Source organism: Desmodus rotundus, chromosome 8 (genome assembly GCF_022682495.2).
Source record: "Desmodus rotundus isolate HL8 chromosome 8, HLdesRot8A.1, whole genome shotgun sequence".
Taxonomy (NCBI): domain Eukaryota; kingdom Metazoa; phylum Chordata; class Mammalia; order Chiroptera; family Phyllostomidae; genus Desmodus; species Desmodus rotundus.
Genome location: NC_071394.1, coordinates 38,337,687 through 38,626,044, shown reverse-complemented (window position 1 = coordinate 38,626,044; position 288,358 = coordinate 38,337,687). Strand labels below are relative to the sequence as shown.

Genomic DNA, 288,358 nt, shown 5'->3' with positions numbered 1-288,358 from the left:
CTCAGTTGGTTAGAGCATGGTCCCAATACACCATGGTTGTGGGTTTTATACCTGCTCAGGTCACATATAAGAATCAACCAATGAACATATAAATAAGTGGGACAACAAATTGATGTCTCTCTCCCTCCCTCCTCCCCCATTCTCTCTCCCCTCCCCCACCTTTCCTTCTAACAATCAATTTTAAAAAATAAAAAATATCTTTAAAAAATAAAACAATGGTAATCTGTGGGGGTGTTCCACTTGCAGGGCACCCCCCCGTCTGCCACGGATGAGAATAAGTCTACCAAGACATGATCTGCTTGGGGAGGAAAGGTGGCTGATCTCTCAAAGGAGAAGGGCCAGGAGCCTGTTCCTCAATGGGCTTTTATTGGGTTCAATTTGCACAGGAATACAGGTAAAGTTCATCAATCAGCGTCAGGAAGTGATGATCAAACAATAGATAACTTACAAAGAACTATGAGGGTTTATTCTGAGTCAGGGTCCATTAGCTACAGGGCTATTAAACTTTGGGAAACAAACTCATTTCATGCTTGGACCCTTATCAGAAAATTGAGGACATTCTCAGCAAAGCAGGTTTCACAGGATTTTATGCATTCTTTCTTGGGCCTGATCGCCCCAGGGAACCCACCTCCAGCATTGTTTCAGGCTTAAATCAGGAAGGAAAAGTAAGGCAGCCAAGAGATTAGGAGACTTCTCATAGACAGAATGAGGACTCAGGCTATGTCAAAGCTGAGGGGCAAGGGTCCATCACCCCCTTATTCTATAGCCCCCCACCCCGTGTCCTTCCCTGAGGGCCCCTCCACAACCATGCCTGTCTTAGGTAGTCCCTCCCTTGAGGAACCTTACCCATTACTGGCTAACCAGTCATCCGCCTGGGGCCAAGCACAGTGAAGTAAAAGTGGGCAGAGGCTGTGCCCCTACTGAGAAGATAAGCTTTGTGTCCTTAGTGGCTTATGGTCCCAAGGTCTCTCACTCAGCCTTAGCCATGGGGGTTACAGCTTCTGAAACCAGGCAGGGCAGTTCCCAACAATAAGCAACAACTTTGCATCATTGGTAGGCCACTCTAAACTGAGTCCCACAACAGGAAATTACACTATTTTCATAGGTTTTAGTATATATGGTGATAGGAAAAACATTTTCAAACATATTAAACAGAAATGAAAATGTCAGAAATTGGAAAAATTATTAACTAGAATTATAAAACTTTCTGACTTAATACAATGTTTACAGTTACTTCAAATATTCAAATTACTCTACTGCCTTATGCACCAACAGTAACACTACCAGAAGTATCTCCTAGTATAAACTTCGGGGCATGGTTCTCAAGCGTCAGCATGCATGCTTCAGAATCCCCTGAACGTTTTGTTAAACCAGGAATTGCTGGGCCTGCGCCTTTCTGACTCAGTAGCTCCTGCTGGGTGGGGGCTGAGAATCTGCATTGCTAACAGGTTCCCAGTGATGGCAGTGGCTGCTGCTCTGGGAGCCACACTTTAAGAACCTCTGCCTAGGGCATCACTGTTTCAGCCCAGAGCAGTCAGTGGGCCCAATTCAACTTGTCATTTCTTTATATACTATATTTTGCCATGTATAATGGTAACCCACGTTTTGGGCCCAAACTTTCAGGAAGAAAATCTTTCATTTTAATTTTTTCATTCAATATTTTATTTATTTATATTTAGATACTTGTTTTTTGTATTATTTTGTTTTGCGTATGGATATTGTTATTGCTTTCTAGTTACACTTTTAATGCATAAGCATAAATAAAAGAATTAAAAATATTTATATGGATACAGAATTACTACTACCCATGTGTAATGCACATCCTTATTTTTCCCTCAAAAATTTGGGCAAAAAAGCACACATTATGCACGGCAAAATACGGTAAATAGTTTTGTGGTAACACAGCCACACTCATGTATTTACATGTCGCTCACGGCTGCTTTCTTGGTGCAACTGCAGAGGTGAATACTTAGTTGCAACAGACTTTACAGCCTGTGAAACCTTTTCTGGTCCTTTGCAGGATATTTACTGCTTGGTCCGTTGTAGGGGAAAAAAGGCTAATCTCTGGTCTAGAGCATCAACTCTAGCCTATAGTCAACTGTGCACACAGCTTCCTAGACAGGACAATGGATGATTAGAGGATAAACCTATAAGGCCACTGCCATGATTAGTGCTTCTTTCACTAAATATACATTTTGATAAATTTTATAATAGCCCTGACTTTGTATGGGTTACCTGTAACTATATATAAGCTTTTCAAATATTTGTTCAAAACCTTGCTTTATATTCAAGTCATTATTTTTCATTCCTTTAATGAAAAGATTTTTTCAAAAGGATCTCCATATACCTTGCAAACTAAAGAACTGTTGCAGGTATCTATGTTATCGAGTAACAAAGGAAAATTGGAAGGATGCAGCATTTATTTTAGTGGAGTTGCATTTCACACAGAGATATATACACAAGGGAAAAAAAAACCTCATGGAGTCAAAATTATGCTTGGAAATCTAAGTCACCTTTAAAATACAGTACACAACATTTACAGACCATGTTGGAAGCAGACTCTCAATATGTCCAACACAGTCAATTTTTCCTTCAGTGTTCAAACAGATGGCTCATTCTTTGGGTGAGCACCAGATGAAGGAGTTGGCTTGCATTTGAGGCCATCTTGTATATAAAAAACTACTTATCTTTAAACACTAGAATCACACTCCACACAGTGAGAAGCTCACTTTACAAGGCACAAAGAATCTATGACCAATTGAAGGAGCTGTAGATTAATGTCTCCCTTTTAACACTTGATCTGGGGAATACTCAAGAGAAATGGTAGGCAGAAAGGACCACATGACTTAAATTCTCTCTCTCTCCCAGCACACACAGTTGGATTTATAAAGAATGTGCCTCTCATGGGACTCCCCTGTGTTCATGAAGATACTGATAATGCAAGCTGACTGGGTCATTTCTTCACCATCTAGCTCTGACCCTGAAGTTATGGGCATGGCTGAATCCTCACCGTGACAAAATGTAAATGCTCGTATTCCACACAGACAAAGCTGCCTTGGCCTCCTTTCTTCTGACAAAGGCAACTGAACAGGCTATCACTTTATGGCCACATCCTTATTTAGAACAAATACCTTCAAAATGATCACAAGGATAAGGCAACAAAGTCTGTGACCTCAGTAGCAGCCAGGAAATATAAACTTTACACTTTAACACATGGCATTATAGGGTTACTGAAAACTAGGAACACCATCTATATCTATCTTGCTGAAAGAAGATAACAAAGCTTAAAACATTTTCTTCCTGGTAAAACTGCCTTTCTCTAACTAAAGCAGGAAGGCCAAGTAAACAATCTGAATTTTAATTCTCCTACTTCTGTATTAAAAGAAAATCATGGAATTTCAGTCAAGATGGTGGCGTAGGCACATATGGCTCACCTATTCACACAGCTACATCAAAATTACAATTAAAACATAGAACCACCATCGCTCAGAACCATCAGATACCAAGTTGAATGGATGTCTGACAACAGAATTAAAGAAACTACATCCATCCAGACTGAGCTGGCAAGCTGGTGCCCTAAGATCCCATCAACCCAGCTAGTACTGTTTGACTTGCCTTGGAGATTCCCAGAGACTCCACCCCACCCAACTTACAGGCCTACAGAAGCTGCTTTTCCCTATGAATGGCTGGTCTTAGTTCATGCTTCACCACTTCCTAAATCCTATCAAATAAGCAACAGCTGGCCCCAGTAGGCCCCAGACCTGGCGCTAGCAGCAGTCAGCCTAAATTCACAGCTTGGCTTCACCTGGGAATCTCCAAGCCCAGCACAAGTGGCAGTCATCTCAGGTTGCTTTATAGTTCAGGCAGGGTGGCCCCCAGGACACAGGTGGGGGCTGACCTTGTCCTGCACCACCTGAGAAACCCTAGGGACAGTACACCCAATGGACAGCTACAGACCCACAACAGGGCACCAACACCCTGCCCCCTACAGCCGATCCTCCTCAGAGGGTGGAAATTGATGTAAGTCATCACAGCCAATCCTTGCAGCTGACTGGTCTGGGTAAATCCCTCCCATTGATCTGCCAACAGCAACAAAGGCTCAATGGAGGGTGTATTCAATCTACATGGAAGGCACACCATGAGCACCCAGCTTGGGTGATAGGGGAGACTGTGTCCTACAGGACACCTACATTAGGCCACACTACCAAGACATGGAGTCAAAGTAGCTCTACCTAACACACACAAACTCAGGGAGGCTGCCAAAATAAGGAGACAAAGAAACATGGCCCAGATGAAAGAACAGATCAAAACTCCAGAAAAAGAGCTAAATGAAATGGAGATAAGCAATCTATCAGATGCAGAGTTCAAAACACTGGTTATAAGGATGCTCAAGGAACTTAGTGAGGGCTTTAGCTGCATAAAAAAGATTCAGTCTGACATAAAGGATACACTAATTGAAATAAAGAACAATTTTCAGGGAAACAACAGTAGAATGGATAAAACTGAGAATCAAATCAATGATTTGGAACATAAGGAAGCAAAAAACAACCAATCAGAACAGTAAGAAGAAAAAAGAATCCAAAAAAGTGAGGATTGTATAAGCAGCCTCTGGCACAACTTTAAGAGGTCCAATATTCACATCATAGGGGCACCAGAAGGAGAAGAGAATGAGCATTTATTCTCTTCTCTTCAATTCTTTTCAAATAGAATTGAAAAATCTATTTGGAAAAATAACAAGAGACTTCTGGTCAAGATGGAGGCATAGGAAAACATGCTTCACCTACTAGTGCAACCACAGAAAAATTTACTACTAGACCTCAAAACAAGTAACACACGGAACAGTTAGAAAATCAAGCTGTGTGGAAGTCTGACAACCAAGGATTTAAAGAAGCCACATTCATCCCAATAGGTAGGAGGGATGGGATGGGATATGAAGACAGGCGGAAAGGCATAGAGATACAGTGTGGTGCGGAGAGGCAGTGGCAGTGGAACGGACAGCCCCATTCACGTGTGGTGGATAAAAATTGGGAGGAATACCTCGGAGGGAGCAATCCCAGCCCCAGGCCAGACTGCACAGCCAAGAGTTCCAGCACCAGGAGGATAAATCCCCATTACTTCTGGGTGTACAAACCAATGGGGGTTGGTAGGGTGGAAGAAACTGCCGAAGTTTCAAGACATTCCACTTAAAGGGCCTGCACGGACTTAGAACGTACACAGACCCACCCCATCTGGGATTCTGCACCAGAGCAACAGCTGGAAGGAAGGCAGTCACATACAGGGAGTGCCTTTTCTACAATAGGCCATTCTACTAAGATAGGGAGTCAAAACAGCTCTACCTAATACACAGAAACAAATACAGGGAGGCTGCCAAATTGAGGAGACAAAGAAATATGGCTTAAATGAAAGAACAGAAAAAAAACCCAGAAAAAGAACTAACCAAAATGGAGATAACCAACCCATCAGATGCAGGGTTCAAAACACTGATGATCAGGATGCTCAAAGAACTCATTGACTACAGCAACAACATAAAAAAGACCCAGGAAGAAGTGATGGTTACACTAAGTGAACTAAAGAAAAATATACAGGGATCCAACAGTGGAGAGCATGAAGCTGAGATTCAAGTCAACAATTTGGAGCATAAGGAAGAAAAAAGCATTCAACCAGAACAGCAATAAGAAAAAAGAATTCAAAAAGAAGTAGGATAGTATAAGGAGCTTCTGGGACATCTCCAAATGTACCAACACCGAATCATAGAGGTGCCAGAAGGAGAAGAAGAAGAGAAAGAAATTGAAAACTTATTTGAAAAAATAATGAAAGAATACTTCCCTAATTTGGTGAAGGAAATAGACATGAAAGTCCTGGAAGTAGAGAGAGTCCCAAACAAGTTGGACCCAAAGAGGACCACACCAAGACACATCATAAGTAAAATGCCAAAGGTTCAAGATAGAGAATCTTAAAAGCAGCAAGAAAAAAGCAGTTACCTACAAAGAGTTCCCATAAGAATGTCAGTTGATTTCTCAAAAGAAACTTTGCAGGCTAGAAAGATTGGCAAGATGTATTCAAAATGATGAAAAGCAAGGACATACCATCTAGATTACTCTATCCAGCCAAGCTGTCTTTTTAGAATGGAAGGGCAAATAAAATGCATCCCAGACAAGGTAAAGCTAAAGGAATTCATCATCACCAAACCATTAAAATCTGGACAACTGTAATAGTATAATCAATAAAATATAGTTTTAAAAAAATCAGAAATGGCCCTGGATGGAGTGGCTCAGTTGGTTGGAGTGTCATCTGGCAAACCAAAGGGTCATGGGTTGGTTCCCAGTTGGGACACTACCTAGGTTGTGGGTTTGGGTTATGTGAGAGGCTACTGATTGATGTTTCTCTCCCTCTCTCTCTTCTCCCCTCTCTCTAAAATCAGTAAGCATGTCCTCAAGTGAGGATAAAAAGAAAAAATCAGAAATATAGTTGTAAGGAAACTTAAGATGGATGAGAAAAATTTTTAAAATTTTAAAATTTTCAAAATTAAGGAATTCATTTTATTTAAAAATCATTATTTGACTGTTTTTAAATTTTTTTTTTATTGATTGATTTAGAGAGAGGAAGAGAGAGAGAAACATCTATTTGTTGTTACACTTCTTTTTGCATTCATTGGTTGATTCTTCTATGTGCCCTGACCTGGGATCAAATCCAAACCTTGTTGTATCAGAGATGATGCTTTATCCAACTGAGCTACCCAGCCAGGGCTGTTTAAGTCAGTTTAATAAAATGTCATTGTTTCTTACATTTAGTGCTTATGAGATCCTTTAGACTGAGCAAACCACCTTGCATTAGAGCATCTGTCGAGGATTAGAGGCATCTCTCCGTTACTGATTTAGGACTTGATTTCCTAATGACTACCATACTTATCCTTTGAAATTTAATGAATATATTACACAAAATATCTTCTGACCCAATCTGTATTAAAATCCGAGCCCGCTATTGACTTACACATAGATAAAACGTAAAATATCTGATCTAAGACTACATAGTTTTTATTAACCAGTAAATTTATGGCATTACTGCTTCCATGCACTCCAGGTGTTACCAGTGTTTCCCTACTCGCACTTTCTGCAGGACGACCCTCTACGTTGGGACTGCCCTTAGCACTGAGGATGTTTAGCAGCCGCGGCTCCAGCACGCTAAGGGCCAACAGTTCGTTCCATTACTGTGACCATCGCAATGTGTGGGCACAGAGCATGAACATGCCCGCAGACATTGTGAAAACTGTACCACCCGCCTCGACCCCTTCAAGAACCAGTGATGGGCATCATAGTAGGTGGCAAAGATAGCCAGTTAGTTCCCTGGGATGGTTTTTTTAGGAGACTGCATATATTCAGTGAAAGATTTAGCTGGAAAATTTTTCTGTAATCCATAATTTGACTTGCTGATTTATTATTGAGTTGGGTTAACTTTATTTTTTGTTTTTATTTTAGAGAGAGGGGAAGGGATGGAGAAAGAGAGGGAGAGAAACATTGATATGAGAGAGAACATCGATCGGCTGCCTTCTGTATGCACCCTGACTGGGGACTGAACCTGCTACCCAGGTATGTGCTCTGACCAGAATCAAACCAGCAACTTTTCCGTTTGTGGGCCAACACCCAACCAACTGAGCCACACAGGCAGGGCTAGCTGCCTGGGTTTAATTTTACAGTAATACATCCATATGATATTAACTTTGAATTTTAAACAGTGTGTATTCTTAAAGTGTTTTGGTCAATTAATTTGAAGGACTATGAGTCAGAACTATAAATTTAGGAGTTCTCCCTATCATGTCTCCGACCCCAATCACCATATAGGATGGACCTCTTCTTAATTTGAAATAATAAAATGTAATGGAAAATAAGGGTATCTCTACAAACTGCACATTATCATGCAAGATTTTTCTTTAAAGCAACTCATTTATTGATGCTAATTTTATAGAGCACACATATATTAATTTTAGACTTACTTCTGGAAAATTGTTCTATTTATACATAGCACAAAGATATTACACTGCAGAGTCCTTGCACAATTGTAAGAACTACAAACCATAAAACTTTAACTGGGTAAGGCTGCATGGTGTCAAATTAAAATGAATGTGAATCTGAAATCTCAAAATTGGGTACAGAATCACTCTTCTTTCATACTTTTTCTTCAATGGTTCATCTACCAGAAAAGGGGGGGGGGCATATAATTTCATTTAAAAAAAAACAACTTTCAAATCTCCAGTTGAAATCAAAACTGCTTAGAGAGCACGCAGGTACATAATGTTTTACACAAGTGTATATTGAAAATAAACCAAAATACCCGTAACATTTGTGTGCTTGATAGTTATAAACTGTAATGCACATGACAGATCCTTGCACCTGCATATGCACATAAACTGGCTGTATTTATTTTAATAATGAGATTGCCTCTGTGGAGTAAATGATACAATAAATGCTCAACTACCTTGAATGGCTGCTATTCCTCTTTTACAGTCAGTGATGAGTCTTCATTGTTTTGAAAATGTAGACTGAAATTAAAGTCAATGCCATTCCTCAGCAGTACACACTAATAGGTATGTTATACATAAACACACTTATGACAGTCATAACTTGCTGAGAAGTCATGTAAAATAGCTGCCTTTCTACTGATGACATTTTTGCTTCTAGAGTTTTGGATTAGTATTTTTAATTTGGAGAATTTATAAATATACAGGAAATTTGTGACATCCATTAAAAAAGACTCACAGACCTATATAATTCCATGTTTATTTAACAGCAGCAGCTGTAATTTACAAGATACCAAATAACAGTACAAGCTCATTACAACTATCAAAGGTTTCTTCATCCTTAAACATTTATGCTTTTGAATAGTTGCTAGCTCTAAATTTTTCATGTTCACTTAAAATATTCAATTGCTTACATTTAAACTTTCTGCCCACCAGCGCCTTCAGAAATTTTTGAACTAGTATATTGCCTTTTGGTCTCTTTTTACTTTGATCATGGTCTGTATTCTTGATACTTGAAGAATCCAAACACTTTGGGGTATTGTCAAAGTATTTTAGAATAGGTATACTATTTGGGGCTAAATTACAGGAGGATTTCAAGGTTAAAAAACTCAAAATCTATAGAGAATATCTACCACCAAATAGATGGCACCATGCTCGATGCTATTTATTTGAGACCCACTGAATTAGATGCCAAGAATCACATGAAAAGATCAGAGAAAGTAGATGGTAATCTAGGAGTCTGATGATCATTCATGAAAATAAACTCATCCATGCTAATATAAAAAATGTAACTGGCTAACTTATTAAGACTGAGCGAGCACATTCTCTTTCTGGTGACTTTCAAACAGCTTTAATATAAGACTAATTCAATTTGTCTTCTTAATCCACTAGGAATTTAATAGTAATAAGGAAAGTCCTAATGGGTCAATCCAGCAAGTCTTCATTTAGCCTTATGGAAGGACCCAGGAGAGTTCACCAATCAAAGGACAGTCCTTCTTTTTTTTTTTTTTTTTTTTTATTGTTATGCAATTACAGTTGTATGCCTTTTCTCCCCATCCCTCTACCCCACCCCAGGTGAACCCACCTCCCTCCCCCCTCTCCACCCTCCCCCTTGGTTTTGTCCATGTGTCCTTTATAGTAGTTCCTGTAATACCCTCTTCCCACTATCCCCGCCCCCACCCCCCACCACAATGTTCATAGCAGCACAATTTACAATAGCCAAGTACTGGAAGCAACCGAAGTGCCCATCAGCAAACGAGTGGATCCAAAAACTATGGTATATTTACACAATGGAATTCTACGCAGCAGAGAGAAAGAAGGAGCTTATACCCTTTGCAACAGCATGGATGAAACTGGAGAGCATTATGCTAAGTGAAATAAGCCAGGAAGTGAGGGACAAGTACCATATGATCTCACCTTTAACTGGAACATAAGCAATAGAAGAAAAAAGCAAACAAAATATAACCAGAGACATTGAAGTTAAGAACAATCTGACAATAACGAGGACAGTCCTTCTAACCCTACTCTGGATTTCACTTGCTTCTGAACCTCATTCTACAGGAAATGATCCCCTTTCTATATCTGATCTTTCTCTTGGATCCTTCCCACCAACATTTAGGCATTTCAGTCTCTCCCATCTTAACACACCCAACCCTGGATCCCACATCAACATCTTTGTCCGCAATCATGTTTTCCCAATGCTCCCTAGCACAGAGTCCCACAGGCCCATCAGTGCAGCTGCTAAGAATCCTGGGAATCTCCCCCGGAAACGAATCACCATGCTTCTGTGATACAGCCTAAAAATCTCTCTCAAACATGTCACCTCTCTCGCTGCCCACTGCTACTTACCCGAGTCCAAGCCACCACTGCCCCTGTGTGACAAGTATGGTAAGAGCCTAATACATAATCTGGTACCCTCAGATCCACTTTTCTCCTGTCAGGTCCATTCTGCTTGTTGCAGCCTACAGAATAGCACTTTCGGCAAATTACCAAACCCATGCTTCAGTGTTTTTTTAATATGTGAAGTCCACTTTTCTTACAATTGTTGTGAAAATGAATACTAGACAAAAGTAATTAGCTGTGACACAATAAATGGTAGCTATTAACAGCTTATTAAAGTACAAATACTTAATAGCAACTGAACTACTTATGTTAGGAGAGGAAATAATGTAACATACAGGGACTAAATCAAAGGGCCACAGAGCCTTATCTGGCCTCCACCAACATGCCAGCCTCACTCTCACGTATGAGCCGTCACAAAGCTATTCCCTTTGCCTGCACTATTCTTGTCCCACTTGGCCAACTAACTCCTGCTCATCATTCCAATTCTACTTTAATCTTTTGTGTCTTTAAGAAGGGTACCCTAACTCTCTGAACCCTGTTCCCAACCAACATCAAGTCTCCCAAACCCCCTGTACTGCTTTCCCATACAACACATTTGTAATTGTTTCAAGATCTTCCTTCCCACTAGGCCAAGTACCATGGAGGACTGTGTCTGTAATTCCACCAGTTAGCACCATGACGGCGACAATATCGGTTTTCAAACATTTAGTAACTGTCTTTAATGATGTAAAGGAAAAATGCCCTTAGGAGCTACACTCTGATATAAGCCTGTGACCCTCACCGGGAGTTGGTAATGTTGGCATTTCTCTAGCACCTGGTCTCCCTTGAATTTCATCAACCAGAAATGCTGTAACATAAAAAGGAAAATATCATTTTTTAAATTTCTTTTATAACTTTTCTAATGTTGTATGTCTAGCGTAACGTTTGTGGAAGTGAGCAAACATCTGCTTGGCCAATTCTGCTATTACATCACTAAGAAATCACACACTAAAGGAAAAAGGCTGCTCTGCTTTCCCACCCCATATTGTAACTAATAGCTCAGGGACCAGGATCTTAATTCAGAACATGTACATTTTCCTTTAACTCATTACCTTATACCAGCTTACTCTTGCTACTTACTATCCAATCACAGGGTGAGAAAAGATTCCCATACACTGTCATCTCCAAGAGTTTTGCTACAACACTTTGAGAAAAAGTTTAGTAAGACTATAGTCCCTATACCAAGCACTGTAAGTATCTTCACCCAGAAGTGTCTATATACATTGTTAATCATCCTTAAACTAGTTTTTTTATCAAATTTAATTATTTAAACTAATCTCCCCATCTCAGTTAAGACCAGAAACACTTCCTTTTGTTCCCATTAGGTTCATTCTGCTTTACTTTCATAATGTCATGTGAATCTAATTTTTAAAAAAGAGACCTTATATTGCCTGGAAGAACTTGATCCATTAAAAAAAAAAAATCAAAACTAAATGCATAAATGTCCATATAAATAGTTTTACAAAGCTGTATTTTAGCATATACATTTTCTTAAAGCAGTACATCTTTATTCTGAATTTCTTCATTGAGAGGTAATGACTCTTTTTTCCCTGTAGGTTTATCTCCTAAAACTAGGTCCTGACTTCTGGCTCAACTCTTTCGATCCGCTTCAGAGTCTTCACCTGTATACGCTTTCACACTATTTTCTCATTCATCGGTAAGCTGGTACGGCTGACTTCCCTTCCATGTATGTCCTTTTTCCATCTTCGTTCCCCACATTCTGAATTCATTCTATGCTGTTTACTTAACTATCAGTCTTCTGATTCATTCATCTCACACTAAAATTTCCCTTTATCCTCTGAAAGTGTATTTTCCACAGCCCAATTTTGCTCCCACTGAATAACTGGAATATTTCTGTTTGCAGACTACTTATTGAGCATTATTTGTGTCCTAATGAACTATCCTCCCACCTAATATTTAAGTATGAGAAAATGGATATTTACACAACTTACATTTTCACAATAAACTCCTCAGCAGAAGGGAAGAGAACTTCAGAGACATTAAAGGCTGGAAAAAAAAAAACCCTCAGGAAACAGGCTGGTCCTGAAGCCACCAGTATAAGGAGGCTGGGAATCAGGCTTCAGTTTGGGCTGGATAAGAGAGAGAAAGGTGCAAAAAAGGAAGCACGAGCTTCAAATGTGACCTCAGCTGTCATAGCCTAGAAAATGAACACATTTAGGAATAGAGAGACAAATGACACACTAAGCACTCAAAGATACAGAGGCCCATTTAAGTGCTGAGAGTTTGAAGAATTGGGAAATAGCAGAAAATAGAGCAAAGGATCACAATCAAAATGCTGGTTAAGTAAGTATAATATTTGGATTATTACTATGTGTAACAATACTGTGAGGCTGTGAAAGGAAACTGCTTTATACAAGGAAACAGCGTAACTTCTAATATACACTTTAGGTAAAAAGTAAGGTGCAAGGCATTACAGTACTACTTGTGTGAAAAAGTTGATACATTTATACAATATTCTTGATAGGCATACAAAATTAGACAATGGCTAAGGTTCAAAGGGAGAGTCCCCTACCCTGACTGGTGTAGCTCAGTTGGTAGGGCATTGTTCCACAAAGCAGAAGGTTACCGTTTGATCCCTAGTCCAGGGCACATGCCCGGGTTGCAGGTTCGGTCCCCTGCCATGGTGCATACAAGATGCAACTGATCAATGTTTCTCTCCCTTTCCTCCTCCCTTCCCCCCTCTCTAAAAAAAGTAAAACCTTTTTTTTTTTTTAAGGCTGAAACACTGTTCACTGGATACATATTTTGAACATGTTAAAAATTATGTGTATATTTCTTACCAGTAGAAAAAAATTAAAAGAAAAAATTAGAACTAAACCAAAGTGTTCAATTATGGATATTGTCTATGTTGTAAGATGACAGGTAACAAGTTTTCGTTAGGCATTCCTGTAATATATTGAGCTTATTTTAATAATATTTTAAAGGAGGAAATTCCAGATAAGAACATGAGCAAAGATCTAGAGGGTGGGACGAATACAGAATATTTAGGTTATAATAAATAGACAAGCTTGATAAGCACACTGTTTTGGTAACAATGAAATATACAACTATGCCTCACATGTAAAGTCTGTAATAATGCTACAGAATGTATGAAAGACTAGGTTGGGGGCTAAACTCTCCTACTTTGGGTGCTAGACAAAGCAGTCCAAACTAATCCAAATGCCTCTGTTGACATTAGAGCAGAAAATGACAAAAATACTGTTAAGATTAATCTGGTAGATTAGAGTGTGACTACTCCAGAAGTTAACTGCAGCCAATTTCTGGCTGATAGACATGATTCTGTGGCCCAACTAGTGTTTCAAGGGTCTGGAATAGTCACAAAGTCCAGGAGGTCGGCATTGTGCAAAGCCCACAATCCATGTGAGGAAAAGGCAGTTTCCCTCTTTAGACAGGCCAGGTGTTCTCCAGTGCTTTCCTATGTTATGGCCTAACCAGCCTTAATTCTTTCATGTACCTAACTTTTCTGGTCCCCAAACAGAGTTTCTGACTGCTAACAGACTCTGCTTAGTTAAGACACTAGATATGATTCAGACAAAAGAATCTGGACTGGAATGGTGGTGTTAGGATGCACAGCCAAGGGACCTAAGACACGGGATGCCTTGTGAGGGAGTCTCAGAAGCCAGACTGCTGGGTCTGACTCTCAGCTTCACCACTGACTAGCTCTGTCACCTGGAACTAACGACTTACTTAATTTCTCTGAGTCATTTTTCCCCATCCACGTAACGGCATATCATAGTGGTTCAGGATTAAATGAGTAAATATTAGCACAGTGCCTGGCACAGGATTAGTCGTTTGTTTATAATATAAGCATGCCTACCACAAGCTTGGTTCTAAGAGAAATCAGACTTTACATTTCATACAGCAAAGGTAAGGGAGCTATGAAAGATGACGACAGTACAATGGAGATGTAAAAGTTACATAACCAAAATCTTCACAATGGATTCATTCTTCAGTGGACAACATTGAGATAAAAATCAAACAGTTGAGAACTATGCCTCAAAAAGTCCCTCTGATTGGATATAAAAAGATGAGGAGTCAGATAAAAGTATGATGAGAAAGGTACAGTGTCTCACTTGAGAATCAAGGACAAACAGAGAATCATGTCAAACTTTCAGTAACAATAATTCCATCTTACACTCGCAAATTTTTAGTTTTCAAATTACTTATGATGGATTCTAATAATGACCCATGAAGTAGAGGAATAATCTTCAGTTTACTAATGAAGAAAAACCTTAGAGATAAATTACTACCTAAGATTGAATAGCTAGTAAGTTATAAATAGGAAATCAAAACCACTACTATATATATAAAATAATCTCCTATAACAATTCTATAAGAATCAGGATATTATAAGTTAATCTTGCCCTGGCTTGTGTGGCTCTGTGCATTGAATACCGGTTCGATTCGCAGTCAGGGCACATGCCTGGGTTGTGGGCGGGTCCCCAGTTGGGGTGTGCAAGAGGCAACCACACACTGATGTTTCTCTCACACATCAATGTTTCTCTCCCTCCCTTCTACTCTCTAAAGATAAATAAGTAAAACTTTTTAAAAAGTTAGTCTTAACCTCATTCAATGCAGCAAGTATTATGACCTTCTATCACTGTTTAAAAAATGAAAACCAAATGACAAAATGAAAAAATAAATTGAATAAATCAGAAATAAAGAAGGAAAAAAGGGACAATCTGATGTTTTTCATATGAGCCGACATTAATCAGTACCTTCTACTTACTTTTAGTGATTGAAAACAAATTCTTCATTCATTCTCCTAAAAAAAATATTTGAGTGCTTGCTACTAGTCAGGTATAGCCACAGACCATCTCAGTTGTCCAAGAGCTAAGGAGGGAAGAGTCACTGGTAAATACAATTTCAATCTAATGTGAAAAAGGCTACAATGAGTACATGTAAGAGGACAGCTGATCCAAACCCAGGGGATGGGGGGAGGCAGATATAGTGCTGGCAAGAAGATGAACAGAAGATGCATGGGAATTAGTTGGGTAACGCACCTACTGGGAGCTAGGAGAAGGTCCCAGGCAGTGTAGATACAAACAGGCTTAAGAGTAATCTATAATGCTTATAGCACAAAAATGCAATATCCATTCAATTTTAATTGTTACATTTTATTATTTTACAATATAATTCAAAAAATGCCGTAACAGTTGGCTTAACTGCTCTATAAGACCTGGAAACAAAAGAACACATATAATTAGAACACACAAATACCAAGCTATAATACCTACTTGTATTGAACCATTGCTACCAAAGCGATGTCGTTTTTTAAATAAGCAGATGTGTGGCAATGCAAAATAAAACACAAGCTTGTTAAAACAGAACAGTAAACTTTGCTTTAATGGCTATAGAAAGGAGGTGGTTTTGTTTTCTTTTTTCAACATGTCTGGTTCTGGCAGCAAGTTGTATTATGCATTTAAAGCAATACATGCCCTGAGAGCTTGTATTTTCATTTGTGCGTGTCGCCTGAATCAGAGCCCAGACATGTGAAAAAAAAATGTCATTCTCAACACCCTCGATATGCCTCCCTCCAGAAGGTCACAACGTTCATGAACTCAAGATTCTTGCTGGTGAAGCATTTTACAATATTTTTTCTCCAGTAACACTGGATGCTTTTAATTTTCTCTAAAAAAGAAGCAATGAAAATGCAAGAAAACCCTCCAGGGTCCAATTTTCACTTCACATTCTCCAAGTAGTAAACAGCAGCTCTACATGTAGATGAAAAAGAATTTCAATGTTTTCCCATTAGTTTTTAATTGTATGGGCATTAACATTTATTTGGATTTAGTTGGATTTCTGAAAGGAACATTTTAGTTGCCAAATATTTCAGCAACACAATAAAGCATTATATATATATAATTAGCACTTATCTACAAAAAAAATATACGTATATGTATTTATATTTATATTTATTTATCTTACCTTCACTGAAGTTCTTTTTTTCTGGCTGGACATGAGAAACAAGATTAAGTAGACCACTGCTGGCTTTATTTCTTTGTAAGTATTAATTTGAGTCTTTTTTCCATTCAATTCGACGCCAAGTTCATAATAAAGTCACAAAGGCAATACAAGGAAACACCTACTGAATAGGCACCTGCCAAGCAATCCACGTGTTATGGTTCGACTCTACCAAATGGCACTACGGCATTATAGGCATCCAATTTTTGTTTTCTTTTTCGAGTTTGTCAGTTCTCTACTATTTTCTTTTCTAACAGAAGACAGCGTGTAATCGCAAGATAAGGCCTACCGACAACTGCTCGCATTATATAGTGGATGTAACTCTCAAGAGCTCGTACAAACCAAACAGAACAGCAGTCAAACAACATTTGGTCCTATTCAGTCTCACTAGCACTTTGCCGACATACATGTTTCCCTTTTTTCGAATGATTTTGTTACTCTTATCAAAATGACAACAAATAAGATTGCGAAGATTTTGTAGAACTGTATTTTTAGGGGACTGCTACATTCAAATGAATATATTTTAATTCACAAAATGTCATTAGTAATGACCTTTCCATATACATGGTTGGCAAAATAAAAAAAAAAAAGGCACAAAAGGGGGATAATTAGAAATGTAAGTATCTTTCATGAAGAAAAGCAGAGAAAAATGTTCAGTAATTCATGCACCACTTGAGCTAAAACAAAAACTTCTCTTCAGATAGGTCCTGAGGCTTCAGGAGAAAATGAGTTTTCCTAATCAAGTGCTTCATAGAAAATAAAACGTGAAGCTGCACATATTGATGTTTGGTTTAATTGTGGACCCATGTTTTTTAAAAGTGAGGCAATTTAAACAAAGGAAAACAAAACCAAAATACCTTCATAAACAAAGCAACTCCACCTGTAGCCTGTCATTTTTACCACTTAGTGGGGCAAAATGTCCAATAAAATGTAAAATGCAGCATACGCAATCATGTAATCTAAAAACTTTTCATGATAACTTATTGCAAATTGCACTTGACAGTTCACCACAACAATGGAAAACTGGCCCCTTGTTCATTCACACAGTCCTTGCGCCCCAAAGTGAAGTCACCAGTAAAACGATCTGGATAGAAAGTTTGCAGCTGTGCTCAGCCAGCTAGCCCCACCCTCTGGGTGGGAGCCGACCCGGGACACCGCTTTATCCTGCTCCTTCGTGGGGCTCTCATCCTCAGGCAGGTAGTCGGGCAGCTCTGTGTTCTGTTCTACCTCCACAGCCATATCCTGGAATGGGACCAGCATCTGACACAGAGAACACGTGAAGAGTCATGGCAAAATCAACATAATTGATAGATATATGTCAAATGGAAAAGTCAACTTTCTTCTTATTCTAATCACCACAGTATTTATGTTCAGGGGCTATATTCCTTTGAAAATGTTCCTCTTACATGAAGGTAGGCCCAATTGCTGAGCACTGTGTAAGCACATAAAGGCAGAACCACACACGAATAAATGTGCAACTTCTATTTGAAGATGATGGAGTTAGGCTGAAAAGGGAAAGGAGATTAAGAAGTACAAACTTCCAGTTACAAAGGCAGTCATGGGGAGGTAACGTACAGCTTAGGGAGTGGAGTCAGTAACATCTGAATGACTATGCACGGTGACAAACGGTTATCAGACTTACTGTGAGGACCACTTTGTGAAGTACATGAACGCTGAATCACTGTGTTGTACCCCTGGCACTAACATAGTACTGTTTATCAACTGTGATTAAAAATAAATTGTAAAAATTTAAAAATAAACAAAAGTACGTATCTGGCTACTGGGTGGGCTTCTGGAGGGCCAGTGAACCTCCTTATCCATGGCAACACGAATGGGCTGACACCATACAGGTTCATTCCCCTATCACAAAGATAATGGAAAGCAAGGGGCAAAGATTCCCAATATATATATTTGCCCAAAAGTAGGACTGGACTTTTATTTTTCAGACTGGCAAAACTAACTAAGGTTAGAAAGTATTTAAAAACCAAAGCAACGAAGCCACATCTCCTCTATTTCCATGTATCAGCAAAACATCACCACTGAAAAGAAAGAAGAGTCTGAAATTCAGAAAATATAAGATATAAAAACAGACTAAAATCCACAAAAGTTCTTTCTCTATTTCTAAAAGAGTTAACTGTTAACCAAGAAACATTGAGATAATGTGATCCAACCACATTCCTATATACTTTGCAACTATTAGTCTAGAAATAATGGCAATGTGCTAGCCATAAAGAACAACCAGGAGTCACAGTTAGGTATAAGGAAACTATATAGCCCTGGCTGGTGTGGCTCACTTGGCTGGAGGTTGGAGCGTCGTCCCGTAAACCGAAGGGTCGTGGGTTCGGTTCCTGGTTAGGGCATATACCTGAGTTGGGAGTTTGGCCCTGGTTGGGGCATGGAGAGGCAACCAATCAATGTTTCTCACACTGATGTTTCACTCCCTCCCTTCCCCTCTCTCTAAAATCAATAAGCATGTCCTCAGGTGAGGATAAAAAAAAATTTTTTTTTTAAGAAAATAAAACTATATAAGGCTTTTACCTCTTCTCCACTTTCACTTTTCACAACTTGTTGAGCCTTCATAACCTTGGTTGATGCTATTGCTGATGCCAAAGCCTAGGCCAGAATAAAAAGGGACAAATTTTAAAACTGATTTGTTACCTGAAACCTCAAGCACATCTAGGCATTTAAAATACTAACCTCTGCTTTCAAATCTGAACGGATTCGCACCACACATCTTTGAACAGCCATTTGAAAAGTAAAGCTAATAACGCCTTTAATTTTTAACAAAGCCTCTTCACACAGATTTCTCCGAGACTGAAAAAGTAAAAGCAAATTGGCATTAAAATTGGCAAAATAATAAGAGGGAATAAATCAACTGAAACCACACTGAACGAGTCATCACATTTGGGCAGAGATGGGGCACCATGGAGAACAGATGCCCCTATTTCGGTTCCACCATCTCATATGTGAGGGCATGGGAGAGTGGTGCTTAGTCAAGTTCACTAAATTTTATAAGATCAACAGAAGAGTAATCCCTACTAGACTGTTTCTAAGCTTCATTACTAATATTTAGTTTTAATTATTTTAACAAGAACTTAGCTGATGTTAATTTAAATCTTAAAGCAAAGAGAAATAGTGCTGGAAAGCAGAGGCTCCTCCTGCTCAAGAGTGAGCAAAGTGTAGTCCGCCCACTGTTTCTGTAAATAAAGTTTTACTGGACCATCATGTCTGAGGCTAGTTTCATTCTACAGCAGAGTTAGTAGTTGTAAGAGACCATGTGCCCTGCAAAACCTATAATATTTACTGTCTGGCCTTTTAAAGAACAGGTTTCCTGACCCCTGCTGTCGCTTAGAAACTTCTAGGGACAAATTCTAATAAACTAAAGTTAGAATTAGTGAGCACTCAGTGTTTGACCCACTATTTTCGAAAGCACTTGGTATTTATAAATATCACTGCATTCCTCATTAATGGCATTCTCAGTGGGCACCCACTGCATTCTCAAGGGTTATCAATATCCTCCTTTTGGTTCTCATTTTCCTCTGACAGCACAATATAACTAACATACACTTTTCAATGCTTCTTTGACTCCTAATAATGTACTACCCTGGTCGTCTACTTACACCACTGATCATTCCATCTCTGTCTCATCTTACTCCAAGGTCCAATGTTTAAAACCAAGAGATTTTCCTTCTACTTTGTCCTTAGTAGACCATTTTCATCACTTCTGCATAAGCACAGACATATTCCAATATGATTTAATTTTCATTTGTCTACAGGTATACCTACTTAGATATCAAGTAGTCACCTCAAAGACAAAATCCAAAGAGAAAACAGAATAAAAAATAACTAGTTTCTCCTCATCCCTCCCTCTACCTCCAGCCGGACATCAAGTCACCACCTGAACTTCCCTATTTCTGTACTGAGACCAGATTCTCATTCAGGACTTCTGAGGGGGCAGGAATCTGCAAATGAGCCCTAGTCTCTGAATCATATCCTAAGAAGCACTGCCTTCAAATTACCTGATTCATTCTTCTCTTCTATTAAATAAAATCAGTCTTTCACACTTATTCCCACATCTCCCTATTTACCCTTGCAATCTCCCTATTTAAACCACTTTTTCACTACTCGTTACTACATTTCAGTACCGCTCAGGCAAGGACCTGGCATACAGAGGTGCGTGGCAGGGTACAGACCCACAGGGGCTCATCTGCTGCACTGTTTCTGACTCTTCTCTACTGCCTCCTGGGTTCTGTAAGGCCCCTTTACGGGATTGGTCGCCAAAGATCCATGTTTCTCTCTTCCACATATTCAACACCATGTAAACTTAAAAGTGAAGAAAAGTTTACATAGCATATACAACATCAAAGTTAATATACTACAAGTCTAACCTGATTCCTTATTTTAAATGTGAGAAAAGCAAAACATAGAAAAGTTAAACAACCTGCCTAGCTTCCGACAACAGTCTGACATAAATTCCAACTATATGTGACAGTGAGAAACCAGATTCATGAGGCCCATTCATCTTTATTTTGACACAAATTAACACATTTGCAACAGGCAAAGCCTGGGGGTTGCAGAGGGGTGGAAAACCCAATTTCAACATTTGATCTCAAGGATGGGCTATTTGCAGGTAAACATGAGTTCTTCAACAGAGCAAACAGGATCAAGAATTAGCCAGGGAGGATGAATAACCTCTGACCTCTAAATTGAAAACAGGGTCAAGATTAGGTTGAGAGAATCTTAAATAGATGAAGTTAGAATTTGGGCAGGGAGATAGATGAGCCAAGGTTAACTCTGGCAATGAATAGAAGAGTCTGTTAGTGGGGTGTGTGTGTGCCTCAATACATTTAAAAGGGTTGAAATCATACGCTATATGAAATGAAATTAGAAATCATTAACAGAAGAACATTTGGAAAATTCAGAAATATATGGAAACTGAACAACAAACTCCTGAATAACCAAGGAGATCACAAGAGAAATTAAAGAATGAAATGAAAACAGCACATATTAAATCTATGGGATGGAGAGAAAACAGTGCTTAGAAGGAACTTTATAGCTATAATAACTACATTGAAATGTAAGAAGTTCTCAAATCAATAACCTAACATTCTATTCTAAGAAACAAGGAAAGAAGAGTGACTAAACCCAAAGCAAACAGAAGGAAGGAGATAATTAAGATTAAAGCAGAGGAAAAAAGAAATAGAGAATTGGCAGGGGGCGGCGGAGGGGGGGCGCGTTTAAAAAAATCAATAAACCCAAAAGTTGTTTCTTTGAAAAGATCAACAAAATTGATAAACCTTTAGCTAGACTGACCAAGAAAAAGAGAAACATGATTCAAATTACTAAAATCTGGAATAAAAGAGGGTATATTATGACTAACCTTACCAAAACAAAAGGATTATAAGCTAACACTGTGAATAATTAATTATATGCCAACCATTAGATAACCTCAATGAAATGGACAAGTACCTAGAAAGACAAAACTACTAAAACTGACTCAAGAAAAAAAAAAAGAAAATGTAAACAGACCTGTAACAAGAGACTGAATTAATAATCAGAAAACTTCCCACAAAGAAAAGCCCAGGACCAATGGCTTCGCTGGTGAATTTTACCAAATGTTTAAGAGAAGAATTAACACCAATCCTTCACAAACTCATCATGGTACTTTCCACCTCATTTTATGAAGACAGTATGACCCTGATACCAAAACCAGAAAAAAGCACAGGAAAACAAATTATAAATTAGTATCTTATGTGAAACAAATGCAAAATGCCTCAATGATGCACCAGCAAACTGAATCCAGAGGCATATTAAAAAGATTATACATCATGACCAATTGAAATTTACCCTAGGAATGAAAGGTTGGTTTACTTGGTATTAATAGAACTCAACTCAACAATAAAAAGACAAATAACAAGCAATTTAAAAATGAAGAAAGAATGAATAGATGTCCTGGCCAGATGGCTCAGTTGGCTGGAACATCGTCCCATATACCAAAAGGTTGCAGGTTAAATTCCCAGTCAGGGCTCATGCCTAAGCTGCAGGTTCAATCCCGTCAGGTGCATACAGAAGGCAACCAATTGATCGATCTCTCTCCCCATCCCCCCACCATCTCTCCCCCTAAAATCAGTAAACATATCTTTGGGTGAGGATTAAAAAAAAAAAAAAAAAAAAAGAATGAGTAGAAATTTCTCCAAAAGAGAAAATCTGTAAAAGATTTATGCAATAAACTCTAAATCAACCACTAAAAAATGGCCAATAACATGAAAAGATACTAAACAATGTTAGTCATTAGGAAAATGCCAGTCAAAAGCACAAGTAATATATGACTTCTCAGCTACTAGGATAGGTATTAAAACTTATTTTATACCCTGGCTGGTATGGCTCAGTGGATTGAATGCCAGCCAGCCTGTGAACCAAAGGGTCGCTGGTTCGATTCCTAATCAGGGCACATGCCTGGGATGTGGACTAGGTCCCCAGTTGGGGATGTGCAAAAGGCAATCGATCAATCGACGTTTCTTTCCCTCTCTTTCTCCCTCTCGTTTCCTTTCTCTAAAAATAAAAATAAATAAAGTCTTTTTAAAAATATGGTTAAAATAGTAAATTTTATGCTATGTATATTTTATCACAATAAAATATTGAAAAAATTTAAAGAATATTTAATGTAGTAACAACGTATTTTGGGGCTTATAGCACATGCAGAAATAAAAGATGACACAACAGCACTAAGGCAGAGATAAGGGAAATGAAATATAGTGTTATGTCTTATACTACGCATGAAGTGATCTAGAGTAGGCCTCCCCTTACTGCGATTTTGCTTTCTGCAATTTCAGTTACCTGCAGTCAACTGTGGTTCAAAAATGTTAAATGGAAAACTCCAGAATAAACAATCCATAAATTGTACACCATTCTGGGTAGTGTGATGACATTCTGCGCCATCCTGCGTGCACGCGCACGTGCGCGCACACGTAATTCATCCCCTTTGTGCAGTATTTCCATGCTGTAAATGCTCACCTGCCTGTGAGTCTCTCAGTAGTTCTCCTAGTTATCAGATCAACTGTCATAGCATCACAGTGCTTGTATTCAAGTAACACTTACTTTACTCAATAATGGCCCCAAGACACAAGAGTAGTGAGGCTGGCAATTTGAATGTGCCAAAGAGAGGCCATAAAGTGCTTTCAATAAGTGAAAAGGTATATATGTATAGGAAAAAACACAGCATATATAAAGTTTGGTACTATTCATGGTTTTAGGGCATCCACTGGGGGACCCTGGAACTTATCCCCTATGAATAAGGAAGAACTATTATAATATAATAAACCCTAAATCAACCAACAAAGAAGGGAGGAGGGTTAGAGGGAGGTAGGGAGGGCAATCTTGGTAAATGTTCCGTGTGCACCTGAAAAGAATAACTGTCTTGCTGGTGGGTGGGGTATTCTATAAATATCAATTAGGTTAAGTTGGTTATTAGTGTTGAGTCTTCTATACCCTTACTGATTTTCTGTATACTTGTTCTATTAACTGAGAGAGTAGTATTCAAATCTCTAGCTCTAACTGTAGATTTGTCTATTTCTCTTTGCATTTCTGTCAGTTTTTGCTTTGTGTATTTTGAAATTCTAGTATACTCTAGTTTTATTAGAACATAAATATTTAAAATTTTAATGTCCCCTGATTAACAAACCTCTTTAGCACAAAATGCTCCCCTCTGTCAGTATAAAATACTAATATTAGGACTTATTCTTAAAGACTGTCAGCAGGTGCCACTGAGAAAACTATTTAGTGAACATGACTCCTCTTCCCATCTTATGAACCATGTGTTTATAAAAATCTTACCGTATCATCAAGACCATCTATATGCAAAACCACTGTTTTGGCACGTTTGTTTGTAGTCCCCAGAAAAAACTGAGCTTTCCTTCGACGTGAGTTCATTTCATTGAAACTATCACTATCTGCCATATTGGAAGATTGAAGAATGTCATAGATTTCAGAGGCCAGCAGTTTTGTTTCTCCTGGAGTTGTAGTCCTTTAAAAGAAACATATAAATTAATAAATTAGTAATGTCACTTCTACTGACTGTAATTTTATTCCTCAAGTTTTCAAGGCCTTGTTTCCTTCAGTCTGCTTTGTTCAATTTAAAATACCGGTAAATCCTGGACTAATCTGTAACGTAGAAAAGGCATCTAGTTTATAATAAAGTCTTCTCATTTCATTTTATAGCCATGGTTCATTGAGATTCAAAACTCATCACAATAGTGGTATAAAAGCACATTTAATCGAAATCATTAATTATGTATGAAATCGACTAGATCAGGATATAACAAGTCCCTGTATTAACACTAAAATTTAACTTGCAATTTGAAAGTGTCTGACCTTCAAGAATATACAACAGTTCTGGCCAAGACAGAGGCATAGGTAAAAACCCTCCCCTTCCTCGCACAACCAAAAGAAGGATAACCACCAATCTAAAATCAATAAACAACCAGAAGTGCCAGAAAATCAAACTGCATGGCACTCCAACAACCACAAAATTAAAGAAACAGTCAAACAGAACAACCAGACCAGTAAGGCAGCGGACGGAGAGAAATGGCAACAAGGTGGTGGACCACATAGGCAGGGATGGCTAAGAAACTGCAGAAGGGCAGCGACTGTCTGGGCAGGGTGGGCTGCAGAGAGGCAGTGGGCTGCGTGGGCGGGGCAGCTGCCATCTGGGAAGAAACTCCCAGTCTCACACAAGAGTTCGGTGAAAAGTGAGCAGAGGCACTGCATAGTTCCCTCTCGGGCCCCTCCCTCACAAGCAGCACCTTAGCACAGCAAGGAGGGTTACCCTGCCGAGGTGAATACCTAAGGCCCCTCCCCCTTACAACTTAACAGGGGCCCTGAACAAAAAAATAGGGCCAAAATAAAAGAACAGATCAAAACTTCAGAAAGAGAGCTAAACGATGAGGTGATAGCCAACCTATCTGATGGAGAATTTAAAGCCCTGGTAATCAAAATGCTCACAGAACTGATCAAACTTGGCTGAAAAATGAAAGAGAAATGAAAGATACCCGAAATGAAATAAAGCAAAATATTCAGGGAACCAACAGTGACAGGAAGGAAACCAGGACTCAAATCAACGATTTGGAACAAAATGAAGAAATAAACACCCAACCAGAACGGAATGAAGAAACAAGAATTCAAACAAATGAAGAGAAACTTTTGAACCTCTTTGACAACTTGAAATATTCCAATATCGGAATTATAGTGGTGCCAGAAGGAGAACAACAAAAGCAAGAAATTGAAAATTTATTTGAACAAATAATGAAGGAGAATTTCCCCAATCGGGCAAAGGAATTAGACTTTCAGGAAGTCCAGGAAGTCCACAGAGTCCCAAAGAGGAACACACCAAGGCACATCATCATTAAGTTACCCAAGATTAAAGACAGAGAAAATCCTAAAAGCAGCCAGAGGAAAGGAGACAGTTACCTACACAGGAGTACCCATAAGGCTATCAGCTGATTTCTCAAAACAAACCTTGAAGGCAAAAAGGGGTTGGAAACAAGTATTTGAAGCCATGAAAGGCAAGGACCTACATCCAATACTCTATCCAGCAAAGCTATCATTTAGAATGGAAGGGCAAATAAAGTGCTTCCCAGATAAGGCCAAGTTAAAGGAGTTCATCATCACCAAGCCATTATAAGAAATGTTAAAGGGACTTGTCTAAGAAATGGAAGATCAAAAATATGAACAGTAAAATGACAACGAACTCACAACTATCAAGAAATGAACCAAAAAAAAAAAAAAACGGAAAACAAAAACTAAGCAAACAACTAGAACAGGAACAGAACCAGAGAAATGGACATCACATGGAGGGGAGGGGAAAGGGAGGAACAGGAGGGAAAAGGTAAAGGGAAGAAGCAGCATAACTGGTATACATTAAATAGATAGGGAGAGGTCAAAAATGGTATAAGAAACAGAGAACTCAAACAACTTGTATGTACAACCCATGGACATGAACTAAGAGGAGGGAAGCTGGAGGGTAGGGGTGTGCAGGGTGGAGGGAGGATTACGGGGGAAAAATTGGGAAAACTGTAATAGCATAATCAATAAAATATACTTTAAAAAAAAGAAAATGCAACATAAAAATCCAAAAGGAGAAAACAAAATCAGATCGTATTAGTTATTTCAATAGAGATTTCTTAGCAAATTCAAACTGTTTCTTAGTTTGCATATCTTTCACAGTATGCATCACAAAACCACAATTCAGACAATTTTCACTCTTAAACTTTCCAATCCTGCTATATAGCCCCTCACATAAACATGTAATGTCACGCTATCCAACATAACTTTCTACACTGAAGAAATCCTCTATACCCGCACTGTCCACTCATGTGTGGCTATTGAGTACTTGAAACGTTTCTGTCAAGTGCAACTAAAGACTTGAATTTTAATTAAATTTAAATGGCCACATGAGATAAGTGGCTACCATAATGAACAGCACAGGTCTAATAATAATTAATTAGTTGAACTGAATGACAATAAGTACACATAACTGTAAAAAAATATTCCTCATTTCATCTGTAAGAGAGCTCGATTAAATCCAAATCCTTTAACACACAGTCTAGGCCTTTAAAATCTGTCCTCTACCAACACCGACTCATTGTGGCCTTTCATTAACGCCTTTCCGTCAGCTTTCAAACTCAGCTTAACCACCATCTTCTTATGAAACCTCCTCACCCCATCCAGCCCTCTGCATCCAAAGTACTATGCTTGTACTTGACTACTGATTTTAATTTTCTACTTCTTTCTCTTCAAGAATAGGGGTGTATTCTCTCTATACCTTCCACAAAGCCTAAATAAAATCGTTTGCAATCTATTTGTTTATTGAATGAATAGGAATACTTCAATTTCTGATATTCAGCCTGTATATACTCTAAGTATAAAGACCTTCAATTGTAGGGGTGCTAATTTGGCAATTTTCGGGCCCTCAATTTATTATATCAGGTGCTTTTTTGAGCGCCTGTTGACCACCAAGATCAATTACTTTGAATGATTTTGGTTCTGTATTACAGGAAGCTATGAAAAACATTATTTTTTTAGGACATGTCTCAGCATTTTTCAGATAGCTGTTTTACAGTTTATTGAAAAGGTGACCACAGTTCTGAGATAGTTTAAAGAGCAGCCAGCCATAAGTTGTAAAGAGTATGAGGGCACAGCCTAGAGGCACTCATGAATTTAAGAGGGAAAAAGTACCTGAGTGACTATTTTCTCAATTCTCCCAAGGATGGTATGGAGATAGGACCATTCCAGAGTCACAAGGAAAGATAACCTGTACCTCTAATGGATTCCGTAGGCTTCAGGGCTTACTTCTCTCATAAACCTGTTCTAGTGGTTTCCTTATTAATAGCAACAGAGTGAGGGGAGAAACTGCCATTTGTTCATAGAAACAACTGGCAAAGGTGATGCATGTGCATTTATGATCGCCTGTGCAGCTATGGAGGCTACTCACACTAACTTTCAATTAGAAAGCTGAAAATGTACACAAAATATAATTCATATATAGTCATACATGCTGTGCCTACTTATATAAGCAAAGCACTTACAAAGAGACTAGCAAAAGTAGTTAAATGAAATAAACACTCCTACCACCACCATTTCAACTTCCTTATTTCACAGTTCCAAAGTTTCATCATTTTCATACAGTAATAAAATTCTTTCTGAAAGACTTTCAATTTCTATCTGTTTAAAACCAAAAGATTTTAAGGAATAACATAATCAAATCAAAGTGACGGTCTCGTTATTTTTTTAAGTACGTTCTTCTGGTGTACTCAGAGCACTCAATTTTACTGCTACCATTTCTATGGAAGAGTAAGGAGAATACCTCTATTAATAGACCCAGACCTCCCTTAAAACTATGTTAAACTTTGTCTTAGTCAAAATGAGATTTACAAAATCATGTAAGGAAAAATAAATCACACACCAAGTCACTTCTTGATCTGCACACTATGAGAAGTATCCCAAATATCTATACGCATTGCTGATCAACAAATCAATTATAAGTAATTATTCCCTTATCTTAAAAATATGCTTTTAAAGCCAAAAAGAAAAATCCAAGAGCATTTACAGAATCAAAAGCTATCTTAGTCTTTTTTTATAAAACAAAATTACTGTTAAACTACTGTGACTCAAAACATTCAAGTAGAAAATGTCCAGTGTTATATGGTACATCTGGCCATAAATGTTAGAGAGAATGTATAATTGAACAAGTATTAATTGCCCTAATCTTCCTAGGCAAGTGAAAATTGAGCTGATTAATGCCCTGGATTTAGTTCAGTCTTAAAAATCTGACATCAGGAAAAAAAAAAAAATCTTGAAAGGCTCCTTCATCTAGTAATTGGAATTTTTCTCTCAGTAATTTACTATTCCATAATGAAGTATATTGACTTCTCACCACTTTTCTAATTAGTTTCTGTATTGATAAGGTTCAAAATATCATTCATAAAATACAACTAAAAGGTGAACTCTGATCTTTATTATATAGCAAAAGTAATTTTCATGCTAAATATTAGCACAATATTTCCTATAGGTCATACACAGCGATTCACTCTAATTCTAGATGCTGCTAATAACAGTTTATATTGCCCATAAAGGCCAGTTAAGACTTCCATATACTTTGTGAAAGCAATGAATGTACATACTATTTTACTGTTAGTGACTTGCTATCATCTTTTGAAAAACCTCACAATGTTTCCTTTAAGAACGAGTTTTCAATTTTTTTCCTGTGTTATTTGCTAAGAAAAAGTGTTTCTGTAACATTTCTGCAACCCAAAAAACCATCCTTCATCTGTTAACCAAAACAATCCTACTTAAAAAGGGTTCTAAGAAGTCAACAGCTCTGTTTAGGTAACAATGATGTCTAAGGCAGGGAAATGATGATACTTGAGCCAAAGCCCTTTAGTTTACACATTATCTGTAGCTGCTTTAGCAGTCTGCAACAGAGATTGTCTGTCTGGCAATGCCAAAAATGATTTACTATCTGCCTTTTTACAGAAACAAAAATTGCCAACATCTGTTTTAAATAATTATAAAAAGAAAGAGACTGAAAAAACTACAAAGGATGTGGAATATAACTGCAGCCATTTAGAATGAAGGTGCAGGAAAATGGTTAGATGGAAGAATGCTCCCAATATACTAAGAAAACTACAGCAGGCCCTCAAACAACATCATTATCATTCAATATTCTTTTGTTATAATGTCGATGAGATGCTGTAGGAACTTAAAGCTTGTTTATACCAATTAACCTAAGGTAAAATTGGTTGTTACAAGTGGATGTTAAAAGAGTACTTACTTACTTACTGTACTGCTATTGTTTCTATATTTTATATGATACGTTGACATCTGACTTTTCAAAAACACATAAAAATCAAGGCAAAATGGAACATCATTTTCAAGAATCTCAAGAAAACAAAATGTGAGCCACAGATGCAACCTAGTTATCCTTTAATATCAAAGTTATAGGAAAAGAGTTTTCAACATGAAAGAAGATTTGAGCCTTTCTTGAGCAATCTACTTGAGAATGAACTTCAACCAACCAAGAAATGAATGGGAGAACTTCAGCCAAAGGACCGATGATGAACATTTTACATATTTAACTGTAGATCTAAGTTTAAGTCAAAGGCTGGAAAGAGAATGAAAGAATATCTAAATGTCCTAACAAAGTAAAATAATGCAACTTAAAGAAAGGAGAAGGGAAAAGAAAAGAGGAAAACGTAAAAAAACTCAATGACTATGGAACACATAATAGGTGGGAGTCAAAAGATTACCATTAAAAACTAAAAAGCAAGACAGTGGAAGTTTAATTAAGAAAACAAGTCAACTGAGAGCATTTTTTAACAGTGTAAGTACAAAAGCAACCACTATAACAATAAGACAAATATTCCTATTAGAAGGAATTTTCAAAATAAAACATCATGCAGAGAAAAACTATTATCACTTAATATACAAGGTAAGTGCAACAAAAATGAATTAAAATGAAATACATTGGTCAATAAATATAAATGGACTTAAAAAAAGATTTTCAATTTGGCTCATAAAACAAGGCACAGTTAAAACAAAGTGATTCAGAAATAAAGGAACGGGCAAATGTAGAAATAATGGGAACAGGGGTTGTGTGCTGATGTAGAATTCCAACCCCAGATCCAAGCATCAAACACGACAAAAGGTACTTTTTGTTTAATCTTCAAAAACAGACTTCACAGTGAAGAAATATATATAAATATAAAAATTATGAATATACATGAACTAATATATATGGAGAAAGAACAACAAAGTTAAATGATAAAGCACATGTTAAGATATTAAAATTTGGGGGATCAAATGTAGGGTATTTAGGTATAGTTGTACTCTTTTACAGCTTTTCTATAAGTCTGATATCATATATGTAAATGAAAAGATAAATGGCATGATGTTTTCTTCTTTTTTGTAATTTTTAGTTTTTACAAATAAACCACATACTACATACTTGCAATAAGATTTTAAAATGATATTCTAAAAAGTAAAAGAACACAGAAAAAAAGGCATAAAGAAATGAAAGCACATGCTTATCATCGAAGATTCTAACAAAAGGAATAGACCGTTTATTTCAAAATCTAGAATTTTAGGAAGTTCTCCAGATGAAATGAGGCATTTTAAAGTTGTGATGCCACATTTTATTAAAGTGGTTTTTATTTATAGTATACTTAATGTTAGATATTCACAATTACTTATATAAAATGCATCTTATATCAGTACTATTATTCCTGAAATATCAATCAATAAACAAATGTCTTATACTAGGTTCAGATGTTCTATGTTGACATTTTGAAGATTCTCTTTTCCTAGGGATCCAGGACTAAAAATAAAATGTAAAAAGGTTCTAACCTCTAATGACAAGATTTTATTTATGGGAGAGATTAAAATTAGGACACAACGCCAGATTCGTTCTGAGTGACAGAACTTTAAAATCCCTTCACAATTCAAGAACCAAAAGCAACAGCCCAATTGTTGAAATCAATCCAATTGTTGATCTGTAAGCACCACTCAACACAAGTAAAACCTGCTGTTGAATAACACATTAAAATCTCAGCAACATTCTGCAGCAAAATATAATATGGTGATTAAAGGGCGTAACTTTAAGTATGCAGAATTTCCCCTACTTTATAAAATGCTCTTCTCTGCTTCCTATGTGAAGAATAACCTCCACGCTCCCCACCTACTTCAGCTTTCTAGTCTCCCCTTTCATCACTGTCAAATGGCAAGTTTCTCTTCAAAGCAGCATCCCTTCACAACAGATTTTCCTTGTTCTGTGGCTCTTTCTGGGATATGGGAAGATCTATTTTATACTTCCTTAATTGCATAATTCCAAACAATCAAAGCTAAATCTCCCCCTAAGTCTGTACTCTTTAACAGGGAGATCCTGTACAAACCCCAGCATCACTGGCTGGCTGTCACATCAAGGAAAAACAATCAGAGTACAGACCACTGATCATGTGTGCTACAGCTTTATCAAGGTGACCCATATAAAAATGGGATGCCAAATCAAGTTTTATGTTTACAAGCCAAAATACATACTTCTAACACTCAAGCATACAAACTTCTAATATGGTTATTATGGTAAACAGAGGTGACTTTTTAACAGCTTGAAACGCAACCTTCAAATGTGAGATCTCTAATAGTCAAATGATCTGTAAAATGTACATAAAAACTATTATATCATATCTCCACTTTTCAAGGGCTATAGGACCAATTATAATAATGGAGAGTACAACAGATGTCCATTTGTTTTACCACAGGAGGAGCCGGCAACAATTATCACACTGTCCTAAAAAAACTACTTTATTTGAATTGAAAAGATAAGCCACTGGTGTCAGCCATGAAGACACATACAATGCTTGGATCTCCCTTTAACAAAGACATATGCCTTACAGCTGCAGACGTCCAGCAATAGAGCCAACAAATGTGGTGGCTTTGAGATTCATCAAGCCCACCTTTCAATCCTTCATTCCAAGGCCTGGTTCTTCCAGGGCAGGCCCAAGCCAAAGACTAAATCATGGGGGCACCAGGGTGTGGCTATTTCTGTCTAGTGAGAACTCACCTACACGGTAAAACTTGCTTTGGAGCTCCCCCCTGTGTTAGCGGTCCAACTTGCATTGCACTCTGAGACCCTCCTTGCCCTGTTCAGCTTCCTCCCCACCTTCTTTCACAGATGTCAATGTGCATTGTAGTCTGAAGACTGCAGTCCAACCTTATCCTTTATCTTACAGACCTTACCCCTCAATAAACCTCTTCCATTTCTTAATGCATTTCTCATGCCCACAATAACCTACACTGACAAACCACTTCTCTTACAAAGATACAAGTAGACTTCCTCCTATTTTTTTCTTGTATTTATATTTTATATATTAGGCTATTTCAGTGGTCCCAAGTTTCCCCCCTTTGCACCCCTCAACCACCCCCCCACTTCCTCAGGCAAGCCTCACACCACTGTTCATGTCTGTGGGACATGTGTATAAGCTCTTTGATTACTCCATTTCCTACACTGTACTTTGCATCCCCATGGCTATTCTGTAGCCACCTATTTGTACCTCTTCACCCATTCTCCCACAACCCCGCCCATGCAGCAACTATTAAAAAATTCTCCATATCCATGATTGTCTGTTCTTCTTACTGTTTAGTTCTTATTTATTTCTTTTTAATTTTTACTTATTTATTTTTAGACAGAAGGGAAGGGAGGGAGAGAGAGGGAGAAATTTATTTATTTTCAGAGGGAGGATAAGGGAGAGAAAAAGAAAGGGAGAGAAACATCAATGTGTGAGAGAAACATCAGTTGGTTGCCTCTTGTTTGTCCCCAAATGGGGACCCGGCCCACAACCCAGGCTTGTGCCCTGACAAGGAATGAAACCAGTGAGTGACCTTTCCGTTTGCGGGCTGGAGCTCAATCCACTGAGCCACACCAGCCAGGACTCATCTAAGCCCTTAAAGACATTTCAAATTTTTACCACATATTTTCAACTTCAGTAATTATACCTATTATAGGAATACATAACCTCCCAAGTTCATCATATGGATAAAATAGCCCTATACAATCATCCATATTACGTTTAAACCCTTCACTGCATCCAATAGCACTAAATGTGCCAGTTCAAAATAGTTAACTACAGGGCACTGAAGCATACTACAAACGAGAATAATGCGACATTCTATTTTACACAATACTTGAGAATTTACAAAGCATTTCTACATATATTATCCCACTGGAATCTCAATTACTTTGCAAGTGTTACTTGTAGCTTATGGATGAGGAAACTGGTGGGCAAAAAAATTGTTTGTCTCAAGTCAGAATTAGAATCCAAATCTTTACTAATGGAATTGGCTTCGAACCACAGGAATGATTAACACAGTTGATGGCAGTCAATAGTTTGTTATTTATTCCTAATGGTTCCCTGAATAAAAACAAGAAAAACTTCAGTCTCTATCTCGTCATTATCAAAGATCAAAGGACTAAACAACTAGTCTATCAGGTAGTTGACCCCATGAAAACAAATATTTAAGTAATCTGTAAAAAATGAGACTAACAAAATAAAATTTATCTAGAAGCCAAGAACACTAAAAAGAAAAAGAAAAAACAAAACAGAACAACAAAACACTGCCTTGGAGGTCAGTTTAGATGATTCTTCACTGATATGATTTAGTTTGTAGCATTTGGCAACTACGTAATAACTATTGTGACCACTCAAGCCAAAGAAACTGCAAGGTAAGTTTTAAAACATCAAATTAAGTTAAGTGATTACTTAAGTTTTAAAGGTAGTCATCTCATCATATACAATCAAGATACAGAGTAAACTAAAAATAAAGCCTCAAAAAGCTTACCTTTTTCCTTCCAGACACAGTGGAAATATCAAAACACTAAGTCTTCAATTTCTAGCCTCTACAAAGAAATCAGCAAGGCCTAAGAAAGGAGCAAACCAGATATCCCCAGAGGCAATACAACTGAAGAACCCCAGATAAGTAACAGCCTCTCAGTATTTTCTTCACCCATAAAACCAACCTCAAAAAGTTGTAAATAACAAAATGAGACAATAACTATATTAAAATCTTAGTAAGATTTAAGATACAATTATAAGCTAAAATTCAAATTAAACAGCTCTAAGTGAGACGCAGTGAATGATAGTCAGGGAAATCTCACCAGAGGCCCTTTTTGCAGTGATACTGCTCTTTTCAGTAGGACTGAGATGAAGTAACAAAACTGTGTAATGCATATTTCCAAATGTAATACTCACCTATGTGGCTGTGCTAGCAATTCAATTTACTTTACAAAACCTCATAAGGCAAGATTTTCTCTTTTCAAAAAATATTTGTTCAGTATGGTGTTTACCAACATTTTAATTAAAATTTGGACATTTTCATAAGGACTATTATTAAACATGTTTAAGAAAAATAAGAATATTGACCAACACAACATGTTTGGACATGAAACCCATATTAGAATAAAAATTTCCATGAAATTATGTATGAACAATCAGTACACATTTCACAAGAAGATCCATGTTTCCACTGCATTGGGAGACACGATTATACTTACTTCTGTATAACGTTTTGCAAGCTTAACATCATACCAAGTTCTCCCTGCATCTTTTCTCTGTTAGCCCGGCATTCTGCCAAGTATCGAAGAGCCTACAGCAGAAACAATAACATATTAATTCACATGTCCAGACTATTCAAAATTAAACCCACTACTAACTTACTATAAGAGAAAAAAAAACAGAGAAAACCAGCTTTTTGTTTTTAGAATCAGTTGGTTTTGAAGTGTTTAGAAACTCTTCCTTAAATGCTATAATCAGAGCAGTCCCCTCGGGGAGAAATGATCCTTTGAGCTGAAGTAGCTGATTCTGCTCTTTGAAATGAAGGTTCCTAACTTATCTGCAAGGTCAAATTTAGTTTGTTCTGGCTTTAGTTTCACCACTTCATCTTGTGAAGGATACAAGGAACAACATTTCACTTATTAATTTCAGGAAGTAGTCTCTATAGCCATCATTTCCCTAGGTGCTTTTCACATTTAAATTAAAATAAACTGCTGAGGGGGACAAAACATACAACCACCTTTATGGAATCAAATGTTTCTAGTTTTACAATTCACCTTTAAAATGTCTCTCTTTTTTTTTTTAACTGAAAAGCAAAACATGAACTCACCTCACAAATTTCTACTTTCTAAGTTCAATTTTTCTAGAGTGCTTTCCTTGTAAAGTACATTTTCCAAGTATTTCCTTCACATGCTGATTCCTTAGGGATTTCATTAGCTGGTTTATAGACCTCCTTCCTAATCTCTCACCACTCACCAAAGACTTTGGTACATGAGTTCCAGGAGAATACCTCTGTGAACTCCACCATCCAAAACTCAGCCATCTCAGTTCACTGATCTTCACCTTTTCTACTGGTCCTCCACGCTTCACTTCCACAGTGCCTGTTGTTTACCAAAAAATGATACCATCTACGCAACCACAAATCCAACAACCTGACTACAATCTCCTATCCTTTCTGCAATTTCTCCTACCTTGATTTTCACTTCAATCCTTAGAGGATTAACTGCCATGGGAACTGCCATCCCTCCATAAAAAAACTAAGAACCAGGACAGGAGGCAGCATAGAATTGTAATCCCTGAGAGAAGGGAAATGACGAAGTGAGCCCTATAATGGCTTCATCTACTGCTTTGGAGACAGTTTCAAGAGTGTAGCACAGGGAGGGGGAGCGTGAATGGAGCCCACTGGTCTTGCTGAGTTAGGAGGTCAGAGATCAGAGTTGGGGAGGTTGGAGTGATACACTAAAATAAGAAATAAATATTTGGTCTCTGTCAGGTCCCTGGCACAAAACCCTTGGAATTTTCTGGGTGGCAAGAGTGTCTTACTGAACAAGGAGATGAGTCTCTGAATTGGGAAATGCATCCACCTGCAGGAGGGTGGTGGACTCCAACTCCACAGGGACAAAAGCCTCTGTACTCAGCACCTTTCCAAACCTTGACCTATGTACCTGTTCATGTGTATCCTTTAAAATAAACTAGTAAATATAAATAAAGTGACTTCATGAGTTCTCTGAGCCTGAGGAGGGGGTCAAATCTAATACCCAGTTTATAGCTGCTCAGCTAGAAATATGGGGACCGGATACTTGCAACTGACCTTTGAAGGGAAGGCAGCCTTGTGGGTCTGAACCTTAAACCTGGGGAATTTAGTAGCTCCAGGTAGTGTCAAAATTGAAATGGATTGTTGAACACCCAGCTGGTGTCCACAGAAGATCAGAGAATTGGTTGGTGTCAGAAAACACTCTAGGAGGCTAGAATTTGCAAAGCAGAATAACAGAGAAGAGGGATCTCCACAGCAACTGCACCCCCTCCACAGATCTCTTGAGGGAGTCTCTAAGAATCTTTGGTTGAATGCCTGCTTGCACATGCTTGAGGGGGTAAAAGGTCACCAGAAAGCAGGGAAAACAATGCCTGAAGCTCACACTGGCTGGGAAGAGTTTGTGATACTGCCTGCCAGGGGTGAAAAGACCTCCCATGTACTGAGGTATCAGGGGGAATTCTCAGAAGAGCCTCCCCTTAGTAGTGATGTCACAGAATACAGGCTGCTTTGGACTCACTCAACAAAGCTTCAAAGCAAGTCTGGAAAGGATCAAACTCATTCCAAGTAACTTAACTACAACCCAGAATAAAGTACAAGAATATTTACAGAAATACAGAAAAAAAGCCCACAAAAACCCAAAACCATAAAATTTGTGATGTCTGACATCTGATTAAAAATTACCAAGTAGCCCTGGCTGATGTAGCTCAGTGGATTGAGCATGGGCCTGCAAACCAAAGGGTTGCTGGTTCGATCTCCAGTCAGGGCACATGCCTGGGTTGTGGGCCAGGTCCCCAGTTGGGGGCACACGAGAGCAACCACACATTGATGTTTCTCTCCGTCTCTTTCTCCTTCCCTTCCCTGCTCTCTAAAAATAAATAAATAAAATATTTAAAAAAAAATAAATTACCAGGTATAAAAAGCATGAAAATATGATCCATAACCAGGAAAAAAAATCAGTAAAAACAGACCTACATATGACAAAGATGGAATTAGAAAAATAAGAGAAAATTAGAAAACAAAACAGCTATTATAATATGCTCCAGCCCTGACCAACGTGGGTCAGTTGGCTAAAGTGTAGTCCCATAACCAGAAGGTCGCCAGTTCAATTCCCAGTCAGGGTGCATGCCCAGGTTGCGGGCTCAATCCCTCGTTGGGGCAAACGCAAAAGGCAGCCAACCAGTGTTTCTCATATTGAAATTTCTCTCTCTCCCTCCCCACCCCTCTCAAGAATATAATAAATCTTTTAATTAATTAATTACTTATGCTCCATATGCTCAAGGATGAATCAGAAAATATGAGCACAGTGAGGAAAAACTGGTAGATATTTAAAAGACCCAAAGGTAACTTCTAGAGGACAAAAACATACTACCTGAAATGAAAAGCACGCTGGATAAGATTAATAGCAGATCAGACAATACAGAAAAAAAGATCAGTAAGCTTTAAAAGGCAGCAATGAAAACTACCCAAAATGAAGCACTGAGTGGGGAAAAGACTTAATAAAAGAAAAAAGCAGCGCTGCACAGTGACCTGTGGGGTGACATGAAAATATCTAACATACATGTAACTAAAGTTCCAGAAGAGTAAGAGGAAGGAGACAGGAAACACTTGAAAAAGTAGTAAATGGCAATTTCCCCAAATTTATGAAAACTATCAACCCACACACCCAAGAAGCTCAACAAATCCCTAGAAGAACAAAATAAAAAGATAGCATCCATTTCAGGCACATCATAATCATTTGCTGAAAACCAGTGATAAACTCACAAGAGCAGGAAAGGCATTATATAGAGTGGGACAAACATAAGAATTACAAGTCTTCTTGTTAGAAATCATATGGGCCAGACAAGAAACACCTTTAGAAAAAGCAAACCTGCCATACGAAACACGCTGAAATTCCTCAGGCAGAATAAAAAGGACACCAGTTGAAATGTGAGTCAATACGAAAGGACTGAAGAACACCAGAAATGGTAAATATGAGGATAAATACAAAATACATTTGATTTAAAATTTTAATCTCTTTAAAAGGTAACTGTTTAAAGCAAAAGAGATACTGTAGATTTTTAAAAAAGATTTTATTTACTTAGGTTTAGAGAGAGGGGAAGGGAGGGAGAATGAGAGGGAGAGAAACAGCAATGTGCCAGAAATACACGGGTTGATTGCCTCTCGCATGCCCCCAACCGGGGACCTGGCCCGCAACCCACACGTGCGCCCTGACCGGGAATGGAACCAGCGACCTTTCAGTTCACAGGTGGGCACTCAATCCACTCAGCCACACCAGCCAGGACTGTAGATGTTTTAACATATATGAAGTGTATGACAAAAAATAGCACAAAGGACAGGTGGAGGAAATGGAAATAGACTGTTGTATGCTTCTAACATTATACAGAAGTGTGTGATTTATTTAAAGGCAGATTTTGGTAAGTTAAAGATGCATATTATAAACCTAGATCAATCACACACACACAAATTTTTTAAAAAGGGTACAGCTAATAAGCCAACAGTGAGGATAAAATTATAAAAACACCACACCTGTTCTTCAATCTCCTTAGGAACTTTCACCCACCACTGATCCCTCTTACTTTCTCTTTAGCTCTGTCCCTTCATGGCTTGACTTACCTTCCTATTCAGCCTAGCAGCTACAGTCTATCATTTCAACCACCCCCTTGCCAAAAGTCCTCCACTCCCTCCCATAGTTGTTCTGTCCCACTTACATAAGCAAGAGTCAACCCTGAACGAATCCAACTATTTGGCTCTCAGGCCCTATAGTAGGACCGAAGGCAGGTAAGAAAGGAGTTTCATACGCCACATGTATTGTATCAACTCAGCGCTACCAAACTAATCAGCCCCTCAACACCTGTGAACAATCCCACCATTCTCCCCAGTTGGTAACCTGTCCCACTTTATGTAACTATGAGAACCTTTTCCTCAGACTTCTCCCATTTTTGCAACACCCTGCCTTCTGGATTGAAAGATTCAAGTCTAGTCCGCTTTTCAAAAAAAAAAAAAAATTCCTTCACCCCAAGTCCCTACCTAGAAACTAACACTCTCTTCTCATTCTTATTGCAATTCTTATTGAAAAAGGATCAAGACTAGGAACCATGAAAATTTTCCCATTTATTACTACTATTCATTATATGAACGTGTGTTTTGCCCGTTAAACTTCATTTTATGAAGGTAAAATAGGAAACCTGTATTATTTTGTTTGAATTTCAAAAAGGAAAAGCCTGTATTTTCTGTATGAACTTGTAAAATTAAGACTAAATGGGAATTTATCATGAGTTCTTAAGGACAATGACTTTAAAACGTTTGACATTATTTTTCTTTTGAACATTTTGTTACGAAAATTTTAGAAAAGTAGAGAGGTAAGTGTGTGGTGACCTCCATGTACCCGTCATTCAGATGCAACAAGTATCAACCACTTGGCAATCTTGTGTCATCTATGTTCCCTGCCGTAACCACACTGGAGTACTTTATAGCACATCTCAGAGAACACGTACTTTCATTTGTAAATACTTCAGTACATCCCTAAGAAGTTAATGGGTTTTTTATTATCTTAATGTTATCATACTATTACCATTACCCTGCAAAGGTATTAATGGTTCTCTAGTATCATCTACTATCTAATCCATATTCATTTCAAGCAATCTAAAAGTATGTTTATGGTTGATTCATTCAAATCTGGATCAAAATCAGGTTCGCAAATTCTACCTAGATGGTATGTCCCTTAAGTCTCTCTTAATTTATAACAGTTACTGTTATCCCACTGCTCCATCCCAACTGGCTTTCTTTTTGAAGCTATTTATTGTTATAGAGCCAGATTATCTGTACTCCAGAAATGAGCACTCCAGAAATGATTCTGGATTTGCCTGATTGTCTGCTGTTGGTCTTTAACATGTTCCTCTAGTCCCCAAATTTCTCATAACAGGGGAGCTCCTTCTGTACTATTAGCTATGATCCTTATATTTTTCTTTTCTTTTCTTTTCCTTTCCTTATCGTTCCTTCCCATCTTATAGCAAAACAATACAATTCACCTACTGATGCATTTATCCACTCATCATTTATGCCAACAGAATGTGGCATATCTCTACGTGAAATATTGTTCAGCCATTAACAGGAGTAAGGTACTGATATACGCTGCAGTGTAGTAAACATTATGCTCAGTGGAAAAAAGTCACAGAGACCACATATTATAAGATTTTATGTATATGTATATTAATAATATAGAGACATTTTTGCTGAAACAGGCAAACACAGAAAGACAGAAAGTATGGCCACTTAGGGAAGCAGGGTGGGGAAATGAGGAATATGTGAAGAGTAGAGTTCCTGAGGTGATGAAAATGTTGTAAAACTGACTGTGATAATTGTACAACTCCATGAATATACTAAAAACCATCGAATTATACACTTTAAATAGGTGAACTGTATGTGATTTAGATCTCAATAAAGCTGTTACAAAATAAAAACAAAACACTTAAGTGCCTTGTTATAATGCCTGCATGCAGCATTCTATCATTTTTGTCAAAGTACTGGTCACATACATACATGCTTGCACATATAGAAATAGACTTACTATCATTTGCTCTACAGTCACTTAGTTTTTAGCATGTCACCTAACACTTCTTCAAATTCTCCTCCATTGCAAAATTACAACACTGAGATTGAAACTACTACAGGCGACTTACGAGCAAAGCCGAGTGGACGACAGGGGGGTTGGGATGGTCCATAAATAAAATAAGGCCAGGCAGACATCCCTGGTCCTGCACAATGGCTCTTCTATTTAGTGGGTCTGCAGCTAGATCCCGCAGCTGGTTAACTACCGACAGAGCGTCGGGTTCTTCATTCATGGTGGAGGAGGAAGAATTCATCTTCTATGCCATACACATGAACAAAATCTTCTTAAATTCTGTAGAAACAGTTTGCAAAATTAGTTCTAGGCTGAAGTATATTGTGGCATTTATTAAATAATCAGAATGACAACATTTAAAAAGAAACAGATAAATTGAAACCACAAAAAAGAATCAGCAATTCCACAGTTTAAAGCAGGTGTGTCAAACTCATTTTCACTGGGGGCCACATCAGCGTCACAGTTGCTTTCAAAGGGCCGAAATAATTTTAGGACTGTATAAATGTAACTACTCCTTACCTGTTAAGGAGATGAAGTTACATTTGGCCCTTTGAAGGCAACCGCAAGGCTGACGGGGCCCCCCAGTGAAAATGAATTTGACATCCCTGGTTTAAAGTAAAATGAACATAAAAAGTTGACTAAAATGAAAATCAAGATTTTTATGTGTGCACAATGTTTAAAGAACATATGTCATCTTCAATATTCTAATAAATTCCTTTTAGCAATACATACTTTAACCTACCACAATAAACAAGACATTTACAGTTCAATCTTGTAAACTTTGCTACACTTCTCAAACTGTACACTGCCAAGTGCTTTTTTTCTGTAGAACATTTCTGGAGCCTAAGTCCCACCTCAGAGAAAAGTGACTTGCTGACAGTTTTCTCTCTTATTCATCTATGAACAAAACCCAGCAAACTGAGTCTACAAAAGATAAAATCCACTAGGAAAAAGGGAAGAGTCAAAGAAGGCTGTGAACAAAGAAACCAAAAGGGTATCTCACCCTGGGCCTCAGGCCAGTGGAGTTTAGGAGGTCACAGTGAATCTGAACTAAATCTAAGCACACCAGTCTATCTCTGAGTGTACCACCTTCAGAAGAATGAAAGAATTTGGTTGATTCACTTAACAGTTAAGTATACAGTCACAGCCACAGAGAAGTTAAATAATTTGCCCCGGGTAACAAAAGTTAGTATAGAAATGGGCTAAAATCTTATTTACTATCTCCTAAATTGGTCAGCAGATTTTCCACTTGCCATACAATTATTTTAAATTCAGCATACCTTTTTTCCAATAAAAGTGAACAGGATATTTTAGAAAAATGTAACATGCTAAACATACAAAAGTTGAAGAAACAAAATATTTCAAAATAATCTTCATATAAGCAGAAAGTTAAAAACAGTAACTTCAATTAAGTCACACAGTACACTCCTTATTAGGAGAATATAAAGGTGTAAACACTTTCCACAAATTAGTAAGTTTAATGCTAATTTCAGTAACACTGCCAACTGAGAGAGGGTGTTAGAGACAAAATTACAACTCCAGAAAGGCTATTCAAGTTATTTTGAAGGAAAAAGGTAATAAAGTAGAACTGGCTTTACCATGCATTAAAATGTAGTTATTACAAGTAAAGGCTGGGGACAGAGAGAGAGAAAGATACTATACCCAGGAAAGCTACTTATACATTTAGTATAAGAAAGCAGGCTCTCAGTGAATCAGACCCAGGCTCCACTACTTGGTAACTATGATTTTAGGCAACTCACTTAAACTCTTCGTCTGTTTCTTAATCTGTAAAATGTAGTATAGCAGCTACCAAATGGTGTCTCGTCCAAATTAAATAAAAATACATGTGAAGGGCTTAGATTGGTGCCTGGCACACAGTACATTCTCAATAAATGAAGTTAAAAGTTACATGGCATCAAAAATCAATAAAAACGACTAAGATTATTCAATAAATTGGAATAACTTCTAAGGAATTTTAACACCACCACTAAGAATCTTTAACCCATACCACATTCAAAAAAATCATTCCAGATAAAATACATTAAATTTATAAAGTTTTTAAGTCTGCAAGCAAATGCAAAATAAAGGACTCAGAAAAGAGGGCTTTATCACAGTAGTACTTGGCAGGTAATTTTCTGAAAATGAAAATATTAGTTACTGTGGCAATTAAAAAGATTTAAAGAAAAACAGGTAGCTTAATTGGTTAGAGCACCGTCCCAATATGCTAAGGTTGCGAGTTAGTTCTCCGGTCAGTACACATACAAGAAGAAACCAATAAATGTATAAATAACTAGAACAACATGTCAGTATTTCTCTCAAAAAAAAACACAAAAAACCAGTAAGAAAAACAGCACACTGAATACAAAGGTAAGACAGGTTTGGCGGCATGTTGTCTCTTAGGTGCTTCTATTATCAAGAGGCTAAATACCCCTGTTCACAAACCAGCTACCCATTAGCTGTATGTGCTATCACCAACACAAACCCTACCCACAATAGAACCTACAAAACCAGTTACTGACTCAAACGTCCAAGAGCCAAGTCACAGTTAAGAACTAAATACTCTAAGGTGATGGCTTTTTACATACAACATTGGCCTTGGAACTGGAGAGCTCCATTCTCATCTAGAGAGTCCTTAGAAAATAAACTATTTAATCAGAAGACTTTGCAAACTTACAGCCTTCCTGTTCCTTGGAGATGAACAAAAGTCAAAATCATTAAAACTATCCATCTTCAAAGCCCAGGGATAAGGGGAGGGCTCAAATAAAGACATGCATAGGAAAAGGTAGGTAATACAATAAGGCATCTCATACCCAAACATAACAAGCAGAGGCCAAAGCTGTGGTCAAGCACTCCATTTCCTATGCCACTTAAATGAAGGCAAGAGCTCTGACTGGTGAGGCTCAGTTGGTTGGGTGTCAACCGCAAGGCAAAAGGTCACTGGTTCCGTTCTGGTCAACCTTGTGTGCCTAGATTTAGGGCTTGCCTACGAGAGGCAGCTGATTGATGTTTTTCTCCCTCCCTTTCTCCTTCCCTTCCCCTCTCTCTAAAAATAATCAAATAAAAAATATTTTTTAAAAAAATGAAGGCAGGCAGAAGTTGTGATTTGCTTTCCTAAATTAAATGAGTTCTTGTGTAAAATTTCAGGAGAGAACTTCTCAATGTTGGAGTTCACATTTCTTACTTTAATATTCTTGATATCTGTGGACTGCAGAGTTCACATAGTTGATTTTATATAGCTTTGGAACAGCTAAGAAAATAGAAACAAGTAAGCAAAAAGTTAGAACTTTAATCCCAAAACATGTATCAGTGTTTTTGTATTAATTCTATTGATTTCACACAAATACTCAAGTTGTTTGATTAAAATATTAGCTATCACAGGAAAATGTTTCTAAGCAATGTATTTTAGCATTCATTCTACTCTACCCACTCCCTTTTTAAAAAATTGATTTTTGACCCTGGCTCGTGTGGCTCAGTGGATTGAGAGTGGGCCTGCGAACCAAAGAGTGGCCGGTTCGATTCCCAGACAGGGTACATGTCTGGGTTGCGGGTCCCCCAGGAATGGGTGTCTGAGAGGCAACCACACATTAATGTTTCTCTCCTCTTTCTCCCTCCCTTCCTCTCTCTCTAATAATAAATAAGGATTTTATTTATTTTTCATACATCAATCAGCTGCCTCTCACATGCCCCCATCTGGGGACCGGGCCTGCAACCCAGGCATGTTCCCTAACTGGGAACCAAACCAGCAACCTTTCAGTTCACAGGGCCACACTCAGTCTCAATCCACTGAGTCACACCAGCCAGGGCAATAAATAAAATCTTTCAAAAAAATAAAATAAAAATTGATTTTTGAGCAAAAAGAGAGGAATGGAGGGAGGGTGGAACATATGGAGGGAGGGAGAGAGGAACATCGATTTATTGTTCCACTTATTTCTGCATTCATTGGTTGTCTCTTATACCTCTCTTGACCAGAAATGGAACCTTGGAGTACAGGGATGATGATCTAACCAACTGAGATCCCCGGCCAGGGCTAATCCTACCCTCTCGTATTCCCAAAATTGAGACCTCAAAATAATTTTTAAATTCACTGAACTGAGCAATTTTAGAGCAACAAAAAGAAAATAAGCTTGCTTTCTAGTTGCATTTTTCACCTAAAATACTAATGCCAAGGTGTGGATATGGATAGCACCCAACAGAATAAAGTGGGATTGTTATTAAAACATAGATTCCAAGGTCCAACCTCAGGCCTAAAAATGAATTTTGGGGGGCAAGGCCCAAGAGTTTTTTTAATAAGCACACTAGGTGATTCCTGGCACAAATAAAAACCATTAAAACTTTACATTAGTCTATAAATGCCATGTCTTTTTAACATGGCTATGAACATCTGAATAAAATCCTGAACTTTAAAAATTCCACAAGATTCTTTAAGTACTTAGCAACATCAGGGTAAGTGAATTTGGAACTAGGTTTATTATCAGATAATCAAATTAATAACTTGGAAAAACCAGCAGTAGTATCTACCCCCTCCTTCCAAAACAAAATTGTGGGAGGAAATTATGGTGGGAAATTTGTGCAGATTGTGTGTGAGTAAACAGAAAGTTCTTGAAATTTTATTTAACAGTCAGCAGTGGTACTTAACATTTCTTTTGTTTCAGCTTTTTAAAGACCAGCACCTGCTGTCTTACAAGTTAGTTTTGAAATACTATATAAGTATTCATGTATATTTTGAGATTTTTGGATGCAAAGCTGAAACTGCCAATACAGACATATTTAATTTAAAAAAATCACATCCTCACTAGCTAATAAAACTGTAAAAAAAAAAAAAAAGCAAAAAATCCTTTCTCTGTCTTTATAATTCCAGTCTTATTAGAACCCAAATGGACATACTATATGTCTTTTATTTTCTCTTGTTTGGCTCAATTTGGACAACTCAAATAAAAGACAACGCATACTCCCCAAACTTTAACAAGCAACCTGATCATCTTAGAAATCTTGTTAAAAAGCAGGTTCTAATTTACTAAGTTGGGGGAGGCCTGAAATTCTGCATTTCCAATAAACTTCCAGGGGAGGGCTACGCTGCTCTGGGAACCACACTTTGAGTAGGGAGGAGGAGTGAAGTGATAAGATAGGAGACCCTTGTAACCTGGCAGATGTCTGAAAGATTTTTTTCTTTCAGCCAAGATTTACGATTCAATTCAAAGAATTATTAAGCTCTCATCTACTAGCAGCAATACAGAAGACACATATACAATCTAGTCAGTTAAGTGAGTTTTTAAAAAATAACAAGCACTGAGATTACATCTGGCTTTCCCCTTACTAACAACTTACTAGCAACTAACAGTAACTCTCTGAGAAGTTAGGTTACCTCCTCCGAGCCTCGGTTTCCTCACATAATAAACCTCAGTGGTTGTCCAGATCAAAGAAAATTAAAACTTATGATATGAGTACCGGCAATTACCAAACAAGAACAACACTTGATCCTTTGGGGACTTCTATTCCGCCAGATTCTGGGGTTTGTCCTGCACCACCCTGATCTAACTACACTACCTCGAAGGAGTTGCTAACAGCACGAATACCCCAAGAACGGTTTTTAAAATACACGTGCAAATGAAGCCAAACACAACTTTGTCGTTATGCTCAGTGCAGACATGCAGTTGCACAAAACTAACACAAAGTTACCAAAGAACCACCTGGTGAGATGAAGTAAGATAACACCCATTAATAACGATAGGCTTCGTAAAAATGGGACGTGCGGTGGAAGGAGAAGTGAATAAAGCTTGTGTAAAACATTTTCCCAAGACACGTGGGAGCAAGGCGCTTTAAGAAGACGGAGGGACACACTGCTGGGTTCTGATAAGAAAGTAGACAGAGCGCCCTGGCCCAGGCAGATTCGCCGACTTTGTGCAGTCTGCTCTCCGCGGCCTTCCCGTATCCACCGCTTTGTCTGCCGCCCCTGGACCCTACGTACCGCTCCAGTGCTTTAGGAGTCCGGGGCCTGCCGCACCATCAGGGCCACACCAACGGATGCGATAAAGGGACCCGGAGGCTCGGCCTCGGAAACACCAAACTGGACTTACTCTAAGAGCCAAAGAGCGAGGGCGCCAGCGGAAAAGGTTCTACAGACTATCCCCCATGACCCTGAAACCTCCATCAGTTGTGTCCTCTGATTGGCTGATACTTTTGCAACGCGAGGACAAGCCACCCAATCCGAGAAGGCTTTCTTGCACTAAAGCGTTCATTGGTGACCTAGGGGAATGCACTAAGTGTTGAATGGAAGGATCCAATGAAAACCCAGGAACCTGGATTGGACTGAACGTCTCTCCGTCCACCAAGCAATAAGCAAAGAAACAATTCCCGCTGGGAAGTCTTCGCCCTTTTCTCAACTACAATTCCCAGCATTCCAGCGCTGGAGGAACTTCGCTCCTGCGTTCAGAAATTCAAGTTGAACGTGCCTTGTTTTGTTTTCTTTTCTCTAGCAACTTTCTGAGTTCTAATAAAGTAGTTTCATAATGTTTCACTCGCTTCTGTAAGTCTTAATTCATAATCTTTAAAATTTTTTTGAAGTTTTCCGAGAACATTAGCTATTAGGCATTGCTTGGATTTCGTTCACTTCTTGCTAATGTCCACTGTCTTCCCAGCAGCGTATAGTCAGCAAAGTACTTTGATTCATCTGTAAATGAATTTTAAAACCAAACGTTTATTTTTGTTCATATGTCCTTGCTTTCCCTAATTCTTGATTATCCTCTCCCTTCTATAAACATTGAAAGTAAATAGGAGCAGAGTAGAAAGGTCTCTTGGTTCACAGGCCGCACTAAATCCACTGAGCCACAGTTGAGAAGGTTTCTTTAGCGCTGTTTGACCTATAGCGAAAACAAGTCTGGCATGGTTTCTGTTTCCCAAAGTCACAAGAGGGAGTGGTGGTTAAGTGAACGTTGAATCTAAAATACAAAGAAAAAAGATGATACATAATGTCCAGTGGTAGAAACCACCAGCCTCGTTTGTTAACAATCGTCCAGGCCAATCAACTGATGGAACAAAAAAATGGACAATGAAATTTTAAGTGTGGAAAGCTATAAAAAGCCCAAAGGGTAGTCAGTCAGGTGAAGCAAAGCGCATTTGATTGAGTAAATGAAATTTCATTGTGTTGTTATTAAAAACAACTCATTAACCCGGACAAGTACGCTTTCTATTTTTGTTAGGGTTAATTTGTATATTAGAGAAATAAAAGACATTTGGGATTTTCCCAAAAAATAATTGATGACTTAGGTTTGTGGCACTGTCCAGAACATATGTTCAATAGAGTCTGTCTTTTAGAAGTTCACAATCTAAAATTAAATATAATCACACTTCTGACATTAAAGTATAGACCCATTTTTCCTAGCAAACTACCATTATCGAGAGTAGATAACTGGCATTAAAAATAAGGGATGTAGCCCTGGTGTGGATCGAGCCCTGGCCTGCGAACCAAGGGGTCACTGGTTGGATTCCCAGTCAAGGCACATACATGCCTGGGATGCGGATCAAGTCCCCAGTAGAGGGTGAGTGAGAGGCAACCACACATTGATGTTTCTCTCCCTATCTCCTTCCCTCCCCTTCTGTCTAAAAATAAAATAAATAAAATCTTAAAAAAGAAAAGGAGGGGATGTATTCACAAAAATAAATAAATAAATACCAGTTTCATGAGCATCTATGGATGATAAGCCATAGGGTAGTCTTTAAGGTTTTACTAGCTTATATTCTCATATTAAAAACAGATGAACTTAACACCAGAGAAGTTATCCATTATACTTGCCATTATGAGTCATTGCTTGGTCTTAGCCTCAGATATCTTGCCACAGCTGGAATGTCAAGTTTCTCAATGGCTGTGTTGCTTCAGATACTTGAATCAGATAATGGCAGTTTCATTCATTCAATTATTTAACAACCATTTTTGAAATACATTCAATGTGCCAGAGACAGTCTTAGAAATGAATTCAAAGATATGGAAAACCATAATTACTGCCCTCAAGGAGCTCATGGTCTAGTGTAATGGTTTCCAAAACATTTTGATCAATTGCCTTTTAAGCTTAAAAAAGTTTTGAGCATCTAGCTCTGATATATGTATATGTATTTATTCATAAATTCTATACATATATTATCATATTAATACTTAAAAACATGTCACAATAGAAATTTTTAAAGGATGAGAAATAGTTATAAATAGAAGCCATGACTATCTACCTAGATGAAAATAAAATTGTATCCATATCCATCATTTACCAAAAAAATAAATTCCAGGCCTGACTAGTGTGGCTCAGTTGGTTGGGCATCATGCTGCAAAGCAAAAGGTCACCGGTTAGATTCCTGGTCAGGGCACACACCTAGTTTGTGGGTTTGGTCCCTGGACAGAGTGTGGACAAGAGGCAACCGATCAATGTTTCTCACATCAATGTTTCTCTCCCTGTTTTTCTCCCTCCCTCCCCCTCTGTCTCTATAAATAAATAAATTCCAGATAGATTAAAAACTCAAGTGTGAAAAATAAAATATATCTGCTCTGGGCAGGTAGCTCAAGTGGTTAGAGCAATGTTCCAATATGCCAATGTCAGGGCACTTACAAGAATCAACCAATGAATGAATGAATCAGTGGAACAACAAATCAACAAATCAGTCTCTCTATCTCAAATCAATAAAGATACTTTAAAAAGTAAAGATAAATAAACTCACTTGTAATAAGTAATGTAAATTAATATAAAACTGAGAATAATCACTTGATGCTGCTCAGGCTAGCAATAATCAAAATGGCACAAAGTGGCTGGCAAAGATAACTGGTAAGAAGAGGACTCTCAGATACTTCTGTGGAAATGTAAATTATTAGAGGCTTTTAGAAAGCAATCCAGCAAAAATGCATTATAAAAATAATACAGGACTTGGCTGGGTAGCTCAGTTGGTTAGTGCATTGTTCTGATATACCAAGGTTGCAGGTTTGATCCCAGGTCAGGGCACATAACAAGAATCAACAAACATAATACATCAATAAGTGAAACAATAGAGCAATGTTTCTCTCTCTCTCTTCCTTCCTTTCTCTCTCCAAAATCAATGAATTAAAAATACTTTTAAATAATATATCTTTTAATCCAGCAATCATGTTCTCAAGAATCTAAACCATAGAAATAAAAAGCATCTGCCCTGACTGGGTAACTCAGCTGGTTAGAGCATTGTCTGGATATGCCAAGGTTGCTGGTTCAATCCCCAGTCAGGGCACATAAAAGAATCAACCAATGTATGCATAAAATAAGTGGAACAACAAATCAATGTTTCTCTCTCTCCCTCCCTCTCTCTCTCTCTCTCTCTTTCCCCACCCCCCGCCATTTTATCTCTTTCTCTAAAATCAATTAAGTAAACATTTTTTAAAGAAATAAAAAGCCCCAGTTTATATAAGATATAACATATCTTTATTGTATGGTTGTTTATATTGGCAAATGAACAAACAAACCCCCCAACATCAAATGAATGCATGTCAATAGTGGAATGTTTTAGTAAATGATGGCAGATATATCTAGAGGCCACAGACCAATATGAAAAATATACTAGCCATTAAGAAAAGGAAATTAGAGCTATAGGAAGAGTCACTGAAGAAATTCCACAGTTGTAAGTGATAAAAGTAAGATGTTTAAAAGTAAGTATGTTGGCACGCTCTCTCTCTTTCTTGAGCATGCCTGCACCTTTCCCCCTTCTACTTCCCCCAGACCCGTTTTCTTTCTTTTTTTTTATTGTATTTTTTCCATTACCATTAAGTCCCCTTATATCCCCCTCTCCCCACACATCCCCTGGCCTGGTTTTCTTTGTCTTTGTTTTTCCTAAGCTCCAAGGGCCCTTCTTTTGCCTCTGTAACTTATTTTCTGGGCCCACACAGCCCAGCTGGCTCACTTTTTCCAGAGTTTATTTCTTCTACCTCTGTTACTTTCTAAATAAAGTTTTGCTGTATTTGAAAAAAAGTATGTATTTTATGATCTGACTTTTTAAAACAGTAACAATTCATATCTTACCCATGTTTATATATCTATTATGGTATTGTATGAGTATGAAAAATATAAAGATAAAATACAAGTTTTCAGCATATATTATCTGAATGGGTAGGATAGGACCTGAGAGACTAGGAACCCACCACACAAAGAAAAGTTAAAAATAAATAAACTATCTTTACTGGGGGGTATAAATATAGTTTGATATATAAATATGATAAATTTACGTTAAGTGAAATCAGGTATGTAAATGTGATAAAATGTATTCAACGAAGAATCTTTGTGTTAGGTTGTAAGGCAGAAGGGTATTTAACAGTACTAGGGAACTGCTTTTCAAGTACGAGAGTGACAAACTTGGAGTCACAAAATGGTAACGTCTGAAGAGGATATATGGTAAGAGGTAAGACAGGTTATCCCACCAGTGAGCCCTATTCATTGACAGACTCGGTGTCTGTAGAACCTCATTCAAAAAATCTATGTAGTGCCATGTGAATTAGACAAATCTGAATCTGACCACTTGCTGGCTATAGGATTTTGTACTAGCCACTTTGCTACTGAGGACCTCAGACTCCTCTAATACACAGAAACCTGTCTTCCAAGACTGCTGAGGGAATTAAATAAAATAGTGTCTGAGCACCTAGCCCAGTGTCTAGAAGATGTTCCATAAATATACATTTAGTCCCAGCTCTCTCTGTATAAGAATCTGCTATTCAGAAAAGGTCTGGTAAAATCTAACTTATAATGATATAATTCATAACTGCTTACTTGGGGAGGTGGTGGGGAACAGGTAAGAAAGAAATTCATTCATTAGAGAATATGAATGAACCAACTCATTTTCCTGAAAACTCTTAAATAGAATCAAACCAAGCATTAAACTTATCTTTCTTAAATGTATTGCACTTCACAGTAACAAAATAGTTGATGTGGGATAATTACTCTGAAAACTAGTAAATATTAAGAAACAAGCATTCAATCTGCTTTTCTTCACAAACATTCCTCAAGATAACCAATTAGCTAATAGGAATGATGAGTATCACCATTTTGCAAACCCTTAATGAGATCATGAATATAGGCAATGATCACCAATAGCCATTAATATTACAAAGAAGAGAAACACATGAACATTACACAGCTTTTGATGGAAGTCCACATCACTACCTATGAAGTATTCTAGCCAAAAACTGAACCTGAACCAAATCAAGAGTTTATACTTAATTACCAGTTTACAGAAAACAAAAGGAGACAAAGGAATTTGTGAAATATCACCATAGGAATGTAATCAGCAAAATCCTGAATGTGGGAAATTTCTACAGACAAAAATCTCAGTTTCTTCCTCAAAACAAAACTAAAAAAGAGGTGGAGGAGGGGGTTGTGTTGATTAAAATATATTTCAGAGACATATTCACCAAATGTAATGTGTGGCTCTTTTTAAGATTCTGATTTAAAGAAACCAACCATAAAAAATTAAAAAAAATACATGAGACACCTAGGTAAATTTGAACACTGAATTGATATTATTAAGAAACAATGATTAGCCCTGGCTGGGTGTCTCAGTTGGTTGGAGCATACTCCCAAATGGTTGCAGGTTCAATGCCCAATCAGGGTATATACCTAGGTTATAGGTTCAATCCCTGGTTGGGACACATACAAGAGTCAACCAGTTAATGTTTCTCTCTTTCTCTTCCTTCCTTCCTCTCTAAAATCAATAAACATATTCCCAGGTGAGGATTAAAGAAAAAAGGAACAATGATCAATGTTTTAGGCCTGATAGTGGCATTATGGTTTTGCTTTTTAAAAAGACTCCTTAACTTTTATTGATACACACTGAAATACTTATGGTTGAAATGATACACCTGAGAGTAGCTTCAAAAGAATCAAAGAGTTTGCCTGTATGAGGCCCTGCAGTTCTTTCTCCAGTACCTCCAAAACAAATAAATAAAAAGAATCGGCTCAGGGGATTGATGGCTGGCTTGTGAACCTAAAGGTTGCCAGTTTGATTCCTGGTCAGGGGGCATGCAAGAGGCAACCAGTTAATATTTCTCTCCCTCTCTTTCTCCCTCCCTTCCCTCTTTAAAAATAAATAAATAAAATCTTAATTAAAAAATAAAAGACTCAAAGACACCTGGAAAGGGTATGGATGAAACCAGCAGCTATGAGTTGCTGATTGTTGAAGTTGTATGATGGGTACATAAAAATTCATTGTGTATATACTTTTACTTTTGTGTACATTTGACATTTTTTCATAATTTAAAAAATAAAACCTAATTTAAAAACATTTTAAGAAAGAGTTCTGCAGGTCAGGGTTTATCCCAAGAAATAGTTTATAGAGAGAAATGTCGCAGTCTCTGGAAGGCAGTGATCTTTTCACCTGTTTTGATATACACCTTTTTGAATATACATCAGATCACTGTGTGCACTGATCTGAGAAGAAAAAAATAGTTTCCAGGCTCAGAAAAAACAAATATACCCTATAATGTATAATTAAATCAAAATAGCTCAATGATTCTTCACTGGCATCATGGCAAAAACATTCATTTGCACTGAGATTTACAAGTGAAATAGATTTAAATGTTATCTCTCCCAACAATATCTGCCTTTAATAGTGATCAGAGCTTGAAGCCAATGGATCTGAACTATTAGACATTTAGCTCCATCTTTGAACTTTTCACCTCATGTGAGATAACACCTGAGCCTCTCTCAGACGCATCCAGCCCCACCTTGTTTTAGAGCACCCCTCAAATGGGCACTTCACTGTTCTAGCCAATGGTCTTTTACCAGATAGGTTTTTTTTGGATTCTAACTCAGGACCACTAGAGGCCCATTCCAGTGTATCATATTTTCTATAGGCAGGCAAGCAGAGCTGGAGAAAAAACAGAACTAGAGAGAAAGGGTCTGGATTTCCAAGGAAGATACTGTGTAAGACTGGAAGATTATTACCCACCTCACCAAATGGGATCATCATTAAACCAAATATGGGAAATAGGCTGATGGATGGACACATGTGGACATTTGTCTGTCCTTTACTATCACTGGATCACAACCACATGAACTGACTGTAGTCAGTCCTTCATGGCTATTATTTATAAGGCCCTTGTGATAAGTCAGGTTTGCCTTTAGTATTTTACATCAGTTCTCAGGGCTACTCTTTGAGGTGACTATTTTCCCTACCGTGCACAGTAGGAAATTGAGACCAAGGGAGGCTGATTTGTTTGCCCAAGGCCACACAGCTGGTTAAGTTGCAGAGGCATATTTAGAATATGTGCCTGTCTGACCTGGAAACACATTCTTTCTTCAACAGAATTAAGCTTCACTGTCTACCAACAAGAACAAATGGGACCCTGACCTTTTGTTAAATCTCTACGAGGTAGCTGGATACAAAGGGCCTCGATCACCCAATATACCAGCCTAATATACACTTAATAATGGATAAATCTCTTGCTTAAATAATGGCACTATAATCCTTTAATTTCCTGTTAGCAAACTGGAAGCATAGAAAGGTCAAGGGATTTTTTTCAAGGCCACAAAATGAAAGGTCTGATTCTTCTCCTCTAGTCAATAAATACTCCAATTAGCAGATGAAGTTACAGTCATTCTGGATTCTGCCAAGAAAGCTGGGCCATTAATTTGGGTAAAGAACTCCAGGATCAGATACACTAAAAAGAAAAAAAAACCCATTTTCCTCTAAAACCCCCAATGGTTTTCCTGTAACCTTCTACATTAGTTTCCAAAGTTAGCTATGCAGAACAATCACCTAAGATTCCGGGAGGGGCCCTGGGTATATGTATTTTTATTTTTTTATTTTATTTATTTAGTTTTTCCAAAGCCCCCTTCCGCTGATGTGATTTGAGATGAGGCCAGACTCCTGAACAACCAGCCAGTCATGCGTCCTGCCTCCCGCTGGCCCACTGGTCCCGATTCAGCCGGCTCGCTACTGTGGCCTCTTTTATAGCCTCCAAAGAAAAGCAAGGGCATGTGTATTTTTAAACATGCTCCAAAGTAAATTTAAGATCAGTTGATTTTTGTGGAGACAGAAATCATATCAGCTATCCATTGTTTCCTAACAAATCGCTAAAAAACGTAACCTTGCCACAACAATCATTTATTTCAATCATTTATCTCAAGTCTGTGTAAATGAGGACTCCCTGTACAGTTCAACTGGATATGTCTGGCTCAGGGTCTTTCACAAGGCCGCAATCAAGATGTCAGTGGGGCTGCAGTCATCTCACGGCTCAAGAGGGAGAGGATCTTTTTCCAATTTCACTCACATAGCTGTGCAGGATTCAGTTTCTCACTGGCTGGTGGACATAGGGTCTTAGTTCCTTGCTGGCTATTGGCCAGAGGTCTCCCTTGGTTTCCTACCACGTGGTCCGCTTCATTGGGCAGCTCACAATTATCATGGCCGGCAACTCCCAGAGCAAGTGAAGGAGGGACCAAAAGAGAGCAAGCAAGATGGGAGCCACAATCTTTTTGTAACATAATCTTGGAAATGACATCCATAAAGCTTGCAGTATTCTATTCATTAGAAGGAAATCACTGGTCCAACCCTCCCTCAACAAGAGGGGACTACACAAGGGTGTGAATACCAGAAGGCAGGGATCATTAGTGGCCATCTTAGAGGCTACCTATTACAGAGATATAAACAAAGAATTAAAAAATGAGTTGGTAATATATTTCCTAGCCCTGTCTGCTGAGAGGCTAGATTTAACCTGGCCTCCCAGTAGTGTTATCACAGATGGTCAGCCTGAGCTGGGCAGTCTTGCCCATTGGCCAAGATGGTGGCAGGGGGAGGTTCTTACACTCAGGGCAAGGAAAGCTAGAAATATGAATGGGTAGGGCCCCCAGCCACCGAAAGCTAGAAAGGTAATTGGATAGGAAAAAAGCCTTCCCCTCCCTAGACCTGTAAGAAACTTGGACCTAAACAGGAAGAGGGGAGTCCACTATTTTCCCAGGTCCTACAGCACCTGAATAAAACCTCTTTCCTTTTGCACCAGCACCTGCCTCACGAGTTTGGCTTTCTTTGTGGCAGGCATCCAAACCTCCATTTTGTTCCCTTCCAGTAGCAACAAGTACACCCAATGTCTAGACCTCACACTCCTTTCTGTAGGCTCTCTCCATACCTTCATTGTAACATTGGTTATACTATACATTAAATTCGTATTTCCAGCCCTGGCCGGTGTGGCTCAGTGGATTGAGTACTGCTTTATGAACCAGAAGATCGTAAGTTTGGTTCCCAGTCAGGGCACATGTCTGTATTTCAGGCCAGGTCCCTATTTGCGGGTGTGTGAGAAGCAAACCTATCATAATGTTTCTCTTCCTTTCTTTCCTTGTCCCTTCCCCTTTCTCTAAAAATAAAATATTTAAATTTGTATTTCTAGCTCCCTGTTAGCCTATTAGCTCACTGAAGGTGTGGTTCAAGCCTTCAAAAATAAATCTTTGTACTGTCATAATGGGTCCCCAAAAGCCTTTGTTGAGTAAATGAATTAATGCTTTTGCGGAAGGAGGAAAGCTCGGGAGGGAGAGGCTTGGGAGCCAGTATCAGAACATCGCAGCTGGGGTGCCTCCCCAGTGACCTCTGGGATCACTTACAATGGGAAGGTAAGTGAGACAGCCAATCAGCAGCAACAGCCTCTTGAAAGTCCATACATAAATGCTAATAGGTTTCTCACCCTACATATTCTTTTATCGGGCCTTCATATGTAACCATGCTGAATATATGTTAGCTATATTTTCATGACAGAATTATTTGAAATCCAGTATTCTAGAATAGTCAATTATTAAAAAGCACGTGTCCCAATGAACCAGAGTAAAGATGCTGAAACTGAAGAGGGTAAAGTAAAATCCTCACTCATCAGGAACTTTGTAGGATCCCCCCACCACCTCGCACACAAACACACCCACGTATTAGGTCTGCAGAGGCAAAAGAATGGCGGTGTGTACAGGTCTCTAAAGCGTGGGATGAAAGGGATCAACATAGGTAGCGCGCTTAAAACTCACAGCTTCTTTCAAGGTAATATACTTTAGCCTACATTTAGAACGGGGGACGTCTGTCTGACGTGTGCTCACAAAGTACTTCCCCCGACGGTGTAGTGAGGCCATAGAGCGAAGTCCAAGAGAAAAAGCGCACGCACGCGCTCAACCGGGCGCGTGCGCACTTTGGCTACGGACCGGCGGTCACCGGGACTTGGGGCGGTCCTTTAGCCTTCGGCTGTGGGCTCTGGGCCCTCCCCCAAGCCAGAGGAAGCCGCTGATTGGGCAGTGTGGCCGTGGCTAGGGGATTGGGTGATTGGCAGCAACGCCTCGGGACCGCCAAGCTGGAAGCGGGGTAGCAGAGGAAGACGCCTCGCGGCCTCGCGGCTTAGGTGACTGGGGCTGGGTAATCGGGGAGGCGGTTGGCGTGGGGTCGAGAAGGCGACCCGGGCCTGAGGGCAGTTGGAAGCCCTAGTGACAGGGCAGGAGCTGAAGGAGCCGATTCGTATTTGCGGGGAGGCTGGCGGGCTTTGTGGGCTGGTTGGGTGGCTGCGCCGCGGCTGAAGGGAGGTGGCGAGGTTCTCCGGCCGCCGGGGCGGTTGAGGTCGGCCCTGGTGGAGGAGAGTGAAGTGAGCAGAATTGCGGTGGAGGCTGGGGTTCACCCAGCCACCCATTTACCCGACATCTGTCCACTCCCCCGCCTTTGGAGCCCGCCGCTCGCGCCCCAGCCGTCAGGCGGCGGTTCCCTGGGGTGTTGAGTGAGCTCTTTCCCGGGACTGGGCGAACGGGACTCCGAGGCTGCACCTCCCGGCCCGCCCTCCGGGATTCCGGGAGGAGGAGCACCCAGCTGGCCCGCCTGGTAGGTTTGCAGCCTCACCTGGCTTGTGTTGCGGTTTGACTTTTTGCCTCCCGGAACTTCCCAAAGTATCTTTCTGACCAGGACCAGGATTTGCATTAAGCCCCAAAGAAACGATCGACCTTTGGATATGGAAAAACATGTTTTATTATGGAAATCTGAATACCTGCAGAGGTGGTGAGAGGATGGTGTAAAGAACTCGGCACCCGTCTCCCGGTTTCGTCAGTTACCAATTCGTGGCGGGGCTTGCTCCTCCTCCCGGAATCCCGGAATTAATTTGAAGTGCATCCTAGCTATATCATTTCATCTCTTTTTCATATTTCTACGGCGTTGCCGTGACCAGCCATCACGCTTTTTTCCCCAATCGTTTGCTTTTTAGAGGTGTTGTGTAAAACAAGGCACACGTTGAGGTTTCTACATCGCTGACTTAGTTTATGCTGCAAGAATGTGGGCAGTTCTCCCACCGGGCAGTTTACCTATCCTCTGCTCAGGTTTTCAAAATCACTGAAAACAAACAAAGGTGCCCAATAATCCAGTCTTGGAGGTAGCGTTGCTGGTTTTGAGCAGTAATAATTGTACTGGTAATTTGTTTGTGGAGCTCTTAATATGTTTGAAGCACTTTGAAATTGTTCCTACCTGTTCATTTAATTTTTTTCAATAGTTGCGTGATATCCCATTTTACAGATAAGGGAAAAGAGGCTTAGAGGAGTTAAGCAATTTCCCTAAGGTCACATTAATATAAAGGGTGGGGGGCACACCTGGGATTTAGGATGCTAACCCTAGTCACTGCAAAGCCCTTGCTCTTTTAACCATAATTGAACGTCTTAAGAATTGTGGAGTAAATGTAAGTGTGGAAAATTATTTCCATCGAGCTACACATCAATAATGGGGAAAATCCTGGAAGTTTACATGAGTGCAATAGCCATATAGGTATTTTTGTTTCTTTGAAACTGTAAATAGTTAATACAATTTAACTTAAACTTATGAGCAATGGATATAATTGTAGTTCAATAAGTGCAAGTATTAATTTTTTTAATAGTATATGCCAGTTAAAGGGGTAAAAATATATACATCAGTGAATAGTCTCTATCTCCTTTGGCACTTAGCATATATTGGCTGTTTATCCTGAATACTTTCATCTGTATCCCTCACCTTTCCAATCTCCTGCTAAGACAGAATCTTCACCCAAACAGTATTAGAGAAGTAAGGAACCAGAGACAGCTGGGCTTATTCAGAGGACAATAGGGAAGACCACTTGAATAGGAGTTTAGGATTCCTACTGTAGGGGAATAATTCAGAAGTCTAGAAGGTTAGGAACTTGAACAAAGAAGTGACATGGTCACAACCATTTCCCCTGAGACCTGACAAGATTAGTGAGTTGACCCGGTGAATATAAAGGAAATAAATATGGGTAACTGGTGAATTTATAGACATAAGTAAAGGAATGAACACACCCTGAACCCGAAAGCATGTGCCCCTACCAGGAATTGATCCCAAGATCCCTCAGTCCACGGGACCACGCTCTAACCAATTGAGCCACATTGGCCAGGGCTGTAGTCTCTTCCATTTTTGCCATGGTGACATTTGTGGGGCATTCCTTTTTAACCAGAGTCCATTCCCTCGATGTCTACAATATCACCTTCCTTGTAGATTTGTACGTATGTGGCCAAAGAATCAACTTCATGTTTTCTAGAAGGCCTAAACCGGGTACCTCTCCTCTTGATCTTTGTGTTAGTCTTTTTTGGCAAACTGCTGGAAGATGGCAGTTTCAGCCAAAAAGAAGCCTGTTCTGGACCTTTATAATGAATGTACCTGTACACAGACACACACATATAGATGTGTGTGTTTGTGTGTGTGTTTGTTTTTTTTTTTTTTTTTTACAAAAATAAGATCATAGGCCCTGGCCTGGTAGCTCATTTGGTTAGAGAGTTGTCCCCTTACACCAAGGTTGTGGGTTTGATCCCTGGTCAGGGCACATACAAGAATCAACCAGTAGCCCTGGCTGGTGTGGCTCTGCTGCTGGCCTGTGAATCAAAAGGTTGCTGTTTGATTCCCAGTCAGAGCACATGCCTGGGTTGCAGGTCAGGTTCCCGACTGGGGGCATGTGAGAGGCAACCTATCAATGTATCTCTTGCACATCAATGTTTTTCTCCCCTTTTCCTCCCTTTCTTTCTCTCTCTCTAAAACTAAATAAATACAATCTTAAAGAAAAAGAAAGTCTACTATATCCAAAAAAAAAAAGGCATTAACCAATGAGTGTCTCTATTCCCACTTTGCTGAAAGTTTATTATAAATGGGTGCTGGATTTTGTCATGCTTTTTCTGCATCTTTTGATATGATCATATCACTTTTATCCTTCATTTTGTTTATATGGTGGTGTATTACATTAATTGATGAATATTGTGCCAATCTTGCATCCCAGGAACAAATCTTACTGATCATGGTGTATGATCTTTTATGTATTGCTGAATTTAGTTTGCAAATATTGTGTTAAGGATTTTAGCATCTGTGTTCATCAGTGATATTGCCCTGTGATTTTCTTTTTTTGTAGTGTCTTTATTTGGTTTTGGAATTAGGATAACGTTGGCCTAGTAGAATGAGCTTGGGAGTCTTCCTTTCCCTTGAATTTTTTGGAATAGTTTGAGAAGGAGAGGTGTTAGTTCTTCTTGTAATGCTTGGTAAAACTCACCTGTGAAGCCATCCAGTCCAGGGCTTTTGTTTGTTGAGAGTTTTTTAGATTACTGCTTTGATTTTATTAGTTGTAATCATTCTCTTCAGATTTTCTGATTTTTCTTGATTTACTTTTTGGAGATTGTTATGTTTCTAGGAGTTTCCCCATTTTGTCCAGATTGTCCAATTTCTTGGCATACAGTTGTTCATAATATTTTCTTAAAATGCTTTCTATTTATGTGGTGTCAGTTGTTACTTGTCTTTCATTTCTGATATTTATTTAGGTCCTCTCCTTTTTTTTTTTATAAAGCTGGTTAAAAGTTTATTAATCTTGTTCATCTTTTTAAAGAACTAGCTTTTAGTTTCATTAATCTTTTATATATGTATATTTATATTCTATTTTGTTTATTTCTCCTGATTCTTATTATTTCCTTCTACTCACTTTGGGCTTTTCTCATTGTTCTTTTTCTCATTCTTTTAGATGTAGGGTTAGATTGTTTATTTGAGATTTTTCTAACTTCTCGTGGTAGGCCTATAATGCTATGAATTATCTTAGGACAGATTTCACTGTGTCCCAAAGATTTTAGGTTGTTGTATTTTCGTTTATCTCAAGGTACCTTTTGATTTCTTCCTTGATCTCATTGCTAACCTATTCATGGTTTTAGTAACATGTTATTTAGCCTCCATGAGTTTATGTGTTTCCTAGTTTTTTTCTTGTAATTGATTTCTATTTCATACCATTATGTCAGAGGAGATGCTTGATATGATTTCAATCTTGTTAAATTTCTTGAGACTTATTTTGCATTTTAGCATGTTGTCTAAACTAGAAAATGTTCCATGTGTACTTGAAAAGACTGTATTCTGCTGCACTGGGGTGAAATGTTCTGAAAATATCAATTAAATCCATCTGATCTAGTGTGTCATTTAAGGCTGCTGTTGCCTTGTTGATTTTCTGTTTGGAAGATCTATCCATTAATGTCAGAGGGTCAAAGCTCTCTCCCTTTATGTCCGTCAAAATTTGCTTTGTCTATTTAGGTGTTCCTTTGTTGGCTGCATACATGCTTACAAGGGTTAAATCAAATCCTTCTGTTGGATTGTTCCTGTTACCATTCCGTAGTGTCCTTCTTTATCTCTTATTATAGTCTTTCTTTTAAAATACGCTTCTTCTCATGTAAGTATTGCAACTCCAGCATTTTTTTCCCATTTCTATATGCATGAAATATCTTTTTCAATCCCTTTAGTATTAGTTTGTGTGTCTTTCATTCTGAGGTGGGTCTCTTGTAGATGGCCTACATATGGGTCTTGTTTTCTTTTTTTCCTCGCCCAAGGGTACGTTTATTGATAACAGAGAGAGAGAGACATTGATTGGTTGCCTCCCGTATGTGCCGGACTAGGGATCAAACCTGCAACCTAGCTATGTGCTCTAACCGAGAATTGAACCTACAACCTTTTCGTGTACAGGATGATGCTCCAACCAAGTGACCATCCAGCCAGGGCTATGGGTCTTATTTTCTTATACTATTCAGCTACCTTATATCGTTTAAAAATTTTTTTTATTAGAGAGAGGAGAAGAGAGGGAGAAACAGAGGGAGAGAAAAATTGATGGGAATGCCTCCAAGCAGGAACCTGGTCTGCAACTCAGTAGTGCCCTGACCAGGAATCGAACTGGTGACCCTTCTGTTTGCAGGCAGTCCTCAATCTACTGAGCCACACCAGCCAGGGCTAAGTGATTTACATTTAAAATGATTATTGATAGGTATGTATTTATTGACATTTTTTATAACCATTTTTTTTTTCTTTCTTTCTTCTTAAAGAAGATCCTTTAACATTTCTTGTAACACTGGTTTGGTGTTAATGAACTTTAGCTTTTTCTTGTCTAGGAAGCTCTTTTTGCTCCTTCAACTTTAAATGATAGCCTTGCTGGGTAAAGTAGTCTTGGTTGTAGGTCCTTGATTTTCATTACTTTAAATAGTCTGTGCCAATCCTTTCTGGTCTGAAATGTTTGTTGAGAGTCCATCAGCTGACAGTCTAATGGGAGAAAGTAACTGTTTTTCTCTTGCTGCTTTTAAGATTCTTTGTCTTTAACCTTTGCCATTTTAATTATGATATATCTTGGTGGGGGCCTCTTTAGGTTCATCATTTTTAACATTCTCTGCTCTTCCTGGACTTGTGGGCCCCCCCCCCAAATTAGAGAAGTTTTCAGCCATTATTTCTTCAAAAAGGCTCTCAATACTTTGCTCTCTCTCTTCTTCTGTACCTCTATGATGTGGCTGTTGTGTTTCATGTTGTCCCTAAGGTCTGTTAAACTCTCCTCATTTTTAATTTTTTTTCTTTTTGTGCTCTCATGGGGTATTTCCAAGTATTTTACCTCCCAAATTCCTGATTCAGTCCTCTGCTTCATCTAACTTACTTCTTTCTAGTGTATTCTTCATTTCTTTCTGGTTCTTTCTTTTGGTCTCTGTGTCTTTTATGCTTACTATCTCTTGTTTAAGTTCTCATTGAGTTTATCCCTCCCTCCTAAGTTCCTCAAGCATCCTTATAATTACTGTTTTGAATTTTATATCTGCTAGATTGCTTGCCTCCGTTTTATTTCTTTCTTTCCAGTGATTTCTCCTATTCATTTATTTGGGGCATGTATCTTTGTCTCCTCATTTTGTCTGCCTATGTTTGTTTGTTAGGTAGATTTGTTTTGTCTCCCAGTCTTGGTAGGGTGGCCTTGTATAGCTGGTGTCTTTTAGGACCCAGTGACAAAGTCTCTTGGTCACCTAAGTTGGGTACTCCAGAAATGTGCCTTGTGTGAGCCCTCCTGTTGTGGTTGAGTATGATCGCTGCTGTCCTGTCCATGCTTCCAGTCAGCCCTCAGGGTAGATGACTGTGAGGATGGACCTCAACCACAATTTACAAGCTGCTGTATGGGTGCTGACCACACAAAGAGGAATTCACCTCAGCAGGGTCTGGTGCCTGCCAAGGTTTCCCTTTTGATTTGCTGCTTGTGGAGCTAGTTGGATTTTGCTCTGATGTTGTCCTAAGCTTTTTACTGGGTGTATTGGTCCTGGGGCCTCTTGGGAGGGGCTCCGGTGCAGGGCAGTTTTAGATGCTGCCTATGACTGGCCCTGCGTAACCTATTTGGAACTACAAAGTGATCCACAGTTTGTGGCTGCCTCTGGTGGGCCTGGGTGTGTGTGGGAAAGGTCAAACTGTGCATCAAGGCTGGTTTACACCAGCACTAAACCTGGAGGCAAGCCAGCAAAAGGCCCAAGGCACCCTGAGATCCACCTCCATCTACCTCCGCCTGTCAGCTTCCTGTTAGGCTCGGTCACGAAAAGAGCTTTTTGGTGGTACGTGAGTTTTGTAAGGTATATTCTTAGTGAGTCACCAGATAGGAGTGAGTGGTATTCAGCAAATTGATACAGATTTAAACTTGATGCCAGTGCTGGGTCTGAGTCCACTCATCAAAAGTCACAGGGTCTACCAAGGCTAGTGGACACCCGCCTAGTGCCCACAGACCATTGTGGTGGAGTGGGATCTCCGGAAGTCATCACGGTGCAGCCAGCAGTTTATCAGGCCCAAACAGACTAAGATTTGGCCATGTGGAAGGAAGGGTCTACACCAGTTGGGCATGTGAGGAAAAAATTCCCCCTGTCCTAGAGTCATGCAACTCAGTTTGTCCAGGATTCTGCTCAGACCTGGAGAGCCTAAGCTCAGCAGGGCAGGGTCACTGGGAGACAGGAGTGTGGGGCTAGAGGGTCCTGCATGAGGAAGTGGTTCTGTTCAAGCTCACAGAAGGAGGGGATTCTGGCCCCAGAGCCACACCACTCAGTCTCTGGCACCCCCATAGTCTGCTCAGATGTCTACATGCCAGACACAAACAACTGACTCCTGCAGAGCATGAATTTTGCAGGGCAGGATGGTGGGACTGTTGTATTCCCTCAGGATGATGCCATATGGAGGGGAGTGCTCCACTGAAAAAAGATGGCATCAGTGATGTGGGAGAGGTACTCAGTCCCAGGACTCTGGCGGCTGTCCCTTCAGCTTTCTCTGTGGAGCCACACAACCCCATCTCTCTTTACACAACTCTTCTACTCTGAGCCATACTCCCTCCACTGGAGCTCAGGGAGAGTAGCCATGAATATTTTGTGTGCTGGCCCTTTAAGAGTGTATCTGGGTTTCTCTCTGACTCCCATCTCTCCCTAGCCGAAATGATTTTCACAGCCAGATGTTATGTGGCCTCCTCTTTTTGGATATCTCTCCTAAATCAAATACAACAAAACCAAAAATAAACAAATGGGACTACATCAAACTAAAAAGCTTTTGCACCACAAAGGAAACCACCAACAAAACAAAAAGTCAATCTACTGGATGGGAGAACACATTTGCAAATGATATATCCAATAACACGTTAATGTCCAAAATACAGCTTTTTGGATAGCTTTCCTCCAAAAAGAGAGGAAAGGAGAAAGAGAAACATTGATTTGTTGTTCTACTTATTTATGCATTCATTGTTTGATTCTTGTATGTGCGCTGATCTGGGTGATCAATTGCGCAACCTTGGCATATTGGGACAATGCCCATCTTTATTATTTCCCTTCCTTTACTCACTTTGGCTTTGTTCTTTTTCTAGGTTCCTTAGGTGAAAAATCAGGTTGCTTTTTTGAGATTTTTCTTTTTCTTGAGGCTGGCCTGCATCACTATGAATTTTCTTTTTAGAATTACTCTTACCATTTCCATAAATTTTTGGATTGTTGTGTTTTTATTTTTATTATTCTCTGGATATCTTTTGATGTTCTTGAACTTCTTAACTCATCAACTTTAGTAGAATATTTTTCCGACTTCACATGTCTGTGTTTTATCCAGGAGTCTTAGAACTGATTTCCCCTTTCATATCTTTGTTATCAAAGAAGATGCTTGATATGATTTCATTCTTCTTAAATTTATTAAGACCGTTAGGCAGCCTAATGTGTTGTCTTCTGAAAGTGTTTCACTTGCAGTCAAAAAGAATGTACATTCTGCTGTTTTGTGATGGAATGTTCTACAAGTGTATATTAAGTCCATCTGATCTAATATGTCATTTAAGGCCATTGTTGCCATGTTTTATTTTCTGTCTGGACAGTCTACCCATTGATGTCAATGGAGTATTAAAGTCCCCTATCACCATTATATTACTGTTGATCTCTGCCTCCATGTCTATTAATATTTATATATGTAAGTGCTCCTACATTGGGTTACGATATTTACAAGAGTTCTATTCTCTTGTTGGATTGGTCAGTTTATCATTAAATAATACCCTTCTTTTTCCCTTGTTACAGCCTTTGTTTCAAAGTCTAATTTGTCTTAAGTATTACTACCCCAGCACTTACATGAAATATATTTTTCCATACCTTCATTTTCAGTCTGTGTGTCTTTCAGTTTGAAGTGAGTCTTTTATGGGCATCATATGAACAGGTTTTGTTGGTTTTTAAAATCTAATCAGAGTCTGCATCCTTTTTTTTTTAAATCTTAGCCCAAGGAGAGAGAGGAGTAAGGAAGGAGAGACACATTGATCAGTTGCCTCTCATACATGCCCTGACCAGGGACTGAATCTTCAATTTAGGCATATGCCCTGACTTGGAATCAAACCTGTGACCTTTTGGTTTATAGGACAACACTCCAAGCAACTGAGCCACCCCGGCTAGGGCCAGACACCCTGTGTCTTTTGATTGGAGCATTTAGTTCATTTACATTTAAAGTAATTGTGGGTGTATATGTAGTTGTTGCCACTTTATTGTTTTCTGATTATTTTGTTCTTCTGTTTCTTCTTTTTCTCTCATACATTGATGACTTTCTATAGTGATTTGTTTGGATTCCTTTCTCTTTATTTTTTGCATATCTATTTTGTGGTTACCGTATGTACCAAAATGATGTGTTCTGGCAGTCTGTTTTAAGTTGTTGGTTGCTTATGTTTGAACATGTTCTTAAAGTCTACCTTCTTTTTACTCATCCTCTCATTTTTGTCATATTGTACATCTTATATGTATGTGTGTGTATCCCTTAATTTATTGTATTTGCACACGGTCATACTACTATTCTGTATTTTAAACATCAAACTAGCGTTATGATTGATTAATATACTAGTTTTACTGTTTGTCTTTATCAGTGAAATTTTTTCTTTCCTATCTTTTCTTATTTTTAGTTTTTACCCTTTCTCTCCCCCTTAAAGGAGACTTTTGAACATGTTAGCTTTGTGGTGATAAACTCCTTTTGTCTTGGGAAACTCTTTATCTCTCCTGAAATTCGGAATGAGAACTTTGCTGGGTAGAGATATTATTGGGTATAGGTATTTTCATTTCATTACTTTGAATATATGTGCCATTACCAACGTTTTTGTTGGTACATTTGCTGGTATCTTTATGTGGTCTTCTTTGTTCATAACTAGCTGCAATTCTCTTGCTCCTTTTATTATTTCCTCTTTAACTTTTGATATTTTGATTATGATGTTGATGTGGACCTCTCTGGGTTCATTTTATTTGGAACTCTGTGCTTCCTGGACTCGTATGTTTATTTCCTTCACCAGATAAGGGAAATTTTCCTTTTTTTTTTTTCCCCTTGAATTAGGGTTTTTTCCTTTGAATAAGTTTTTTATTCTCTACTGTCTCTTCTGCTTCTGTGACCCCTATGATGTAAATGTTGTTGCATTTGATGTCCTAGATGGTCCTTAAACTGTTCTCATTTCTTTGGATTCTTTTTTCTTTTTGCTGTTCCCTTTGGTAGTACCTTGTCTTTCAGATCACTGATTTGTTCTTCTAATCTGCTATTAATTCCCTATGGTATATTTTTCATTTCAGTTATTGTAAACATTTCTTTCTCATATTTTCTGTTTCTCTGTTGTTCTCACTCAATTCACCTATTTTTGTCCTGAATTTGTTAAGCATCCTTATAACCATTGTTTGAACTCTTTATCTGGTAGATAGCTTGTCTCCATTTTGTCCTACTCTGTTTTGGAGTTTTGTCCATTTATTTCATTTGGGACTTCTATGTCTCCTCATTTTGGCTGTATCTCTGTTAGTTTCTATGTATTAGGTATATCTGCTAGGTGTCTTAGTATCAAAAGGGAGGCCTTATGTAGAAGGTGTCCTATGGGGCCCTGGGGTGCAGTCCCCTTGTTCACCAGAGCTTCAGGGATGTCCCCATGTGGATTGCATGTGCCCTCCTTTTGTAGTTGTGCTGAGATTGCTGCAGGCACACTGTTGGGTGGAGTTGTCCCTTAGGCCAACTGGTTGTGAGTATGGGCCATAACTACAGTGGACAAGCTGTTGTGTGGGAGCTGGCAGGAGTGGGAGTTGCTCTAACGGAGCTCTGGTGCCATTTAGGGCAGCCTGTCAGGTTTCTGGGTTGTGGAATTTTTAGGTGGAGTCTGGTGTGGTTGCAGGCCAGGCGTGTCTGAATTGGAGCCTCTTAGGAAGGGGCTATGGTGTGGCTGAAGCTGGCCTTGGCCTGCTGTGGCTGTGCTGGACATGGGAGGGGCTCTGGGGTTGGCTGAGGCCAGCCAATGATGTCTGAGACCAGTCACTGCTGTGCAACTCTTGGGACCTCTTAATAGGAGTGATTGTGCAAGCTTTGGCTGGTCACTGCTTATGCACGGCATGTAGGTGCTGGGAGAGGCTATGATGAAGGCCAAGACCAGTTACCACTTGTGCCAGGCTTATGGCCTCTTTGTAGGAGTTATGATGCAAGTTGAAGCTGGTCACTGGTTGTGCCAGACTCGAGGCCACTTGATTAGCACTATAATGCAAGCAGAAGTTGGTAACTGCTGTGCTAGGCTTGAGGGTGTTTGGGAGAAACTGCAGTGTGCACCCAAAGTTGGCTGCTGCTTGTTCGTAATGTCTGGAGCTGTTGGAAGAGTGTCAGCCCAGCAATTGGAATACGCTGATGAGGGGCCTCAGGGAAACTACAGGGCAGAGCAACAGATGTTAGCCAGGTTAATGGAGAGTAACAGATTTTGTACCTGCCTGCACTGGTCCAGCTAGGTGAGAGAAAATCTCAACAAAGGGATAATGGCATCCGCCAGCACCTCTGTCCCCTGAGATAGTTCCCACCAGTCTTTGCCCCTGCTGCCCTAGCTTGAAGTTACTCACTTGAAGTCCTCATATGACCCAGGCACTTCTTAATCAGCTTCCTATGTGGGAGCTTGGAGCAAGTAGGTTTGTGCGTGAACCCTTTAAGATATGATGATTTTCCTAATTTAGGTGATTAAAAGTTTTGTTCTCATGTTTTGGTGCCAGTTGAAGAACTTTCCCTGTTTCTGATTTGTAGTTTACCAGCCCTACAACAGAATCTAATATGTGCTTGTAAAGTTAAAATAGTGGTTAGATAGGTGAGTGAGGAATGAATATCTGCTGCGTAGAGGTCCAAAAGAGCTCTTGAGATTCTGCAAAAGTTTTTTTATCTTGATGTGGGTGGTGGCTATACAGATTTATACACATAAAAATTCATTAAGCTAGACACCTATAGTTTGTGTACATTAAGTTGTATCTCACTTTTTTCAAAAAAGGTATAGGTTTTTAAATTCTACATAAAATCATCCTTTTTCTCTAATTTTTTTGTCAGTCATTTTCAGCTTTGATATTATTTTTAGCTCTTTACTCTTTTTTATTCCCGTTAACTCAACAAAAGCATTCTTACAGGCAGTACTAGATATTGGTAACATTAAAATATTAATGAGAGCTCAAAATTCTAGTAACGACCATTTTATAGTTATCAGTAAAGCATATATGCCTGGCAATGCTTAGAATCTGTTACATACTATCATCTGTCATTAGGGCCTGGCTCTTTTTACACGTTTCACCCAGTGTCTAGTATATTTGTAGCACCTTTATTTTTTCCCTGCATCCTCTGTAGTTCATAAAATTCTTCTCAAAGTGTAAACGACACACTCTTTTTTTAAAACATATTTTATTTTTAGGGAGCAGCGAAGGGAGGGAGAAAGGGTGAGAAACAAAAATGTGAGAGAGAAACATCTATCAGTTGTCCCTCACACACGCCCCGACTGGGGACCAAACTGGCAACCCACGCCTGTGCTCTGACTGGAAATCAAACTGGCTACCTTTTACTTTGCAGGACAGTGTCCAACCGACTGAGTCAGACTGGTCAGGGATAGACTATAAACTTTATATCACTAAGTATTACTCTTTTGTTCAGCTAGATTTTTTTGTTGTTAATGTTTAAGCAAGACTGCCTTGACAGGTAAGCAGTGCACTGATTTATAGGCTGGTGTGAACTCCTTGTCCCATTGGAGACCAATCGTTTCAGTAAACTGGTTTATATCTTACAAGTTAACAATTTAATTCTATTAAATATACAGTATATTGACAGGGAGGAGGTGAGTGGCAGGAGTTATAGTGTGCAAATGAGTGTGAAAGGACTTTTCTCCTAGTATCTGAATTCCTTTTCCATATTTCTAGAACTCCTTTATTTTGGGGGGTGAGTGGCAGAACCTCCTTATAACTACAGTTGAGTAGATTTAGCCAAGCAGATGTCACCAGTATGGACAGCAGCAGAGCCCGTGAAACTGAGGAGCGGGACGAGGTAGATTCTGTCCTGTCAGGAGTGGCAGTAGTGGTAGTGTCTTTCCAGGACCAGTTCTGTTGCGGTTCTGGATGTGTTTCCTGGCTGTGTAGCCTATAAGTCAGGTTCTGGTAAGATTGTTATCTACTACCTATCTTTTCGTAAATGTATTTCCTGCATAGCCACAAATAGGTTTTTGTTGTTTCCAGCTAAGAACCCTAAAAAAAAAATACTTAAAAAAATTGTACCGTTAGTTTACTCAAAGTTGGTTATAAGCAGAATTTATTTTCTCTTAAGTAAATTTACAGTTTTAAAATGTTTTAGACTAGACTTATTTTGTGAGAAATGTTGCAGACAGTAAAAATTCTGAAACAATTATTTCAGCCCTGGCCAAGTCGGTCAGTTGGTTGGGGTGTTGTCCCATACACCAGAGGGTTGCGGGTTTGATCCTTGGTCAGGACACATACCTACATTGTGGGTTTGGTCTCTGGTCAGGGCATGTATGGGAGGCAACTGGGTAATCAGTGTTCTCCTCTCTCTCCCCACCTCTCTAAAGTCAATAAAAACATCCTCGGGTGAGGACTAAAAATAATAATTATTATTTTTATTTCATTTTAATATTTGTATTTTAAAATTTCAGTGTGTTTTATGGACCATGTGCTGCTGTGTATGCCTGAAGTACTTAAAATGCAAGTTTGGAGAGACTGCCGTCTAAATGCTTGGCTGGATTAAGCGCCTAATTAGGATGGTTTTTCAACAGGTTGGAGTAAAAATGGAATCGGTGAGTGCTCAAAATTCATTTTAAAATCCAGGCATTTAAATCTTTTAAGAATTTTTTTCTCAGAAAGTGAAATGCATCTATATATGACCAGTATTTTTATATGAATTTAATATGTTTATATACTGTTTGATTTGCTTACTATGTAAATGGTAGAAGAAAACTTTTACCTAGCATCCAAGCAAGGGAGTAACTTTCTGGGTTACACTGAAAATTTACCAATATTCATTTGACTGTAAAAAGCAATGCATTTGTCAACAAACAACAAGTTCTGGGGAAGATACGGAGAAAAGGGAACCCTAGTACACTGTTAGTGGGAATGCAGACTTGTATAGCCACTGTGAAAAACAGTACGGAGTTTCATCAAAAAATTATAAATGGAACTGCCTTATGACCCAGCAATCTCTGGGCTTCCTAAACTTCCTGGAATTCTTTTTCCTTTAGCAGCTGGGGGAAGTTCTCCTTTATTTTGTTTTTAAGTAAGTTTTCAATTTCTTCCTCTTCCTCTTCTCCTTCTGGTACCCCTATGATTCGGATGTTGGTCCCGGAGGTTCCTAAGCCTTTAATTTTTTGAATTCTTGTTTCTTCATTCTGTTCTGGTTGAATGTTTATTTCCTTCTTTTGGTCCAAGTCGTTGATTTGAGTCCCAGTTCCTTCCCTTCACTGTTGGTTCCCTTTATTTCACTTTTCCTAGCCTTCACCTTTTCTTCTATTTTGCAACCATACTCAACCATTTCTGTGAGTATCCTGATTACCAGTGTTTTGTACTCTGCAACTGATAGGTTGGCTATCTCTTCATCACTTAGTTCTGTATTTTCTGGAGCTTTGATGTGTTCTTTCATTTGGGACGTATTTTTTTGTCTCAGCACACCTGTTATGTAGTAAGGGGCGGAGTCTTGGGTATTCACCAGGGCTGGGCAACCCATGTGGTTGTGTTGTGGTGCTGTATGTGGGGGAGGGGTCCAAGAGGGAACAATGTCACTTGCTTGGCTCTTGGTTGGCTTCAGCCACTTGCTCTGCTACCCACAAGTAAATTGGGCCCTTCTGGTGCTGATTCCTGGGTAGGTGGGTTTGTGTACATTCTAGGACTCTATGGGTCTCTCCAACAAACTCTCCTGTGAGGCTGGGAGTTTCTCCTGCTGAAGCAACCCCACAGGTATCTTCAGTCAATGGTTTTGAGGCTTTATGTACCCTCACTGGAACCGTGGGTAGCGTGATTTGTCTCGCTCCCCAGTTGTTCCTCCCCGTTTAAGTGCACACAAATATGGGACCGCCCTGTCCACCAGCCGCCACCTTTCCAGGTCCGCTAGCTGCCACCTTGCTGCAAGTCCTCTCCACCTTGGCTACCCATGTCCACCCTGCCTACTGGTCTGGATGAATGTTTTTTCTTTAATTTCTTGGTGGTTGGGCTTCCCTACAGTTTGATTTTCTGGCAGATCTGGTTAGTTTTTCATTTTTAAATTTGTTGTTGTCCTTCTTTTGGTTGCGAGGAGACAAAGTGTATCTACCTATGCCTCCATCTTGGCTGGAAGTCTGGATTCTCTTCTTGTTCTGATTGGTTGTTTTTTGCTTCCTTCTGTTCCATATAATTGATTTGAATCTTTGTTTCATCCACCCACTCTACTGTGTTTTCCCTGTAAATTGTTCTTTATTTCAATTGGCCTATCCTTCCTTTCTGACTGGATCTTTTTTATGCTGTTGAGGGCCTTACTGAGTTCCTTGAGCATCCTTATAACCGGTGTTTTGAACTCTGAATCTGATAGATTGTTTATGTCCATTTTGTTTACCTCTTTTTCTGAAGTTTCAATCTGTTCTTTCATTTGGTCCATGTTTCTTTGTCTCCTCATTTTGGCCACCTCCCTGGGTTTGTTTCTCTATTAGGTAGAGCTCTGTGTCTTGGTAGTGTATCTTAATGTAGTAGGTGTCCTGTAGGGTTCATCCAGTCACCCAGCCTCCCCTCTCATCCAAGCTGGGAGCTCAAGGTACACTCTTGTGTGGGCTCAGTACACCGTCCTCTTGTAGTTGAGCCTTGGTTGCTGTTGACAGATCAATGGGAGGGATTTATTCAGGTCAGTCAGCTGCAAGGAGCTAAACTGACCACCAGCCTCTGCTCTCCATGGAATATCAGCTGTGCAGGGGCAGGATGGTGGTGCTGTGATGTGGTCTGTAGCTGTCCAGTGTGTGCACTGGCCATGGGGTTTCCCAGGTGGTGCAGGCTAAGGACAGCCTCGCCTTATGTGTTGCCCAGGGAACCCAGCCTGAGATGTAATGCAATCTGAGATGGCTGCCACTTGTGCTGGGCTTGGAGAATCCCAGGTGAAGCCCAGGTGTGAATCTAAGCTGGTTGCTGCTAGCGCTGGGCCTGGGGCTCACTGAGGCCAGCTGTTGCTCGTTTGAGAGGATTTAGAAAGTTGTGAAGCATGAGCCAACACCAGCCATTTTTATGGAAAGGCAGCTTGGGTGGGCCAGTAAATTGGGTGGGGCAGAGTCTTGGGGATCTCCAAGGCAGGTCAAACAGTGTTAGGTTGATGGAGTCTCAGATATAGCACCAGCTTGCTGGCTCTAAATCGGGAAGATTTAGAAAAGGGACAATGGCCTCTGCTCGCCATTGAAAACGCCGGTGAAAATGAGTTTGACACCCCTGGTCTAGGAGAATGCTGTCCATCAGCGCTCCCACTTTGATTCCAGACACGTCCGTTTCTCCCTATGTACCACTGGTACCTTTCAAACTGCTACATCAGTGCTGGAGCTCAGAGGGAGTGACTAAGTAGGTGAGTCTGTGTGTGGGTTCTTTAAGAGGAACTGCTTGGGACTCTAGAATTTTCTTCCACTGACTCAATCCTGCTGATTTTTGCAGCCAGAAGTTGTGGCGATTATCTTTCTGGCACCAGAACCTTGGGCTGAGGGACCTGGTGTGGGGCTAGGACTCCTTGCTCCTGAGATATCCCTCCTGAACTTTTACCCACCACACGTGGGTGAGGGACCAGCCTGTTTTGAGTCTGTGCTCCACCTCCCAGTCTGGATGGATGTGGTTGCTTTTAATTCTGTAGTTGTCAGACTTCCATTCAGTTTTCTGACTGTTCTGAGTGATGGTTGTTTTGTATTTTAGTTGTAATTTTGATGTGGTTGTGCAAAGAAGTGAGGCATGTCTGCCTACGCTGCCGTCTCTACTAGAAGTCACAAAAATACAGGGTCTGGCACAAATAACATCCCTTTTAAATTTCAGTCTTTTATTTCAATTTTATAAGCATGTAATTTTGTAACATAACCATATCACACTCAAGCACACCATATGACATTTTAGGTGAAATGTTCAAATTAAAACTATAAATTATCTCACCCATGGTAATACCCTACCAACCACACTCAAGCAGACGTTACTTCTGCCAGGCCCTGTATTTTTTTAAATAGAGGATTCAAGAATAACATTAAGCTAATGTGATTCTTTTAATCTCAGTATTTTATTTTGAAAGAGTTATAGCAAATATCGAATGTGTATTAGTAATATATTTCCAGTAATACCTAAAAATGATATTTTTTTTCCTTTTGTTCTTTGAAGGACGTGAATGTAGCTGGGAGTTCAGTGCGAGGAAGAAAAATTGAGGAAGTGTTACCTTCAATTAGGGATTTTGAAATTGTCACGGGGTTTTATCTTCCTGTCTCTGCCACCCTCCTTTCAGAACAAACTTTGAATTTTCTCCTGACTTCCTTGGAATTAAGAATTTTTCTTTGTTGGGTCTTAGACTCCCTGAAAATTTGATAATGGTATTGATATTCTTCCCAGAATAATGTTATATACACATACCATTTTGCATGTAATTTCAGGGATATGTGACTCAGAATAAGAACCCTTGCATTAATATTGTGTATAAATACTATATATCGAGAAAATATCTGTGTTTAGAATTAAATTTATACTTTGTCCTGCTAAATGGTGTGTCTCAAAGAATAGTGGAGATTAAACCAGTCTATAACAAATGAATTACCACATAAAGCTTGAATGCAGTCATCGTGATGGGACAGATGACAGCTTCAGACTCCAGTTTCACACTTCAACACTTCTACAGTAGCATTTCACAATGTTAAAAAATAAATAAATAAATTGCTTTCCTTCTGTCATCCTCCTCTTTGCTGTCATCACTTTCAAACACTGTTGCTAAACGTTACGGACCATCACTACTAGACACAGACCACAGACATGCACACACAGATACACAGATTCATTATTAGATTATTTATCAGTAATTCTTATATATGTTATTATTTCATTGCTTCTTAATGGAATTGAATTCTTACTAATGACATCATATTGTCTGGTAATGACATTTTTCTTCCTTGCCCTCTCTCTTACATCTGAAAAAATACTAATAGGAGTTTATCTTTAAAGGAAATCTTTGCTTCTCCTAACAAGTATACTGACAAGACACAGTTCAGCCACCATTAGAGTAGGAAATGCACTTGGGTCGTATAGCCTCACCGTGTACAGATGGTGACTGTTCAGTACCATCTGTTCATTATTTCTTCACAGCCGTTTATAATTTCTTCCTCTCCATGAGGGCTGAAAAGAAAAAAAAAAATAAAGACCAAGTTATAGAGTTCCTGGAAGTTAGCTGCTCACTTTTTTCTATAATCCAGTAAAGGTTATGGCTCTTCTTTGTAAATATTCCAGTCATTAGCGTACATACACACTTCATATTTCTTTGTGCTACTGCTTTGCAATTCATAAGTAACAGAAGAATAACACTGTGTTAGTCTACTATGTATACTTGAAAAAACAATCACATAAAGCAATCTGTCTTTTACTTCCTTAAATTTTGTATAAATCCAAATAGTCTACTTACTTCTTATATGTAAAAGCTCAATCTGTGTTCACTTTCTCTTGTGTTCACCTGGAATTCTTTTCTTCTGATAAGCAGATGGGAAGGTGATAGTTGAAACAGCCCCGAAGCATGAATAGCAAGGAATTCTAAAAGCTGGCATAAACATGAGTCCCTGATCTTGGCAAATGCTTTGTAAATTTTTGTTTGTGAGCTTTTTTTTGCCTTCTTCATCTCCAGTTAAGATCTTTGTTTACTGGAGGAACAAGAGATTCCCTTCAGACTATGTAGTTGTCATATTGTGATGCATAAATAGTGTTCCACTACTCCTGTGTCCTTGAGTTTTGACTTGTGACTAAATGGAAGACTCAGAAAAGGTATATATACTATTGCCCTATGGATCTATATTTTTTAAGATTTTATTTATTTTTAGACAGAAAAAAAGGAGGGAGAAAGAGAGGTAGAGAAACAGCAATGTGAGAGAGAAATGAACTGTTGCCCCCCCCCCCCTCGCCCTCAGCTTGGGAGCTGGCCTGCAGCCCAAGCATGTACCCTGACCAGGAATTGAAATGACAACTCTTCACTTTGCTGGATGGCACCCAACCCTCTCAGCCATGCGGGTCATGGCTATCTATGGATCTATTTTTAAAAGATCAAGAGCTATTAACATGTATAAGCTAAAGGCTGCTTAAATACTTTTAGAATCACCATATTTTGCTGTGTATAACACGTACTTTTTTGCCCAAAATTTTGAGAGAAAACTAAGGATGCACATTATACATGGGTAGTACTAATTCCATATCTATGTAGATGTTTTTAATTATTTTATTTACGCTTATGTGTTAATAGTGTAACTCTAGAAAGCAATAACGATATCCATGTGCAAAATAATACTCTGGAATACAATAATCGGTTTCTAAATATAAATAAATAAATAATTGAATTAAAAAATTGAAACAAGATTTTTTCCAGAAAGTTTGGGCCAAAAACATGGGTGCACATTATACCTGGGAGTACACAATACCCGGCAAAATACAGTGCTTGCCCATGCTTTTTTTTTTTCTTGACCTCTTATGTTAACTTTGTAAAACTATAATGCTTCCCATTGTCCTTTAGTGAGAGATGTTTCTCCTTCTCTTAGTCCCCATGTGTTATTAACAATATTCATGCGATAATCCGCTGTGTGAACATCGGTAGGCATAATTTGAGTTCCTGAACTATACAGATAATTCCTTTCAAGGCATCAGAGTAACTTTGCCTCTGTGTTCTTAGTTTTTCATATTTCAATACTGATGTCTTATCTTTCTACTGACCAATTTTCCAGTATGTACCATCTTTTTAATTTCTGTTTCCAAAACAAGGGGTACAGTTTTGTTGGTTATAGTAGCCAGTTGTAGGTTATAGGAACTCTCCCAGGTAACAGTGAGTAAAACTTGCAACATCATGAGGGGAATTATATAACAGCTGAGGCAGATGCAAGAAGGATCATCTATGTTCCCCCATGATCCTCACTTTAACTCATACTGTTATCCCTAAATTGGATTTGGTTGCTAAAATATAAGAAGTCAGATTGCATCTATGTTCATTTTATGAGTTGTTCATGTTTTTTAAATGGTCTAAAGGTCTACTTTGGGTTATGTATTGGAGGCGCCACTGTTTACAATAACAATTATTACTTTGTCATACTGTTTATATTAGAGTAATTCCATGCGTCACACTGTTTATAATTAATTTCATTCTTTAAGTTAGAATGTCCATGGAGTGACTTTAAGAAGGGGTCAGTGTCCATTGCTTAGAATACATTTAATCTGGTTTGGTACTTACTTAGTTTTACAATATAATTGAATGTTAAAGTTTAATGAATGCAATATAATAGTCATATCAATCTCATTCTTTTCTTTTAAAACTGCTTTTAATAGCACACTACCTCTCTTTACCTCTTCTTCTGTCTAGGCTTTCAAGTGTAGCACTCAAAACAGATGGATAGTTTTTCTCTTTAAGGAAAGATCATATATACTTGGGGAGAAGTTTCAAGGTACAGCTTGTAATGATTTAACACTGTACGTGTGTGCTTTTTGTTTGTTTTTTTGCTTTGGGGGTTTGTTTCTGTTTTTGCTTTAAGCATAGCATAATGTCCTCTGTGTATTATGATTTCATCTGTGAAATTTTGCTCATCGGGGCCACCACTAGTGCATTTTAGTTCCTTTTTGTAAAGTAGGAAAAGGGGCCTTTTCCCTGGGGACAAGGCCTCACAAGAAAATGTAGTGCAACTGAATTTTGACCCCTGCTCACCCTTGGCCAGGTGTTCTTGTTTAGCAAACAAAAAGGGTGGTGCAAATTCAGATTCTGAACTTTATACTGATTCGGATTTGTTCTGAAAAGTCCATTATAGGAAAAGTAGTCATAGTTTTAAAAAATGTGTATGTATCTAAAATTCTAAAACTAAAAGTATAGCAGAAGAGATAAAGGTGTTTCCTTTGCAGAATAGTGGGAAAACCTAATAAAAATAGGTAACATTTTCACTTCAAATATAGGATTATTTTACAAGTGCTAGTTAAACTTTTCTATTAAACTTTATTTCATAAATGGTAATTAGCCATATGTATTCTTTATTTTTTTAAATGAGAAATATTAGCTTATTTCCCATAACATTTAAACATTCTGCTCCCGTAATTAACGTGTCAGCATGTTATGCAATTAAAATTATCCACTTCTTTGTATTAGAGTAATATAAGTTATGTAATTAAACTTTTGTGTTTTTCTACTTCTTCAGGTACTTTGGTCTGGGAAGCCATATGGTTCATCTCGAAGTATTGTAAGGAAAATTGGTACTAATTTATCTCTGATCCAGTGTCCAAGAGTTCAGTTTCAGGTATATATATTTCAACATTTTGTATTAATGTATTAAAAATATAATTAGACAAAACAGCTTTAATAGTAATTTTTTAATCTTCCCTCCCATTAATGCCACTATCAATAAAATAAGAGAGGATAAAAACCACACTAAAGTCTTTCTAGTCTTAGTTCCTTTGTGAAGTGATTATTCAAGATCTTTAAGACATTTATCCTTCTTAAGAGTACATATGTGAGGATTTAGAAGCACATAATAAGCCAAGCAGTTAATTCCCAGGTGACCTTGAATGTAGTAGCCCTTGTATTACTTTATGAGCTTCAGGTACCACCATTATTTTCTTTAGTTATTACACCTTCCTCTTTGGACAACAGCTCTGTTCCCCTAGTTTATTCTTAGATGTCTCTGTGCATGCCATGTAACTTGCTTTTTCCATCTTCGGTTTAAAGCAAATCATTAATTGTGGGAACTATTGCCTTGGCAACAACAGTGTTAAGACAAAGAGGTAATTGTGGTTCTCTGAGCGAGGTGATAGTGAAACCTGAAATTAGGAATACTTTTGAATGCTCAGGTCTTAGTAGCCTCTACTAGCACCAAATCAGGGGCAACTCTACTTTTTGCTTGGAGATAAACTATTTTCTTGCTTTGGGCTTTTGTTCCTTATTACTAATACAGTGTTAGACAGTACTCCATAGCTTTGTTCTTGTTTTTCATTAATTCCATACAACAGTTATACACAAAACCTTTTAGTTCAACATTTAAGAATATAAAGTACAGCAGATCTCTGTACCAATTTTAAATAATAAATTAGCATATAAAATGTGGATGATACATTTAATTTGTAATTCAAAAGTTCAGAAGTGCCCCCGTGAGCTTATTTGATATTATGTCATATTCATAAATCACTCTTGTTGGAAAGTGGTAAAAAAGAAAAGTATGTTTCTAAGTAAGTGGCAGCAATTAATGTTTGTTCAATTTGACTAAGAAATTGCTCATTGTTGTGCTATAGTCCTGCTTACAAATTGGCAAAACCTTTGTGCATCAGTCTAGACAGGTTAGAACTCTCTAAGGAGTAATTATCATCAAACTATAGGCTTTCAAAAAATAATGAAAACGAGGAGGTGTGTGGTAGTGAGTCTCTAGCATAATTTCTGAGAATTTAGTTTATTTAGAAACAAATTACTGATTTGCCACCTTCCTTTAAATAATTGTAACTAAGGCTAATTAAATTTTTTCTGATTTGCTCAGTTCTATCAAAATTTTCTTTTTATCAACTTAAACTAGTGGCAGAATAACTTGCTTCAACATTTGTATTCATGTAGCTAGAGACATGTAATAGGACATGTAGGTAATCTAGCATCTTTGATAGCAACGCAAATCTGCCCTGACAGTCAGTTGGCTGAAGTACTAGAGCCAAGTACATTTCCTTGGAAGGGTTCTCTGTCTCAGTATTATTAGTCACATAAAAGATTATGAGTAGAAAAAGACTATTAGTTTAGTACAGGAGCTACATTTGAAAAGAGATCAATTAACATATGGAGAGGAGTAAAGTGAGAGAGAGATTATAGTGGGAGACGGAAGACACTTGTTTATAGTGAGATTTTTACTTCCAGGCAGTTTTGTGGCATACTGAGTCTGTAAAGTGGGTATTTTATCTGCTACTTAGATATTTTAAATCTGCTATTTTTATTCTGTATCTTCTACTTTTAATACATCTATCAGAAATATTAAACATGTAGAGTCTTCAAAAAATCTAAAGGATGCATTTTAGAGTAGTAAAACTGAAAATGCATTTTTGTTTTTTCTGGCTCATTTTGGGGTGCGGGTGGGGTTGATTGATACGGAATATATTTGAACTGTCTAGAAGTCCAACATGAGTAAATACTACTATAGAAAGTCTAGAACTAGGGAACGACTGTTGGACCAAGGGACAGTGTTTCTTACCTTCCTAGGTTATTTTGAGAGAGAGACACACACACATGCATACACATGTTTTTTTCCCTCTTGTTTCTCTGGTCCCTTCTCCCTTTTCTTCTTCATCCTCTCTCCCTCAGCAACCCCCATTCTAGGTGTTTCCTGAATAGAAAGCATTAATACTCAGAAACATCAGTGGTTTGAGTGTTGGCTAGAATATTTAATGAAGTGTTACAGCCTTTAGATTAGTGTTCTTCACACAGGTACACCTCTTGGCTTGCTGGTGTCACTGTGTGTCGTCGTAATACAATACGGAAATTCTGTTTTCAAATTTTCTTACTATGGTAGGAATTGGTAGAAAAAGAGGAATAATTAAGTCTGTGAGGAAAAAAGCTAGAGGTTGTTATTTTACTGTGTTAATTTTTAAGAAAGTAGGTTTTGTATTCGCCTATAAACAAATGGTGATAAAACAGACTGCGTCTATTTACTGTGACACCCTTTTTGCCAAGAAACTGAGAACATCCGAGTACCAGTGTTTATTTTATGAAAAGTCCCATGAGAACAAAGTTACCTCTTTTAATATTTCATTCTAAGTATTTTAAGTTTTGTGCATGCTATGTTTTTTTCTTTTATTTATTTTATTAAATGAATCAATTTCATTAGTATAGTTTTATATTTCAGAGTATTTGAAATTATCTGAAGTTACTTTAGTAAAAGTCTTGAAATATAATTGAATTTTAAATGATTTAACTTGTATAAAATGTTTAGTTGAACTACTTAAAATACTACTACTGCTGAATTTTTGCTCTGAATGAAATGCTTTCCCACACTTCCTGAAAGGAATTTGGATACTTATAAATGATTAGGCACTAATTTTATTTTTAAATTTTATAATGGCCATGATTTTAAAAAAAAAGTTTATTCCTTTCACTGTTTTTTTCCCCCCTACTAAAAATAGCCATGGTAGGAGAGGACCTTGATGGAACCTTCAGTAAGTTGGTCTTTTCTTTTTCAAACTTCCCGTTAGTCATCCATCCATGCATGGCAACCGTGGCGTCTCAATTGTACCTCAGGGATTCCACATTGTCGGTCCCCTTGCCTGCACTGGTACTTAACAAGTGCCCTGCCCATCCCATGCTTATGTTACTGAGTGTACATTTCCGCAACAACTGAAATGGCCTTTGTTGTTGTTGTTGTTTTAATCTTTGCGAATTACTAACCTGTCTTAATAGAAGCCATAAGCATGTACCACAGGGACAAACCAGTTGATGAAAGGGGTTTATCAGCTCAGAAGGCTTATGAAGCATATATATATTTAATGACATATTTTAACACAAATTCTAAAAATTGTATCTTGTGGCAATATTTGTAATTATTGTTTTGGTCAGGTTATATCCATTTACAAATGTAAATACATTAATAAGTAAATCTCTTTGGCCTTTTAAATCATTTCCTTCATTTAAAAGTTTTCCTTTTCACTTAAAGTCTATTTCAACCTGTTGGAAGTGCTCTGATCATTTTTTAAAAATTATTATTCATGACCCTCTGGCTTGAGACATTATAACAAAACTTAAATTTAATTCAATTAAATTATATTTCCATTTTTTCATGGTAAATTTCAGAACTTTTATGCTTTCCTTTGTTGTGTTTATTTCAAAATATTCTGTTCTTTATGTGTTTAACATTAGCTAGTGAATTCTGTTCAGCTAGTTCTTTCACAGTTAATATTTTTATTTAAAAATCAAGAGATTTATAAGGATTTTCAAAAAATGTATTTTCAGCATTATAACAATATATCTATAAATATCCATTTTAAAATATTGCCAGATTTAGCACAAATTTGTTACCTCTTGTCCTTGTTCTGTTTTCTGTTCCTATACTTTTAAAAAAAAACAGACCTCTTCAAAAAATTTGGCTTTTAATGCTTAAATTCTAAATATTTTCTTACTGTTTTAGGATGACCAGAGGTTTTTAAAAAACAAACTGCCTCATTTGACTTGTATATTAAATATTGAATAAGTTTACATTTTAATTCAGTGATTGTCATACATTATTTGGCAACATATGCCATAACTACATGGTCCCTTTCATGGGGACTTTTAATGGAAATGAAATTGAAGCTGTCTGTATGTTTGTAATACTAAAGCTGATGGTTTTTATTTAGGTGATTAAAAAGTTTTATTCTGTCCTGGCTGGTGTGGCTCAGTGGATTGAGTGCCAGCATGCGAACCAAAGGGCCAGCGGTTCAATTCCCAGTCAGGGCACATGCCTGGGTTGCAGGTCAGGTCCCCAGTAGGGGGGCACACGAGTGCAACCACACATTGATGTTTCCCTTTCTTTCTCTTTCCCTTCCCCTCTATCTAAAAATAATTAAATAAAATCTTTAAAAAAAAAGTTTCATTCTAATATTTTGGTGCCAGATGCCAAACTTACCCTATATATAACTTATAGCTTACCAGCCCGACAACAGAATGGAGCCCCAGTTACCCAGGAGAGGATTCAGTGGCATCTTTTGCTGATGTTGGATGGATAGCCAAAGAAGAAGGAGACTGCTCTACAAGACGAAGGTTAGTCCAAAATCTCGTAGGAGCTGAGATATGGTATTTATTATTTTAAAAGGTGATACCTTTGCAATATTTCCTTTTAATAGCTGAATTTGATGTCTAGTAACTAACCCAGTAGGGGTTTTTTAGCAGTCTTCTTTTCTGCTCATTTTAAACACTCAGCTAGTATTTTTGGTTTGTAGACACACATAACTACTGTGTCCTTAAGAATTACAGAATTCCCTGTCTTTTAGACGTTCTAATATGACAGACCAGAAAGAACTGCCATAAATATGTTTATGTAAGTATAGTATTAAAAGAGTCTTATTAGGGTAGAATAATCAGTGTGTGTTACATTATGGAATTGGTGTAATAATTGGAGAATGATTCCTAAAAATTCTGAGTCAAGGTGAGTTTTAATTCAAAGGAAACAATAATGTAAGAGTCAGAGAGGGACTTCCATTTATTTGAAAAGCCTTCATAAATTATTATACCTCAGTTTCATAGACAGTTATTCAACATATTTCAACTCTTCATTCTTATTAGGCATTGAAAATGCAGAGGTAAAATAAGATATGGTCTCAGCTTTATAGGAATACTTGGTGTGCTAGAGGAGATTAAAGACAAAATCAGTAATGATACTGTAAAGTCTAATAAGTAAATAGAGAAGGCCACTGTTGGATGAGAGGTTTGGCAAGGCTTCTCAAAGAAGAAGATGTTAGAGCTGAGTGATAAAGGGCAGTAGGAGGCAATTAAATAGGAAGGCTGTATTTCAGGAAAAGTGAACAGTATGTTTACAGTGCTAATTAGGAGGCTGCATGGCATATTTAGGAAACTCCAAATGGTTCAGTGAGGCTAGGGAGTAGCAGAGAAGGGTAAGCTGTAGATGATTATAGAAAGTAGATAGAGGTTTAAAGGTTATACATGTTAGGCTAAAAAATTTATAGACTTTTTCCTGAAAATAGTATAGAGCCATGGAAGATTTTAAGCACCACAGTATTATTATCAAATTTGTATTTTAGTAAAATTTCCCTGCAAACAATGTAAAGAATAGAAGGAAGCCCGGCCAGGAAATAGTCCAAAGAGAAATGATTAGAGTTTGACTAAATTAAGAAACTGACAGAAGAAATGGAGCACAGGGACAAAGTCAAGGTACTCAGAAGAATTATAAAGACAGAAAACAAGTTTTAGATATTGGGGTTAAGGAAGGAAGAATAGTATACTAGGTTTCTGGCTAGGATCATTATGAGAATAATGAAATGATAGGAACCTAACATCCCAAAGAGGTGAATGTTAGGTTAGAGTCTCTAAATTGTACCAGAGTGAGTGAGAGAGAGAGGGAGAGGGAGAGGGAGAGGGAGAGGGAGAGGGAGAGGGAGAGGGAGAGTGAGTGTGTGTGTGTGTGTGAATGTGAATGTGCCCTGCAATGGCATGGCATCCTGTCCAGGGTTGGTTTCTATCTTCTGCCTGAGCCACCAAGATAAGCTCCTCAACCTTGAACTATAATAAGCTCATTGGAAAACAATTATTTTGTTTTTATCAATCTTTCTTAAATAATGTATACCTCACAATTATTTCAGTGTTTAATATTAGAAGTGTTTGGGACCTTTATTTAGAAGTGTGGTGATGTTTTTGTGACCCGAAATATACCATAGAATTTAACTCATTATTTATATCAATTAGCCTAAGGAAATAGGTTTCATTATATGGTCTTTCATTTAAAGCTACAGTTTCCAAAAACCCATAGAGGACAGTAAGTGAGAACTTACTGTATTCCCTTATTATCCTTTTGATGATTATAAAGTGTATAGTGATACCTGTTTCATTCCTGATATTACTGATTTGTCCTCCCTTTTTGCTTTTTATGTCAGTTTTAGTAATCTTTTAAAGAACCGGTTCTCTATTTCATCTTTTTCCTCTATTATTCTGTTCAATTTTACTGATTTCTGCTCTTTATATTTTTTCCTCTTGCTTGTGTAGAGTTTATTTTGTTCTTTAGGCTTTTTTAGGTGGGATCTTATAGTATTTGAGACTAAAAACACTTAGTGCTGTAAATTTCCCTCTCAACACTACTTTAGCTGTGTACCACAAGTTTTGATGTGTTATATTTTTATTTTGATTCAGTTAATTGTTTTTTAATTTCCCTTGACATCTTCTTTGACCCATGAATACTTTAGAAGTTTATGGTTTAGTCTCTGTTTGGAAAATTTCCTGTTATCTTTCTATTACTGATTTCCAGTTTGATTCTGTTGTGGTCAGAGAACACACACTGTATATTTCCATTTTTTAAAATTCATTGAGGTGTTTTTATTGGCCTAGGATATGGGCCATTTTGCTATATAGTATGTGGGTACTTGAATGTATTCTGTTGTGAATGCAATGTTTTACAGATATCAATTAGATCCTGTTGGTTGATGCTGTTGTTGAATTCTTCTATAATCTTTCTGATTTTCTATGCTAGAAAATTGTTGAAAGTGGGGTGTTGAAGTTTTCAATTATATTACGTAGATTTGTGTATTCTGACGATTTGCTTTTCCTGTTTTGGAGGTCTGTTGTTTGTTGCATACACACTTAGGGCTGCTATGTCTTTTATCATTTTACTATTATATGATGTCTCTCTCTGTCCCTGATAATTTTCTTTGCTCTTAAGTCTACTTTATCTAAATAATTACAGTCATGGCTATTTTCTTTTGGTTAATGTCTGCATAATATATCTTTTTAATTCTTTTACTCTACCTGTGTCACTACATCTAAACTGAGTTTCTTGTAGACAGCACATTGTTCAGTCATATTTTTTAAAAGACTCTGGCAGTCTGTCCTCTAATTGGTATATGTAAACTACATGTATGTAATTATTATATTCAATCTGTTTCCCCCCCTATTTTTTGTTTCATTTTCTGCCTTCCTGTGGGATACACATTTATTTTTTTTTGAAATTTCATGTTGATTTATCTATTTTGATATATCTTTCTTGGTATAGTTTTTTTTGTGTGGTTGGTTTAGGAACAGGTCCTCGAAATAGCATGGTTTTGTACATTGTTTCATTAGTTGATGGGATGCTATGTGAACTTTATTTATATCAATTAGCCTATAGTAATACTGGTTTCATTATATGTCATTTCACTTAAAATCACACATGGAGACTTACTGCGTTACATTGTATATACATAACTGGTAACTCACCACATTCTATGGTTGGTGTAATATGAGCAGTTCTGGTCTTTATGTCCCCGTACCCTCCTCTTGTTATAATATCCTTAATAATTTTCTACAGACATTTGGAATCATATCAGACAATAGAATATTTGCTTCAATCATCAAACAACTTAGAAAACTCAAGAAGAGAAAATAAGTCTATTTACCCATAGTTTTTCTCATTGTGTTTTTCTTTCTGCCAGATGTAAAGTTCCTTCTTTTGCTTTCTTTCTGTTTAGAGTTTCCTTTAGTCATCTGTCTACAGTGGGTTTGCTGGTGACAAATTATTTTAGTTTTCCTTCATTTGAGAATTCATGACTTTCCCAATTTTAAATGGTATTTTTGCTGGATATAAAGGTTATAGGTTCATAGTTTGGTTCTTAGACAGCACTTTAAAAATACCAGTTTCTGCAAGCCTCTACATTTCAGATGAGAAATCTGTCATTCAAAAAGTTTTCCACTATAGATAAGGTATTCTTTTTCTCCATCTAAATTCTTTAAAATTTTCTTGTTCTCAGTTTTTGAAAGTCTGAATAAAATGTGTCCTGGCATGGATTTCTTAGGGTTGATTCTGTCTGTATTTTTCATCCTTGCCCTCTTTCTCCTTCTGGCATCCCCCATGACACCTTTGAGATCTTCTGCTGTAGTCCCCCAGGCCACTAAGACTGTTTTCCCCCCTAGTCTCTTTGCTTTCTGTTTTTCAGATTGGATAAATTCTGTTGTTCTAGCTCCAAATTCACTGATTCTTTCCTTTCTTTGTTCTGGTTTTTATCCCATCCATTGTGTTTATTGCAGTTATTGTACTTTTTAGATTTAAATTGTTTTGGTTCTCCTTTGTGGTTATTTCTTTGCTTAGATTCTTATTTTTTCACTAGCTCACAAAGTGATGGAAATTGCTTATTGAAATCATTTTATCATAGCTGATCTAAAACCTGTCAGATAATTCTGACATCTCTGTTATCCCAGAATTGGCATGTACTGATTGTCTTTTACATCCCCATGACTATTTTTATAACTGGCAGTTAATTTGTACTTCTTTAATCCTTTCCACTTTTTTCACCCATCCCCCTTCTATCTGGTGACCATCAGTTTTTCTCAGTATTTATGAGTTTGTTTCTGTTTTGTTTGTCACATATAAGTAAAATCATATGGTATTAGTCTTTCTCTGACTTATTTCACTTAGCATAATACCCTCTAGGTCCATCCATATTGTTGTAAATGGTAAGATTTCATTCCTTTGTATGTGAGTAATATTCTATTGTATGTACATGTGCCACACCTTTATCCATTTGTTGGTTGATGGGCCTTTGTGTTACTTCCATATCTTGGCTGTGGTAAATAAATTTCAGTGGACATAGGGGCTTATGTCTCTTTTCAAATTAATGTTTTGGATTCTTCAGATGGATACCCAGAAGTGGAATTGCCTGGTCATAAGTTAGTTCAGAGTTTACCTCATCTCCCATCTTAACCAGAAGTCCTATTTGTGTTCTCTTTCTTGGTATGAGGAGTTGGTTTTTTTTCATTGAAACCTAGATATTTTGGATATATGAAACTGGATCTTTTCTTTCAGCTGGCTTTCTCTGATAGCACTCCAGTAGGGGAAGAGTAGGTGCCACCATGTTACTACCACGTGGGAGCAGAGGTCCAGGTTTCTCACGTGGCCTCTGTTCACCTCCAAGGACAGGCTCCTTATTACTGCTGGGTGGGTGGGAACTCTGGCTCCCCACAAGGCCACCTGTGATACCAACCAGCCAGTAGGGGAATGTGCCGTGTTACTATTTGGTGGGGTGGAATTCCAGGCTCCCCAGATTGTGTCCACTGATACACAGAGAGATGAGGTGCCTTGTTAAAAGTCTTCATTCCCTGTCTTCTCTGAGACTATTCTCCAGAATTTGAGGCACCTCATTATAGCCCTCATTACAGGAAGTTGACCTTTGTTGCTTGGTTGAGGTGGGGCCACAATATTTTATGTGGTGTTGGCTAGAGTTATTTATCTTGGGAGGCTGCTCCTTTCTTGGTCCTTTAGCTGAGAGTGCAGGTTTTTATTGGGGCTCACCCTAACCTGCATCCACTCGTGTTTTTGGCTTACCAGTGACTCTGGCACCCAGCTTGGGATATATGAATATTTTACACAATAGGACAAAGTAGAAAGAATGACAGTTGATGGCATTTTACTGTTTCTTGACAATTACTGAATACTAGTCCTGTTACCATGTAATTTGAGGCTTTATCTGTCACTGTGATATTAATGTCACAGTACTCTGTCTCTGGGAAAATGTAACCAAGCAAACTGGGGCCCATCCATATGTCACCCTCATACATAATCCAACAATTAATATTGAAGCAAGCAGGTTTTTATTTACAGGAGGGGTGGGGGTGGGGTGGCTAGGAGCACTCCTGCTCAGAGCTCTGCTCTCCCACAAGACCCAGCACTTCCCTTGCTCCCCACCAGGCTATAAGCCAAAAGGATGCCCAGAAGTTCCCCATAACCTCATCTCTTCTTAAGCCGGCTGTGCAAAAAAAACAGAAACAAAAACAAACAAAACACCACATTTTAGCTGTTTGTATTCTGCTTTGGGGACATCCATACTTGGTTTTTGTTTCTTGAAATTTCTCTGAATTATACACACAAAAACTCTAAAGAGCATTTCTCTTGGTTTAGATTAATTCTACCTTAATTCTAGCTCTTAATAGCTTTCGGAAGGATGGCAAAACAGATTGGTTCTAAGAATGAATTGTTTGTTGACTGTCTTACAAAACAGATGTCTGTGGGAAAAGGATGTGTGTGTTGTTTAAGCAAAGAGCATGTGTTAGAATTTTCATAAAATCTAAACTTTTTCTATACACAAGGAAGAATATTATAGTGCAACTCTTATTTCTGTTTGTTTTTGGTTCTTGAGCTCCTGTAGAGGTTGATCTTTTTATATCTCTAAGAAGACATGATCATTTAAGGATTACTTTCCTTTTTCAGTTTATAAAAATCCACATTTAAACTTCCACATTTTTTATAATTACTTTGTTTAAACCTATAACCATCAACAGTATTTCACAGAGAAATGCATAGTCTACATATTCAAAGTTATAAAAATAGCATAGATATAAAATATAGGTGGATCTGACACTGTTGCCTAAATCATTTTGCTAATGGCCCTAAGCTTTTTTCTTTTAAATCTTACTCGGGCATGCTGATATTCAAGATTGATGAGTGCTTTGTCCTTAATTTTCAGTAGATGGAAAAACAAAAGGATAAAATTCACCTGTAAGAGTTACGGGGAGATGTAGATTAATTCCTTTTTTTTTTTTTAACATTGTAATTGCTATTCATTAATTTTTGCTTACAATTTTCTGGGTAAAAGATAATTTAAAGAAAGTAAGATGTTCAGACATGCCTGTAGTTGATCTTAAGCCAAATTCTCTTCTTCCAGTTTTGGATATGTTAGAGTAAACATTCGTGGGATTTGAAGGTTGCCTTACTTGAATGGTAACAGTTAACTTAAAAAAAAAACTTATAAACATTCAATACCTTTGATATCTGTGATGTCTAGGAGAATTTTAGGTAGGGAAATGCTGTCTACTGAAGGGACCACTGGTTGTTGAATAAAAAGTATTATAACTTTTGTTTAGTAGCACTAAAGATGCCAGTATCCAAAATTTCACTGTATTTGTTGTCAAGAAGAAACTTCACCCTCACTCCACACTCAGATATAAACATATTACTTTAGGTATGTGACAGCGAAAGACGGGGTAGAGACCAGCCTTTACCCACCTGTTCTGTGTTTCTGTCCTCTCCACTACATCCTCTTCCGTCCAGTTGTCATCCCCCAGGTGCCCATGGTGGCGGTGTCCATCCTGTCCTGACAACACACTGCTTCTGACAGGTTTTGTATAAATTCAGTCTCGGTTACTACAACTGTCCCATCCTTCTCCACACTGCTGTTCTGAACAAGCGCACTCTAACTCTACAGTTGAGATTTCTGTATTTTACGCAGATTGTTCCTTAGACTAGGTTTCTGTCATCACCACTGCCCTGTCTGCCAGAACCAGGTCCCCTAGTTCTTTCAAGACATAGTTTTCAAAAAATTATTCGTAGTATATCAAAAAATTATTATTCAGTTTTGTTAAAAACATAAAAAGTTATCAAGAATATATGAGTGCCCTGGCTGAGTAGTAGCTCAGTTGGTCAGAGCGTTGTTCCGATATACCAGGTTCAATCCCTGGTCAGGGCACATACAAGAATCAACCAATGGACGCACAAATAAGTGGAACAGCAAACAGATGTTTCTTCTCTCTAAAATTAATTAAAATTTTTTTTAAAAGAACATAGTTGATGAAGCATATTAAATATTGATATTAAATACTCTGTAAATACCCCCCCAACTTCAATAGATTAAATTAAAAGTGGATAGAAATTAGTCAAAGTATTTCTTGTATAGAGCTATTCAACAAATTTGACCCATTCCTAGCTATGAAAGTAGAAATCAGAATTTAGCCTATTGTATCAACAAAGAGCCACAGTGATTTTTTTTCAAAATTTCAATGTCTTACTAAATTATTTCTTTATTGTAGGTAGAGCAGTACATCTATTCTCTAACTTATATAACATAATGTTTCAAAGCGCATATATTTAATCAAAGCATTGATACTATTCCTTATAGACTCTTTTACCTTTGTTTAAGCTTGTACTTTTCTAGAAATTTCATCACCTGTTCCTTCCCCTTGGGGATATAAAAGTAGTAATTGAAGCTTTGCAGGTCAAACACACTTCCTTATCCCACACATATTCCAAATAAAATTAATAAAGTTAGTAAAGTTAGCTGCTAGGCAAGAACTAAGACATCATTATTGTTTGATAATGTTACAGATTAAAAAAAACAATTTGCAAGCATCCTTGGTGTATGGTTGGGCAATTAACATGGCCTATACAGATTAAAATATAAAGAAAAACACCTGAAATCAGTGCTTAATACCAAAAGCTAAAAATCCAAAAATTGCCCATTTAAAACATAGATATAATGAAGAATTATCACAACTCTCAAGTGAAAAATACCAGTATCCAATTGAAAAATAAAATACAATTTAATATTAATGTTATGTAACATTTAGAATTAAGTTTGTGTGGAACACAGAAGCCCAAAATAATGGTGACTTCAACAGGATGGGAGTTTATTTTTCTCTCCATGTAGTTTATTTCTCTCTTACATCAAAAACAACTAAGGTAGATAGTCTGGAGCTGACAGTGGCTCCACAGTGTCCTCAGGGACCCAGCCAGGGCTCTCTGCCATCCTTAGTGTTGGCTTCATGTCAAGGTTAGCTCCTGGCCTTCCATGACCCTCAAACTCAGTCATCACCTTGCACTCAATGCTCGCAGGAGAACAAGGGTTATGAGGCTGGAGATGAGAGGCTGTTTTCATGGAGTCATCTCCCTTTAAGCAGCCTTCCTAGATGTCTCACAACAGTCTGCGTGCATCTTGTTAGCCAAAACATGACCATGTGAAGCTGAGGGAAGCTGGGATATGTTAATAAACTTGACTGTGGTGATTATTTCAAAAATATATACACATATCAAATCACCTTAAATATGTACACTATTTAATTGTCAATTATACCTCCATAAAGCTGGAAGGAAAATAGCAGGTGGGGACCCTTAGAGGCCAGGAAATCCTAATTGTAGAAAACAGGAAGAAATGCATAAGTATACAAATGAACAGTTCAGAGGAAATCTGAATTTTATTCTCAACTGTGGAGCAGTGAACATTACATTTTTTACACCCAAGTGATTTACTTAGTTACCACGTAGTTACTGAATGGGTTCAATTACAATGTTTTTTTGTTTTTTTTTTCTCTTCGGTTTCTGGTGCTGTATTTGGCCAAATTTGTCTTGTAATTTGATTAATACTAACATTGAAATGCAGAAGCCAAGACCCTGGGGAAGAGCTAATGCATTACTGATTTAATTTTGTTGTCCATTTTTAAGAGCATTAAAATGTGTCTTCACTTAGTTCAAATCAACACGAAATACGAATTGGAATCTTTGATGCCTTGCGCATATTATCCAGAGATTCAAAAGAATGATGGCAACAAGAAACCCGGGCCTGGTATGTATGTGCCTACATTAGGCTGACGAGTACTTTGTTGCTTCGAAACTGATAGGAGGGAATTTATGTAAGGTCAGCCTGAAAGGTTCTCAGATGTTATTTTCTGGTTAATTGGCAATGTTTTTAATATTTTCTTACAAAGCTTGTGACAGCCAGCCTTACTGTCTTCCTTGCAGGACAGAGGTCAGGTCAAGGCAGCCCCTTCAGGATGCCCTTCCCTTCTTTGAGAAGCCCCCAAGCAGGCAGTTTTCCTTACCAAACCTGTCCCCAGAAGAACCTCAAGTGAAGACACCACTGGCGAACGAGGAGGCACTGCAGAAGATCTGTGCGCTTGAAAATGAACTTGCTGCTCTCAGAGCTCAGATTGCCAAAATTGTGACCCTGCAAGAACAGCAGAATCTTACTGCAGGTCTGTAAGTCCTGTTTTTGTTTTAAACAGCAAACTGGAAATCAGAAGAATGCCCCTAATTTTAAATTTTATTAGCAAGTAAAAGCCAATGGGGTTGCTAAAAAACCAAGAGTCAGTCCTCTTTGCATAGTCTAGTCTAGGACCCAGTCATGCATAAGGGTTTTTGTTTGTTTTGAACAAACTTGGTGCTATCAGAGAGGTTGACAAGTGGGTGTATTTGGAAAACACTGCAAGTCCTGACTTGAATTACTACCTAGGTGAATGCTATGGGAGACTTAATGGCACCAATCCTGTCAGACATGGGGGCATCTCCAAACAGTTCTGACAGGGTTGAGTGCTCTTTACTAACTTGCAAGTCAGTCCTGAGGCAAGCACTTCGCCTTTCTGCCTCCCTTTGCTGCTCTAAAATGGGACTACCTACCATATTTTGCCATGTATAATGTGCATTTCGCCCAAACTTTTGAGGGAAAAATAAGGATGTGCATTATACATGGGTAGTGCTAATTCCACATCTATGTAAATATTTTTAATTCTTTTATTTATGCTTATGCATTAAAAGGGTAACTCTAGAAAGCAGTGATATCTGTATGTAAAATAATACCCTGGAATTGTGATCATTGGTTTTATATAAGTAAAAAATTGGGCCAAGAACGTGGGTGCACATCATACACGGCAAAATACAGTAACAGCACCTATGTGATGGAGTTACTGTGGGAGAAAAAGTGTGGAAATCACATAAAATGCCTTTAGCACATCATAGCTACTTAAGTCATTTTCTCTTGTGAACGAGTAGAAACCGAACTGGGGTGCTCTGACTCCTGGTCTGATACTGCTGCTTTCACTTGTGCGGCATTGTCACTTTGGAGAAGAAACCATAGGACTGAAATCCTAGTCCATTAACCTGTTGGCAGTAGTAGCTGTTTTTCCTCCTGTTGTTCCTGAGTCCTGGCTAGATTAAGGATTAACCAATTCTGTCTGAAGGAGAAGGGTGGTTACTCTGCCTCTGAGCCACATGGCTAGTGTTGCTGGAGTTTAATGTAATCTCACATGGAAACCTCATCCAACCCGGGTACCGCCAAGGTGCACAGAGGGTGAAGCACTATAGGCACCAGTGCTTGAGTAGTAATCAGTGTTAAATGAAATTTGTGTGTAACCTTAAAAGCCAGAAGTCCTGCCCTTTACTTCCAACTTTAAATTGCAATTCTCTTTTGTTTTACCTCCCTGTCCTGCAAGAAAAGTGCTTTAAATAGTGAGATAATTTGGGGATTTACAGTCGGTGTTCTGTTTAATGGTCTAAACCCTGAGTAAAACTTTTTTTGCACCCCCTAAGCAATGTAGTTCACCCAACAGAAGGCTCTCTTGACCTCTAATCATGCAGAAAGCTGAATTTTAGGTCCTTATTTTATAACCACTTTAATTTTCAGAACATTTTTTTCTGCCTAGAAATTGTTCAATACATCTTAAATCTTTTCTTTCAAACACAATCCAGTAATGCAAGTGTGTAGTGTTTAGGAAATCTTATATGTGAATAAATGTACTTTACATGAACCACAAATTTATTCAACAGTTTTTAGAAAGTTTTCATATACTAAGTTATCTAGCTGTACATAATAAAGGTAGTTATTTATGCAGTACAGACTATATTTCATTTAAAAGTAGTTACAAACTGTGCCACAGTCAGGCTTGAACATTTGATATCACAAAAACACTCCTGTTAAGTTAAATGGAACTTTTCCATCTGGAGACTTTGGGATTAAATGATACAGTGACTGAGATTCAGGCATTTAGATTCTAACCGAGTAAATGAAACTTCCTTTCTACTTACATAACTGAGATTCTTTTTAAAGATACTGTTTTCAGGTATACAAAAGTCTTTAACATAATCAAAAATTTTTACTTGCCTGTTGCCACAGTACCACCCTCTGTCCCTCCACCGCCGCCTCCACCGCCTCCACCGCCCCTCCCTCCCTCAACGCTCCACCAAAGTACATCTGCTATTGACCTGATCAGAGAGCGCAGAGAGAAAAAAGCCTGTGCTGGAAAGACGTTGGATAAGCACAGCCCAAAGAAGCCTGACATGCCAAACATGCTAGAGATCCTTAAAGACATGAACAGTGTAAAACTTCGGTCAGTAAAAAGGTAAGGATACATTTACCTTCTTTCTCACTTTCCTCATTCTTAAATGTCTTGTAAAACAAAGTACTGGGCTTCTTGAGAACTTTGCTTTATAACATGACTACCATGAATAGTTCTAAGTTTTTAATTTACAAAAAATGGGCTCCTGGTAGCTCCTGTGCACAGGCAGCTGAGAGATTAGCAAAGTAAACACTTCCAGGTTACTTTTCAGTTTTTCTCCCATTGCATTTCATGTAAAGTCTTCATTGTCAGTCATTCACTCAATAAAGCCTTGCCGTGTACCCACAGTGGTAAGTCACTAGGCTTCCGAAGAAGAATGACACTGGATTTGCCCTGAAAGAGCATAATCAGTGCTGCTGAGATGACCTGAGTGGTTATTCACTGGGCACCTTTGTGCTCTTTTCTTGAGCCTTAAATCTAGGATTTCCATCTCACTCTAGCAGGGTCTTCCCCGAGTGTCCGAGGTGCTAGAGACGTGCCGTCAGCTGTGGAGAGGCACACGAAGCACTGCCCAGAGGCATGCTAGCATACTGAAATGCCCCCCGGTTTCTGTTCATTTCTCTAAGGTCAGAACAAGATACAAAGCCCAAGCCTGTGGATGTCACTGACCCTGCTGCCCTCATAGCAGAGGCTCTGAAAAAGAAATTTGCTCACCGGTATCGAAGTGACAGCCAAGGTGAGGCTGAAAACGGAATTTCAAAGTCTGCATCAGAGGCTACTTCAGAAACAGTGCTGGTGAGTATGACCTCAGACTTCTTTGCTGAGCACCTCCATTTCACAGGATAATCAGCTGTGTCCTCTGTTAAGATTCACATGGATGTGCTACAGGATGTACAAGCAGATTCCTTTCAGAAGGGCATAAAGAAGGAAGTAAAAGTTAACCCCCAGTTTCAGTATTTAACATCTCTCAGGACTTGACTGTATTTTGTGATACAGAAATTTAAAGTGAACGAAAGATCATTTTCACTTGGGGCGCCCTGTGCAAGTCTTCCGAAGAGGGTGAGGTTTGACCTGGGCTTTGCAGGGTGTGTGCGCTCTGTCATAGATGCAGATAGGAGCTTCCATGAAATTGCCCCAATTCTTAATTTATACGTTCCTTTTATTCGAGTTACTGTCACGGGGGACATGTGCTTATCTATTCCAGAGTGCCACGTATCTTAGAAATTCCAGTATCTTTGAAACTCTAGATATTGAAAAGGAAACTTTGTGGTACTTTCTTCTTTTACTCATAGAAGTAAAACTGGACCAAGTTAAGGTGACTGTAGTTTTCTAGGAAGCAATTTGGTTACCTCTGCCTTTTGTTCTATTACTATACTTACAACAACCTGTCCATCCATTAAAGCTAGTATCTGGCTTCTTGATTTTTTTCATGTAGAACATAGGAGCCCTTTGACACATGATTGGGAAGGGATATATCATTGCTGTTATATGAACCAATATCTTTATATTTTTTGTTTCTTTTCTAGTTTGGGCCACACATGTTGAAGTCTACAGGAAAAATGAAGGCTTTAATTGAAAATGTTTCAGATTCCTAATAGACAAGGACCTGAGAAGCCTGATTCACCTGTTGGTTTGTTAGGGTTTTTTGGCTAGTGGAAATCAACACTATCTAGTAAATACCTGAATTTAATATTCAGTAGTTTCCTTTTAAATCTAACTACAGGATTAAGCAATAGCAAAAGCACTCTAAGTTTATGTTTGCTTTTTATCAGAAGGTCAGTTCTGAAGTTTCCCAGGACATACTTATATTCTGACATAACATGTTTTTAATGTGTAGTCAGGATGTTTAGATTTCCAGATTTGAAAACAATTATATAGATCTCAAAATGAAGAAAGGACATTTGTAGATGGGCGTTTTTAACTCAACACTAATTTGTACAAGTGTTCTATACGCTTATATTTGGACATAAAGCAGTCTATGTAAAATTGTATAATGAGGGCTCTGTTATTTGCGTTCAGCAATTAGTTTACTAGTCAATGACGGAAGAGCTGGCCTAACACAGTTGTTGGAATGAAAATTTGAGATTGGAATCTTCTTACCTTGAACAGAACTTTTATCTTAGATTTTTCTCTCACATTTTCTTGGAGATGGGGTTTGCTAAAATTCCATGAGGCTTTCCTTTAAAAAGGGAAGTCACCTCAAGTGCCATCCAGTCTGAGGAAGAAAATGTAGTTTTCAAATAGGGAGGAATCAAAGAATTGAATTAAATCTCTTTTTAAGTAAAAATTGGAAGGTAACATGTTTTTCTTTCAGTTTAATAAATGGCATCATAAAAATGACTTGTCTGCTAAGTTAATACTTCTGGAAATTGTAGGCATAATGGAGCTTAAATTTTTTAATATTGGTCAAAATAGTAGCTTTAAAATGGAACACTGAATAGGTGAACAGTTTCCTTACCAGGTGTTGGTCACTGGCCAGAATGTTTTGTTGAATCACACTATGCAACACAAACCTTAGCTGTTACTAGAAAGTGGGAAACTGCCTTTCTTTTCTAGCTAGGGCTTCTGATGAATTACTGTGATAATTTTTAAATATTTGATAAACCTTCATGATCTTTATTTCTGTTAAAACTCAACTCTAGTTAATGCCAGAATCTCCTTCCATGAGTGAATGGTAGGATTTATTATTTAAATCTCATTTTAAAAAGTTATTTCCTCTGGTGAGTGGGAGAATAATAGGTAGACCTTTTAAGTTATTGAAAATATGTGCAATGTTCTAGGTGGTAGCAAATACTAGTTGAGGTACTTTACATGGTTTGGTTGTTCAGCTTACATCTGAACTGTGGCTTATTTTACACATGCTGTTGATGTACATTGTTTTACATGGTTTAAAAATTCTGCCTTTAAAAGAAACTCAGAAAGTTACCAGACATGTTTTGACCACCTAAGAAATTTACATTTGTATTTGTATTGAATTTTGAACAGTACTCTAATATGAGGAAGTTACTACTTAGAAATAAAGCAAACTTTTATTATCCTCGGACCATAAAGCCTATATGTGGGGTTTTTTTTTTAAATGATAGGTAAGATTCTTTTATATTGTACACGTAACTTCTTAAGAGTAATTTGCTTTCTACATTTTTCAACTGGAAATGTATTCCTTAAAATAAAATATTATATTGTCTCTTATTCACCTTTCTCTTAAAGGGACTTCAGCATTAAAACAGAAGGGCAGGTACTTGGGATGACTTCGCCAAGCTTACAAGCCTTTATTCAAAATCTTTTCTCTCTTCCCCCGCACCCATCTCATTCAGTGTCTAGTTCTCTCTTTCCAGCACAATACATGAAGTGAAAGATCTTAAAAACAGTTTAACTCTGCATTTTATAGCTGAGGCTTAAAAAGCTAAGGAGCTAATGTAATGTTTTGTCTACTGTGATTCTGACTAGTCCAGGGACTCACTATATATACACCTAGTATGAGTCAGAGGACACTGGACTTGGAGTTATTACACAATCCGTGTATACAATCCTGGCCAAGTCTCACCTCTGTTTTTAAAATGGAAGAATGCTCAGCTCAAAAAATTGTTGAAGATTAAATGAAATAGTGATTTTTAACACATTCCGTGAACAGTAAGTAGAGTGGTGAGTTGTTTCTTACATCATTTTATATGTGGTCACTGTAGTTTCCAGTTGGCTGATTTCTCCTGTGAATGTGGTTGGTCCCTGGCACCTGCACAGGCTTAGGGTAGAGCAGTAGGACTTACCATCTTTAGTTCTGGTTGTCTCTCTAGTCACAGGCTGTTCTGCAGACGAATCTCGTCCTTTTGCTGTATTAAGACTTCCTGTGTGTAAGCGGTAAAGAAGACAACACAAGGGAACAACAACCAAAAACAAATACCATATTTTTCAGACTATAAGACGCACTCCCCCCAAATTTGGGAGGAAAATGGGGGTGCATCTTATACTCTGAATGTAGCTTACCTGGCTCAAGGGGGAGGGTGGCAGTGGAGTGGGTTTTTTCCCCCCTCTTTTCCTCTAAAACCTAGGTGCAGCTTATGGTCCCGTGCGTCTTATAGTCCAAAAAATATGGTACTTGGGAAAAACCATCCTCCTGATAACCTACCAAAAATAGACGCTCCCTGTAGGTTAGAATCTGGCTGACGGAAGTTTAGACTTTGAGGAGTTAACCCGATAAAGTCAGCTCTGGGATTGTCACGCAGGATGACACACTTGGTTTAATGACACTATCAGTTATGCCTGTTGTCACAGTATTTCTCATGAACTTCCAGCCATTCTTGAGTCCTTTCCCCTTCTCATCCTAGAGATTCAACGTTCTTCTGAGCTATCCCACTGAACCTATTTCTTAACATTCTTTTTAGTTTTTCCTGATAAACCCATAAGCAGGCTAGTTCTTCACTGGTACTAGTGCAGTGACTGGAGAACAGATAGGATGATAAAAATATTCTGACCACATCAGGACCCAGAAATTACCAATATTTCCCTTTGAGACTGTCTAGCACACTTCCCATGTGCTAGATGCCTTAGTGTTCCTATAGCTGGAGCTTTTCAAACCTCTGGTAGCTCCTCCAGCCTGTTCTAAAGGTGACAGAGCACTCCTTCCACAAGATTCGAGTAGAACATGAGTGAAATCAGACCCCCTCAGGAAGGGAAATGACAAGGAAAAGCATCATGGCCATTACAGGGCAGTCCCTCGTAATTGCTCTCTTCCTAGCTGGAGAAGCCTTAATTTGGGGAGAAAGGCCAAACTCTTCTTAACAAGATTTTTACTGGAGGTTATGAAAAGCCTGCTGTTGATGTTCCTAATGGCCATCCTTAATGGCCCGGTGTGCTTTTTATCAAAGGGAATGGGTGAGAACAACTGTGGTTGGGATGTCATCTGAAATGTGGGTGTTGGCAACACGGGTAGGGGAGTACAAGAGACTGATCTCGGGGGTCAGGTTACGTGAATACTTCTTAACCCAACTCTAAGGCAAACTGCAGCGTCTGAACTTCTGCCTTCCCTTCTGCAAGGGAACACCTAGTAATGCTCAGCCTGGTCGGTGACCAAGGACACAGCCTTGATAAGCTGGTCCCGTGAGAGTTTCCCTCCGGAATTTGAACAGGAAACCCGGACAAAGGGGAGCAGCTGGTACCTGGAGCTCAGCTAAGGATGGCAGGAAGTACAACTGTATCCCTGAGCAGTTGATACTCAACCGATGAGGAAATGAATTAGGCCATTGATTGATGTACCTATGTGTCAATACATTATTTTACTTTTAAGAAACACATTTTACAGTTTAGGAAGCGCCTCAGAAGATTAGGTAACTTGCCCAAGGACCCACAATTAATAAATGACAAAAGACCCAAACTGAGGTCTAACTGTAAAGATAACACTTAAAAATACTACATTAGGCTGCCTTTCTAAGCAGAAAGCGCAAGGTACAGAAGAGACAAGAAGAGAAGGAGGAGTGTGGGTAAAGTAAGCAGATGCAGTAATGAGCTGCATCCCAGAATGACCAGACTGCAGGTTCTGCTTCTGGCAGCCAAGGATATACTACTTCCTTTGAAAAGTTTAGGTATATAGCACGAATTTCAGCTAAAATAAAGGAACTTGGGATATCATGCAGTCTCCTGATTCTTTATGGCTCAACAATAAACACTTAAAATTTATGCTCAAGAATCTCATACAGTTTTAGCAGCATGGTGGAGAAGAGCCCTTTGTATCTCCCCTTAAATCTACACCTATTTGGAGATCTGTAACCCAACAAAGTTCCCTTTGCTCAACACTAGCACGCCTGAGAGGTCCACACATTAATACATAGGGGAGGCACAGGGGAAGGACAGGAACGGTGCCCGCAGCCCCAGCTAACATGGTAGAGGTGGAGGAGTTGGATGAAGTGCAGACCCCACACAATGGCCCAGGGAGGGCAAGTAGGGGAAACCTGGCTCCCCCCACTCGCCATATTCTTCCACTACAGCGGTGGTGCCCTGAGACCCAGGCAACCCAGGCACAGCAGGGACACCCCACCATCACTGCCGGGGTGCAAGTAGCACAGGTAAGAGGAAACAAACGAGCTCCACAAGGTGCATCTACTGAAAAATGAATGAAAGTTCAAGTGTCACCTTGAAATTAGAAAGGTGCTCACTACTTCAAATGCACCAACACATCAATCACATGAACCACCAAAGTCACACAAAGAAAATGGCAATTTTCATGGACTCAAAGTCATGGGAGACTGATCTAAATGATAGAGCATTCAAAATCAGTCATGAAAAAATGAGATCTAAGACACCTCAGAAAGGCAGTTCAATGGCTCAGGGATAAAATTAAGGAACAGGAGCACTTTACCAGAGAGACTGAAACAACAAAGAACCAAAATCTGGAGCTGAATAATTCAGTAAATGAAAAATGCATTAGAAAGCACTGGGAACAGAGCTGACAACATGGGAGAGAATGAACTAAACCATTCATTCTAAGCACCCCAACACCTTGCATTCATTGTGTACGATACGGACGGAAGGCTGCCATGTTGAATAGCAAACACTTCACACATCATTTGGTCACCCGAACATTTTGAAAACAGAGACCATGTCTTGAAATTTTTAATACCTTTATTATATCCAGTGCAGTGCCCTGCACAAAACAGGAACTCGGATATTGCTTACCACATAACTTCAGCATAAACAGACTAGTTTCAGTATAATTTCTCTTAATGATAAGACAGCTAAAAGGAAAACACATCATTAAAACACCAAGTTACTTGTTCAACAACCACTTATTGATGGCCCAGTTTACGCTAGTCTATGCTGAGAACAAGAGAGAAGATGGAGGAGACCTGTGTCCCCTCCCCACCACAGCAGTCAGCTCACCCCGAAGAATGGCCATTCCACCATTAGGGGACCGTTAGGGGGCCTTCCGAAAGACACAGGCTGTCTGCAGATCCTCAGCAAGTAAGAAATGGCTCAGACTTAAGTTTTGCACATAGCTGTACAATCTTATGCTTCAAATGTATGTTTATAACTGGTGTTTTAGTACGCACCTTTATTTAAAATTACTGAATGCATAGTAGCTATGAGTCATATTTTCCCAAGCAGAAGATACTGATTGGGTGGAGATTTAAACAAAATATACATTTTAAAAAGTATACATGAAAACATTGTAAACCTCTGATGTGAAAGTTTTAAGAAAACAAAGCTTTAAGAGCCAAGAAAACATTTTGGAAAAAGACTTATAGGAATCTTCAAAGAATTACTAGCACCTGTAAACCTGTATGTCAGGTACAAATATATTTCCCAGGTTTGCAAAGGACATAAAATATTTACTTATTTTATACGTAGAGTCATTGTGAACCATCACATTTACAGTTACAAATACTGACCGGGAACCAGATTTTTTTTCATTAAGTTAAGGCTTGCCGAAATTCTCTCTCCGAGGACCTTTATCCCCAAGCAGAGGAGATAGCCCCCTATGACGGCAGAGTTGGGTCTACAGCTCCAATGAGTGGGCTGCTCATGCTCAACAATTCTTTGAAGTCTCCTGTTGTATCTTTAAAATTTTGCATTGTTCCATAATATATTTAATTATTTTAAATGTGGTCTTCTAAATTATTTAACTCCTCAAATTTTTCTAGAAAATTAAAGTTCAAGGAATATGAGGGGGGGACCCAACAAAAACTGGAATTATCTCTGGAGGGCAGGCCTCTTGTAGTACAGGCTTCCCCCACTGAGTGTCCTAGGAGCCCATCTGTGTCAGTGTGCCAGCTGGCATTGTAGTGAAAGACTGTGTTCAGCTTCATTGGATTTTTTTTTGAAGACTTTCAAAGTGTTTGCCTGTTTCATGATGGGTGATAAATGAGCGCACCTGCCCATACCATGCTAAGTGTTCAGTTTTTGACCAAAAATCACATGACCCCAGTTCCCCACCCTCTTTATTCACCCAATCTCACCCCAAGTAATTTTGTTTCCCTGGATGTAAAAAGCCCTCAAAGGGAAATGTTTTGCCAATGTAGAAGAAGTGAAACAAAAAGTGGCAAAAGCACAAAAAGGCACCAAAATTGATGAGTTCAAAAACAGTTTTGAACAGTGGGGGAAAAAAGTCTTGATAGGGGTATTACATCAAATGGAGAGTACTTTGAAGGTGAGTGAGGTTTAAACATGTAAGAATACACAATTTTTTATATATAAATTCCAGTTTTTTGGGTTCCCCCCTCATATACAGATGATATTTAAAAAGCAGAGCTATAGACAGTGATTCCCACATGTATGTAACAAAAAAACAAAACAGTTCAATGGGTGTGTTATATGTGTTAGGCCGGAAATGGGAGCAACCTGAGGAGTCTCCCCCTGAGAATGGAAATAAGACAATCCTTGACTATCAATAGGAAACACAGTGGATCAGAGCGAAGCAATCAGTCAGAGGCAGATGGAGCCCAGGCCAGTTCAAACGAGACAAGGCTGAAGGTACTGACATATCTACTGGAAGTGCCACTCAGAAGCTGACGTGGAGAAGCAGCTACTGGCAGAGACCCTCTAGCATCGTCCATGGGGAGGGAACCCTGCTCCATAAACATGAATATCAGCAGGTATGGCCCACAGGGAGATGGACGCATGAGGCAACTTGCTTCCCTTGCTCAGACTCCATGCTCACCAAGTAACCAGCTGAAGATCTGCCAAGATCTGCCTAAAGGGAGAGAATGATTGATAGTTACATTTCCCATTGTAAATTTAAATACTAACACTTTTAAAAAATATCAGTTACTGTGAGTGTTGTTAATGTGAGTTTCCTATGAGATTGTTCCACTCTCCATGAGCCTGACACCCTTGGTCTCTGAAGCTCACTTGGTCTCTGCAAAGATCTTTATCAGACTCTGGGTGCCTCCAATTTGCCAAGGTGAAGCCGCCTCGTGTAAGGGGCAGCTGACTTTCCCCAGGATCACTCAGCTCTGCTACCATAAGACTTCTGTCCCCACACTGTCCAGTATGGTAGCCACGAGCCACATGTGGGTACTGGCAGTTGAAATGTGGCCAGTATGACTTGACATGTGCTGTACGTGTAAAATACCACATTCCAAAGACTTGCACCAAAAAGAGAATTTAAACATCTCAGCTGCTTTTTATAATGACTACATATTGAAATGATGAAGTATATATACGTATATCGGAATAAATGGCATTTTCCTTTTTTAAATGTGGCTGCCAGTAAACTGAAAGTCACTTTCGTGGCTAGCATTACATTTTTATTGGACGTCACTCTTCTAGGCCAATAATGACCATGTTTGATTTTAAAGTCTGCACTGCATCCCTTCTAATGAATTGGACTTGGGAAGATACAGAAGAGGCCCAGCGGTACCTTTCTTACATCAATATCAATCAAGTAGAATTAAGTGGCCACTTCTTATTACTTTGAAAAGGCCAATACAAATAGTACCGTAGTACTTGCAAGAGGTGCTGAGTCCTGTGCAATTTACAACTGTGGGAACAAAAGGCTGTGGGGTCAAGAGGCCTGGGCTCAAAGCTGACCTCTGAGCAAACTATGTACCCAGGGGGTCAGCCTGCTCGCTGGCGAGGTGCAGATCACCCCAAAGGATTGTGCCTGCACCCAGCTTTGCCTGAATACATATCTGGTAAGTGAATGCTACAGCCAAAAAGCTACATCTTTGATTTCCTAGAAATTTAGCATTATGATTTCCAAAGGATTAATTATAAGGTAAATATCAAAGATGAAAATGTGAAAAGATAGGTTTTTATTTATCAAAAGTTAACAGCAACAGGCACATATTAAAATGAGTATGGCAAAGCCTTTTACAAATGGCTTTACACTCAAGCTTTCTCCCAAGAAAATGGCTGTTGCAACAAACTGTAAACATAATTAATAAACAGTCTTTTACAGTAACAAGGGAAATACAATTGAACTAAAAGGAAAGCACTGGTTTCTCTTAAAACTAGATTACAGTTGTGCTTACTATACATAAAACAATTTAAAACAAATTACAAAAGTGGAATGTTTTAAGTTTAAAATTAGTCCTTAGATTTTGTCCTACAAAACATCTGTTCACATCAAAAGGCCCATCAAAGGGTATCATTTCATCAAAAGGCAGGGGACGGGGAGGGGGGGAGACAAGAAAACAATGTACTTTTTTCAAATCAAAACAAGAAGTTTGGTCACTTAGCTTTGTGCATAGTTTAAGGCAACTGGAGCGTCTGGTACAGCTTACCGACCTTCCCCTCCCCCAAGTGTGGCTGCTCACTATGTCACATTCCAAAATAATAAATAAAAGCTTACATATCCAATCCTTTCCCACATGGATAAACAGAACACATGCACAGTCACACATGCACAAACATGCACACACACACACACACCCGGCCACTCGCGCACCACATACCTCTCACTCACTGCAGCGAAAGGGACTTTAGTACCCTCGCTCTGAAGGGCACACTCCCCATCCCACTTTATTTCAGATGGGCAAATACCCTGAGCTGATTATGGTGTTTTAAACATTCCACCTTTTCTTGCATGTGCAGGTCAAGTGTACAGTAGTGAAAACAACATGCAATGTCTTCACTGCAGAATCATAATACAGCTAGGACATTGGTGTTCTTCCCCTCCCGCCCCAAATTAAAAAACAAGAGTTAAAAAAAACCGCACTGCCAAACAGCACTGGAGGGAAAGCTTGGCGGCACTCTGGGGTATGCACGGTCTCCAGTGCACGAAGTCAGACTATAGCAAGGGGAGGCTTTGGTGGCATCCAAAGAAGAAAAAAGGCAAACCAGGGGGAAGGAGCTGCAGTTTAAAGTTTGATCTATAAAACTCTTAGTGGTTCCTTCACTATTGTGCTCCAAGGCAAATTCAGAAGCAGTATCTCAGAGTTGGTTTGTAAACATCGAGTCTGGCCAGAGGCAGCAGAGGCTGGCACTTCACGTTCCCCATCTCTCAGCGAGAACTTGGTGGGAGGTGCAGATACACGCGCCGCAGCAGACTGGTTCATTCCAGGTTTCTGCGGAAAGACTCAGTTCCAGTTTCGTGGTTCGAAGAGTAAATGCTCTGAGAAGCACGTGGCACTCCACACAACTGCCTTGGTTACTCCTCCCAGATTCGCTCCTGCCGGTCTTTGCAGACGCAAGGTTTCACGTGAGAGCCAAATCCATATTGCTGTGTGTTCAGGTCTTAGAATTAAAAAGTGGGTTCAAATGATCCGACAGAGGAGGTCCTGGACATAAATAATGCTGGCGTCACTCACTCGGCAACCTTGGCAGTCAAGAGTAAGTTCTCTCACCTCAAGCCCCCATTTCACATTTCCGAGGGCCTCCCGGAGGCAGTGTGCCGCGCCGACTCTGCAGTCAGGATAACCGGTTTTCCTGAGGTAATAGCTGTGAGTTCAACTCCTCAAATGCAGCTTCCGTGTCCTCGCCGCTGGGCTGTTCCCTCTGCAGTCCCTTCCAGCTGGCTTTATTCAGCCCCACGTGTCCGAGCATTGTCTGGGACAGCCTGGTATCGGAGAACCTGGCCCATTCCGTGAACAAAGGCTCCACCAGGTAAGTCATAAAACCTGAAGAAAATAAGAGAAAAATGGTATCAACATATGTTTTGAAACTTTATCTTTAAAATGTCTCTACAGTGCTTATTCTCAAGTCCTATTCCAAAATGACCTAAACCGTATTTTTCTAAAGATTCCAATGTGCGTGCACTTTTACAAATCTTCTCTGGAGACTCTACTTCTTACGTAACTCACAGGGGTACTGACTGACACGTCACATCTCTCCTGACATTCGTCTCAGCTGCACGGCCATGTCCTCGGGTTCGAGCAAACACACAGTGGCCGTATCGACGCTGAGGACAGCAGCGCGTATCCAAACTGAGAGACAGTTCCAATGAGACAGCTGGAGGCTGAAAGGGGGTCTCCCCCAGCACTGTGGGGGCGCGTCTGAATTGAAGAGAAGCCGGGGCGATGTCCCTCTTTATTCCCTGGGGCACTGTAATCTTCACACCTGGTCCTGACCACAGTGAGCCATTTTATTTAACTTGAAATGTATAAGCCAAAACTCCTGACGAGAATATGAGTTTCAACAGGCCAGAAACTAGTTAAAACAATTATTAATGTGAACATCAAAAGTGTACCCGGGTCCTACTTTATAAACAACTCATATATTGATCTCCCTTAATTCACAGTCAGAAAAGAAAAGGGAGTCATTTCAGGATCCTGTGCGTCTTTACGCGGCGGTCAAGTGCGCACCGCGTCGGATGTAAGGTCGCCAGGTGTCGCGCAGAGCGGCAGAAGCCTCGTAGGAAACACCTTACCCGTGAAATCATACATATTAGGGGAAACAAATAACCTTATCCTCCTAACTTTTGATTGGTCAAAGACAGGAAAAATGTACGTTCAAATCCTATCACTGGTTGTATACACCAGCTTTTAAAACTTCTTCATCTCCAAAACCGTTTCTCTGCAGCAGAAGCTCATGCCGACCACGGACAACACAGCTTCCACTCGGCGGACAAACCCGCTGCAGCGGGAGCGCTGGGCGCCCACTTCTTTTAGTCAGGGGTCACCCATGGTCTGACGGCCGGGGCTTTTACGTGTACCGACTATGGAACCTGCAACAGCAGTTAGGACATCAGAAGTAACGCTTTCTTTCCTTTCTTCCACCCCCTCCACACACATTAGCTGAGAACCTACTACCCGCCAGCACAGTGCCAGGGTGGCCAGGGAGAGACCCACGTTCTGGGGAGAAGGAAGACAAGCGCAGAGAAACATCACTGGGGCAGGGAAACGCAGCAGCTCCTTGGAAGCATCCTCACACCGGCGCCAGGTGGGAGCGGCCACCCAAAGCCCTGTCTCTTCCAGGTGCCACGACTGAAGCTGAGTGGCTGGAGTTTTGTACCCAGATGCAGAACCTCGTTATCAGCACGTTTTATGTGACTCATCTTATTTGATTCTCCCACTGTTCCTGCCTCTAACATCTAACAAAGTAACTCACTTCTGGCTCTACGTTAACCCAAAATTTCTTTTAGGTCTTAAGTACCTGAAACAATAAATAGGCCGGGGCCACAGTCAGAGCCACGCAGCACCCGCTGGGAGGGCGGGACTCAACAGCTGCTCAGCCCCCTGTGCATCCTCTGAGCCGCACCAGCCCGAGCCCGGGCTCCCCGCTGCAGGCCCCAGCGCCTCGCCAAATGCCTCGCCCTTACCAATATGTGATATTCTTGTTCAACAAAACCAGTATTCCTACCAAAGAAGGAAACCGTATTAATTAGACATGACTTCTGCCCTGGCCGAGTAGCTTAGTTGGTTAGAGCGGTGTCTGTTATGCCAAGGTTTCGGGTCCCATCCCTGCTTAGTGCACACACAAGAACCAACCAATGAATGAATAAATCAGTAGAACAAACCGACATCTCTCTCTCTCTCCTTCCCTTCTTCTCTAAAAACCAATCAATAAACATGACTTCTACTTACTCTGCTGGCTCCGAGTAATCACTGCTCAGTAAGACGTCATTCTCACCATCACATGATTTACCCTAGAAATAGAACCTTTCCAACCCCCTTTTACCTGGGATTTGGTATCAGAAAGACCAACACCTGTTAACTGTAACTGGACAAACTATCTGAAAAAGAGAATGCCAGCAGTACTTGGTTGTGAGGAGTCAGTAGACGTCAACTACTTATCATATCCTTCTGATAATCCATTCTGGAGCTTTCCAACACTGACAAGATACACAGACCAAGGTGAACAGTTTAAGGCATCTAGCTTCTAGATTTCCCTTTTAAATACTGCAACTTAAAAAGACCCCACTTGCAAGTCCTCCCATCAATCTAGGGAGCAATTTCCTCAGGCAAAGACATTTAAAGTAGCTAGGATGAGTTTACTGCCTGTTCACCTAGCTTCAATCCCCTTCCCCTATACTTATGTGTTCTTTGACATTGGCAGATACTCTACTTGAGAATCAGGGCAGAGCACATCTGTGTCGTGTCTTATCCTTCTGTGAACCTCAGCAGCTTTCCTGGCCAGTCCAGGGAGATCCCGGTCCCCGAACCATTTCTGCAGGTCTGTGTCACACTCTTCCCGCCCGACACTTCCCCCATGTGCCCCTCTGCAGTCAGGGCAGTGACCACCCCCGTCTTCCACATGCTTCTCATTTGCACAGAAACACAGTAAGAATTATGTTTCTGAATATCTGAACCTACAGGCCTCTTTTCAGAGTATTATGCCACAGTATCGTGCTACCTTCTGAATTTCTAGAAACTTTATCTTTCTGAAGTTCGTGTGCACATTTCACTATGTTCAATCCAATTCTCAAAGGGTCTGCTCAACACTAGCCACCAAAGTAACAGTCATCCCTTGATACCTTGCCGAGTTACTCCCCACTGTCCCCGACTTTACACTCAAGCCCCCACAAGCTCGACCCTTGTCAGTCTTTCTTGGGCTCTTCTGCAACAGTCTGCACAGCCTCCCATCACACAACTGCATTATGCTTTCTCTCCCTGGTAGGGTTCACTCAACAAGTGGTTCTCGAGCGCCTGCTGCTCCCAGGTGCAGCGCTGATCTCAGGGATACATCACTGGGGCCAGAAAGGACCCGGGAGCCGGCAGAGGACTAAGTGCCCGGAGAGAGTGGAAGGTGGCTTCTGGAGGGCGTGACAACCAAAAGGAGTCTATGAGGCAGAAGGGGAGGACTGGTGAGGCACAGAGCGTGAAGGAGCAGCGTGGACTTGAGGAACGCCAGACAGGTCCTAAGCTGCTCTAGGTAAATGGGGGGAAATTGTTGGGGAGACAATTCGAGGCTAGGTTTCAAGAAGCCTGTGCAAGATGTGCAGGAATCACACTTAGCCGAGAGGAGGTGATAAAGAGTAAGCAACAGTGCAAACTGGTCTTCATGTATTACACATGCCCAGTGGTCACTGTTCCATGTTAAAATGGCAGTCCTAGAATTGTGCATAAAAGCTCCCACGTGGGCAAATACTGTATTATTTCAGTTTTTCCACAAAAGCAAAGTTATTGTCACATGCTCTGAAAAAATTATGCTTTTTACAACCTAAAGTCAAATGAGAGTAAATTTTAAGAGCCAAAAAGAGGAAAAACAAGGTTAAAATGTTTTAATTACTTAAAAAATAGAAATGAGCATAATTTTAATACTTTGTATTTCAAATTTCTCTCTCTCTCTCCTGACAAAGTTGACGCCAGTGGCATGCTGTTGGCCAGGGTCTATCTACGTATAGTTACCGATCTGGATGTTGGCGACAGATTCAGTCTGACGATCACAAAACGGACTCACGCCCAGCTGATACTTCCTTTCTATGTCTCCTGCACATAAACACAAGGACAGACAGACTATCAACATGGAACGTGCCTATTGGCTAAGTATATAATCGAAGTCTTCACCTTACCCGTGGATTCCTTAGGGAAAAGGCACCATATTTAATTCTCGTAAGAGGAAAGCTTCTAAATTAGTTCCTTAAGTTATTCACACACAGAAAAAGTTGCCAAGCTGACATCCTATTTTAAATGGAGGAGGTGGAAAACTTTTACTAGGTGTTTTACCTCAACACGGCCAGCATTTTAATTTAAATCTTAAAAAGGAAGGTGCAGAAAATGAAGATCCTTGGCTCCTGGCTTTAAGTCACAAAAATGTCTCATATGTTCACGTGGCCGTGCCCTCCCCACAGGACAAGGAGGGCGAGGTCAGGGAAATCTTTCTAGTCAGCTAGATGTCCGACCCGATCCATGTCTATTCACGCGTACACACCCGATGGTTTCAAGAAACTGCCAATTTTCAAAACAGATTCTCAGTTTACACATCATCGGGTGTATGTACATCCACAGTAAACTGCCACTAAAAATATCAATATCTGACACTACACTCCTATAAATGTGTGAGTTATTCTATCCATATGATGCTTCCAATATGAACCAGGCAGACAAACCAGCATTCAGTACTGGAACTTGCCTTGATGGAAGAATTCCTCCGTTACTTTTTCACTCCACTGCTTGCTTAATTCCCAGGTCCGACACGGGTTACAAATATCAGCACACTTCAAAGCCATCTAGCAAGCAAACATTAAAATGGTTTTAAGAAAAAAAGTAAAATTTCAATTGTACGAAGTTTAAATCTACTCTAACCGCGGTAAAAAGAATACCCTTTTTAAAAAAGAAAATGTTGCAACAGAAAATTCATTCTTTATATTAATTTCATGATTCTATTAGGTCTACCATGATTTCTCCAGAAATGCCACAAGACTGGGAACCTAATTATATAGCTGAGCACAAGTCCTGGATTAACCATAAAGCTACGAAGAAATTACCCCAGTCTCTGTTATTTTTTTAGATGTGAGAACTTATTAAAATAAAATGCTGTTAGTTGATGGTACCCTAATCTTGCAAAAATTGTTTTTGTTAGAAATCTCAACTGTGAATAATGCAAAAGCAACAGCGCTCTCCTCAGGGGTGGGCTCTCCTCCCCGGAAGGAGACCCTAGCTTTCTCTCAAGGTTTAACCACTCCCACAGCTGCACTACAATATTTCATTCTTATTCTATTAGTCACAGAAAAGTTACCCTAGAAACAGAACCCATGTTACCTGTAAAACCAAATGCCTATGTCTGGCATCTTGCAGGCATAAGTCACCTCTATCCAAATGGGACCTGAACAGTGACAGATACTCATTTTGGCGACTGATGTCTGTGGCTAGTATCAAAGCACCTATCTGAGTCTCCATTTGTTTCCTGGAGTTGGAAAAATACAGAAGAGAAAATACAAGACTTTCAATTAAGCAGTTATTTTTTGATTTTTTTCTTAATATTCAGAAGGTTCATAGAACCCTAATATATTCTAACTGCCAATTTTTAATCTATCATAAAAAATTAATTTTAAAGAATGTGTCAAAAAAACACTCTAAAATAATCAAAACTAAAACCAAGAAAGTTTGTAGAAAAATGCCAATATGCAAACACCCCAAAAAAGTACCTTTACCGCCCTGGCCAGGTGGCTCAGTTGGCTGGACTGCCGTCCTGTAAACCCAAAGGCTGCGGGCTAGTCCCTGGTCAGGACGCACACCCAGGTTACGGGTTCGGTCCCTAGTCAGGGCCTGTGAGCGAGGCACACAATCACTGTTCCTCTCCCTGTCTCTCTCCTTCCCCTTGTCTCTAAAATCTATGAGCATGTCCTCAGGTGAAGGCAAGAGTGCCTTTCTTTTTCTAGCCAAGGTGTAATTATTTGCCTAAAGTAAAAAATACATAAAATCGGTATATTTTTTGAGAAAATTCTCTGCTGGGATGTGTTAGGGGTAAACAACTTTGCTTTCCTTTTTGGTGCCTGAGATCTGAAAGGTAGAAGGAAGTTTCAAAAGGAGGAAAAAGAGCCAACGACTGATTGCTGTAGATGTTTTGACTAAGGTGCCTTATTAATCCTGATAAAATTCCACCAAACGGTTTAAGAAACTTTAGATTCAAATATAATAGTTCATTAATTGTATATAGCTGTGTATGTAGTTGAACAGTTGTATATAGTTGTGTACGTATATTTAAGAATCAATCCACTATCTAAATGACTACCCACATTTTCTGGAAGGTAAAAGGTAATGTACTCATATAAATAAAAAATACGTGATATTTTAAAAAACTGTCTCAAGACAAGTAACAAGAGAAATAACCTAAAAAAGCAATCCCTGCCTGTTGTTCCCGTGGGCCACAGAAAACATTATCTTCGTACAATGGTGGGTAAAGAGCTGTCAACAGGCTAAAAGGCTCACAGTATTGAATATTGCAGGAAAAACATAAAGAAAACAAAAGAATGCTGTTATGTAGTATTCCTTATTTTCAGTTTTTACTTATATTAAATCTGAGAATTTAACAGGGTTAATCATCAAATGCAAAGCATGATAAAAAGGGAGTAACAAAGCCAACATTTTAATCTACGTGAATCAAGGACAAGATAATGTCTATGCACAAACACTGTACGGCTTAAGCAATTTTTGTATTTGTGCTCAGCAAGAAACGAGTTTACTTACCAGAAGCGTCAGAACCTCAAATGGTATCCATGAATAAGGTTTTTTAAAAAATAATTTTAAAAAAAGTCCCGCTTTTTTCTGATGGTGATTACATTAAACACTTAAATTTTCAACTCATGAATGGGAAAAAGGAGAGAACCACGATAATAACTTAAATTTTAATACCCAAATATATTTTTTAGTTTTTACTTACTGATTTGAGAGAGACAGAGAGAGAAACATCGATTTGTTGTTCCACTTACTTATGCATCCACTGACTGAGTCTTGTAAGTGCCCTGCCCAGAGAGCGAACCCACAACCTTGGTGTATTAGGACAACTTTCTAACCACCTGAGCTCTCTGGCAGGGCCACCCGAACATTTTTATTCCTCACCTTTTTTCTAGAATTACCTGGTTTATGTGACCATTTTCATGGTTTTCTTAAGTGCATCTTCTCTCTGTGAGACATTCATTATTAAAGCCTCTGTTTATGGACAATGGACTCATTTACATTAATGCTTTTTATTAGGCTTTCAAACAGCCTGCTTAACAATAAATGATCTATTCCACAAAATGAGAATTTTCTCTTCTTTCCCAGAGCTCCAAAAGTGACTTCAGAACTATGCTATCAAGGATACAAAGCATTATTTTTACTTATCAGTTTTGAAAATTTCTAAAATAATTTTTTGTTTTGTTTTTTAAATATGTTTGTTGATTTTAGAGACAGAGACAGAGACATTGATGTGAGATAGAAACCTCCACTGGCTGCCTCCCATCAGTGCCCTGACCAGGGATCAAACCCATAAGCTCTTGGTGTATGGGATGACGCTCCACTAACTGAGCCATAAGGGCAAGGGCCCAACACAGATTTTTTAGTGAATCTATTAATTATAGAGAATGTTTACTTTCTATCCCATTTATACCTAGAACTTAAGGTTTTATTTAAATTAGCATAAAATGGAAATATGTAATACTATTTACATAATAAGCAGCAAACTACGACCGAACCATTGTGTGTTGGGAGTGGATCTTATAGTACTCACATCTACGGGATGATCTTTCATAATAATTCACTAAACAATATACTACTAACTGCACGGTAGAATAGGCTTAAATCACTAAAATTCTGATATAAATTTGTAAAATAAAATAATTTACCCATTGAATTTAAAACTGAAAATTGTGAAACACCTGAACATCATAACTTTAAAACTTTATAAAATTGTTTTGTCAACTTAATTTTCATGGTTTATAGCAAATTAAATTTGTCTGGATCCAACCTACCTGCTTTCTACTGACATATGGGAGAATAAACCAGATTCTCTCAATAGTCCCACTGCAGACCTCCAGTGGTGATTTTCCAGTACTGAGGTATTCTACAAAAAAAGCACGTCTGAGTTATCCAATGGTAATCAATCTCTTTTTTGAACATAAAGAATTATTTGGGAGTAATATTAATCTGGTTAAAATTCTAACATTCATTGAGAATTTGTTACCATTTTCACTTCTTAAAAACATGAAACATTTTCAGGAATGAAAGAATATTCAATTGTGATGATAAAACCGCACTAACCTTGTATAGAGTTGCCAAGTAATGGTTAGTTTTAATAAGGAAAGGTTGGTTAACACCGGGATGATCCAGATCATGAGCTGCAGCTGCAATTAAGCTCAGCAAGACATCCCAAGGAGTCACAGAGTTGGCAAGCTAAAGTTGACGAGAGAATAATTAGTCACAGACATATGTGACATCGACTCTGTACCATGACAATAGTTTTGAATTAGCCCCAAATGGCAGTGTTGACAGTGTCTTCCCCGGTTGTGTCTTCAGACTGTTCATTAAGGCCACCAGGCCCCTGCTGGTCCTGCCCTCATCACGGCCCTGAGGGTGGGCACGATGTGACGGTGGGTGTCCCTGCCCACAGGGAGTTTACGGAGCTCGTCCTTACCCTGCTTCATCTTAAACAAGCTTAGTTACAAGGGCAGTTAAAGTATAAGCCATCTTTTTGAGAAAGATAGTTTTAAAACAATAAACGCAGGTTTGTGTATTTTTATTTCCCTAGCCATTACCAAACAGAGAAGACCCATGAGATATAAAAAAGCATTTTATTATAATAAGAGCATGTAACATGAGATCTACCCTTTTAACAAATTTTTAAGTGTGCAATACAGTAGAAGACCTGCAAGTGAGGGTTTTTATCACAAACTATTTATTGGATTTCAGTTAAGAATCTAAAATGCAAGGTTATTTCTGCGGTCCTAATGTTTAAGGAGGCTACTGAGCAGTCACGGAGCAGAAGTCTATGTCGAGTCTAATAGGACCCTCTCCCAGTGGATGGGTACGTTCAGAACAGTGTGCACAGTGTATTCATGTCAGCAAAAGCAATGCTAATTACGCCTTTTCCTCCCAGTAACCACTACTACTTTGACTTGAATGATAAGAAATGATCACCTTGATCCATCTACCACCTGCTTTTCATGAATCACTTCTCATTTCCTGGCCGCCTTCTTCTCGTCTTCTGAGGCCCAACTCCACTGACTCCCCCCTCACCCCCTGTTCTCACCTGCAGCCCCTTCCCCAGCAATGGCTGACTGTGTCCTACTGCACTTCACAGGTCTGGCCATAATAAAAGTCAGCAGAACATGCTTTTATTTAGGTAACATTAGGTCAATGCTGTCTAAACTTGTATGGTCCTGTGCCCTAGCAGTAAAAAAAAAAAAGGTGAGCATGTACCACCCGTATCAGTACACTTACAGATTGTGACACTGGACTAACATACATTGCACATGATCAAATGTGAAAAATGAAAAATCTTCAAATGAGATGAATTCAGATTCAAATTTTAGTATTTTCTTTCTATGCCAGGATGAATCTTTTTCCATCCCATGGTTCAAGTTTATCTTAGTCCGAAAAAAAACCCAATCCCTGTCTGAGGGCTTGAGTGCCCCAGAAATCTGTGAGCTGCCTGAAGGCACGGAGTGTTTATTATTTATATTTGTATCGCTTATAATTGGTATGTGGAGAAGCGCAATGAAGTTGCAGGAGAAGTTGGTGAAGAAAGTAATTTCCTCTTTAGGATTTGTGAAGTGTTTAAAAAATACAGATTTTTAAAGCATTGCTGACTGCTCAAGAGGACAGACACACGGTTCAAGCACGCTGCATGTGAAGCAAGCCCCCCTCCCCAGCCTGGGGACATGTGGGCTTGGCTGATGGTATGTTATGGACAAGTAACTTATTAAGCAAGACACAAAAGTGTCACACTCTCATGAAAACTAAAACAGAGGGGATGTGGTGGAAGAACAGACATGTACCATCCTGGGAGAATCCAATACTCTAGAATTAGACTTTAAAAAGAAATTCATGTATGATTACATGTGACATCAAACAATCTCAGATTAAAGTGAATTATTAAACATAGAAACATGAAAAGAAACAACTGAATTTTTAAAAGTTCTGTGAAGGGAAAGTAAGTTCTAAAGTTGATTTCTCTCCTAAACTTCAGATTCTTTTACCCAACTCTCTACTAGACAGACATCCATGTGGGTATCGCACAAATACACTGAACTCCACATATTCAAAACGAAGTCACCATCTCCACCAGCCCTACTTGCAAACTTGCCCTTTTTCCTGCACTCTCTCACACACGACTTCCACCTTGTACTCAACTGCCCAAGGCAGTCTTCATCGACTCCTGCTTCTTTCCCCGAATGCACTGGGACACCATATCCTAGTCATTCTGATCCCCAAGAGATCTTACAAAGCATCTACCTTCCTCCTTCCTCAAAAGTGTTTGCCTTGCCCTGGGGCACCATGCTCTCTCAAGGAGCACTGAAACAGCTCTGGGCTGGTATTCACCTTCCTGCTCTTGCCTGATTGACTTTTATACAACAGCCAGGATGGTTTTCCCTTCTGTGGCTCCCTCTTCACGCACCGAGCTGACTGGTCTGTCCCCGTCCTCAAGGGCTTAGTGTAAGGGCATCCTGACAGCACCTGAAGTTCCGTGACCTGGCCCTCACTTGGCCTTGTCCGCCTGGTCTCTCAGCAGTCACCCATTCTCCAGGTGCCCACTTATGAAGTCTATCCAGAAAAAGTCTAGCCATTGTTAATGTAATAAGATTGGTTTGCACAACATCGATGTAAGCTGGCAGCCAAGGAGAGTGGACTGGAATGCACGTGTGTGAACAATGACGACTTCACTGTACTAGTCAGTGGGGGCAGTAGACGCTGTTGAGTGAGCATGTGGACGGTGTGGCCATTGTATTCAAAATGACTGAGTAGAGCAACAAATCTGCATCAAATTTTGGGTTAAGCTCCAACATTCCTCCCAGAAACTATTAAGATGATTCAGAAGGCTGCAGCTGTGGGCAACTGGTGATTGGCAGGTTCATCATGACAATGTGCCTGCTCACGCCTCACAGCTCATGCAGAATTTTCTGGCGAAACATCAAATCACCCAGGAGACTCAGTCCCCCTACAGCCCAGATTTGGCACTCTGCAATTTCTGGCTTTTCCCAAAACTGAAATCACCTTTGAAAGGGAAGAGATTTCAGACCCTCAATGAGACTCAGGAAAACACAATGGGGCAGCTGATGGAGATTTGGAGAACTGTGTGAGCTCCCAAGGTGTATACTTTGAAGGGGACTGAAGCCTTGTTGTCCTATGTACAATGTTTCTTGTATCTTCTTTAATAAATTTTTTCATCTGGACAGACCTGGTGCAGGTATACTGGAAAGATGATCTAGCTAGATCTCTTTCTTGTGAAGGAAACTTCTGATTTTTAGCCAAATCACTAACTTAGGGAAAAGTATTTGAAAGTAAAGCAAAGAAACTTTCTTAGGATTTCACCTGCTTAAATGTCCACGTCTCACCTTAGGTTCTTTTAGGTAACAGTGCATGGCCTGAGTGACGTCTGCAGCGTGCACTGCGTTGTGGTACGGGTTCCGACTGTGGTAATCTTCTTGAATCATAACTGCAACACAGGAAAAGACCCCCAATTATATTGCAAATGGGAGGCATGTGCAAGTACAAAAACTGTGATGATCACAAGCTCCCCACTTACACTTTTCATGGGGCTATCAGCTAACTGTTCAGATTCAGAGAGATGATGACCACCTCAGAGAGAGGTGACGGCTCACACGGGTAACTAAAGAATCAATACCATTTTCATTCATAACTTGTTTGAAACTTTTAAATGAGAAGGTATTCATGTCAAAATTATAATTTTTTTCTTTTAAAATGTGAATCTATTACACTGAGAGGACAAAAGAGTCTCTTAGTTTAATACAAAAGTACAGTTCATGCAACAAATATTTACTGTGCCAGGTACTGTTCTTGGTGGTACTAGAATTTCACCAGTGAACAAAAACATTTATGATGCTAAAACAACTTAAGTATTGGGGTGTACAAAAATGATCTATCTATGGGCGCATCATCAGCGAGGTAAGTTTTAGATCTGGAATTTATGTTTCAGTTTGTAGGGATGATCTTCCGTTAATCTTTTCTTTTTGCACTTAGTGTCTGTTATGCCATCACGAACACGACCAGGATTAGAGTTGGAGCTGTCTGTGGCCCCAAATAGCAGGACAATCCAAAACCAGTGATCTCCGACTAATGCGAAACAACCCCAAGGCAGTAAACTACCATCCACTGGTGATAGGAAAAGAGATTTGAAATTCTCTATTTACTTTGATCTCATCATTTAAAATAGCCTTTTATATACTCTTGTAATATCTATTTTTGTATGTTTTATAATTTATATAATGTATTAGTATAGTATTATAGCCACACAATTTATAAATAAATGTGCATTAAAAGTTTCTCAAAACAACCCTAGCTGGTGTGGCTCAGTGGATTGAGTGCTGGCCTGTGAACCAAAGGGTCACCAGTTCGATTCCCAGTCAGGGTACATGCCTGGGTTGTGGGCCGGGTCCCCAGTAGGGGGCACATGAGAGGCAACCACATGTTGATGTTTCTCTCCCTCTCTTCCCCTCTCTAAAAAATAAATAAATAAAATTTTTTAAAAAAAGTTTCTCAAAACTGCTAGGTAATAAATTTATCTTGGTTTGGTACTTAAGAGGAAAGAAAACACTTTTCTTTTAAAAAATAAGAAAGAATCCTCATGCTACCAATTTTTTGTCTAACATATTTCTTTATTCAGTAAAATACTTCAACTTTTCTCCTAGCAGAGCAGTCTTAAATATCAGCCTCCACATTTAGACATATTCAAAATAATCTTTAAAGTTTACTGTCAAAATAGGAGACCTAAGTGCAACCTACCCAATCTTTTAAAGTTTTAGCCTTCAAAAATTTACATAAGGACAGATATTGAGTCCTCTTTGTCGAACTGTGGCCGATGTAAGAGCCTGACAGCCAAGTCATCCCAGTTCTTCACCATGCCCTCCACCCAGGGCTCCGAGCCTTCACGACAGCTTCCCACCCTCAGCTGCAGTTCATTTCCACCTGACTAGCTCTGGGCAGGGCAGGTTGGAAGTGAAGGGGCCAGTGATGAGCTCAGGGCTCTAGGGGTCTGGGCTCACCAGCTCTCTCTAGGAAACTGGCCACTGCTCTTTGAACAAACTCAGCTTACCAAGGAGGACTCATAAAAAAAGAGAATTACTTTCTGGAGGGTGGGCCCCTTGTAGTACAGGCTTCTCCCACTAGGTGAGTGTTCTAGGAACCCATCTTACCAATGTACCAGCTGGCTTTGCTGTGAAAAGCTGTGTTTGGCCTCAGTGAATTTTCTCTGAAGACTCTTTCAACACATTTGCCCATTTCATGATGGGTGGTTTATGAGTGCACCTGCCCACACCATGCTGAGTGCTCAGCAGTTTTTGACCAAAACCCACATGACCCCAGTGCCCCACCCTCCCTATTCAACCAATCTCACTCCGAGTGATTATTTTTTTGTTTCCCTGGATGAAAAAAGTCCTCGAAGGGAAACATTTTGCTGAAATGGAAGAAGTGAAACAAAAAAATGGCAGAAGCACTAAAAGGTATCAAAATCAACACGTTCAAAAACTGTTTTGAGCAGTGGAAAAAAAGTCTCGATAGGTATATTGCAACAAATGAAGAGTATTTTGAAGGCTACTGAAGTTTTGCGTCCCCTCTGGTATTTTAAAATAAATAAATATTTCTTTTATCTTCAGTGTGAATCGAATGGTGCCAAACTCCTCTGCCTTCTTTTAATTTAACAGGAGACCATGCGGAGTTGAGCCCAGTGTTCCGGCTGTGGTCCCAGCGAGGCGAGGCCTGCAAAGCCACCTTGCAACAAACTGGTTGTCAACTGCAGGCGCATTAATGAGTTCGCCAGAAGCAGATGTGACAGCCCCACAGCCTCAGGAGCTGAATGCGTGTTGTTTTGAGCATTTAAATCTGGAGTGGTTTGTTTTAGAGCCGATACCAAATTTTTAAAAGTTCTTGTATAAATCTTATTAATACTAAATGGGTTAGAATCACTTACCTAAAAATCTACGAAGTTTCATCATATCTAAATGGAAGTACTCAATTAATCCATGAAGATTAAATAAATGAAAGGTTAAACTTACTAGACTATTTCCTAAAAAAAAAAAAAAAAAAAAAAGAGAGAGAGAGAGAGACAGAGATTAGGAGCTAATGTGATTGTATTGTTTTTCCAAATATGGGTTCTGAATATACTAATCCTTACTTTTTATCTATAATTTACATCTTATTAGCACAGTTATGAACGTCAAATATCACATCTTTTTTTTCCATTCTAAGAAAAAAGTCTTTTTGTTTTTTCATTTTTTCACAACCAAATAACTGGAAGATAAACATTTTTTAATAGACTTACTTTTTAAAAAAAGACACCAAGACATTTACAGTCAACAGAAAACTTTGAAAATTGCCCTGCACTAAGTTTAATTCAACTTCCCAAAGCACCTTAAACATGGCTGCTTCCTAAACATCCCCTCTATCACCCTGGTTTAGGGAACAGGGACGTCCCAGAGCGGGGTGCCTTGGCTGCACCCTTGTTAGGTGTAGGCTGTTTATTTGAAACACAGGGCCAGTAGGAGGGATCAGTGAGCTCCTCCCTCAAGATCAAAACTCTGAAGTGCATCCTGCCTGTCCCATACTTGCAGCAGAAAATCTGAGAGTTGCTGGAAGGGAAGGGGCAAGGAAAACCACAAAACTAGGCAGAAGTCTACCACTATAAATTTATAGGCAATACTACCTAGCAATCTCACTATGTTTTTCTAGTGAAATGGTTCTTTTACTTTTCAAAATGCCCATTTTCAAGCTTTCTCTACCCAAGCTTTTGACATACCCACATTCTATTTAATCCTCATCCTCAACAGCCTCACCCTTCACAGAAAAATATGCAAGCCCTGAAATTCCCCTTTCTTTCAAAAGCCAATCCTTTACCTCTCTACAGCTCCTCAGGAGCCTTCCTTGGTCCATCACGTACAGCTACCAATGTCCCACCACCACCCACAGCGCCAATGAATCAAAGTATCTCTCCCCCCTCCCCCTCCCTATATCGTCCCAGTAAGATCAGCACTCAGACCTGCTCTAGATTCTCTTGTCTTTGAAACAGTAAGGAATCTCCGACTCTCTTGGCCCCCTCCAGTTGCCCCCCTCTATGCTCCCACACAGCAGTGTTTTCTGGAAGGATGGCTACGTGCAATGGGGATTACCTTCCTCCTCAACTTCCGCTCCTTTGTCACTGAGAACTGGAGTCACACCAAGCACAAAAATTGAAGTTGGAAAAACTACCATTTCTATAATGTTTAGTTTTTCCTTCCAAGATACAGCTCTCTCCATTTTTTATACCTTCCATTCTATTTCTCGACGTTTTGAAGATTTCCCATATGCTACAATATTCTAACAATTAAACAGACTATGTGTTTTAAAGGGGTATGAGCTCACAATTGCTACCAACATCTGGGTAATAGCAGTAACATAAACATGGTTCTAGCAGTCTCTTAAAAAAAATCTGTGATTCTTACAAAAATGAATAAAAGACCTAACCAGTTCCACAATGAAAATTTTTAGTAATATTTATGAAGAATTATAAAGGACTATTGGGATAAATTCATTACCTAAAACTGCCTACTAAACAACTGTCAACAGAAGCCCGTGGCTGAGGAAAGAAGTAAATTAATTAGAAGAATATTTGCATGGGCAACACTGTAAAGATTGTGGCAGCCCAAAAGAGACTCTTTTTAAAAACTACCAGACATACATATCACCTTCAAGAGGGGAAAAAAAATCAAATCTTTATTTTTATGAAATTGTTAAAATGTATTCAAATCCTACTAACACTCTATCATACCAACATGAGCCCATGTGATTTGGAAACATTTGTAAAAGAGTGAGCTGTATTTCTGTTATTACTGTTGTAACAACCAACTTTTCTCTGGGTATATTCGTAAATATTTCAGACTGTATATTCAAACTATCCAATCAAAAAGTGGGCAGACGATCTGAACAGACATTTTTCCATCTGACATACAAGTAGCCAATGGGTATATGGAAAGATGTGCAGCATCACTAATCATCAGGGATGCAAATCACAATGAGATAAATCACAATCAGATAGCACCTCACACCAGTCAGAATGGCGAGGATCTGAAGGACAAGAAGTGTTGATGGGAAAGTGGAGAAAAGTGAACCCTTGGACTCTGTGTTGGAATGTAAATGGGTGCAGCCACTATGAAGAACAGTATGAAGGTGCCTTAAAAAATTAAAAATAGAATTACCATTAGATTTGATAATCCCACTTCTGGTTATTTATCGGAAGAAATTTAAAACACTACATTTGAATAGATATAGGTACCTCAATGTTCACTGTGGCTTTATTTACAACAGCCAAGATATGGAAGCAACCTGAGTATCTACGGCGAGGTGAATGGATAAAGAAAATGTGATACACGCATGTATGGAATATCACTGAGATAATATGAAAAATGGAAGAATATTCAGCCATAAAAAGAAGGAAATCTTGACTTATGATGACAGTCATTCTGCTGGTGTGAGGTGATTTTCTCACTGTGGTTTCACTTCGCAGATGATTAGTGACTTTGAGCGCCTTTTCATGTATCTGTTGACCATCTGTGTGTCCTCTTTGGAGAAAGGTCTACTCAAGTCCTCTGCACAGTTTTTAAAATTTAATTGTTCATTTTTTTTGGTGTTAAGTTTACAAGTTCTTTATAAATTTTGGATATTAACCCCTTATCAGATGTACCATTGGTGAATATGTTGTCCCATTCAGTGCGTTGTCTTTTTATTTTGTTAATGGTTTCCTTTGCCGTGCAAACATTTTTTAATTTGATGTAGTCCCACTTGTTTATTTTATGTTTCCCTTGCCCAAGGAGGTATGTCAGTAAAAATATGGCTACAAGAAATGTCCGAAATTTACTATGTTTTCTTCTAAGGTTTTTATGGTTTTGAGCCTAACATTTAAGTCTTTGATCCATTTTGAGTTTATTCTCATGTATGGTGTAAAAAGGTAGCCTTTTTTTCATTTTTTGCACATATATGTCCAATTTTTCCAACACCACTTATTGAACGGATCATCTTTACCCCATTGTATGTTCTTGCCTCCTTTGTCAAATATTAATGGACTATAAAGGCATGGGTTTCCTTCTGGGCTTGCTATTCTGTTTCACTGATCTATAGGTCAACAAACAACAAGCGTTGGAGAGGATGCGGAGAAAGGGGAACCTCAGTGTTTGTGGGAATGCAGACTGGTGCAGCCACTGTGGAAAGCAGTATGGGGTTACCTCATAAAATTAAAAATGGAACTGCCTATGACCCAGTGATTCCACTTCTGAGAATATATCCAAAGAAACCCAAGACACTGGTTAGAAGAATACAGCAGTGTTATTTGCAATAACCAAGATTTGGGAGCCGCCCAAGTGCCCATCAGTAGATGAGAGAATAAAAAAGCTGTGGTACATTTACACAATGGAACACTACTTGGTTGTAAAAAGAAGGAAATCTTACCTTTTGTGACAGCATGGATGGATCTGGAGAGTATTAGGCTAAGTGAAATAAGCCAGTGAGAGAAAGACAAGTAGCACATGATTTCACTTATATGTGGAATCTAATGAACAAAAAGACTAACAAAGTAGAAGCAGATTCATAGATACAGAGAACAGACTGACAGCTGTCAGAGGGGAGGGAGGTTGGGAGGCTGGGCAAAACACTTGAAGGAATTAAGCAAAAAACAAACAACGAACAAAACTGTAGACACAGACGGTAGTACGGTGATTACCAGAGGGAAAGGTGGGCGGTGGGAGGCAGGGAGGGTAAAGGGGGGATAAATGGTGATGGAAGGAGACTTGACTTGGTGTGGTGAACACACAATATACAGGCAATGTGTTATAGAACTGTACACCTGAAACCTATGTAACTTTAATTAAATAATGTCACCTCAATAAATTCAATTAAGAAGTAATATAAAAATGCTGCCATTTGCAACAACATGAACTTTGAGAGCATGCTAAGTAAAATAAGTCAGAGAAAGACAAATGAGATATAATCTCACTTATATGCGGAATCTAAAAACAAAAGCTGAGCTCATAGATACAAAGAACAGACTGTGCCTTGTCAGAGACAGAGTTGGGGGTGGACAGAAATGGGGGAAGAGGGTCCACAGGTACAAATTTCCAGTTGTGAAGTAAATATGTAAATAAGTCCTGGGATGTAATACACAGCATGGTGACTACAGTTAACACTATTCTGAATATTTGAAAGTTGCTAAGAGAATTGATCTTAAAAGTTCTTGTCACAGGAAAAAAATCTGTAACAATGTATGGTGACAGATGTTAAGTAAACTAGACTTATCGTGGTGATTATTTCGTAATATATACAAATATCGTATCATTATATTGTACACCTGAAGTTAATATATATGTCAGTTATAACTTAATTTTTAAAAATGTATATTCATTCTGTATATTTAGGCTATGATAGTCTTCTCCCAAAATCGTTTTCCCAATCTAATGAAACAGAGCACCAGTTCCTACAGTCTGGAAGAAGTTTCAGGAAAGCTGCGATCTAATGGCAAAATACCCTCTCCTGGAGTTCGGGCGCGCTCCCTGCGTAATGCCTTCTACTGAGACCTTCACGGGACCCGGACGCACCAATCTGTTACAGCACGCCACCCACACTGAATTGAAAAACTGCATGGAACATTTTTTTCTCAGTTTCAGTTCATAAGATGGCAACTGTTTTAATACCAATGAATTATTCAAAACAAGTGATGCTCAGTGGGTGTGTCAAACAAGAAACAGGCACAGAACAACTTATTTTATGTGAAAATGGAAACACTTTTGTGGAAAAAAATTGTACTTATTAAAAACCTACCCTTATACAAATATATCAAAGGATAGAACTACCAAAGGTACAGTGGCCCCTGACGGGTTTTCAAATGTGATTCAGACAGAGCAGAGTTGGGCTCCCTCCAGGAGGAGGGTCCTCACATGCCAGGTGCTTTCCGGGATGACAAGGCATATCGTGCTACCTCACATAACCTAACTCTCAGACCTGTGAAGGGAATATCAAATGTATCCTACCAGACAATAACTACTTTTCTCCTTGCAGCAGACAAGTCAGGGACCATGTGTCTTGGAGGCAATCACTGAGTTTTGCCTTTTCCCTGCCTTCCTCGAAATAGCATTTGGGACATCACCAGAGTAAAAAATACAGAGAGCACGGGATCAAAGCAGGAAGGGAAAACTATATACTCGATTACACTTGATGTGTACATATATCACCCAGAATTCATGTCAGGCTAAGCAGTTTTGAAAGGAAAGCAGTGCTAATCAAATAATGCAAGTTAAAGGAGTTTTCTTCTGATTTGTTTCCCAATAATCTCTCTTCATGTATGGAATTCCTGTAATGTTTGGGTAGCTGTAGTTAGCTGAATATATAACAAGGTCTATCTGGAAAAACTACAGCCATTGTTAATATAATGAGAATGGTTTGCATGACACTGATGTAACCTGGCAGCCAAGGAGAGTGGACTGGAATGTGCATGTGTGAACAATGATGACTTCACCGTACTAGTCAGTGGGGGTGGTAGACGCCATTGAGTGTAGTGTGTGGCTGTCGCATTCAAAACGACTGAGCAAGTAGAGCAAAGAATCTGCATCAAAATTTGCTTTAAGTTTGAACATTCCTCCCAGAAACTATTCGGTTGATTCAGAAGCCACAGCTATGGGTAACTGGTGATTGGCAGCTTCATCACGACAACGAACCCACTCATGCCTCACGTCTTGTGCAGAGTTTTTTGGCAAAACATCAAATCATCCAGGTGACTCAGCTCCCCGATATCCCAGATTTGGCGCCCTGTGACTTCTGGCTTTTCCCCAAACTAAAATCACCTTTGAAAGGGAAGACATTTCAGACCCTCAATGAGATTCAGGAAAATATGATGGGGCAGCTGATGGCAACAGGGGTGATTATGTGAGGTCCCAAGGTGTGTACTTTGAAGGGGACTGAGGAGTCATTGTCCTATGTATAGTGTTTCTTGTATCTTTTATCTTGTTCAATAAAGGTCTCTATTTTTCACATTACATGGCTGGACACCTGGACAGGCCTCATATCGCCATCTGTAAAATCGTAGGTGGGTAGCTAACCATGGGTGCTTTCTACTAACTGCTAATAATCAATCCTTAGGAAAAAGCCATTCAGCCATATTCTCCACACGGGAGCAAAGAGATTAAACAGAGAGCAAAATGCTAACCTAGCTAACGTGGACTCGTGGGCTTGTCCTCCTGCTACCCTACACTCTCTCAACCTCATGCCACGTTCATTACCAAGCCCCCTGGTAATGCACTTCCAAAAAATCTAGAGAACAGTCAACTATTTCAACCAGTGAAAAATGTCTCAATAGACTAAAATAATCTGTGAACTGCTAGAACTTACAGTTTTATAAGGCTAAACCTTGAAGGCGCTAAGCATGGTATTATTTTTCTCCATATTATCTTGAGGTAATGAGTGCTGAGTTAGGAAAGGGGTGTTTCTCGCATCTACAAGAAGCTGAGCCAATTGGTACTTCACTACCTGCACTTTCCCAAAGGGGAGGCTGATGAGAAGGACTACTATGGAAAGGATACAAGCCTTTCCTGGGTGGACGGCCCAACGTGTGGGAAAAGGAGACATGGGAGTGAAAGAGCAAAAGGGAAAAACAGAAAGTCAGGGGAGTGGGAGGGAGGCTTTGCGGATAAGGCAAACTTCACTGTCTTTATAGTTTTGCTATTTTCTATCAACAGTCGCTGGATAAACTGAAGGTGATTACAAAGGTATGTGTGCTGTGCATGCAGTCCAGCTCAGAGGGAATAATGTAGTGATAGCAAAAAGCTAGACCCACACTGATCCGCAACATGAATAAAGTTGTATTTGCTTGTCCATTTTCCATATTTGCCTTCCTTATGAAAGGAGCTTCATTCCAAAGTAAAGTAAAAAAAAAAAAAAGGAGGGTGACTTCAGAGTCTAGCAGTGACCCAACCATGCAGTCACTTCATTCTGAGCAGTCAGGACCAGCTTCTTCTTGAGCACCCTCTCCACTCTGCTTCATTTATTAAAAGATATTTAGACACGAGGGACAAAGTCTAGTTGAACTACATATAGCACCAATTTTTTATGCTAAAAAATTTACCCTAAATAAAACTGATTCCGAAAGGAATCTGTTCAAAGAGAAGAAGGAAATATGAACCCTCCCCCACAAAACAAAACACTCAGCAAAGGGTGAAGAGAGCAGAATCACCTGTTTGTTTCAAACCGCTCACACAGTGTAGATTCTGGTGAGGCCCCCTAAGCCCCCGCTCCCCACACCCGCCACGGAGCAGCAGTGCTGGGGAACCACTGCTGCGGATCCCAATACACCGTGTCTCTCACGTGTGCAGAGAAAGAAAAGCCTGAGAACCGAAACCTCAAAGGAGTGATGTCTCTCAGAAGGTAATCTACCACATATCTGTACCTATCAAAGCTGGAACACAGTATGAGAAGATGTCACTAGAAATGGTCATCATCCAAAAGAAACCAAAAAAGAAAAATCAAGAACATGAGATAATAATGTTCACTTGGGGTGATCAATAATAGTAGCCTTAATGAGGGATGGCCAAGTGTCGGCAGTTGTTTTTTTGATTACTGCTAAGAGTACTAATGCAAAACTGAATCTATGAGATTGACTCTCCAGGCTATATTATAGATCAGTCATAAAGAAAGGACAAAACGACGCTCCCCTGCCAGCAGAGGGCGCCTAACCTAAGTGAATGAAGCAGCAACCCACCAGTGGCTGTACTACCAATGCAGCATCTAAAGAATACATTAATTTGAGTAAGTCAAATTCTTCACTTACCATTTGTTAGTCTATCAAATAGAAAGATATCAAAATTCCAATTTCCAACTTTTCCCAGCATACACTGAAATGAAAACCAAACATTCCTACTGTAATTGAATTTCAATAACACTATCTTTTGTAGATGGTTCATAGAGAAGTTAATGAAAATGAAAAGTGATTTACTGTAAGAAATGCTATATACCATTGCCCTTTTAATCATGACCTTTCCAACTGGCTCCAAAAAAAAAATATCTAAAGGGATAATCTCCATTTGAAAAGCCAAATATTATTGTTGTTTTCCAATTAATAAATGTACAGGTAAGGTTAGTGTTTTTTAAAACTTATTCCTATATTCCCACAAATTTTCAATAACTCTAACATAATTTAAAATCACAGAAGTGTGGTTCACATGTTGCATGGTCTAGAAACTAGATTTTAAAAATCTAGTAGAAACACTTATAATAACTGAATACTTACTATATTGCAGGTACTGTTAAAAGTGCTTATTCACTCTTACTATTCACATCAACACTATCAAGCAGGCATTGCTTTCAATCCTCAGTTACAGATGGGCAAACAAAGAAAAAGTTACTAACTTGCCCAGCTAGAAAGTAACAGAGCTGGGGTCTTAAGTCAGGTGCTCTGATTCTAGAACCTAGGCACCTGATGCCTATACTGTGCTATGCTTAAATTATGTTATTCAATTTTGTTTTTAGAAAACACTCCCAATTTATGGGTATTTATTTATATTTTTAAAATACCCTTGTAAAATAATAGCACTTACTACATTAATTTTTAGATTCATGTGTATTTCAGTCAAGTAAATAAACCCCACAATGACCTTAAAAACCAAATAGACTGTATTTCTACACTATATATTTGTAACTTAAAAATTCTGTGGACTTTATTTTTAAGGAAAGAATTTCTTTCCAAAAGTTCCTTGTTGTATAAATTTATGTATAGATCGACATAAGCAATACCGAGACACTACTAGTAGAGATTAATTATGACAGTACCAACAATCAATCATATGCAAATCAACATTCTCTTTTCTTTTTAATACGGAACGCTTCACGAATTTGCATGTCATCCCTGCACAGGGGCCATGCTAATCTTCTCTGTATCGTTCCCATGTGAGTACCCACACTGCCGAAGCGAGCGCCGCAACTCAATATTCTCATTCTGAAGACAAGACCTTGGAAAATTTTTTAAATTTAAAGCATGAACAGTTTCCACCAATTTCTTTTATCAAATAGGGAAGCAAGTTTGTTCACTTTAACATCATCATGAAAGTACTCTAGCCCCATGTACACAAACTTACAAAATGTGGTCTGTAAATGTTAAGTGAAAGAATATTTTTAAAAATATAGAAACATAAGAATATTAAAAATCCTCATTTGGTCAAAAACAAGATCGTCTAACTTCCACCTTCATTAAGACATTTCTTTTAACCTACACAGAGGAAATAATGCTCACAGTCACTGGGTTTAATTAAAGAAACACCTAAATCCTCAAAACACCACACTGATGCAAGGGACTACGAAATCATTTGACTGAAAGTCCGAAGACCTAACTGTGTGTGCTGGTTTACCTCTAATTAGCGCTCAAACTAGTACCTTTTGCCCCTTAGGCCACAGTTTCCTTTTCTCTTAAAAACAGAAGTTAGATCAGATAATCCATAATATTCTTCCCAGCATTAAGAGTCTTGTGGTCTTATAGTTGAATGTTCTATTGTTTTACTTGTTACTTAATGGTATAATTAATAACAACATTTTCATTTATTTAGTTACTTCATAAATTTCCCTTGATCTATAATACCTAATTATAAAATGAACAACCGCTCTAAAGGAAAAACCTGAAAAATGAGCTCAACTGATTTTCTCATACCAAAAAAAGACTATAAATCAGTCAGATGGGAAAAGAAGGCTTCATTAAACTTATCAAAAAGTTAACATTTCTTGAAAAAGCGATACACACCTTGGCTTGTCCATTATAATCATCGTCTAAAATGTTTAGAGAATTTGAAACAGTAGTACCACGGAAAAAGCGTGATGATCTAAGATACCGCTGGAAACTGAGCAACCTCCTGATGTTCCTTGCAGACACAGAAACTTCAACTTCTGATGGAGCTGCAAGGAAAGGAGTAGAAGGTGAGTACAGCAGGTCAAAACTGTGCAGGTACTGGCTTGTAACACGCTTTTCTAGTTATATACAAATATAGTTTTAAATTAACCATTATACCACATTTCTAGGAGAGAAGAGGTACTTTATTTGTATTCCTGTTAAAGAACTAAAAATGAAGGGATAAATTGCCAATTTTGACCAGCTTTTTTTTTTTTTTTAACTTCCAAGAACGATCATTTCGCACTCAATTGCTGCAATCCACTACATGCCCATTACATAACAGAAAGACACCATCTAGTGTGAACTAGATTTAATAGTACGGAATGCTTCATACTGACAAGCCAGTCCCACATTTCATTTGAGAATTTAGCAATGACACCACTAAAATATCTCAAATCCTGATGAGGTATCATTTCAAATATTTCCTTAATGTAATTTTATTTAGAGGAAAAGGAAATAAATGGGAAAATGAAGCAGTTTACATCCTGTAAGAGTTCTAAAGGACAGGGATAAAAATTCGGCAAGGTGAAAAGCTCTAGAAAAGATGTGGCTCCATGGTGAAGACTGATACGTTCCCTGTCAGTACGTCTAACAGCCTTTTCCCCCTAGTGTTAGAATAAACCAAAGTTTCTTTGAGCTATAGATTAAACAATAGATTTACATTAAAAGCTATCTTGTCGGGAACATATGTTATCTTTAAATTCTAAATTGAGTGAAATGTTTACAATATAAAATACATAAAGACCAAAGATCAGCAAATCATAATCCTTCAAAATGTCAGGTAATCAAACACTCTTATGTGTCCAGTTACTAACTCTTCTATCACCCTGCGTTTTCTTACCTAGAAAATAGTGGCGATACTATCTAACTCGAAGGGTGCTGGATTAACTGAGATAATGTACACATTATGTACAGTAGGTACTGAATCTGGTAGCAATGCAGATGATAAAATTGACACCGATACCACTGCTGCCAGCTATGCTTCTAGGTAATTAGACTGAGATCCAAATCTGATCGTGTTGCTCTAAATAAAATTATCCCTTGGCTTCTAATTATCTGAAAATGAACTCCATCTTAGCCTGGAAGAAAAAAATCCATGTTCCAGGGTCTGGCTTGCTCCAGACTTGACTCAGATGTCACCTTACCTGGGAAGCACACCTGAATGCCTACCCATAAGCACTCCCCTTCTAAGAACGTCCTCTGGATTCTCAAAGTTCCCTGTGCTCATACCTATCAGATGAAACCTATTCAGATGAAACTGCAAATCATCTAGAGAAGTGTTGTCTTCACCCAGATGGCCTGAGGAGCCTATACCTAGAAAGACTACATTCTGGAAAAAGCCCATGAGGCCTTGCAGAAATGGCAACTAAAGTCACGTCAAAGCACTGCCTAAGACTTAACACAGGACCAGAACCTGGAGGAGAGGGAGGTGTATTTGACGTTTTTCACCATTCTAATCGTTGAGTATGTAATGCACTCATATGTTTATAACATGAAAGCAAGAAGGGAAGAAGGGAGGAGGAAAAGAACACAGTAAAAAACCTCACCCTACCAGGTCTCTCATCCAACTCACCGTAAGCCCTCCCCTAAAATGACGATCTTTTCTTAAAGTTTCTAGTGTATGCTCCCTGAGTTTTTTGATCAAATATATATTACACCATTATATATTATTTTCTACTTATTTCATGTAAATGGTAGCATAGTATACAACCTGTTCTGCATCCTGCTTTTTAATTTGTCTTGGAGTTGTTTCCCTATCAGTACCTTCCTCTTTCTAGGACTGTAAAGTATTTCATCATATGGATAAACCATGATCTACTCAACCAGGCCTCTACTGAAGGGCACTGCTATTTTACAATTTGCAAAAGTACCTTCATTTTGTTAAGTACGCTTATATTTCTACTACTGTTCAACAGCTTTAGATATCATCTGTTAATTTTTTGTTACTACACGAGGAAATCACCTTATATCCCATCTTCTTTCCCTTTTCCAACATTTGTTAATTATAAGAACAACTTCCTTTTCTTTCACACCAATCCCCACTTTAATTTTAGGTTCAGCTCGGGAATTAAACATATTCAATATGTAAGTCTTTTTACCATGGCTTCCCGAGTTATCTTTTGTTTGCTTAGGTTCAGGTTCACCTTTAATAGTTTCCTCAGAAAGTGTTCATGAAAACAACATATCACATAAACAATATAGTCTTGAATGTTCCAACCTTTTCTTGGTAGTCTTTGTACTTGAAGGACAGACTGAATACAATATTTAATGTAAAATTCATGGCTTCCATTTTTCTTCCTTGTATTTATTTGAAGGTACTGGTTCATTGTCGTCTCTTACTGAGGTTTACAAAATCTGAGGCAAACCCATTATCTTCCCCTCATAAATGACTTGATCTTTCCGCATGGCCACCCACAGAATATATCTTTATCTTTCAAGTCCAATGACTTTGCTAGGATAGACCTCATGTTAACCATTCCGGGTCACTACCCCATGGTATATGGTGTGCTCTTTCAACATGTAAATTTAAATGTTCTGTTATTTCTGAAAAGTTTTCTTGAATTATATCTCTAAATATTTATTCTATTCTACTATTTTAGCTTTATTATTCAGACTCTAAAATGTAATCCAGAAACACCTCTGTCTGCTGTATTTCACGTATGTTCTCCCCAAATCTGTTTAACTCAGTGGAACTTTGGTTCTCAAACTTAATTTGTTCCAGAAAACTGAGAAGTGATTTGTTTGAAAACAGAATCTCCTATGTTAGTCATCTGACACGTGACTGATCATACAGGTATCAGCAGGTAAGGGTTATCAGGTAGAAAATCGAGATCTGAAGCTTTGTCAGACAACGGAGACATTTTTTCCTTAAGCAACTTGGTGGAGAACCGTATTATTCAAGAACCAAACTGTTCAAGAATCGAAGTTTGACTGTATATGCTTTGTTTTGTCTTCCTGTTTCTGTCCACTATGCTCATTGTCTTTAGTGTATATTCTACCCTGTCTTCCTACCAAATGTCCTCATTTCTCAGACACATTAAATGTTTGCTCCTACTATTTCCTGATTCTGAATGCACATGTCTAAACGATTTTTGTTGTCGTGTCGTACTAATCTTTCCCCTGAGTTCTTGAAGTTGTGCTTTACAATGAAGTTACTGCTTCATTTAGTTTTTAAAGTGAGCAGTAGAAAATCTGGCCACAATTTTCATCAGTTTGATGGCCACATTTTTCTGTGAAGTGTTTTTCAATCACCATCGAGTTCTGCTGCTCTGTTCTACCGTTCTGCCTAATTATCTGCTGTGGCATTATTGAATGGGCTGAATCTTGCTGGACTCCCCTTTCATACCAAGTTCTTAATGGGGATGAAAGTGAAGTCTCAGGAGAGGGCGGTAGAGTCCTCTGGGCTTCACGACCCAAATAGCTGCTCTTCTCCTCCGCCAGAGAGGCAGACTGCTGCTTACAAATGTGCCGCTGCTACTTTTCCAAACCAGGCCCAGGGGGACTGCACCCACCTCTCCCCTCAGCCCCTATCAGAGGCCAAGTGTGGCAAGTGAACTATTTAACTTTGTATTAGACTGATAGGATTTGTATCGTGCTGTTAGGCTGTTTCTAACCTTCCTTCTCCTTAAAAACAGTTCTACAATAGACATTCTTATAACTAAATCTTTGAGCACATCTTAGTGGATTCCTTTAAAATAAACCCTCAGAAGTAGAATAAGCACAGAGGAGCACATTTCAATGACTTCTCAGACACAATGCCAAACTGGAGGCTAAGTTTTCTAAAGAAAATTAGAGAGAACTGTCCTAGAAGACCTTCTAAATATGATTTAAGAAAAGGAATCAATGACCATAAATGAAGCATAAGATCATTTAAGATGGAAATTTTTAGTTCCTTCAAGTTTGTCTCCCCCCCAACCAATGCTTTCCCTCTACATACACACACCCATAATGATTAAAAGTAAAATTCTTGCATTGTAACAGGCAAGTAGAAGCCACTACAGAGAAGAAAGAGCATCAAGTTGAACAAAGAATTAGGAACATAAAAAAGAGGGAACTTCAAACAGAAAACAGTCACTATTTAACAACTTAACTACTATTTTCATTTAGATAATTACTGGAAACCTCACCCTCTGACCATAATACATAAAATCTGACCATACTACCAATATTCTCATGAGTTCATTCAAAACATGAGACATATCATTTTTGATTTCATAGCATAATGCACAATAGATAAAAATTGTCTTTATTAAAGCCCAGCTTTTGACAGGCTGGGACTACTTAAGTCCCAGGCTTGCTCTAGTTTACATGGTTACCTACATTCCAATCCAGCTTAGAAAGCCAACGGGCTCAGTGAATTAATCAAGTTACTATTAAAGAGCTGTTGGCTCTGCTAGTCCTCTTCAAAAATACCACATTACCTCACTGTGTGACCCCGAACAAACTAACCAGCCTCCACCAAAACCAAGTGAGCAGTGATCATGGGAATTACTTTCAGTCACCCATTCTTAGCTTCTCTGAGCCAAAAAGAAAAAAGAAGAAATGCAGGACAGCAGGCAAATTCAGAAGCAATGTTTTTCTCTTGTTTTTCCCTCATTATTAGTGGACAGGAAATACAGGCAATAGGTTAAGGAAACAAAAAGACTAGAGAATCAACACATCTCAGGCAGCACTCCTCCCAACTCTCCCACAGACTGTCTCCTTGATCATCCAAGTGCATGGCAGAAAACGTCTCTAATATTTAGTTATTAGACAAAAGAGGGTTGTAACAAGAAAAGCCTTTGGGTCTTGAGACTAGACATTGCTTGCTCTAATGGTCCACAAGAGGGAGCCCTTCACTTTATCTGCCACCTTAAAACCATAAAAATCATTCACATGAATACAATCAAGAATTACCCTTGCAGATTAATTTTTTTCTCCTGGGGATGATGCCTTTGTTTTCCTGGATACATCCTACTTAATTTATGTTATTGATTATGCTATTATAGCTGTCCAATTTTCCACAATTGCCTGCCTCCACTCTGTACCCCCTACTCCCTCTGGCAATCCCCAAACCATTGTTCAGGTCCATGGGTCTTTGGCTACTCTATTCCCTATGCTGTACTTTACATCCCCATGGCTATTCTGTAGCTACCTACTGGTACTTCTTAACCCCCTCACCAATTCATCCATTTCCCTAAACCCCCATCCCATCTGGCAACCATCAAAATGCTCTCTGTATCCATGATCCTGTCTCTGTTCTTCTTGTTTGTTTAGTTTGTTTTTTGGATTAAATTGTTGATAGATATGTATTTTTGCCATTTTATTGATCATAATTCTGATCTTACTTTTCTTAATTAAGCTCTAACATTTCATATAATAATGATTTGGTTATGATGAACTCTTTCAGTCTTTTTCTTATCTGGGAAGCTCTTTTTGTGCCCTCCAATTCTAAATGATAACTTTTCTGGGTAGAGCAATCTTGGCTGTAGGTCCTTGCTTTTCATGACTTTGAATATTTCTTGCCAGTCCCTTCTTGTCTGCAAAGTTTCTTTTGAGAAATCAGCTGACAGTCTTATGGGAACTCCCCTGTAGGTAACTAACCGCTTTTCTCTCACTGCTTTTAAGATTCTCTCTTTAACCTTTGGCTTTTTAATTATGATGTGTCTTGGAATGGGCCTCTTTGCATCCATTTTGTTTGGGACTCTCTGTGCTTTCTGGACTTGCATGTCTATTTCCTTCACCAAAGTAAGGAAGTTTTCTTTCATTATTTTTTCATATAGGTTTCCAATTTTTTGCTCTTTCTCTCCTCCTTCTGGTACCCCTATGATGCCAAAGTTGAAATGCTTGAAATTGTCACAGAGGCTGCTTACACTATCTTTGTTTATTTGGATTCTTTTTTCTTGTTGTTCTGATAAGGTAAAGTCATGTTAAAGGTTAAGTCATATTAACTCTAGTCTAGGGTAAAGTCATGTTAAATAATAACTGAATAAAAAATCTGAATACCTTCTTTCTAACCTCCCCTTTCTTTAATTTTCCTTAACAAGAACAGGAGCCATAATGAAAGCTTACTGTTAATAAGAAATAAGTAAATTTATTTCTATTTACAAGGTGAGTTTTCTTGGAAGGGTTTTTACATTTAGCATGTATGGATAAATGGGGTGGGAGGGTAGCTAGGTGCTTAGAGCAGTGGTTTTCAGTAGAGTAGCGCACACTGATATGGACAGGCAGTAGGGCAGAGTGGATATAGACCTGGGTTTGGAGTCATATACCTGAGGAGTTTGAATCCAAGCTCTGCTATTTTTACTAGTTCTGATCCTCAGTTCCCTCTTTGTAAGTCTCAGAGGACTGCTGTAAAAGTTAAATGAGATAACACAGGCAATATATCTTTGGGGGCAAAAAATAAACACTTAAGTTTAATGCTATAGTTATTATAGATATCATTTTTATTAAGGTATAATTGACATATTAATATTGGGTTCAAATATTTTTATACACATAGCTTCACACTATTTAACAAAACCAGATTTATTATTCATGGAAACATAACTTCAACCTGAAGTCAACTGCATACTTTTAAGTACTACAGAAATAAATGCACAAATTTAAAAGTTTTCAAAATGTGCATACAAACTCATTATTTTTTAAATTTTAAAAAAGATTTTATTCATTTATTTTTAGAAAGGGGAAGGGAGGGAGAAAGAGAAGGAGAGACATACCAATGCGTGGCTGCCTCACACTCTCCCTGTACTGGGGACCTGGCCCACAACCCATGCATGTGCCCTAACTGGGAATCGAGCCAGCGACACCTTGGTTTGCAGGCCAGTGCTCAATCCACTGAGCCACACCAGCCAGGGCACAAACTCATTACTTTAAAATGAATATATAGACAGTCTAAACTTTATTATAAATCAAAGAAATAAATAAGTTATTCATAATCTAAAATTAGACCAATGTTAACATGAGAATGAACTGTAAAACAATATTCTTTCCCTTAAGTAAGTCTAATAACCTTGGTTTGCAGAATTCAATGTTCATTTTGACAGGATTTGATAAAACAGTTGATATAAAACCCTTTTAAAAGATTAATCTCATTATTGCAATGGATTAGACATTTCCACTCTTCAGTTATGGGTTATGTGTTATGTTGAGTCCCTCTTATGGTTAAACTCAGGACTTGAACATTGCTCCTTATTCATTACATTCTTAATTCCCTTATTAAAGAGCTGAGGGAGAGTTGTGTATGTGTTCATAGTGAGACATTATAATAAAAAAATATGAGAGATTCGATTCAACAGGAAGGCAGCAACCAGACTGGATTTAGTTAATAGTTAATACAGATTATACTTAGAGAAGCACAAATGGGACCCTATAAAATCTAACTTACAGAAGACACAGTTTTAATCAATTCGATACAACGAGAATATTAAATCTCTGAGTTATAGACTGCCAGAGAACAGGAACAAAAAGATGACTAAGACAAAAGCCTAAAGTTAAGAGCTTTTAAGCTATAATGTAGATAGCCTGAAAGATTCTCTTCCTGCCCTAGTATGGCATGAAATAAATAAAGTGCTAAAATGAGTAAAAAGCTCAAGATAATGGGCAAAACACGTTTACATGTAAGGGAACATTACCATGTGCCAGGTGTAATAAAAAATGGAAACAAAATGCATTTGTGTAGAATAAAAAAAACTGAAAAGAATTATATTCCTTGTATCGTTCACTGCTGGCACAGAGAACACGCCTTCCAGCCCCCAAGATGTCAATGAGCTTTGGAGAATTCCACGAAAAGAAGTAACTGTCAAGCTGGCAGTGCTATTACTATTCAATAATCATGCCGGAAACTTTCAAAAGAACACACCGTATTTTGTACATGCACATGTGGACTAGAACTATAATAATTCTACGATATTTAAAGCTATTAGTACTTATTATTATATAAGCTCAAAGTAAATGTAACTAAAGGAATGACATAAATTTAGTGACATATAAATTTACAGCAAACATGAGTTTTGACAAAAAGTTGATGTGGAATTCTTTTAATCAAGTCTATTTAAGACTCAAAATATTGTATTTCAAGACACCAAGTATACGGCCAATTAAACGTAGGAAAGTATGTGTAGTAATATTTGGAGCTCTTAATCCAGCCCAGCCTACTTAAAGTGAGCCAAACTACTCAAAAGGAGGAAAGGAAATTGAGAAATTTGCCTGGATATCTCTAAAGAGTTGAGTGAAAGCAGAAATTTGAGAAAGGCCATAGGTCCTGTGAAAACTCTTTTCCACATTAAATCAGTTTTTCTGTATTATTAGCTTGCTCAAGTTTTGTAAAAGAAATGAATGTTGAATATCAAACACTTTCATGGTATACATAATTTTATCCATGACTTTTCTCCATTATTCTATTAATGTGGTGAATTATAATGACTGATTTTTGAATGCTAAAATAACTACATTTCTGGAAAAATAAACTGAGTCAAAATATATTATTCTTCCTATAATTGCAGACTTAATTTAATAACATGTTCCTAGGGTGTTTCATCTATATTCATCAGTGATAATGGCTATAAATTTTCTGTTCTTGTTATATTCTGCTGGCCTTATATAAATTGTGAAGCGTTCTTTTTTCTCTTATTCTCAAGAGAATTTGACGATGAAATTTTAGTATGGCAATTTTTTCCATCATTTTGAAATTATCCTCTAGTTTAGTGGTCTCTGTTAAAAATAAAACCTGTTTCAGGCAATGTCATAGTTGCCCCTTAGAAGGTAATAGTTTTCTTTTTCTCTCACTACCTTTTAAATGTTTTCTCTTTGATTTTGGTTTAAAGTTATTCTTTGCTATATGTAGATGTGTGTGTGTTTTATACTTGAAACCTATATAATTTTATTAACTAATGTCACCCCAATAAATACAAAATAAATAATGAGTTCATCTTATTCATTAGGTGGCCCTTTGCTTTCTCTTGGTACATACACTTTGAAGCAATACAGTGAGTTGTCTGGTCAGTTATGGAGTCAAAACAAACTGCTTTGATCTTCTGGAATGCACTGTTTCCTAACAGCATTTCCATCCAGGCTCAAACTAGGCATCTTGTTCTTCCTTCTGCACCTCTTTCCCTATCTTGTGCATTGTAAATTCTTCCAGTTCCTGTTGTCAGGATCTTACCTAGTATCCTTTAAATATATTTTATTGATTACACTATTACAGTTGTCCCAGTTTTTCCCCCCTCTGTCCCCTTCCACCTGGTCTCCCCATTCCCTCTGGCAACCGTCCCCCTCCTCCTTAGTTCATGTGTGGGAAGTACTTTATCTGCCCTTTGATTCTAAATGATAGTTTTGCTGGATAGCATAATCTATGTTGTAGGTCCCTGCTTTTCATGACTTTGAATATTTCTTGCCAGTCCCTTCTATCCTGCAAAGTATCTTTTGAGAAATCAGCTGACAGTCTTATGGGAACTACTAACTGGTTTCCTCTTGCTGCTTTTGAGATTCTCTCTTTATCTTTAACTTTTGGCTTTTTAATTATGATGTGTCTTGTAGTGGGCCTCTCTGTATCCATCTTGTTTGGGACTCTGTGCTTCCTGGACTTGCATGTCTATTTTCTTCACCAAAGTAGGGAAATTTTCTTTCATTATTTTTTCAAATAGATTTCCAATTTCTGGCTCTTTTCTCTTTCTAGCCCCCCTAATGTGAATGTTGGAACACTTGAACTTGTCCCAGAGGCTGATTATATTATCTTTGTTTTTTTGGATTCTTTTCTCTTCTTGTTGTTTTGATTGGTTGTTTTTCACTTCCTTATGGCCCAAATCATTGATTTGATTCTCAGCTTCATCCACTCCGCTGTTGTTTCCCTGTAAATTGCCCTTTATATCAATTACCGTATCCTTTGTTTCTGATTAGATCTTTTTTATGCTGTTGAGGTCCTCACTAAGTTCCTTGACCATCCTTGTAACTAGCGTTTTGAACTCTGCATCTGATAGATTGCTTATCTCTGTTTTGTTTAGTCCTTTTTCTGGAGTTTTGTTCTGTTCCCTCATTTCATCCATATTTTTTTGTCTCATTTTGGCACCCTTCCTGTTTTGTTTGTATTAGGTAAAGCTGCTTTGACTCCCTGTCTTAGTAGCATGGCCTATTGTAGAAAAGTGCACCCATACATTGGATGGGGTGGAGCCTTCGGTAATCACAAGGCCCAGGTAACCTGAATGTACCACCAGGTTGACGGAAGTCTCTGATATGGTGTTACCACTCTGTGGCTCTGTGTAGTGGAGAGCTCAGAAAAGGGACAATGGCCACTGCCTGGCCTCTGGAGTTTTGTCCAGGAGAAAGCTGTCTCCGGCACCCACCCTGACTCCAGACATTCCAGTTTCTCCTCATATGCCACTGGTGCCCTTCCAGCCTTTGCCCCTGGGCAGGAGCCCAGAGTGAGTGAGTCTGTGTAAATTCTAAGTCTGTTGCAGGCCCCTTAAGAGGAAATTCCTGAGAATCCTACAGTTTCTTCCACTACTCCAACCCCCACTGGTTTTTACAGACAAAAGTTATGGGATTTATCTTCCTGGCATTGGAACCCTGGGCTGAGTGGTCTGGTGTGGGGCTGGATCCCTCACTCCCGAGGTATCCCTCCCATTTTTTATCTACCACAGGCTGGTGTGGGACTATCCATTCCACGTCTCCACCCCTCCTTTCCTTCTGGATGAATGTGACATCTTTAATTCCTTGCTTGCTGGACTTCCACAGCTTGATTTTCTTATGATGATATGTGATCATTGTTTTGTAGTTTTGTTGCAATTTTTTCTCTGGTTGTGTAAAGAGGCAAGCCGTGTTAACCTATGCCTCCGTCTTGACTGGAAGTCACTAGGTGTGGTTTTCTTTTAATGTTACTGTACTTGAAATTCACAATGCTTCTTGAATCTGTACTTTAATGCATTTTATCAAGCCTTAGAGATTGTTTAGGCATTATCCTCTTAAAGACGCTTCTGCTATATTCTCCCTCTCCCCTCCTATGACCCTAATCACCTTTCAGCACATTTTGTGTCAGATGAAAGACAGAAGACAAACTTTTTTTAACCTTAACCCTATTGACAAGTGGAGTCTATGTTCTCTCTGTGTCAATATGAGCAAGCTGTGTGACAAAACTGACCAACAGAATATAAGAACATGATATCGTACCAGTGTCCAGGGCCAGACTGCCAGAGACTAGAAGCTCTCATACGTCCTCTCTCTTAGAATGTTTGCACTGGTGGGCAGGCAACTGCCAAGACTAACTACCCTGAGACTACCATTTATAGAGACAGAGAATTCCTGGCCAGCCTCCGAAATTCTAGCCACCCTGGCCCTGGCACAAGATATGAGAGTGCAGAAACCACCTTGGATGTTCTTGCCCCAGCAGATAACATGTAAAGAAGAACCAAGACCCTTGACATACGGACCTTGCAGAGCTACCCCAGCCATCTAGCTGTGTGAATTACCCCAGCTAAAGATAAAGATATGGTGAGGCACCGACAAATCTAATCCAGAATGAACAATTAACCCTCAGACTCATGATCATAAAAAGAAAAGTAGTTGTTATTATTGGGAGAGGTAATCCTCCACGAAGGCCCCAAATGTCAGTTCACATTTTTGGAGGGCTTGCCAAGAACGCCAAGCATTCTTGGGTCATTTCTCAGGGCTTTGTTTGCAGCTAGCATCCTTGAGAGATGAGTAGTAACGTTCTCTGGAACAATGAGTATTCTTACTGTAAAAGGGGTAAATTCCCCAAGCTCATTATTCCTCAGATGTGATGCAAATTCATCGTTTGTACTGAGTTGGCCAAAAAGTCCATTATGTTTTTTCTGAATGATGGTTCTGGTAGTGCTTAGATGTCTTTAATTTCATTCAAAACAATTTTGTTAGACTGTATTGTGACAGCTGTCATATCAGAATTCATTTTAAAAAAATATCAAAATTGGTGAATTTTTGTGCAATTTTAATATTGAAGGTGGAAGAAAATATGCAACATTTTTGGCATACTATGTTTTATTATTTCAAGAAAGTTAAAAACACAACTGAAATGTAAAAAAAAAGGTATATGCAGTATATGGAGAAGGTGCTGCGATAGATTGAACGTGTCAAAAGTGGTTTGAGAAGTTTCTTGGTACTACTGACATTCTGACCAAAGAATTCTTTGCCATGGGCCCGTTTTATGTATTGGAAGATGTTTAGCAGCACTCCTGGCCTCTACCCACTAGAAGCAATAGTAGGAGACAGCCGACATACTCAGAATGTCCAAATCAATAGTTATTGGTGAAAATGAAAAATGTACCTTCTATTTTACAGAAAAAACTAAATGGAATGTTTGCACAACCCAATAAAATATCCACATTAACCCCTCCCTGTTGCCACTGTAAGACAAGTGAGGGGGGCTGGAGGAACTGATGTAATAAGACATTCATGTTGCTGTATCGTAAGTAATAAAGTCCTTAGTCTCTGACCCAGGAATCTTGTCTTTTGCAAGCTCCATGAAGTAGTATCAGGCAAACCTGTGAGCATGGAAGGTAAAATCCCAGATCCTTCACAATTTTTGACAGGTACAGAGCAATAGATAATTAGAACATATAACACATGTCTTTTCTGTATTTTTTACCTTTTGCCTCATTGTGTGTCATTCTAAATATTTTCTTCTGACCTATATTCCAATTCACTAATTCTTCATTTTGGTCTTATTTGCTGCTAAACCATCTCCAATGTGTTCATTTTTAAGGTATGATTGTTTGTCAGTTTAAGAATTTCCATCTGGTTCTTCTTTTAAGCTTTCAGTTCTCCAATGAATTCTCAATCCTATCTCTTTCTTTTTAGCAGTGTAATTACATTTAATTATTTAAAAATCCATGCATAATAATTCCATTATTAGGATCCCTTGAGGATACTTCTATTGTCTGTTATTCCCTCTTCATTTTTTATCACATTGTCTTCCCCTCGTATGCTCTTTTATTTTTAATTCAGTGTCTGATACTGCATATGAAAAATTCAGAGGTAATTCGAGACTTAGGGTCATGTCACTTTCCTCCAAAGAGGATTAATATTTACTTCTACCAGGCGACTAGAGGCACTAAAGTCACAGGTCACCTTAATCTAATTACCAATTGTGATAGTCCCATGCTGGGATTCATTTCTAAGGTATAGCACTTTGGGGTTCCCAACTTAAGAACTGAGAATTTACCAGGACCAATCTCTAAACCTTGGTGGGCTATAAACACCTGTTTTGTTTTTCTAGCCTTAAGTGTCCACTAAAATCTCTGCTCAGCTTATCATCCACCTTTCTCAGAATCAACAGATACTACTTAGCAGAAAAGTTGCCTGAAAAAGCAGCTCACTTAACTGTTTCAATAGCATTGTAATATACTCAAATACATCTTGTATCTTTTGCCAGTATTTCTAATGTTTTTTATTTAGAGTATTAATCCAAGTAATTTATCAAACATTAACAAAAGTAGAACTTCTCCAAAAACAGATTTAATATGCTTATTAATATTTAAAGGTTTTACAAGTTTTATTTTTTTCATTTTCTCCATTATGGGCCAGACACAACATGCTTGCTTTTAAAATATGCATTCCACCAAACATCTTTAAAGATGATGTGTATTATCAAGTAAACCAAAAGGATATGCCTTGTTAATTGTGCAATAATTTAGGTAAACATGGCTTGCTTCCTTGCACAACCACATCAAAATTAAAACTAAATTATAGAACGACCATCACTAAGAGCTACCAGAAACTGAGTTGAATGGAAATCTGACAACTATGGAAAAAGAAACCACATCCATCCGACCTGGTAAGAGGGGAAGTCTTACATCCATGTGTGGTGGATAAATATTTGGGAAGGATATCTTCAGAGCAAGGAGTCCCAGCCCCACACCAGGCCCTCCTGCCAAGGGTTCCAGTGCAAGGATGATAAGTACCCCTAACTTCTGGCTGCAAAACACTCCTTCTGAGTTCCAGCACTGGCATAGAAGCTTGAAAGGCAGTAGCAAACAAGGAACTGAAGTGTCCGGCATCAAGTAGAGAGGTGGGAGACAGCTTTCTCCCAGCAAGAGGACCTTGCCCCTTTTCTGAACCCTCCCCACACAGAGCCAGCAGACGGGCAGGTGCCATATCTAAGACTCCATCAACCTGGCTAACACAGTTTGCCCTGCCCTGGAGATCCCCTGAGCCTGCGTCCCACCCAACTTATGGTTCTATCCAAGCTGTTAACAGTGACTTTTCCATATGAATGACTGGTCTTGGCTTATGCTTCACAACTTCCTATATCCTTTCAAACAAGCAAAAGCTGGCCTCAGTGAGCCCCCAAACCTTGAACCTCTCGTTAAGTGGTACCAGGCACTGCACTAGCAGCAGCTAGCCTAGATTCACAAATTGGCTTTGCCTGGAATCTCCAAGCCAAGCATGAGTGGCAGCCATCTCAGATTGCTTTATAGCTCAGGCAGGGAGGCCCCAGGCAAAACACAGGTAGGGGCTGATCTTGGCCTGACCCACCTGGGAAACCCCAGAGACTGTGCACCCAGTGGACAGCTATAGACCACATCAGTGCACCATCACCCTGCGCCTGCACAGCTAATCATCCACAGAGGGCAGAGATTAGTGGTCAGTGACCACAGCCAGTTCTTGTAGCTGACTGGCCTGGGTAAATCCCTCCCATTAATCTGCCAACTGCAATCAAGTCTCAACTACAAGAGGAGAGGGTACTCAACCCACACGAAGGGGCACCTCAACTACCAAGCTTGGGTGATAGGGGAGGCCGTGCCACTGGACCCTATAGGACACCTACTACCATATTTTTCAGCCTATAAGACACACCGGACCATAAGACGCACCTATGTTTTAGAGGAGGAAAATAGGGAAAAGACCCTACTCCACTGTGCGCCCCATCCCCCCATGAGCCAGGCAAGCTACATTCGGACTATAAGATGCACCCCCATTTCATCCCAAATTTGGGGGGGAGTACGTCTTATAGTCCAAAAAACAGTGTACATTAGGCCATACTATCAAGCCAGGGAGATGTAGCAGCTCTACCTAATACACAGAAACAACACAGGGAGGCTACCAAAATGAGGAGACAAAGAAAGATGGCCCAAAAGAAAGAACAGATCAAAACTCTAGAAAAAGAACAAAACAAAATGGAGATAAGCAATCTATCAGATGCAAAATACAAAACACTGGTTATAAGAGCACTCAAGGAACTTAGCATGGATGTCCACAGCATAAAAAAGATCCAGTCAGAAATTAAGGATATGCTAACTGAAATAAAGAACCATTTATAGGGAAATAACAGTAGAGTGGATGAAGGTGAGAATCAAATCAATGATTTGGGCCATAAGGAAGCAAAAAACAACCAATCAAAACAACACGAAGAAAAAAAGAGTCCAAAAAAAAGAGGATAGTATAAGCAGCCTCTGGAACAACTTCAAGAGGTCCCACATTCACATCATAGGGGTGCCAGAAGGAGAAGAGAAAGAACAAAAAATTGGAAATCTATTTGAAAAATAATGAAAGAAAACTTCCCTACTTTGGTGAAGAAAATAGACATGCAAGTCCAAGAAGCAGAGTCCCAAACAAGATGACCCACAAAGGCCCACACCAAGACCATCATAATTAAAAAGCCAAAGATTAAAGATAAAGAGAGAATCTCAAAAGCAGCAAGAGAAAAGCAATTAATTACCTACTGAGGAGTTCCCATAAGACTGTCAGCTGATTTCTTAAAAGAAACTTTGCAGGATAGAAGGGACTGGCAAGAAATGTTCAAAGTCATGAAAAGAAGGGACCTACAGCCAAGATTGCTCTACCCAGCAAAGATAGCATTTGGAATTGAAAAGCAGATAAAGAGCTTCCCAGACAAGAAAAAAACTAAAGGAATTAATCATCAACAAACCATTATATGAAATGTTAAAGGGACTTATTTAATTAGATCAAAACTATGAACCATAAAATGGCAAAAATACATATTTATCGACAATTAAATCTAAAAAAAAACCTAAGCAAACAAGAACAGAGACACAGTCATAATACAGAGAGAGTTTTAATGGTTGTCAAATGGGAGGGGTGTGGTGAAATGGGTGAAGAGATGAAAGGATTAAAAATTACTAACAGGTAGTTACAGAGTAGCCATAGGGAAGTAAAGTACAGTATAGGAAATGGAGTAGCCAAAGAACTTATACACCTGACCCATGGACATGAACAAGGTGTGAGGATTGCCTGAGGGAGTGGGAGGGTGCTGAGTGGAGGGGTGCAAAAGGGACAAAATTGGGACAACTATAATAGTATAATCAATAAAATATAATTAAAAAACAAAACAAATATGCAATACCTTTAGAAAATGTCACTTGCAGAAAAACATCTGTAGTAGTGAAGACAAAACATTTGGAGTGAGAAAGTTAAAAAAATATTTTTTTAGAAACAGACTCATAGGTACATAGAGCAGACTGATAGTTGCGAGACAGGAGGGAAGTTGGGTGCTTGTTGAAACAGGAGAAGGGATTAAGAAGTACAAATTGAGAGACACAGAACAGTCACAGGGATGTAAAGTGCAGCATAGGGAAAAGAGTCAGTAATACTGTAGTAACTATGTGTGGTTCCAGGTAGGTGCTTGAAATATTGGGTGGATCACTTTGTACAGTATATGACTATTTAACCACTATGCTGTACACCCGGAACTAATATAAAGATAATTTAAATGTAAACTGTAATTGAAAAATAAAATTTTTAAAAATCAGGAAAAATGTATTTTTAAAAGAAAAACTGTACCAAAGTAATTTCACATTTCAATTTTAAAGAAGGAAAAGTACATCAGCTTCCGTATTTCTAACTATGAAATAAAGTGTCATTTATCATGACCTGGTGTTTTTAAAACATGCCAAACATGGTAGTTTTTTCTTATATTCTTTTTCCCCTGGTAAATTATGTAATTTTATAAAGATCTGAAGTCTACCCAACATCTGAGAAATATCGTGTCTGCCAACACTTACTGTGAAAAATACGAAAATCAATATATGGATGAGAACCTCTTCTTTCTGATTCAAATCCTGCTCGACTCCTTACACGTACATCTCCTGGACAGAATCGGAAATAAAACATAAGTTTAGAAGAATGCCATCTGGGTAGAAGCTCCCATATGCAAAAAGGGTCTATGTGGTATCATATTCATAAGTAAGGTCCACACTTAATATATATGGAATAAGTAGTTAAGAGCTGATTTATCTAAATTATCAGTACTGAGTCGTAAGGCTAGACGGAGTTTTTTACATCTACTTCTACAGTAATGATGATTATAATCTATATTTTAAAGTTAGCCTTCTGAAAGATGACTCAAGTGTATGATAACTCAAGCTAGTATCTTATTACTCACATGGAGTTAAAAGAATACTCATCACAAAATGTTAAAAAGCCACAGAAAGAAGCAAATATTTATAAAGTGTCTACTTTGTACCTGGCACTATACTACAGCTATAGGGAATATGAACAAAGAGAGAATACATTACCTATTCTCAAGCAGCCTACAATTTTCCTTAAATGTACAGAAAATTAAGATGTTAAAGATTTTGCCTTGCATAATTGGATCAATCTTCTCCCAAGGCCTTTACCTGGCTCTTACAGTTGGGCCTTTACAAGCTCAGTACTATTTCTACATGTATCCTGTGACATTCAGATATACTTCTCCACACAGCACCGGGGCAAACCGGAGGTCCCGTACTCTTTCTTGTGCTTTATAGGCATTATTCTATTTAATTCTCTAACCAGGATTTTTATCTTATTTTATAGATGCAGAAACTTGAGATTTTGAGAAGTAGCATGTCCATGCCACAAAGCTAGTGTAAAGGTGAGTCAGGATTTAAGCCTCGCTCTGTGGGCTCCACTACACTTCCATAGCCTCCAGGTTCATAAACTTTGCGTCCTTCAGTGCCTACCCCTGTACTTTTGCAATTCTACGTGCCTCTAAGGCCTTCTTGCCTACTCTTTGTTTCTCTCAGTAAGGCCATCATTTCTCTCAAGGTTCATGTCATCTACCACGAGTCCATCCCACAATGATAAGTCACTTCTCTCACGTGGTGATTCCTTCGCTCTACAATAAATGTGTACTGAGCATCCAACCACACTTCAGGCTCGGGAAATACAGCAGCAAGCAAATACATAAAGTCCCCGCCTTCATGACGCTTATCCTTTCACGGAGTGAGGCAAATAATAAAACAATTTCATTCTACAAATGATGGCAATAGGTAACATGGAGAAAATGAAAGCAAGGTCAGATGAACAGAAGGGAGGAGTAGTAGAAGAGTGATTCATTGATGTGCTCAGAGAAGGCCTCACTGAAAGGAGGCATTTGAGAAGAGACCTGAAGGAAGTGAGACCGTGAGCCACATGGCTTGTCTGGAGGCAAAGGTTTCCAGGTGTAAGAAAGATCAAGTGTTGCCTGGGGCTATGTGGCTCAGCTGGTTCAAGTGTCATGCCTTGCACCAAAAGGTCATGGGTTTGATCCCTGGTCAGGGCACACACCTAGGTTATCTGTTTGATCCCCAATCAGGGCACATATGGGAAGCAACTGATAGCTTCTGTTGTGTGTTTCTCCCTCACATTGATATTTCTCTCTCTCACCCTCCCACCCCTGCCTTCCTCTCTCTTTCTAAAAAATCAAAAAATATATCCTTAGGTGAGGATTAAAATAAAAGAGCAAGTTTAAATATCCTCAGATAGGAGTATCCTTGACATGTTTAAGGTCAAGCAAAGAGGTCATCATGGCTGGAGTGAGGTGAGAGAAGAGAACTGGTCAGAGAGGTAGCAGGGCCAAATCATGCTGGGCCTTTGTGTGCCATTACAATAGCTTTGGCTGCTACTCTATGACAAAAAACCATTCGAGAATTCTGAACATACAAATGACAGTGATTTAACTTATGTCTTAAAAGACTCGCTCTGGCGGGGGAGACGAGAGTTGAGTAGGATCATGGGTAGGTGAAGAGACCAGTGGAGTGAGCGATGAACAAAAGGCAGTGACTACGGCTTGCAGCGAGGGGCTCTGGGAGGTGTTGCTCAAGAGGCACAACATTTCAGTCACACAAGGTAAGTTCTGGAGCCCTACTGTACAACAATGTGACTACAGATAAAAATCGTCTATGGCTTAGATCGGATGTAACAGCATTGGGGTGGCAGAATTATGGTTATATTTTGGAGGTATCAGCCAAGAAGATTTGCTGATAAAATAGAGTATTTAAGAAATAACAGTCAAGAATGATTCCAAAAGAATGGAGTTACTTCTTGGGATAGCAAGACTGCAAAATGAACAGCCTTGGGAACACAAATCTTTTGTTTAACAAACATATTAGATGTGAAGTACCCATTATATACCCATGTGGAGATGTTCAACAGAGTTTTTAGAAATATGAGTCTAAAGCTCTGCTTTCAGGAGAGCATAATTCTGAACAGGTTTGGAGAGAGATGGAGACAGTGAAGAGGAAAGGGATGAACATTCATGGGGGAAAAATATGTACTAGAGTAGAATAAAACTGAGGAAGATAGGATATACAAGGTAAATTGAAGAGGGAAACACAGATAAGAGCGAAAACAGAACTGGGAAACATTTAGGCTTAAGAGTATGAAAAGGAATTAGTGAAAAAGGCAAAAAAAGTAGTCAAAGTATAAGGACTGTTCAGTATCATAGAACTGAGGGAAGAATGCTGGGCATGAAGAGAGTCATCGTGGAAGATACCTCTAGGAAAAGATGAACAAATCTGCCTATTAGAATCTTAATGGTACATTTTTCATAACACAAAAGGGATCAAGAATGTGGATAAAGATATAATCTGGCAAAGAGAGAGAAAGACAGAGAAAGAAAATTATACACATATACAAGGTCTGTCCAGAAGAAGTCCAACCATTGTTAATATAACGAGAACAGTTTGCATGACACTGATGTTGCCAAGGAGAGTGGACTGGAATGCGCATGCATGAACAATGACGACTTCACTGTACTAGTCAGTGGGGACAGTAGATGCCATTGAGTAAGCATGTGTGCTATGTGGCTGTCGCATTAAAATGACTGAGTAGAGCATCAAATCTGCATCAAATTTTGCACTGAACTTGAACATTCCTCTGCAGAAACTATTAGGATGATTCAGAAGGCCACAGCTATGGGCAAATGGTGATGTGTAGCTTCATCACAACAACACTCCTGCTCGCGCCTCACATCTGGTGCAGAGTTTTTTGGTGAAACATCAAATCACCCAAGTGACTCAGTCCCTCTACAGCCCAGATTTGGTGCCCTGTGACTTCTGGCTTTTCCCAAAACTGAAATCACCTTCGAAAGGGAAGAGATTTCAGACCCTCGATGAGATTCAGGAAAATATGATGGGGCAGCTGATGGAGATTGCAACAAAGGATTTTGCAGAGTGTTTTCAACAGTGGAAGAGATGCTGGGAGAACTGTGTGAGGTCCCAAGGTGTGTACTTTGAAGGGGACTGAGGCGTCATTGTCCTATGTACAATGTTATCTTGTATCTTCTTCAAGAATTGTCTCTATTTTTCATAGTACATGGCTGGATACCTTGTATGCACAGATCTCATGTGAAACTTCATTTTACTTTGTGGACTTAAGTAATACGTTAAAAATTTAAGAACTGAGATTAGAAGACAAATGGTCCTCCTCACCAGCCAACTCAGAACAAACTACATCCAGGGACAGGACTATCTGTCTGATCAGGCGCTTCATGGCCTCATCTGTGTCTATGTCAGCATGAACACCTATTTGGTACTGAGCATCTCTACACATCTCAGGGTGTTTTTATGAAGAATACTTGGGACGCGATTTAAAATTGGGTGCTAGGGACAGAGTCCCAGGTATTGAGCCAGATTTCTCAATTACCTGTAACTAAAATGCTACCTTATTCACATCACATTCAATATTCATTTCTAGACTCAATTTCAAAGTAATAGATTAGTTCTGCTGCCAAAAGTGGTAAAAAGCTACCTAATGAAATACATTTCTATTTCAATTAATAGATGATAATGAAATTAACTGATATTGGTACAAAATAAAAACACTTACCTAGCATACGAATATACAATGCAGTCTGGTCAGAACTGTCATAGGAAATAGCTCCGCGTCTCTAAAAAAAAGACACACACACACACTTTAATGTATTAACGAACATACACAAAACTCATTTCAACAAATATGTATTTATTATTTGTGAAGCATAGTGAAAAAAAAGTTGGATTCGTAAAACGAAATTAGACATAGCATCTGTTCCTGAAGTCTACAGTTTTAAGGTAGACAAACAATCGTAACACAATATGGGTAAGACCTGTATAAAAGTGGATTCAGAGTGAGGAACATGCAGTGGGTGGAAATTCACTGTCCAAGTATGTCAGATAAGCCCACTTGGTGAGAGATCTTCTGCAGAGGTAAACGGAACTAAAGAAGAGATATGGCCCAACTGCTTTACTGTTCCCTTCCTTTAAACGTGAATGAATAAGCAGACAGGTAAGAATCACCAGATATCTGAAGAAAGTCATTAGCTAAAAATAAACGGAATAAAATAAAAAACCAAATGGCCCAGAGGCTAGCAAGAAATAAGAGAATTAAAAAAAAGTAATGTCTGTACTCAAAGAGAATTTGTGAAGACATTGAATTTATTAAAAAATAAAAACAGGTTGCCACTGATAGAGATTTTAAAATATATTTTATGTTTAAAAATAAACAGGTATAAAAATGTATCTTGCAACATTATTCATAACAGCCCCATACTGGAAACAACCAAATGTCCATGAACAACTAATGAATGGATAGATAAAATGTAGTACAGCCATGCAATGGAGCATTATCCACACGTGAAAAGGAATGAAGTACTGATACATGACACAACGCAGATGAGCCTTAAGATTAACATTATGTTAAGTAAAAGGAGCCGGTCACAAAATACCATACAGTATATGGTTCCCTTTACATGAGATGTCCGAAACAGGCACATCCATACAAACAGAGTCCAGTGGTGGTTGCCTAGGGTGGGACGAGCTGGCAGGAAATGGAGAGTGAATGCTAATGGGTAGGGGCTTTCTATCTGCAGTGATGAAAATATTCTAAAATGAATTGTGGTCATGACTGCATATCTCTCAATATACTCAAAATCACTGAATTGTACACTTTAGACGGATGAATTGTATGAGAATTATAAATCAATGAAGCTATTATAAAAAAGCAAATATTGAAAATTTAAGATATAATTACTAAAACCCAAAATTATAGGAGCTGAAACACTCTCAGCAGCTTCTGCCAACTCTACCTTCACATTTATCTCCCTTCCTTACCTGGTCTCCTGAAATGGGTTCTGAGAGTTTTCCTGATGCGTCTCTTGGTCCCTAGTCCACTCTTCACACAGAAACGAAAGTGACCATTTGAACTACTGCTCAAAGCCCTCCATTGGCTCTCCGCTACACTTGGAATAAGGGCAAACACCGAGCTCTGACTTCCGAAGGCCTCCATGGTCTGCCCGCCTCTCACCATCGTCTCACCACCACGACCCAGCCTCCCCGGCCTCCTTGCTCTTCCTCATCCTCACCAGATGTACCGTCATTACACTTGTTGTTCCCCCTGTCCGGGATCACTGCGTCACTGCTCTTCTCGTCTCTCAGGTTCTACATGAAGTGTCATCTCTTCAGACAGGCACTCCCAGACTACCAAATCGGAAGTCACCTAAGAGTCACCCTCTTCCACAGCTCCATACCTTCATGCTCTGTACAGCACCTAGCTGATGTTACTTTGTCTGTTTGTTCCAAAAATAAAAACTCCACAAGAGCAAGAACTATTCCTGCTCCCCCAAAGCACCAGCTATTATTTAGTAGATTCTAAATAAATATCTGGTAAATAAATGATTAAATGATTTGTTGCAAATAAATTAATAGCACTGATATAAAGACAAATTAAAAACCTAGAGGATAAAATTAACCAAATCACCTACTACATACTACACACTCTAGAGGCAGAGACTTGGCTCACTGCTATAGCCCCAGACCTAGAAGAGACCTCAACATTTAGAACAGTGTCTAGTGCATCAAAAGTGATGGATAATATTGTTGAATATACAGGTTAGCAAATTCTTTAAAAAAAAAAAACAGAACTAGTTCCATGAGCTATTAATAAAGTAATATGGACACTACAAGGAAATATGCAAAAGAGTCAATACAAAATCTAGGATCAAATCCAAAAATATACAATAATTCTGCGTATGATAAATATAGGATTTAAAATCTGTGGGTAAAGTATTGAATATTTAATTTAAAAAATGGTAGAGTAAGTAGTTGCTACCTGGAAAAATATAAAGCTCTATTATTATCTTTCCACTAGAATAAATTATACATGGAATAAAAATTTATATGTAAAAATTAAGACATAAAAATATTAGAAAAATATATGCACCTGACCAGGTAGCTCAGTTTGTTGCAGTGGAGTCCCAATATGCCAGGGTTTCAGGTTCAATCCCCGGTCAGGGCACATATGAAAATCAACCAATGAATACATAAACAAGTGGAACAACAAATTAATGTCTGTCTGTCTCTCTCTCTCTCAAATCAGTAAGTAAAATTTTTTTAATATTAAAAAAGGAAAAATGACATTAAAAATTCTTAAATAGGAAAGGCTAACTGTCCTATAAAATCCAGGAGTCATGAAAGTAGATCACTTCGGCCACTTAAAAGTTAAATTAGCCCTTGCTGGGTGGCATGGTTGGTTGGAGTGTCGTCCTGTACACCAAAAGGTTGCAGGTTTGATCCCCGGTCAGGGCACATACCTAGATTGTGGGTTTGATCCCTGGCTGGAGCACATAACTAGAGGCAAGTGATTGATGTTTCTCTCTCACATCAATGTTTCTCTCTCTCTCCCTCCCTCCTTCATCTTCAGGTGAGGGGTTAAAAAAAATTATATTGAATTCAGCCCTGGCTGATGTGGCTCAATGGATGGAGCACCGGCCTGCAAACCATAGGGTTGCCGGATCAATTCCCAGTCATGGCACATGGTCCCCAGTGCAGGGTGTGTGAGAGGCAACCACACATTGATGTTTCTCTCCCTCTCTTTCTCCTTCCCCTCCCCCTCTTTAAAAATCAATAAATAAAATCTTTAAAAAAAAAAGAAAAATGAGTTCAACAGATGACAATGGGCTAATTTCCCCCTACTTCAGTATAAGCCTAAAACGTGCCTCATAAATCAATTAGTAAATGATAAATAGTCAATAAACAGGAAAAAATGTTCAACTTTATTAACAAAAGAAATACACATTAAAGCAATGAGATCACATTTTACATATTAGACTAATGAACTTCTTCCCTCTCAAAAGTCTGGCATAAGACTTACAACTCCTCAGCATACATCTAGAAAATTTACTTAAAGCTCTTGTTTGGATTTAGTATGCAAAACAACTCCCAAATCATTGTTATCTCTTTAATTCTTATCATTTAAGTGAAAACTACCAATTAAATTCTTATAGGATTTCATGTATCCTTAAAAAAACAAAAATACCCAAAAAGTTCATGAAATGAAAAGGAAACAAAAGTTTCAAAAAAAAATCTGATTTTCAACATTGGTTGCCTCTAAGGAAGGGGCAAAGAGACACAGAGGTAGGAGGACTTTCCAATGTGTAGCTTTTGAACTTTGCAGCATGTGTAGTGACATATTTACCAAATGAATCAAATTAAAAAGTCTAGTAAGAATCTTCTATAAAAAGTACAAAGAAAAGCATGGTCTCAAATCCCAAGGGATTAAATCACACAGAACACGTGTATTCCTGGCAGCATCACGCGTATCGCGTCTCTCCCCAACACAATACCCAAGGGAACCTCCTGCAGTGTTTCATGGTAAACTATTTATTCTGGGGCAAACAGTCACTTTAATCACTTGGTATGGAAAGACACCACTCACACCTGCTGTTCCAATCCTCACTCCAAAGATATTTAGCATATTGTATTACAGGCCTCCCTAATACTACCATATTAGTGGAAAACCTTGAAGCCTGGAAAGCATATTATGTGGAAACAAATATTTCTATCAGCTAGGTCATACTACTAAGGCTACAGATATCATTATGTAATAAATACCTTGTCATGTCAACATCTATCAACCTGCTAGTGCCCAGTAACAACTTGAATAGCTTCTTAAAACAAATTTTAACCTGTTATCTCTAACAGTGTTTCCTAAGAAATGTTGTTAACATTATTTATTTTTAATGTAACAGCCGAAAATCAGGAAGGTAAAACCTCATTTATCACTTCACATATTACAGATTGAGAAAGACTAGTATCAGCTCTGTTAAATAAAATACTATACTACTATAAGTAAAAAAATGAGTAATAAACATAGTCTAAATTATAACTATGACATACTAAACTTATTTTAGGATAATCACTTTAGTCTTATTTATAGAGGCATTAATTTAGATATCAAAATGATAGGGTTTGCATTAATCATAATAAAAACTTGGTAAAAAGGGCAGAATTTTAAATATATATCAACAAGTTATACAGAGATTGCAAAATATTCAAATTATTCTATTCATTACTGACTTGAGTAATTGTGGTCTGCAAATACTTAGCTTAAATGCTATACTCAACCACACGACCTAAGTTTTATAAAATAAATCCAAATGAGACAAAACATTTTTAAGAATGGACTTACAGAGTATGTATCTGAACACATTAATGAATAAATCCTGAGTGATCATTCATTCGTCACCTCACGGACCAAGATTAAAATGAATATTAAACTCTCTGTAAGCAATCTAAGTAGAATAATCTAAAGTAACTAATTTTGGAAAAAATACTATAAATTATAAGTTATAACAATAAAAATTTGATTTCCATGTTAGTATTTAAAAAAACTTTATATGTGCTTTATACACCAACACTGCAGCACAGACTTAACATATTTTAAATGTTACCATTCTAAAAGCCTTATACTAGTAAAATCCTATTTTTAATACAAATAGTAAAACAAATTTAACCAAATTCCTTTGTCACACTGTCAGTCATAAAACACTCTGAGCTATCATCCACATTCCCACTTCGCCTCACCAGTGAATGGAAATAACTGAGAGGCTTCTACTCGTGACTTTTCTAATTTAGCTACCCTGGGAACAACTTGTAAAGCAAATTAGTACAGGTCAAAACACGGGCAAGGCTGAGCTAATCAGAAACTGACAGCCGCGGCACAAACAAACTAAACTGTAAGGTTCCAAATGATCCACTGTCATTAATAGGAGTTTTGAGTGGCCCCAGGAAGACACTCGCTACCTTGAATCAGGGTGAATCACACTTCCACAAGATTTGACTTACAAGATAAATGGCAAAAGGTATAAAAGTTGGTCCCAGGCTTAGTTAATCTATAACTTTTAAAGACAAACATGTTTAAAATCAACTAAAGGTATTTTAAGTGCTATTGTTTTCATCTTGTTCAAGTTTCCACTAAAATAATTTATTGTGAAAAAGCATGTGCATTTCCCTTACGTGGTAAAAATAGAACACATTAACTAACACTCACTGAGCTCCCTCCTAACTCTGTGCCAGAAAAAAGTCCAGGTGTATTAATACAAAATCTCACAATCCACACAAGACCTCTGAGGTCAGTTATATTGGCCTCGTTTTGCTGACCAGTTAACTGAAGGTCAGAGAGCTTTAGACGCAGTAGCACAAAATTAAATGTTTTTGGTGGCATTACCAAAAAATAGTAACATACTATAAAAGATGAAGCCTAGCCAAAGTTCCAAAAGCAGTTTTCTCTGACACAGTAAAATGAGCTTTTACGGAGTATATTCATTTTACATATGCAAGAAAAACACGCTCATGTTTGAGTGCCTAGTTATAGACTGCACTGATCCACTGAATAGTATCACCCACTCTTACTCCCTAAAAGATACTTTTAAAAAAATCGCAAAATATCAGCACTCATTTTACTTAAAAATTTAATTTGTTGATGGTTATAAAAAAGTAAAGTCTCTGAAATCACCCACAATTCAATTAAGTTAATTAATTTTAACCTTCATTTAACAACTTGGCAAGCTAATCCTCTAAAAAACAACGAGTTAGTCGCTGTCAGTGCAACAAAATCAATTCTTAATTTATAACACATACGAATTTTTAAAAAGTGAGTATGCTGTTTTTCTTTAAGCAAGTTCTTCAATAACTCAATCTCAAAACAAATAACACCCAGAACTGTCAGAAAGTTTAAAGTCTGTATGGAAGTCTGACAACCAACGATTTAAAGAACTATATTCATCCGGACGGGTGCCTTTTCTACAATGGGCCACGCTATTGAGACACGGAGTCAAAGCACCTCTACCTAATATACAGAGGCAAACCCAGGGGAGCTGCCAAATTGAGGAGACAAAGAAATACAGCCCAAATGAAAGAACAGAATAATATGCCCAAAAAAGAACTAAACAAAATGGAGAGAGCCAACCTACCAGAGGCAGAGTTCAAAACACTGGTTATCAGGATGCTCAAAGAACTCATTGAGTACGGCAACAACATAAAGGAAGAAATGAAGGTTACACTAAGTGAAATAAAGAAAAATCTACAGGGTACCAACAATAAAGGAAAGGAAACTGGGATTACAAATCAGTAATTTGGAACATATGGAATAAACATTCAATCAGAACAGAAAGAAGAAATAAGAATTTGAAAAAACAGGGACAGTATAAGAAGACTCTGGGACATCTCCAAATGTGCCAACATCTGAATCATAGGAGTGCCAGAAGGAAAAGAGAAAGAGTAAGAAATTGAAAACTTATTTGAAAAAACAATGAAAGAAAACCTCCCTGATTTGGTGAAGGAAATAGACATACGACTTTAGGAAGCACAGAAAGTCCCAAACAAGTTGGACCCAAAGAGGACCACGCCAAAACACATCATAATTAAAATGCCAAAGGTTAAAGATAAAGAGAGAATCTTAAAAGCACCAAGAGAAAAGCAGAATTACCTACAAAGGAGTTCCTGTAAGTCTATCAGCTGATTTACCAAAAGAAACTCTGCAGGCAAGAAGGGACTGGCAGGAAGTATTCAAAGTGATGAAAAGCAAGGACCTACAACCTAGATTACTCGCAGCAAAACTATCACTTAGACTTGAAGGGAAGATCAGAGTGCTTCCCAGACAAGGTAAAGCTAAAGGAGTTCATCATCACCAAGCCATTTTAAATGTTAAAGCCATGGAATGATAAAGGGTCTTATTTAAGAAAGAGATCAAAACTATAAACATTAAAAAGGCAACACATTCAGAACTATGAACAACTGAACCTAAACAAACAAACAACCCCCAACAAACTAAGCAAACAACCAGAACAGGAACAGAATCATAGGTATGGAGATCATTTAGGGAAGGGGGAGAATAGGGGAAAAAGTGCAGGGATAAAGCAGCATAATTGGTAGGTACAAAATAGGCAGGGGGAGGTTAAGAACAGTATAGGAAATGGAGAAGCCAAATAACTTAAACATGCAACCCATGAACATGAACGGGGTGGGGGGGGATTGCCGGAGGGAAGGGGGGGTACCAGTGGAGGGGAGCAAAGGGGGAAAATTTTGGAAGAACTGTAATAACATAATGAATAAAATATACTTAAAAAAAGACCTTTAACTATATAGGAGCTTTTGTATTGGTTGGCAAATGGTGATGCCCTGTAAGTTTTAAGTTAAATTTCTTCAATTTCTTAATACAGGAAGACAAAAGCTGCATGATGGATGAAAGATATAATCACTTTCATATGAAATTATGAATGTAATTTCAAATAGTATAATTTTAAATATGTACTACTTCAGACCCTCATCCAGATGGTAAATGGCTAGCACATTAACAAGCAGTGCACAAGCCTGATACTTAGAATTCAAATAAAAAAACACAGATATATATTAATTTTAAATGTTTTTAATATATTATAAGTAAGGCATACATTTTAGCAATACCAAGACCTTAAGAGAGACCATGATAGGGGGCGGTATTTACTTTTTAAAAAGTTTATACACTATGATTGTTTAGAAATCCTCAACAACTATACTTTAAATTTAAAGGCATTAGTAAATTATTTATCTCCAGAAGGGAATGTTTAAAATTACACTAAGAATTTAAATTGTTTAATAATTTTATATCTTAAAAGTTGAACTGCTTTCATCAGAAAAACTTCTTTACAGGAATGATACCAAGGGATGACATATAAAAAGCCCTCAGGGAGGAATAAGGTGGAAAAGAATAAACATCATGCACAGTAATTTCAAACTTTTCAGTGGAGAAGTAAACCTCATAGCTCTTTTAATTACAGAAATAAAAACCGAAGCAAAGGGAGAAGAAACTCAACTAGTAATTTCATTTTTATCAAATATAAACACTAGTGATTAAATGCCACAATCCTAAAAATAAAGATGGCCTACCTTAGAGGCGATCCACTTGATAAGAACCAAGGCCAGACACCAGATCAAAGTAATTCCCATTGGATCAATCAAAAGCTGGCAGCATAATCTCCCTTCTCCCTCATCGAGCAATGAGCAAGAAAGGCTCGTTAGGAGTTAGAGAATAACCAGCTGTCCTCAGGCGGAAGAGAGGGGACACTGACTGCCTTGAACCTCAAGCAGCTGCCTTCAAACAACAATCACCTGACTCCTCCGAGAATGTGCTGCCAGCCAGCCTTCTTACCCAGCGCGTGCTTAATGCCACAGCCCAGGGTTGGGGGAGAACAGCGTCAGTAACAGTGGAAGAGGAAAGGGCGAAACCATGGTAAGGACAGGCCTAACAGCCTCACAAATGGAGACAAAACAGGTCTCAGGCCAGCCTCACACTCTTTTACAATGTTCACACGAAGGGCTTTAAAACAACTTTCAAACAACGTTTGGCAGTACTAAAAATTTTCTCATTTCTTTCACACAGACCAGCTTCACAGATTTAATGCCCTGGAATTTAAAGGTATTAATGCATTTTATTCTATCTTTTCAACTTTAATACTGAATTTGTTCAACTTTTTAATTTCCTTTAGAGCCACGATTACTGTAAGAATGTTAGAGGCTTTCATAAATACTGTCTGTGCTATTTAACATTACCATTCACTCATTTGGAACTTATTAACAAAGGCCAGTTGAACAGTACATTTTCAAGCATTTAAAAGTACACTATTTCCAAACCCTAACTGCAATCTAGCTTATACTACAATATTATTGGTACATGTCTCCTCTTGGCCATGAGGGGGCTCTATAATAGCAAAGTGGGTCTGTATTCACCCATCTTCATGATGCAGAGAAAAAGCCTTTCGTGAAATTTTTATTCAAGTATTCAGCAAGTATTTATTAAGCTATTACTATGTACCACTCCCTGTGCCAGACGTAGACGCCAGGAGCATAGCCATTGTGTAAAAACAGACATGGCTCCTGCCCTTGTGAAGCTTACAGTTCAGTCAGTCTACAGTATCAAAGCCTGCAATTGTACCAAGTGCAACGAAGCTGAGATATTGCCAGCAAAGGACCTAAAAACTGCCAACAAAGCCTGGCTATGTCCTAGTTAAGAGGTGAGGTACTTTTTTGAAATGTCCCTGAGCTGTAATAAAGGGACAAGGTATGACGGCTAAAGAGCAGACAAAAGCAAGTACAGTGAATAGAAGAAACTGGAAAACAGGAAGGGAGGCTAGAATGCAGAAAAGTAGAAAGCCAGAGTGGAGGCCCCATAAAGGTGATCTGTCTTCACCCTGAAAGCTAATCCCAAGTGCTGAAAAACTGTGGTTGGTTTTGGTCAAGTACAGCTCAGTGGGGTAGGGGCTGGGTAGGCAGTTAGGAGACCATCGCAAGAGGTCCAGGAGAGGGGTGATGGTCATCCGCATGGGTGGTGGGATGAAGAGAAGTGGACTGTCACTCATGATGAGACAAACCCATTTGCATGTCAATGGTACACAAATGATGGTTCTATAAAATTTGAACATAGCCCAAGTAGTTCAAGTGTAATGCTATTTTCACTGTCCAATCCTCAGTATGAAGTATTTATTTAAAAGAAAACTAAACACTTCCGGCCAAGATGGAGGCATAGGTAGACACACTGTGCCTCTTTGCACAACCAAAAGAAGGACAACAAAAATTTTAAAAACAAAAAACAACTAGAACTAACAGAAAATTGAACTGTATGGAAGTCCGACAACCAAGGAGTTAAAGAAGAAACATTCACTCAGACTGGTAGGAGGGGCGGAGATGGGCTGCTGGGCAGAGAAGACTCGAGGCAAAGCAGCGGCTGGTGGAAAGGGTGGTCCCACATTCTCATGCAGATAAACCAAGAGGAACAACTGGGGAGCGAGACAGACCTCAAACAACCCAGGGTTCCAGTGAGGGTACCTCAAAACTTCTGATTGAAAACACCTGTGGGGGGTTGCAGCGGCAGGAGAAACTCCCAGCCTCACAGGAGAGTTCGCTGGAGAGACCCACAGGGTCCTAGAAGTACACAAACCTACCCACCTGGAAATCAGCATCAGAAGGGCCCAGTTTGCTTGGGGGTAGTGGGGGAAGTGACTGAAAACTGGCAGAAAGAGGAGCAAGCAGCACTGTTTCCTCTTGGACCCCTTCCCCACAGACAGCACCACAACACAGCAATGTGGGTTGCCCCACCCTGGTGAACACCTAAGACTCCGCCCCTTATTATGTAACAGGCCCGCAGAGACAAAAAAGAAAAGAAAATGGCCCAAATGAAAGAACAGATCAAAGCTCCAGAAAAAATACAACTAAGCAACAAAGAGACAGCCAACCTATCAGATGCACAGATCAAAACACCGGTAATCAGGGTGCTCACAGAAATGGTTGACTATGGTCTCAAATTAGAGGAAAAAAATGAAGGCTATGAAAAGTGAAATAAAGGAAGATGTACAGGGAACCAACAGTGATGGGAAGGAAACCGGGACTCAAATCAATGGTTTGGAGCAGAAGGAAGAAATAACATTCAACCAGAATAGAATGAATAAACAAGAATTCAAAAAAAATGAGCAGAGGCTTAGTAACCTCTGGGACAACTTTAAACATTCCAACATCTGAATCACAAGGGTGCCAGAAGGAGGAGAGGAAGAGCAAGAAATCAAAAACTAATTTGAAAACTTAATGAAGGAGAACTTCCCTAATCTGGCAAAGGAAGTAGACTTTCAGGACATCCATAAGAAAGCACACACCAAGGCACATCATCATTAAGCTACCCAAGATTAAAAATAAGGAGAGAATCTTTGAAGCAGCAAGAGAAAAGGAGACAGTTACCTAAAAAGGAGTTCCCGTAAGACTGTCAGCTGATTTCTGAAAAGAGACTTTGCAGGCAAGAAGGGGATGGAAAGAAGTATTCCAAGTCACAAAAGGTAAGGACCTACATCCAAGATTTCTCTATCCGGCAAAGCTATCATTTAGAATGGAAGGGCAGATACTGTGTTTCCCAGATAAAGTCAAGTTAAAGGAGTTCATCATCACCAAGCCATTATTAAATGAAATGTTAAAGGGACTTGTCTAAGAAAAGGAAGATCAAAAATATGAACAGTAAAAATGACAACAAACTCACAACTATCCACAAATGAACATAAAAAAAAGAGAAAGAAAAACAACAAAAACAAAAACTAAGCAAACAACTAGAACAGGAACAGAATCAGAGAAATGGACATCACATGGAGGGTTATCAGCAGGGGAGGGGGAAGGGGGGGAAGGTACAGAGAATAAGTAGCATAAATGGTAGGTAGAAAATAGACAGGGGGAGGTTAAGAATAGTATGGGAAATGTAGAAGCCAAAGAACTTATATGTATGACCCATGGACATGAACTAAAGGTGGGGAATGTGGGTGGGATAGGGTGTACAGGGTGGAGGGGAATAAAGGGGGGGAAACAGGACAACTGTAATAGCATAATCAATAAAATAATTTAAAATTATTTTAAATTATATTTATTTAAAAAATAAATAAAAGTTAATTCCAGACCTGTCAAAATGAAGCATAAATTAAACTAATAGAAAATAAATAAATAATTTCCAAAATTGAAGTCATTCATGTTAATCCTTGCACAAATCGAGATAAATTTAATTTTGTCAGGAAATTAGGTGTGACAAATGAGATTTTCAGGGTCTGTGATTACTCTCCGTATTCCAGTGAGGCTGCACGGACCAAACTCAGAAGATGCCCCTGAACAGGACAGGGTGTCCATCAGCCCCATTCTCAGGAGACATGCTAGTGGCTCGTGTGTAAAGGGGCGTGGAGCCTGGGCCAGTGGCTAAAATGGGCTCAAGGTCATTATCTGCTGCTCTTTCCTGTGTTGCACACTCCAAATTAACCCACTAGACTATGATGCCTAGTCCAGGAATATTTCCCTTCCAATGAGCTGCTTCAAAAGTCAGGTTTTGAGAAGCAATCAAAATGTTCCTATTTTTGGTACAGTACTTAAACATTTTTATAAATGACTTTTTGGTTAGTGTTGAGCTCAAAAATCTGTGCTTTCTTTTAGTTTAAAAGAAAAAGATTGAACAGAAGAAGAGGCAAAGAATAAGAATTGAGACATGGAGGGAAAAAAGTAAGAACAGCAGTCCTATAAGTTCTTTTAAATGAATTTCTGTCGAGATCATGTCCACCAGTCAAGAGCCTGGGCTTATTTCCTAGCTTTACCGCCAAGAGCTGAGTGACCCTGTACAAGTCACCACCTCTCTGGGCCTTATTTTCTTCCTCCTCACAGGAGTTAAATAACAGCTATAAAAGAATACCTAGCTCTCAATAAATCAGAACTGAATCACAATTAAATACTGAAGACTTAAGAATAATGGCCTAACCCACACTAGCTTCACCCCAACTCTAGGCTTAATTGCAATCACAGGGGTGCAGGAGGGGAATTTGCTCTGTGCTTGTCTGGTGTGCCCTGAGAAATCTTTCCTGAGCCCCAGTGGGACCCAGGTCTTGGCTTTCATTTTTCACACTGGTGAACAGGCCCCCTCGGCAGCCTGTTCTTAAATTTCTACTATATTTCTAAGACTGAAATACAGAGCTAATCAAGACACTATCCTCCCAGATCACAAAATTTCCTATTTGAATAGAAATAGCTATTGAGTTTATGCCTAAAATCAAAGATTCTTAACTGCTAATGGCACATTTCTATCACTCAAATCTTACAAAAATCTCAGGCAGCAGTTTTTTAAAAAATATACTTAAATTTCTTAATGGCATGAACCTAATGGGTTTAAAACTCATCCTTATTTTGAGATATAAAATACTACTAATTTATCTTGATAAGTTACAAGGCTTCCCTGAATAACAAAAATTTCTGTAAGATGAAAAAAAAACAAACGTTGTTATTCAACTAGTGTAAATACTCCTTTATAATATTATGTGTATTGGAAAATTCTCCTAAAAATTAATGTTTCCAGATCGAATCTATATACTTTATTATTCCATAAAGAAATACCTTTTTATATAGATTTTATTTTTTAAATTTACTGATTTTTTCTTTAGAGAGAGAGAAGAAGGGGGGGAGGAGGGAGAGACAAGATACCAATTTGTTATTCCACTTAGTCATCGGTGATTCTTGTATGTGCCTTGACCAGGGATCAAATCCACAACCTTGGTGTATCAGGACAACACTCTCACCAACTGAGCAATCTGGCCAGGGCAAGAAATAATTACCTTTTTATGCCAATAACAAATGTATTCTTTTATATTAATTTTTTTCACCTGCCAAAACCTTCTTAGTTAAATATGTAAAAGGGTAGCAACAACAACAAAAAGCACTTGACAGTACTAAAAAAATTAATGCACAGGATACAGCTAAACTTTCCAAAACAGAATTTGATACTGTAACAAGTAAGTATAAAACTTTCACCTTTCTGGAGCTTATAAAACTAATACCTAAAAATTGAAGCATTAAAAGCAGACCTCACTATTTTAGGAGTGTGTGTGATCGATAGAAAGAAAAGGTATGACTTTGATCACTGTCTTAAGAGAAGTAATCCAAGCGCAAGTTTCATCCCGGGGCTTTCTGCCACCCACAGGACACCTGTCAATCTTGGCAACAGTCTTTAGCTATCCATACAGAGACTCGGCATGCCCCTCTCTTGACCAAATTAGGCCGCCCTCATCTGCATTGACATCAGTGTCTGTGATTTTGGAATCTCCTTGACGGAGACAGCCTACCCCAGAGTTCTTTATACAAATGTGGTGCCTGAGAAAACAAAAAACAAATTCATAATAGAAAATGTGAACACTATAGCCAAAATTCTCCAATTGGGCTTTTATCATTTTGAATTCCACCACTTTTAATAAAAATTATAAATCAGGGTGAATTTTTTGGTTCTTTTACTAAAAATCACATGTCAGGGATTTTTATTTTTCAAATGCTTCAAAAGTCAGGGTTTGAGAAGCAATCAAAATGTTCCTATTTTTGGTACAGTACTTAAACATTTTTATAAATGACTTTTTGGTTAGTGTTGAGCTCAAAAATCTGTGCTTTCTTTTAGTTTAAAAGAAAAAGATTGAACAGAAGAAGAGGCAAAGAATAAGAATTGAGACATGGAGGGAAAAAAGTAAGAACAGCAGTCCTATAAGTTCTTTTAAATGAATTTCAGGAAGTAAAACTGCAAAAATTTTGATAACTTTGAAAACAAAAATTATTTTAAAACTAAGGAAACATGGGAGTTTTACAAGTTAATTAAGATCTTTGTGTCATACTCATCTGGAGCCCTGAATTAAGTTTTCTGTTATACAGCATCCTGTATTTGATGGCAACAGATATGTGATTAGCTCCAGTGGAAAGGAAGTAATAAAACCACCTTAACGTTTTACAAACAATCAAGTCTTCTGGACCAGAAAACTACATATGGTGATATTAAAAAGAACTTATAGACTTGCTTCTCAAAAACCACTGTTCATAATATTTTTTAAATTATGGAAAAGCAGAAATAGTCAATTTTCAGAAGGAAAATAACAGTCGTGTAGATTCCACAACTGTAGAGTTTGGACTTAAAAAGTGGCATACAATGTACATAATGTAAACATGAGGCCTCTAGCACAGCGGTCCCCAACCTTTTTGGCACCAGGGACTTGTTTTGTGGAAGACAATTTTTCCACCAGACCAGGGTGTGGGGGATGGTTTGGGGATGATTAAAGCACATTACTTTCCAGCTCACCTCTTGCTGCGCAGCCTGGTTCCCAACATGCCCGGACCAGTACCGGTCCACAGCCTGGAGGTTGGGGACCCCTGCTCTAGTATATATATATACACAAGGAGAATGTCGCAGACACAGGACACCTGAATTTCAGCAAAGCTGCACACAGTTTCTGGTGACCTCCTTAGGAACAAAACAGAGCAATGTGAGCCCGACACTACAGGTAGGCAGACTCCTAGCTGACTGAGCAAACATACCCAGCAATTAAGTACTTGATATCAAACTAGTGGAAGAATTCCAACGGTAACTCACAGAACCTTGCTTTTGACCTTGTCTTGTTTCAGTTTATTTATGGGGTGCAGATCCAACAAATGCGTATCAAATCTGCACATAAAACACGAAGGGTAAACCAGCATGCTTAATTACAACATAATTAAAAAAAACTGCATTTTGATATAAAATAAACTGCATCATGAAGAACAATGGAAATGGGTTTTTAAAGTTCCCTTAAAAAAAAAAAAAAGCCGATGAAAGGTAGAACGGTTGCACTCTAAGTCAGTAAGAGGCAGTAAGTAAAGGCAATCTTACAGGCACCGAGTCAGTGGCCAGATCAAGAATGCTCCGCTGTTGTCCAGACAGGCAACAGTGATAAGACTGAGCTCAGTTCTGAATATTACACGGGAAGATGCACCACGTTTTGAAATGCAGATGAAGACAATACATAAGGAATAGTTTTACAAACTTAGATGCTTTAGGCAAAGAAATAAAAAGAGGGACATAATAGGTGTTGAAGTGTGGTAAAATAAAATAACCCAAGAAGTTAAGCTTTATTCTGTGAAATTACAGATTGGAAGTAGGACCAATGGGCAAAAGTCTGACAGCATGACTCAATATTATTTTCTAAGAACTTTGTGCAATCAAAACCATGTAAATTAAAAGGAGCTGCCTCAAACTAGCCTCTGTCTAGGAGGTTGTAGGGCAAGCTAAAACAAATGACCTTCAAGGTCTCTGCCAATTCTAATAATCAAAGAAGCCTTTCTAGGAAAGCTGCTGTTACTAGAGGCTTTCAATGGGGAATGCTTCCACCATCACTCCCCACAGACCTAGCACACTGACCCCCTCAAATCTACTAGAACTAAGTGGTTACTGGCATTTACCTTAAAAGATATTTTTTAAATTTTTTATTTTTTTACTTTGTATTTTTAATTTTCACATGAGAATTTTACTAGAGAAAATCAGGAGTATATAAACAAATAAAACACAAATTGACACAGCCTAGAATAAAAACGCCTGAGAGATAAAAGTACAAATTCAAGCTTAGACATTTAGGAACTCACATTTGTTGATGAGATCACATTATTTCCCCACAACTCAGCTTCCTCGTTTATGGTTTAGAGTCATGATCAAGTAAGGCTATAAATAAATATGTGTATATAAACATACAAATATGTAAAAATTCTATATACAGTTAGTACTGTTGAAAAAACTGATGTTCTTTTCTTAATTTCTTTCAATCACGTGAGGTTCTCTTGAGATTTCGCTTATATTTCTGCTTATACATATCTTCACTGAACTTCTCCCTCTTTTCAAAAAACCATTGATTTACCTGTTTTTCTGTCATGTTAAATTCAAATGCAAGCGCTAGATACCTCTTTTTGTGGGGCATTTGTTTAACTTAACCTTTGCTCAGGGAGTGTCCAGGAGGGTTTGACTAACCTTTTTTCCGGATGTTCTTCCTCATTTTCCATTGTTTCTTTTCTCCTCCTCTTGTTCCTTTTCCAGATTCTCTTTTATATCAGTTTCTTCTTCTTTTTCTCCTTCTCCTCTCCACTTTTTTTCCCCCCCCTTATATCATCTTCACTATGATCCCTATTTGATTGCTCTGGATTTTGCCCACAAGGCATAAAACTGGTTGTTTCTGTATAGCAAGATATGAAGTATCAGAAGCTTGTGAAGTATCAAGAGCTCTCTCTATCTTGAATAAGCTTCTTCTCACAGCTTCCAAGACGTTATCCTTCCCTGAGTTTCCGTCTGTACCAATGGCTACTCCTTCAAAGTTTTCTCTGCTTGTTTGTTCTCTTTCTACTTTGTATTTTTTTTATTGGGGTGACATTGGTAAAAGGTACCTTTCAAATGAGAACTATTAAGAGGGCAGGAAAAAAACTTTACCTCTAAAAATATTACAAACAGACCACTACTTGTGGGTAAAATATATTAAAATATTTATAACATCAATATTGATACTAAAGAAGAAAAATAACATGTAGAGATTGAACAAATTAGGAAGAAAAATTCTGAATAAGGATGGCAAGTGTCAATAACTGCTTCCCTCTCCAACCAATCGGTGTAGAAGCACCAAATAATTCTGAAGTATACTTGAGGCACACTGAATTGAACAGTGCTATTGCATCTCTATGTACAGTATTACAAAACAGAGAGGTTTTGAGATCTCTGGTGTGTTAGGCGAAAGGGATATAATGTAACTGAGACATAGTCCTCCCCCTCCTCACACATCTCAGGTTTTAGTGGGGGCTCCACACAACTATGGTAGTAAATAATTACAACCACAAGCAAATGTAAGATGTTACGAGTACCAACTATGACACAACCCAAGATTTGGTGGCATCCAGGAAGACTACTAGGAGAAAGTCACTTGCACTCTAAGTGATTTGACCCTTAAATGATGCTAAGAGTTTGCCATACAAGAGCAAGGAAAAGAGCTCCTAGAAGAAAAAGCAGTATGTACAAACATCATAAATAAGCAAATCATGGCCAACTACAAATATGAACAAGGTTCAATAAATGATATGGTAACTGGTACTAGACTAGCCATCCATCATGAACTAGAGAGCTAGGCTTTCTGTATGAAACACACAAAACACTGTTTTCAGATATAAGACAAGTAGTACAGGACGCGGATCCCTGAGAGGAATAAAAAACAAGGTGAGTCCTGTAACTGCCCAGGTTTCTTCTTGAAAAGTTTCCAAACCCAGAAGCAGAGTGGAGTAACATCCAGGAGGACAGCGGTTTCACAAGCAGAGGACACAGAGACTGGATGGAGTTCAGTGAGGCTGAGGCACTAATTTGCAGGGCTGAGTTACCAGAGAGGGAGGAGCTGTGAAGATAATGGTTTCCCAAGCCTGAAAGTGAGTCCCCTGAGTCTTAGGCTGAATACTAAGGGTAGGCATATGTAGGATGAGAGTCTATTAGGTCAGGAAAAGAACATCTACCGGGGAAAAAAACTATTATACAGGAGTTGGGAGACATTTGAGTCCACCTACAGTTGATAAATACAATATCTAGCCCTGGTTGGTGTTGTTCAGTGGACTGCTCACCGGACTGCAAAGCAAAGGGTCGCTGGTTCAATTCCCAGTCAGGGGACATGCCTGGGTGGCAGGCCTGATCCCAAGTGAGGGGCGCACGAGAGGCAACCACACATTGTAGTTTCTCTCCCTCTCTTTCTCCCTCCCTTCCCCTCTCCCTAAAAATGAAGAAAATCTTTATTTAAAAAAAAGAAAGAAAAAAAATACAATATCTAAAATAAAGAATCCCAGCTGGGCTTAGCATCAGACTAAACACTACAGATTAAGAGATCAACAGATATTACCTAAACATTTTCCAAATTTGATGATAACTATCAATCCAGATGTCAAGAAGCTCAATGAACCCCAAATAGGGAAACACAAAGAAAACCACATCAAAATATATCACAATAAAAACTGCTGAAAACCAACTGATATCAAACCAGGCAAAGGTATTACAAAAAAGAAAACCAAAGACCAAATCCTTTATAAACTCAGACACAAAGATTTGAAAGAAAATATTAGTAAATCAAATCCATATACAGGATACACATTATATAGTATAAATAAATATATACATAAGGTCTGTCCAGAAAAAGTCTGGCCATTGTTAATATAATGAGAACAATTGGTGCCCTGGCTGGTGTGGCTCAGTGGATTGAGTGCCAGCCTGCGAACCAAACGATCACCAGTTCAATTCCCAGTCAGGGCACATGCCTGGGTTGCAGGCCACGTCCCCAATAGGGGGCGTGTAAGAGGCAACCACATATTGATGTTTCTTTCCCTGTCTTTCTCCTTCCCTTCCCCTCTCTAAAAACAAATAAATAAAATCTTTAAAAAAGAGAGAGAGAAAACAGTTTGTGTGACATCTGGCAGCCAAGGAGAGTGGACTGGAATGTGCATGAGTGGACAATGCCAACCACATTGTACTAGTCAGTGGGGGCGGTAAACGCTGTTGAATGAGCATATGTACTGTGTGGCCATTGCATTCAAAGTGACTGAGCAAATACAGCAAATAATCTGCATCAATTTTTGTGTTAAGCCTGAACATTCGGCTTAGAAGGCCACAGCTATGACAACTGGTGATTGGCAGCTTCATCATCAACATGCCTGCTCATGCATCATGTCTCATGCAGAGATTTCTGGCAAAACATCAAAATCACCCAGGTGACTCAGCCCCCTGATAGCCTGTATTTTGTCACCCTGTGACTTCTGGCTTTTCCCAAAACTAAAATCACCTTTGAAAGGGAAGAGATTTCAGACCCTTGATAGTATTCAGGAAAATATGACAGGGCAGCTGATGGCAATTGGGAGAACTGTGTGAGGTCCTAAAGTACCTACTTTGAAGGGGACTGAGGCGTCACTGTCCTATGTACAATGTTTCTTGTATCTTGTATCTTCTTCAATAAATTTCTCTATTTTTCATAGTACATGGCTGGATACCTTCTGGACAGAACTTGTACACTGGCCGGGTAACTTTGTTGCTTAGAGCACTGTCCTAATACGCCAAGGTTGCAGGTTCAATTCTCCATCAGGGCACATACAACAATCAACCAATGAATGCATAAATAAGTGGAACAGCAAATCAGTCTTTTTAGCTCTCTCTCAAATCACTACTTTTTTTTTTTTAAAGATGAAGGTATGCAGGGTTAGAGTGAGCTCTAAATCCAATATAACTGGTGTTCTTAAGGGAAGAGGGAGATTTGGACACAGACACACAACTACACAGGGGAGAAGGCCATGTGAAAATAAAAGCAGAGATTGGAGTAACCTACCTGTAAGCCAAGGAATGCCAAAGACAGTTGGCAACCACCAGAAGACAGAAAAGGAAAGGAACGATTCCTTCCCTAGAGCTTTCAAAGACAGCATGGCTCTGCTGTCACTTTAATTTCTGACTTCTAGCCTTTACAACTGTGAGAGAATAAAATATCTGGTGCTTTAAGCCACCCATTGTGATAGTTTATTTGGCAGCCCTGGGAAACTATTACACACGATTATAGACTGTAAGGTTCAATACTATTAAGATATCAATTTTTCCAAGTTAATCTTTAATTCCAATTAAAATGCCAGCATGTTTTGTTCAAAATTAATTTTAAATTTACATAGAAACACACACACATAACCCCCAGAATAGCCAAGGTTTTTCTGGGAAAAAAGAAAGCAAGATTGGAGGATTTACACTACCTGATTTCAAGACTTGTTCTGAAGCTATGGTAATCCAGATGGTGTGTTACTTACATAAGGGCAGACACAGATCAGCAGAGCTGAATAGAGAGCTCAGAAACAGACCTACGCTTACATAGTCAATCGATGTTTGAAAAGGTACAAAAGTAATTCAAGGGTAAGTATAATCTTTTCAACAAATGGCACTGAAAAGACTATATAAACATGTAGGGGGGTGGAAATGAACCTCAACATGCAATCTCTTGCTGTACAAAAAAATTAACACAGATCGTATATCTAAACATAAAGGCTAAAATAATACAATTTCTAAGAAAAAGCATGAGAATATATTCATGATCTTGGGTTAAGTATAGATTTCTAGATACAAAAACATCAGTCATAAAAGAAAAGAATTTTATTTGGACTTAATTACAATTCAAAACTTCTGTTCTTTCAAAGATGATGTTAAAATGAAAAAACTACACAAAGTATTTGCATCATAAACCTGACAAAGGACTTGTAACCAGAATCTACCATACATATATGAAAAAATGTTCACAACCACAAGATACCAGTATACACCCACAAGAATGAGTAACAGTGAAAAGGCTGACAGCAATATCTAGTATTAACAAGGGTGTGGCGCAATCAGAACTCTCTGCAAATGAAACATGTCCAAAAAATTGACCTGAACATGAATGTTTATAGCAGCTTTATTCATAATAATCAAAGCTGGTAACTAGACAAGCATATGTGAACCGATAAACAAACTGTTGTATATCCATACAATGGAACACAACTCAGCAATAAAATAACACAAACTACTGACACATGCAACAACATGGATAATCTCAATAAACACCAGGCTAAGTGAAAAAAATCAGGAAGAATACATTCTGTATGATTCCATTTATATTAAGTTCTGGAAGAGACAAAACTAATCAATAGTGGTTGTCTGGGGCAGTGGCTGGGGGAAATTCATTGCAAATGGGCCCCAGAGAACGCTTTGGGGTGACTGAAGAATACAGTATCTGGATTGGCGTATTAATTATATGGGTGTACATATTTGTTAAAACTCAAACTGTGTATAAATTATACCCCAGTAAAGTTGAACTGTAGATTGACTCCATAAAAGAAACCACGGGCATCAGTCTACAAGAGCTCAGCAGGGCTACTGAGGACAGAATATGATGGACCATCATTCATTTGTAGAGTCACCACGAGTTGGAGCTGACTCAAAAGCATGTCACAGACACACTTAAGTTGAATTTCTAAGAGCAAAATCCATCCTCTGCCACCCGACAAAGGAAGTTTAATACAGTTAGAATGTAAAGTTGGGAGTGGCGAGGGGGTTGAGATTACAGGTGTAATAATGACTTTGTCAGCAGTTTTAAGGAGTCTGAATTGTAGACAAAGACCAAAAGGAAACCAGCGAAAAATTTTATTTAGGAAAAGTGATGCAAAAATTATATTTGGGAAGAAATACTTTGGGTCCCCATGTGTGGAAAAGATTAACACAGTGGAAAACTTCAGTCTTCAGGAGATCTGGCCTAGATTAGGGTAGTGGTCATGGGAATGGAAAAAGGTGATGTGGGATCCAAGAGATGATTTTCTTCAACATTTCAGGAGTTAAGTGCTCTGGGGATACTAAGAGGAAGTGTTTACTCAGCAGCTGGTCTTGTGCCCCCAAGGCCTTGAAAGATAGATGGACTGGAAAGAAGGATTTAGGAGTAATCCTCTATTAACCAGACCATATGGAGAGGCACCATTTCAGGTCCTTTGCCCATTTTTTAATTGGATTATTTGTTTTCTTGGTGTTGAGTTTTATTAAGTTATTTATAAATTTTGGATATTAACCCTTATCAGATGCATCAGTGAATAAAATATCCTCTCATTCAGTGGGTTGTCTTTTCCTTTTGTTGATGGTTTGCTTTGCTGTGCAAAAACATTTTTAGTTTGATGTAGTCCCATTTCTTTATTTTTTCTTTTGCTTCCCTTGCCCAAGGAGGTATATTAGAAAAATATTGCTACAAGAAATGTCCAAGATTTTACTGCCTATGTTTTCTTCCAGGATTTTGATGGTTTTGAGTCTAACATTTAAGTCATTAATCCATTTTACATTTATTCTTGTGTGTGGTGTAAGAAGGTGGTCTAGTTTCATTTTCCTGCACATATCTGTCCAATTTTCCCAACACCATTTATCAAATAGACTATCTTTAGCCCATTGTATATTTTTGCCTCCATCTGTCAAGATACCAATTGCATATTTCACAAAACTAGAATATTCCAAAAATTTACACAGAGCCACAAAAGACCCCAAATGGCAACTGAGAAAGACAAAGTTGGAGAAATCAATGCTACCTAATGTCAAACTAAATTACAAGGCCATAGTAATCAAAACAGCATGGGACTGGCATAAAAACAGACATACAGATCAATGGAACAGAATAGAGAGCCCAGAAATAAACCCACACCTTTATAGTCAAAAACACACAATAGGCTAAAGATAGCCTATTCAATAAACAGTGCTGGGAATACTGAACAGATACGTGCAAAAATATGAAACTAGTCCACCGTACCCCTCACACCTGTTAGAATGGCTATCATCCATAAATCAGCACACAAGTGTTGGCAAAGAAGTGGAGAAAGGGGAACTGTTGTGCTCTGTGGTTGGGAATGAGGACTGGTGCAGCCACTATATAAAGCAGTATGGAGTTACCTCAAAAAATTAAAAATGGAGCCCTCAGTCTGACTTGGTTGGGCATCGTCCCACAGAGCAAAAAGTCACTGGTTTGATTCTCGGTCAGGGCATATGCCTGGGTTTCAGGTTTGGTCCCCAGTTGGGGTGCATACAAAAGGCAACCAATAGATAGTTTCTCTTTCACATTGATGTTTCTCTCCCTCTCTTTCTCCCTCCCTTACCCTCTCCCTAAAAAACTAAATAAAATCTTTTAAAAAATTAAAAATGACTGCCTTATGATCCAGCTATTCCACTTCTGGAAATTTATCTGAAGAAACTTGATACACTAATTAGAACATATGCACCCCGATGCTCCTTGGCAGCATGATTTACAGTAGCCAAGATCTGGAAGTAGCCAAAGTGTCCACCGGTAGATGAGTCATAAAACCACTATGGTATATTTACAAAATGCACTACTACTCGGTTCTAAAAAGAAGAAAATTTTATCCTTTGCGACAGCATGGATGGTCTAGAGAACATTATGCAAAGTAAAATAGGCCAGTCAGAGAAAGACAAGTACCATATGATTTCACTCATATGTGAATTCTAATGAACAAACTGAACTAACAAGCAAAACAGAGAGAGACTCATAGGTAGACAGCAGGATGACAGCTCAGGGTAGTGGGGTTTGGGGGTGGAGGGGTTGAACAAAAAAGTAAAAAAGAGAAAGAACTTATGGATGTGGACAACAGATGGTGATTGCTGAGGGGGGAAGAGGGGAGGTGGAAGAGGGTAATGAGGGGGACAAACGGTGATGGAGAAAAATAAAATTAGAAAAAATAAAAGACCATATGGTAAGTAAGATTACTTAAAGAGAAAAGAGAAGAAGGTTGAAACTAAAATCTTTGGGCTCACAAACTGGAAAAGACTGAAGGATAAAAGACCAAAACTCACAACTGGTAACTATTCAAACTAAACAGCACACGTCCCATGCTATCTGTTTTTTCTTTCTCACACATCTATCCAAATAAAATTACTTTCCCTTATGGACCTGTAATAATCTTAAAACCAGTTAAGAAATAGCTTTGAACACAATACAAAAAGCAAGCGATAAAAAAAAGGTCAGTGCTCAACAAACGACAAACTGAATCTCCCTTTAGGCTTAAAGCTCCTTCCAGACCTAGAGAAAAGAAGTTTTGATTCAGTTCCTCCCCCCAATCTAAGCTCTTTTAGTTCCTTTAGAAGATGAAAGCAAGATATAGCAAATAGTATTAAAAACTCCTTCCTCCAGTCCTAACACACACTGATTTGGAGAAAGAGAAGAATAAACTGTAGCTAACCAAGACAAACCCTGTGTTCCTATTACTATTATGATTATTCACTAGGTGGCATGAATGAATAAATCTATCTAGGTGAGTAAGTCTAAGACCACTTGCATTTCCAACAGTGGACTAATCCTACCACTGAAAACAGCCGAAAATGCTGGAAAGTATCTACTGAAATGAGTAGACTCCATGAGTGGTAAGAAAATAAGGAACACTCGGGCAAAAACTAAGTAAAAGAAGGGATGCATAAAGGTAAGCAGAGTCTTTCACTTCGAGGTCAAAGCTTGGGTTCACCTCAGGGTTACATGGAACAAAAAAACACCAAAGCCCAGGGTCTGGCCAAAGTGCAGAGCACCTCCCAGGAACTATGACTAATGGGATACAATAAGCAATAATGATGACATTCCATGCTCATTTAAAAAAACAGCTTGAATCAAATTATGTGCAATTGGACAACCATCAGCTATAGCAGAATATGATACAAATTTATGCAGGCTGGCAAAAAGATTGGCATCTTTTGGAGTTGCTACCATTTTGATGAACTTAACCGCAAAGGCAATTAAGACTAATGCTACTTTAAGGAGCCCTAACTAGAACAATATATAAAAAGCAGTTTAGTAAGGTTCGGTAAAAAGAACTATTTTCTCTTAAATCAACACCATTTGTTTATATTTAATAAAACGAAGAGAGCATTAAGGATTCTGTACTTAGCATACATAATTATAATGCTTTGTTTAAAATAGAATAGACAAAGAATGAAAAAGGCAAAAAATAACTTTTAATATGCATTGAAGTACATGGTACTTCTTGTTCAAAAGAAATTCATTTATAATTGACACTCTACAAAGAAATGTAAAACTTAATTTATATCATCTTACATCAACAAAACTCTCTCCTCGCAAAAAAACATCTTCTTCATGGAGACAGAAAGTAGAATGAAGGACCAGAGCCTGGAGAGAGACGGGGACACAGGTTCCTGGGGACATCATGGGAAAGTCTGGGAGACAGACAGTGGCGACGGCTGCACAACTATGTGAATGCGCTGAATGCCACTGCATTGTACACTTAAAAATGGTTAAAATGGTAAATTTACGTTCGGTTCACTTTAGCACCATAAAAAATACATAGGAAAAATATTTTCGTCTAATTTTCCTTAAAGTTTGGAATTCCCTCAAGTCTCAAATTCATGCAAACAAATAATCCTCTTAAAATTGGACTGTGGGAACACAGGCTTTGGGTCATGTGATCAAGGAATCAAATCTGAGGTCTATTCTTTCTAACTATGGAATATCTACACAAGTTACACTCTAAAAGCCTCAGTTTCCTCCACCTCAATAATGGGAAAGCAGCTGGACACAAAGATACAGTAAGAACTAAAACAGAGTTATGGTACCATAAAGCTAATCCAGGATCATCAGCAGGTGTTCTTATCCAATTCTCTGACACATCCACATGAAGAGTCACTAACTAAAATTTACAAACCTTTAAAAACCACTAACTCCTTTTAAGCAGTGCTGTGATAATACATTCAGGCATATCAAGGACACAATTCAGATTCTTTAAGATGGCTTTCCCCCTCTACAGAGCAGACACTACTCAACCTAGCTCCTATTTAAATGTCTATAGTTTCTCTAAGTTACAATATGATGATACAGTCATGGCGTCTAAAACCGAAATCATTAACTTACCCATTAAGTTTGACCAGAATGCTCCCCTTCTCAAATTTTTGTCAGCTGTTACACAAATGAGTAATAGTCTGTTTTCAGTCCTCTGCATCAGTAACAGGCATGCATTTAACAATGTTAAACCAGTCAGAAATTTGCCCGAGTGGTTCAGGGTCTAAACCACAATCTTACTTTTTTAGGAGCTCTGATATGGCTGGCATAGGTGATATAATATATATAATCTTAAGTGTCAAAAATTTGCACACTCCTACATGATAGGAGGTATTCTTGTAATACCCTGTTATTGTGTGTATACTTTTAAATTACTATCATATGGGTTTTATGATGTTTTGACATCTTAAAAAACACTTTAAAAAAAGATTTTATTTACTTATTTTTAGAGAGAGGGGAAGGGAGAGAGAAAGAGAGGGAGAGAAACATCAATGCACGGTTATCTCTCGCGCACCCAAAACCAGTGCCTTGACCTGCAAGCCAGGCATGTGCCCTGACTGGGAATTGAACCGGCAACCCTATGGTTCGTAGGCCAGTGCTAAATCCACTGAGCCACACCAGCCAGGGCTTAAAAAAATTTCTTGCTGGGAAAAACTGTCCCTTCCTGAGTTAGCCAATTCTTATAGACAGCAAAGGGCCCAGCCAGGAGCCTACCCTTGATATGCAGACTAACCCATCCAGAGCCAGACCTCTATCAGACCCCGGCACCTAAAGAAACCTTAATCACCCCAGTGCCCAGTACCAGGCAACTAGGATCACTTTTATTGCCCAAAACCCACCAATATTATTCAAATTAGTCAATCCTAAACTGTTCACCCTGCCCTGCCTTTTCTGCTGACACCCCAACAGAAGTCACAGACTAATGCTTTCCCCTCGGCTCCTGTCTCCTGCCTCCTGACCACAGTGGTGTTTTCCCATGTGGCCCTGTACCGTGTGCTGCGCCTCCCGTCTCTAGGACCTGTGAGTATAATAAACCTTGTTTTTTTCCTGAGCCTCACCTGACTGACCATCTCATGAAAGAATACAACCCACATCCACTGATTAAGAAAACACAAAATACAACATTGTGAATTCAATAGTTATATTTAAATAATGCTTACTCGTTAATCACAATGGAATCTACTTATATTTGAAAAACACTAGTAACATGTATGAGATTTATTTTTCCAAGTTCATTACAAATACGTGTGGATTCATGAATCCCTTGCCCAACTCCTAGGTTCTCCTGGGACCTGCTATTATCAGTTGGGAACCACTGGCCAGAGGATAAGGTGAGGGGTGTGTGTGTATTTGCACACCCCTTCCACTTCCCCACCACACATACCCTTCTGTCAGAGAAATATCCATTCTCTGCACTATCATCTCTCTTTAAAAAAGCTGATAAAACTGGGGGGTAGAGGTGGGAGGAAGCTGATACACAAAAAACTGATAAGAAAAAAGCTGTATGACCAAGGTTAAAAGGACACACCGAAGAGCACAAAATATTTAACCCTCATCAAAAGTACAGACACAGCACCTACCGCACATTCTTCCCTACCCTATGGCGTATATCTTATTGCCAAGTAAATATGGAAAACCACTCACTATTTGGCCTTTATGGCACATGGCACAAATTTAACCCTATCCCATTTACACCCTATACATACCCTAATTCCAACCAAACTTTAATCACAATTTCCTGAACATAGTCTGAACACTGCTACTGCCACAGCTGTACCCGACTCAATTCCTCAACCTGAAATGAATTCCCTTACACTTGGGAAAGTCAAGTCAGTTTTAACACTTCCAACATGTGACTGTATAAAGAGAAAAATAAAATTCAGTCATTTTGATGGGAGAACTCAAAAGTGGGGAAATCTTAATTTAAGGTAATAGTTAATAAATAAGCCTAGTAGTTAATGCCTGTGAAAAGCTGTTGTTTCAGGAACCGCAGGCAGGCCTGCCCTGACCCCAGGAGACCATAAGCAGTCCCACCTCTGTGCCTCAGAAAGACTGCAAGCACATCAAGATGGTTTCTGAGCCACTGACCACCACCCAGGGTGAGAATGCTGCAGTTTTTAATCCAATTAACTTTTCCCTGAATTCCAAACCCCTTACCTACACTTTGTTCTCCTTATAAAAAGGGCCACTTTAAAATGGAATTTAAGACAGTCTGTTAGGGTACAAACCCACAGTCTTCTCAGATCGCTGGCCATCTGAATAAGGCACCCATAAAGATTCAATCCCTGTCTCTGCTTATTGGGTCTGGCAGGTGATAGACAGCCCAAACACCAGCTTTTCTGGTTTCAATTTTGGTCATCAGAATGGCTTATTTGAAGATCTACTGGGGCAGCTTAAGAAAACCACACTAAAATAGGCAATTTGACACACTGTAAGTTTTAATTCGTTCTGTGGATTAGAACCACTTAGATAAAGTACAGGCCATTTACAACTGATGAAGAAAAGAGACTGGGTTGGCCAAAATGTTTGGTTTTTTCCATACTTCATTCAAACAATTTTGTTAGATTGTATTGTGACAGCTGTCATATCAGTGTGCATTAAAAACTTATCAAAATTGGTCAATTTTTGTGTAGCCATTTTAATGCTGAAGAGGGACGAAGATAAAGTATAGTATACCAAAAATGTTGTGTATTATTTCAAGAAAGGTAAAAAAGCAACTAAAACACACACACACAAAGATTTGCACAGTATATGTAAAAGGTGCTGTGATCGAACACGTCAAAAGTGGTTTGTGGTGTTTCTTGGTACTATTGACGTTTTGGCCAAATGATTCTTTGCTGTGGGGCTGTCTTACGCATTGGGATGCTTAGCAGCACCCCTGGCCTCTACCCACTGGACGCCAATAGCGGGAGATAGCTGTCATAATCAAAATATCCAAATCAGTAAAGTTATTGGTGAAGATGAAAAAATGTGTCTTTTATTTTACCAAAAACACTAAATGGACTTTTTGTCCAACCCAATATTTAAAGAGTTTGTTTAGAACCTGGAATACAAACTGCGACAACAGTGGCTATGTTTGTGTCAAGTACAGCTGATTTTGAAGTTATGGCTCCTGTTCACTGAAAAGTGTCTAATGTGCTGTACAGAAAACAATTCTGAAAATCAGACAAGTGAACATTTCATTGGGAGGCAGATATCACTCTATATATTTAAAAATGGTTTTTATTCTATCATTATACTTTACAACTTATATGAGTCTGTGTCAACAAATAAAGAACTGAGGCTATAAAACACATTAAAAGTTTATTTGGGGTATTAAAGGATTCAAATCTAGGAGACACAGATTCTGGGTAAGACCTGAAATGTGCTCCAGGAGACAAAGAAAGCTGCAGCTTATAAAGGCAAAAACCACAAACTGGAACAAAGAAATCGTTCTTACTGGCAACTTAACGTGGTGTGATGGCTAGTTCGTAAAGGACTGGTCGGTGCAGATGATGAAACTCTGAGGTAAAGCACAGGCCCAGGGGGTAGCAGAGTGAGGGGCAGTTCCGGGAGGTACACTTCTAGGGCAAGGACGAAAGTCCGTAACAGCAAACCTTACCTGGCTGCAGACTTGCAAAACTCTGGCTTCCCTATCTTTTTTTCAGTATTGTTTATGGTGTTACAGTTGTCCCAATGTTCTCCCCCTTTCCCTCCTCCACCCAGCCCGTCCCTCACTTCCACAGTCAATCCCCACACCATTGTCCATGTCCATGAGTCCTTCAGGTCCTTCATATACAGGGTCCAGGAGAAGTAACGGCTGCTTGAGTGTGGTTGGTAGGATAATGACATAGGTGTAAGAATTATAATTTTAATTTGAACATTTCACCTAAAATGTCATATGGTGTGCTTGAGTGTGATATTGTTATGTTACAGAACTACATGCTTATGATTGTGTAATAAAAAGGGGGCATTATTTGTGCTGCATTTTGTATGTTCTTCCACTAATCCCTTCACCCTCACAATTTCCCAACGTCACTGCAGGGCTCCTGAGAGTACTACTCCATTTTATTTTATTTATTTACTTCGGGTTTTTTTTGTTTTTCAATTACAATTGGTATACAGCATTATATTAGTTTTAGGTGAACAACACAGTGATTAGATATTTACGTATCTTACAAAGTGACCACCTGGATAAATCTAGTGTCCATTTGACACCACAAAATTATTACGATATTAGTGACTATACTCCCTATGCTATACTTTATATCCCCATGACTATTCTGTAACTACCAATTTCATTAGTACTCCATTTTAGATATTTTGGTCCACCCTTACTGTTTGAGTATAAACAGATACAAGCTTTCTGGGAGGTAATTTGGCAATGTTTAACGAAAGGCTTAAAACCACACCTAACATTTTAACTAGCCATACCACCTCTAGGAATTAATCTTAAGGTAATTATCGTAAGGGACTAGCTCGTTATAAAAACAGAAATAAGGAATACCTATAATCATTAAAAGTGAATGCTGTAAAACATAAATGGTCAAACTTTTCCAACTGATTATGATTTAATTCTTGGATACTTTTAACTGTTTCAAATTTATAGTGAAAACAATGTACATGTGTAAATACACAGAGATTACTAGTTGCAGGGGCTGGGGAACAAGGGAGTGAGCGTGACTGCTAATGGGTGGAGTTTCGTTTTTAGGTGATGAAAGTGTCCCGAAATTGGTGGTGAAGGTGTGCAACATTGCGCTTTGTGAGTATACAAAAAACAACACTGTTCGTTGAAAATGGGTGGAAAATGCACATATTCAAACATTTAAAAAATGGACCTCCTTGGGGACTCCTCCCAAAATATTAATTTATACTGCTAGATTAACATGTTTTTACTCAAATCTTAAATTAGTCCATCCGCTAGCACGTCTGTACATATAGCTGAATATTTTATATATGTGTACTAATTAGCAAAGTTTGGGCTCTAAAACAACCTCTTTTTTTTCATTTGGATCTATACCTGATTGCTGTGCTCTGCTAAAGCAACTAAGCTCCATACACAAATGCAAGGTACAGTTCAGATGCATCTGTTCAGCATATATATTTTCATTAAAATGAAGTAGTTTTATACAAACAAATGAACATGTAAAAATGCAACAGGATATTATAATTTTAGTGCTTAATGTAACTTTGGAGTACTTTTCTGACTTTTATATTTATGAAAAACAACATGAACAGCACAATTTTAGAAATTATGTATTACATTTTCAACTATTTTCCTTCAAACTTATGGGCCACTAATTTAAAAGTATCCTGAGATTGCAAGGGAAGGCTTAAATACTGGTAACATTTTTAAACAGCTTAAGATACGGTTCACACAGAAGGACTTCTTAGACAAGTACACATTTTACCTGTGTTGCCACAAGCAATTGGCATTTCTTGGATGGTCCTGGTTTTAATGGATACGTGAGTACAGCTTTCTCTCTTTAAAAAATTCAGTGAATTTTCTTATTTGCATTTGGATATGTTTTTGTTATTTGTTTGGTCTTAAAAATAAAACTTTCTTATTTTGAAAAAAAAAAATACAGTTCACAAGCCATACAATTCACGCATGTAAATAACCATATAATCTTTTGTAGTATATTCACAAATACAGATATGTCCAACCATTACCACTGTTAATTTTGTATTTTCATCACCAGTAAGGAAACTCCATACCCATAGCAGTTTTCCCCATTCTCCTTCCTCCCAAGCCCTAGCAACCACCAATCCACTCTTCTCCCTTTTGAAAATATATTTCCTGGATATCTCCATATGAATCAAATCATAGACAATGTGACCCCTTGTGTTTAGTCTATTATATTTAACATATAGCATGTATAAGGGTAATACTGGCCTCATAGAATAATTTCAGAAGAATACTGTTAACATTTGCTAATTTTCTAGATGAATGATGAATTCTACCAATCAAAATAAAATAGAAAAATAAATTAAATATTGAAGCTGATAATACAACTGGAAGTGCCATGTACAACCCCTGTGCAGCAGACACTAGTGGCTGTATAATCAACATCCACCCCTCCTTGTCTTCTTCCTAAAAGAAACAAAATTTTGTTTAGGTGTCTGGGCAGCTATGTGCTTCATGGGTACATGGCTGCAGCCTCACACCTGAAGAGTAGGCCCTGACTGGTCCAAGCCAATCATAATAGTTCCATTTTTGTTGTCAGAGACTGGTTTAGAAATGGCCATGTGAAAGAATCAGGTGTAGTGGGGAGTCCACTGGAAGAGCCTCTCGGGATGGGTTTCTTTACACTCAAAATGATGCAAAATGGAAGAGACAGCCCTTCTCTTCCTCTGGAAGTTGTCATGTCTGGATACTCAGAACCATTAAAGCCACTTTGCAACCATGATGGAAGCTGGCATGAGGACAATTCTCGAACACACCGATGATAGCAAAACAGAAAGACAAAAAGAATGTTGGTCAGTGATGACGGACAGGATAACACTGCGCTGCGGAATTCACCAAACCTGTAGCCACTCAAACTTGAATCTTTTCGGTAAGTCTTTTGTTTGAGGAAATCAGCCTAAATTTTTTGCCACCTGCAACTACAAACAGTCTAGCTGTGTAACTAGCGGTGCTGTGGAGCCTGCTAACACTGGCTCAAGACAGCCGACTCTGTACCACTCTTCCCGGTAACTCATTCAGTGACACTGCATTGACAGTCTCATAGTAAGCACACTACAGAAACTGGCAAACACCACAAATCAGGGATATTTCTTCTTCAGTGATCCAGCTGCCAGAAGCATTCACCAGCACCCCACTGTACACCCTATTTCAAATTTTTCTGCTCATCAGACTGATAGCTGTAAGAGGGGAGGGTGGACTGGGTGAAAAAAGGTGAAGGGATTAGACAAAGAACATATGTGCACCACCCACGGACAAGAACAATGGTGTTGGGATTGACTGTGGGATGGGGGCTGGGAAGAGGGGGACATGGGGAAAAATTGGGACAACTGTAATAGCATAAACAATAAAAAAATGAAAATAAAATATTGAGACAAAAAATTTCTGCTCATCAAAACAACTTTTTAATCCCCACAATAAAATTTTAAGTTAATATAAAATTTTTACCATTAAAATACTGCATATATTTGGATTTCTAACAACACTTTATAAAGTCTCCAGGATCTAAAATATTGCTATAAAATACTTCATAATATGGAAAATACTAATATACTGTAAATTTAAAAAACTACTGATTATAAAACATTGTGCATAGTGAGAGAGAGACTGGATTCAGACGGAGAGAGATTAGGATTGTTGTATGTTCACACCGTTATCTCTAGGTAGTAGGATTTCAGATGGCTCTTATATTTTTGTTTATTTTTCCTCTAAAGTTTCCAACATGAATGTTTCACCACAATTCATGCTCTTTTTTTCTCCCAATTCATGCTTTTAAAAGGAGAAAGTTAGCATTTCTTGTACACGAGCACAAGATGACACTGTTTGTCTTCCATCTGTGTCTAGGAAGAGCCCATACAATCCTTTGCACGTAGGAAGGTAGCTCCAGTTTTTAAACTATGCTACTATCTATAGCACGAAGTTACAACCCTGTTCTCTACCTCAAGAAGATGCTGCAGGCATTAAATGAATTATAATACCCATTACATGAAGAGTGCTGAATACTTCACATATGATCGCTTTGAGGGAAAAAAATGAGCCTATTTTGAAATACGCATGTGAGCTGATTCATGAAATTGTATTAACTCTATTACTAAAAATAATGAAGTGAAGAGCCATTAACCCTCAGTCTGAAGATTTGGTTTCTAGGGCTAGAGGTAAACCTTATTAGCCATATGACCTCAGGGGAGTAGCAGTCCCTCTAAACCTAAACCTTCTCAGTTGTTAAATGGGGTAATACCTACTCATTTCTCTTCCCAGGATGAGATAAAGTAGACAAAAGGACTATCAAGTGAAAGATGTTATTTTACATCACCACTTCATATCTGACATATATTGGGTTGGCCAAAAAGTCCACTTAATTTTTTCCATAAAATAAAAGACACATTTTTCATTTTCACCAGTGGCTTCATTGATTTGGGTATTTTGAACATGTTGGCTATCTCCCACTATTTGCTTCTAGTGGGTAGAGGCCGGGGGTGCTACTAAACATCTTCCAATGCATAAGACAGCCCCCACAGCAAAGACTTACTTGGCCAAAATGTCAATAATATCAAGAAACTTCGCAAACCACTTTTGACATGTTTGATCAGTCACGGCACCTTCTCCATACACTGCACAAGTGTTGTTTTTGTTTCAGTTGAATTTTTACCTTTCTTGAAATAATAAAGCATAATATGCCAAAAATGTTGCTTATCTTCTATCTTCAATATTAAAATTGCTGCACAAAAATTCACCAATTTTGATAAGCTTTTTTTAAATGCACATCGATATGACAGCTGTCACAATATAATCTAATAAAATTGTTTCAAATGAAGTTAAAGACAACTAAGCACCACAGAGCCAGTATGGAAAAAACTGAACAAACTTTTCAGCCAACCCAATACATCTTAAGATTTCATACATATCTTCAATTTTTAACTGTACTTGGTTAAACTTTGATATAAAACACAGCTTTAGAACCAGCAATGTATGATGCCAGTTTCCCTGGTAACAAGCTAATTTCCTCACTGCTTTAAAAGTCTTTGTATTTAAAAAAAAAATCTCTTTTCTGCTTAACGTTATTAACTTGCCTGGAAAAATACAAGGATGGTAGCGACAGAGTACTGTTACCACACCATAACATTGGATGGGGGAGAGAAAGCTATAGATCATTTTCAGGAAGGAAGATTTCTGCAAAAGTCCTAAACAAAATGTTAGTGAGTAAAATAATTAAGAAAATAATATATCTTAACCAGGTAAGAGTCATTCTAGAAATATGAGTAATTTAATATTAGAATATTCACTAAGATAATTTTCAATAAGTAAATCAAAGGTGAAAAATTTTTGAATAAATGCGTTTGAATAAAATAACTAACCATTCCCAAATAGATATGCTTAATAAAATAAAGACAGAAAGGAAAAATTATTATTTGCAAGTAATGCATTTGTAGGTGATTATGAAATAAACAAGAAAGGTACTAAAAAACTATTACAAACAATAAGAGAATTCAGTATGCCGCCGATTACAAAATTACCATAAAAAAATCAATATTTTGTCTATATACAATTAGAAAAGATAATGAGAAAAAAAGATTCCACTTAAAATTGCAACCAAATAAAAATAAACCTGGGTATAAACAACACTGACAAAGGATTCTATGAAGATAATTTTAATCTCTACTGAGGGGTCTCAAAGAATCCTGAATAGCAAGATTCAATACTAGGATGACAGCAGCTCTATCAGCCAGGCTCCCAGCAGGAAACTGATGGCCCACTCAAAGGAGGGACTGAAGAGAAATTATAATAAAGAACTGTTTACTAAGGTTTGGGCAGGGTGAAGCTCCCAGGGGCTAGGAACAGCAGGAAGCTATTTCCACCTAACTACCACACCCTATTAACGAGGACTCTCACTATGGAAGAACGACCTGGCAGAAGTTGTGGCCTTAGGTAGACAAACACATCCCTACAGGGTGAAGAGCTGGGAAATATACCCCAACTTCTCTTTTCTCTTCTATCTCCTGCCAGACCTTCTACTGACCAAATCCAACTAGAAGGCAGAGGCTAGAGGGCCCAGACGATGCATCCCACAGACATCAGTCTCCGGATGCACAGAGCAAGATGGAGAGAATGAAGAATAATACATTTGAAGAGGCAAAAAGAACATCCAGCACAGCAGCTGGTCTCTTCTGTTTACTCTGTGCCAGGCACTGCTCTAACCACTTTACGTGGATTAATTCTAATAATGCCAATTTGCCCAAACTACAAATTCAAATAATTCCAGTAAAAATCCCAATGAGATATTTTATGGGCAATGAGAGGAAAGAGGAGTTTTTGACAATGGTAAGTTCTTTTGAACAATACACTCGCATACAAGATCAGGTAGGGGAGGAAAGCATCTAGTAGTCATCACCCCTGATAAGATTCTCTCTTCAAGTGTCAGTCCAACCATCAACAACTTTGAGTTCTCTAATATCACACTCATGAACCTCACAAAAACCGGCATACTCTACCATACGCAATTTGGGCTTGCAACTGATTCTATTGTATTTGACTAATGAGAGTGTTAACAAAGGATCAGGAACAATATTTGAGGGGAAACTAATTTAAATTAGGTACTTTATTACTAACATTTTTTCTTCTGATAACCAAACTAGTAACATAAAGAGAATGACATATTATACTGATAGCAAGATGTTCAAAATGTACATATTTACAGGACATGTATGACTATTTGCTTAAAAAAGATTATGTTTACATATTGCACAATATATATCAAGATGTCTACATGTCAGCAAATTTTCAGGAAAAGCATTCAAAAAACTATAAACATTGCTTATAAATGGGGGATTGGTAGGGAGAAAATGCCTTTAGTTTTAATTTATATCCTTCTGAATTATTTAATTTTATCACGAGGTATGACTTTTACAATAATAATAATGATCATGATGAAATAACTAAGTTTTAAATTAAGTACATAGTAAAAATATAGATAATCTGTGATTCTAGCTTCCAGGAGTTTAAACTAAGACCTAATTTATAGGAGGCATTAAATTCAGAAATCTCAAGTACTAATTAATTAAAAATCCATTTCAAAAGACATTACCCTAACAGGTTTTTTTCCAATGTAATTACTTCAGACAGAAAATTTCTGTTTATCCCATTATCCTGTAGAAATAAACAGGAACAATGTTTTTGTTTTTAAACTCTTCACCTGAGGACAAGCTTATTGATTTTTAGAGGGAGGAGAAGGAAGAGAGGTTGATGTTAGAGAAAAACATCAATCAGTTGCCTCTTGTACACACCCTGACCAGGGACCAAACCGCAACCTAGGTATGTGCTCTGACTGGGAATAGAACCGGTGATCTTTTTGGTTTACAGGACGATGCTCCAACCAACTGAGCCACACTGGCCATGGCAAATAAACAGGAAGAACGAGTTTTAATGTAAGAAAGTATATTGCTCAGTATAACAATGAACTTAAAAATTCATTGATATGTTTCAGATTCTACATTGCAACCAACCTTTAGGAAATTACCACTTCTTGAGTTTTGGTATCAAAGAAAAATACTCACAATTATAAGGAAGGCTACTAAAATACACCTCCCTTTTTTCAACTAAATCCAAGTGGGGTCAGATTTACTTCATATACTTCAGCCATTTCAAAATATGGAAACAAGTTCAATGCGGAAGCTACATGAGGATCCAGCTGTCTTCTATAAATGAGACTTGAGAAGGGTAAATCAATGACACTCCTCGCCAACTCCTTTGCTGTGTAACATATATTTACTTTTTCTTTAAAAAAAAAGTTACTTATGGTAACATGGACTTGGTATTATTTTTAAATGAATAGTATTTGAATAGTTCTCTTTTATTTTCTAATATATCAATACATAAATCCATATAAGCAAAAGCTCTTTGGAGTCTTCAAAACTATTTTAAGAGTGGAAAGGAGTCCTAAACCCAAAACTTGTGAGATGCTAGCAGCCAAAAGGCAAACAGCGGGAACCAGGTATTTCCAACCAGGATGAGTGAACTGTAACACGGTGAGCGTGGGGAGGGAATGAAATGCTACAGCCACTCAATTTGGTTTTAGATAGAATTCCACGCTCTTTGTAAAAGTTAATACTTGAGAAGAAATGTAGTATTTAAAGTTTTTAGACTAACCTACATATTTTCATTTCCGATATCTTCATTTCTTCCTGTGAATCTGAGTTACCATCTGGTTCATTTCCTGACAACCTTAAGAATTTCTTTTGGTATTTCTTGCAAGACAGGTCTGCTTTCTACACACTCTCTGTCTTTGCATAGAAATGTATTTATTTCACCATCATTTTTTGAATGATAGCTTTGCTAATCACACGATTATTCAGAGGCAGTTGTTTTTCTTTCAGAACTTTGCATGCGCCATCCCACTACAGTCCGGCCTCCAGTGTCTCTGATGAGAGGTCATTAATTATGTTGGTGCTCCCCTATATATGGGACAGAGTTATGTTTCTCTCGCTGCATTCCAGATTTTCTCTTTTAACAGGCTGACTCTGCAGTGTCTAGGTGTGGGTTTCTTTGTGTTAATCGGACAGAGGTTCACTGAACTTCTGGATGTGCAGTTGAAAGTTTTCCATCAAATCTGAAAAGTTTCTCAAAAGGCTATTTTCTGTACCTTCCTCTCTTTTGGGACTCCCGTTACACATATGTATATGCTTGATGTTTTCCACAGACCTCTGAGGCTCTGCTTATTTTTCTTCAATCATTTTTCTGTTTTTCAAATTGAATCATATCTATTGGTCTATCTTTACATTTACAGATTATTTTTATTAGCATCTCAAAACTGCTGTTGAGTCCTTCTAGTAAATTTTTCATTTCAGGCATTGTTTTCTTCAAGTCCAGAATTTCCATCTGATTTTTTTCTTAACTTTTACTTCGGAATAAAATTTAGATCTACAGAAAAGTTGAAAAAAATAGTACAGAGTTGCTGTATATACTTTATCCAGCTTCTACAATGTTAATATCTTAGATAAGCATGGTATATTTCTCAAAATTAGGAAATTAACATTGGTACAAAACTGTCAAAAGTAAATTAACATTTGCTACAAAATGATAACTTTTTGTTTTCATACAAATTTCATCAGTTTCTCCATGAATGTCCTTTTCTGTTCCAGGATCCAATTCAAGATACCACATTGCATTTATTCACCATTTCTCCTTGGTCTCCTCTGATCCAGAATAATCTCAGATTTTCCTTGTCTTTCATGACCTTGACAGTTTCCCAGAGTACAAGTCAGGTGCTCTTGTAGAATAAGCCTGAGTCCCACTTTGTTGTTTTCTCACAGTCAGACTCTGGTTTTCAGTCCCGGGAAGGAATACCGCATAAGTGAAGTACCCTCTCAGGACATCATATCTAGGGGTGGTTCTTCTTTTCTTTGGGGGGGGGGTTACTGTTTTAGTGTTTTTAATAATTTTTATGAATTTCCATTTGTTGACTTACTGTTGTTATACTTTCCTTTAATTATTTAAACATGGTTTCCTTTAGCTCTTTTAACATATTTATAATAGTTGATTTGAAGTCTTTACTAAATCCAACATTTGGGAAGACTGAAAGATAATTTTTTTTCTTACTGCTTTCCCCCCCCCGTGCACAACTCACACTTTCCTGATTCCTTACTTGCTTGTAATTTTGTTGTTAAGTCTAGAGACTGTATATACTGTATTGTGACAACTCTGTATTCTTATTCTTTCCCCCCTTAAAAGGCACTGTTACTGTTTGTTTTTGTTTAATATCGTGCCTGGGCTATATATGTGAAATCTGGCCCTTTGTGGTGCAGTCACTATCTCTGCTCAGTTTTGTTTTAAATATATTCTGGTTTTTATTTTTAAGCCTGGCTTCCTAGGGGTTGCCCCTTTGCATATCAACTTGTAATTGGGTGAAGGTTATGTTTAAACATCTCAAACCAGTAAGGCCCCCACCCGTCAAGGGATATGTGTGTGAGTAGGGGAGCCAGCTCACTTGAACTTCAGTATGTTTTCAAGTTTGCCCTAGGTTTATCCTTCCATAGGGCCCTTTCAAGTCTACTAGGTGCATGCACACAACTCCAGAGTAGGGCAAAATTATATAAATACCTTGGGCCTTCTCAGGTCATTCCTGTGCTTATGTAATGTCATCCAGGAATATGTTTGCCCCAGACTGTACTGCAATCCCAGGCTCTTTGCGCTGAGCTACAGGCCTTCCCTTGCACCTGTGAAAATTCACATCCATAGACAATGCCACTGGGCATCACCATCCAAAGAGCTGAGCTGAGCCCTCTTCAAGCTGAGGTCTTTGTGGCCTATTTCTTGCTGGCAGAACCACCATGCAAACCAAACTGGGACAGAGTAGGGTAGAAGAGCATGACACTTTTCCAAGTTTTATTCCATTAGCCGTTAGTCAATCTCCAGAGTACTGAAATAGTTGCTTTAGAAAAGCAATGTAGAAATAAAAATTCTATTGAAATGTTCATACTGTTTGGACCAGTAATCTCATTTCTATAAAAACCATCCTAAGGAAATAACCCAAAATATGGAGAAAGCTGTATAAGGCATGTTCCTACAATGTTATTTCTCTCTTACAGCCTCCCTTACAGCTAGGTAGAACCATGTTCTTAGCAACTCAATGAGAGTGAAGAGATACCACACACTTCCTATCACTTCCTTGAGAGTAGACTGCCTGAACTTCCTCTTTCCTCTTCCCACAGGCTGAGTATGGATTGGTAGCAAGTCACAACCATGGAGAGTGGATCTTTGTATCACTTTGTGGAATGGAATCACCTCACCAGCTGGTACCTGTTTCCAGGCTATTGTATGACAACAAAATAAAATGTTATCTAATTACTAAGTAACATTATAATTCCATGTTTTAAGTAATACATTCCAAAAAGCTGTAAAATTAAATGTACCCATTTACCACAACTATCCTAAAATATGCATAAAAACATGGCAAGCACATAAAAACACTGTCTCATGATTGTCGGATTATGAACAATTACTTCCTTTCAAGCTTTTAATACTGTTTAAATCTGATGATTTTAAAAGTTGAAATTGTTGAATTAAATTAAATGCGATTTAAGAATTTTTATCTAGTCCACTTTCATACCGGCATAAAAACATGGATCCTCTGGCCAATCCAAAGTATCTGATCTGAAATACGGCAATTGCATTCTTTCTTTAATAAATGAAGAATTATCCATTCATGTTACTGAAGGGCACTAGCCAGTGGCCTTAAGCAAATAAGACTGGCTCCATATAATTAAATATTTTTCTACTTTAAAAAAAAACACTTTTTTGCTTCTTATGTCATATATCTATTTTTAGAGAAAGCATCAATGCAAGCGCATGTACTGGAACCTGACCCAACAAGAAGCCTCATCCAACAACTTTCCTCCTTCTAAAATCCTTAAGAAGGATGAGAGCTGGCCCCATGATGAAAAGCATGGCTTTTACAATTAAAGTTCCCACCCCACAAAAACCAAGAAATTAAAACAGCCCAGTCCAAACAATAAAACAACAAAAAATAGAGCTGCTAAAAGCTTTGCTGTTCTCTCATATCTAAAACCATACCACCTCTCTAAAAATGCAGCTAATTTATACAGTATATTGATATTTCCAATTCTCTTAAAAATTAAAGGTTTGACTAGAGGAAGTATATAGAACCCCACAATATATAACCACAAATTTGTCTAAAAATGTTTAAAAACACACACACACACACACACACACAGAAGAGGTGGCCTTGACTCCCTCTAATAAAGTATCATTTATTTCTAGAGCTACACTGACCAATGAAAGAATCCCTAGCCACTTATGGCTACTCAGTACTTGAAATAATGCTGGTCAGAATGGAGATGTGCTCTCCAAAAATAGATAAAATAGCTCTGGCCAATGAGGCTCAGTTGGTTGGAGGGTTGTCCTGTAACCAAAAGGTCGCGAATTCAATCCCTGGTCAGGGCACGTATGAGAAGTGAACCAATCGATGTTTCTCTCACATCTAGTATGTTTCTCTCTCTCCCCCACCCCCAGCAATAAAAAACTGTCTTTGGGTGAGGATAAAAAATGCATATGAAATATATCATTAACATCTTTTAAATATTAATTGCATGTTAAATTAATATTTCAGATTTATCTGGCTAAATAAAATATATTTAAACTAATTTCACCTGTTTTATTCTACTACTTAAAATGTGGCCACAATGAAATTTAAGTTACATATGTGGCTCACTATATTTCAATTGGCTATCACTGGTGTTGTATCTGAAAAGCCAGTCCAGTTTCTAACAAGCAAAATTTTATACCCTGTTTTTTCTTTTTGGTTTAATACTCTCTAGTGCATATTTTTCTGCTAAAAACAAAGAGGGTGTATTGACCTAGTAATATGTCCCACAGGGTTTAGGACAACTAATGCCCCAGGAGAAATCCAGAGACCTGTTATAAAGTCCTGAAGGGTTGGAAATCTGTCCCTCATTCTGACCATGTCATTTATCAATCATATGAGGGGATCTAAATACAAATACGTACCACTTCAAGAGACTCTCCAAAAATCCTTTAGTCATCAAAGAATTAACAGTGGCCACTTGAAATGGCATAAGATACTTTAAGACAGAAGTGACTGGGTACCATGCAGAACAGGAGGTAGAACTATAGAAGGAGGACCTAGGAGGGAGTGTGTGTAGAGGAGAGAGTTGGACGCAGTAGGACTGGGTCACAGGTAGGACTTCATAAAGGTCTGATGAACTTCTTATACTTGTGGATTATCTACTTTGTGTGAAGCACTGGGCTCAGCCAGATAAAATGTCCACTTTTTAAAAGCTCACAGCCTAATCAAACTGAACTCAGGACCGATCAGCGTACAAGGCGAGCTATTCTAAGAGTTAATCCTGGGCTGTAACCTTAAGGACTGAAGTCATAGTTGGTTAAAAAAGTCAAATCAGTAGACAAAATGCTGCAGCTAAGTGAACTCAGGTAAGAAAGGTTAAATGGGACTCCAGGTATTCTACAAGTATGACAAAGAACCCCTTGAAACTCTGTATCCGTTTCTGCATGGTGTATATGTGACAGCACTCATAGTCATCAACATATTCTGTGGCCTCAAAACTTTTAATGCATTTACTTATAAATTATAGCAGGTCTCAAACAACATCATTTCATTGTAACATTAACACGATGCCATATTTTATCTCGATTAGCCTATGGCAGAATTGTTTTCATTATGTGATGTTTCACCACAGTTCCAAGAACCTACGGACAGGTGAGGTCTTCCTGTACATACGTACACTTTTCTGCACTCAATGCAACACAGATAAAACTAGGATCTAAAACAATAAGGTTAAAAATAAATACACATAAAAGTTCTAAAATTTTATTTTCATATCTTTAATGGCTTTTTTTTTTGACTAGCCTACTTGAATCCTGCTCTAAGGTATTCTAACACAAAGAAAAAAAAGGAAATTTAAAAACTGGTTATGGGAAAATGAAAAATGAAAGCCTTGTCGACGTTACTAAAACTACACCTCAAATGGAAATGAGCTGTGGCCAACCATAAAAATCCTTTAAGTCACTTCCAGAACGTTTTTCTGAAAATGAATTTGGAGTGTTTCAACTATAAATCAAATGAAAATGAAAATGTTGGTTCTATACATTTCAGGTAAACTATGTTTTGCTTTTATCTTCAAATTGTCCTCTTCTATGTTACTGTTATAAGCCACCAAAAAAATCCTTTTAAGTGTTTGTAAAATATGAATTCTCTTTAAAAATATAAAGATTTTAGAAAAGCTATCTAAAATGGGTCCTAATTTCCATTTCTGTTACTATGAAATTTGAGGTAATATTACAAAAATAAGAACATCTGCTTGAGGGGGAGAGACCAGGCCAACTTCTTGCTCACGACAGTGACACTCAGAGGCTCTCAAATCATTCATTCTGCAGGGTCCCCAGCATGAAACTTTCCCTCCAATTCCACACTTACAGTTCTAGAGTAACATTCGTCCCGTTGCTTTCCTTTCACCCTATATTAAGTATATCGTGAGATAATTAGTGATAATTTGTTATTGACAATTACTCCACATAACTTTTTAAAATGAAAAAGGACCTTTATCACATTAGTATGTTGAAGACAAAAAGTTTACATGTGAAATATTTTATTAATAGAATTTTCAGTATTTTAAATTATTTACTCCCATGGTTACAGCACTAAAGAGACTAACACTTGCCAGGTAAAGGTTTAGCAGTGTAGGCTGATCCTTAAAAATAGGGCAAAAAATTGCAAGTTTGCCACAAATAGGACAAAATGTTCATTATCGGTATAAAACAATTCAAAAAACTGATTCAAAATATACTGAGTTGTCAACAGAAAAACAGGCAATGCCTATAGATAAGCCATATAAGAAAGATAGGAGGTAATTAACAATAAACATATTTCAAGTTTAATATCAACAAAAATCAAAGAAATAGAACTAAAAATATTAGCAAGGTATGAAAAGGCACTCACATGTTGTTCCCAGAAATATAAACTGATATCCCCTTTCTGGAAAGAAATCTAATAATATGCTTTAATCTAGTAATTACATTAGAAAATGACTTCCAAATTTAGAGAAAGATTTATTAATGAAGATGACACCATAATATTTTATTTCTGCACAGGAAAATACTGGATGAGATGTTATAAAATATTAACTGGTTATCTCTGGGTATTAGGACTCCAGATGGTGTTTACTTTCTGTTTCCTTCTTTATATTTTTGTATATTTCATACTTTATAACAAGCATGTATTAACATCAATTTGAAAAAATTCAGTGTTCCTTTTTAGAATTCCTTTTAACGAATATCACCTAGTTCTTATAGAAACACATAATAAGAGTTTGCTATTTTTATTGCAAATGGACAGGGCTCCTACTCTAATTGTGGATTTTTACCTCCCACTCACCAAAAACATCAGCCCTGCATCCCAGTACAAGAGAGAGGAGTTCTGGTCAGAGAGCGAGATCTGCGCGCAAATCCCTGAAACACCATTTACAGCTGTGTTACTTTGAGCAACTTTTCTAAACCTCAGTGCGTTCTTAAATAAGATTATATAAATTTAGAGATTCAGATAGCTCCAACAGCACAGAAGGCAGCTCAGAAGGGTATGAAGATTAAGGAGGAATTTTGGTGAGATGGTGGGGAGTAAGTGGGACTATAAAATGAAATTATAAGGAAACAATGTGGGATTCATAACAAAGAGAGCTATGGTGACATATGATCAGACACGATAAGCATGAAACTAACAGAGTAAGTTTTCCTTTATTTTTCCGTATGGAACACCTCCTACACATGCCCGATAGGGACACAGCAGTGAGTAGGATAAACATGATCAGCACTTCCTGACCATACATTCTATGGTGGCAGGGCTGAGGGTAAGGTGGGCACAAGCCAGGCAGAAGCGACAAAATCAAGTTAGTGGTGTGTGCCATAAACAAAACAAGAACACAGACAGGCGGAGGGGCGCTACTGTAAATAGGATGGTCAAGGAAGGTTCCTCTGCAAAGAGTGGACTGAGGCTTGAAGGACAAGGAGCCCTGGGAAAATCTTGAGCCTCAGGGAAGAGCAAGTGCCAAGTCAAAGATGGGCCCAAACCTGGCTGTTCACAGACTGCAGGAAGACCACTGTGAAAGGGAACGGGACCAGCAAGTTAGCAGGGATCACACTATATGGGATCATATCATGAAAAGGAGTTTGGATTTTATTTTCACTGGGATAAGAACCCACTGATGTTTTCAGGAGAGTGGCATGATCTTGACTGCATTTAAAAATTACTTTGTGGAATCTGTGAAGAATTCGAATGGCAGGTAGCTATTGCAGCAGGCCAAACGTGCCCTGAACTAGGTCGGGATGACAGCACTAGCAGTGGCAGAATCAAGCAAAATTTCAGAGCTTCATTTCCGTTCTTTGAAACCCAGCACAAAGGTATCCCCTGGCTTTCCCAGCTCCACTCGCCACCAATGAACTATCCTAATGAGAACGTGTATCAAGTGTATGGTAATTTATGAATTTACACAAATGTTTCCCACTGGACCAAACTCCAAGTATGAAGGCTGGAAACATATCTTATTTACCTCTGATACGTTCCTAGCAGAGAGTCTGGCACATAAAAAGTGCTCAGTAAATGTCTTCTGATTCAAAGAATGAACAAATACACTTTAAACCATCAAAGCCATTTGTGTTAGTTTCCTAGGGCAAGGGGTGGCTTAAAACAACAGACCTTATACCCATCAGAAGATTAACTCAAAATGGATCACAGGCCTAAATTTAAAATACAAAATTAGCCCTGGACAGTGTAGCTCAGTGGCTGGAGCACTGTCCCGTAACTGAAGGGTTGCAGGGTCAACTCCCGGTCGGGGCACATACCTATGTTGCGGGCTCATCCAGGGTCTGGCACTGTCCTCTTTTCCCTTAGGAATTCGTTTATGTGTGCCATGACAAAAAAGGGTTGAAAATCGCTGCATTATTCATCTGTCCAAACTCACAGAATGCCCAACACAAGAGTGAAGCCTAATGTGTTCTATAGATTTGCATGATTATGATATATCAATGTCGGTTCATCAACTGTAGCAAGCACACCACTCTGGTGTATGGGGGCAGGATTTATATGGGAAATCTCTGTCCATTCCTCTAAATTTTGCTGTGAACCTAAAACTGCTTCCAAAAATTACTGTTTTTAAAAGTTTTCTTCTTAGAATAACTTCATATTTTAAAATAGTATGTTCACTATGAATAATTCAAGCAAGAGGTAAAATGAAGTTTAAAATCTTACAAAAAATTTCACTACCTTCCCTTTCATGCCTAGTAAACACATAAAAGGCTACAGAGTAAAGTGCTTCAGAGTAAAGGCTTCAGAGTAAAGTATATCAGGAATACTGTTTTATTCCCCAGAGTGAAAAAACTTTATTCTTAAGGTTAATTTTTTTCCAAACAATAAGAGAAAGTTTATTTAGAAAGTCAAAGAGGTAGAAGAAATGGGCTTAGGTAACAAGTGGCAAAGCAGAAGGGTCCTCGGAGCTTAGGAGACGAGAAGGTAAAGGTAAGGTGCCTTGGTGGGGAAGGAGAGGGGAAAGGTCAGGTCCGGGAGGAAGAACGCTCTAAAAGTTCATTTTAAAGTGTAGGTGAAATAAAAGGTTATTTCTGTTAAGTCACACATAAATCAAATTTTAACCAATAAAATGGTAGCTTCCCAAATGGCCTATTACACTTTCAATAATGGTTTTCCTTTATCTCTGATTTTATTGGGTTGGTCAAAAAGTTCTTTCGGTTTTTCCCATATGATGGCTCTAGTAGTGCTTAGCTGTCTTTAACTTCATTCAAAACAATTTTGTTAGAGTGTACTGTGACAGCTGTTCACATCACCATGAATTAAAAAAATTATCAGAATTGGTGGATTTTTGTGTAGCCATTTTAATGTTGAAGATGGAAGAGAATATGCAACATTTTTGGCAAGGAAGGTAAAAACAAAACAGAAACACAAAAAAAGATTTGTGCACTGTATGGAGAAGGTGCTGTGACTGATCAAACATATCAGAAGTGGTTTGCAAAGTAATGTGCTGGAGATTTCTCGCTGGACAGTGCTCCATGGTTGGGTAGACCAGCTGAAGTTGATAGTGATCAAATCAAGACATTGAGAACAATCAACATTACACCACACGGGAGAGAGCCGACATACTCAAAATATCCAAATCAATAAAGTTACTAGCGAAAAATGTGTCTTTTATTTTGGGGAAAACACTAAATGGACTTTTTGGCCAACCCAATACTTTAAGTAGAAGTAACTCAGACATTTTAAAAATTGAGTGTATACGTATTTTAACTAGTTCAAATAATCACTAGTCTATAAAAAGACGTGTAAATGAATTAAAGACCTGCTACTCAAAGGCATAATGTTCAGTAAAGAAAGACTGCTACTCAAGAAAGTCCCTTAGAGCAATTCTTTTACAAGGAAGCAGGGGCTATATTTTTAAAAAGCAACAGATTCACAGTTGGAAGAACTAGGTTTAAAGCTGTAACCCTTCCACTTTCTAACTGTGAGATTTTAGAGAAATCACTTAATCTTACCGAGTCTCAACCATTAAATCTTTAAAATGTTGAAGATGAATTAAATTACCGATAAGGTCCCTTTCAAGCATTAATATTATAATTATATTCCCAAAGAAGCCCTAGAACATGGAGATCCAGGATTAGAAACAATCAAGAACCAGAAAAATAATGGATGTATAAGGTATTATTTCTGTGTATGTATGGGGAATAGTAAAATACTTCAACACTTTGTTACCTTAATACACAAGGTGGTACAGTAAACCAGTGGTCCACAAAGTGGGTCATGCGTATGCACCCTGGGAAATATACGTGCGTGGAGAGTTCAGAGAGAATTGATTAGTAGGTTCCCAACTTCCACAGGCACACTCTTCTAAAACCATTCTGCTGACACAAGTCAGTTTTCATTCATCTCCTCTCCCATTTCATCTCTCCCCCACTGGCACTTCATAAAAGAAAACTGCAATTCTCAACAATTCTTGAAAATTACTGGGGAACTGGGGTCTAATAACATCTGAGGAGCTACAAGGAGAGTTCAAAATACTCTTGTTGAGAAAGTTAATCGTTCTGTAGGCTAGGCACCAAATTTTTTTCACGTCAAGGAGCCACCAATTCTTGCTTCCATGAAAACTGAGGGAGAACCAAATCCAACTGCTGCCTGAGAAAGCTTTAAAAATAATTTCAACTGTGTATCACTTTGTTGTCAACTCAGAAGAATGGGTGATATTTCGAAACCAAAACACTTTTTACTACCATCTACTAAATCTGTGAGTGAGATTTCTCAATACTTTCACTATTAAAGTAAAAAAGGAAAATGCAGAACCCCATCCATTCTAATATTTATAAATGAATAAAATATTTAGAAAACAATTTAAAATAAATGCATTTCCAGTAGTGTTACTGTTTTACTTAATACTTATTAAATTTTATAATTCACATGTTGTTTTGATTGTCTACTGGCAATTATTTTACCACTGTATTGATAACTCAGTACAAAATAAATTTGACATAGCCTTATGGATATAAGAAATTTTAAATATTTTTAATTATAATTGTTTTTGGTCAGAACTCAAGAACTAAGTGACACTGCTGAAATAAAGGAATATTTGTTCTCATTGATTAAATTCATGAATGAAGTTACTTTTTTTTAATAGAAAAGTGTGAGGGTGTAATTGATAAAATGCTTTCCAGTATAACAGGACGCATTAGGATAATAGAGATAGCAAAATAGAAAAAAAAGAGTTCAAAGAGAAAAATAAGGAATGTAAAAATTCTGTTAAACTTAAAAGCTCTTCACATGAGTTTAAAAAAATAAAGGAAGATATTAAATTGTTTAAATTTTCCTGGATATCTTTTAAATCATGATTTAAGTTATACACCAAACATTACACTATTTATAAATACTAAAACTGAAAGGAAAAGTTCTAGATGTATGAAAAAGTATATAGCTTTCTATTTGTTTGGCTTTTATATTCTTGGAAAGGATACATGAGCAAAAATGTTTTGAGAACCCTTGTACTAAAACTCAGAATATATGAATGAAAACCCTTACAGTAAAAGTCGGAACACATCATTAGTCCTAACCTTCCTCCTAAGATAGTGACTATTGGACATCCAGACCTGGAAGTCTCCCAGACACTTGAACTCAACATATTTAAAGCAAATCTATTATCTACTCTCCCTCTCCTTCCTTCCACATACACAAAAGAAAACCAAAACCCACCTGCTCTTCCCATCCATTCTTTTGTTACTAGCTTAATGATCGAGCTGGTCTCCCAAATTAAAGTGACAATTTTTCTCCCTCAAAAAACAAATCACTTCCTAGGACCCACTCTTAACTTTCTATCTCTTTTCCTTCCAGTGCTGCCATTATTCAAGATCTCCTCACCAGCTGTCATCAAATAGCTCTTCCTCAAAACAACTATACTTAAATTCACTTCCCGACATCTTTATAATTATCAGAGCTATACAAAAATGCCTTTCATGCATACACCTCAGTTATCCAAACAATTACAGAATCATGAAGTTGGAAGGAACCACAAGAGTTTACCCCCTTGTCAATATCCTTTTCCAAATATCTTTCAAGCTGTTGACTCAGCCACTGACTAAGAATTTATAATCTCATGAGGCAAACCCACTCTCTCTCTCTGGACATCTCTATCAGAGATCTGGGCCCAAAATCAAATTACCTGACTTTTTCTAGGATTATTGTGGCTTAAAAGGAAGTTCATGTTAAAAAAAAATTGGTAAAGTTACATAAAATTTTAAACAAAAAGTTAACAATTACTTATAATTTCACCATCCAGAGATAGCTTCCCTTAGCATTCTGAAATACATCTGGCTTTCTTTTTGTTTTTGCAAGCATATATGATGTATAGGTATGTACACATTTTGTGATTTTTAAATACAATTTTTGTTTTTCTGCTTATGTTGTAAGCAATTCCCCATATAATTAGTCTTCCAATGCTTCAAAGTATTTAGTGAATACATACTATAGAAATATTAAGAAATAATAAAATTTATTCGGTCATTTGTAAACTATGTGATTATGTATCCTTTAAATTCTTCAAAGCATTTTTGTGGTTACATAATATAGAAATAAATACTATGTACTCACAATAAAACTATAATTTAAACATTAATAAATTGTTTCTAATTTTTCAGTGATAAATAAGTGATGAATACCCTTGAAGATTCAACTTTATCTACCTTTCTGTTATTTGCTCAGGAGATTCCCAAAGGTAAGTTATCAGGCAAAAGTACTAATTTTCTAAGCATTAATATTTTGACTCAATTGCCATGTTGCTTTTCAGAAAATTTTCAATTTATATTCCTACTAGCATTGCATAAGTATAATCTTCAAACTACACACTTTATTAAAATGTACCAATCTGAGCAAAAATGATTATCATTCTTTTACATGAATTTCTTTGATTCGGAGTATGGTTAAACACAGTATCTCCCTTTCTATTTCCTTATTGTTTCTACCTATTGGTCCTTATTCTATCATCTGAGGTAACATCCTTTTCCCATGCGGTAAAAGGAAGTAGAAGAGAATGCATGGGCTTTGAGGTGAGAATGACCCGAAGTTTAATGCACTTCCATCACCTACTTGTGCTACCTCGGATAAGTAACAACGTTCAGCTTTTATCTTCTCCTGTACGTCAGCAACTGCCCTCACAAAACAGGAAGTGGATATAGCAATTGAGAACATACATACATAAAGGCATGCTCTTCCTGGAGCTTGCCGGTGCCTTCCCCCCCTTGTTTCCTCAGGTGTGTATATTTGCTGTCTTTTCCCTAAGCTCTAAGGTTCTCAGGAGACTTGCAACCAGGTGAGCAGCGGCAGCTCATCCTGGACTACGTCCCCACACCTGTCTCCAAGGGCTCTTCTTTTGCCTTTGTAACTTGTTTCCTGAGTCCACCCAGCCCAGCTGGCCCACTTCTTCTGCCTGTATGACTCTCTTTCTAAAATTCAGGCCAAGACAGCTCTCCGAGTAGCCCACTCTAATCTTCTCTTGGATTGTGCTTTCACTTTGCATGATTAATAAACTTTCTCTTGTGCTAGGAAAAAAACAACAACATACAACCAATCAAAATCTTAACCAATCCTCTTCTCCTTCCTCTTGTTCACTGGCAGTCCTTCAGATACTGGAAGACAGCAAAGCTCTATCCTCTCTCACCAACCACTACCCCACCTCCATTCCCAAACCTCCTGGCCCAAATCCTGAGTCTTCTTTTCTCCAGACTACAAATGTTTCCAATTTCTTCAGTTACATATCAACAATGTGTTTCAAATCACCTCCCCACCCTAGTCACTCTCTTCAGAGTATGATTTAGCTGCTCGTGTCCTCCTAGAACACGGCAATGAAAACAAGTACTCCAGATGTAATTTGAAAATACCAGAGTGAAGGTTATCACTTCAAATAATCATCTCTAATCATCAAATTTTTATTTTTAATCCAGATCCATAAGCTAACAAGATCTACAATCCCCAAACCTAAAAGTCTAACTTCTCACCTTCACGGAGGAGGCAGGTCAGTTTTAAAGGAAGGGTGTGAAACACGAGAGGCCTTTCCTGATCACTTACAGAGTTTCTTAAAGGTTAAAAACATCGATTACAGCATTTGGCATGTAGGAGATACTCAATAAATGGAAACAAATACAGTTATTACTGAAGCCAAGACTGCTGCATCTTTACTAAGAACCTTCTGCCAAGTACTCTATATGGTACCGAGCTAGAGTCTGGTCTGCTCAAAACTTCGAGAAATATAGTAGGCTCCACTGAAACTAAGTTATCTAATTAACAATTTATTTTCCCCCAAATGCTGCCCTGTGCTATTTCATCCTCTCCTCCCCCTAGCTATTATCTTCAAAAAAACAAAGAGCCATCCCTACCAGTAGGTGGAGGCATAGAGCAGTAAATCAAAATTCCTATGCAAAACTATGAGCAGGAAACATTTCTGATGTCAACCACTAGATCAGTGCACATGTTCCTTAGGAAGGGGACCTGCCAGTAGTCAAAAGGAAGCTCTGAAAGCTTAGAAAGCTCATCTACAAATGCAGTTTTTTCCCGATGTTGGCTTCCAGTGGGTAGAGGACATGGGTGTGTTGCTAAACATCTTCCAATGCATAAAACAGGCGCACAGCAAAGAATTATATGGCCAAAATGTCGATACTACCAAGAAACTTCGCAAACCACTTTGGACACATTTAATCAGTCACAGCACCCTCTCCATACACTGAACAAATCCTTTTTTTTTTTTTTTTTGCATTTCAGTTGCATTTTTACCTTTATTGAAATAATGAAGCAAAATACACTCAAAATGTTATTTTCTTCCATCTTCAATACTAAAATGGCTGCACAAAAATTCACCAATTTTGCTAAGTTTTTTTTTTAATGCATGCTGATATGACAGCTATCACAATACAATAACAAACTTGTTTCAAATGAAGTGCTAATCACTACTAGAGCCATCATACAGTACAGGGAAAAACATAATGGACTTTTGACCAACCCAACGGAAACACCTACTACAGTAACCTTCAGCTTCAGCTGTGTGAAGCTTCCTTTAATTTACCCAGGAAATTTGGGTGTTATCTGTGTAGTCTCATCGAACCTTGATAACTCCAATACAACAATTACATCACATACAATCATACCATTTTCCTCACCACAATCCTTTAAGATTCTTGAAGGAGGAACCAACTTTTATCCAGGGGCTTTGAAATGTTCTGGCACATATAGGGCCTTTGTGATTTGTCATATACTAAGAACACTGCTAAAGACTACACAGATGTATATTATAACTACACGTGAAAATGTTTATGTATAAAGAAAAACCTGGTTAGGTTGGCAGGCTCACAAGTGATTTTTTAAAAAACTGCCAATTCTTTACCTCTCTCAGTACCTAACTCAAGGAGCCTCATTCACAGACGGTGTTCAGTAAATACCTGTGGAATATTTTTTTTACAAAAGACACCAAAAGGGAACCCTAATGTAAACTATGGACTATGGGTGATAATGACATGTCAATGTAGGTACAGCAATTGTAACAAATGTACTACTCTGGTGGGGGATGCTGATTATGACAGAGGCTATGCAAGTTTGGGGTACCTGGGAGACCTTTGTACCTTCCACCCAATTGTGCTGTAAGCTTCAAATTACTCCAAAAAAACCCCCACAGGCTATTAGAAACAAAAAACACATAAATGCTAAATTAGAAGTCAAATTTAGCGTACTGTGGTATTAAAAGCATATGTTTACATGTTAGATCCCAATATTTTGTTCAGTAATAATACATATCGTAGACTTATAATAAAGTTAAAAAATTAAGCCTCAAACTTCTAACCCAAGTAAGACTTGTTTCCAGTGTATGGAAAACCTGACCAAAATAATCCCAGGTGCGGCGCATTGGTTTGCCATTAATATACTAACCCAACCTCCACATTTTGCTAAGCACCTATGTAGGCAAAGCACTGTGGACACAAATGGTGAGCAACACAAGTTCTGTTCTCACAGTATTTTTTCCAAATAAGAACTTTATTCTGCAAGATAAATCTTTAAACCTAGCTATCAACAATATATCCCCAAATGGCAAAAACAACTTTCTTTTATTATCTCTATTTTCCAAATAATTAAAAAAACTCTTATTAACCACTTGAGAAAGTAGTACACAATCTGGTTTACAACAAAAAGTTAATGCCTCATTTACTCGGCATCCTTGGAAGAGCTGATGTTCCTTCCACTTAAATGAATTTTCCAGATAATTCTGTTCCCTTTAGTAATCAACACTTGAACTGTCTGGCTTGGAAATCTTTCATTTTTTTGTTTTTAAGTACAAATCTTGAAACTTTAAGAAATAGGCTCTATTTACATTATTTTGACTAATAATTATTGCGTTGTACAACACTCAAGCCTCTCTAGGGAAGTCCAACCTGAGGCCCAACGCATGCAGCCCAACACAAAACCGTAAATTCACTTAAAATGTTATGAGATCTTTTTTGTGATTACATGTCGCAATGTATTTAATGTGTGGCCCAAGACAACTCCACTTCTTCCAGTGTACGGCTCAGGAACGCCAAAGGTTGGACACTATATGTACCCAGGGTGCCTTTGTAGAAGTTACTGGGTTTTCTTCCCTGATCCCTGGCTTTTGGTGTGTGGGCTGTCAACTTTTGCAGCTATCATTGTGAACCTGACTCTAGCAGCCTCCCAGCCCACTTTAAATTTGCTGCTACTTGGAAAAACAAGTTTGTCAGAATTCTACTTAAAACACACAGGTGTAAGAGGGTTGCCAAATCTATTTTTAGTTGCTCATAGTCTTCTATCTCTTGAATCTGTTAAAATCTATAGTTACAAGTTCCAAACCAAGTTTTGGATAAATAAGTTACTGCTATATCTTGATGAAAGTCCTTACATTGTTTTCATATTTAAAATTGATGCTCAGATACAACCTCATTACCTATTCACTCATTCAACAATCATTAAAGTATCACCATGAGCTAGGCTCCAATATTATGTTGAAGAACTGAAAAAACTACTAGTTTTGAACATATTTTAAAACAGAAAAACTAATACAAAACACTTAGTGCCTACAAAACAAAACAAAAAAAGGAACAGGTGTTTTTTTAAAGTCTTTTAAATGAAACTACAAACCACCTAAACTTTTTATATCTATAGCTTTCGTCAGACTTAGGAACTAAAGATCCAAGGATAAAGAAAGCTTTTGATTTAACTAAATATTTATTTTATAGAGCTCTGAATAAGATTCCAAGATTTTTTGCCTTTCCTTTTCTATTACAAATTCCCATCTAGCTGAAGAAATCACTACCAACATATGTTTAATATTAAATGATACAGTCTTGGTAATGATAAGCATGCCCATTTCAGCATCATAGTAAGTTTACCATCATTTTAATGTTGAGCAACATTGACTAGGAAAAAAGTGTTACTTCAGGAACATTTCTGTCTAAATTTCCAGAAGTTCCAATATACTTCACTTTGGGGTATAGAAATTTTTCTTAAAAAGTTTTAAGGGTGGGTTAAATATGGTGTCTCTACATGATTTGCTTTAACTGCCACAATCATATTTCTTACATTCCATTACCCATTAAAACCTAAGGCTAGGAAATGAGTCCAGAAGGAGTCCAACTTAAAATTGGTCTCTATGGATTAATTAGACATCAGGTAAAACCCCTGGCATCGGCTTTACTTGTTTTCATTCCCCTGAAATCTCCCTTCTCATTCACATTCTCCTGAGGGAGCGTAAGTAACTACTAATGTTTTAGATGTTATAATTTATTAGTCATTGCTTTTATTATTTAGACTGGACCAGAAATAGGTATCAATCATGTGACTGCTGATCTGAGAAAGTAAAATTAATATTTAGAAGTGAAAAAAGTTACTACCATTAAAAACTTTCAATTACATATCTTTCCAACATTCATTTTGCAACCTAAAAATGCTTTAAGCAGTCCTATAAAGGCAGATTAATGCAGGGACTTTCAAAATAACAATGTAGTGCTATTCAAAATGTCCCTAATATCAGTACTTTTTACAAGGTGGCTCTGACTGACCTCAATAGTACCCCACCTTGTCCTATGAAAGAAGTCTGATTTTAAATAAAAACAATTCAGAGAGAACCCGAAATATAGGCTCTAGCTCTCTCTACAAGCAACTTAGGCAGAGAAGCATTTGGCAAATATTTACCAGACACACCTGTTACTAGCAAAGTCTCTACCAGGTGCCCCACACCACCTGTTTTAAAAAAAACCCACCACACAGACCCTCTCTCCAGATCTTTACATTATAGCGAGAAAAAAATATTAAAATAAATTAGTATTAGCCAATAGGAAAAATAAATATACGTGAATTAAAAGGTGATCATGAACATGTAACATTCTGGCAGAAATGGAGAGCACTCAGTTAAAATGTAAACAAAATTCCTTTTGCCTCACTATTTTAAATCTGGTGATCAAAAGCAGCAAGAACTAAGAAGTGGGCCAACAGCAAAAAACCGAAATTCTCAGGAGAAACTGGTATTGGACCGACCACTCAAAACAAAGTCTGTGAGTGCTCATCATAGTTTCTCTCCTAAAATCTCATCAAATTAAAAACAAAACTGGTTCCTGGCTATCAACTTTGCAGAAACCGAAGCTTCAGGGAAACACTCTCGATATTTGTTTCTCTGATAATACTTAGGGTCCATCTACAGAATTGAAGGACTCGGGAGAAGAGCAACAGGGAACTGGTCTATTGTTCAGAGAACCGCAGGACCAACTGAGTACCACGGGGCGCGCGGGAGTTGGGGGAGGTGAGGCGCGAACTCGGCACAGGTGTGTCTGCGTGGTGTGCGCGCGCGCGTGTTGGGGGACACAGGTGTGCTAGGGCCACAACTAAGGAGAAGAGGCCCAAGTTCCAGACCGAGACGTCAGGAAAGGGAGGGAGACAAAGTCATTACTGAGGCTTAAACCTCTGAGCAAGGATGGTGGGGGATACTGAGGAGAGGCAAAGGCTCCTGGAGCCCACCCCACTGGAGGCCAGAAACTGAGAGTGGACAGCCCTGAGGATAAAAGAAAGAGCTCTCAAATCGAAGGGACAGCCCAGAAAGTCCCAAACAATGAACAACGCTATCGTCTGGGTGAACGGCGAGGACTGGGGTTGTCCCGGGGGTGAAGCCGGGTGGGAAGAGGGAAACAAAGAGAGAAGCCCCAAGTGTGAGCCCCCACGGCGTCGGCAATTTACCTGTGATAGCTGCCGGGGATTGGGGCAGCCGAAGAGCGCGGAGCTGGAGCTGAAGCTGATGGCTCCTCGGCGGCTGAGGACGTGCTGGGGGACCGGCCTGTCCAGGGGCAGCACCGGCAGTTGGTAACATACTTCCATTGAATACGCCCGCCCTGCCCCGGCCGCCGGCCCCTGCGCTGGGAAGGGGCCGCGGCTGCGGGGCACCGGGCCGAAGCGGGGGCAGGGCTGGCGGGTGCCGACCCCGGGCCAGGAAGCCGCACTCACGCCTCCGCCACCCGAACACTGCACCCGGGCCGCCGGCGGGAAGGCGCTTAGGCGGCCGCGGCGACAGTTACCAGGACCCGCGTACGCCCGGCTGCGGGGTGCCAGCGGGGGCAGCACCGGCAAAGTCGGAAAGGTAACCCCACCGCCCCAGGGCTCTAATGCGGGGAGGAGCAGAGCAGGAGCGTTGCAAGAAAAAGAAGCTGGAGCCAGCGCCAAGACCCAGGCTGCGCCGGGATCGGGAGCAGCACCAGCTTGGGTCGCCGCCGCCGTTCTGCCCCTCCCCTCCCCTGGAGCCTGGCTTCACTCCTCCAGTGGCGCGAGCCGAGCGTAATTCACACTTTGCAGCCGCGAACCCTGCGCCAACCACGGCCGCCACCTCCGTGACGTCACGACGCCGCGGCGCAAGCCCCGCGCCCCGTGCCTCCACAGCGCCAGTAGAGACGGGTTAGCGGCGGAGGTTGCGAACCGTCCTCCTCTTGTTCTGTACTTTGAAGCGTTGTCACCTTCCCTCGCGCCACACACCGCCCTGCTCCCCTACTAACCTCAATCCGCACCCACTCCAGTTGTCTCCCCAATCTGCTCCCCACCCGAGGCGCGTGCGCACGAGGCCCCGCGGAGTGGGGACATTCCCCTTATCACCAAACTCTTGCGTTCTAGAGCCTGAGGGTGTGGGGTGGATTCAGCCTGTGCGAGAGGCGCGACTCCAGCCTAGCGACCCCGGACCCTCAAAGCACCCAACGCAGCCGCACCGCTCAGCCCTGACCGCGGAGTCTGTACTGTATTTCCCTCCCCGAATTCCCATTCTTGGGCTTTGCTCGGGACCGCTGCGGCAGTGACGTCAGCAGGCCGCGCGGGCGCTACGCTCTCGACGACGTCACTCCCAGCCCCCCGGCGGGGCTGGGGCTTGCGAGTTTCCCCAGCAGGTGCTGGCCTTGGGGCAGTCCCGGCATAAGTGGAGAATTGGGGACCTGAGAATGAGGAGGGGGAGAAGAGGTGGAGGGAAAACACCTAGACTGAGAAAGTGTGCGCTGGAAAAAATGAGTAAAGATTATATATTAAGAAAACAAAGGAAAAAAGGACACTGTTTGCCCTTTTTACCAAAAGTGTTTGTTGGCTTTGATTTTTAGAAAGCATGAGAATGTAAAGAACGCTTGACCTGGTTTGTGAGCTGGATATGTAAGTTGGCAGGTTCCTTTTGTCACATTTCTCCTTAAACTGTTAACGTTTTTCAGCGGCAACCCATTGTTCCAAATACATTCCAACCTCTAGGATGTCAGCATGAACAACCTCTCCCCTGCTGGCAGAATTGTTAATTTGGCTCTGCTCTCAGGGCACCCACCCTTCCACTTATTTGCTATGACTAGCCACTGGCAAGGTGAAAAGTACTGCATAGCCCTTACTGATGAGATCAGGCGTTAAATGCTCATGATCCCATAAATCAACAAACGTCTGCAAGATGTTTTATCATCTTTCCATGGCATCCGATTCTTTCATGTCACTTAAAACTTTCTATCTCCTCCGTTGGTATTTGTCTACTTGTCTGCTCTCTACTATTAAAAGAAATACAACTTTCATTATAGTTTCATGGATTTTTGTCTTCACTAAATAGTAAGCTCTCCTTTAGTGCAACAATTGATCCAGCTCATCTTTGAAACCCTAATAACTCCTAACTCCAATTCTAGCAGATGTATTGAGCATCTACAGTATGCTTAAGATTAAGCTGAGCACTTTCTCCTATTCTAACAAACAAGAAAATCCTGAGGCAATAGAATTTAAATTGAAACCAGACTCAGGGAAACATACCTTGCCCTAGATCTTACACAGATAAGTGGCAGAACTGACCTCAAATAATGTTTGGATTCTGTTGTACAACTAACAATCCAGAGTAGTATTGGTGTTATATCAGACATTATAACCGTATGCCAAATAACTGTCTCACATTTAATATCTAAGAGACTCAGTTCAGTTAAATCATTTAATAAGATCCAGGGCACTAACTAAACAATGTATTTCCCCTCAGCAGAGTGGGCAGCGAACATTTGCTGCGCACCCACTGTGAGCTGTGAGAGGTATTCCATATACCATGTTTAACTTTATCCTACATAACAGCCATATAAGCAGACATTTGGTCCTAATTCCGCAGATGAGTAATCAGGTTCCAAGACCATAAACATTTATGCCACCAAACTCTGTTCTGTGCGATCTCAGAGCCATGCAATTCCACCACAATATGGGATATCTCAAGACCAGAACTTCAACTGTTTTCAGTGTTCTTTACAGGGGAATATAGTAGTGCTAGTGTTCTCCAGAAAAACAGATCCAATGAGAGAGAGAGAGGTGTGCTGCACATATGCCTAGTCCAGGACATAGCAGCTGGAGGGTCTATGGGCCCCGCTGCTGCCCCTTGCCAGTGAGGCTAGCCAGCAGATCATGTGCAAAATTACAATGCTGCCTGGGACGCTGCATGGACCTTCCAAGTATAATGGCTGGTGCTTCACTTCCACTTAAATCTTCTGAAAATTTCTATCATAGCCAACCAAAATCAAAATCATAAAAGAAAGAGAATTCTCGGAAATGTAGTTCCAGCTTAGCTAAGTCAACAGCACAAAACCACTCCAGTCCAACTCTTGTCAACTTGACATCCGTACAGACTTCTTTCAGTTGTATTTAATTTTTGAAAAGTCCATAGCAGAATCATGCTTATGTCCATATCAGGCAACTGTCTCATACAACCCAAACCAGCTCCTTCTCAAAAGACAATACAGTCTTTAAGGGATGTTCATTGCTCTTTTTGATGAGTCACAGTACCCTTTCCATGGCCTGTAACGTAAATACCAAGATAAAAGGTTACCCATTATTAACACATTTGGTGGGGAATGAGGGAGGGAATAATTAGTTAATATAGATACACAAATATATTCATAGCAAAAATGAGGGGAAAATGCTGGTAACTATTACAGTGTTTGTATCAATGGCAAATGGCAACATGATCACAATTACTATTTATAACTACTTCCTCTTCGATTACCTGTTTCATATCCCCTTTGCCTTCACCGAGCATCTCTGCTGATAGTGGTTCCTTGCCTTGTGGGGCAACCCAAACCTTTATTTCTGAAGGATCCGGGCCATTAAAGGTCCTACGTCTATTGGGTTGTAGTTTTCCATTAACTCACATCACAGAATATGTGAGTACTAAGTATTAACGGGCACCCCTACACTATTCCCTGCAATCTAGGCATACTCCTCCCTTCTTCCATTGTGCAGCAGCAACTCAAAAAATGCTTAACAGTCAAGATCAGTCACCCCAGGCAGTAGAGAAGCCCCCTTCTTTGCATGTTGATTAAATAACAGGAGGATCCCCAAATGGCCAAGTGGCAGTCTCAACTTCCAGTTTAACTGAACTCTTGCAATGTAACTTGGTGGAAACATTCTTTTGGGGGACTAAGACCTCTGGACCATGACAGCCCAAAGTTGCAGGAATGGTAAGCAGAATTTTGCATGTGATTCACTAGGGGTAAAAGTGAGAGGATCCACTCTCAGTCATATACTTTGATTCCTGAACCATGGGTATATATTTAGATTTAGAACTTATGCCAAAATTTGGGAGAGATTATCCTAGCCACACAAGGTGTTGCTACTCAGATGGAGCAATTACTGAATTTTCGAAAGGGCATTCCATTGCTGTACATGGATGATCCATGAAAACGCATTAAGTGAAAGAAGCCAGATATGAAAGGCTATGTACTATACGATTTTGTTTACATGAAACATACAGAATAGGCAAACCATAGAGACAGTAAGCCAATTAGAGGTTGCTGAGGGCTTGAGAGAGGGGAGAATGGGGAATGACTGCTTAATAGGTATAGGGTTTCATTTTCAAATGATGAAAAACTTCTGAAATCAGAAAATGGTGATGGTTAAACAACATTGTGAATGTACTTGTTGCCACTGAAGTACACACTTTTAAATGGTTAAAATAGTACATTTTTACTTCCTGTCAAGATGGTGGCATAGGTAAACGCAGCTCCTCTCCTCACACAACCACATCAAAATTACAACTAAATTATAGACCAACCATCACTCAGAACTGTGGGAAATCGAGTTGAATGGAAGTCTTGACAACCACGGAATTAAAGAAACTGCGTCCATTCAGACTGGTAGGAGGGGCAGAGGCACGGAACAGGCTGGTCCCACATCCACGTGTGGTGGATAAATATTTGGGATGGATATCTTGGGAGTGACAATCCCCAGGCCCACACCAGGACCCCCCAGGCCAGCATTCCAATGCCGGGAAGATATGTCTCCATAACTTCTGGCTGCAAAAACCAGCAGGAATTGAATTGGTGGAAGAAACTTCTGGAGCCCCAAGCAGCTCTCCTTAAACGACCTTCACACAACCTTACTCAGACTCATTCCCTCCAAGCTCCAGCACCGGGGTAGCAGCTTGAAAGGCACCAGTAGCATACAGGGAGGAATTGAAGTGTCTGGCATCAAGGTGGGAGCTGATGGACAGCATTCTCCTAGACCAGGGGTGTCAAACTCATTTTAACCGGGGGCCACATCAGCCTTGCGGTTGCCTTCAAAGGGCTGAATGTAATTTTAGGACTGTATAAATGTAACTACTCCCTAACAGTTAAATGAGAGCTCAGCGCTGCTGCCAGGTAGAAACAAGGTGCCATGAAGGATAAAACAAGGTGGAGGGCTGGATTTGGCCTGCAGGCCTTGTGTTTGCCACCTGTGTCCTGTGTCCTCTGCCCACCTGTGGGCAGAGGCCATTGTCCCTATTCTGAACCCTCCCCCCACAGAGCCACAGAGTCAGCAGGCATGTGCTCTATCTGAGACTATCAACCTGGCTGACACTGTTTGTCCAGCCCTGGATATCCCCTGAGACTCCCTCTGACCTAATTTACAGCTGTTAACAGTGGATTTCCATATGAATGGCTGGTCTTGGCTTATGTTTCACAACTTCCTAAATCCTTTCAAACAAGCAACAGCCAGCCTCAGTAATCCCCCAGCCCCTGTGCCTCTTGCAAAGTGGTCCCATGTAGGGCACTAGCAGCAGCCAACCTAGGTTCACAGTGTGGCTTCACCTGGGAATCTCCAAACTCAGCACAAGTAGCAGCAATATCAGATTGCTTTATAACTCATGCTCAGTGGCCCTGGGCAAAACACAGGTGGGGGCTGACTTTGGCCTGCACCACCTAGGAAACCCCAGGGCCAGTGCACCCAGTGGACAGCCAATCCTTGCAGCTGACTGGCCTGGGCAAATCCCTCCCATTGACCCCAACAGAAACCAAGGCTCAACTACAAGAGGACGGTGTACTCAGCCCACACTAAAGGCCCCACACTAAAGGCATACCTCGAGTGCCCAGCTTGGGTGAGAGCAGAGGCTGTTCCACTGGACCTTACAGGACACCTACTACATTAGGCCATGCTACCAAGACTGGGAGTCATAGCAGCTCTACCTAATACATAGAAACAAACACAGGGAGGCTGCCAAAATGAGGAGACAAGGAAACATGGCCCAAATGAGAAAATAGATCAAAACTCTAGAAAAAGAACCAAACAAAATGGAAATAAGCAATCTATCAGTTGCAGAGTTCAAAACGCTGGTTATAAGGATGGTCAAGGAACTTAGTGAGGCCCTCAACAGCATAAAAAAGATCCAGTCTGACACAAAAGATACACTAATTGAAGTAAAGAATAATTTACAGGGAAGCAACAGTAGAGCGGATGAAGCCAAGAATCAAATCAATGATTTGGAACCTAAGGAAGCAAAAAACACTAATTGGAACAAAACAAGAAGAAAAAAGAATCCAAAAAATAAATAAATAAAAAGGATAGTATAAGCTGCCTTTGTGACAACTTCAAACTTTCCAACATTTGCATCATAGGGTGCCAGAGGGAGAAGAGAGCAAGAAATTGGAAATCTATTTGAAAAAATAATGAAAGAAAACTTCTCTAATTTTATGAAGGACATAGGCATGGAAGTCCAGGAAGCACAGAGAATCCCAAACCAGATGGACACAAAGAGACTCTTTCCAAGATGCATCATAATTAAAATGCCAAAGGTTAAAGATAAAGAGAGAATCTTAAAAGTAGCAAGAGCAAAGCAAATAATTACCTACTGAGGAGTTCCCATAAGACTGTCAGCTGATTTCTCAAAAGAAACTTTGCAGGATAGAAGGGATTAGCAAGAAATATTCAAAGTCATGAAAAGCAGGGACCTACAGCCAAGATTGCTCTACCCAGCAAAGCTATCATTTAGGAGGGCAGATAAAGAGCTTCCCAGACAAGAAAAAACTAAAGGAGTTCATCATCACAAAACCATTATTATATGAAATGTTAAAGGGACTCATTTAAGGAAAAGATCAAAACTATAAACAATAAAATGGCAATTAATACAATTGTTGATAGAGTCTAAAAAACAAACTAAATGAACAAGAAGAACAGACAGAATTATGGATATAGAGAGGGTTTTCATGGTTGCCAGATGGGAGGGGTTGTGGGGGAATGAGTGAAAAGGTGAGGGGATTAAAAAGTACAAATAGGCAGTTACGGAATAGCCATGGGGATGTAAAGTACAGTATAGGAAATGGAGTAGCCAAAGAACTTATACCCATGACCTGTGGACATGAACAATGGTGTGGTATTCATCTGAGGGACTGGAGGGTGCTGGGTGAACAGGTGCCAAGAGGGAAAATTTGGACCACTATAATAACATAATTAATAAAATATAATTTAAAAATTTTGAAAATTTAAAAAATATATACAGTTTTGTCAGGCAATTAGCAAAAATACTACATATTTTTTCTATATTTTTATTACTTCTGCGGTATTTATCTGATTTTTAAAATGTAAATTTGTTACAATTTCTGTATTCATTTTCATAACCATTTTTTTTTGTAACTTAGTATTTTTTTTCTTAAAGAGTGCCCCAAATTTTATACACTTCAGGTCACACGAAACAGGATTCTACCTCTGCCCATTGCCTGGCTCAGAACCGAGCTCATTTGATGTTTATTGAAAGAATACTTAGGAATGGCTGTCAGTCTACAGGCAGCGACATGACAGTCAGTTTAGTGAAGGAGGGTCAGCCTATGCTAAGGCTCTTCGGCATATCCAGCCTCCAGGCTTGACCAGTCTGGGGACTGTCATGGCGCCACACTTGCCAAATATACACCCTGAACCCAGCAAGTGGGCAGCCAAAATGGCAGAGGCAGAGAAAACAAGGCTAGAGACTGTCAGATGGTTTCACAGTCAAGAAACAATACTTTTCCATGTGGTTTCATTCTTGATGAGTGCTAAAACTAAAATAAAATTCTTCTATCTCAAAGAATATGCACCTTTTAAAAATCACATTTTTATCACAATATAAAGAAAAAAGCCATTTGAGCATCCTATCAGATCAGCTACTTCAGGGTTCCAGGCAACATAAGACCAGAGAACCCCATGAGCGTGAATCCATTGCTGCCTTTATTTCCTGTAAAATGAGTTTCTTAGTTAAAAGTAATGCTGTGTGGAATAGTGTGATGGTGACTATAGAATTAATATTATATATTAATATCAAAAGATTAAGATAAAGATAGTTGTTTTAAAGTCTTTGCCTGTTAAGGGAGATGCCTGTGTTTCTCCGGGCTGGCTTCTGCCACTTTATTTTCCTCCTTTGAATGAATGGGTCATGTTTTCTGCTTCTTTGTATGCCTTGTGATTTTTGTTGTGGTTATTAAACATTGGGCATTTGAAAAAACAGCCACCTTTCCCAGTCTTTGTAGACTGGTCCTGTGCCAAGGAAGTTCTTTATTAATTAGCTGAGCATTGGTTCTAATCTTTAGGGTCAGCCCAAGGAGAAATTTTAAGGTCTTTTTGGTCTTGACTAAATACACATCCGGCTGGGTCTGCATAGGTCTTTGCTGATTTCCCTGTGTACATGGCTGCTTTTAAATGTCTTAATATCCCGAAGTGTCTCTCCTTGGAGCCTCCGCCCTTAATCTCTTACCCCAGGTGTCTGTGAGTCAGCCTCCCTCCAATTTTCCAGAGCAGCACCCACTGCGATCCAAACAGAGACTTCAGGAAGTCTTAGGTAGGTTAAAATGTTGAAAAATCAGCTCTGGTCTGCTCCATCTGGCTTAGTTTCCTTTTTTTGAATTTTCTTTGTTTGGCTTTGTGTTAGGGTAATATTGGTTTCATAAAATGAGTTCAGAAATAATCCTTACACTTACATTTTCTGAAACAGTTTGCATAAGGTAGTATTCTTTCCTCCATAAATGTCTGATAGGATTCACCAGTGAAACTCTCTGGACTGGGACTTTTATTTGTGGAAGATTTTTAAAGGTTAATTTAACTTTTTTACTTGATATAGCTTATAAAGCAAACTCTATATATTCCCCAAAAGTAGTCTCTAGTTATATCCCCAAATTTTAGAAGTGGTGGGATTGTAGTTTTTCTTTTCAAATAATTTGCCAATTTTTCTAAGATAAGCATATATTATTCTATTTGCCACATTTTCTTTCTTTTTTATTTTTTTATTTATTGATTTTTAGAGAGAAAGAGAGTGGTTGCAGGGAGAGAGAGAGAGAAGTATCAACTTGTTGTTCCACTTACTTATGCATTATTGGTTGCTTCCTGTACATGCCCTGACCAGGGGTCAAACCCCCAACCTTCGTGTATCAGGACTATTTGCCACATTTTTTAAGATGAATATATTTTATAACAACATTTATCTTAAAGATATAAACTATGAGTAAAGGTAAAAGTATTTATAATGCAATGATGAATATTTAATGAAATAAAGGGCAACTGAAGGAAAACTTCACCAGAGGGTTGGTTGCTCGAGACTAGTCATACAACACTAAGTGACAAGCACCTTCTATGGTGATACACCGATAATCAGTCAGAGGACTTCCAGCTAAACACAGCAGATTACATAGCTGGCATTCATCAACATTTCCTCCCCGAACCTTACCAAATGACACTGCAAGAAGAAAATAAGACATAAACCCAGAAGGACAAAGAGAGAAGGGAGGGAAATGAAAACGGACAAGCTCATCTTTTACAAACTGAAGGTGAATGGACAAGTTGTACATGTCTTAGCAGAACAGAAAGCTAAAGCCTATGCTTACAAATAGGGAGGACTACCTCTGGCCAATTTCTGCTTCAAAGACCCAGAATAATCTCTGAACTTAGAGACCCCAGCTGTTTTGGAACGCAAGGATGCAAGTGGGCTAAAATAAGAGAAGGATCAATTGAAGTTTTTTAAAGCAAGTGGTTAGAACCCCAGATTTCCTCCCCAATCATGTGCAGAGAGGGAACTCACTCTCCTTTGCCTCAGGAAAAGATTGGCTGGTTTGAACCAAACAGGCTCTGGCTTGGGTTCACCAGGCAGAGCTCAGGGTGGGATTAGAGTACCATATGAAAAGTGGTAGGATCAGTGAGAATCTGACTACTGTTGACAGCCAAGTTTGTATCCTTGAGGCAAGAAGTTGGAAGATTCCTCTTTCAGCAAAGTGGACCAACCCAAGTCAAGTTTTCAGGTGCTATTAGTTTGGATTTCTCCAACCAGATAAGTGGGTATCCACATAATTCTAAGGTAAGTCCTACCCATGTACCTAGAGCTCACAAATAGCATACCAGTATGTCATTCTTAAATATGAAAGAACAATCAAGCATTACCAAAATGTGAATAAATCCCATAGCATGAGAGAAAACAGGAAGAGAAAAAACAAGGGGAAACAAATACTGAAAACCCCCTCCTCCAAAAAATCCAATAATGTCCTTACAGAGATAAGTTACATATGACCAGAATAATATAAAAACAAGAAATAAAAGGTTTTTAAAATGTAAAACTATAAATAGCTAAAATTAAATGTTTAATGGGTGGGTTAGAAAATAAAATTGAGGCTCTTGCTGGTGTGACTCAGTGGACTGAATGCTGGCCTGCAAACCAAAGGGTTACTGGTTCAATTCCCAGTCAGGGCACATGCCTGGGTTGCAAGCCAGGTCCCAGTAGGGGGCACACAGGAGGCAACCACATATTGATGTTTCTCTCCTTCTCTTTCTCCTTCCCTTCCCCCTCTCTCTAAAAATAAATAAATAAAATCTTTTTAAAAATCTAAAATAAAAAGAAAAGAAAAGAAAATTGAGGCTATCTTCCCAAAAGCAAAATGAAAAAAATTAAAGATACAGGTAATGTGAGAAAAGATAGTAAAATTGGAATTCCAGTACAGGGAGTTTAACATCCAAATAAGGATGATTTCAGAAAGAAAGAATTGAAAAAATTGAGGGGAAGAAATAACTTAAGAAAACTTAGTAGAACTGAAGGGCACACATTTCCAGACAGAGATAGCCAACTTTGTCCTAGAATAATGGAGAGAGAAAATATCTAAACCAAGACATATCATGAAATTTCAGTATAATGGAGACAAAAATAAGAACTTAAAATCTGCCAGAATGAAAATAAAAACAGGTCATGTACAAAGGACAATGGATCAGAATGGCAAAGGCTGTCTCAACAACAAATTAGAAGGCAGGAAAGCCATCTCTGGTATTTCCACCATAAGCATGTTTGCCGTAGACATCTCTGCAGCAATCAATCACTTTTGCCTCAAGCATTTTTCCCTCCTAACTAATTGGCCTGAAGGCAATTTTACCATAAAAGATAAAATAATGAAAAATAAAATAGGAACATTAAAAAGGACATAATGAAATATGGAAAATTAACAATAAAATTAAAAAGGCTTTATTGCAAAAATTGAAAATACATTGTCTTTGAAGTCTTTTGTTCATAGTGTTATAGCTTTTTTTTGTTTTGATTCCTTATTTGGCATAGCCCTTTTTTTCTTTATTGCTACAATATCTTCCTTCATTGAAAGAGGTATTAGTTTCTGACTAAAGAATCAACAATGAATGCTCTTGAAGACTGTTGTGAATTAGTAACTACCTCTTTTATACTTGCCATACTTTGGTCAACTTTTGCTTTTGATGGGGAGCAGAATGAGTGTGCTCAGAGAAGGATTTGCAAACTGATATGTTAGTATTTTCTAGCTTTACATGTAGCTTTGGAACCTGGCTTTATATGTAGTTATTGTCACCCAGTGTTTTAAGATCACCATGTCCAGTCTTCACTGTATAGACCACTCTGAGGGCTAAGATTTCTGACAGAAATCTGTCAATGGGGAAGTAAAACCAAACTGACAACTAATACATTAAGCCTGCCAAATGTAAACCAAATTGTCAACCAGGTTATTTTTTATCTTGTATGGAGAAGTTGCCTTATGCCCAGTTAGGTGTACTGTGAAAATGTTTAAAGCAACAATGCTTGCAGAAAAGATATTTATGGTGAAAACACTTAGAACCAGGAGGCAATGATATAAAGCTTTCAATATTGTGAAGGAGTTTAATTTCTCAGGAAGCTGTATACCTGGTCATATGTCAATTTAGTGTAGGAGTAGAATAAAGATATTTTTCATACACGGAAGAACTCAAGTATTTAGCTCGCACGTCTTTTTCAGGAAATGATTATTAGAGGATGTGCTCTGGCAAAAGGAGGGAGGGAACCAAAAGAGGGAAATATTTGGATCCAGCTAACGGGAGCTTCAACACAGAAGAGGGAGAGAAAGGGAGCCCCCAGAATGATAGTCCCTAGGTCACAGCCACAAAGAAGACCTACAGAGAAACCAAGGCCATGTAGGAGCAGGAGTACGGGGGCTCTAAGACGACAGTGGAACTAATAGATGACCAGAAGAGGCTGAACATAGTGAGAGAAGTTCTGGCAGAGTTTGGGAATAAGTTTATTATGTAGTAATATAATAAATTACATTTATTATAGAGTAATATGGAATATTAAGCTCAAAGAAAGATTCAATTACTAACACCAGGAAAAAAATGAAAAGAAAATAAATATAATTATCACATATCATATGGCTATTCTGTAAATAGTTGCTTATTTATAGTAACAAAGGCACTGAATATTGATTTAACAAAAACATGGTGTTATTCTAACTATATGGAGGGGTTGAAGATGATGAAAAGTGTGTTTGTTTGGATGGTATTAGAAAGCTAAATTTTCATCTTTCACAGTAAAATATTAATAAATAATACCTAAAACTGAGATGTGAGTTAATAATATGGAGCTAAATATTATAAGGAACAACTAGAAACAGTGATTAAACATTCTTGTCTCAAGAGAACACAATAGGTAGAGTATTGAAACAGAGCAAGAGTCTGCTATGTTTATTATAACATATGAGAACTACTGAACTCTAAAAACTTACATACATGTATTATTTTTCTCATTAAAAAAGGTAAAATAATTGTAATGGGTTAAATATGTCCCCTAAAAGATATATTGAAGTCCTAACTCCTAGTACCTATTACCTTATTTGGTAATAGGATTTTGGCAGCTGTAATTAAGATAAGATCATATTGTATTAGGGTGGCCCCTATACCCAATAGCTGGTGTCCCTGTACAAACAGGGAGATTGGGAGATGTACAAACACAGGGAAGAAAGCAACGTGAAGACAGAGACTGAGATTGGAGTGATAATGTCTACAAGCCAAGGAATACCACGGATTGCCAGCAACAACAGAATCTAGGGGAGAGGCATAAAATAAATCCTCATCTAGATCCTTCAGAGGGAATGTGGCTTTGTCGACACCTTGACTTTGGACTTCAAGCCTTCAGAACTGTGAGAGAATAAGTATTTGTTGTTTTAAGCCACACAATTTATGGTAATTTGTTACCTCAGCCCAAAGAGATGAATACAGTCATGTTACTCAATTTCTGTTTATCCTAATAGAAGCAGGACATGTTTCACAGAGGGCCAATTCTTCTAAATTCATTTCCACACTTGAGGTTAAAAAAATCAACAAAAAGTAATCAAGTTAGATGTTTTTTTAGGGCACTATATAAAGTCCATCTGTTCAATTAAGGGATGGAAGTAGGAGGACTGGCAAACGTGGAACACAAATTTTGGTCTCTAGTTATAAATATTTAAGTGTATGCTTCTCTGAGGTTTACTTTCTGATTTTGAAAATACCATTCTCCCTTGCTATCTCTGAAGAATAGTTATAAAGAATTAAGGATCCCACTCAATAACAGTATAAAATATTGAACAGAATGAATGGTACTCAGACAGCAAATTCTTTTGCAGTAGATGATCACTAACCATTTTCCCCTCTACTATCAAGTATCTCTGAATTTCTAACTATCATTTTAAAATCAAATAATAACAGATTTAAAGAGAACACCTGTATTATTTACATTTCCTACACATTTGATTCCAATGTCCTGTCAGGATCTAATATCTTCTTTAAACTACTTCAAACAATGAGATATTTAAGATCTTAAAGAAGTTGGATTCCAGGATGTTATTGGTTGAATTGTGTCTGCTCCTCTCCACTCTCCTCTTACACCTGATCCCCCACCCCCACCAAAGCAAAGATATGTGGATATCCTAACTCCTAGGACCTCTGATTGTGAACTTCTTTGGAAATAGGGTCATTGCAGATGTAATTAGTTAATCTAATATGAGGTCATACTGAATTAGAATAGGCCCCTAGTCCATTATGCCTAGTGTTCTTATCAGAAGATAGCCATGTTAAGGCATAGACACAGGGAGAAGGCCATGTGAAGATGGAGGCAGAGACTGCAGTGAGGCATCTACAAGCCAAGGAATGCCAAGGGTTGCTGGCCATCGCCAGAAATGAGGAGGCAAATATGGAACAGATTCTCCCACAGAGTGTGCAGAAAGAATTAATGCCACAGGCACCTTGCTCTAGGATTTCTTGTTTGCATAACTGAGGAATACATTTTTCTTGTTTAAAGTCACCCAGTTTATATAGCATAACACAACACTTGCCATTAGCCACCCAGTTTGTGGAGAATTATACAGCAGCCCTAGGAAGCAAAGACACAGGACTTTATCAAAATTGTAATATGGGGAGGGAAAGGAGTCCTTTAAAATTCTTTCAATTCCATTTTTTTCCCATTTATTTGTTTACTAAAATTTGTTAAGTAACTACTACATGTTAAGCACTCTCTGGTCTCTGGAAATAAAATAAGACAGATGAAAGTCTGCCTTAATGAAGTGAAAATTCTAATGGAGGAGAATAGCAATAAACAAACATAACATAAGCTAGTGTTAGGTGCTATAAAGAAAAATAAAACAGGGAAGTGTATTAGAAAGTGGTATATGTAGGTCACAGAAGCATCTTTGAGAAGGTGACATTTGAGCAAAGTCCTGAATGAAGTAACCAAGTAAGCTAGGCAAGGGTAGGGATCAGGGGAGAACTTTCTTGATGGAGGCAACCAGTACAAATGCCCGGTGCATGAATGAGGCTGATGGGTAGGGAACAGAGAGACTAAGAAGAAAGGGAGGTGAGAGCAGATCAATGCAGGCCCCCATAGGCCTGGTTAAGGATTTGGATCTTATTGTAAGTGTGATAGGAAGCCACTGGAATGTTTTTGTTTTGTTTTGTTCAATAGAGAAATTATATTATCAGATTTGTATGTTTTATAGATACAAATAATGTCCGACTGCTCTGTAGACCAGGGGTTCCTAACATCAGGGCTGCAGACCAGTGCTGGCCTAGGAACCGGGCCGCACAGCAGGAGGTGAATTTGAATGTAATGTGCTTGAATCATCCTGAAGCCATCCCCCCACCTCCTGTCCCTAGACAAACTGTCTTCCATGAAACTAGTCCCTGGTGCCAAAAAGGTTGGGGACTGCTGCTGTAGACAATAGTCTCTAGACGAGTGGAAACAAGGAAGTCAGTTAAAAACGTTTTAAATAGCCCTGGCTGGGTGGTTCAGTTGGTTGGAGCATCATCCCATACAGCTGAAGTTTGTGGATTCGCTCCCCAGGCAGGGCACATAGCTAGGTTGGGGGTCAAATGCGCAGTCCGGGTATGCACAGGAGGCAAGCAATCCATGTCTCTCTCTCTCCCTTCTTCTCTCTCTAAGATCAGTGGATATATCCTTGGGTGAGGATTTTTTTTTTTAAAGCTTTTAAATAGCCTGAGAGGTGGTAGTGCCTTTGAGCATCTTCAGAGGTGGCGCTATGTAAATTTACATTGAAAAAATTTACAAATAACCATCTAAGCCTATAAGCATCATCCCTTTTCAAGTTAAATATCATGATAGTCATGAGTTTAATCCATAGCCCCTGAACTTGTTTAAATTAGAAACTGGTAGGAGTTATTGAATAAATCAGTTAGTATCCATTTGGACATTGTATTCAGAGCTCAAAAATTTAATTCTAAAGTTGAGGAATAAAAATAAAATTACTGTTGAAAATCCAAGATTTATTTTTTTAGGTAAAGCACTTATATATAATTAAAATTTTACAAAGTATAACAAAATAAGTTATATATATATATTAGCAGTAGCAAATTAATTTTTAAAATGTAACTAAAATGATTATTCCATTTAGAGTATTTAAGAACCTCAACATTGTCTAAGAATTAGTCAATTTTTCAATTCTTGGAGTGAAACAAGTCAGTATTTAGAATTCAGTTTAGTTTAATGTGAAGTTGATTCCTTTCTGAATAAGTGAATATAATTAGTAATAGCAGTCACTGACTTTAGAAATGATTAAATATTCAAGGTTGAAGGTCTTCAAGATTTTCTAGGTCAAATAACTCAATTCAAAAGTGGGTAAAACATTTGAATACAGTTTTGAACATTTGAAACATTTCTTCAGAGAAGATATACAGGCAGCCAATAGACACCTAAAAATGTGCTCAACATCTTTAACATTAAGGTAATGCACATCAAAACTACAATGAGATACAACTTCATACACATTAGAATGGCTATTATCTAAGAAACTGGAAATTGTAAGTATTGGTGAGGATGTGGAAACATTGGAACCCTTGTACACTATTGGTAGAAATGCAAAATGGTGCAGCTGATGTGGAAAACACTTTGGTACTTCCTCAAAATATTAAACATAGAATTACTATATGATCCAGCAATTTTACTCCATGGTGTATTTCCAAAATAACTGAAAGCAGAGACTCAAATAGATACTTGTATAGCAATGTTCATAGTAGCGTTATTCACAATAGCCGAAAGGTAGAAACAATCTAAATGTCCATCAATGGATGAATGAATACATAAAATGTAGCATATGTGTACAATAGAATTTGCTCAGCTTCAAAAAGGAATGTAGATAAACCTGATGACATTATGCTAAAGGAAATAAGACAGACAGAAAAGGACAAACATTGTATGATTCCACGTATCTGAGGTACCCAGAGTAGTCAAATTCATAGAGTCAGAAAGTGGAATAGAGGTTGTCAGGGCCTAAGGGGAGGGAAGAATGGGGAGCTATTTTATAATGGGCATAAATTTTCTATTTGATATGGTGGAAATGTTCTAGAAATAGACAGTGGTTGTGGTTGCACAACACCGTGACTGTACTTAAAGCCACTGAATTGTACACTTAAAAATTGTTAGAATGCTAAATTTTATATTGTGTGTATTTTACCACAATAGAAAGGGACAAGGAATGTGCTACGAGAGTTCGCTGCTTTAGCCAAACCGTGAATTCTAGAGTAAAACCCCTGTGGAGGCAGGTTACCACTCTTGCTCTGAAGGCATACACCCGCCCCCTTCGATGCTCACTGGCTCTCTTCCCCGAAATGGTGGGATAGACTCTGACTGTGGCCTCCTGTCACTGCAGGTACCACGGTCTGTGGTATGTGTCATTAGAGCTCCTATTACATGTTTTTTTCATCTACTGTTTTTCTGGAAAGCATTGAAAAAACTTCAGATATCCTATGACACTTGTTTTCTCTTTTCATTCAAATATTCTCACAGTTAACCGAAAAAGATGGAGTCATTCACCAAGTTGATGTCTGCACACAATATTTTCCTTAATACTTTTCCTATGTTGATTTTTAACTCCAGACGGGGCCTGTTGTAGGTGGCGTGAGTGTTGTCAATAACACCTAAATACTCTGTGGGCAACAATATGCCTTGACAGTTTAGCTCTTGCAGGCTTTCTTGGTTCGAGGAATTTATCCAACCCCAGCAGGCAAAATAATTGTGATGTATCTGTTGGCGATTATGACAAACCGTGCAGTCTGCAAGTAGATAAAACTGTAAAACCACCAGATAAAACTGTAGTACACACAGGGGAAGACAAAGGAACAGATAAGCTGTAAAGCAAATAAAAATATCAATAAAAGATTGAAACCAAAAGCTTCACAAAACAAACAAACAAAACCCACCAAATGTCTAAAAAACCTGGAACAAAGCCACAAGAAACAAGTTGGTTTTGCTTTAGACAAAGTCTAGTCACATGAAAGAGATTAACTGGAAGAAATGTTTTTCTTAATCCGTGGACAGTACATCTGCCAATCCTCCCTTACACCATCATGTTGGTGAAATCACAAACACTGTTGGGATTTCTAATAAATGCAGCGGTGATGAAAGTTCACCAAGAAGTAGAAATAAAAATGCATGCATGGGCCTGAATAAAAGTTATTAATGAAAAAACATACCCATCGTTCTGGAAAACAAGTGACCAGAAGTGGCAGTGAGGGGAAGAGAATGCTTTGTCTGCTGCTCAACTCACCTAACAGTCTTCAGAGTTACTTACATCACAAAGCCCTTACTCTTGACCTTGACCTTCTTCCTATTCCCACAGGTACTTTGCTTTCGCCTCCATGTCTTCCCCTATTCTATTCCCTCTGAATTGAATACCCACTTCTTTTCACCCAGGCCCCAAGTTCCTTCCCCAAGTCCAAATCCCACATATCACATGACCCAGTTTTAAAGGGCCATCCTCAGTGAAGCCCTTCCTGAATTCCTCAGCTGGAAGCAACCTTTCTCTTATAAACTCCATACTGCTTTTAAGTACAGATGGTCTTAGCCCTTTCTGCATGGTACTAGATTTATTTATGCTTATTTGTGATCTTTTTGGACCTCTAAACACGGATGTCCTTCAAAGGTCTCTGCTGGACCTCCTCTCTCCTCACTCTACACTACATCCACACAAAGAGATGCACACGTGTCCCTCCGCCATCACCACCATCCCCCTGCTTCACTGTCTCTTCCCTCCGTGAACACGAACTCCAAAATCTCTGCTCCAATCTTTAGTCCCATGGTTCTCTCAGGTCTCAGTCCCTCATTCCTGACTGCCTGCTATATTTCTGTACAAAGTTGCCTCTTTACACCTCAGTCTCACTAAGTCTACAGCAGAAACGATCACCCTCCCTTCCCAGTTTTCTTCCTTTGTGAATGACAGCCTGCCTGGTCACTTGTGTGCAAAACCCCTTGCCCATCATCACTGCCCACATCCAGTCAGTTACAAAGCTAGCCAATTATATTTCTGTAATGTCATTGTCATTTCAACCCTTTTTCCTCACCCCTTTCCCTTTCTTGTCCACCACCGTATCCACAGTATGAGGATATACATAGTCAAAGAGTGAACAAGTAAATTTCCCACCCGATGCCTTTGCTCATTCATGCAATTTTCTTATTTTGAAATGTTCTTTTACCACATTGCCAATATTTACACTATTCCTCAAGATGCAGCTCAATTGCTCCACCCTCCGTGGAATTTTCCCAAAAGGGCAAATTTCAGATTTCTGAATCAGTCAGGATTCTTGGTTGCAAACACAGTAGCCAACTTTGATTATTTGAGAGAAAAAGAACAAGAACAATCTATTGTATGATGTGGCAGAGACTCACAGCATGGATGGGAGCCTGAAAAACAGGCAGGGGATTATGTCACGTAGACAGAAGCATGTGGCACAGATGTCACCACCTTTATTGCCCCCATACCGCACTGCAGCTGGATCTAAAAGACAAAGCAGCCTTTTCTCATCACTCTTCATCTTTCACCTCCTGCTCAGTACACAAAGTCACAGGTGAGCACACACATGTGGCTAATCCTGGGTTACATATTACAGGGTTTGAGGACACAGGATCCTTCTTGACTTTTAAAGGAGGTGGCAAGACTGCCTCTCCCAAATACTCATGTAATGGCAGAGCCCCTGTTTATAAGCAGTCAGATACTGAGCAGCAAAATAAAGCAATAAAAGTCCATTACTCTGTCCAGTGGCCATGTCTTAACTCTTCCACAAGACTGGAAATCCTATGAAGGCAGAATTTGTATCTGGTTCATTTTTATATTCACTGTAGCTCCTAGAAAAATCTCCTTGCACTTCTCCTGATTGAGAGGGCACCTTTTAAATTACTTTATCATATCTATCTTGATTTAAAGTTTCTTGTTTAAGTTACTCCATACCACTTCAAAATTTTCCAATTTTAAAAATAATTATACACACACACACCTATATATTTATATGCACTCCTTCATAGGACTTATAGTCTTGTAGAAGATTTTTGCTTTCCCAACAATATCCTGGGTCTGCTCTCTTGAATACTCTTCCCGACTCAGCAGTCATCTGCTCAGAAAATATTCCCAGAGAGCAGCCTCTGCAAAGCAGGTTAGGTCAGGTTTGATTATCCACATAATACAGTTACCCACTTATCAGGTCATTTCTACGCGTTGGGTACTTTGTTAAGTGCTTTGTAAACAGTATTCCATTTATTTTTCACAACCTCCCGATGAGGTAGGTATTTTTATTCACATTTTACAGATGAGAAAACAAGCCTCAAAAAGGTTTAGTAAATTGCCCAAGACCACACAGGACTATTTTCTCTAACATTATTTAAATTAGACATAAAAGACTCTAACACTACTGACCATCTTTCTAAGTGGGGCTGCTTAGAAACACATGTCCGGCTACCACATTTTGACTTTGCACTGTCCAGTTCTGACTAGGAGATAGTCCTAAGACCTACATTTCAAACCAAACTGGTTTCCTTTTTGCTTCAAGAAAAGAGTTTCATTCAGTATTGCTGATAACAGTCATTAAGATTGCAGTGGCAGATTGTGGCATCTGTTTTCACTAGACTGCCTTTTTAACCCCAATTCCAGTAAAGCAACAAAGATTTGTATACTTTATTTTTCAAAATGGAACCTTCTACAAACAAGACAGCAAAATTCTCCAAAGTAATTTCCTCTCTACCTTTGGGAACCATTCCAATTTCTGATTTTCTTGACTTTTGTTTTGGAGGCCTGAAACATAAAGTTTCTTTCAAAATGGATTTTGTTTTGTTTTGGGTGGGAAAGGATATCGTCTCTATTCTCTACTTCTACAACGTACTTTTTATTTTGTGAGTTTCACTTTCTTGATTTAATTTATGTTTTGATCACTTCAGATAGTTTTTGATTTTCTTTTCAACTAAATCAAAATTTATTCTGAGATTATGTACTAATAATATAAACAAAGTATAGAAAAAACCCTCAACCATAGCTCACAGGAAAAAAATGTCAAGCATCATGTAGAAATATGCTGTGGATCTATCCCTGGCTAGAACTACATCTTGACAGCAAAAACAGTATGGAAGCTGAAAAACTATAAAATTCCAATATATTACTTTTAAAGAAGTAGATAATTCCTTATGGTTTTGGACCTACAGAGGTTAAAATTTAAATGAAAAACTTATTGAAATTACTGCTGTTGATTATGCATCATTTCTGTAAATAAAAAATATTGGAACTTGCCTCAGGAAGGGACAGAGTTCCTTTTACAAAACAAGTTATTGACTAATATTTTTTTCTGAAAAAAATTTCTGCAGCGCACATATTCCTGATTGCAATTGTGGAGAGTGATGCCTGAAAGAGCAATCAGATTGCCGACCATACAATCACACCACACTTATAATGTCATACTTCTAAAATCTGACTACTAAAACCGTAATGAAATAGTTACACTTAAGAAGTAAAATTTCAGATTGACTTTTGTGACACAGTTAAACTCATCCAAAAACGTGTATTTGGTATATGTCTAATTGACTCATTTTATCATTAACCTGGTTTCCCACGTACTTATTATTTTCCCCTAGTTTCCAAAAATCTGTCTCATTCTTTTCAATGTTTTCCATATACTCAAACACTTTGTTCCAAATTTTCTTGAGACCTACTTCCTGAAACCCCCTTACTACTTACTACTTACTACTTACTACTTACTTACTTGACACAGTACTCGTCCCGGGACTTACCTTCTTTGCATTATGTTATGAGATGTTTTCATGTTTTCAGGATCCCTTGCCTTCTTACTTAGATTATTCTTTTGTTTTGGTGAAACACATCCCCCAGTAGCCTCCTAAGAAAGGGTACATGGTAAGGTACAATTTTGAGACCATGCAAGTCTAAACTTAAATTTAGCTCCATACTTGTTTGGATGTCGGGATACAGAATTCTAGATTAGAATTAATTCTTCACCTTAAATTTGAAGGCCTTGCTTTCATAGTCTTCTAACACTCAGTGTTGCTACCAAGAAGTCTAAATGCCATTCTGAAAATGCCCTTTTATGCAAACCTTGTTTTTTCCCTTTGAGAATCCTTTTAGGATTCTCTTTAACCCTGATACCCAGAAATACCATGATACATTTTTGTGTTTAATTCATTGTGCTGGGCACTCAGTGGATCTTTTTAATTTAGGAGACTTATGTCATACATTTTTGAGAAATGTTAAGATATTTTTGACAGAAGATTTTTTTAACAGTTATTATGCATTGGAAATGGCCTGCAAAGTTTTTACTGAAAAATCAGCTTATGGTCTTATGGGGTTCCCTTGTAAGTAACTCGTTGCTTTCCTCCCGATGCATTTAGGATTCTCTCTGTCTTTAATTTTTGACAATTCAATAACGTGTCTTAGTGTGGACCTTCTTGGGTTCATCTTGTTCGGGATTCTGTGCTTCCTGGACCTGATGTCTCTTTTCTTCCCCAGGTTAAGAAAATTTTCAGCTATTATTTCTTCAAATAAGTTTTCTGTCCTTTTATCTTTGTCTTCTCCTTCTGGTCTCATCACACCTATAATGAGAATTTAGTACACTTGATGTTGTCCCAGAGGCCCCTTAAACTCTTCTCAGTTTTTGAAACTTTTTCCTTTTTTGCTGATCAGCTTGGGTGATTTCCACTACTCTAACGTACAGGTTGTTGATCCATTCTTCTATACCATCTAATCTCCTTTTGAGTCCCTCTAGTTTATTTTCATTGTGGATATTGTGTTCTTCAACTGTAATTGGTACTTTCTCATATGTTCTATATTCTCTTTTTTAAGGTTCTCACTGTGTTCATCCATTTTTCTCCAGAGTTCAAGTGAGCATCTTTATGACCATTACTTTCAACATAAGGTAGATTGCTTATCTCCATTTCATTTAGTTCTTTTTCAGAGGTTTCTTTTTGTTCTTTCATTCGAAATGTGTTCCTTTGCTTCATTTTCTGTGTTAGTTTCTGTATATTACGGAGATCAGCTATGGCTTCTGGTCTTGAGGGAGTGGCCTTATGTAGATGTCCTGTGGGGCCCAGCAGCACCATCCCCTCTGGCCACCAGAGCCAGGTGCTGCGTGTTTTTCCCTGTTTAAGCTGCATGCACACTTCTGTGTGGTGGGACCACTGTTGTGACAGGCATGCTGTTGAATGACTGGCACCAGCGTGGCTGGCTAAGCGGCCCGGCCAGTGTCTGTTGTGGGCGCACTACTGGGCTGATGCACCCACTTTCAAATTGTTGTTATGAAGACATTGAGAGAACAAGATTAAAAACTTTTTTGAAAAACAAATTACTCTCTCACCCTTGACGCACTCATTTTTTGTGTGCATGCTACTTCCCAGTCCTGTTGATAGGTAAATATTTTTATGTAGTTGCAATTTCACATCCTTTTTCTTAAAATAATGACATTATTTGAAAGCTTTTTTTAAAAAAGCGATTTAGGTGACTTTTAGCTAAGCCTGTGTTCATAAACATCAAGTGCGCAGGGCTGAAAAGGAGAGCATTGTCATTACATAATCTTAGTTAGCACTGATTACTAAAAGCTTTCGCATGTTATTTGACCTTCCTGGTTTGACCTAAATTTCATTTGATGCTCATGCTTTAAAGCATCCCATTCCCAATATTTCATTCAATCTTGTGGTAAAATAAATAGATATAATATCTGATGTTTTAAGGAACTATAAAACAATTTTTTTAAGTAACAAAGACTTGCTTAGCTTATACACAGCAGACTGGCCAAGTGTTGCCATGAAAGCGGTAACATCACCAGGACAAAGAATGGCAAAAAAAATTTTCTGGAGCATCATATTTGCAAAGGAGAAGTAAAAGAAAAGGAAAGCTTTAACTTGCCAGGAGGTCAAATCTCCTAGGAAAGACCGTAGTAGGCGCAGTTGAACTTCCGTGATTTTTCTAATTTAGTATTTTAAGGATCATTAAAGCTGTAATTTTTATCTAAAGAGATGCCAGAAGAGAAATGTTGGTTTTCTTAGTTTAATTGACTGTTATGAATTCAGATTGTATATATTACTTAAGCATATATGCAAAATTCTATTATGTTCGTATTCAAATAGAAATGGAAAAATTATTCAAGAAGAACCGATGTATTTGAGAATAATATTTTGGTGATTTTTCTGTGGTTTTTCAAAGCACATTTAAAATTGCCTCACTGCTACTTTTCTGTTTTCTCCAGTGGGAAAATTATAATATTTTAAATGTTGAAAGGCTTTAAGCAGCCTAGATGATTTATAGAAAGCACTGAAAAACTAGTCTTCTAATCTACAATATATGTTATTCATCTTTCCCTGTGAATAAATTTTAATTCTCTCATATTATATCATAGATTGATGATGAATGACTTAAGAAGTCATCTCTAATCACTTCTGCCTTCAGATGCAAATAAATCTTGATCTAATTTGGGAGGATAAAGTTTATGTAGGGAGCTAAAACACTTTTCTAATATTGCTTGTTTTCCTTCTGACTTGTAAATCCAACCTGCTGGGCTGGCCTTGGAGCCTACATCTAGATTTATTTTAGGGCATCTGGTAAGATCTGTCTCAAGCATAAACTTTCAAGACAGCATAGTTCATCTTTGATGTTTTCCATCTCCCCTGTTGGGGCCTCTTTTCTTCCAGGCCACACCTGCTGCCTTGCCCGCCACACACCTGTGATAACAACCCTGGGCTAACATTCAAGGTGGGCTGGCACTCAGAACATTCTTGGCTGATTGGCTGATTGAACTTGGGTTTCATTTCCATGGTATTTGTTCTTTGTTTTCTCAACTAGGCAATTTCCCTTCATTTCCCCCAGACAATTCTATTAAAGATTCCTGAAGACTAAGTGGAATATGGCTCCAACTGTAAAGTTTATGCACTATAATAGAAAATGGAAGTTCCCCCACCCCTCTGAAGAAGCAGACTAACTACTTTTAAAACACATGATTTATTTCTGTGTGCAGATGCCTATGCTCCGCCAGGTGCTGCTCAGAAATGAGCATTCAATAATGAGACAAAGTGAGATCAGGAGTAGATTGAAGCTGAGGATGCTGAGTTTCACATCCCTTTTTTGCACAGGTCTTTTTGAGATTTTGGAAAGGGCCTTAGCAATGTGTTCACATGTTATGTGTTTTTGCAAAATTGGCAAAATAAAGATATTTTAACCACCCTCAGTTAACAGAATTCTCCTGCCCCTTTGATTTCCTTTCTGCAGCACCTGACCTTGTGCTAGGTCTGTTTCTGTGGCTGTGGGTATTATAGGATCCTGGTAAGGGGAAGTTCAATTGGTGACACATTTAGTGTAGGTTTCATAAAATATATTTATGTTGTTTGCAGTCGTTTCTATGATTAGTTAAATTACAGCTAGGTGTCCTGAGGAAGGAATAGCTTCTGGGAATACTTCTACTTCCCACTATTCTGACCCACCCAACGTCATGACATAAAGGGGCAAAGCCAAGGTTTATACAACACAAATGGGTCATATCTCATCTCTTCCCAGGACTGTGTAGGTAAATGGGTGGAGAAACGTGTCTTAAATGTTCTAAGCTAGTTTATGGAAAATGCTTCCCATCACCAGAGGTATACATTGTAAACAGAGGATTCAGTTTGCACTGAAGCCTAGACATAATCATAGCTTTCCAGTTGGAATATATAGGATGATGCAACATCTACAATTATCAAGACACCATATATGTCTTTCTACAGTTATGGGAACTGTGTGAAATGGAACAAAATTCTTTTGACTTTAGGGCACAAACCTATAGCAGTACTAAAAACAGCAGATATGTCTGTGCAAAAGGTTAGGATGATTTATGTATCTTAAACTTCAATATATAAAACAAGTTTCGATCAACTGTGCTGGAGGAAAAACTGAATTACTTTTCGTTCATCTTTATAGAAGACGATATTACAAAATAGCTGTTGTACAAAGAAGCTACTAGAGAGTACTAAACCAAAAAAATGTAGAAGAAAAATATTATATTGGTATGCCAGGCAGTTAATAAATAAAAATATGTGACTTTCCTAGAGTTTGTATTATTTTTGGTATTTTTCAACATTTAAAAAAGTTTAAGCCTATTGTGATTTCTATTATTATTCTAATTTTTACCTAACTTTGCATTTGTAATTTTATATTATTTTCTTTTAAGAGGGTTCCCAAATTATGTAAAATTCTGACTGTAAAACTTCCATCTGCATCTGAATGAGATGAGCTAAGTCAAGCCAAGTCCTGGCATCTGACACAATGAGCTAATTAAATAAAAATTGAAGTTAGTGAAAAAAGGTAAAAAGTCAAAGTACTATATAAGTTAGACAAGGAGCAGGATGTATTTTAAAAAAAACAAACAAATATTTTATGTTGGTGAATATAATGGGCACAGGTTTAGATGATATTAGGGGAAAGTATGTGACTTGATTACATATTGAAATTTTTACTAAATTTATTGAGCTCCACTAACTCTCTTCCACCCCCAAATCTCTTATTAGTTGCTTAGCACTAGAAGAATATTAATGTTCAAAAAATTTTAAAGCCTAGTTTTGGGGGGGGTGCCATCTAGATTTTTAATGGATTCTTCCATTTATATTAGAAAAATTTTCTTTAAACTACACAACCTCAAAACATATACTCAATAGATTATTGCATTGAATTGTGTTCCCTACCTACTCATCTAGGACTCTCTCCAGGGGAGCCTACTCATCTCAAGTATATTTACAAATTCACTTCCTTAGAAATTATAACTAGTGTCAGAGATGTGTCAAGCAATTGATTATCACAGTGTTCTAGAACCAGTTTTCTGGGTTCTGCCTCTATAAATCCATGTTACGATAATTAGTTAATTCTTACTCTTCATTTCAAAGGTCTGAAGTTTTGGGGCAAGCAAATCACATTATTGGCAGTAGATTCTTGTGTTTGGAATTTGCATTCTTTGTTATCCGTTTGAAATTGGGTTCTTTTTGATCCCAGCTATCCCGAACACACACCCAAAGCCTCATTAAGTGCTACTCACTCTTGTTGGTTTCCTACTGACTGACTTTCATTAAGGAGGGTAATGGTATTGCAGAAGAAGAAGAGTAACTCTCTTCTAGTTCCACTACTGTTTGAATTTTCATTTTTTATTCTTAAGTTAGACCCTTTTTTGGAGTATTTATTATCAGGCTTTCATTCTCCAAAATACACTTTTAGATAGTATATAGTTGATTCGTGGTAATAACTGGATTGAGAGACTGTTAAGATCCTGCTCAGTCTGCTTCTCTCTCTCCCTTACTTGAGCTTTGCTAAAAAACTACTAGGCAGTTTTGCTCTAACTATACAGGAGCACGATATAGTACTTTACAGATCAAATTATGGAAAATACATTGAATCTGCCATGTGTTCTGCATGTCCTGATGCAACATGGATACATAAAAATATTGTATCCAAAAAGTTTTGAGAAGACTACACCTGATCCATTGCACCTCATTTAAAAAAATTTCATACAATTTATCCACTTGAACTATATTTAATCCACATGGTTATATTGCCATTAAGTACTGGAAATTACTTAAATCTATTGTGTTCTTTATGTTGGAATAATGTATGAACAGTTTTTTGTAGATTGTGTCACACCAGATCAGCAAAAACATTCCTTAGAAGCATGGCAGCAAATCTGCCCAAATGGCACAGCCTGGTGCTTACTTGAGCTTATCAAGCCATGAGCCTTTCCTATTTACTAAAGCTTGTTCAGGGATAGCAAGGAGAGTATGACCCACCGTATCTCTATCGCATTTTAATCACACACACACACACACACACACACACCCTGGGGGAAAGCAAATTCCTTCCAGCCAAATGTTCCATAATCTAACAACACTGATAATGTAACACTTTCATCAAATATTTCAGCAAATCATTGGCCATTGTGTAACTCTTGCCACAGAATACTCAGGTTCTATTTGGCCAAGTTTGACTTTGCTAGTATTTTAAGTAAGTGTTTAAATATGTATAATATTATAAATGCATTATCTTTATTCTGTAAATAAAAAAAGCTGAACCTCAGAATAGTTAAAGATTTGCCCATGGTTATAAAGCAGTGAGTCAGAATTAGAATTAAGGTACGAAAGTCTGACTGGTAACTGCCAATTCCCTGACAGTCTACATTTGAAGTCATTTAGATACTTTATAGAGCCGAGGTAACTCTTTCACAGTTGTTGGTTGTAGTTTGAAACTAGCTGGCTTGATATGTGGGGCATTCAGCTTTCTTCCGTTTGACTAAATGAAACCATGTGGAACCCACCCATGTATTATGGCTGGTGTTGCCCTGAACTACCCACCAATACGTACTAATTTAAATCCTTAAAAGATTATAGTCTTCAAGACTCAGCGTGATGTGACCCTTGGTCTCCCTGCCCATTCTCTCTAATCTTATGTGACCTGTCTTTGAGCTCTGGATGCCCAGACACCCTGGTGCTCCCTCATCACTTCCCGGGAGAATCTGGACCCCTCCCCAACTCTGGTCCTTTGCACAGACTATTTCCTTGGCTTCTAATGCTCACTCTCTTCTTTACTCGGCTAACATTTATTCACTTATTCTTCAGATCTCAGCCTTCATTTCACTTGCTTAGGGAAGCTTTTACTGACCTCCCGGTCTAGGTCAGACTCCCCTGTTGACACCCTCAGAATCCCCTATACTTCTTCATCATGGCACTTACCCCATGTCTTTTGCTCATTATTTGGTTAATTATTTCTTCAAGGTATAATTTCCTCCACTAAACCGTGAGTCTGAGAAGGCAAGAACAATACTAAATTTTATACTCTTCTCTCCTAGCTCACATACCTAACACACAATCAATGTCCAATAAATATTTGTTGAATTAATCAATCAATTTCAGTAATGTCTGTGAAAATATTTTTGTCCATTGTAAAGTTTTATATACATGGTATTGCTATTGACATTATTAGTACTCTGATTACTTGAAATTTATCTTATAGTTTAATGATAATGCTAATATATAATGAATTTGTATGAGTTAAATTAATTGCAATACATTTTGTATTATTTTCATAGTTGAGCCTAACTTTGGCCGGCCTTATGGTTTATTATGTGCATAGGAAGGGCAAAAGTTAACCAGGAAAAGGCAGGCAGATTTTTATTCAACTGTGACAGGAATCCTAACTACATGGGAAGGCTCTAAATTCCTTACCTGACCTCTTGCCCATAAGACAATGAGTCAATCCTAAGAGATTCACCTTCAAATCAGAAGAGTTTTGGCAATGTTTCTGGTACTACTTGTTCCAAGGAGAAAGAATGTATTTGCAGACAATGTTTGCTCTTTGTCTTTTGATCAGAAAACATAGACCATGTTATGCAAGATGCTTTCAACTTCTGCCATAGGTGCCAAGATATTAAAATAAATTCAGGGAGCACCTTCTACTCTTTGAAGTCTGGTATTCTTTACTTCTCTGCTCTTTTTAAATGGTTTCTGTTCTGTTTTTACTTCCAGTTGTCCTGTTTTATATTTTATTAAGAAATCCTGAATCTTTGGGGACAATAGATATTACATATATCTTTAAAAAATATTGCATGCCTTCAGCTGGAGCTATCTGGCAGTTAGAGAAGTAATCTCATTTTAAAGGAAGAACTGGCAAAAATAAAGCTATTATCTTTATTACAGTATTTGAATTCAGACACAGTGGCATCTGTGTTGGAGAAATCTATTCTACCTTAGCTTTCTTTAGTGTTCCTCAAATTAAAATCACATATAACCCCCTTTTTGACTAAGTTGAGGCTATCTTTACCATAGAATCTAGTCACTTTTTTAAGTTCATGATATAAATTCAATAATGTGTGAGAAAGCACATTTTAAACATATTAAAGTATTAGTATTTAGTAAACCCAAGTGTAGTTGCTATGGTTATAATTATTCATAAAAAATCATTATAGATTTTAAATATATTGAACCTGGAATTTTGAGCATCTTAAATAGCCGTGTACTATTTTCATTTTAAGCAAATAATTTTTTCTAGTAATAATAATAATATTAATAATAACAACTAACATTAAGAGTTTATTATATGCCCGGCACTGTGTTAAGAACCTCATGCAGGGTCTCTGCTCCTCCTCTTGGACAGATGGTGGCATCTCCCTGCACAGTGCTGGCTGCAACCCTGAGACATGCTGGTGAAGGTTGAAGTGAATGGATTTGGCCATATTGGGCACCTGGTCACCAGGGCTGTTTTTATCTCTGGCAAAGTGGATCTTGTCACCACCAGTGACCCCTTCATTGACCTCAACTACATGGTCTACATGTTCCAGTATGATTCTAATCATGGCAAGTCCAAAGGCACGGTCAAGGCTGAGAATGGGAAGTTTGTCATCAATGGAAAGTCCATCTCCAAATTCCAGGAGTAAAATGTCACCAACATCAAATGGGGTGATGCTGGTGCTGAATATGCTATAGAGTCCACTGGTGTCTTCACTGCTATGGAAGATTTGGGCTCACTTGAAGTGTGGAGCCAAGAGGGTCACCATCTCTGTCCCTTCTGCGATTCCCCCATGTTTGTGATGGGTGTGAAGCATGACAAGTATAACGACTCCCTCAAGATTGTCATCAATGATCCTGCACCACCAACTGCTTGGCCCTCTTGGCCAAGGTCATCCATGGCAACTTCAGGATTGTAGAGGGGCTCATGACCACAGTCCATGCCACCACTGCCACCTAGAACACCATGGATGGCACCTCTGGGAAGATGGGGACCACTGGCCAAGGGGCTGCCCAGAACATCATCCCTGCTACGACTGGCACTGCCAGGGATGTGGGCAAGGTCATCCCTGTGCTGACTGGGAAGCTCACTGGCATGGCCTTCCGTGTGCCCACCCCAATGTGTCAGTTGTGGATCTGACCTGCTGCTTGGAGAAAGCTGACAAATATGATGACATCAAGAAGGTGGTGAAGTAGGCATCAGAAGGCCCCCTCAAGGGCATCCTGAGTTGTACTGAGGACCAGGTTGTCTCCTGTGACTTTAACAGTGACACCCAGTCCTCCACCTTTGATGCTGGGGCAGGCATTGCCCTCAGTGACCACTACGTCAAGCTCACTTTCTGGTATGAGAATGAATTTGGCTACAGCAACGGGGTGGTACACCTTATGGTCCATATGACTTCCAAGGAGTAAGAGCCCTTGGACCACTAGCCCCAGCAAGAGGAAGAGAGGCTCTCAGCAGCTGGGGAGTCCTTGCCCCAAATTGATCCTCCAGCACACTGAGAATCTCCTGGCTTCTAGTTTCAATGCCAGACTCCCTGAAGAAGGGGGGAGAGCTTAGGGAGCTCTACCTTGTCATGCACCATCAATGAAGCTCACTGTATTCAGCCCCCCTCAAAACCTTATGCAAGTGATTTCATGCAATCCTCATATCCTATGAATAGAACCATTATTATTCTCAAACTTGTTTTAAGATAAAAGGAGAGGTAACTTACTCAAAGTCAAATTTGAAGTTTGTTAAATATAAATGAGGATGACATTCACAGGCTTTAACAGTAGTTATGGCGAGAACACCCAACAATCAGAATGGACATCAACCATAGACCTGCAGCAGGGTCCAGGAGGCCAGTAAATTCCCTTCAGTTCCTGGATTATGGCTGGTCCAGGGGTTGTCTGGGGAGGAATCAGATAGACAGAAAATTTAGGTGAATATCAGCTTTGAACATAAAATGGGACATTAGCAAGAGCATGATAAGTAGAGAGAGTATTAGACTGAGAATTCAAGTCAGCAGATGCCCTACCCTGTGCCCTCAGGGCAGAAAGGAATGAGGAATGTGTGATCTCTCATCTTAAGAATCTTGGAATTGGGAGGCCTGAGATTTGGTCTTAGTTCTGATTTCAGGAGCTGGGTAACCTTGTGAAAGTCACTAGCCTCCAGGAGCTTCTTGGAAAATGGATTAATTTTCTAATCAGTAAAACTCAGGGGAGGCAGCAGGGTGATTGATCTTTATAGAGCCTGAAGTCATTAATGACCACTTGTAAAAAATGTACAACTTCCTTCATTTACATGTCATGTTGCAGTTAGCTGACATTTTATTTTTTAGTGGAACTATGATAGAATGCATTTGGAACTCTATATGACAGTAAAATTGATTCAAGCTGTTAAATAATTTAGACCAAGTAAGCCCTTTACACAAATACATAATTATGTGAAGTGCTGTTATTGATGCTGGAATGTCACTGTTTACCCAAAGAAAGCTAAAGGTGTTCTCTAATTAAAGTCTTTTAAATTCATGCTGATATTTGTGCATTTGAGATGCTATAATTATGTTCAAATGAATTCTTGGTGCTTCAGGGAATATGTGACTCTAGAAATAATAATGTTGCTATAAATATTTTTAGTGTTTATTTAATGATGTAATGGTTTACGAAATGTCAATGTTCGGATGCAATGGGTTGTTGATGATGCGATTATTGAAAACAGTAAACTATGTTATCATTATAAAAATCTTCTGTGACTGGATAATCTACTTTTTATGTATTATGCTAAAGCGATATTTTTTCACATGTTGGATGATAACTATCATGATGTGTTGCTTTTCTACATGGTTCATCATCTACGTAAATATGCCGGGATAGGACTTTTCAAGGTTTACTCTTAGTGCATACTTGGAATGCAAACGCTCTGGTATTCATCCATCCCCAGAGGCAACACATACTTCTGAACACTGTCAACAGCTGACATTCTGGCAAATGAGGTAACAGAAACCTGGGAGCTGGGTAAACAGAAGCAAAAGACTGATGTGAGGTTTCATCTCCCAGGACCAATTCCTTCCCTATCTGTAGCTCTGAGGCAGCATGCTCCTGCGCACATTTGTGGTTTTCTGAAAAAAATGTTATTATTAATACTCTAATGCCTGAGTGAACTATACTCAATAAAAGCTTCCATGAAATAACTACATCTGCTTCAACTACTGAACAAGACTGTTTTGTCCAAATCATCAAATCATTTGGAGCTGGACATTTGCATCTTATGAAAAGACTAAAGAAATCCTCATTTCAATCCACAGAGGAGGCCCTCAGTTTTGCTTGTTGCAGGACAATTCGTGGTATAATGGTGCATGTGGCAAAGTTGGAAAGGGTCTATGATTCAAAGGCAGGTGGACCTGAGTTCAGATCATGGCTCTGAAGCTTATTAATTGTGACCGTAGTCACAATACTTATCCTCTCTGAGTCTCAGTTTCTTTAGACCGGGTTTTTCTCAAAAGTGGCACAACTGACATTTTAATAATTCTTTATTGTGGGGGAATGTCCTGTTATTGTAGGATGTTTGGCATACCAACCTACCAGATGCCAGTAGCACTTAACCCCAGTTGTGACAACCAAAAACTGTCTCTAGACACTGCAGATTTTACTGGAGTAAGTCACAACTGCTTCAGATGTTAACTGACGGATTATAGAACCCACTTCCTCAGTTTTGTTAGCAGAATAATAGCTCTTGAATATGTTCACATCCTAATGCTAGGGACCTGTAAATATATTGCCTTCCATGGTAAAGGGGGATTAAGGTTGCAGATGGAACTAAGGCTGCTGATCAGCTGACCTTAAAATGGGGAGGTTATTCTGGATTATCTGGCTGGACCCAATGTAATCACTAGGGTCCTTAAAAGTGAAAAGATGAGGCAAAAGAGATCAGAGTAACATGATGTGAGAAGAACTTGAATTGCCTTTGCCAGCTACAAAAACAAGGAGTTCATAAGCCAAGGAATCTGGGCAGCCCCTAGAAGTGGAAAAAGGCAAAGAAACAATCCTGTCCAGAGTGCATAGGAGGGAACACAGACCTGCCAATGCCTTAAATTTATTCCAGTGACACCCATGAAAACTTTTACCAAATTGTAAGATAATATATTTGTGTTGTTGTTAGCCACCAAGGTTATGTCAGCCCGCTAAAGCAGCAACAGAGAACTAATATAATAGGGCTCCTGTGAAAATGATTAGATAATGCATATATGTTGCCTGACAAATAGGAAGTGCCCAATGCTTATAATTTTTTAATTATTTTGGCAAACGTTTGGGTCATCATGCATTCATCTGTAAGTTTTAATGATATCAAAGCCTTTAAAAAGGATCCCTGGATTTCATACAACGTGCTTTCTGGACATGCTACTTGTCCAACTGTAGCAAGAAATCCCTCACTTTGCCTTGGTGTTCCTGCTGCTGTTTGTGTGTTTCAAGCTACAGTTCTGTGCTCTGTAGTCCCAGCTCTTTGACCCCTGACTGCATTCTCCCCCAAGGCCTTCCTTCCTATGACCACTACTCCAGACATGCGCCTTTGGCTTTGGTCCTTGGAATTCACTCTTGAGTGTGATTTTTTTTTTCTTTTCTGTCTTTGGCTCCCTGCACAGCAGCTGCTGCGTAAGGCATGTAAGCATTTGTTCCAAACCCATTGTATCCATATAAGTTCTAGCCCATTGGTCAGTCCCTTTTCTGGGAGTGGGGATAGCACAACTAAGATAGTTTTGTTTTGTATATTTGGGTGCTCTGTTGCTTTGTGACATTACGTTTAGATCTCATTATATAGTTTTCTTAGTAGCTGCTCTAGGTATGAAAACATACACATGGAGTTTCTCACAATCTACTGGTATCAGTGTTTTCCCATGTTGAATGAATTTCAGAAAAGTTACTTCTGTTTAAAACTCCTTATCCTCTCTGCTTTTTAAATATAGTTGCCCTAAGTATTACAAAAGATCGAGCATCACATCAGATAGTGTTGTAATTTTTGCTTCCACCATCAAAATAATTTAAGAAACAGCCCTGGCTGGTGTGGCTCAGTGGATGGAGTGCTAGCCTGTGAAATAAAGGTTTGTTGGTTCAATTCCCACTCAGGGCACATGCCTGGGTTGCAGGCCAGGTCCCCAGTAAGGGGTGTGTGAGAGGCAACCATATATTGAAGTTTCTCTCCCTCTCTTTCTCCCTCCCCCTTTCTCTAAAAAAAAGAAAAGAAAAGAAAAAACCAAAGAAACACTCGAGGCATAATGATAACAATGGAACAGATTGAGATCCAGAAATAAACCCTGACATTTATGGCTAATTGATTTTCAACAAGAGTACTAAGACAATTCAATGGGGAAAAATAGTCTTTTCAACAAATGGTGCTGGGACAACTGGATAGCCACATGCAAAAGAATGAAGTGTGGCTCTTATCTTGCACCATATACAAAAACTGACATTTTTCCAAAGAAGATACACAAATGGCCAATAAATCATTTTTCAACAGGAAAAATGCCCAACATCATTAATCATTAGGGAATGCAAATCAGAACCACAATGGGGTCACCAGTAGGATGGCTATAATCAAGAAGTCAGATGACAACAAGAGTTGTTAAGGGTGTGAAGAAATTGGAATCCTTGTATGTTGCTGGTAGAAAGGTAAAATAATCCAACCACTTTGAAAAACTGGGTAATTCCTCAAACAATTAAACATAGAATTAACATAGAACTCAACAATTCCATTCTTAGGCATATACCCAAGAGAACTGAAAAACATGTGCCTACACAAAAACTTGTACATGAATGTTCAAAGGGGAATTATTCATAAAAGCTGAAAACTGAAGATAACCCAAGTATTCATCAACTGAGCATAAGTAAATGTGGTATGTCCATACAATGGAATCTTGTTTAGCCAAAAAAGAATGAAGTACTGGTACATGCTATAACATAGGTAAACCTTGAAAACATACAGTCTATGAAAGAAGTTACTCCCAAAAGGATATGTATCATGTGATCTAATTTATATAAAATGTCTGGAACAGGCAAGCCTATAGAGACAGAAAGCAGATTAGTAGTTGCCAGCAGCTGAGGGGTGGGAGTGTAGAATAGAAAGTAATTGCTAATGGATATGGGGTTTCTTTTGAAGTAATAAAAATGATCTGGATTTAGATAGTGGTGGTGATGTTTACACAACTTTCTAGATATATAAGTACTAAAGAACCTCTGAATTGTACACTTTAATAATGTAAATTTTTTAGTATATGTGCTGACGAAGGGAGCACGTAATAGTGTAAATTAAAAAAAAAGAAACTTATAATAATCTATTAAATTTCTTCTATTTTTATCCTTTCTGATATTTTTTTCATTCCTCTCTGAAATTCCAAATCTTCCTGTGTTATTTCTCTACTGTTTACAGGACTTCCTTTAGCTATTCTTTAAGGGTAGTTTTTTAATAAACAAATTCTTTAATTTTCTTTTGTCTGAGAATGTCTTTATTTTTAATTCCTGAAGGATATTTTGACAGATATGAAGTTCATGGTTGATAGTTCTTTTCTATCAGCACTTGAAAAATGTCATGTCACTTCCTTCTGACCTCCATGGTTTCAGATGAGAAAGCTGTCATTCGAATTGGTGTTCCCCTATTTAATATTTTAATATTGTGTCATTTCTCTCTGACTGCTGACAAGAATTTTTCTTTGTCTTAAGTTTTCAGAAGATGAATTATGATGTGCTAGCTGTGAATTTATTTGCTTTTATCCTATTTGGGGTTTTCTCAGCTTCATGAATCTGTAGGTTTATATTTCCCCAAAAACTTTTGGGGAAGTTTTCAGTCCTTATTCTTTCAAATATTTTTTCAGTCTCACCCCCTCTCTCCCCTCTAATTCTGGGACTTCAATGATTCAAATGAGCTCTTTTGTTATTGTCCACAGGTTCCTGAGAATGTTTTTTTTTCCCCCAGTCTATTTTCTTTCTGGCTTTCAGGTAGGGAAAATTTTACTGATTTGTCCTTAAGGTACCGATTTTAATTGTATTCTCTGCCATCACTGAGATTTTTATTTCTGTTATTATATTTTTCAGTTTTATGTTTTTGTTTGTTTATAACAGTTTTTTGCCGAATTTTCCATATTTTATTTGTTTCAGGAGAATTTGTAATTACTTTTTGGAGACTTTTTATTATGATTGCTTTAAAATTCTTATTAGGTAATTCTAACACTCTTGGAATGGATAAACAAATGTGGCAAACAGTGTTGGCATCTCTTTATTGTATTTTTCTTATTCAGGTTATGATTTTCATGGTTCTTTATGTAATAAGGAATTTTCAATTGTATCTTAAACATTGAGGATATTATACTATGAGAGTCTAGATTCTATTTAATTTTCTTTTGAAACAGTAGTCTCCCTTTGGGGCGTGGCCTGAGATCAGATGGTTGTGCATGTTGAGCTTATCACTGAGTCCTGCTGACACCTTTCTTGAAGAGAGTGGGGCACCAACTTGCACCACCTTGTGGTCTCCATGGCAAGGAGAGAGTGCCAGCTCAGTGTTCCTCCAGTTTCTACAGGACGCCCATATCATCAAGGTCAGAAGCAACAACTGACACAAATTTCAGTACATCCTCCTGGGTTCCACTTCATGTTTGGGAGCTCTAGCTTGTATTTGTTCTTCCCAAAATTATGTCAATCTTCCCTTCTGATTTGCTTGACCTGCGGACTTCAAGCTTCAGTATCAGAAGCAGAGGCAATACCCTTACAGAGATTTAGTAGCAGCTTCACAATGACATAATGACAAACTGCCCAGTCTTCTTATGTGTATATACATTTCTGCTAGTGGTTCTACCCTCCTGATTGGTCTTTGACTGCTACACAAAAACCAGTACTTTTCATCAGTTTACTTTGGATCTCCACACACTGGTTCTTCATCATTGTAAGCAACAGTTCAGACTGGTGACTTCATTTTCGAATTAAGGCTTTATTTTAGAATAGTTTTAGATTTATAGATAAATTGGGAGGACAGTAGAGACTTATATTCCTCACACCTCAGTTTACCCTATTTTAAAATAACTGTATTGAGATATAATTCACATATGATGCCATTAATCAATTTAAAGTATACAATTCAATTACGTTTGGTATATTAAGAACTGTAAAACCATTAGCACAATCAATTTTTAGAATATTTTTATCACTTCCTCCCAAAACCCTGTACTTATCAGGAGACATTCCCAATTTCCCTACCACATCCCCAGCCCTAGGCAACCTACTAATCTACTTTCTGTCTCCATGAATTTGTCTATTCTGGACAATTCATAATTAGAACCATACAACATGTGGTCCTTTGTGGCTAGCTTTTTTCACTGAGTATTATGTTTTCTGGGTTCATCCATCTTGATCAAATATCAGCATTTCATTTCTTTTTATTGCTGAATAATATTGTATTGTAGAGATAAGCCAGACTTTTAAACATCCATTCATTAATTAAGAGACATTTGAGTTACTTTTTTTGACTATAATGAATACGGCTACTATAAACATTTGTGTACTGGTTTTGGGCAGAAATATGTTTTCATTTCACTCGGATATACCTACGAGTGGGATTGATAGGTTTACGTACAACATTTGGGGGAACTGTTAAGACTGTTTACACCATTTCACATTTCTACCAGCAATGTACATGGGTTCCGATTTCTCCACATCCCTACTAACACCTGTTATTATCTGTCTCTTTTTATTATTATTATAGCCATCCCTTTTGATTAGAGGGTGTGAAGTGATAGCTCATTGTGGTTTGGATCTGCACTTCCCTGATGGTTAATGATGCTGAGCATCTTTTCCTGTGCTATGTGAGTATCTTCTTTGGAAAGACACCTATTCAGATCCTTTACCCATTTTTCACTGAGTTGCTTGTCTTTTTATTGTTGAATGGTAAGAGTTCTTAATATATTCCAGATACAAGTCCCTTATCACACATGATTTGCAAAAATTTTCTCCCATTTTTGCAAAAATTTTCTCCCATTTTGTGGGTTGTCTTTTCACTTTCTTGATGGTGTCTTTTGAAGCACAAAAATTTTAATGTGAATGATGTCTAGTCTATCCATTCTTTCTTTTGTTACTTATGCTGGTGACATCATCTTTCAACTGGAATCCTGAGTATTAACATTCCACAACACCCTCACTGGCAGTCACATCATTTAAAAACAAAACTAAACTTATAGTTTTGATAAACTGGTATATCATTAGGTAGCATAGAGAGACTGTGGTACAGTTGAGGGGAAACCAAGCAAAACTGCCCCATCATAGCTACACTCACATCAGATGAACTAAGAGCATGGGTGCAAGACACCACAAAGATTTGTTACAGTCTAACCCTCACACCACTGAGGTATGGTCTCCTGATAAGTGACTCTTCAGGATGGGGGCTATATATAATTTCTAAAATAAACCAGACCTACAACAGAAAGGTCAGTGGAGCAAGGCATAGTGTCTATTCCTACAGCAAGCAGTTCCCAACACCATGATGATATTCTTTATCCCCCTCCTCCACAACCCATTTTCTACATATTTTTTCACCCTTGGCCAGTATTTCAGCCTCTCAGGATTACAGGCCTAGTGGAATGATCTAGATTTTCACCTCTAGGGGACAGAGGGCTTGGTTGCCTCACTCTGTCAGACCATAATTACTGCATTTGCCTGTTTGTTGTTATTCACCAGGAATGGAAGCACCCAAGGAGGCTCTGAGTCCTTCGAGGTGCAAGCTCTTCCCTGGCCCATCACGTATCAGCAACCATATCTCTTCATTATAAACAAAGTAAGTTATCCCTGACAGTAAAGTAACTCCTTTCTTTGCTTGTTGGCTCGGGTGTATGAGAAGTTTAAAGTGACCAGGCATTAGTTGTAGTTCTGGCTTCAGTGGAACATTATTATGTACCTGGTGAAAGTACTCCCTCCTCCCTAGGTGCCAGGACCTCTAATCCAGCAGAGCCCAGAGTTGCAGGGATGGGAAATATAAATTCTGCAAGTGGGTCCAAGAGAGCAGTGCTGCGGGTTGACAGTCCCTTGGTTCCTGGATCTGTGCAGTGCACTTGTGAGGAAAAGGCACCATGTATCATGCAATTGGCAAATGCACCTCACATCCTCAAGGACTCTGCAGCAATGCCATTGGATGGTGTCCTCAACTGGCACCTTACCCACACCTTTCCAAAATCTATCAAGCTGATGCTCTGGGGAACATGGTATATAATAGGATCAGTGCACCTCATGGGCATATGCCTACTGTCACATACCCTTTTGTTGTAAAATGGCTCCTTTGGTCTGTAGGAGTGTTACACAGGATCCCATGTTGGTAAATCACACTATATAAGCACTTCAAGAATGCTCTGCCCACTGGTGGAAAACAGTAAGGAATTTGCTCAGAAAACTAAAAATGGAACTGCCTTTTGACCCAGCAATTCCGCTGCTGGAATTATACCCTAAGAGCCCTGAAACACCAATCCAAAAGAATCTGTGCACCCCAATATTCATAGCAGCACACTTTACAATAGCCAAGCACTTGAAGCAACCTAAGTGCCCATCAGCAAATAAGTGGATCAAAAAACTATGGTACATTTACACAATGGAATTCTACACAGCAGAGAGAAAAAAGGAGCTCATAACCTTTGTGACAGCATGGATGGAACTGGAGAGCATTACGTTAAGTGAAATAAGCCAGGTAGTGAGGGACAAATACCATATGATCTCACCTTTAACTGGAACATAATCAACAGAAGAAAAAAGTAAACAAAATATAACCAGAGACATTGAGTTAAGAACAATCTAACAATAGCCAGAGAGGAGGGGGAGGGGACAGTGGGGAGAAGGGTTTTCAGGTACTACTATAAAGGACACATGGACCAAACCAAGGGGGTGGGTGGAAGCAAGGGAGGGAGGTGGGTTTGGCTGGGGTCGGGGGGAGGGGTGGAGAGAAAATGCAGACAACTGTAATTGAACAACAATAAAATAATTTTTTAAAAAAAGAATGCTCTGCCCCCAAATCTGTAGACAGAAAAGTCAGACCCTTAACTAAAGTAAGTGTCAAAGACTGATTACTGCCCCTCCAGGATTGAAAGGAATAATCAATTTTTCCAAGAAGCTAGTTGGTCTTTTCAAGGAATACTGTGTTAAGAACATAGCTTTGGTCTTTGTTGCTTCCCAGGTCAGTTTCAGCAATTGCAGAGTGAGGTCGGCCACAGTGAGAGAGAACCTGTGATGTTGAGCCCATGCCAAGCTTCCAATCCTGCCAACATAGCTACTCTGTATGTGAGCACATTGTGTAAGCACTGGGTCATCTAAGAAGAGTTATTCATTCCACCGGATTGTTGAGTATTTCCTCGGTGGTGGGTATTTTCTGGTAGGTATTAAATCGAAACACAAAGATCACACTCTTTGTGCGCATTCCCAGAAATCCATCCACATGCATCTTACCCAGACCTCCTTGTCTCTGATTCTACATTTTTGCTACTTCCAGGGCATGATTAATCAGCCAGGTGATTTGCCCCTGCCCGTTCCCCTATTGGGGATGGAAACAACAACATAAAAAACATTTGGAGGGAATTTCCTGTAAAGGGGAGCAGAGATGTGGAACAATAGTTAAAAAGAGAAAAGAGATCAGGATAAATTTTTTAAGATAAGAGCAAATCAGAGTGTATCAGTATGATGATGGAGATAATCCAATAGAAATAAAAAATTATGGTGCAGTACACAAAGAAGAGAATTACTGAAGATGGATTATGGTAGCCTTGAAGTGTACTACAAATGGCAGCTATTATTTGAAGACACATTATGATAGTTTTTAATTATTTTTATATCAATTCAATGGGTTAGTACAAATTAGTTGCTTAAGAAACATGTATTAAACATCTAATAGCAAGAACATACTATTTCTAAGGATATGGAGATAAATAACTTATTAAGAAGCTCAGGGAGATGATTATAGAAAAAGTTAATTACAATTGAATGTAAGAAATGCTATAATAGAAAGATGGATAGAAGAATTTTAATTTTGATATACTCAAATAACTGCTTAGATATGAGTCTAACTATTAAAGGTATACAACTAAGCCTTTCAGGACTTTAAATTTTTTTTTATCTGCTGTTCTTATACTCGTAGGGAAGAAGCAAAAGCGAAACTAATTCTTTTTCATTTATCCTCTTTCTTTTCTCACTGTAAAATGGATAGAGAGGTGACATCAACATAAATGTGGTTATAAAAAGTTACAATTATGAATAATTGGTACTGTCAATTACAGATCCTGGTAAGTTGCTGGTATGTAGGATCATTAAGATAATTGGCAGACAAATGTTATAAAATCAGATACTGCTTCCCAAGGAGATTATTAGGGGGAAATAGCACCAGAATAGGGAAAATGAAGCTGACTTTATTTGGGCTTTCCTGTATTTCACTGAGCATGCATTATGCATAAAACTGCACAGTATGGGTCAATTTCCAGAAGGTTTACTTTGAGAGAGAAAGAGGAGCATAACTCTGGGAAGAAAATATTAAGCCAAACAAAGCCAGAAAACAGTTTCACATTTTGAAGAGTTGTTTTGTAGTTCTGCTGTCTATACCACCGACAAGTAACATCTTCAGAAGAGAGCAGGGTGAGGGCCAAATGGAGCTGACTCTGGGCAGTACAACAGGGGCATTTGGGAGTACCCAGAGCTTCATAACTCTAACTTCATAAATGTCATAACTCTAGCCCTGACAAGGTGGCTTATTTGGTTGGAGCACCATCCCAAAGACCAAAATGCTGTGGGTTCTATCCCTGGCCAGGGCCCATACCTAGGTTGCAGGTTCAATCACCAGTCACGGTACATACAAGAAGCAACTGATTTCTCTCTCTCTCTCCCTTTCTTTCTCTTTCTCTCCATAAAAATCAGTGAACATATGCTTGGATGATAATTCAAAAAATAAACTTAAAAAATGTCATGACTCTAGGTACTTTGCCAATGATGCCTAGTGGATAAAATTTAGATGGTACATGACAAAAATCATGGATTCTTCTTTTTCCTCATTCAAGAATGCCCCTCTCATCTCAGGATTATAAAGTTATCTTATATGTTCACTTAATTAATCTGGAATTTATTTGCATATAGTATACGAAGGAAACCTAATTTTTGTATGTATGTGTATCAAATTGCTTCCTCTGTTGATTGTTAGTGGAACCTGCTACAGAGACTGTTTATGTCCAGTGAGGAAAGTAGCTGTCAGGATGAAAAAGAGAGGTCAGGTGCTTTGAACTGAAGATATCCCCCCAAAATTCATATGTTGACACCCTAATCTCCAATGTGACAGTATTTGAAAATGGGACCTTTGGGAGGTAATTAGGTCACGTGGGTGGAGCCCTCATGATGGATTAGTGCCCTTATAAGAAGAGGCTTGAGAGAGCTCGATTCCTCTCTCCTTTGTCTGCATCCTCTCCTCCATGTGAGGAGACAGCAAGATGGCCACCTGCAGACCAGGAAGGAAGCGCTCTCCTTGATCTTCTCCACCCCTCACCAACAAAGAATTATCTGGTCCAAAATATCAGCAGTGCTTGAGAAACCCTGGTGTAGGGGTGTGGTCAGCCTGCTTTCTCCTTGTGAACTCCCTACGTCAATAGCCAGAGGACGTTTCTCTGGTGTGTGCAGTTAGTTTCTCCAGGGAAGAATCTTCCCGTCTCCTACTAGAAGGTGTAAACCTGGTTGCTCATGTGAGGCGAAGAAGGGGAGCTGGCAGGGCTCTTGAGCTTTAATATATAGACTTTTGTTTGAAGTCCTGTTTTCACTCTCGCACTTCACCTCACCATTCTCTTTGTAAGTAGGCTCTCTGGCTCAAAGTTCTCCAAAGGGATGGTCACCAGGCTGAGAGATGTGGGAATGAACATGTGAGGATGTTCCTTATTACAGTAATATTTTTCTTAACAGTAATATAATAATATTATTACAGGAAAAATAATATTTTCCAACAAAGTTATTACTATTAACACTCATCCTTATCTTTCAAGGTAGTGGTGTCTCCACTTTTTGAGTCAGACTAGGGCCTAGTGAGTTAAATTGGTTTACATCTGGCCAGTATCACCTCTGCAGGCACTTAGGTTTGACCTCCTTGGGTTCTGCTAAGTCATTTATCACTCCTCCGTCTCATTTCCCTCCGAGAATAATGTGGTTTGGGGTTACAGATGTTTCCTAGATTAGAGAATAAAATTTAAGTTTCTGTTTCTTGTTTTCCATGTGAGAAGAAGGCACTGGAAATGTCTTTAAGAAGAAGCAATCAGAACTTCTATGCCAAATTGCAGAAAACCTTTATTCTCTCCATCTTTAGTTGCTTCAAGTTCACAATTTAAGAATATAGTGTGTGCTGCTTTGAAATATGCCAATAGAAGCTCTTCGCGTTTCTCTTCTGAACACTCACGCCTCCATCACATCTCTACTACAGTTACTCTTTTATGTGCAGTGAGGGCAAAAGTAATGAGTAAATGCTTTGGAGGTCCAGAGGTGAAATGAATACTTTGAATTGAAGGAGGTTTGAGAGAGGTGAGTCTTTGCTTGAAATGTAAAGACTGAGTGGCATTTGGCTGTCAGAAGGAGTTAGAAGAAGGAAGCAAGGTGGGATAGATTAGACAGAGCTACAACGTGTGGAGATGTGAAAGAACTTTAGGGAAGAAGAATAATGGCTGACTATTATTTGTGCTTAACTAGTAAACTCATCTAATTCTCATGTGAATCCTGTAAGGAACATGAAGTGATTATCATGTTCCTCCTTACAGATATGAGGAAACTAAGACACAAAGGAGGGTTAGCGACTTGCCCTAGGTCCCTCAGCTAGCGAGACACAGAGCAGGGATCCAGGCAGAGTGTGCTCTTAATGACCACTGTAGATTGCGCCTCAGTGAGAAACGTCACTAGTGAGAATGATGAGCGGTGGGAGGTAGGAGTGGTGAGGAACTTGGGAGCCAGTTTGTTAAGGAGTCTTGTATGACAGCCTTATTTATTTCTAGGTATGTATTATACTCAACTACTTAATTCTTCCCAAGTTCATATAAATGTAAACAATATAAAGACTATCATTTTAATTTTCTTCTGATATTAAAAGTAATACAGTATAGAAAATGGAGAAAAGTAGAATAAAAGTCACCACGAAATTGTAAAATATTTCTTTTTCAGATTTTTAGCTATGCACATATTCATCCTGAGGAAGTATTAGAGATGATGTACTTTATGTATAAGGATGCTTATTATAAAATTATTTAACATATTTAAAGTTAAAAACAACATAATTGTTCAAAAGAAGCTAATGTTTAAATTTATTACAGATTATCATATCCATGTAAGAGATTATTTTGTAGTTATGGTAAGTTATTACAGCATTATATATTTTTTGTAATAGCTTCATTGAGATATATTTCACATACCTTAATGTTCACCCATTTAAAGAATATAATTCATTTTACTATGATATTTCTAAATGTGAATCTCTCTGTGTTTATTGTATTTGGAGTTCTTTGTGCTTCTTGGATATGTAGATTAATGTTTTCATCAACTTTGGGAAATTTTCAGTCATTATTTCTTTGAGTGTTTTTTCTGCTCCTCTCTCCCCTTGCCTTCTGACACTCCCATTACACATATGTTGCTGTGCTTAATTGTATCCCACATTTCTCTGAGGCTCTGTTTGTTTTGCTTCTATTTCTTTTTTTGTTCTTTGGGTTGTATGATTTGTAATGATATATCTCCAAATCTGTTGATTCTAACTTCTACCTGCCTACATATACTATTGAGCCCCTGTAGTGAATTTTTCATTTCAACTATTGTGTTTTCCAACTCAAGAATTTTATTTGGTTCTTTTTAAAAAAATTTCTTTCTCCTTGATGAAACACTGTCATCCTACTTCTCTTTATTTCTTTAAGCAAGGCTTCCTTTAGTTCTTTGAACATTATTTAAAACGGATTCTTTGAAGTCTTTATCTATGAAATCTGACTTCTGGGTATTCTCATAGGCAGTTTCTGTACTTGTTTTCTTTCCCATGTATGGGTCATACTTCCTATTTTCTTTTTTTTCTTGTACATCTCATAATTTTTATTGGAAACTGGGTATTTTAGGAACTATATTGTAGCAACACTGGATACTGTTGTTTCTCATTCTAGGGCTTGTTTTTGCTGTTTGCTTGTTTATTTGTTTAGTAACTTGGCTGGACTATATTAATCAAGTCTATTCCTCCACATTATAAAAGGCCTATATGTTGCCTCTCAGAGGGCATATCCTTGCGCATGTGCACAGTCACCCTGAGTTTAATTGCTGGCTGACTTCCTTATTGTGTTCAGCAGTGTTATGAGCCATACATTGTTCCATAGGCTGACCCAATTATATTCATGTTCATCTGCAGGGGTAGTTTTTGAGACCAATCTCTAGCTGGCCAAATTTAGCTTCTTGCTCTCGTGAGCTGCCAGCTTTCTATTAATTGCTTACCACCAAATTCTCTGTTGTTTTCAAAAGTACCCTTAGGCTTGAATTTCTTCACTCTGTTTCAGATACAGTCAGTTCCTTTGGGTAGTACTTCAGAGCTCTCTTTTCTTAGGCACTGCCTGCTCCTGGGCAAAATCTCTAAGCCATTGCTCCAGAGATGAGAGCAGAGACCCCGGCCTACTTTTATCAGCGTGATACCTCTGATGTATGAGTATGTGCGGCAGGGATGGGATATCCTCCAGTGAGGTCAATTGGGATCCCAGTATTTTCTGCCTGCTGTGCCTGGGATAGAGCTTTCACATGGGTGAAGGCTGGATGCTGGAAGGGAGCCTCTACCCTCTTAGCTGTACTCTCCAGGGATTTAGCCTCTGCAACTTGGAGCTAGGAGGATGAGAAATGCTGGTGGACCTGCCTCTCCCAGGGAGATACCTTATCCCTTGGCCAGGAGCTGAGGGTAGGGGCGGTCTTATCCTTTTGGCCATACCTACCTACACTGGCACTTCTATCATGCTGAGCTGTGGATGGGAAGGGAGAAAATGGGTCAGGGCTCAAGTGCCCTAGACATGCTGTTCTTCTGGATACTTAGATTTTTTTCTTTTCTTTTTTCATTGCTGACACTATTACAGATATCTCCCACTTCTCCTTCCCCCACTTTGTCTACCTCCACCCAGCCCTTCTTCCCCTAGCCTTCACCACACTATTTTCTGTATCCATGGGCTATGTATATATATTTATATTTTCTTGAATAAATGTTTCTTCATTTGCTGGATGTATGCACGTAGGCCAATATCCAAAGACTTTAAATAGTTGTTTGTTTGTTTCATAATTTTCACAAGATATGGTTGTTTTGCTGGGGAGTGGGTCCATGGTCAAAATTCTTTCTCCATTTCAAAAGTGGAACCCCCAACAGTCATTACATTTCTGAAGACTATTTAATTACATGAGAAAATATTCATGGCGTAACAGCTGATAAAAGTACAATCTAAAAATATTTTCAGTATAGCCCCAATTTTGTATGTTACGTATACATATAGGGGTTTTTGAATATACACTTGTCAATATATTCATCAACCCATTATGTGACACAGCCCAAGGTCATATGGTTAGTAAATGGTGCAGGTCAATTCTCTTAACCTTTCTAATAATCTGCTTGCAGGTGTTCAGAGATTCGATTTAGAGTATACTAATGATTAGTGTAACATTTTTCCATGAGTATGACTTTTAGATTTGCAGCCCCAAAGGCGGAGAGCTGATTGAGAGGAATTTACGATGGAGATGACATTTAGACGGCGGGGAGCGGCTGTCTGAGAAGATCTAAAAGGATGCAGGAGCAGTCATGCCGTAAAGCGACTAGTTTAATCCAGTCAGGGTTAACAAATGGAGTAGGGGGAGGCGGTTTGTAGAATTCCATCTACCAAAGTCAAGCTATAATTATGGAAAAAGTAAAGCTGAAGAAAAAAAATAAAGGTAAAACAAACCCAGGGAACAAGTATTGAAATTTTCTCTTGCCACAGCTCTTCCCTTCGCAAACCTGCGTCCTCGGGGCTCTGTCCCCACTTGGAATCTCTCCCTGACAAGCGACAGTGTCAGTGTCTCAGGGTCAGCACAGTCACCTCAGCTTCTTTCCAGCTAACGTCCTTCCAACCAAATGGAGTTTAGAATCAAATTTAGATACAATAAAAGTAACCAACCCACAAATAATCCTTCTGTGTAAAGTACACAAGTAAATCAGTACCGAGGTAATCTATTGTATTTATTAATGCTTAAGAGAATCTAACAGATTACCCATATGCTTTTGGCTTTTTACCTGCATTATTGATTTCAGACTTATAATTTTAAATTAATAAGCATAAGAATTTAGGTAATTTATAAATAGTTCTTATATTTTGGGTATAACTTGAGATTCACTATATATTTTTGCATTGTATTTATTAGCTTATGGAATTGTTTTGCTTATAAAGATTTAGTTTACCTTGTCAAGCACTTAAAGTCTTAAGAGAAGAGTAAATATGTAAAATATAGTTAAAATATTTAAGAAAGTGACTAAATAACTTTGGAAATTAACTAAGTTTATAAATGGGAATTATTATTTAAAAGAATATTTAAACAGCCATGCCTGTTTAGATTGAGTTAATCAAATATTGGTTAAATAATAAGTAAAAATGAGCCTTAACCAGCATGGCTCAGTTGGTTGGAGCATCATCCTGTAGACCAAAAGGTTGTGGGTTCGATTACTAGTCAAGGAACATACTTAAGTTGTGCGTTCGATGCCCCTGGTTGGGGTGCATGTGGGAGGCAACCAATTAATGTTTCTGTCACATCGATGTTTCTCTGTCTCTCTCTTTCTTCCTTTCTCTAAAAAGCAATGAAAAAGTGTGCTCGGATGAGGATAAAAAAAAGAATAAGTAAAAATGATTCATATTTTATTAGAATATTAAATAGGATAACATAACTTGCAAATTGCACTTAAAATGCAAGAAAATTGGGTTTTAAATTTTGCAATGTTAGTAAGTATTATCTTAAAACCAAGGTAATTGTAACTAGTGCTTTCTCTGCACAAAGGCCCCTCTTGGATCTTAAAAGTCTGCACATCAACATAGTTTTATTCTAGATGAATAGAGTCTTTATGTAGAAATTCACTGTTCATGCAACATATGGCATTTTTCTAGACAGGGACAAGAAACTGGTCAACGCCAAATATGAAGACAGGGACAGGTTCCAAGAACCTGTGGTGTACTCTCATTATTGGAAGGGATTTTTCTCTAAGGCCCTTGTCATTCTATCCCTTGTGTAACATTCTTACTTAAAGTCAGTTTTTCCTTCCCAGTCAGGGCACCTGCCTGGGTTGCAGGCCAGGTCCCCAGTAGGGGGCACGTGAGAGGCAACTACACATTGATGTTTCTTTCCCTGTCTTTCTCCCTCCTTTCCCCTCTCTCTAAAAATAAACAAATAAAATCTCTTAAATATCACTTTCTCCTAACTATAAAGAGAAATCTGTCCTTGGATGAAGGCAAACAAAGCCGTCCCATTTGGCAGGTTTTGTTAGTCTAACGATGGAGTGGAACTTGGTACAACTTGGAAGATTGTTGACCACATGGTGTTTTCCTGGTGAGAAGCCCCAAGACCCTCCAGAAAAGGGTGGGTTTCATATTTTCTGTAGAACAAATCATTTTAGGTTGTAGTGATACACTTCCTCGTTCAAGAGAACTTCAGTTTATTTATTTTGGCTATGTGAATATTTCTAGATTGAGACTTCATCTGCTCAAGTATCATTCAATTCACTGACGTCTATAAAGTATTTTCCTTTTTATGTGTTGATTATCAGTACAATGACGTCCTGTTTTGCAGGAGGAAGGGCCTACTTGTTTGTTCTTATTGACATTTCCTTATATGGGGCTGCTGGAGTGGGCATTCACTAATGGGTGTTCCTCAGTATGAGGTTTGTTGGTAGATGTGTCCCTCAGAGTAAACAGCAGTGTCTCCATTTTGGACAATGCTTTGGTGACGATCTGCTTCCCAAGTTGCCAAGAGCCCTCTAATGCAATCTTTCCTAAATTCTCTCTTACTTCAGCAAAGCTTAATTTCTCAACTGGCTTTATTTTAATTTACAAATTTTTACATGCTGCTATCAAGACTAACCTCAGATTTAAAGCACTGTTGTGTGAGAGGGACAGAATTCACACACAAAAAAAATGACTTTGGTGATAGCCAGGCACACCCACAGGGAAGGTGTCACTCAGCCCTTTGGCTTCCAGAGATGATTTCTAACCACACAGAGCCCTCACAGTGGCAAGGATTTGGGATTGGTTTCCAGCCACATCCCTGGACACAAGCCTCAGTCCCATGGCCTATGCCTTCCATGTGGCCACAGACATGGTCTGTGCCCCGTGTCTGGGCCCTCTCTGAGCTCTGGTAACCACCTTACTCCTGATCTGGTATCTAGCCTGGGCTATCTCAGCTTTCTCTAGCTGGGGCACCAGATCTCTATATGAAAGAGAGCGTGGCTGAGCCCTGGAACTGTCTGGTCTTGGCTCAGTTCTGGAACACAGTGCTACTCGTTCTAATGCACTACAAACCATGGGCAGGATCTCATAAAAATGTAGATTCTAGTTCCATAAGTCTAGGGGGAAGAAGGAGATTGCTGAGAGTCTGCAGTTCTATCAAGTCCCCAGGTGATGCTGGTGTTACAGCTCTTAAAACACCATTTGACTAAGGACTGAAGTCAGTCTCTCTCTCCCTCTTTTGCTTTTTGTTTACTTTCTTCCTTCCTCTCATCAGTAAGAATCCTATGCCCGATTAAGGTTATATGATTTCTGTTTCTTCTCCAAACCTGAGTTACACTTCAAAACGTTCCCTCTACATTTACACCAGGATCCAGGAAAAAAGATGAGGTGGTAGCGGTGGTGCTGAAAACTCATTTTATCCTTCAAATGGTAGCCTTTTAAAATGTCCTTCGATTCAAAAACTTCTGCCTACATTCTCTGTGGATACTTGTTTATCATGTGTCAAAGAAGACACTGAAGATAATTTTCTTTATATCGCTCGTCTTTACTCCCTTTGAAGACACAGGGCTCAGTATTTTTTTTACTCTTTAGAAAAAAAATAGTTTTCCTTCTTAACTCTGATGACATCACTGCTACTGCCTCTCAGAATCCCCATCAGTAGTTGTCATTTGTACTAAAACATGCTTGAAATAATTTGACTGTATGCCGGCATGGGGATCATTTGTTTTCCATAATTAATAAAAACAATAAAATCAAAAGTATATGAAGTTTCTAGTCCTTCGGGTTAGAGCTGAAAATGCTGTAGTACTTATTTTGTGCCATACGTGCTCTGTACAGTATACTGACTGTTCTACTCTGTCCGACGGTTTTTGAAAGACTCTTGCAGCAGCAGCTGGCCGCACACACTGAGCAAAGGCACCGGCTTCCTCCCTGTGTTGTCATGTCAGATGTGATCGGCGACATCCTGTTTCTGCAGGAACAAGAACAACTTCCTGCATGCTGCAGAACCAGATGCCGCCTCCGAGAATTAATAAATTCCGTAAAGTATTCTAAAAATTATCGCTATAACTTTGCAAGAGAGGAAGCCCCAATGAAAGCTAAACATTGTTGCTATCGCTTCACGTTCTCTTTTAATTTCCCAACTGTTGTCAAGAGAACTGTAAGCAGATCAAGACGACACTGGTAATGTTGCTGGGGCTGGTGCCTCAGTTTACCCTTCAGGGGCTGTTTAGCCAAAGGGAGTACCTTAAGTCTGCTAGGCCGACCCCTACTCATTTCGAGGATGAGCAGGGTGTTTGCTTGGAGTGGGTGGGCCATAGAGGCGGGGAGACGGGGCTGGGCCCTCACTGGAACTCATCCTTGCCAAAGTGAAACTGCAGGTCAAAACTGCACTTTCTTACACGCTGTCAGAATTCTCTCCTAATAAAGGACCCATTTATCACGCTGCCAGTTTCCAGTGCTGCCCACATTGTCTCTATCACTTTCCTGCCTTAACTGATGTCACGGCACCTAACATCATTTAAATATGAACACAGCGATAGCACTGCCAAGCATGTACATGTGCCGAGTGCAGTTATTTGATTCTCTCAAAACTCCGTGAAGAAATTATTATCTTTATCTTTCAAATAAGGAAACTGAGACTACAGATAGTGAAGTAACTTGCCCAAAGGCCAGGAGAACACCAAGGGGTGGGTATGGGTGTGGTCTGCCCTGAGTTCAGGCAATAAGAAGGTGTATGGTCTGCAGAGAATTTAAAAATGATAATAAAACTGACTAAAAGACTCATTGGGTTTTTTAGAGCATTTAAAAATTTGTGGTAAAATGTACAAAAATTTACCATCTTAACCATTTTTAGTGTGTGGCTCAGCAGCATTAAGTACATTCACACTGTTGTTCACCCATCACTACCACCCATCTCCAGAACTCTCTTCTTCCAAGACTGAGCATTTGAATCCATCAAACAAAAACTCCTCTTTTCCTCTTTCCCCAAGTCCCTGGAAACCACTATTCTATTTTGTGTCTTAATTTGACTACCGTAAGTACCTATATGTGACTCCCATAATATAAGTGGAATCACACAGTGTTTGTCCTTTTGTGAGTAGCTTATTTCAGTTTGCATATACCCACAAGGTTTATGCATTTGGTAGCACATGTAAGAATTTCATGCCTTTTCCAAAGATAATAATATTCCATTGTATGTATATACTACATTTTGTTTATATATTCATCTATTCATGGATACTTGGGTTGCTTCCACTTTTTGGCTACTATAAATATGTTCCTATGAAAATGGGTGTGTGTGCGTACATGTGTGGAGATTTCTCTACATGTAAATGAAAGTAACACGTTTGAGGGGTTGCTGTATATGCTGGAGTGGGGAATACTCTGCCTTAGTAAGGAGTCAATCCAGACTGGCCAGTTCATGCTGAGACTCTGCTTGGCTGTGAGGTCTCTGTGTCCTCCCTCCATTGGTGGAGAGGTCTGCTGGGGTGTGTGGTTGTCTCTGAGTTCATGGGACAACCAGTACCCAACAGGTCAGCATACAGCTGCAGCTTCATGCAGCTGGAGAACCAGTTTTCTGTTATTGCACAAACTCACAATTCTTGGGTCATCTTACAAGAGTGTGGGGCAGGGTGGAAGCCCAAAGATTGAATTCTTATGATTCAAGAGGATAAGAATGAGGAGCACATTTATTTTTAATTTTAGAAATAATGGAATGTGACATTTCTTGAACCTGAGCGGGAAACAGGAAAATTCCTGTTTGCTACACAAACAAGCGAGACACCAAGGGATGAATAATGTTGGGCGAAGCATAGGGTGCACAGAGGGTGCTTATGATGGGCAGGGAAGGCCTCGTAAGAAGAGATGTCCAAGCCGAGAATGAAAAGCATTAAATTCACAGTTCTGGAGGCTAAATGTCTGAGATTAAGGATGTGGCAGAGCCCTTTTCTCTCTAGGGCCACAGGGAGGAATCTGTCCCATGCCTAGCTTCTGGTATTGCCAACACTCCTTGGCGTACCTTGGCTTGTGGACACCTTACTCCAGTCTCTGCCTGTCACCACATGGCTTTCTACTTGCGTTTCTGTGTCTTCACATCACCTTCCCTCTATGTTGGGATGCACCAGGGGATGGGGAGGAGTCAGACTTCTCTGGGTAGAGGAAATAAAGATGCAAAGGCCAGATGGGAGAAACAGCAGGAGTACTTAGAAATGTAGGCTGGCTGGAGGAGAAGTTATAGGATGGAGGGTTGGCACCAGGTGAGGTAAGCTGGGACTGATCAAGAAGACTCCACACTGGGAAATTGGGCAATGGAGGGGAGGTGGGGCAGTGAACAATCAGTGTGTTTTATGTAGAGGAATAAAGGGATGAGGTTTAGGCTTTAGAAAGATCACCCTGGCCGCCAAGGGGAGAGCAGATTGCATGCAGAAGGGCCGAGATTTGCCAAAGGGAGGCAAGTCAGGAGGCTCTATCTGATGTCCTGTGAAGCTTCATTAAAACTCTATGGAAGCATTAAAGCCCCTTGAATTTGCATTTTTCACAAATCCTTAAATTCGTTCTCCATAGGCACCTCAGGTTTTGTACCAGTTTCCCAGGGCTGCCACAACAAACTATCACAAACTGGGTGGCTTGAGATGGGAGGAATTTGTTCTCTCACAGTTCTGGAGGCTAAACGTCTGAGGTTAAGGTTGTGGCAGGGCCATGTTCTCTCGAGGGCATTCGGGGAGAATCTGTACCTGGCATAGCTTCTGGTATTGCAGGCAACCCTTGGCGTTCCTTGGCTTGTAGATGATGCATCACTCCAGCCCCTGCCTCTGTCACCACCTGGTGTTCTCCCTGTGTGTTTCTGTGTCTTCATATCACCTTTCCTCTGTGTGCACGTCTGTGTTTCTTCTCTCCTTATACACCACCATTTAGGTTGGATTTAGAGCCTGCCCTACTCCAATATGATCTCATCTTAACTGATTATATCTGTAAAGATCCTTTTTTCAGATATTCTGAGATTCTGGGGAAGACGGGGATTTTAGGGGCACTCTAGCCCACCCAGCAGAGGTTTCATGTGAGTACATCAAAGCTGATTACCACTGGACTGAGCAATGAGGCACTGGGTCGCTGCCTCAACAGTTACGCTCTTTTACAAAGTTAACCGGCACTGCAAGGAGGGACTAATGTATTCCAGAAGTAAGCTCCTGTTGATTGGTTATGCATAGATTATTGTATAGATTCACTTGGCGTTTTCATATCTGGAAAGGCTGTTATTGAGGTCCCAAGGAGTAGAAAGATTGTAACAAGTATCTGCCCCACTTAAGTACATGCTATATTTTCTTTTGAGACAATGTATTTTCAACTCAATATAACCTATATGGATCCACCAAAACAGAACCCAAATAAATTGTGGTTTAAGGCATAATCCTATGCAAACACCCATGCCAATTTTCTTAAACACTAAATGGAAAGTTTGAGTAGTCAATTGCTTTATTTTAATTTTTGAAGTGAAAATCTGTGTGTAATTTGGAAGCTTATCAAAAAATTCAGCCCTGGCTGGTGTGGGTCAGTGGATTGAGTGCTGGCCTGTGAACCGAAAGGTCACTGGTTTGATTCCCAGTCAGGGTACATGCCTGGGTTGTGGGCCAGATTCCCAGTGGGGGGGTATGCAAGAGGCAACCGATAGGTGTTTCCCTCACACATTGATGTTTCTTTCCCTCTTTCTCCCTCCCTTCCCATCTCTCTAAAAAAATTAATGAAATAAAGACAAGAAAGAAAAGCACTGCTCTAGGACATGACTACATGCTATGAACTGCTTTAAAAAAATTTCAGAGAGAAAGCTTGTATTTTGTCACCAAAAGTTTCAGCTATCTACCAAAATGATAAAACTGGAACATCAAGAAGCTGAGTTAGATTCTTATTTTATCATAAGCACATTGAGTGTAACAGTGACATACTGTATGATTTACAGCACAACGTCTCCCTTTCTGTAAAAGGAGTACAGCTCTATTACATTGTTAAATGGATACTTTAATATTTTCCCTGCTTTTAGTCTAGAGTAGAGCACTTAGGTTTATTGTTTTCTTTATGAATTCAGACCGTGTAGTCTATAATAATCATAACTATTTTGAGGATTACATGTAGAAAAAATTCAAAGAGCCTAGACCTGTTTATCCGTTCTGTGGAGAGAGCTCATTTTGGGTGCTGAATCCATCATGAAACATAATACTTATCTCTTCTAATGAGAAGTCATATTTTATCAGACTACCCTTAAAGCTCTTTTCTGATTTGTTCATAAAAGTTTTGAATTAGTATGGAAAACCAATGGCCCAGTACGCTTAGTTCTCTTCACATTTCCATCACCCTTTGATAAGGCCATCACCCACATGCAAACCCACTTGGCTGTATCATCACCTGGCCTAACCTAGTTTCCCAAAACTCCTAATGGAGTGATTTGAAAGACGATGCTGGCTGCCTTGCTAAAATCCACTAACACTATATCTACTTACCATTTTTATCTGGTTTGTCAGCAACTAGGCATGGTGGTAACTATGTCAAAAAAGAAATGTGGTTAATTGTACCTGATTTGTTAGTGAACCCGTTATGATATGACCCAGTGGTCACATCTTTCATTTTTTATGAGAAACATTATTTGACAGTTTTCAAATTTTGCCCAGTATTAACACTACTAATACATAGTTTATAGATATAATAATAATCCCAATCATTACCATTTTATTGAATATCTACCCTGTTGCAAGCATTATATTCAGTTCTTTACTTATATTATTTCATTTAATTTCTACAGCAAGCCTATGAGGTGGATTTTACTCCTAGATGGAGAATGAGGTCCAGATAATTTAATCGCTTTTCCAGACTCACATGACTTGAGATAGCCAGTATCATCCTCAAGTCAGTCCAATTTGTAAGACCACGTTCAGACCTACAGCTCTGCTCACCTGATGATATCCCATGCCAATCAACATCAGTGCACTTCCCAAATGTTTATTGTGTTATGTGTTAAGGTGCCTCCCTTCTGTGGGAACTGAGTCTTTTAACAAGAAACTCAGGTCTTAGCATAGTACTTGTTACATAAGAACATTTCCAATAAAGTGTTTGTTGAATAAATGCATTAAAATGTCTTTCTGTCATTCATGATCTTCCTGTTTGAAAATTAGGAGACCATTTGCCCTTATCTGATTGACCTATCCTCCTGCCCACAGTGATCACAGACAGTGGCACAATTATCTGTGTGTTTCGGGCAGTCAGGGGTTCTCATTACATCCTCTCTCCGCCAAGGCTGAATGAGAGGCTTTGTTTTAGCTTGTGCAATATGATGGTCATCACCTGAGCAGAGAACACAACACAAAATGGAAAACGAATAATTCCCTTTTCTTTTTTATACATAACTTTTTACCAACTGCTGGATATAAACTATCTCTGCCATATTCTTCATCTCTAAACATAAACTACTGTTCTTATTGCACTTAATTTTGTTCTTTATGAAATGGACAGCGGTCTTTAAAATCAAAGGTTGAGGTAACACACTTAAAACTGAACAATTCTAGGCCTAAAGTCTCATTCTTTTATTTATTCGTGAAATCACATTTAAAATATAATTTTAATAATGTCAGGATACTGGGAAAAGAGTAAGTTAATAACAGTCCCCTCATATTTTAAGAATTCTGAATTGTATGTATATACAAGGCAACCACAAAAATGGGGGAAAAGAAAAATGATGGTTTTAGTCTTTACAACGGACAGATACCTATTTTGGCTTTGGCTAACGCCTACAAAGTCTTGCCTCCTTGCCATTGCTGCTTACAAAGCACTCACGCACAACGTTGGAATACATGCTCCATCCACAATGTGGTTTGGTAGTTATTTCTCCCCAGGCAAGAATTCTGTGTTTTGGTCAATAATTTTGAATGGGCTTGACATTCACTTTAATGTGGTCCCTAATTTATTAGATCTCAGGGAGGGAAATGCATGACAGAAATCAAGATCTTCAGCTATTAAAGGGTTGGATCCATCTAACAGACAGACTTAGCAAATGCCAGAAACAAGGTTGAACTCAGAAGGAGAGACAATTGCTGCGATCCCTAATTAAGAAGGAATAAGGCTGGTGCATTTTCAAGTCATAGAGGAAACAGATTAAAGCCACATGCAAATCTGGGTTAAAAAGGATACCACAGCACAAAAGACATGTTTCTAGGCAGGGTCTGTCCACTGATCTTATCAGGAAGATTTGTCCATTTTTTAATCTCCTTTTCGTCCATGTTGTGTATCTTACTGGGTGGCAGAAATTCATTCCTCCTTTAAGTTTTGTTTACACAGCTACTCAATTCATTCAGGTCAACTATTAACCACCATTATTATAGGACATTACTAGGTGTTAGGGGTGCAAAAATGAATTAAATCAATTATGTTTTTAGGATAGCAAGTGAACCAAGCATGCCAATCAGCACACCTATTCTACATCATAATATAAAAATGAAGAAATTAGAAGCTCTACCTGTAAATCATTATATAGAATATAGGAAAAGGGAAATATTATGTGGTATTCATGCTTACCAGTGATTATGAATGTAGCATTAAGTATTATAAGCATATGGCATGTATATTTCAGGGCTTACTGAGATATTACCAAATAAAGTCACTTGTGTGTCCCAGGCCTTACCCAGATGTACTATTTGACACATCTAAAATCATGCCTTTGATAATAAATTACTAGGCACTGTGTCTTCACTCATGAAATTACTGATCGTTAGTGCCACATTTGTTTTTCTCTCTCTCCCCTTTTCCATACACATATTACTACTATAGTAATAGAGGTATATTATTACTACTATTAATTTTTGGTTAAACCAGTTGAGAATAAGTTGTAGACATCATGACCTTTAATTTCTAAACATCTGATCATACCTCCTAAGACCTAAATACCTCCTAAGAACAAGAGCATGTTCTCACATAACCACAATCAATAATCAAACCGAGGAAAATTTAACAGTGATATATTGGTACTGTACAACATAATCCCACATTCAAATTTCACCAATTATCTCAATAATGAAATGTCCTCTACGGCATTTATTTCTTTTATCCAGGAGTCAATCTAGGGTCATACGTTTCATTTGTTGTCATGTTTCTTGTCTCTGTTACTCTAGAATGAACTCACGGCCTCTCCGTGCCTTTTATGAAAGTCACATTCTTGAGTGCAGCCTAGTTGTTTGTGGAATGTCTTTCAGCTGGGTTTCTCTCATTATTTCTCAAGGTTATTTTTCAGAGTTCCCCAGGGCACTGCCTCATGTGTGAACCGGTCGGCTGCCTTCACGGCCCTCCACGTGGCTGCCACGGCTCCTGCCACACTTCTAGTACGGCCCAGCCGGTTCCTCTGCAGAGGGCTGCTGTTCAGATCCTCTCTGGACTCAGAGAAAGTACCTATCAGGCCCAGGACCTCTCACTGCGAACCCTCAATGGGCGCATCTTAATTCCTCACAGCACAGCAGAGGCCAGGCTGTAGCTTTTGAACAAAACTTCATTCAATGTTTGAGGGTAACACAAGCATAACCCAGAGGATAATGTCAAACCGCGACTAAAAGTTGCTATTCTTAGAGCCCACAGGTTAAAACATGACCTCGGAGTCGTGAAATAAGTGGTTCCTGCCTCCATATGGGTTAGCTCACTCTACCACAAATTCTCCTATAAAGTTCATGCTAGGGAGTCCAGACCCAGCAGGGTACCCAGGCCTGGAGAGAGAAAAACATCGTCCTCAAGCCCCCATTTCCTGATTTAGGAATGTCTTGCCTGGATGAGTGGTACTAAGGACACCCATCCCCTTACCATCACTTTTAAGTATGCGAGGCTCCCATGACTCAGCAGGTCCAGTCCCCCTACCCCCACCCCCCGCCCTGACCACATTTATTAATGTTAGGCTGTGTAGTCCTATGCAATCGCACATGTGGGCCACTAAGAATCCAGCCTGGAAGCACTACCTCGAGCTAAATACAATTCCTTTACAGCCTTTTCTTTAGCACGCAGCGAGGAGTAGAATGATCCTTCACACCCTTCCTGCAGCCAGGGTTTCATTCCTCCTATAAACAAATGCCTGGGCAAGGGCCCATCAACACATCTCCCAGGAACAACTAGCAATTTTCAGACATAAGAAATTCTAAATCTAAATTGAGGAAAAGAATTATAACTCTGCAGGAGCATAATGGAGCTTAAGATAAACCCAATTTACATTACTAAATAGACCGTTCAAAGCATTTGCATTTGGGTTACTTCATTGCATTTTGGCCTTCTTTAAGAAAAACAGTGAGTACTTGCTTGCCCTTATACCCACACAATTAAAAGGCCCATTGAAGTGATGTTTACAAAAACTGATTTAGCAGTTTGGCTCCAAAGGTAAATTCCAGTTTCTACCCTAGAGGGTGAAACTGCTATTAACTTCAAGACTGGAAGGTTTTTCAGCCTAACTATTTTTATTATTTTTTAAAAAAGATTATATGTATTTATTTTTAGAGAGAGGGGAGGGGAGGGAGAAAGAAAGAAGCATCAATCTGTGGCTGACTCTCGCACGCCCCCCACTGGGGACGTGGCCTGCAATCCAGGCATGTGCCTTGACTGGGAATCAAACTAGTGAACCTTTGGTTCACAGGCTGGCACTCAATCCACTGAGCCACACCAGCCAGGGCTATTTTTACCATTTTAAGGCAGGTTGTCAGCTTCTTGAAATATGCTCTGCCTTTCCAACCTTGTCTTCCACAGTCTTCTCTTAATGTCCTGTGCTCCTGCCAAACAAGAACACTTTGCTACCCCTTACTTTCTTACTTCCTCATAATTGCTTTTATAGGCTTCCCACCTCTTCCAATAATTCTGAGCTCTCAAAATTCTTTTTAGTCTTCAAATACCTAGTCCAAAGTCAACTCCTGATCTTCCCAATTGGATGTGATCAATCTTTCCTCTTAAGATCCCATAGCAAAATATTTATACAGCAGTTTGTTTTACCTTATGTTACAGTTATTAGGTTCACATCTTATCTGTCCTTCAGGTTTTCTTGAGGTCAGGGACAGAGCTGTGCTCATCTTGGTACCTCTCCCAGCCTCTGGCACGGTGTTTTGCAAAAAAAAAGGCATTCAAAATATTTACAGAGTTGATTTGAACTAAAAATTTGTTAATACAAGATTCCACAGGAAACTGATAGCTTCGATCTAAATTACATTTCATGGCAAATCTGAAAATATTAGTTTAAGAATGAGATGATGAATGAGAGATGAAATGTTTCAATGTGTTGTTAATATGCCAACCACAGCTTTGGCTGAACATTAACAAAGATAGGCATTGTAAGTAAAGACCCCTTTAAGTCAAAACTAATGGACATTTGATGACACTCAGTAGAGCAATGGATAAAATGATTCCTGAGTTGTAGAACTTGAAGTTTATAAGCAAAGTACAATCCCAGCTAAATGAGAAGTAAGAAATTACTACTGTTCTCTCTAGCATTGGGTGGGCTATACTAAAGGAAAATTAAAAGTGGAAAGCAAGAATGTAATACACTAAACAACGATCTTTAGTGACATATTTCTGGTAATGGTTTGCTCATTTATTCACTGCTATCAAATATAGTCTAGTCACTGAAGGCCTATTAGAATGGGCTGCTGATTGACTAACTGTATTGCAATATAATGAGATGGAAAAATATATTATATAACAAATGGTACACGGGTTCCTGTTGGGGAGAACTCACGTTTCTTACGGAAAAAAACTTGAGAAGCCTGTAAAGAGTGAAAACTTCTCCACAGGGTATAGGTGTTAGATGGTTTGCGGTCTTCTGGGGAAGGAAGAAAGACAAAAAGAGAAATCCATTCATTTGGGATGGGGCAAATGGAAAAGGGAGAGAGAGAAAAAGGAGAACAAAGGACAGGAACAAATGTCATGTTTGGTGGAATACTATGAAATAAGCAAGGTGACCGCTCTTCATGACCTCATGACATTCAGGAAATTTTACAAAATCACAAAAAGCTTGAGGTGACTGGGTTTCTTGTGAAAACCAGTAAAGGGGCCAAGTTCTGCATCATGGTTTTTGTGGGAAGTAAAATAGAGACAGTAAGCTCTGGTACAGGGACCTGACTCAGAGAAGATCTGGAGGCCGTGAGTTGGTGAGAGTCCCCAGAAATCCTGGGTACTTCCCCACCCCCTGGAAATTAGAGGCTCTGAAAAAATTTTCCCCCAAAGTACAGAAATAGAGAGGCACTTAGATAAAATCAGCGTTACAGCAACTTTGGTGGCTACAGGCTTATGATCAATATTCTAGGGATATTAACTCATGACTTATTTAAATAAACATTACCTCCATTTATAAAAAAGGAAAATAATGCTTGAAGCATATAATGTAGCATTTACAAACAGAGACTCCAGAGCCAGATGCCTGAGTTTGATTCTTGGCTCTACTTTTCACTAGGTATGTGGTCTTTGGTGAGCTACTCGACCCTCTGTGTCTCTGTTTCTTCATTTGAAAAATGGGGGAAATGAAAGTACCTATCTGTGAGCCAAGTGCTTAACATAACCAATTATTCTTCTGTGACATGTAAACATTGGTCGACTATCTAGCTCTGTTTTCCTGATAACCTGGAAAAAGTAGAAATATCAACTATGTTACTAGACATTGTTTTTTATAGTAAAAAATGAACCCCGAGTGGTAAACTGAATCTGGACTGGGATGAATTAGAAAAGAACTCTATATATACATGATGGGGACGCCATGCATTGGGCTTCCTGAGTATGGTGACCGTCACAACTAGGTTTGTACCTGTCAGGACCCCTGTAGCTGTACTTATAAAAATCCTCCAGGAGATAGTAACATATGACTCAGCAATTGTGCTCCTTGCTATTCCCAAATGTGTTGAAAACTTATGTCCACACACAAAAAAATCTACACATGAATGTTTAGAGCAGCTGTGTTCATAATTGCCAGAACCTGGAAGCAAAATGGGTAAGCAAACTGTGGTATATCTATACTATGGACTATTTTTCAACAATAAAAAGAAACGAGGTATCCAACCAGGACAAGACATGGAGGGACATTAAAAGCGTGTTTCTATTAACCTAAAAATGGAAGGCTGAATTGAGAATCAACACGTTTACTTGACAGTACAAAGAATAGCTATTTGGGAAGCACAGATTCAGGCAGAAACCCAAATAGTGTTCCTATTATGAGGTGAAGGCAAGGGGTTTTTATGGGGAAGGGAAGGGAAATAATTACATAGATACAAGGAAGAAATTTCTACTGGTGCTCATAAGTTAAGTGATTCTTTCATCATACATGGTGGTGTTAATTCTAAAGAACGTCCTTAATTTTCAGCCTGCAGTTAGCTACAGGCTTTCCCGTAGCTTTACACAGCTGTTGGGAGGACAATACTGCTCTGACCCAGTCCGAAGGTTACTTTGCCCAGTTCAAACATTCCGGAGGCTCAAGGAGTGAGACGTGCAATACAGTTCCTCTGGAACAGCTGCCCTGACTGTGTTTTAGAAGAGCTCCACTCATGCCAACTTTTCACATCGCTCAATTGAAAGAAGTCCGTCTGAAAAGGTTACATGCTATGTTATTCCAACTATGTGACATTCTGTAAAAGGTAAAACCATGGAGAAGGTATAAAGATCTGAGGTAGCCAGGGCTTTAGGGAGGGAAGGAGGATACATAGGAGGAGTACACGTGATTTTTAAGTCAGTGAAACTGAATATTGACATTATCCATTCGTCAAAAACCATAGAATGTGCATCAAGAGTGAGCTCTAAACTATGGATTTCAGTTAATGATGCATTAATGTTGGTTCGTCAAGAATAACAAATGTACACCACTAAGACAAAAAGCTAATAACAAGGAAAATTGGTGTGTATAGAGGGCTGAGGTGGTATAAGGGAAGTCTCTGTACTTTTCACTTAATTTTTCTGAAACCTAAAACTGTCCCAAAATATAACATCTATTAATAACTGAAAAGGATCCTATGGGAAGTATTGGGCTGTGCTGGAGAATGAGGCTTCAAACCAGGGTGATACTGTGCTTGTGGGTCTTGCTTTCTGCCCCGGAGCTGCCATTGAGGAGAAATGTCTGAAGCTGCCTTGCTGGCGAGCTGTGCTTCTTCTCCATATGTCCTCCTGAAGAAGCCAGTGGCCCACAGTCACTTGGTGAGTCTGAGCACGTGTTGAGCCTAAGAAAATCTTTTGGTGGGCTATGCACTAACCCACAGAATTATTGGTAGGACTGAATAAGGTAACATTGGCAAAACACTCAGAACAGGGCTTGGGACATATAAGTGCTATGTAATTGTTAGTTATAATTATTGTAGGAGTGAATACTTGTAGTTAATTATTTAATAATTATATCTCTAAAAATTATGAGTGATATGCTGTCTGCCACGCCAGATCAATATATAGTGTATGTATGGATATATAAAAGATATAATATAACATGTATATCACATAGATTTATTCACAGATACAAATACAACATAAGCATACATACATATATATTTATTACTTAGTGCCTTGCGCAGAGGTTCCTGTTTGTTTTGTATCCTTTTCTGATAGTCAGTCAGGTGTGGTCACAAGAGGAAATACAGGAAAGGCTTAGGGAAAAAAACCCAAAGTTTATTATACTCACAGGTCCTACAGGCAAGAGGCATGGCACACCCTGAAGGGCCACATGGGAAAACACCAGGGTGGTCAGGAAGCAGAAAACAGAAGCCAAGAGATCATTTGGGCCGGAAGTTTTATTGAGATTTCCTAGGGAAGGGCAAGGCAGAACAGGATATAGAATTTAGGACAGGCTAGATTGAGTAATTTTAGGGGGATTTGGGCTATAGGGACAGGGATGGTCCCAGATTCCTGATAGCTGGCCCTGGGATGAGTAAAGCAAAGGAATATTGCCTTCTGGGTTGCACAGGCAGATATGACGTCTGGCTCTGGATTGGTCAGCTTGCAAGCACAAGCTCCTGGCTGGGCCCTATGCTATCTCTAAGAATTGGCTAGCTCAGGGAGGGGCAGCCTTTCCCCATTCAAAAAGGTTTTTTAAGATGTCAAAACATCATATATACAGAAAATTTAAAAATACGTATATGATGCAGTATTCCTCAGGCAACACCCAAAATCTCATTATATGGAAATATTTTAGTGATTACAGTATAAAATTCAAGTCAGGATGGCATGTTTTAAAAGCCCAGCCTGCCTTCAGCATAGCTGAGTTCCCGACAAAACAAGCTAACTGATTCCTGACATTTTTTGGTGAATGCATCTGCCTGAAATCTATGCTTTCCTTGCTATTGTATTCCAAGCACCTAACATAATGCCTTGCATATATTCACTTATTCATTATCCATATTTATTGAGGGCCTACAATGTGCCAAGTACTGGGCTAGTTCGTAGTTGTTTAAAAAGATCCTAATTGAAAATGTGAACCCTGTATTGAACACATTCTGTGTGCCACCTCAGATTCTCTTGGCCTCACCCAGCTCCTAGGCCTTCTGCCATTTTCTTCCTCTCAGCTATTTCTGCAGCTATCAGCTGTGTGCCTGAGTTCTACAGTTCTATAGTGTTCTCGTCGAGGCCAATGCCCAGACTTTGGCACCTCCCACTCCTTCCGCATGTTGCTTGGATAAGACACACAGGTTAGATAAACCTGACTTCACACACTGAGTGCGCCGGGCAACATCACAGATGTTTGGGAGAGTAAACTCTGGGGGGGCACACTTCGGTCAATGATGACGGCAGAAAAATTTCTTTTCCGTCCGTCTCTACGGTGGACCGTTCTGAGGTAACATGTTCTGGCACAGTAGGACGGCGATGACCCCTTTACAGAAGAGGCCCTTTGTGTCTCTTCCTGAAGGAGTGACACTGTCTCGTTTGCGTCTACTCTCACTTCCTTCCTCCCTCACTTTTGCTGTCCTAGAATTGCACCTCCCAATGAAGCTTTAGTAATTAAGTGTTGCCTAAGGCTCTGTTTTCTAGGGAAGCTGAGCCTTGCTCCTAGTCCGTGTCCTTCAAATCCCCACTTGCCAATGCTTCTGCTTGTTACACCATGGGTCCTCTCCTTGCCCGTTTCATCCAATTCACACTCTGATGTCTCTGAGTTCAGCACCATGACTGTCCCGATTATACCTCTGTTCTAGCACTATGTTCTCCCATCCATCTTGGTTTATCTCAGTCCCAATGCGATTCACATTTTTGCTGCTCCAGCCTCCATTCCTCCTTCTTACTATGGTTAGCAATATTTTTATTTTTCTTTCGGAAATTACTCCCGTCATGTTCTTAGTTCATGTGACTCAGGTAGAGCTAAGCTTCCTTCCTACACTGTTCAGGTCTTGGCCAACCAGTGTATTCCACACTCCTAGTCCCAGTGAGTGGTTTGCAGATAGACACGTGACTAGGTTGGTCCAAACAGAGCCAATCCTGAGCTACTAAATTCATTCATACCTGAAGTTTTCTACCTTCAAAACTTTCAGTTTTCTGAGTGAATAAATTGCCCTACAACTGAAGGAGGACAAACTGATATGACTCTTTCTCTATAAATCCCAGCCTCCTGAGAGTTAATATAGAAACCTGGGGTACCCACCAGCAAAGCTCCCTAGAGCCTTGTGATCTCTATCTATACCTTTCCACTACAGCAAGGTAGGCCAAGCTTAAATGAGTCATCAGGTAGACAAGGATTGAGTTACTGGCCCCGGGGGCAGACTCTCCACACCCAGTACTCAAGTAGCCATTCCACAGTACACTGTGTCTTGTCACATCTTGCCCCTTCTTTCCCTCCCGATGTGTGTTTCTGTCTGAGTGCCCTGCCAGCAATCTGAGGCAACTTCTTAAATTCTTAAAACTGCAGGGGAATTTTATGGCCAGTCAGGCACACAGTCCTTCAGTAGGACCAAGCAGGTGGAATTTCTGGCACCTTGCCACACGGGAGAGACAAAAGCGGGTCTGTTGCACTGGGATGTGTGGCAAGGTTAGGAGGAACTTCCTGGCCTGACCACTGCGCACCCTCCAAGTTTGGCTCCTGTCATTTCTACTTGGCTCATGGTCCTATCTCTCCTAACATGTGATTGATTATGCCTCTCCTAATAGAGTTCTACTTCTACACTTTGGCGTACACCCTCTAAGAAGGCAGGCCTTCTGTTCCAACAGGATGTGTGGGAACCGGACACAGGTGAAGTCTAATTACTGTGAAATAGAGCTATTTACTCTGCCTCAGGCTCAGGATATACCAGTGTGTCCCCGACCAGCACCAAAGGACAACTTGGGGCTCTTCCCCAATCCTGCCAGGCCTCCAGGAGATGGCTAGAGTTTGCGCATATCCTGCTGTGTTCTCAGTGCAGTGTCCTCATGCAGTGGTCAGAGGTGCACTGGGCAAGGTCTAAAGCACACGCACCGGCTTTCTCCTGCTTATGTGATGAGTGAATGGCTGAGGGGTAAAGCCCTGAAGCACACACTGAAAAATAACAATATTCCCTTTCATGTAATGGTCGGTTTTCTCTGACATGTTAACCCCTTTAGTCAACACAACTTCTGGACATTTGTTTGGTGACGCTTCCAGCAGCCATATCCCAAGTCTGCTGGACAGATGCATTCTGGGCAACCAGTTGACTTTCAGGCAACTATGACTGTAGAATTCAGCTGCAAAATACATGGACCAAACAGTAACAGCAAAACATTGAGTATCTTCTCCATGCAAGGTACAGGCTAGGTGCTAGTGGCTCAAGCCACAAAAAACTGAATTAAAACATTGTTACAAAATGTGAAATGTGATTTGAATGAAATGCGGCAGAAGCAGAGACAGAATACTAGGGGAGGGTGACCATTCAGGGAAAGGCTTGCTGAGGACGTGACAAGGCGTAGGACAAAAGAATGAAAAGGCAGTGATCATGGAAGCAGTTAAAGGAAGGGGAATGTAATAGCCAGAAAGAACAGCATATGCAAACTCCCTGAGGCAGGCATGTTAAAGAAATGGGAAGAAGAGCAGGGTAGCTGATGGGCTGGGAACAAGCAGGGAGAACGGTGCCAGATGAGAACCGAGGCAGGGTCAGTGGCAGGATAGAGAGCTTAGATGGAATTCTATGTGAAAAACGAAGCCACTGAAATGGGAGAATTAAATGAAATAATTGCAATTCCAAGGTCATCCTTACTTCAAAGTGCATAGAGAATGGGCTGTAGGAGGCAGAAGGGAAAGAAAGTGAGGGGACTAGTAAGGAGGCTGCAGCTGAGTGCAGTAGCCTTGGGGAGGAATGGAGGGTTTCCCCGACCACTTGGTGGTTGAATCAACACGACTTCCTGTTGGATTTGATGTGAGAAGTGAGAAAAAGAGGAAGCAAGTATGACTCAGATTTCTCATTTGAGAGACTGGTCCATGGTACTGTCATTAACTAAGATGGGGGAGTCTGAGGAGAGAACGTGTTCGTGAGAGTGAGTGGCCATCAAGCTTTGCAATTACGTTTCAGCTGTTTGTGAGACAGACAAATGGGGATGTCAGTGGGAAGCTAGAATACGCACCTGGAACCTGGAAGTGGGGTCTGACCTGGAAGCAGGGATTTGGGGCTTGTCAACATGCAGATGGCACTTAAAGCCACATGAATTGGTGAGGTCCCAGGAGAGAGTATGGTGGGGAAATAGGAGGGCAGAGGGCCTTTGGCCCAGTCTGTCTCTCCCCTCAAGTTTTCTCCACAGTCCTAGTCCTAGTCCTTCCTTCTTCAGGCTTTAGGAGCAAAAAACACAGTGCCATTCTCTCCTCTTATTAAGGAGCTTAATGGCCTCTAAATAAGTAAGCCAACTCTGGCCATCTTCTCAGAAAGCCCAGTCCTTAAGCCTATTCCCACACTTCTATTTCTCATTTTTTCAGATTAGCTTCCTCCCCGCCCACCCTCTCCCATCCCAAGGTTGACAAATAATCTTCATGCTAGGAAAAAAGAAAGTAAGGAAGGAAGAAACCTCAAATAACATTACCATCACCACCCATCCAAGCAACTAAACCAACAAACAAAAATACAGCGTGAGCTCTTAGAAAGGACGTTACCCTGCTGACCATGTCTTGGGGCATAATTTGCTGTTCCACTGGTTAGCCTTGCATGAGCCATGCTTCACATTATTCTGCTTTGCCTTGTCAGTCGGCTTATCAGGGTGTAGCACTGATCACAGGGAAGGCTAAACAAAATAATTTGACTGGCTGTGGGCCAACCAGGACCACTCCTGGATGAGCATATGCTCCACTAAAAATGGGTCATGAAGCTCACATGCACCTGTAAAGGTATCACATATCTTTCCATGCGGTACATGCACTTCAAAGACCCCATTGTGGACCTATCTGCTCTTAAGTCTGATGGTCACGTTCTTCTCTTATCTCTCTGTGACTACTCCCTGCTCCTGGCAGATTTACCTGCTCACCTTCTACCAATAGCTCCCAGACTAAGCCAGGAATGAAATTCTAGACCTGAAAGAAGCAAACAGGAAGTGTCCTAGTTGTGGCTGTAGATTACCCACAACATTGAGGTTTCCTTTTGGTGTTTTGTACCTTTGCTTTTTTTCATTTTGCCCTGCCCTCTTCCTTCTGATACAGTGTCAGGCCACTTTCCTGGCCCTTCTCTGTAGTGTTGAGGCCACCTGTTTCCCACCTTCTTATCTGGTTCTTACCCCACTATTTTCCCTGGCCAATCATTGTTGTGTTGTTCAGACTGGTAATCTGATTCACAACTTTGCCCTGATGCTTGATTTGCATGTGCATCTCACCCCAGCTCCCCATCACGCTGCAGACCTACTGGGCAACCCAGACCCATAGATCCTGCATGTTCTGCATGTTCTTCACTCTACAGCCCAGCTTTCTATGCTGCCTGTCTTTATGCTAAGCCGCCCCCAGCCTCAGTTCCTCTGATGACATATAATGCACACACGCAGACTGCTTTTTAATTCATGACTGCTTTAGATACCTGCACACTGTAGTTGTGCATGCTTATTTATAATATACATTTTGTAACATTTTGTCTCATCAATAACTACTCCATCTCTGCTCCCCACCTACTGGGTCTGCCTCCTGCAGCTTTTCCATGGTGGTCAGCATTGGTATGTATCACTGCTTCTAAACAGGGTTGCCATTGATTCTTTTAAGGATTTCTTCTTTCTGTGCTAGGAATGTGTTTCACAGGAGTTCATGACTACGAGATTCTTGGGAAATCTGCATTCAGCCAGCATGTGCAAATAGTGAGACAAGGGTTGGAAATGATAAACTCATGGGGTTCCAACCTCCAGTGGCATTTAATATTAAGTCTGTTTCATATATGGCATTAATGAAATTGGTTAAGGAAAGGGTATGTAGCTTTCCTTAGTACTATAGACTAAATTATCCCTGGTCTCCTGAGTGCAAATGGTTTGATTATACTTCCTTTCCCCTAAAAATCTCAGGCATGCTCATGTGACTTGTTTTGGACACAGAAATATGAGCAGAAGTTACATGGGTTACCTACAGAATGAGTGTGTATTTTGGTACATTTCCTTTTTTTCTGCCAAGGCCAGCACTGCCCAACAGAGAAATAATGCAAGCCATACATGTCACCTTGAATTTTTAGTAGTCACATTAAAAAAGCCAAAAGAAAAAGTTAAAATTAATTTTAGTGACATATTTCATTTAACCCAATATATCAAAAAGTATCATTTCTACAGGTTATCAATATTAAAATTATTCATGATTTTAATTTCTTTTTTTTCATATTAAGTCTCAGAAATCTGGGGTGTGTTTTATACTCACACTGCAACTCAGACCACCCACAGTGAAAGACTCACAGCAAGAAATTCTAGTGACTGTCGTGTTGGACAACACAAACAAGCCTCAGCAGTCTTGAAATGTGGCTAGTCTTAATTGCAATGTGAGTATAAAATATGTATAATTTATGTTTTAAAATTTTACCACCAAGCCCTGGCTGGTGTGATTAAGTGGGCTGAGTGCCCACCTGTGAACTGAAAGGTCGCCGGTTTGATTCCTGGTCAGGGCACATGCCTGGGTTGTGGGCCAGGTCCCCTGTTGAGAGTGTGCAAGAGGCAACTGATAGCTATTTCTCTGGCACATGGATATTCTCCCCCTCTCCTTTTCCCTCCTTTCCCCTCTCTCTAAAAAATAATTAAAATCTTTAAAAAATAAAAATAAAATTTTACCATCCCCAAACCATGGGCCAGGTCTTTAAAAGTCCAAGATTTCCAAGACCTAAAAAGATCCTTGGTTCCCCACCTACTGGTGGGCAGTAGGCTAGTCTGCAAGGAAGGCACATCCTCTGATGCTCACTTCAGATGTGGTCAAGGAGGATGCTGGCCCTGAGAATCAAAGTACATTCTCTGCCCCTGAGCAGGGGGCCCTTACAACACTTACCCAGTGAGATTTCAGAACTCTAAATGAGCGCTCTGTGTCCATCATACTTCCCCAAATTGTAGTGAAGACATAATATTAAGGCATGGAGAGAAAAGATTGGAAATAAAAGGAATGAGAAGTTATGGACAAGCAGTTAGATTCTCTCTGGAGAATCTACCTCTTCATTCTTTATTTAAAGAATAAAGTTTGGAATTACATTTAGGTATAGTGGCTACTGGGCTGATTTTGAGAACATAACCCCTGGCAGATGTTGCTCTCACTGGGGCCATCATGGTTGGTGAGTTACAATAAAACAAACCCAACCTGCAGGTCATCATCAGGACCTGCCACATCCGTTCTTCACATATCAACCAGATTGATCTTCAGAAATGTAAATCAGACTGTGCCATTCCACATTGAAACACTTGAGTGGCTTCCCAATCCCTCTTAGGTAGAATTCAAGCTCCTTTCAAGGTGCCCAAGGCTCTTCATGATGTTTTCTCTTGCAGCCTCACTTCTTGCCACTCACTTCCGAATGTTTTATGCTTCAGGAACACCAAAGTATTCTGGGTTTCTTGCTCATACTATGCTGTTTCTCTTTATTTCCTGGGATTCCCTCCTTTCTGTTTACCTGGCTAATACCTACTAGTTGTTTAAGATTTAACTCAGTGCCATCTCAAAGAAGTCTGTGCTGCCTGCCAGGATGATCAAATGTTCTTATTTGACTCACCCCAAGACCTTGCACATCTATCATTAAACTTATCATTTTGCATTACAATTACTTATTTATGTGTGTCTTATTCTTAGGGGTTGGTAGATGCTCATTAAATGTTTCTTGAGTAATATTTCTGGAAGACAGAGCCAGTGACCACAGAGAAGAATGGATGAGGGAATCCTTCCCAGAGAGCAGGGTTAGCAGGGTTAGTCAGTGTTTCTTCCACTTGAATCTAGGCGGGCTCTGTGACTGCGCTAATGAATAGAATATGGCGGAAGAGGCACTGTGCTAGTTTGGGGGCCTAGGCCTTAAGAGATTGCCAGCTTTTACTTCTTGTCATGTGGAACTCTCACTCTTGGAAGCCAGCTTCCACGAAGAAGTAGAACTGCCTTGAGGGGGCCATGTTGTGAGAAGCAAAAACCATGTGAATTGGAAGTAGAGGATGAGACACCATGTGGAGCAAGAGAGAGACCAAGGAGCACTGAGATGCTAGACATATGAGTGAGACAGCTGAGGTACCTTGGAAGGGGATACCCAGCCCCCATGACCCCAGCTGACAACAAATGGATTAGACACAAGTTGGCCAGCTGAGGTCATCCTGAATTTTCCAATCTCCAAATTCTGAGCAAATAAAATAGCTGTAAGGGATACTTAATTGGGTGGTAGTTTGCTCTGCAGCAATAAATAGCAGAAACATAAGCACTGCCATTACAAAAACCTAAAATATGTAGCATTGATCTTGAGACTGGACAGTAGTCAGAGACTGAAAAGGTTTCAAAGGAGCATAATGGGGGCTGGAAGGACAGGTTATTGTTAAGACTCACCAAGAAAGAGAACCAACAGTATGGGAAAACATATTTGCCAATGATACCTCAGACAAGGACCTGATCTCCAAAATATAAAAAGAACTCACACGACTCCACTCCAGGAAGACAGACAACCCAATTAAAAAATGGGCAAAGGACTTGAACAGACACTTCTCCAAGGAAGACATACAGAGGGCTCAGAGACATATGAAAAGATGCTCAGCATCACTAGCCATCAGAGAGATGCAAATCAAAACCACAATGAGGTATCATCTCACACCAGTCAGAGTGGCCAACATAAACAAATCCACAAACAAATGTTGGAGAGGATGTGGAGAAAAGGGAACCCTAGTGCACTGTTGGTGGGAATGCAGACTGGTGAGGCCACTGTGGAAAACAATATGGAATTTCCTCAGAAAACTAAAAATGGAACTGCCCTTTGACCCAGCAATTCCGCTGCTGGGATTATACCGTACAAACACTGAAACACCAATCCAAAAGAACCTGTGCACCCCAATGTTCAAAGCAGCACAATTTACAATAGCCAAGTACTGGAAGCAACCGAAGTGCCCATCAGCAAACGAGTGGATCCAAAAACTATGGTATATTTACACAATGGAATTCTATGCAGCAGAGAGAAAGAAGGAGTTTATACCCTTTGCAACAGCATGGATTAAACTGGAGAGCATTATGCTAAGTGAAATAAGCCAGGAGGTGAGGGACAAGTACCATATGATCTCACCTTTAACTGGAACATAATCAACAGAAGAAAAAAGCAAACAAAATATAACCAGAGACATTGAAGTTAAGAATAATCTAACAATAGCCAGGGCGGGGACAGTGGGAAGAGGGGATTACAGGAACTACTATAAAGGACACATGGACAAAACCAAGGGGGAGGGTGGTGGTGGGGAGGGAGGTGGGTTCACCTGGGGTGGGGTGGAGGGATGGGGAGAAAAGACATACAACTATAATTGAATAACAATAAAAATTAAAAAAAAATAATAAATCTTATTTGGACATAAAAAAAAAAAAAGACTCACCAAGAGGGCATCCTGTATAGTATAGATGCAGAATGTTTAGCCACACTGTCACCTCACATATTTTGAAAAATATAAAATGGACTAAATAAGCTAGTGGATCTTGGTAAGTAGACTTCCAGGCAGAATGTTAAAAGTGCCAACAGTCATGGCTGGCATGGCTCAGTGGATTGAGTGTGGGCTGCAAACCAAAGGGAAGCTGGTTCAATTCCCAGTCAGGGCACAAGCCTGGGTTGCAGGCCAGGTCCCCATTTGGGGCCATGTGAGGGGCAACCACACATTGATGTTTCTTTCTTTCTCCCTTCCTTCCCCTCTCTAAAAAATAAATAAAATCTTTTAAAAAATGCCAACAAATTCTTTTATCTGCATATGATAAAATATAGATTGAGAGAAATAAGCTAAAAGAGTTATTAAAAATTTTTGTAGAACTTAGAGAAAATACATAGGACCCAGGACTTGCTGACCTCAAAAGCAGAACTATTTCTCATCTGTTTTCTGGCTCAGAAAACATTTTTAAAGCAAGAAATATTCTCCAGGTAAAGATCAAATCCAGGACAGTACAACTATGTAAAGATAAAGTCAAAGCTTCAAGCATCAATCTCTGGTGACATCTCAGGCCCCATGGAGCCTATTAGATGGACACAAGATTTTAAATAGTGTGGTTAAACAACAGAGATTCTAATAATCTTAAAGATATTTGTCCCATCCATAGCAGATTTGCAGAGGGCCAAAGGAAGAGAAGATTTGTGGGCCTGACTCTTATCTAACAGAATAGATTCTAGTTTGATACACAAGAATCTCATGATGTTTTTAAAGGAATTATACCACCTTGGACTGAAAGAGTCAAAGACAGTATTAAATTTATGAGGGCTTTGGACAGCTAAACTAACACAGGAAGGATTCAGACTGAGAAACTAACTCAGCAGAAAACATAGACTATTTCTTATGGAAAATGAAGAATGACTAAGGTGGAACCAAGAGCCCAAACGTCAGAACCAAGGGCCACTAAGAATTATACCAAGGGTGCAAGACCAGGACTTAATCAAGGAACTGGCAACATATTCCTAACAGGATGTCACATCATTATGGAGCACTGACTGTTCTGTGGCCCCCATTTCCTCCTTTTTTGAAAGGGCTTGTCTATACACATTTGCCCTAGCATCTTATCGGTATGTTTGTGTGTATGTGTGTGAGAGAGAGCGGGGGCAGGTAAGTTATTTTTTTCTATTCACAAGAGGACTTCAGGTTGAGAGGACACATACCTGAGGAATCAAACCCAAGGAGGCTTATCTGCACCTGGCCCTGAGATCTGCAACCTTTTTCTTTTTCTTTTTTAATTTTATTTTTAATTTTATTTATTTTTATTTTATTTTTTAAAAGATTTTATTAATATTTTTATAAAGAGAGGGAAAGGGAGGGAGGGAAATATTGATGTGTGGTTGCCTCTCATGCACCCCCTACTGGGGATCTGGTCCACAACCCAGGGATCAGCCCTGATGGGGAATTGAACTGATGACACTTTGGTTCACAGCCCACACTCAATCCACTGAGCTATACAAGCCACAGCTTGAGATCTGCAACCTTAAGCCTAAGCCTGAGCCTAAGACATAATAAGATGAGACTTGCAGGGACTGTGGAAAGGGTTGAGCACATTTTGCATGTGTAAAGAATATAAACAATTTGTGACCTCAGGGCAGACTATGGCAGATTAAAGACTGACTCTCTTCCCATTGATAAGTGAGGACTCTGTATCTCTCCCCTTGAATCTGATTGGATTTTGTGACTGTTTTGATCAATTGAAAACGCCAAAGTAACGTTGCAGCTGTTTCTGAATCTAGGTTTTAAGAGATTGCCAACTTTCACTTCCTGTTTCTTGGAAGCCAGCTACCACTTGCAAGTATGACTGTCCTCATACACCATGCTGTGAGAAGCCCAACCACATGGGGCAGCCCTGGGGGATGAGACATCATGTGTGGGGAGAAAGAGGCCAAAGAGAACTGATATGCCACATGTGAGTGGAAGAGTTTTCTTGGAAGTAGGTCATCCAGTCCTAGCCACCACAGCAATGCCTCATGGATCAGAAACAAACCCTTCCAGAATTCATGATGTATAAAAACCATGAGGAAAATAGCCTGGTTGTTTTCAGCCACTGAGTTTGAGGTAGTTTATTACACAGCCAGAGGTAACCAGAACAACTTCTACTTTGAAGTCAATATTTAATCAAAAGCACTTGCTCTTTTCATTCATGGAAATTGTTAGTTATACAAAATTTGAGTCTGTCTGACCTTATGATTTCTGGCCAACAGATGTGACAGAAGTGATAATGTCTCAGTTCTGAGCCTGGACCTCAAGAGGCTTGTGTGCTTCTGTTCTTTCTCTGGGAAACTTTGGAGCCTGAGGACATTAGTCATCCCAGTTGCCCCTCCAGCTGACCCCGCAGCTGGCCACAGACTGATGAGTAAGCCCAGCTGAGATCATCTGAGTCCAACCCTGAAGAGAAGAACCCACCCAGCTGGACCTAACTAAACTGCCAACTCGGAGAATCATGAACTAAAAAATGATTGTTGTTTTAAGTTGTAAGTTTTAAAGTGGCTTGTTAAGCAGCAACAGCTAACTGGTACAACAGCCTTCTGTTTGATTTACTGCCAACCAGGCACAAAGTAAAGAAGAATAGGTCATTCTGTCCAGTTTTAGGTTATTTGTTTACTTTTGTTTCGTTATAAATTTGAGGATGAAACCAATAAACTAGCTTTAGTATTTCTCTGTGGCAGGATACAATGGGAATATAGCAACACTGTGACATTCCTGACCAAAATTCAAAACCTAAATCCGGTGATAAGAAACATTAGGCAAATCCAAATTGAGGGATATTCTTCAAAAGTGTCAAAGTTATAAAAGAAAAGGAAACATAGAGAAACTATTACAATTTGAATAAGACTAAAGACCCATGAGAAAATGCAGCATAGAGTTCTAGACTGGATCCTTTTATTATAAAGAGCATTTTGGAGACAACAGGTAAAATTTGAGTGAGAGTATGGGGTAGAGGGTAGTAGTACGTGAGTGTCAATTTACCAGTTTTGATGGTTGTATTGTGATCATGTAGGAAATACATTTGTTTATAGGAATTATGTACTACAATATTTACAAGTTTTGGGACATCAGGTAGACAACTTAGTCTCAATGGTTCACTCTTTAAAAAGTTGAAAAGAAAAGAAATAGTTTAGAAAAAAACGTTAATGGTAGGGCAGTCCTGATCCTACAAGATAATAAAAAACAGGCACTTCCCACTTAAGTCAATAATTTGTTCTTGATAATCAGACTTACTGCCCAAAAAGTGATGCCTGGGATCCTGTTTCTCCATTAATTTAAGTTGGAAAAACTATAATATGTAATTGGTACATCAACCCAAAACACCCAAATTTAATTTCTCTAACATGGAACCAAATACAGTAAAATGTCTATATATCAGAAATACTGTGTTAGTATATAATATGTTTAAACATCACTTTCTGATCAGCAGACAATAATGTGGTTATTAACAAACTTTTGCTTTGGGTGTACCATCCCAAATATACTTCCTTTTGCTGTCATTTTTGGTGGGCTTTTCAAAATGGTCTACATGTTTTGATATTGATATGATTTTAATATCCTACTAATTTTATTAGAATCAAGACATTTATTTTATCGTTCTTCATTAATTCAAGACTTATCCTATGTATAGTTTTGTTAAAAATAGGCTATTGAGTTTTAGGAAAAGGTATACATTTTCCTATACAAACAGTGTTGAAAAATATTGTACTAAAAAAAAAGCATGTTCAAAGAAGTTTGTGTAGTGTAATCCAAGAGGCGTTCTAATGAAAAAAAAAAGTTACCTCTGGAGACATATGGATTGTGCCTATTTATTGGAAAGCTACAATCACTTCAGCCATACATCTTAACTAGAGAGCTAAGTAGGACAGAGTATACTGGCCCTCAAATGTAAGAATTATATATGTACTATACAAACTAATAATCAGCAAATGGATAAGATTATTGGCTAGCAATTGAGAAAACAATTTAGACTGTTACATCATTATGAACACTAATTCCAGATGACTTAAAGTATTAAAGAGAAAATCTAGAAGAAAATGAAATTGAATCTGTCCATCTTGCGCAACGAGAAGAGTTTCCTAAGTTTAGAAGCAACGCAAGTCAGTGGGAAAAATACAGAGGTTTGAGTACAGTGCAGTTTTAAAATTTGGTGTGTATTAGTTTAAAAGTAAAATGAATATTACAGCAAATAGGAGACCAAAGTATTCAATATAAGAGCTCTTATAAATCCATAGGAAAATATAAGGCACTGATAGATATGTGGGAAAGGACATAAAAAGGCAGTTTGTAAGAGAAGAAATACACATAGTGAACCAAATTATGGAGAAAAGAACTTTGCTAGTAGTCAAGTGAAAATCACAACTGGGAACTCTCATAGTTATCTATTAGATTAGAGAAATCATTAAAAATATCACAAAATCCAAAGGCATGAGGGCGTGGTAAACTAACTGGATACTCTGCACTTAGTAGTGCCTGGATAAAACAACAGAACCCTTTAGAAAGTAATTTGGCACACTGACCCAAGAGCTATAAATATTTGGGGGTTTGCTATACTTTTTGCACAAAAGGGACCATTACAACGCTGTTTAGCAGAAAAGCGTGTCTGTGTTGAAGTGGGAGGGCAGACTAAATAATTCATGGTTAAGTAAGCTATGGTGCCAACACTTTACCAAATAGTATGTAGTCATTAAAATAACTCTGAAAATAAACAAGAGTGATGTTCCATGGTTTATTTTTTTTAAGTAGAACACAGAATTGTGTACCCTGTGTAATTATCCAACTTTGTCACGTAAGAAACAACACATAAAAATAAGTCATGAGATTATAACCAGGATAACAGTAGATGTGAGAGGTGATAGGTGATAAAAGATTCTTTAAAAAAAACTTTTCTCTTGTTTTCCAAATTAAAAAAAAACACATTGTCTTTATAATTAAACAAAATAAAGAAAGAAGACAGGAGAGATGATATTCTGGTGCATGTAGGCAAGTGGAAAATTTTTCCTATGCAACTATTGAAATAACCATCACCAAAAGTCCATGAAACAATCATAGAGATGCTGCAGACTGCACCCTGGAAAGCATAACTGGGTTGCAGACCACTGTAAAAAGCCAATATCCTACAAGGAGCTGATGACAACTCTAAATAAGACTAGTGGTGTACCAACCTGCTCAGGGAGACTTTCCATACAGTCATAGCTGCTGTAACACATTGCAAGGCTTTAAATACATCAAGTGCTTACTGGCCAGGAAATAGGTCTGGTAGTTAGGTATTTTTATTTATGTTCAACATAAAGTGTGTCTGTGTTTTTCAACTCATCATAAGGTTAAGGTCACAGTGTTTTTCCTTTATAATATTGCTCTTAGAAGACAAAAAACAGCAGTACCATTATACAGTGGTTTTTAATGTAGGGGCAATTAGTAGATGTGGGGTACATTTTTTTTCGAAGATCATTTTAAAAGTTCATATTGAGTTTGTGCTGGTACTATTTTAAATCAAGAAGGCACATTGGTGATATCATTTTACCTGTAGTTTGCTGCTTCTTAGAGCAGATGATGTTTCAAGTAAATGTAATATACAGTGGGGGTAACTACCCATTTAGCTTTACAATTCTATCAGTGGAATGCCAGGGGAGAGGGACTATCTTGTTCTCTTTGAATTGTGTTTTTGCAACCTGAGATTCAAGTTCAGGTTTCTTGAAGTAACTTTGGGCATTGAATCTGAATTAATTATTGTGTCCAATTTCTTCCACCTAGTTCCTAAGACAAGTGCAAACAAGCTGGCAATGGTTACCCTCATGACCACTAGAGATCATATCAAAGGAAAGTTCAGAGTTGTCCAGTGTTTCATGGGTAAGAATTTATCCGAGAAAGAACAAAGGGGAAATCAGGATGACACAAATTGGAAGCTATTGGATATACTTAATATCTTCTAGTTTAATTCACACCTTCCAGGTATGGGTTAAAAACATATCACAAAGACAATAATTGAAGGAGGTAGTTTCTTTGTTCCCTCCCTCCCTCTCTCCTTCCCTTTCTTTCTTTCCCCTTTCCATCCTTTCTTCCGTTCTTCCTTTCTGTACTCTAGCTGGTACTGTCTACAATGCACAGGCAGGACTCATGCCAGGTTGCACGTGTGCTCATTGGGTTGCCACCCATTCTTTATGACACTTTATGACACGTCTGAGAATTGCCCTCTGTGAAGAATGACTCGTGAAAACAAAAGGCAGATCTAGGTCTTTTTGAATTTCCTTCGAAGAGACTGGTACCAATGTTCAGAATGTCTGATTGGTTGTGATATAAAGTTCCCAGTAAATAATGAGTGGATTAACAGAGTAATTTCATTATTTGCCCTCTAAAAAGCAGACACTTGCTCTCAGATTGTCTTTTTGTCTTGGCTGTAATTCTCTATAAATCTATTAATGAAACACTCCAAAGGCTGGTCCTAGGGGAAGCAGAATACAATAGCTTTTCTTATTCTCTTTATTAGACACATTAAAGAAGAATTCCTTCCTCTTTAATTGAAGTTTGGGACAGAAATTTGAGAGTGACTTTGAAAATCACCTACGAGGTGAAGAGAATGGCATACTGAGTTTAATTTCGTGTAAGAGAATATTTTTTAAAATAATAGGTACTACTATTAATATAACAAATAAAATAATAAAAGCCACTACTTAGTAGTGAGGAAGTTAGGCCTTGGAAACACGTCTCTGGGGAATGCCTTCTTCTGCCAAAAACATTGTGTCTGTCAGTTGTGAGTTCATACAACATTTCTTTTTTCAAAAAATTAGAACAGATTCAAGATGGTTTCTATACTAACTTAATCTTTGATTGCATCCCAAAGTTATTTTCTTGAATCAGAGGAAAGTTTTAGGCTTTTAGCCAATATTTGGGGGGGGGGGTGGCCAATCACAGGTGTACCTATTGTTATGGAGTGGATTGTGTCCCCCAAGAAGACCTAGTGAACTTCTAATCCCAGTACCTCAGAATGTGACCTTATTTGGAAATAGTCCTTACAGATGAAATTAGATGAGATGAAGGTGTGCCCCTAATCTAATATGACTTGTGTCTTTATATAACAAAGAATGCCATGTGAAAGGACTGAGACACACAAAGGAAGACAGCCATGTGACAATGGAGGTAAT

The 288,358-nt window shown here is 38.8% G+C and overlaps 3 protein-coding genes, 1 non-coding gene and 1 pseudogene across 9 annotated transcripts; 2 read left to right on the top strand and 3 right to left on the bottom strand.

Annotated features, from left to right (window-relative positions):
- Positions 1-16,845: 16,845 nt before the first annotated feature.
- ARMC1 (armadillo repeat containing 1) lies at positions 16,846-47,278 on the bottom strand. 3 transcript variants are annotated; one of them, XM_045181513.3, is made up of 8 exons: positions 47,098-47,272; positions 44,314-44,379; positions 41,191-41,411; positions 34,980-35,071; positions 24,215-24,404; positions 19,079-19,195; positions 18,920-18,994; positions 16,846-17,641 (listed from the first exon to the last, which is right to left on the bottom strand). In XM_045181513.3, exons 3-8 carry the CDS (start codon positions 41,371-41,373, stop codon positions 17,450-17,452), a joined length of 849 nt encoding a protein of 282 aa, XP_045037448.1. In that variant the 5' UTR covers positions 41,374-41,411; positions 44,314-44,379; positions 47,098-47,272; the 3' UTR covers positions 16,846-17,449. The 3 variants fall into 3 exon arrangements, with proteins under 3 accessions (XP_045037448.1, XP_045037449.1, XP_024427932.1); XM_045181514.2 differs by lacking the exon at positions 44,314-44,379 and having other exon boundaries at positions 47,207-47,278; XM_024572164.3 differs by lacking the exon at positions 44,314-44,379 and having other exon boundaries at positions 47,098-47,271.
- Positions 47,279-57,354: 10,076 nt separating this feature from the next.
- Positions 57,355-97,881, top strand: MTFR1 (mitochondrial fission regulator 1). Its single transcript, XM_024572100.3, has 8 exons — positions 57,355-57,489; positions 70,804-70,944; positions 78,532-78,630; positions 82,975-83,090; positions 92,533-92,765; positions 94,679-94,904; positions 95,468-95,636; positions 96,368-97,881. The coding sequence occupies exons 2-8, from the start codon at positions 70,879-70,881 to the stop codon at positions 96,434-96,436; spliced, it is 978 nt and encodes a 325-aa protein (XP_024427868.1). The 5' UTR covers positions 57,355-57,489; positions 70,804-70,878; the 3' UTR covers positions 96,437-97,881.
- A 249-nt stretch (positions 97,882-98,130) lies between these two features.
- PDE7A (phosphodiesterase 7A) lies at positions 98,131-209,400 on the bottom strand. 4 transcript variants are annotated; one of them, XR_008427480.2, is made up of 14 exons: positions 208,401-209,400; positions 151,287-151,347; positions 147,221-147,304; positions 130,104-130,255; positions 128,145-128,208; positions 120,276-120,371; positions 117,685-117,785; positions 114,392-114,523; positions 114,103-114,194; positions 111,413-111,557; positions 110,784-110,880; positions 110,060-110,140; positions 105,227-106,390; positions 98,131-103,521 (listed from the first exon to the last, which is right to left on the bottom strand). XR_008427480.2 is itself a non-coding variant. In XM_045181710.2 (13 exons), exons 1-13 carry the CDS (start codon positions 208,536-208,538, stop codon positions 106,182-106,184), a joined length of 1,452 nt encoding a protein of 483 aa, XP_045037645.2. In that variant the 5' UTR covers positions 208,539-209,400; the 3' UTR covers positions 104,568-106,181. The 4 variants fall into 4 exon arrangements, 2 of the variants coding, with proteins under 2 accessions (XP_045037645.2, XP_053785681.1); XR_008427481.2 differs by having other exon boundaries at positions 106,118-106,390; XM_045181710.2 differs by lacking the exon at positions 98,131-103,521 and having other exon boundaries at positions 104,568-106,390.
- Positions 129,182-129,288, bottom strand: LOC112315797 (U6 spliceosomal RNA). Its single transcript, XR_002975937.2, has one exon. It is a non-coding gene; the product is annotated as a U6 spliceosomal RNA (small nuclear RNA).
- Positions 209,401-238,160: 28,760 nt separating the features above from the next.
- LOC112315700 (glyceraldehyde-3-phosphate dehydrogenase-like) lies at positions 238,161-239,160 on the top strand (annotated as a pseudogene).
- Positions 239,161-288,358: the final 49,198 nt, after the last annotated feature.

Coding starts and splice junctions, on each gene's coding strand:
- ARMC1 (XM_045181514.2), bottom strand. CDS start 41,373: ATGAATTCTTCCTCCTCCACCATGAATGAAGAACCCGACGCTCTGTCG. Junction 35,072..41,190: donor TCGTCCACTCGGCTTTGCTC/GTAAGTCGCCTG, acceptor TTTCTGCTGTAG/GCTCTTCGATACTTGGCAGA. Junction 24,405..34,979: donor TTGCAAAACGTTATACAGAA/GTAAGTATAATC, acceptor TTTCTTTTAAAG/GACTACAACTCCAGGAGAAA.
- MTFR1 (XM_024572100.3), top strand. CDS start 70,879: ATGCTTGGCTGGATTAAGCGCCTAATTAGGATGGTTTTTCAACAGGTT. Junction 78,631..82,974: donor GTCCAAGAGTTCAGTTTCAG/GTATATATATTT, acceptor TATAACTTATAG/CTTACCAGCCCGACAACAGA. Junction 92,766..94,678: donor ACAGCAGAATCTTACTGCAG/GTCTGTAAGTCC, acceptor CTGTTGCCACAG/TACCACCCTCTGTCCCTCCA.
- PDE7A (XM_045181710.2), bottom strand. CDS start 208,538: ATGGAAGTATGTTACCAACTGCCGGTGCTGCCCCTGGACAGGCCGGTC. Junction 128,209..130,103: donor ATTATAATGGACAAGCCAAG/GTGTGTATCGCT, acceptor TTTTCATTTCAG/TGTATGCTGGGAAAAGTTGG. Junction 110,881..111,412: donor ATAGGCATTTGGTTTTACAG/GTAACATGGGTT, acceptor TTTGCTTGCTAG/ATGGCTTTGAAGTGTGCTGA.